The sequence below is a fragment of the Ursus arctos genome, unplaced genomic scaffold (assembly GCF_023065955.2).
Source record: "Ursus arctos isolate Adak ecotype North America unplaced genomic scaffold, UrsArc2.0 scaffold_17, whole genome shotgun sequence".
Lineage (NCBI taxonomy): Eukaryota > Metazoa > Chordata > Mammalia > Carnivora > Ursidae > Ursus > Ursus arctos.
The window spans coordinates 19490022-19778379 of NW_026622841.1; the positions used below are offsets into that span (position 1 = coordinate 19490022).

At 38.8% G+C, this 288358-nt stretch overlaps 2 protein-coding genes across 9 annotated transcripts; one reads left to right on the forward strand and one right to left on the reverse strand.

The window, feature by feature from the left end:
- Nucleotides 1–32014: 32014 nt before the first annotated feature.
- CCDC68 (coiled-coil domain containing 68) lies at nucleotides 32015–85454 on the forward strand. Of its 5 annotated transcripts, none has more exons than XM_044383024.3 (13): nucleotides 32016–32125; nucleotides 44392–44462; nucleotides 44761–44824; nucleotides 47471–47601; nucleotides 48727–48813; nucleotides 52334–52474; nucleotides 54009–54134; nucleotides 55854–55982; nucleotides 63198–63280; nucleotides 69855–69960; nucleotides 71273–71356; nucleotides 80379–80455; nucleotides 82756–85454. In XM_044383024.3, the coding sequence occupies exons 4-13, from the start codon at nucleotides 47485–47487 to the stop codon at nucleotides 82811–82813; spliced, it is 1008 nt and encodes a 335-aa protein (XP_044238959.1). In that variant the 5' UTR covers nucleotides 32016–32125; nucleotides 44392–44462; nucleotides 44761–44824; nucleotides 47471–47484; the 3' UTR covers nucleotides 82814–85454. The 5 variants fall into 5 exon arrangements, with proteins under 5 accessions (XP_057169051.1, XP_057169050.1, XP_044238959.1 ...); XM_048218581.2 differs by having other exon boundaries at nucleotides 32017–32125; nucleotides 44761–44894; XM_057313068.1 differs by lacking the exon at nucleotides 54009–54134 and having other exon boundaries at nucleotides 32015–32125; nucleotides 44761–44894.
- A 4931-nt stretch (nucleotides 85455–90385) lies between these two features.
- Nucleotides 90386–230662, reverse strand: RAB27B (RAB27B, member RAS oncogene family). Of its 4 annotated transcripts, none has more exons than XM_057313070.1 (7): nucleotides 230627–230662; nucleotides 230420–230494; nucleotides 107533–107704; nucleotides 105783–105868; nucleotides 100830–100933; nucleotides 97534–97657; nucleotides 90386–96465 (listed from the first exon to the last, which is right to left on the reverse strand). In XM_057313070.1, the coding sequence occupies exons 3-7, from the start codon at nucleotides 107683–107685 to the stop codon at nucleotides 96279–96281; spliced, it is 654 nt and encodes a 217-aa protein (XP_057169053.1). In that variant the 5' UTR covers nucleotides 107686–107704; nucleotides 230420–230494; nucleotides 230627–230662; the 3' UTR covers nucleotides 90386–96278. The 4 variants fall into 4 exon arrangements, with proteins under 4 accessions (XP_057169053.1, XP_044238957.1, XP_026352140.1 ...); XM_044383022.3 differs by lacking the exons at nucleotides 230420–230494; nucleotides 230627–230662 and adding exons at nucleotides 108235–108364; nucleotides 145695–145970; XM_026496355.4 differs by lacking the exons at nucleotides 230420–230494; nucleotides 230627–230662 and adding an exon at nucleotides 145695–145967.
- Nucleotides 230663–288358: the final 57696 nt, after the last annotated feature.

Consider the following 288358-nt stretch of genomic DNA (forward strand, 5'->3'; position numbering starts at 1 on the left):
TATTTTATGAGCAAATACATGTGTTTAAGAGCCTGGAATGATCAACATAATGAAGTGAACATTTTATCATCTTATTAAATATTTCTCACCAGTTGGATCAATCCACATGTAGTCTAAATAAACTTGACTTCTAAAACAAGAAAACAAAATTCGTATTTCCGCTTGAAGTGTTAAAGAATATTTATCATTCTTAAACCTACGAGACTAAATATTCCATTTTATTTCATTAAAAAATAAAAATTGATGCCTCTTAAATTTTTAGAAAACATTTCTATGATTACTGGAGATTTAAAATTTTTTCATGTGCTGATTGGCCAATTATATATTATCTTTTGCAAATTAGCTGGCCCTGTCCTCTCTGTAGTTTGGTGGGGAGGGAGAATGGAAGGTTTTATTTGTTTCTTACTGGCTGGTAAGATCTATTTCTGTAAAAGAATAATAAACCTCTGTCTGTCATTTATTGCAAATATTTCTTCTCAATTTGATGTTTGGCTTCCTTATGGTCATTCTTCGTGGTAGAAATTTAATATTCTATGTGTTCAAATCTCAGGGACTTGGAAAGAACCACAAACGTGAGTGCATAAGTAAATAAATCTTTCTAATCAGGACATTCCTGAAATAGTTTGGACCTGGGAGTGCATATGTTTGTGGATACAGGTGGCTGCTGGCTGCTGCCCCTTCAGCCTCACCCCTCCGTCCTCTAAGGAAGGGGGTGGTCAACTTTAAAATGCTTTGTTGCAATCACTCTGAGGAAATGTTCCAGGCAGGTAAGGCGCTCTTTCTGGTGCTCTGACGGGTAACTTTGCAAAGGACCCAGCCAGAGAGTGAGTTTCTTAAGATAAAATGGGAAGAAGACTTTTAAGAGATGGAACATCTGTGATAAACTCATTTTTCTGTGTGAGCACCAATGGAGACGCCTGTCTGGGTCTGCTGAACAGCGTTTCTATAACAGTCGAAAATTCATTTCATTTCATTATCGGAACTGTTCAAGCACCCCGGTTTGGATCAGGAAACAGCTTCTTAAACCTGCAGGAAGCTCATTTACCCCTGCTGAGGCTCCAGCTCCCTTTCCTTTGGGAAGGTAGGGCGGTTTGCTTACAAATCCTAGCAGATATATGTACATATGTATTTCCCGATCCTATCTATCAATATAATTCATATGGAAGGACCATGAACATTTCTCAGGACCCTCCATCTCTAGCAGCCTTAATATTATCCTTTTTCTGTTTGATTTGGGTCTGTTTCAAGGCTACTTTCCCAACCCTTTCATCGGTTAAAAATACTGCTCTCAGCGCATTAATACCCAGGGAAGTGCCTCTGACGTGGTACGCGGCGGAACAAAGGACAAAGCATCAATTCTCTCAACAGCCAGCAATAAGGCAAGTTGAAGTATTTTTCAAACAACAAACACTGATTGAGAAAACTTTTAAAGAATCCCAGATGGCATTTACGGATTCAGAACTAAATTAATGGAGGGGGAAAAAATCCATATAATTTGAAGTCTTTACAATCAAAGCCATAAGACTTCTACCTGTTTCTCAACCGTGACACTTCCAGACTCAAAAACCGTAACTGCAAAGCACGTTCTTGGATCCTCCGAGTCGGGGAAGGAGCTAGAAGCCAGGAGGCACCGGGAAGAGGCCAAGTGATTCCGAAACACAGGAGAGCGGCACACTGTTGGGGGCGGGGGTGGTGGTGATTGAGGTGACATACAGATTCAAGTAATACTTGGGGCAATACTTGGGCCAAAGAGTGGAATGCCAAGGAGCGGGTGGCAGTCAAGACAAGTCAACTAGGGGGTGCCAGCATCTCAGGAATTGGGGAAGAGGCACTGCAGAGACAGACAGGTGGTTCCCCGGGTCAAGGTGAGAGAGTTTAGAAAGTAACCCCAGAGGGGACTCAGTATGGGCTTCCATCCCTGGGTCACTGGCAGGAATAAGCCACGATCCTCAGCTTGGGAAGGATACAGGGCAGGGCTACACACCCAGGCTCAGGAAAACATCTCCCACCAGAGACCGCTCTCAGAGAGCCCAGCACCCCCACGGTGGAGCAGGGGGAGGGCTACTCCACAGAGGGCTCTGCTTGCTGCCCCCTCTGCATATCTTGCATTCTGGTTCCTTCTGTTCACCCCACTAAATATAAGATTGGTTTCACACTGCTAGGGTGCTTCCTCTGAAGCGGAGGAAGAGACCAGTTGGGCTAAGGGCAAACCCGTGTAATAATAATGTGGCCAAGTTCTGCTATTTTTAGGGAGTTGACACTGAAGATACTGACTAGTATTCTACTAATTTTCAGTGCCTGGCAGATGTGTGTGTGTGTGTGTGTGTGTGTGTGTGTGTGTGTGTGGTGTGTTTAGAATTGAACTTTCATGTAAGCTGATTAAATATTTCCAATGGAAAAGGCAAGATGGGGAATTTGTAGACAAGGAAAGTAGAGGGGTATGAATCGGAAGCCCAGCACGCCCTGGAAGAATTTTGGCATTAAGATTCCTAGTTTTAAAGGCTTTGTTATTTTTTTTTCAACCCAGTGCATTTCTTTCATCCAGGGGCTCCGCCTATCATGGTGCTGTGTATACAGTGGGAGCTATATTAATGTAGGCTCCTGGACTGGAGACATCTCAGGAAGATCAGGGAAATCGGCATTGTGAATAAGCCACTAGAATCAGTTCTGCTCTAGAGAGCTGGGCTCTGCTCTGTGGAATAAATGAGTGGGTCACAGACCAACAGAGGGCAGTGCGAGAGCCAATCCTGTGGCCAGATGCCCTTGGTTGAGCACATCTATAGCCTACTCGTTTCATGAAATGTTTCATGTGAATTGTGTCCTTTACAAAGGCCTTAATTTTTTTTGATACCCACTTAAGAGATGAAGAAAGTAAGTCTCAATGTAAATGAAAACATCCCCAAGACCGTAGAGATAAATGGCAGAACTTGCATATGGATTTCGTGGACTTGGAAACATACAATGCTATATACAGTAGAACGTCTTCTTGGTCTCATAATACTCATGTTATGTAGAATCAGGCATAACCTGATTGATTCACTGCTGTACTGAAAATACAGGATCACGCATCTTGTCAACACAGGGTATTTTCTTCGAATTCCCGACCTTCAACTGGTTCACCCTTTGCCTGTGTGAAATTAGTAAAATGGCTACATTAACATTTCTTTTAATGCTCTCTTTTAAAGAGTACATTTTTAAGCACGGAAATAATGCATTTAAATGTGCTCTACAAAATGTGCATTTGTTTATAATAGGCCAAGAAAATTGCAAATGCAAAAGTACAAATTGTTTTAGACACAAGCAATTTTTGTACTTATAGTACTTATAACAGCCTAAAATACACATTTTAGTGTATATGTGCTGAGAAATGTGTTTTTAAATGTTGACTTGTAATATAGACATATCAAAAAATTCTCATTAATTGCAAATATGTCCTAGTTATTACCTATTTCTTAAATTAGAACAATATCTACCTCATTTTAATGACCAATATAGAACAATTCACACATACGTAATTTCTGAGTAGGAAGCAAGATAGAAAATAAATGTACAAAATGTTAAGTCTGTTAACTCAAAAGATCAGTGCCTTTATCTTCTGTATTTGAACAATTGCACTTGTTGTTTGGTATGATAATAAATAAAGGGGGAAGTGGGGAGACAGAAAAACTGAAGGTAAAATGGCAGGAAGGAAGGAGAAGTAGAATTAATGAAGGGAGTTGGGAGAGGAACATTTATTTATCCATATGAAAAATAAAAATGATTTTTGGCAGAAATATTTCGTTAAGGTAGGACTGTGCCATTTTTACTCATTTATATTAAACTTAAATGCCAGAAAAATGTTATTATTTTGCCTACTCTTATTTATTAAAATCATTTTAAAAATGTAGTTCCCAGACATCCATCTGTCATATCAAGAAATAAGCTAATGTTCTCTTTCTTCTTTTTTTTCAAAAAGAAATTAGATAAACGAATGTAATGTAATTTATTATACATTTTCTCCACTATATAAGAAAGCATATACTTTTAAGAAAAACTTTGAAATAAAGAAAAATAGAGGAGAAAAATCAATATTTTCACCACGCAAAGAAAACAAATCTTACCATTTTAGTGAATTCCCTTCCTTCCAGTCTTTCCCCCCCATACCTACTTATGAACCATAAGTACGAACCAACATTTTAGCAAACTCTTAAGATATCCAGCGTTCAAAAAGTGTTAGGTGTATCGTTATTATTTTCTCCCAGATTGAAAAGAAGCAGCAAAGGCTTCAGGAACCGTAGTTCATGCATCTTGCTTCGATTCCGCGAGAAATGGTGTTTTAGTCTAAACGGAGTTAATTTCGACCTTGCATCCCTCACTGCTCTTGGTGTATCCAACCATATGTGCGACAGAGCAGAGCTTCCATCTCCCGTTCCCCAATCTCTCTCCCAAGTGCATTGTAACGATGATGGAACCATGAAAGCAGCGCCAATGAAGAAATAGCCCAATTCAGAGTGTCAGTGTGGAATAAATCTGATGAACTTAATGTCTCAGTAGGTATCCATTGGTTCCAAAAGTGGAACATACTACATGCGTAAGAAATTTCTTCCCTGGTGATAGTAGCTGGGAATATGTCTGCTTTGATTCCATGAGCTCAATGTAAAGTGTCCGTTGCTCTGCACTACTTAGTCTTTTCCCAGAGATTGATGAGAAGACAGTCTGTGCGGTCCAAAAGGAAGGGCAACGTTGGTCCTTCTGTGGGAAGTTCAGGCACTGGAGAAGCAGCCTTCCCAGGCGGATGTACACTTGGGGCTTTATGCCCGCCTGAAGTTTGGGCTGTGTGGCTACTCGAATGAGGAGTCAGGAGACCTCAGAAGTTCAATTCGGACAGTGACTCAACAGCCTGCTCCTTATTCTATTGTGTCCGGTGGAGGTGTGAGATAGGTTGTTGTAACTTGGAGAATGGAGGAGGTTTTGTGTTGATTATAACTGATGGGGCTTACAGACTTGCACATTATAGACTCAAACTATGGATGCTTATTCAGAAACTGGCATTTGGTGCTTTCATCCATGGGTGCCTATGCAGAGGAAACGATAGAAGATTCTGTAGTTGGGCCACTTTATCCCACAGAGTCAGGGATTTCTTCCTCATGAAAGTAGTTCTAGTCTGATGTTTTATGGGACTTTCTGTCTTGGGAAGGTGCTGTTGCCTTCAGCTTCCCAAAGGCTTTGTAACCTAGCACAGAACATCATCCAGTCTCCATCTCTGGGTCGGCCGGCTGCTCTCGTGTATCTTCATGTAATCCCAAGAGGTGGACATCTACTTTCAGCTAATCAGAGAACTAGATTTGGCTGACTTCTCTAGCCTCGATTTTCTCTGCCTTAGTTGTCTTAGAGTTAGTGTCAGCGTTTTTGATGTGTGCACACATATACGTTTTTAATAATAGTGTACAACATGACTGATTAATTTCTGCACTTTATGGTTGCCTTGGAATACAGACCTCTACAGCATGAAGATGGCATTCCTTGTTTGCCTTAGTTGATAATATGAAACTTTGTATTTACTTGCTCTTCCTTATCCTTCCCATTTCCCTTCAGTGGGATCCTTCCCCTTGGCCACAAATAAGCCAACTACTGTTTATTCTTTGCTGTTGTTCTGCTCACGTGATCACTGCTTCTACAGCGGTTGCTGCTAGCGTTTTGCTTGCGAACCAGTGACTCAGACAGTCTCTTCCTTTAGCATTTCTCTTAAGTACTGCATGTCCTTTGGCTCCCCTATATTCTTTCTTGATTCCTTGTATTATCTTTATGGTCTGGGTGAGGAAATGGCAAACTTTTTTCTGTCGGGGACCGGATGGTAAATATTTTAGGCTTTTCTGGCTATGCAGTCTCTGTGGTAAATACTCAATTGGCCACTGTAGTACAAAACACCATAGACAATATTTAAACAAATGAGTGTAGCAATGGTCCAATGATGTTTTATTTACGAAAAGAGGTAGCAGGTCAGATTTAGCCTTGGGGGTCACAGTTTGCCCATCCTTGTTCTGGACTATCATCTGCCAAGTCAGATTCATTGTTACCCCATGACACTTTTGGCACATTAAGAATTTATAAATATTTCCATGCACAGTTATGTTAATTATTAACCATAAGGAAAAGTTCATGGTAATGATGATGATGATGATGACATTTCTTAATGCTTACTATATCTTAGGAACTATGTTAAGTTTAGTATATGAATTATCTCCTTTAATTGGCTCCATGGCCCTATGAGATTGATTCTCATATTTGTCTCTTTATAATGAGGAATTAAGGAACAGAGCGGTTAAGTAGCTTGCTCAAGATCTCCTGTTGAAAGGAACCCATGTGCTCTACCTCCAGAGCCCACTCTAATAACCACACCTCTGTGTTGTCTTCCATACCCTAGGATGTACGGTTCCAGGTGTGAGGACTACCTGACCAATGACCCCATGGTCAAAATGGCCATTCAAGTATGTTTTAAGTAGCTATACCCCCCAAAATAACAACAGTGCCATTGTTGATAATACATTCCTCAGTGACATTCAAGGTTAAGTATAACTACTTCAGAAACCACTATCCAGCATTTTAGCCAACGTGACTTCTTTTTCTTTCTTGCTACATTTGATTATCTACAGAGAATTGAAGAGGAGCTTTAACTGTTAGTTGAGACCATGTATGTTATATGGAGCACAGAAATAATTGCTGAGTTTTCTATTCACATGATGAACATCGGCAGCAAATCAGACAACTTCTAGCTTCTGGCAGAAATTTTGGGCTGGAGTAGCATATCCTCCAGGGTTGACTCTGATTGAAATCTGTAAGTAGCATGTCCTTACTTTGCTTCATAAAACGTAGATGAAGGATCAGATAGTTACCCATCTTATATCTTCTAGTAGACTCCTTAGCCCCTGTGATAAATGAGTACATATTTATAGAAAATTTTAGACTGTCCAAGAAAACTACAAAAAAGCTTTCTTTAAGTGAAATAGTTCAAGAGCAGCCTGTGTATAAAAATGCTCTCTGAATTTTTGAAGGAATGTTTTTGTGCCAAAATGAATAAATAAATAAATAAATAAATAGTCTCGTTTAGCCTCTATTATGTAAAAGATATGTATTCATTACTTACTATGTAACAGTCACTGTTAAATGGGAGATAAATAGGATATCTATCATACAATTTAAAATACTGCCAACAACCTTTAAAAAACCTGATTATAAAAAAAAATGTTCCTTGTAGAAAATCTGAAAAATAAAAAAAAAAGAAAGGAAGAAAAAAAACTTAATCTTCCTTAATTCTCCATTCAAAGAGAAGCATATTATCAATTTGAGGTGTTTCATAGTTTCCTGTGAATATTGTACATGTAAATCATCTTTAAAAAATATGTCAAAAGATCTACTTTCTTCTATACGTACTCTATCTGTAGATCATTATTGGGATAATACCGAATATGACTTTACATCTTTCTTTTTCTATTCAACATTATAGAGAAGGCATTTTCCATATCATTAAATGTCACGCAAAAATACCATTTAAATTGTACATTATATTCTAATTCATGCTCACTAAGTAATAGAATTCCTTTCTCACAATCATCTGGCACTTAATCAGAATCCTCATCATTTAAGAGATGAGGAAAGTTGAGACCTTTCCATTAAAATGGTTAAAATTAAAACTTTGTGGGTTTAATTTTGGTTTTCTGGAAAATTCACTTATGCAAAAACTTATAATGGTAAATAAATGAGCTGTTAATGAATGCACATCATGTCTAGTCCAAAAACGTCTATCTACACGACAGAATGCAACCGCTATTCCTTTAAATTGTTGCAGAGAGGTAGAAACTCTGGTATCAATAAAGTTGCAGTTTTAAATGAAAATCCAAAGGACTATAGGTATGTAAGTCAAACAAAAAGTGAACTCACTGCTTGGCAAAATTAATTAATATGAATAATTATTGTACTTCAGATACTCAAGAACTTTTTTTTAATTAACGTTTTTAATCTTGCCACTCCCTTCCCTTTCAAAATGCATGCACTCACACAGCACACACACAACAAACACACACAACAAACACACACACATGCTCATAAACACACATCCAATTCCTGGATCAGTCAATCAATTTTCCATTTTGCTGTAGAGTTGAATCATAAGATTTAGTGACAGATATTTTTCATATCTTGTCATATCTAACTTGTAGAATCATGTACATATGGTGGATTTTGGTGCAGAATCATGACCAGATTTTTTTCTAAGGCATCAATCAAAACATTTTGATCTTTCATTTAATATAAGCAATAAAACCCCTCATTTTACCTTTTTTTGTAACTTTGTAAAACATGTGATTGGGGGTGGGGGTTGGTTTCACTGTATCAAAAAACATCTTGAATCCCTCTGCCTTTTTTCCCCTCCTTCTCAAAGGTTCTTCAGCTTGGAACTCAGCTCAAAATCTGAGTCTCACTAAAATTCAATTTAGTTGTTAATCCCATAAGGGGATACAATAGCTGCTACACATTCTGGCAGACTCAAAAATCTACAAATTTTTACTTTTAATAATGTTTTCCCTGTCTCTAATTTCCTGTGTAAGAAAACATTCTCTTGGACAATTACCCCCGTAATGGCCTTGCCAGAATCAATTTCAACGTGAGCTGTCTCAGAGAGTTCAGTAGCAGTCAGATTTTTTTCCTACGATTTTTGTTTTGTTGCACAAGAAAACTAAGTTTCTTTTTTCATTACCTTCTCAAATGCTTTCACTTATTGTTAAATGCACATGGGGCATATATGTATTGGTATTAGTATGGGGGCAATACTCAGATGGTCTCCAACTTACAGATGGGCTAAGTCCTAAAAATCCTTTCATTAATTTTTTGAAGGATGTTATACAACTCCCCAGTGGAACAGTGGTAGCATGAAAACGTAGATTCCAAGAAAAATTTAAAATAATGTAAACTGTAATAAAACAGTATAAAGCCCTTGAAGCAATATCTTAATGACACCTAGTCACCAGTGATACTAAGAAATGCATTCCAAATTCCAATACAGATACCGAGAATGCATCTCTCCCCATTCATTGGTTTCTCTGCAAGGGACATAAGGAATGGCATGTGGGGTTAGGGAGGAATGAGTAATATAGGCAGCAATGATCCCTATGCCAATATCTTGTTAACACTCTACAGTTTCAAAAGAAAACACATTTCTCCAGATCAATCACACTCTATGGGGTCCAAACTGACAAAAAAAAAAGGATAAATTTATCCAGAAGAAATGGGAGCTCTTGTCTTCAATATATTCAGTGGCCTGGTGTTTGTCCATCAGATTCTTTTCCTTTTTTCACTGATAAGAGGATAAATTTTTCAAAATAACCTAAAAATGTAATGAAATTCAAGTCGCCCAACACTGGAGGCTCAGAGGCTACTCTCAGATCATTACTGCATTCGTAAGAATATCATAAGCAAAGGTGACCAGCAAGCTGGCTGCAAGGAGCCAGGTGAAATCATCACCTACTTAGTGAATACGTCACCGCTGAGGACCAAATGGCAACTTCATGGCACACGAGCGGCCGTTCCACTTCCTGTGCCCCATTCAGGCTCATTCCTCAGTTGTCCCCTTGTTGCCTGTGGAGCCTGAATGAGGTTTCAGAATCTTTTCCTATGATGGTGCCGCTTTCTTTTCATAAAAAGAATACAGAAAAATCAATCAATGTAATCTACCATGTTATCACATCAAACAAGAAAAACCACATGATCCTGACAAGAGATTCCAAAAAAGCATTAGACAAAATTCATTCATAAGAACTCTTTGCAACCTAGGGATAGAAGAGAATTTCCTCAACTTGACATTGAGCTATACATGTTTAATAGGAGAATGCAGAGAACCCACTCAAGGTCAGGAATAGGACCTGCTCCCTGTCAGTCAGACAGAAAAAAATCTTATGATTCACAGGGCACTGGATAGTAGCTTCCTCAAAGTGATAAACTTCCTCAAACTGATAAAGAACATCTATAGAAATGTTACAGGTAACATCATGTTTAGAGATGAAAGATTAGACACTTTCCCTCTAAGATCAAGTAAAAGACAAGGATGTCCACTTTCACCACTTCATTCAACACTGTTTTAAAGGTTGTAGCCAACAGAATACTGGAAGAAAAACAAATAAAATAAAAGGCTTCCAGATTCAAAAGACAACCTTATATGCAGATAACATGCTCATCTATGTAGAATATTCTATGGAATTTATGAAACAAAAGACACCGAAACTAAGATGGCAAGACAAAAAATCAATATGAAAGTTAATTCTATTTTGATATGCTAGTAATCAAAAAGCAAAAATTGAAATTAAAATAACATTATCATACACTACTCTGAGCAATTTAAGATGACCTACATAAATGAAGAAATTTATCATGTTCATTGGTTGGAAGACACAATAATGTTAAGATGGCAATTCATCCTAAGCTCACATATAGATTCAATGCAATCTCAACCAAAACCCCAACAACCTTTTTAACAGGAATTGGCAAGATAATTTTGAAAAATGGAAATGCAAAGGGCCTAGCATACTCCAAAGAACTTTGAAAAGGAAGAACAAATTTGGAGAACTAACACCATCTGATTTCAAGATTTACTTCTATACCCAAAGTATAGGGTTATGCCTTTTACTACTCCTAGAGCTGAAGGTGAAAAAATCCTAAACAAAACAATATACTACACGACAAAGTTCCTGGAACATTCCACCTACTATCCTTTCTTTACCAATCAAGGGGAGTTAAAAACAAATGGAATTTTAAGGAGTCTCCTAAACACGATTGGCTGTATGAGTTTGGTCAAGTCACAACTTGTCAGTGCTTGATTTTCCCAGCTGTAGAGATGAAAAGATTATACAGAATGATCTCGAAGGTCTCATTCAATTCTATGCAGACACATATGTTCCCAGGCCTTAGCGGGCTTACAATCTGGTAGGAGTGGAAGACTAACCATCCTGAAAAAACAGCAAGCATTACTAAAAAAAAAAATACAATTAGGTGTTCAATTATGTGGTACAGATTCTGTGTGTTCTAAGAATTTGGTGCACAGTAATTTCTGAGGTTGGAGAAACAAGTCAAGGCTTCATGAAGAAGTGGTGGTTTCATCTGGTCTTAGACATGACTTATTAGCGTTGTAATTCCAAAATCCATTGGGGCAGTGGCTAATTTTCAGGGCAGGAGCTGTGTCTTCCTAATTGTACTTTTCCTCCCTAGAGCTCCTTGTCTACACCATTGGATTTAGTTCCAAATCCAGTCTATCTTGTCCTGCTTACTGTGGGCTCATGCATGCTAGTCCAACTATGTTGTAAGTTCTTTGAGAGCCAGTCCTCTATGCTACCTTTCTGTATCCAGATTCATTGACTCGGTGGTTCAACACCGAAGTAAATCATACTCTTTATGTTGCAGTCCTTTCTAAACTCCTCTCATAGAACTGAAATCTATTTAAAGTATGTGATAAGGGCAGGTTTCAAAGGAAAAGAACTTATTGAGGAGAAACCCAAGGAAACTGGGAGGCGAGGGTAGCAATGGTGGATTTTACGTGGCACACAGATACCACCCTTTTGTGGTCATAGGCTGAAAAATATGAACCTCAAGGTTTTTGATTATTTTGTTTTAGCCTGATTGTGTTTAGCTTTACCACCTTCTGCCCTGCTTGCTGTCTTTTAAAATCCTTCTTCCACTCTTCATAATTTGCGTATCCCATGCTGAGGTCATTAGAGAATTATAACCTAGTGATGACTGTGTCTGCATCCCTCCCCCAGCCTCCAGTATGGATCTGGGCATAGAGCGGTGCTTTATAAAATTTCTGTTTCTTCATCTATTTATCCCTTAAATCTAATTTGCCTTAGGTAATCAAAATGTTAGTTGCCTCATTAAATTAGTGTAGTATCAAATTTCAGAATACAGTTGATTCTGATGCAACAATTGGCTAAGGCTATAGGCCCATTGAACCTAGACCTGCTTGAATAGTCTAGAGATTTGGGACATGATGGCTCAGGGGCTTGGCCCCTGGAGCTTGAGTATGGCTTACGATCAGGTTCTGTGCAGAATATGGGCCAGCGAGCATGTCATAGATGCTGTTAACGGCCCCAAATATGCTCCATCCCTTTGTGAACTTGTGCCCTTTGCCCAGGTTTTGTAGTTTTAGTAAAGAGGTGAACCCCACTTCCCCCTCCTTAAGTTTGGGCTGATTCTGTGATTTGCTTGGCCAATTGGAGACAGCAGAGGTCATGATGTACCAGTTCCAAGTCTAGGCCTCAGGAGGCCTGGCGTGTTCCCATTTGCTCTACTCTTGCTCCTCTTGCCTGGGTGAGCCTGCTGAACTCTGAGATACAGGACCAGAGCTGAGCTGCCCTGTCATCCCAACCAAAGCCAAACTAAACATATGACCCCAAATGCATGTTGTAAACTCAGCCAAGATCAGCCGAGCCCAATCCATGTTGACTGAACCCTGCGAACACATGAGTCCCCAAAATGCTCATTGTTTTATGTCCCTAAGGTTGAGGCTGTATGTTACACGGTGTTATTGTGGTGATAGGTCACAGATACAGAGGGTTCACTGCAGCTGTGGCAAGTGGGACTGGTGTTCAGCTGTAGCTCTTTAGAGTCCCCTCTGATACACCAGTACTGGCCATCAGGCTCGTATCCCTCAGACTTGTTGGTTCTCGCTAGGAACCCTCTTGGTTACTGGGAAGCAGAACTGGCCTCTTTTGGACTAAGAAAATGAAAGGTTTTGGGGCAAGTTAAGATGGACAAAAGGTAGAGATTCTGTACTTCCTGCTCAAAAGCCAGGGCTTTTTCTCAGGGAGCGGGGATCAAAAGATCAATTAGAAAAAAACTAGAAGAGACATGAGTATTTTTTGTAAGTGGACCATACCAACTATACTATACTTTCAGGTAACTTGGGGGTAAATCAACTAAACGTAGAACAATTCCTATCTGAGATATGGCGACAGTGGTATCGATTACGATGTCTTGGAGAGATGGACAGATCTATTCATTTATGGGACAAATATTCATTCAGCAACTCCTATACACCAGACCATATTGTGGACATGGGAACAATATCTGTGAACAAAACATAAAAACTCCCTCTACTTGAGCTTCTGTCCTAGTGGAAGGGAGGACATGATAATCAACAAACACAGTGAGGGAGGAGTATGATATGCTGAACGGTGATACACACCATTGGAAAGAGGGAAAAAATAGAGGAAGGAAAGGGGCATTGGAAATGCCACAGGGACGGCGGGGGGCAGTTAGAGTTTAAAGGGGAGACTCAAAGGTGAGAAATAGGTGAGACGGGAGAATATTTAAGGAAGAGTGTCCAAGCAACTGCTACGGCAAAGGCCCTATGTGGGCTCTTGCCACGGGCGTAAAGAGCAGCAAGAGGCCAGTATGACTGAAGAAGGAGCTGGAGGCTGAGGAGCCGTAGGAAGAGGTCAGAGAGGTAGAAGAGGCAACACTGTTATACTTTTTGAAGGCCGTTATGGGAACTTTGCTGTGTCCTTGGGGAACCAATAGTTCCCCACTTGGAGGGTGGTGAGTACAAAGTTACAGTCAGACTCAGCCGTCAGCTAGGCCAGGCCAGAGGCTACTGTAGGGGCACTGAAGACCAGTTAGCAGCCTACTGTAGGAATCCTAGTGGCGGCTGGTGGCCTGGCACAGTGCTGGCAGACAGCGTGGGAAGAAGGGCGTGGATTCTTGGTATATATTAAAGGTAGAGCCAGAAGGATTTGTTGGTGGATGGGATGTAGCACATGAGAAGAGGAGGAGTCAGGACGACTGCAAGGTGCTGGGCCTGAGAAACTGAAAGGACAGAGTTGCCCTTACTTCAGTTGGGAAGACTGGGAGAAGGACAGAGTTTACCAGAAAGACGAGGAGTTAGTTCCATTTTGGAAAGCAGGGGTTGAGCCCTCTGCTAGCTCTTCAAGTAGAGATGTCCTGCTCCAGGTAAAACCAGATCCAGCTTTCTGGATTCAGTGGAAAAACTAGATTCTCCTCTCAAATTATTTAAGCAAACCCGGAAACCCGTAGATTTTTGATGTTCTAGAAGGATGTCAATATCTGTTTACTTTTGTTTGTCTTTTAAATGACAACTCCATTTTATTGACCCAAACTCCCCCACACACAGTGTAATTGTTCCTTATCATGATGGACTCAGTTATTTATTTCCAAATTATGAATTTTGTTTTAATGACCCATCAATACAAAATCTTTCAAAGCACCGTCTACATCATTGCAACTGTAAAGTCACAACAGAGTTGAAGAAACAAACTTATTGTCAAATTGTACCTTTAGGGTTTTAATTTTAGATATACCTGAATTTATTTTATCTACTAACAAACATTTACTGAGTAAATACTGTGAACCTGGCAATGTGCTAAAGACCAGAGGGTCCAGAGATTTTTTTTTTTAATGCCATTTCTTGCTTTTAGGAGCCTGTCTGAGGCAGTGGTGGGGGTGATGGAGGCAGGTAAGGGGTTAGTGGATAGACTCAGATATTGGATGTAAAATAACCAAATGCTCTCAGAAAAAGACTGGCTGAGTTGTTTGGGGAGCGTTGGAGGGAAGACCTATCTCACCTTTGTTCCACGTGCAAATTCCATCTCCAGTGTTTCAGACAATTCCTGGATTTACTAGGTCTGAGATTCAACACTTCCTCACTTCTAACCCAGCAAGAGGTGCTGGTTGGGCTCAGAAACAACGGGCAGAAATAGGTTAATTAAATCAAATATTCACATCTTCTGGGTTACCCTCCCAGATAACAATGTTTTAGCCTTTAAAAAGTGAATTTGAATTCACTCAAATTTGAATTCCGGCAGTGGATGATTTGTCTGGCAGGAGTAGGGAAGGAGTGGGCTTCCTCATTCCAGCACAGGGGACCCGCAGCTTGGGGCCCTCTGGCTTTCCTTTGTGAAAGCCGAGCTACTTCAAGTATCATATACAGTCAATAAAGAGTGTGAAATTACCCCCCAAGGTGCCATGTTTAAGAAAATGAGGTCCAGTCCCGATCATCTGCACGTGAGAAACAGAGTCACCTCTGTTCACACGTGACCTGGGCTTTGCATTCAAACCTCAGCTCCACAGCTTGAGACCATGTGCCTTGGGTGAGTCACTTACTCTTATGCACTGATTTCTTAATCTGTAAAAAAAGGATTTGTAATAGTAACGGGGCTGCTGTGAAGATTGTAAGAGTTAATCCAGGTAAATCTTTGCACAAAGAAGGAGCTCAATAAACATTAGTCATTTCTGTCTTCTGACTTTGATTCTTGACTCTACAATTCAAATTCTGATAAATCTAGAGTCGAAGCTGATGGTGTCGAGCAAGAGGGCTGTCTAGAATCGCGTCGAAGTTCCCCACAAACCCTACATTTTATGATCTTAAGTACATAGACCGTGTCAGGGAACGGGATGTCTAGAAATTTTATGAAATGTCCACTAGGTGGCAACATGTTGTCATATTTACTGTCCTCACTGCATAAATTTGTAACAGGAATCCTGAGAGACCATAGTCACCTTATATATAATTAAGAATTCTGTTACAACAAACAAAAATGGGCTGGCTATAGTCATTATTTGAAGGAAAAAACGCTCCATTAATGGCTTCTTGTTTTAAAAAGAACATATTTTTAATTCGTGTTTGAATTGGTTATACTTGTATCATAAGAGCAATATAATGTTAAATATCACACTCTAGGACTTGCATATTTCCTATTCTTAGGCTCTTATTTGTTTGATTTTTAAGTGCTCTCACCTGTTGGTTGCCTGACAAAGGATGAAAAATTTGGATCTTTATCTCCGTGATTCAAAAAATTTCATTTGCACACCCTTCCGTTCGTGTGTCATGACATTAACAGCTCAGGGAGACAAAGGGGGGAAAGTTTCCCTTCTCAGGGATCTTACGTTCTTAGATCAAAGTATTGATGCCGACACAAAACGTCAGCATTGGCACATGGGATTGACTGGCTGGTAAGACGGGCTGGCATTTTTCACAAATATCAATGTAATCTCTCTAAAATGAACCTCCATTTTACTTTCTTTGCTATTTCTCTGTAGCATGTTTAGTTGGAGAAGGCATAGGAAAGGAAGGAGCGAGGAAGACGGTGAATATGACCTCAATGAGGCTTTGGAAGCAGCCATCAGTGAGAGAGGGAGGCGTGAACAGAAGCAAGAGTTTGTGAATGAGGGAGAAAACGTTCCCAGTGATGGGAATCAGCCTTCAAGAAGTCCATCCTGAAGAAGGACTTCGGGCTATATGTGAGACGCAATTTAGGAATTCCATCATAAGGACACAATTTAGGAAATCTTTGTATGATGGAATGTTATATTTCTTTCAATAATACAGATTTGAATATATTACCAGGTCTTTTGAGGGTAGCATAACACCTTGGATTGCTTACTTACACTTACTGTAAAGCCTTCAATGGATGGGGAATAGTTGATATTAACCAATAAAATTCCCGAACGTCTGTGGGCATTGCTCCTGAAATCCCACTGCCTGGAATAAAATAATCATATATTCTCGACCCAAACATATGCCAACTCTTCTCTTTTTAATTGAAATAGGCATGAATTATCAGACTATTGCCTCGAGGAAATTAACCTGCAGCCTATTATCAAATTAGCATTCTCAAACTCAGATTTTTAAGCAAACTTTTAAAATTACTTTTGCTGTTGTTTGTGGTGGTGCTGTGGTCCATGGTGGTGGTATATTGATTACAATACATACTATTGAGGAAGAGTCTCCACCACAACCCTCCAATTATATTGAAAGTCACTTGTGGTAATATATTAATATTTCCAAATGCTATATAGGAGGGTTGTATCTGTTTGCTTGGCAAAGAATACAGTGTCTGTTCATGAATGGCTTAGAAGTATTTAAGGTTGTAATTGCTGAGAGCTGGAAACTTAGTCTTAGCTAGAACAAAGCATATCATTGTTCATTGAACAAATATGGATTGACTTCCTGGTATAAGCCTTAGGAATTCAGTGGTGATCCAAACAGACATAGTCTCTGACCTCACAATCGCTCATAGATTCTAATAGGAAAACAGACAATGAGTAAACAATCGTAATACATGTAGCAACGATGGGAAAGCAGTCTAGTGGAAATTTGAAATAAAAGAAATTTACCCAGAGTACACATTGGAATTTTAGTCTACTAAATAAAAGACTTATACGTATAAAACAAAACAAACAAAACCCACATTGTTTAATAACTAATTAATGACTGACCTTTCAAATAATCAGTAAACATGTACTACCAATTTGTTGATATCCTTGAAGCTAGCACAGAATCTACAAAGAAACTCTTTATCTGATCCTCACCTGAGTGACTCACAGAATTAAACCTTTAGGGTCCATTCCATTTATAAACTCTATGAGTAATGCTCACCGCCTCTGGATACTGGCAGCTGGTGAGGGAACTCTCTAGAACCTCCAGACACTTCCGCTCATGCTAGTGAATTACATGATTATTAAGTATCAATTACATTTATGCCAGTTCTATTCTACACATTGGTTTTGTAATTTATTTTATAAATTTATATTTTATAAACTGATGTAGTGCAAAACAATGAATAGTTGTTTTTATGAAAAATAAACTGAATGCTTTAAAAGACTCAGGTGAATTGCTAAAAAAAAAAGTGTAGTTAAGACAACTTTTCCTCTCAAAAAATGTGTAGGTAAAAAAAATAATGCATTAGCAGCAACAGTAAAAGTCTAGAAGGGTCCTACGCTGAGATTGTTTCACAAATGTATTTAAGTCCTTGCTTTTCTTTCAAAGATCTGAATTTGCACATTTTAGACCACGCCCATTTAAGGGTGTTTTTTAGAATTGAGATGCCCCAAATGATTCATCAGAGGTCAGCCACTTACTAAAGACTTGAGCCTTGCCTCAAAATATTGGTGAATAAACGTACACTTAACATTTTAAGTTAAAGTAAAATGCTTAAAAAATCTACATACTATTGTTTTATGATTATGCCACTTTAGCCAACTTGTTGGACCCCACTACAAATTCTTTCACCAAAACAATTTCTTTAAAGAGTAGTCAAACATTTCCTGCTTCCATTTCTTTACCCTTCTTACTCCTGAATGCTTTGAGCCAAGACTTCAGTGATCTCTAATGGTTCCCCCAATAGCCAACCCCCACACTCAGTGGCACTCTTGCCTGTCTTCTATTCCCTCCCCAGTCCCTCCCCAGTCCCTCCCCACCCCCTTTCCAGTCCAAGTTTAGGACCTTCCATTTTGCAGGAACCTCCCATCTAGCCCACTACCTCTAATCTGCTGTATACATTGATGCCAGATTAATCTTCCTAAAGTACAATCCTATTCAGGTTGTCCAGTTCATACTTGAAAGATTTGTGGGACCTGGCAAGAGTAGCTTTGATAAAGAGGGGTGAGCAAGGGGGAGGGTGATGGGAATGGGGATGCATGGAGGGGTTCCAGAGCCAAATTGAATGAACCGTGTAGATCCAATCAGCTGAGCTCACCAAAAAAATCCACGCTGTTGTCAAGGGGGAGCCTGGAAAATTGTGCCATATATGAGTGCTGAAGGGTGAGATTGAAGGGGAAAACCACAAAGGGAAATAGGATTAGAAGACAGAAAGATAGACTGCAGTATTGAAAACAGTCTCAGTAACAAGAAGGCTCTAAATGGCAAGGAGTGTGGGGTTGGCTTTCTCTGAGCTGCTTGGCCTGTCATTTGGGATTGGGGTTGAGTTGCAGAGCTCGGCACCTTCCCAAGTCTTCTGCCTATCATTGGGCTATGAGTCCCCACATTCTTGACTGGACTGCTGACCAAGAAGCTCTTCCCAACATTGGCCAAATGATGAGCTGCTGATACATAGAGATCACAGAGAGTAATCTCCCTCTTAGAAATTTGAATCTTGAGTGGAGAGAACCAAAACATCCATAGATGACTTATGGTAACATCAGCACCTTGGGAAGACTTCCACTGGGTCCTGCTCCTTGATCCCTAGTAGAGCTCTCTGGGCTTCTCTTCTTCCTGAGATCTGGTTGTCGAGCTTTTCCTTTGACTCTATGACCTTTTACCAATTCATTAATCCCATCAGCTCTGTTTGGGGGCACAGTTCCTGTTTCGTGCTACCTGAGAGTACTGTCTGATTCTCCAGCTTAAAGAATTCTCCTGGCCCGAGACAACGGGGGCCTTACTGTCCGAACATTCAGTGGTCACCTCTGATCTGGTGAATTAAGTGTATGTTCCTCACTGTGGAGTTTTAGGCCTCCCAAATTATGATAGCAATCTACTTCCCCAGTTTTAATTCTTACTGTTTCCCTACTGACATCCTGCTCTCCAGGCAATAAATTACCACCTGGGGTAAATCATTATAGTAAAGGCTGACAGTGAATCATGACTCTTAGTACCCATGCCTCTGTGGAGTCTCTCCTGCATTGACCCTGGGCTTGGGCTTGTGACTTCCTTTGGAGAAGAGGGCATCAGTAAATATGACAGAAGCAGAGGCTTGAAAAGCACTTCTCCATTGGGGCCTGCCCCTCTTAGAACATTGCTGCCACCACGTGACGAAATCCGGTCTAGAATTTTGGAGGGTGAAAGCCAACCAGGAGAGAGGCCCAGCTCTCCCAGCCCCCAGCAAGCTTCCAGCTGAAGCCTAATGAGCAACCCAAAGAATCGAATCATGAGACTGTTATTTTAAGCTACTAAATGTTAGGGTAGTTTGTTGGATAACCGAGACAGAAATTGTTCCCATCTCCTTAATCAGAGCTGTAAGTTCATTAGACACATGTTTTATCCTCCAAGCTGTCTTCCAGGCACCGGTTTGCCCACCTGTTTAACTGTGACAAAACATGGGTCTAGGCAGCATCCTGCCAGCTTCCTACAGCTGTTTCCACACTGCTCTTCCAGACCCCACCAACAGCCTCCTTGCTGCTCCGTTAGCCCCAGCCTGCTGTCTGGGCACAAAGTCAATGCCGCATGTTTTTATATTTTTGTTATGGCAACACCTGCATAACCAATCTCTGTCTCTTGCAAAATATCACAGTCATGTTTTTTAATGTAATACAACTTTTTTTTAAAAGGTGACCCTAAATGACGCCTCCTCCATGAACATTTCTTCCTGTACCAAATGTCATTTCCCCTTTTTTGGAGATTTGCACAGTATTTTGAACCTCTCTCATGGTACTTGAGATTTGCATCGTATTCTTCTCTGCATTGCCTCATGTGTGGCATTTTGACAGATGTTGGAGCACTCATCTCTGCAATCCCTCTCCTGTCCTCCCCAATATGTGATTTCCAGACCAGAAGCAATGATGTCACCTGGGAATTTGTTAAACATGCCAAACTTCAAGCCCCACCCCCAAAATACTGACTCAGAATCTGCATTTTTCCAGAAACTTCAGATGATTTGAATGCATGTAGAAGTTTGAAAAGCGTTACTTTAATGCAGTCTTATGCAGCTGCACGTTAAAATAATTTGGAGATTTTAAAATCTATATATCCCAATGCTTGGGTAGCACACCAGATGAATTAAATTCATTTACGGTCTAGATTGAGACCCATTGTTCTAACGTAGAATTGGCAGATGTAGCAAAGAAAAAGGCAGAACACCCAGTGAAATTAGAATTTCAGATCAATAGGAAAGAATTTTTGTGTAAGTGTGTCTCAAATATTGCATGAGACATACTTATACGAAAAAGTTCTTTGCTGTTGATCTGAAATTCTAATTTCACTGTGCATCCTAGATTTTAGCTGGCAGCCCTACTCTAATGTTGGTCCAGAGCAGTGAGTGGGTTTCAAACATTCGACACACTTGGAGGGATTCATTCATGCAAACATTCATCCTAGGCCTCAATGCTCAAAATTTAATTTCTGATTCAGCGGAGCTGGGATGAGGCACAAGAATTTGTATTTCTGATAAGTTTTCTGGATGAAACTGATGATCTGGGAACCACATTTAGAACCATTGTCTAGCATTAGATTTGTCTGAATGCGTGTCTTAAATGTGCACAAAGAAGTGATTGAAGAAAACTTCTGAGTAGAGACCATGGCTATCTTCATCAGCAAGAGTGAACATGAAAAGAAACCTTATAATGGAGGTGGGGATTATGGGAAGGCCAGGTGCATGGGTGGGAAAATAAGTTCCTCACTGGACATAATGACCTTCATTATGGATCTACAGGACCCCAGTGTGTAGCCCTTCCTCCAGGGGCAATAAGAAGCTTGGCTTATCTCTGTCTAGGAATATGGCTTTAAACCAAAGCTCTCCCAGAGAAACACAATGGGAGTCACAGACATAACTGTGAAAATTTTAGGAGTTATAGAAAATGACTTAAAGAAACAGATGAATTCATTTTAGTAATATACTTAACTCATCGTGTCCAAAATCACATCATTTTAATTTATAATCATTACAATGAATCAATGAGATCATTTACATGATTTTTTCATACTAAGTCTCTGAAATCTGATGTATATTTTGTGCCTGTGTTACATTTCAGTTCAGGTTGGCCACATCCCAAGTGTTTGGCAGACACACGTGGCTAGTGGCTGCCCTATTGGACAGCACTGCTTGGAACTATTGCCTGACCCTGAGGTTGAGGACACGGCCCAACCTTAGAGTGATCACCTGGTCCAAACACCTCACTCTTCTCTGACCACAGGCTGGGGCTAGTTCTCAGGACAATTGTACCCTGTGAGTTTCCCTTTTCCTGAATTCCTAGCCTTGCCCTTCCCCTCCTTACTCCTGAGCCCTTGCTCAAGGGGAAACCACATGAATGGAAATCTCAATGCCAAAAATAACTAGCCAGGCTTAAAGGAACTTTGTTGCCCATCCAATGTAATGTTAAGTGGCTGAAATGTTGCACGAGTTCTTTGAACCTTGGCTTTGGACCGGTTTTTCCATCACACAGGAGGCTTAACCAAAGTCTCAGTCCAAGAAGCCCCGTTGAGGCCTTGTTTAATCTAGTTTTAAAATCACAGGTGTTGGCGAGACTATTTTTCTAGGATAGCTTGAATCCTGTAGCTTTCATTTTCAAGGAAATTGGCTTCGTATAAATAACACAAGTAAAAGTGAAGAAAAATCACCACAAAGCAATAGGCCCAAAGTCTTAAATTCTTGGGTAAAAAATAAACAGGGTATAATTGAAACCATCATTTGTATTTTTACACAGGTCAGTGGTATATTTATCCCATATTTGAAACTCTTTGAGCTATAAAGTTGTCAAGGAGTTTAGTAATTTTACATTTAAAAGTCAAAAAGAAATTATTTATCAAATGTCTTATTCTATGAGACAGAAGAAATATGCACAGATTGACTGTATATTATTTCTATTTTCATAACCAAGGTTCAGATAAGTCTCCACCGTAGGCCTGAGGCTTTGTGGGATCTGAAACTTGCCTACAAGTTAATAGAGAAACAAAGAGGCACATAGGGGATTCTAAAACCATGATCACTGCTGTGATCTGGAATTATGTTTGAGGTCCTGAGACACGGGTTAAATTTAACTTAGATCATTAACTAGATGAATTTTCGGCTAGGATTTCAGCTGTAAACAATCTGACAGGGTGATTGGCAGCCTCTCATTATAGAGGCGTAGCGATTAATTAACACAGAGCTTAATTAATTTTGTAAGGGAAGAAACAGTATTTCTTTGCAGTGAAAATCAATATTTGAATATTTGGAGCCCCTTCTCTGAGTTAATTTCACTCAGATATTTAGCTCACTTTAAATTCTCAGTTCTTAGTTAATATTGTACGCTCCCGACTATTAAGGTAATTGGGAATATTTATGATATTCTACCCAAAGTTATTTTTGGAAGAAGGTGAGGTATAAATAAATACATTCTTTTATTCTTGTTTCAATTTCAAAAGTATATTTGTATTATTGTACTCACAAGGACGTTAAACCACATTGTTGAAGGCAAAGCTGAATATAGAAACTGTGGAAAAGCATCTTTCCTCCTGCCTTGTTTTTAGCAGGAATTACCTGAATGTCATCCTCAACGCCCATTTAAATCATTTTGCCATTGTCAAAGCCTGCAGAAATATTTCCTGAAGTAGTGGAGTGAATCGTAGGGACTCCACAGAAAGGAGTCATTCCTTTGGTATGTGACTTAGCAGTAATCTCCATTCTGCAAAGAAACCAAGAATGGGGGATTGTCTTCAGCCTGGGAAAGTAATTTACTGGGAGGGTCCGAAAAGAGCCCAGAGGTTGGAAACTAGAAGGGCTGGGATTCTCCCTCATGGCTGGGAAAGAGAGATATGCCCACCAAGAAGCTCAAGGTGAAGACTGAGCTACGTGGCGGTCTCGAGGACCATCCAAAGTCTGGGCTCTGAACAACAAATGAAGAGGCTCGCTTTCCTGAGTTGGACTGTGGTGTGTGTGGCATTGACCAGCTGTAAAGCGCAGAGACACAGAGAGAGATGAGACAAGGTGGGAGGTGGGCCCCATGGGAAAAGGGACTCTAGGGCATTCCGGGAAAGGGGCCAGGAAGTTGCTACAAGGCCAGAGGCCCAGGGAAGACTCGGTGGTATCTTCTTTCTCCTTCTGTTACATCAAGAGCTGGAGTCAGCTTGGAAGGGCCCTAGAAAGGCAGAGTGAAGTGAGCAGCAAGGCAATGACTCTGCTCTGAAAGGGCCAGAGAGGACCATGGGAGACAATGACGAGCCAACGGATCCCAGGACTCACAGAGCAACCTGTTATACCTCAAACCCATGATGTTGGAACTTTACATCGATGAGAACTATATTTTACTTCAGACTGCAGAAAAACTTCTCTCCAGAGTAATTTAGTAGTTACTTGGTTAAGCTAAGTTTTTAAGTAAGTATCACTCCTTTAGAGTCTCTTTAAAGTCTTAGGGGTGCAGTGTCTCCTTAGGAGTCAAGTGTGGGCATGCCAATGAACCCAAAAGCCAAGGGAGAATCAGAGATGTAGGACTGCAGGAGATGAGGTACTGGAGAGAGAATTTCAGAGTTGGCTGTGGACAGCTGAGGCCCCAACGCCTGCGAAATGCTACTCCCCAGGCACCTGTGAGCGCTGGTACCATATGTACAAATCATGTGCACACAGAGGGAGCACTTCTTTGTGAGTAAAGATAAGCTGTGACCTTTGGTCACACTCTGTTTTTAGGAAAAAGACATGAGTTAGATTTTTTTCCAGACTTTATCCTGATTCATATGTTTGAACTGTCCTAAAATCTTTTTTAATTTTTAATTTAATTTTAATTTTTAATTCTTATTTCACAGTTCAATGTCGTGAAAACATACACATGTAAGCTTTAAATGGTTACGTACCAGTCATAGTGCTTAGTAGGTTAAGTTGACTTTTGATTGAATCCTTCCATTGTCATGGCATCGTGAAATTTACCAAAAAAGATGGCACTTTGAAGCTCTGTAAATCTAGTTCTTTTCCCAGTTGAGTTGTTTTTTTCTCAGTCTTTGCTACAAACTCCTCCTGCTCTGTAATCTCAATATTTCTTCTTTGGACTCTTTCCCTTGATACTTCATTCAGTTCTATATTTTTCCTATGTCTCTAATAATTCATATATATTCATTTTTCTGTATTTATGGAAATACAGTCTTGAATTCTAGACTCATATATTCAACCACCTAATTGTCATCTCCCTCCATTGGGTATCTAACAGGCATGTTAGTTATAGAAGGTTGAAAACAAAACACTCAGTTCTCTAAAACTCACTCTTTCTTCTTTTAACCCAATTCATAGTTTATTCAGCAAATATTATTGAGTACATCTTATCTGCCAGATATTGCTGAAGATCAATCTATGGACAAAAAAAGAGAGGAGGCAGAAAAGAAGCAGCAAATAAAACACCCAAACAAACCCGCAGTGTGTTAGAGGGTAAGAAGTGCTTTGTAAAAATAAAAAAGGGAATTAGATCAGGGCGTACTGGAAAGAGGCCCGCATCGTTACACCAGGTAGCCAGGGAGATGTCACCAAGAAGGTGGCATTTGAGCAAAGACTCAAAGTTGGTGAGGGCGTTCAGCATCTAGAGCCTGTTTAAGAAAGAGTTTAAAAAAAAAGAGAAATTGGAGGTAATAACTCATTTTTTAAGTGAAATTATTTTTTTAAGATTTTATTTTTTAATTTGAGAGAGAGAGCACAGAGGTAGAGTGGGAGGGAGAAGCAGACTCCCCACGGAGCAAAGAGCCTGATGTGGGGCTTGACCCCAGGACTCCGAGACCATGACCTGAGCCGAGGGCAGATGCTTAACCGCCTGAGCCACCCAGGCACCTGGTAATAACTCTTTTTAGGAATTTTGCTGTATGTTCGTACAAAGGAGTGGAGATATAATTACCAGAGGAAGGGGAATTAAGAGATGTTTTCCTTTGTTCTTATTAAAAGTTTTATTTGATGTACAACAAACATACAGAATGTGCAAAAATTCTAAGTGTAGACTGTGAAATGTTTTCATACCCAAGTCAGAAGATAGAATAGGACCCACACCCCAGAAGTTGCCCCTTGTGCCCCAGCCCTGGCACAAAGCACCCAAGGGGCAACTCTGTATCGACTTCTGTTTCCCCAAAGTGATTTTCCGGTTTTTGAACTTTATATAAGTGAATCATTTAGTGCATACACTTCTGTGATTGGCTTGTTTCTCTAAATAAAGTTTGTGAGATGTATCCACACTGTCGCATGCAGGAGAAGGCTCGTTTAGTCTCATTTCTGTACAGCATGTTCACTGTACAGTCCAGCACTCTGTGACTTCTCACTCTTGATGTAATCTGATGAAAAGAATTTATTAATTTTCAGGTAGTTACATTTATTAATCTTATCCTTCATAATGTGTGATTTGGTGTCCTGTTCAAGGAAGTTTTCCTATGTCAAAGTTATAAAGTCATTTTCTTATGTTGACTTCTAGAAGTCAACATAGTTCACTTTTGTTCACGTTTGTCTTGACTATTTTAGGACCTTGACATTTTCATATAAATTTTATAAATAACTTATCAACTTAGATTTTAAAATATGATTTTGATTGTGATTTCGTGAAATTTGGAGAGATCGATGTGAGGACAACTAACAACTTTATAGTACGTCTTCAGCTTTACGAATTAGCCTTCCAACCTCTGAACATGTCGAGCCCATGCCATCATCTACAAGCCTTCCTTAGTTAGGCTCGTCTGTTTTTTCGTTTTCTGTGTAGACCACTTGCATTTCTTTTGTTTGATTTATTCCTAGCATTTTATGTTCATTGGTGCTATGTATATGACATCCTTCTAAAAGTCATTTTCTATCATTTGCTTTTATGTAGAAATAGAACTGATAGATTTTTTTTTCATGTATTGAGAAACAACCTGGCCATCGCTTCTTGTATTAAACTCTAAAAAGGGGCCTAGATTATCATCTCAGCATAGGAAAATATGTCCTAAAGGTAAGCTGGCCTTTGCTAGAGACCTGGATGGTTTTCTCCTCCTTACAATACAGAAGGAAATGCCACTTAGTACTCTAGCTACTGCTAAGGCGGAGTAAACCAAGCTCATCACAGAGAGGAAAGACACAACAATCAAAATTGATCGAGTCCAAAGGAATATATTCAACTGTGTGCTTCCAATGGGAATTTTTAAAAGAAAACGAAAGAACATCTAGTCATGCTAAGACAGCAATACTAGTTTTAAATAAAGATCTCCTTCAGTTGGTCACATTGGTTCACCCATACCAGCGGGCAGCTTTTCTGATTGGTCGGTGCCACGCCTCAATCAGGAGGCACGTATCTTGAACATTACCCTTTGTTATGCTGTGGTTTCTGTGTCCATTATGTGAAAGGAACCTTAGAAAAAGATCCGCCTGTTTAGATAGACTTGTATGTACAAGCAGACACTCATTCATTGTTCATAAATATTTGTGAAGTGTTTTACTAATGAACTCGGAACAACAACCAGGGTTTCATTTCCCATAGTGATTTTTCCTTCTTTTCTTAGAAGAGATGAACAAGAAAAATATATTATTACCCGAACCTTTTGTGTTTTACGCATGATTTGCTCCCACCTCTGCTTTGTCTTCTATGAATCTCTTGTGGTCCAGCTGGACTGGTCTACTTGGTAGCTTACAAACCTGCCTGAACATTGACTTTGTGCCTTTGCCCATGCCTGAGCTCAAAAAGCTCCCATGCTCTCCCATGTGACATGGCGCCGATGTGGGAAACAAAGGCAAAAGAAAAAATAAATTTCCTTACTACCTACAGCTCACTGACAAGTCCTTAGAACAGGCAGAGTGACATTCCTCTAGGAACTCGGTTGCCTCGATGTTAATACTTTGCTAAGGGCAAGAGGCAATCTTAGCCCAACCCCTAGGATCCTGTAAGTCTACTTTAACATATAAGAATTCCTTTGGAAACTTCCTTTGTCTCTAACCCCCAAGATATATGGTGGCAGTCATCCCCCAAGCATATGGCCCACTGATATACATCTGAAGGGTCTCATGACTGAGGTTTTATTAGACAGTAACAAATGACCTTTCCCTAACAATAGCTAGCCCCCTCAAGGTCCTGGAAACCTGGCTTCCAAAATTCCTTAGAGACTCACGCAATTCCTAATCCCCTCCCAGTTTGAAAGTATATAATGGGCCACTCCTCATGACACCGGTGCAGCTCTTTCTGCCCAGGGGCCTGTCCCCAAGCTTCAGTAAAATCACTTTTTGCACCAGAGTCTCAAGAATTCTTTGTTGGCTTTTGGCCCCGAACCCTAACATCTTTCCTATATCAGTACTTACACTTAAAACCCAGGTCCAATCCTACTTCCTCTTGAGGATTTCCCTGGGGTACTGACTAAAGTCAGTACTCCCTCTCTTAGTCATCTAGTACTGGTTAGCTGTCCTACTAGTCAGTGATAGTAGGACTAGCTGTCCTACTAGTCAGTGATAGTTTGTTGTTTGGGAATATTTTAATTTACTACGTAATTGTATTTATTGTTCTTTTCCACGTGCATAGATGACTTACCCATTTGAAGTGCAAGTCATCGAAATTTAAAATTATAACAACTGACCCCAATACTCAGCAAGGCGGCTGGCATACAGTAGACAGACTGTGGTCCCCAGCTGGTGAGAGACATTTAGGCGCAGTGCATTTTCTCTGGCTCAGAGTTCAATCTGCAAGACTCCAGGGCCTATAGAGTTCAATTCTGTTAAGATCAAATGCCTTAACTTCTACAGTTGCATTCTCTTCGCCAATCAAATCCCAGAAAGCCCAGGAAGACTGTAGGTATGGGGAAGGAGAAAAAACTCGAGAAGTCTTCCAACATGAGGTACTCCTTCGGGTGGCGCTATGGGGGTGCCTGGGAAGGGGAGAGAAAAGAGAAAGGAAGGCAGAAGCATCACTAAAAAAGAATGAGAGCATGCCTCCTTCATAATGATGCCAAGCCTTCTTGATTTTGAGGCATAAAAGATGAAATATTTAATAACAAAATTTAACGTTTGGATCATAAAGTGATTTAGCAGCACAACTGTGGCAGGCAGAATAATGGCCCCTCAAAGATGTCCAGGTCCTGATCTCTGGGACGTGTGTACATGTAATCTTCCACGGCACAACAGACTTTGCAGATGGAATTAAGATAAGGATCTTAAAATGGGGGAGATTATCCTGGATTATCCAGTTGAATGCAATGTAATCCCAAGAGTTTTTGCAAGTGAAACAGGGAGATTTGGAGTCAGAGAGTCAGAGAGAGATGTGTTGTTGGTTTTGAAGATAGAGAGAGGGGCCAAGAACCAAGAAATGCAGGCGGCCTCTAGAAAGGATGGAAGAGGCAAGAGAACAGATTCACTGGAACACAGCCTGCTGATGTATTGATTTTAGTTCCCTAAGCACCATATCAGACTTCTAACCCACAGAACTGTAGGATAATAAATATGTATGTTTTTAAGCAACCAAGTGCAAGGTAATTTGTTACAGTAGCTATCGGAAACTAAAGCAATAACAAATGCAATATATTGAGCATTTCATGGGAAGACCTAAGTGGGTTGCTCAAAGTCAGTGTGGGATCTCAAGGGAAGGTTTCCCTGCATATACTGAATAAAGTGAGCAGGAATTTCCAGGCAAAGAGGAGGGGAAAGGACATTCTAGTCTATGGGGTGAGGGTGCGCTTGTGTGGGGAACTAGGGCACAAAGGAATATAAAGTGAGAAACAAGAGAGGGTTTGGAACAGTACAAGACATTTCACCTTACTGGCAAATAAACAATGTGGTGATGTGGCTGGAGAGGAAGGAGAGGCACTTAGGCTTTAAACCCAAGGTCATGATGGGGCAGTGAAGTGTTTTAATAAATGGTAGTGGTGGGGGGGGGGTGTGGGTGTGTGTGTGTGGGTGTGTGTATTGGGGGGGGGAGCTGAAATGACATGATAGGATTTGCATTTAAAAATATATATTACATACAATTTCCCTTTAGCAAATAACCCCCAAGCAGAAATAAACAACAGTGATTTCAAATATGAGCCCTAGTCTGAATGCCACAAGACAGAGGCTCTGAATGTGGGTGCTTGATTTACAGTCAGATCCACTTTTAACCCAAACAACGTGTACTGTGCTCCAAGAGGCAAGACTCCATCTGTTGCTTTGTTTTTCCCCCAAAATTCTTTCTTTTTGGGTCAGAGTATTTATTCAGTGAGGGGCTGAAGGTGGTCTGAGGTGCTCTAGTCCTTACAACCCAAGCCATTCCAAAAAATACATAATACTAAAATACCAATACTTTTTTTTTTTAAAGTGTGGATAACTATAGGTAAATTTTGAAGAAAAGCAGCTTTAGAAAATATGGCTATTTAAAATGATTTATGTATATTCTGACATAAAAATAGCAATCAAATGCTACAGTATAAGAGAAATCCATAAACATTGATCCCCCTTTCCTCAGTTTCCACCCCCTAAGACATACCACTGGAGTTGTAAATTTAGGGATGGTTTATGGATTTTTCCTACGTAGGTTGCTAATATTTTATAGTTTCATATTCTCCTTAATCCTGAGTAGTTCCCTGCACTCCTCCCCGGAAAGTTATTAAAATTATTTAGGTAACAGTACATTTGCAGAACTATAAAATACAGTCAGTACTTGATACTGATTAGAATGTTTAGTTTCAGTTAAAGTCCTCTGTCTCCCTCCAGGAAAGTGCACAGAATTCTCACCTTCACCTCTGATCTTGTCAGTTTCTCCGGGATATGGTGGGACTTAAATACAAAACAGAAAATATTTAGTTTTCCAAAATGGGAAAACACCTAAGTATTATTATTTTTAGTAACCTTGTAAAAAATGCTTAAAAAGTAGAAAACCTTTTCACTCCGTGGTGCTGGATTTACTCACTGGGCCACCCATCCTGTGTTTACCTGGCAAAACTGGGACTAATGGAGTAGATTTCCCTCTCCGAGAAAGGTTAAGTCCAGAAAGAGAGGTGAGGGTCACAGAGCTCAAGGCAGCATCCCAGACTCCAGCTCAGAAGGAGGAAATGTAGTGTTTACAGGCCCAGCTTGCAAATGCAAACGGGAGGAATCCAAAACAACATAACAAAGGATCCTCAACAGCTGGATTTCTTCAATGTTTAATGCAATTATAAACACCCATGGCTAACTTTGGAACATGATTTGTCTATAAATATACATATATCTATTAATAGAACCACAAGGATTAGTTAACCAAAATTTACATAAAGAAACATCAACTTTCACTTCTCCAGTTGGGTCCCAATCTACAAATTCATCTGTTAGGAAAACAAACAAATAGACAAAACATTTCTTTTGCCTTTTTTTTTTTTTTTAACCAGGCTGGAAACCAGTAATCCTAGAATTCCCAGGAAGATTCAGAATAGCCCCCAGATATTAGGGGGCTGGAGTTTCAGTTTTCTGTATCTGTTAAATGTGAGAGGGGTGGAGCCAATAATTAGTGAGGTTTTTATCCCCAGCCCCTAAATGTTTATGAACTTTCAAAGGGACACAGGAGCCAACCTGAAAGAGCTCCCAAGAGTCAAACCTGGAACAATTTGAACAACATCATACGTAAGGTGGTATTGATATTATAACTCAAAGTATAAAATGAGTATATATGAGTCCATGCTGATATGATAAATGATTCAATAGATCAATAAATGGGAGAGGAGGAATAAATCCTCCTTACAGAAAAATTCCAAAGATCTATGTAGATAGCCCCTCCCACGCCCAGGTGGAGTTTCATTCCCCCACTCTCCTCTCTTGATACGGGTTGAACTTAGTGACTCCCATCCAAAGAAAAGAGAATGGAAAAAGAAAAATAGTGCAGTGGAGAAAGCTGGCACATACTACTTTAACCAAGCGATAAAGGTTAATATCACCAGCAGTGAGTCATGTTGCTATCATGTACCCTGATAAGATGCTGTGATGAGAAAGGCACGTTTGCATTGTGGTCTTCCTCCACCAAACCCATAACCACAGTGTGATCCTGAGGAAAGCAACAGACCAAATCAAATGAGTGATATCCACAAGATAGCTTAGCAGAATCCTATAAACCGATCAAGAAAAACAAGACTTAAGAAACTGTTAACAGAACAGAAGAAATTAAGAGACAGGACGCTAAATGCAGTGTGGAACCCTGGATGGGATCCTGGTACGGAAAGATATCAGCGGAAAACTAGTGAAATCTGTATAAAGTTGAGTTTAGTTAATAGTAAGGGACCAATGTTAATTTCTTAGTTTTGACAAATGTACCATGCACACGTGTACGTGGGCACGTACAGAAGTAGGATGTGAATATTAGGGGGGCGCCGGCTGAAGGGTTTAGGGAGCCCTGTTCTATCTCTGCACCTTTTTCTTAAATCTAAAATTACTCCAAAATAAAAAGTTTTATTATAAACAACAGACACAAAAGTTCATGAACCGAGAGTGCGAACAGGACCGTCTTCAAAAACTGCCCCGTTTATATCACTCTACCGACAGCTCAGTGATCGGGACTGGGGTGCGTGGAGCAGGGCGTGTGCGTCCGGCGCGGCGGGAGCGCGGGCTCCTCCCCGGAGTCTCCCAGGCGCCGGACTCTGCCCCGGGCGCACCCTACGGGGCGGAGCCCGATCTGACCGCGGCGGAGCCACCCACGCCCCGCGGAGCCGACCGTGGCGGGAGGCGGGAGCGCAAGGCCGGGACCCCGCACTTGCTCAGCGCGCTCTAAGGTAGGCGAGCCCGGGTGACCCGCGAGCTCAGCGCCTGCGGCGCGCGCCGGCTCCCCCCTACCCCCCGCCCCAGGGTGCGTGGACGTCCGGGGTCCTTGGAGCGGGTTCCCCCCGCGCAGCTCAGCGCACCGACGGCAAAAACAGCCTCCTGGTGAGGAGCGTATTCCTCCGTGTATTCCTGAGTTCTGGGCTAGAAGTTTCTGATTCCCTGGGCGAGAAGTTTCTGCTCCTCTCGGAAGAGAAAGCGTTGCCTCTCCCCGAGAAGGAATAACGTTCCTTTCGTCCGATGCACCAGCTCTGGTTATTTGTTTAGGTTACTATTTTGCAATCCCTTTGCCGGGCGTCTCCGAGTCGGAGAGGACTGGGAGACTTGCTGTCACCTTGTGGCAGCTTTGACAGGTCACTGGGCGCGCATTTTTTAAGAGCACAAATGAATGAATAAAGGTGCTTGTCTTACCCTTCATTTGTTCCTGCCGGCTTCTGTAGCTGCAGGTACATGTCACAAAAGGAGAACAGCCCATTGGCTGACCGTTTTCTACTGTCCTGGTATTTCAGAGATGGAGGTTAACAGAGCTCTTGGCAGTTGTGCAAAGGAGCGTTATTATCTTACTGAAGAATATAGTACAGGACAGTGCAAGCATAGTTAGATTGAGTGAAGACATGGCTGTAAATTTTTCACCCTTCTTCAAAAGGGGGGGAATATATATATGTAATATATATAAATACATATAAATATATTACATATAAAATATATAAATATATCATATATATGAAATATATAATAGATATATCATATAAAATATATAACATAGAAATATATGAAAAGCGTAATATATAGATGTATACTTATATGTTTATATATTATATATAAATATATACTTATATTATATATATATATATATAAAATAAGGATCAAAAGAAACAATTAGCCCCAAACATAACTGTGCTGTGTCTGTTTACCATTATACCATAGTTGTTTTTTTTTTTTTTTTAGGAATCAAAACTTTCTTTACTATCTTTATATATATAGACTAGATGAAGCATCAAAGGGAATTATTCTGCGTTTGCAATAAGGAAAAGATAATCTGCCCTTTTGATTTTACCTAGTGCTATTAAATATTCAGTTCTGCAGAAGTCTGGTTTTTCAGAAATATGATCTGAGCCAGAGTCTCAGGTACCCTGGCAGACACAATTGGTGCTTTGTTTCCTGTTACTGGCCTGTCCCCCACCCTCTCCCCCCACACCGAGGGTTTTAGAGTGAAGGTCCCTGACACAGGAATTTGTGCCTAAGGCAGGGTATACCCTCGTGGCTCCTTCGCTCCTTACAGAAAGAATGAAAACAGCTTACGCTTCCTGCAAATTTCTTAAGGTTCCTATCTTTGTGATTTGCTAAATAAATTTGGTAACTAAACCTGCACTGATGAAAAAGAGACTTTTGAAAGAAATACAGACACTATTTCAGTTATATCATTCCCCTTCATGATTTTGTGAATTAATAACAGGCAGTTATTTGTTAGCTGATTGATTTACAATGTGCTGGACAGTGGGCTTGAGTTGTCGTCCAAATTCTGGCTGAAGCTGAAAAATTAGGTGTTTTTTTGGGGGGGGGATCTTGACTGAAAAAGGAAAGAACTGAAGGTTTTGAAGGGAATCTAAAAGTCTTTCAAAGTCTTCGTTTTGAATCTTTTGAACTGAGATATTTATATCAAAATTATAGGCCATTTATCAATAGAAAATAAATTCTTAATGGCAAAATGTTACTATCAACTTCATAACATGTTCAAGTGAATTTGCATTTTACTGAGCATGAAAACAGCTAGCTACATGGGTTTGGAGAGCAAAAGCATGAGTGTGTGCACATCAAGTTTTAGAAAATACGTGGTGTGTGTGTGGATTTGTGGGCCCATTCATACACTGGTTGAGCATCTGTTAGGAAGGGCACTTGGTTCTGAGTTCGAATTGGGAGGGAGGGATGGATACAGCTCTGTGTAAATAAGTCACAGTCCTGTCCTCATGGAACGTGCACAATGCTGGAGTCCTCCGGGCCGCCTCGAGATCATAGATAAGAACCACATCAATGATCATCGATCAGTTGACAGTGACTGAAACTAGATTATCTTCAAATCAGTATCCTCTTTCACCAATTTAAATAGTCAACTCTAACAATTGTAAAGGAACTTCTGTATTATTCAGGTCAGTGTTTTTCTCTTTTGCTTAGATTGGAGAAGAATTTGGGAATTACGTGGTCAGGGTTAAATATTACCAAAAATGGAGATGTGATGCCTGAAATAGCTAAATATCAATTTCATGCAAATTAAATAAAAACTAAATTGGAATAGTGGATGCCAAGAATTTAGCATATAAATCAATGAATGAAAAACTTCAAATTGAGAAAATTCTATCCATCACATGATTTTTTTCCTGTAAATCAGAAAAATATGACTATGGTTATATTTTGCCCCAGAGGGAAAGACTTACTTTGTCCAAGGCATTCTTGCTTTTGTTGTTGTTGTCGTTGTTGCTGTTTTTATTTTTATTTTTATTTTTATTTTTAAAGATTTTATTTATTTATTTGACAGAGATAGAGACAGCCAGCGAGAGAGGGAGCACAAGCAGGGGGAGTGGGAGAGGGAGAAGCAGGCTCACAGCGGAGGAGCCTGACGTGGGGCTCGATCCCATAACGCTGGGATCACGCCCTGAGCCGAAGGCAGACGCTTAACCGCTGTGCCACCCAGGCGCACCTGTTGTTGCTGTTTTTAAAAAGCAGCTTTATTGGAGGTATAATTTACACACCATAAAATATATCCAAGTGTACGATTCAATGATTTTTAGTAAATTTATGGGAATGTTCCATCACCGCAGTTCAGTTCTAGAACCTTCTCATCATCCCTCAAAGACCCCACTTTCCTATTTGTTACCCCCAGACAACCACTAATCTACTTTTTCTCCCTTTAGATTTGACTTTCTGGACATTTCACACAAATGGAATCATACAATAGATGGTCTTTCACATCAGGGTTCCTTCCCCTAGAACAGTGGTTCTGAGGTTCACTCAGGGTGTAGCTGGTTTCTTTTTATTGCTAACTACTATTCATTCCATTCTATGACTGGTCCACATTTTGTTCACCAGCTGGTAGATATTTCTGCATTCACATTGAAGTGGTAAGACAGATTCTTTGGTCCAGCTTCCCCGGTAGCATAATTAGAAAAGAATTGCTAGGACCCAACCTCTCATTTATATATATGAAAAATATAATCCTGGTATAATTACTGCTCTTCTCTGTGATCTTTCTGTGATACTCCCATGAAAATAGTAAATAGTGAACCCTGTGCAAGTAGCAGAAAGCATCAATCCTTTGGCATTCTAGGTTGGACTGGAAGATGTTTCGCTCTTGACATTCATATTTGCCAAGGGAAGTCATATCTCCTTTGCTGCGTTTTCTTCACAAACGGTGCATTTAGAATTTTGATTTTTGTTTGGCCTAACAGTGATAACTGAAGTACTCTCAAAAATCCGAGTGCTTCCTAATAACATATTTAGTGGCCTACTTAACATAAAGCATGAGTCATCTATAGCCTTAAGCCTTAAAAAGTTGAAGGGAGTACATGTGAATTTATAGGCTTTTAGATTTATTATTCTATGATTTCTAAGACTGTGCTAAAAAATGAACCAGATACAACTGTTTATTTACAAAATCAGGCACTAGTTTGAGCTCTTAGATCAGTGAAAATCTAAAACAGAAAAAAAAAAAACGCCACTTCTTTTTTCTCTGGGACTTTTTCAAGGAGCTAGGGCAGACTTGTAAAAACTCCAGGTTCCTATTAAGTAGTGGTGTTTTTCTGTGTGTCGTCCAGAGAACAGACCAAATCAGAACTTTCTAACACTGCAAAAGTATGGACCTTTGAATAACCTTTCTTAGGAATCAGGAACCTTGACCAGCAGTTCGGTTAGGGCTGTTCCCTTGCACACCCCCATTCACCCTGCTTTGTGCCAACTCCTATAGCAAATGCATTCCTCGGAGGTTACGCTTGGCAACTTATGCTTAAAGATCCTCTTAGAAGGATTTCTCCAGTTGAGTAGAATCCCTTCTAGAAAAAGTTGGCAAACTCTGTGAAACTAAAGAGAAGACAATATGTCTCTTCGTGCCTGCAAGTTACAGCTGAAATTACACTTTCCTACTGGGGAAAAAAAGAGCATCAATATAACTTAAAGGTCTATTTTATTGATAACTTAGAATGCAAAGGATTTTATTTTTAAAACGCTAAAATTTGAAAACAAGATAGTCTAGATTAAATAATGTGGTTGTCCAAAGCTGAATGTGCTCATTTGGAACTCAGTTTTTTTCTGCTTGAAATGTCAGAACAACTTGCTGAAATCCCTGGGTGGGAGCACTGTGCTTTTGATGCTCTGTGATTGGATGAATTAATCCATTTCTACTGGTAATGTCTTTTTTTAAATTTTTTTAATTTGGTAAGGGTTTACAAATCTCTAGAACAGGTGCCTTTTTCTAGACTTCCACTGCCAGTGTCATTCTGAATGTCTCTTAAGAGTCATATACCATTGACAGGAATCTGTCTCCGTCCTTCCCACTTTCATATGCTCCAAAATTGGCAGGGACACGCTCCCCCCAGTTGTGTCTGTTCACCTGCAGGAGGAAGGCTTGATCAGCATTGAGCTGTGAGAGTCTTTGAATTATTTTGATAAGCTCACTCACTCATCACTCATGACGATATGATCTGTTTTAAGGAATTAGGTTTTACCCAGAGCCAGAAGCTGCTCTCACCCTGGTATCCTTCTGTGAGCTCCCAGAATTGGGGAGGATGCTTCCCTGTGCACGTGCACATCAGTCTGACGTCATCCTGGTGCAGGACGTGTCCCCACTGCTGCTGGGAGTGGCCATCTGGACAGACTTGGGAGTCACTGACCCAATAGTCTACGTGCAAATGGGCCACGGCGAAGAGTGGAAACATGTTACATAGCTAGAGAACGACTAAGGAGGGGATGGGTAGATGAGAGGAGGAATTCTAGGTTCATGAATTAGATTTAAATCTTGTGGCAAATTTTCTTAATTACTTAATTACTTCTTATATACTTCTATAGATTTCCTCCTACTTTTCCACTTTAGTGAATAATAAGTATGGTTAACTTTCTTAAGATGTTTAGGATTTCCCTGGGCCTCCTCTGTCACCATATTGAATGTCAGGCTTCCCTGGCTACTCTTGTGGCAACAATGGTTCTAATTGGCCTTTTAACAGTCCTGATTCCATCACTGTTTTGTGTTCTTTTGTTTGTCATTTACATTGTTTTGGGGGTCAATAATTTGAACAAAGGGAAACGAATCTAGCTAATTGTGACTTCCAGTTAGTTCTGATAAAATCAGTGAAGGCCCTTGGCTTTTGAAATCTCAGTTGTACTTTGCTTTGTCTAGGCTACTGTTGCATGATTATTGTTTTTAAAACAAAAGTATATAAGTTCACCTTTTTTAGCGTAGAGTTCTGTAAGTTTTGACAAATGGTTACAGTCATGGAACCACCATCATCATCAAGATATAGAACAGTTATGGGGCACCTGGGTGGCTGAGTCAGTTAAGCATCTGCCTTCAGCTTGGGTCATGATCTCAGGGTCCTGGGATCAAGCCTCACGTCAGGCTCCCTGTTCAATGAGGAGTCTGCTTCTCCCTCTCACTTTTCCCTCCGCTCCCCTGCCCCTGCTCATGGGCTCGCTGTCTCTCTCAAATAAATAAATAAATTCTTTAAAAAAAGACATAGAGCAGTTATGTTATCCCCTCCCTAAAAAAATTCCCCTGTGTCCCCTTTGTAGTTAATCCGTCCCCCACTCCCAGTCCCCAGGTAACCACTGATCTGTTTTCTGTGCCCATAATCTCGAATTTTCTAAATCTCATCCAAGTAGAACTACAGTATGTAGCCTTTTGGATTTGGCTGTTTTCGGTCAGGAACAGCTTTGGAGATTCACCCACAGTGTGTGGGTCAGTACTTCATTCTTCTTATTGCTGAGTAGGAGTCACCTGTGGATGAATATTTTGATTTTTTCCAGTGTTTGGCAATGAGAGACATTTGTGATGTGTGGAACATAGACCTTCATTTCACTTGGGTAAATACCTAGAAGTGGGATTGCTGGGTTGTACAGTGAGTGCTTAACTTTATAGGGAATGGACTTAGAGTTGTCCAACGTGACTGCCCACTTTGCATTCCCATCAGCCTCAGACCGGAGTTCCAGCTTCTCCAAATCCTCATCCACACTTGCTATCGTCCGTCTTTTACCTCCTTTACTGGATGAGTTTTTTAAATGAAGTAAATCATGTTGGAGCTAACATATTCCAGGATGAGTTTAGGAAGCTAAAGATATTTTGTAGATTCCTGAACGTTTTATTCTTAAAATATTTTATAAAGTCACAAGAGAAATTTTCCAAAAGGGTACCTTCCTCTTAAATGTTGCAAAAGACTATAAGATACATGTCATTGACATAGGCTTCTTTTCGTGTTCTCTTCACTGACAAATCCCAGGTGGTTTTTGAGTTGATTGTTAACTGAGTTCAAAAACAGGAGGAATAGTTGACTGATGGGGTAGTGACTGGGGGTGGGGGTGGGGGTGGATAGTGTGGGGACAGCTGGGCTTAGGCTTTGACACTTCCCAATGATGCCCTATAATCAAATGTTCTCAATGGGCTGTGGATGTCAATATGATTATTTAGAATTCTTTGTGCATGATGGGTCAGACCCTTCAAGAAGCACTCCTTATGCACTGTCCCGTTTAATCCTCATGTAACTGTGACAAATTCAACAGTTGCATCTGAAATTTTCAGTTGGGGAAGCTGAAGCCTAGGAAGTTTGGAAACTGTTCCGCAGCCACCCAGCGAGTGGGAAGTAGAACAGTCTTGTGGGCAGTACCGACCAAGTCCAAAGCCGCCATTTTTTAAAAAATTTTTTGTATTATATCATGTTAGTCACCATACAGTACATCCCTGGTTTTTGATGTCAAGTTCGATGATTCATTAGTTGCGTATAACACCCAGTGCACCATGCAATACGTGCCCTCCCCACCATTTTTAAGCCATGAAGCCATATTGCCTCTGTCCGTGGAGTAAATGTATTGGGACGAAAACATCTCCTCGTGCTCCTGAGGGACACACGGGGCACTCGCAGCAGGAGTCACTTGACTGTTACCCAGTGACCTGGCTACAAAACTAGCTCAGGCCCAAGAAAGTAGGCTGAGAAATCCACTCATAGGGCCGCAGAAGGCGAGGTAACGAGCTGGAAAGAGCCAGCCGACTCAGGCTTGAGATTCACGGCCGTCACGAGCTAGCGGTTTTGCTTCATCTTGCTCAGCCACATTTCCTCATCTGTAAAGTGGGAACAATAACACCGACCTCTCAGGGTGTATGTGAGGATTATTAAAGGAAGCAAACCCTAGCCTGTATGCAGTAGGCGCTCAGCAGACTCTGGTCCCTTCTCCCCAGTGTTCCCCTAGACGGGAATAGAGTCATGTGATTTGTTCCTTTTTGCAGTATAGTTGCTATACTGGGCACTGGGTGAAATCTTCAGCTGTTTTCAAAATTTCAAATTATGCCAATGAACAATGAAGATGGTTTCTTTCATTACAAAGACCCTTGGATCTAAGGTCAGTCTCTCTGGGTTCAGGTGGAGAGGTCAGTTGATGACCTTGAAAAACTGGTATCACTGTTTTATGAGTTGGTTGCACTTTACATACGTACGTGGGTGGATTTAGATATAGCTGTAGATATATAGATAACAGGTGTAGTGGTACGGTATGTTAAAATGATTAATTTTGACAATACATGGAAAATGGTTTTTTAGTAAATGGCACAGTGTTTGTCAATCCCACTTATTTGTATATTGTGTGTGCCAATATTTCAATCCTTTCTGCAAAATGAAATAGCTTTTCTTTCCTAAGAGCTTTCTATGGCATTGGCTATGATGTAAATATCTGTATATAAATGAGTATTGAAAATGAATAAAATTAATTCTACTTAAAAAAGCTTAGATTATTACTTGAAAACAATGTCATTATTACTGGAGCTGAGGGTTAACGTGCATGTCTTCTGATACAGTGGGCGTCGTTTTCAGGTGAAATGCACAGTCACCTGAGATTTAGCCAGCTGACACTGGATGTCACCATTGTGCTGTGTAATGTAGCAGCAGAACAGGTGTGCTATTTAATATTCAAGACACGGTCAGTCTCTTCAAGAGTTGGGAGATATGTCAGCGTTCTTTCCCTCGTATAACCTAATTACCAAGTTTCACTTTTCTTGCAACTTACTTTTTCAGCTTCCAATATCTAAGCCTTCTAGAGGAGTGACCAAGAATGGTGATGAAACAGGATTCAATATTGTTAGCTCAGAACTCAGAAGCGGTGCTACCACCAGTCAGGGCTCTTGGTTGCAAACCAGTCAGTTAAGTTCATTGACTCTGGAGAACTTCAGTTGAAAAGGAATTTCCTGGCTTGGAAATGGGAGAATCCAGTGTGCTGGTACCTCAGCAAAGATCAGGCTGTCATAAGAGTAGGAGAGAGTCCTGGCATTGCCACTGGTCACTAGATGCCACCCCTGGTGTTCCTGCCATCTGGACACAAGTCACTGCTCTGTGCCAGACTCCTTCCCTTCCCAGAATTATCTGGGTTTTCACTGCCTCCAGCTTCAGCGAGCCCCAGGGCCAATCCCTTACTGGCATTTCCAGACGGGAGCACCTAGTTGGCGGAGTCTAGGTGTGAGAACTGTGCCCTCGCCCCAGGCAATGAGGAAGAACAAGTAGGGGACTTTCCTGCAAAGACTCATACGGGTGGGGATCCCCCGTATCTGGGAAGGAGCCCACACACCATGCATCCACCTTCGTGCTTTCCAGTTCACACCCCCAGAAGTGAGTTGAGAATACTGCTATGCAGTCAACTGAAATTATTGTCCCTTCTGTGCACTGACCTGGAGTTGCATATTCCTTGTGGCAGCTGACAGCATCCCCCACTTTGCCACACCCTGCCTTCCCTTCAGCCTTGAGGGGGCCGTAGCAGCCAAGGCTAGACCTGTTCTAAGTAGCTAAGGAGACACCTCCTTAGGCACCGGAAGTCTTAGCAAGTTTCGGTCTATTAAAAAAAAAAAATCCCTGGGACATTAAAAGAGAAAGAAAAAGAAATGGTAGGCTACACTGTGTACCTTATTGCTCTTAGAGCACTAGTCTAAGCAAATTCCAGCCTCTTCTCTTGCCGCCCCCTTTGCCTAGAACCCTCTTGTCCCAGGTGGCCACACAGCATCACCTCCTTTCATTCCAGTCTTTTGCTTAAATGCCACCTCTTCAGATTGGCCTTCCCTCGTCACCCATCCAGAACAGCACCTCGTTGTATTCTGTTACCCTTTCTACTTTTCTTCCTCATGCTTGTCCCCACCTCTCATTACGTTCCCTGTGTATTCACTGTTTGGTGGAACGTCTGTCTCCCCTCTGAACTGAAAGTCCCACGAAGGCTGGGTATCTGGCACACCACTGTGGTCACAGCACCTCACACAGCTGTCTTCAGTAAATATTTGATCTATGGATGAATCAACCAAAGGTTAAATAAAGGAAGAAAATACCTTTGTTGGAAGCTCTAGAATATAAACAGTGCCTGTATTCATTTCCTAGGATTGCTGAAACGAAGTACCACCGACTAAGTGGCTTAAACATAGTAATTGCTTGTCTCACAGTCTGGAGGCCGGAAGTCCAAGGTCAAGGTGTTGGCAGGGTTGGGTTTTTCTGAGGCTGTGAGGAAGGCTCTGTTTCATGCTTCTCCTCCAGCTTCTGGTGGTTTGCCTGCCATTCTGGGTGTTCCTTGGCAGGTACACATGTCACCTTGATCTCCACCTTCGGCTCTACATGGCATTCTCCTGTGTGCATCTGTGTCCGAATTTTTATAAAAACACCAATCATATTGGATTAGGGGACCAGCCTACTCCAGTGTGACTTCATCTTACCTAATTACATCTGCAATGGTCCTGATTCCTAAGAAGATCACATTCGGAGATCCTGGGGCGGTTAGAACTTCAGCATATGAATGGGGAGGGAGCAAAATTCAACTCCGTAACAGTGCCTCGTATGTGTTTATTGTATAATGGATAAGCCATTCCTATGTCATTAAACAGAGAAGTAGGTTTAGTTACATTATCCTGGGTGCCCAATGATGTGTTGAGTTATTGCACAGACTACAAATAATGTGTATGAATTGCTTTGTAAATTGGAAACTATTCATTAGACGTTAGCATAATCAGTTGAGGATGTTGATGAATTATTGATGTGTTATTGAGAAAGAACCAATCCCGTGAATTTGCTAGTCTTAAAATACCAGAAGCAGATTTTCCTTTATAACCTAGCTGGGTCTGCAGACTGTTTAAAATATTACCTGGTTCTTCTCTACTACTCAGACTGCTTATCAGCAATAATTGTGGATAATGGATTCATATTTTATTTACTCATTTGACAAACACATACAAATCACTTATTATATGCTATGCACTGTTTTAGGTGCTGGGAAAAGGTTAACTTGCAAACAACCCCATGTTGTTTATTATTTCTATCATTATTAATTATTAATCTTATCTAAATTTTACTGATAAGGGAACTGAGGCACAGAGAGGTTAAGAAACTTGCCCAAGTTTCTGAGTGGCAGTTCCTGAGTGGCAGAGTCAGGCCATGAAACTAGGCAGTCTGCCTCCAAACCTTTTCACTGTAGAATGTTCTTTCTTCACAGAAAGTCGCATGGAAAAATTCAGTGTGTGACAGAACAAAGCAGAACTGCTTTGGTTTAAGTTAAGATGGCAAAGCCCTGTCTACTTAGCACCTCCCCTTCCCCTTGGGAGCCCTGTGTGCAGAGCCCTGATCTAGGAAATAACACCTCTTGGCGTGATGCCACTTATAAGCTGTCTTCAATCCACTCTAGCGTAAAACAAATACAATTCTTTTCTCACTTTAATTAACTGATTGTGTTCTATTTTGAAAATTTTATCTGCCTAATCTACTTCTGGCAGAAATAAAATGCTAAGATGGATTTTCCCCAGGAAGGTAACGCCATATGGCAATTTGGACTTTGCTGGCTTAAGTTCCCCTTGGGTTTCTTTGTACAAATCAAGGACTGTGATCACAAAAATTTTCTGAATCAAAGAGAAATGGAATTTGATTTTGTTTGAATAGAGTTGGATATAAACTTTGCAACCAGATTGGCCTAAACCACCCCCTCTGTTATAGGCTGTGTGTCTTCTGTGGTTATTAATAATATTAAATAATAAGAGCGACAATATTAACTGTTACTGTCCATCAAGTGCCTGCTATAACCAACGAACTAAAAACAAAAAACAAAAAACCTTCAATTTTACAACTCTAGGTGTTTTATCCCTATTTTACAGATATGGGTAAGTTGAGGCTAAACTTTTATGTGACTAGTTTAAGATGGCCCAACCAGTGAGAAGAGGTACGATGTTTTGAGAAATATCGGTGATTAAGGAGCAGAATTCCTGATATTAAGAATAAAAGGCACAGAAAAGAATATGCTTAGGATATATAACGTGGGGCCCGAGGTGATTTTCAAATTATGAAAGACTGTGAGAATGCATTTGGGATCCATTCTGAAGAGTGATTCATTCCTAGGCTGAAACGCCTCTTATCATTTGTTAATGTACACGGTGTGTAACATACTAAAAAGAAAGAAAAGGTATGCAAATCAATCAAATGAGACCATAGATCTGGGGGGATTGAACTGGAGAACAAAACAGAACTCAGACCAAATTGATTGTTCTCCTCACCTTTTTTCCCTACAGACCTGCTCCCACCCTCTGCCACACCCTAACCCAGGGGTCAGCAAACTTCTGTAAAGGACCAAGATAGTAAATATTTGAGACATTGCTTGCCACATATTTTCTCTGCCGCCACCACACAACTCTGCTGTTATAAAGCAAAACCAGCATAGACAGTATGTACATGAATGGCTGTGGTTATTGTAGAGTAAACCTTCACGTATGAACACTCAATTTGAACTTCATATAATTTTCATGTAGTACTTGTTTTGATTTTTGTTTTGTGTGTGCGTGTGTGCGCATTCATGTCGGGCCATTAAAAAACGTTAGAACCGTTGTTAGTTCGTAGGCGGTGTAAATAGGTGGGAAGCCAGATTGGGCAACCGTGGTTTGCTGACCACCACTCAAGCTTGACCATCCCCTTCTGGTTTTCAAGCACATCGCTTATTGTCTCTACGGGTGTTTCTTTTATTTCAGACTGCACTTAAATGCTGTTTTGGACCAGGTACTTCATCCTGGAAGAGACTTCAGAGGACCAAGTACCAGAGGTGATCGCACCCACATTCTGCAAAAGCAGCCTTGCTGACTTGCAGCTGCCAGATCGACTGCAGGCGAAACAAAGAGAAGCCATTGTGGCTGTCTAAGAGGATTTATAATAAAATGGAAAATTCTTGGCATACTCTGTCAATTTCATTGAAGATTAAAGGATAAATGCAGGGCTTAGACTTATCCCAGTAGCTATCTAGTTTTAAAGTGATGCTAGCAAATAATGAAAATTCTTTGTGTGTTTTTCCAGCATAGGTCATTGCTAAATTTTAATTATTTTTGTTGTTTTTATCTCACTAGGGAAGCCAGCCTTAATGTGAGAGAAACACCCTTGAACTTGTCATCCAAAAGACAAAGGCTCGAGGTTCAGCTCTGTTCGTTTTATGGTGACCTTGGTTAAGTTATCACCCACGGGAGTCTTGGCTTCCTTATCAGTAAGATGAGATGAATAATCCTACCTCACAGGGCTTTTCATTTTCTTTGATTTTTTTTAGTTCTTTACTATTTATTAGGGAAATTGCAAACAGAAACAAAATAGAAGAGCCTAGTGAACCCCATGTGCCCTTGACCCGCTTCAACGATTCCCTGCATTTTGCCAGAATTCTTTCATTTTTACCCCACCCCATTTTTTTCTCTCTGCTAGAGCATTCTACAGCAATTCCAAAAGTAATATTTCAGTATGTATGACTAACGGAAAAGATCTTTCTAAAGAATATCATAATTCTAATATCATACCTAGCGAAATTACAATGACTCTTTCATATCATTTGTTAGCCAGGCAGACTTAGTTTCCCCGGCTGTCTCAACAATGTCTTTATATAACTGGTTTACTGGAATCAAGAGCCAAAGAAGATTCATATATTGCATTTGGTCATGTTTCTTAAGACTCTTCCTTTATGGCAATTTTTCCTTCTCTTCTTCCCGTCTTTCTTCCTGTAATTTGGGGAAGGAACTAGTTATTTGTCCCATAAGATGTCCCATAATTTGGGTCTGGCCGATTGCATCCTTCACTCTTGTAGACTCATTGAACACGTTTCCTCTTGTTCCAGTACTTACTGTCCTTAGGTACGGAGGCTTGATGAGATTCAAGTTCACTTCTTTTTTTTTTTTTAAAGCATACTCTGTAGGTGATGCTTTCTACTTGTGATTGTACCACATCTAGAGGCGAAATGTTTGGGTGTCTCTTTCCACTAATGTCAAGATTGATTAGTGAGGTTCCCCAGGTTAGTGCATTCTTCATCAACCGCTCACCTAGTGATTTTAGCACTGGTTGGTGTCTGTTGTTCAGATCCGTTCTTCATTAAGAGGTTGCAAAATGCAGGTCTTCTAATTCTCTCAATCCACTTGGATTTATTAGCAGGAATTCTTTAGAAAAAAAAATCAACTATTTGGTTACCATGAAATATAGTTCATAGAAGCAAGGCAAGATAAATGCTTGTTGGTGACTCTTCACTCCCTCTTTTGAGCTGATGTTAGTATAATGGCGGCCTCTCTCCATTGAGATGGGTGATGATGGTTGCTGTTGGTGGTGGTTTTTCTCCTTCACCATGATTTCAGGAATTTCAGAATCCTTTATATTTCTCAATCCTTCACAGTCATTTCTCTATCAGGTTGGCTTTTGTGTCTTATTTGAGTAGTATTTGATCACTTTTTGCCTTCCGGTAGAACAAGGTATCTCGAGCTTACCTTGTACATTTCTTGTCCCAGACTTAAATCACTCAAAAGGTCATGGTTTCTTTTTAGTAGAAAATGGTAATACTGAGACTGCAGTCTGGACACGAGGAGTGTTAATTGCTTATATTTCTAAATTTTTGAGTGGCTAGACCTAGAATATACATTTTTAAAGGAAGATAAATCATTATTTTCCACTCATCATTTCAGTTTGGATTGTAAGGTTTTTACAGAACATTTTTTACTCTAATTGTAGGGGCTTTTTCTTTTATGCTCAGAATCTTGGTTCTTAATGAGGTTAAGACAACGACTTTGTGGCTTTATTCTACATCCAGTGTTTCTGTGGGTGAGTGCGCATAGACATATTCTAGTTTCCAAGTAGCAACACCAATATTTCCACTAACAGTGTTATTAGTGAGTATAGTTTAAAATTGTTTTGCAATTCTTTTTGCTCCTAGGGCATCGCAAACCTGGGATAAATAGTCCCTGGCATGTGCTTTAAAGTCACTTCAAATAATTCTTGTGGATATGTCACCAACTTGATATGCATTTGTTTTATTTATTTCTTTTCGAAGGATTTCATTTTTTTCTTTTTAAGTTAGTTTTACTTTATAATTAGGTAAAATAATTACGCTGTTCAGTGTCAAAACTTAGATCTCAGATTTTCTATTCACCTCTCCCATCTTTTAGAAATTATGATACTGTAGATGCTTTATATATCCTTTTCTGCACCATTTTTTTTTTATTGAATAATGCATCCTAGAGAAGACCCCATAGCAGTAGATGATTCAACCAGTCCTCTTTTTGTGGGTATTTTGGCTTTTCCCAAGATTTTCCTATTACAAATAATTCTCCAGTAGATGACCTTTATAGGCTATTGAGAGATAAAGTATACATGAATATATGTAGATGTGCATACAAGTGATATATACATATGATTTTGTTATAATATATTGTTTTTGTCCCATAGTCATTTATTAAGCACTTATGATGTGTTAGAATATAAACAGGAATAAGATGTGGTCGGTCTCTGGTCTTTAGGTTTTATAGTCCAATATGAGGTGAAGTAAAAAAAAAAACATTTTACATTTTTCCTACATTTTTCCTTCTCAGATAATTTGATTTTTATGCTTCTAATCAATGAATGCTTCAGCTGGTGCTGTTTTTATATTAAATTAATTCCCGGATTTATGGATATATACACATAACAATAATTTATAAAATCTTCTACTGTATTTCATTACCGTGCTAATACAGAACTTCTTTTACTTAGTTTATGAGCGATATTACCATATCATTAAAGACGTTAGTTTTGTCTAACCAATTTATGTTACCCTAGAGCCAGAATTCACAATGACAACAGTCACAGGGACCACGGAGGTCCCCCCAAGGGATAAAAGGGAAGATAATTCTGCCTTGTATGAGTCCACATCAGCTCACGTTATTGAAGAAACCGAATATGTGAAAAAGGTATGCAGGTGCTGGGAATCATATTAGCATGACATGATTTTTTGAAATGCAACCTAATATGGATTGTTGGGCTTTGTTTCTCCCTCCGTAGAACCCGTGAGGACACATATGGCAAAGGACAATCCCAATAGCTGACATTTCAACACGTTTAGTCACCTCTCTTGAGGACACGAACCTCTGTTCCCTCACATGGAGTAAAACTGAATAATGGGCCAGAAGGGTTCAGAACACCTATCAGCACTTAATTTGCCCCACGCTATTCACCACTGCACTTCTTACCATTTTATATCATTTCTCGGTTGTTTCACGAGTGTTGATACTGTGTTCCCGAGTAGATGTTTACGTGTCTCGCTGAGTTTCCGTCTCTCCTTATCCCCTTCCTTTTCACAGTTCCGGGTTGCTCTCCCCAGTGACACATCTTGGCATGTTACTTCATTAAAAATGTGAAATCTTATGAGAATCCAGGGATAATGGCTGACAAAAGTATATATTCTTAGGAACTGCTTCTTAGTGCAGATGGAAACATTTGGGCAGAGATAGTTGTTAACTTATTCGGATCGATTAATTCATCTTTGAGTGTCTTGCAATTCCATAGGTCACTAAGACATGGGGCTTATATTTCATGCATAAGTTTGTATGATCTCCTCTTAGTAATTATTCTGTAGTAATTACTAAATAGTAATTATTCCGTAGTAATTACTAGCTAGTAATTATTCTCTAGTAATTACTAGCTAGTAATTATTTTGTAGTGATTACTAAATAGTAATTGTTTTATAGTAATTACTAAATAGTAAATTAGTACTAAATTACTACATAGGAAAAATGGAATTAAATAGTACTAAATACTAATTACTAAACAGTAATTATTTTGTAGTATAATATTCATTTAGGTTATATTTTAGGTTTGGCTGAGAAAGAATTATAAAGACGTAATGTTCATTTTCTGTAATCTAAACAATATTAGCCTAAATGCAAGGCAGGTTGGTGGTGGCAGTTATTTAAATCTGAGATCAGTATTTATGTATTACTTTCTAGATAGATCAGGGCTACTGTAGCTGGGATAAAGAAAAAAAGTATTTGACATTAAATGCCTTTGAAAAAAAATAAAATATTTTTTTCTTCTAGATCCGAACTACTCTGGAAAAGATCCGAAATCAAATTTTTAAAGATGAAGTAGGACGTAACAGTACAAATCACAAACTAGAAACAAAGGTAATAAATTGATCAAAATGTACCACTTTATTCCTTCAGTAAATAAACATAAAACAGTGTAAACCTTATTTAAATAACTTTTTAAGATAATTATTAAATTATCCTTTGAAGCTTTGAATGATGAATGTTAAATATTTTGTCAGTATCTAAAGATGTTAATGGGCATATGTATGAAATATTTAACCACAGATGTTATTAGTAGGCTCAGATTGGAATGACTAGACCTTACTTGAATATTTTAAATGGGGCTTACTTATCTAAAGTATATGGGAAGACATCAGCCCAGCCAGGGTATATGGCAGCAACGTCTCCCAAAGACAGCTGGGGGTAAAACCTTTTAGGCTCACCAGGGTCACACCAATGGGCACAGAGTTGAAGCCGTTAGGCTTTTAGGTCAACTGATCAGACAATTGATAAAACTTGAATTTCCCTCTCCCCTTTGACTGGCCTTATATTCTTAACTGCAAGCAATCTACACTTAGCCTGGTCTGGATTATACCAGGTTAGAGCTCATCTGAGCCAAGTGCCCCTCATCAGTGTCCATGTTGTCCACTATATACTATGGCCACAGAGAATGCAGAACATAGGATGTGAGGCATAAACTTTGTTCCCTTTATCATCCTCAGTCTCCCAAACTAAGACAACTAGCTCCAAATATTTTCTTATATTAAGTTCTCAGAAACTAGAAAAAAAAGCTTAATGTTTGTGAATGGTGAGAAAGATAAAAAATTCCATTTTGGTTATATTGAGTTGTTTATTGAAGACCTCTAAGTGGAGGTTCCTAATGGGTACTGCATGTCTGATTCTGGGGTTGAAGGTAGAGGTCTGGGCTCAAAGGTCCAGGCTACAGGGCAGAGATTTGGGGAATAAGGATAGCATTTAAAGTTCTGAAATTGGATTAGATCACCAAACATGTGAGTATGGATAGAAATGACAGGGACACCTAGGTGGCTCAGTCAGTTGAGCATCTCACTCTTGGTTTTGGCTCAGGTCATGATCTCATGGGTCCTAAGACTGAGCCCCTCCTCCGGCTCCACGCTCAGAGGGGAGTCAGCTTGAGGATTCTCTCCCTCTGCCCCTCCCCCCAAGCGTGGGAGTTCTCTTTCTCGCTCTCTCAAAAATAAATAAATAAATAAATCTTAAAAACCAAAAGAAACGACAGAAAATTTGAGCATTGAGTTCTGAGATATCCAACACTTAGGAAGAAGAAGAATCACCATCGCAGGCTGGGGAAAGAAGCTAGCGAATTAGAAGGAAAACCAGGAGAGACTGGAGTCACTGAAGACAAGTGAAAAGGGGTTTCAGAAAGGGGGGAGGGGCTACTGTGTCAAATGGTGCCTATGGGCCAAGTAAATTGAGGAGTGAACATTGACCACTGGCTGTACAATGGGGAGGTTGTTGGTGACCTTGGCAGGATTAGCTTCTTAGGAGTGGAGATGAATCGTGCTGCTAGTGTGTCTGCCTTGGTCATCTCAAACCTCAGATGGTCAGCGGACAGATAACCTCAAAGTACCTGCCCCTTCCCCACAATATCTGAACAATGTCCATGTAGGAATTTTGTCATCATGATCTTGGGCTTTGCTACTCTCCAAGTGTGGGCTTCAGTCCCAGCAGCAGCAGCAGGATTGGGGAGCTCTTTGGAAATGAAGTATCCAGGAAAAAATAGCATGAAGCAGATACTGTTTGGAGGGCAGGTGACATTTACTGGAAAAAATTGTATAATCACTTCTTTTCTTTTTTTTAAAGGTTTTATTTATTTATTCATTCAACAGAGATAGAGACAGCCAGCGAGAGAGGGAACACAAGCAGGGGGAGTGGGAGAGGAAGAAGCAGGCTAATAGCGGAGGAGCCTGATGTGGGGCTCGATCCCATAACGCCGGGATCACACCCTGAGCCGAAGGCAGACGCTTAACCGCTGTGCCACCCAGGCGCCCCTGTATAATCACTTCTAATTCTACTATCTAGAGATAACCATTATTAACATTTGCTATGTACATCCTTCCATTTTTTTCCTATGTATTATTTTGTATGTATGGCTCTTTCTCTTTCCATAAAATGGTGTTACTGTATATACTGTTTTGTATCCTGCATATTTCACGTAGAAGTTATGTTGTTCACATTTTCCCATGTCAATAAATATTCTTCTATGGCTTTAAAAAAAAAAAAAAGAAAGAAATGCAACATCTAGAGCCCCACTCCAGACCTCTTGAATCAGAATCTGCATTTTAACCAGATCTATCATCAAGTGACTCATTAAAGTTTAAGATACTCTAATCCATGACCTGTGTAGCTATCTTCTGCTACCAGCAACCTGCCTTCTACAAGAGTCTTTCCATCAACTATTTAACAAATTAAAAAACAAAATAATTTCTGTATACAGAGAGTGAGAGTATATAGTAGGGCCTGGAGTAGAATAAATAAAACCCTGATGGAATTATAGTGACTGTATTATTTATATGCACCATATTCTTTTTTGTTTTTGTTTTTTATTTCTGTGAATAAAACCCATATTTTGTACTGAAAAGAATATTGGCTTTGTCAGACAAACTTGGATTCTAATTCAGGTTCTGGTAGTTATTTTAGGTATAACCTCAGGCTTATTAGTGAAACACTCTCATCCTCAATTTCCTCCTCTGTATAATGGGCATAGTGCCTTCTAGTGGTTTAAGTATTCAGACAAAGGGGCGTTTATAAAACATCTAAAATATTGCATGGCACATGATAAATGCTTACGAAATAAAAGTTATTATTTTAAAATTGTTTCATTGTAGGGTATGTAGAATTTTGTAATTCGTTAGTCTGTCTTGAAATAATCTGGAGGAGCAGAAAGCACAGGATGGATCTCTCTCACTTACTGCCTAAACCTGGGCTCAGTACCTCACTTTTCATATCTGTAAAATTGATGTAGTTGAGTTAGATAATTTCAAATTTCCTTTCCACTTCAGCGTGTCCTTGATTCCGGATGAGGTTTATCTTACGCTCTAAGTGTATTTTCAGTGGGCTAGGGTTTACACTGTGTCACACTGGCAGTAACATTCAGTTCTGATATCTCTGGAAATTTAATATGGGGTAATTACAGTGAAGCATCATTGAACATTGAATATCGTGTATTGTAACTATGAGGCCTGATTATATTAGTTTGTAATACAGTGTAACCAAAATGCATTTCTGTCTGCAACTTAAATAAAAAAAGGAAAAAAATTGGCCTTGTAGATATATTCTTTATCTCCTTAAAAGGACTTAATGGTATATTTTAAACTATAGGAAATAGAAAAAGTATAAAAGATGTACCTCTACTTTTTTTTTTAACATAAGAATCTAATCAAATTTGAGCAAATCCAGGGACCAGCTGCTTCATCGAGAATTCCCCATTGATATTTGAAATTCAAAAGATGTATTTTATTTGTGCTGACCTGAATCTTATTTTGGTATATGTAATAGGGAGTGATAATTATTGTTGTCAAAGTTTGTAGAAGAAAGGAATAGTCAGGTTGATGATTTTCGTGTTTGTTCATTTCAGCACTGTCGAAACATTCAAAAGGGCTCTGATTCTGAAACGGACCCCTCCTGTTGCAGTCCGGACCTACTCATGGAAAGGATGAAAGGAAAAGAACAGCAACTCTTAGAAATGAACAAAGAAAATGAAGTATTGAAAATCAAGGTATGGCTATCAGGAGAAATTTCTTTTCTTTTTTTTTTTTTTAAAGATTTTATTTATCTATTTGTTGGGGGAGGGGCAGAGGGAAAGGGAGAGACAGCATCTCAAGCAGAGTTCGTGCTGAGCACGGAACCTGACATGTGGCTCAGTCTCATAACCCTGAGATCACGACCTGAGCTGAAACCAGGAGTTGGACGCTTAACCGACTGAGCCACCCAGGTGTCCCTATTAGGAGAAATTTCTAATTTTGTATTTTTGAGCCAATAAGATAGTTTCATGGATGTGTTAAAGCAGACAGGCATCCTTATACATTCACAGATCCACACGTATGCTCACCTGCATGAAGAAACACTTTTCCGTTTTATAAATTAAATCTCAGTGTTTTATTTTGGAGACTACTTTTACTATTGAAAAGATTTTACGGAAGTTTCAGTTGTGCAAGACGAATCAGTTCTAGAGATCTGGTGTGTAGTGCCTGTAGTTACTACAGTGTCTTACACTTAAAAATGTGTTAAGAGGGTCGGTGTCATGTTATGTGTTCTTGCTAAATAATTTTTAAAAGTCCTTCATGTTTAACGCATATTAATTAGAGCACTCAGGGGCACGTGGGTGGCTCAGTCAGTTGAGCATCTGCCTTCAGCTCAGGTCATGATCCCAGGGTCCTCAGCAAGGAGCCTGCTTCTCCCTCTGCCTGCCACTCCCCCTGCTTGTGCTCACGCACGCTCTCTCTCTCTCTGACAAATAAATAAATTAAATTAAATAAAAGTGGGATGCCTGGGTGGCTCAGTCAGTTGGGCCTCCGCCTTCAGCTCAGGTCATGATCCCAGGGTCCTGGGACCGAGTCCCACATCGCACTCCCTGCTCAGCGGAGAGTCTGCTTCTCTTTCTCCCTCTGCCTCTTCCCCCCCAGCTTGTGCGTTTTCTCTCTCTCTCTCAAATAAAAAAATAAAATCTTTAAAGAAAATAATTAGAGCACTCAAGGTCAAATGTCTCATTATTTTGTTTAATCCGTTGTTGGCTGCTTTATTTATTTATTGGTTTATTATATATGCAGTCCTGCGATGACGATCTCCATAGGTAAATCTTTGTGGCCATTCTTGATTATTTCTTTGGGTTAAATCCCTTGAGAGATTCATGACAATGGCCCTTAATCCTCATATCTTGTCCCACTGCTGTTTTAGGAAAACGCATCTTCTAGTCCTGTTGTGGACATCAGTGATAAAAGGAAATAAATGTATAAGCTGATGAGGCACCGTGGAGCCCTTCGCAGGGTGCAGTTTATGAATGCAGGGCACTGATTTGGGAGCTTTGGATTGGCCCGGTCGGTGAAAATCCTTCTGCGTGACAGTTTCCCTAAATAGAGTGTTTCTCATTTTACGTTTTCCTCTTGCCAGATATAGTGTCTTTTCTCCCATCTACTGTCTAGGAGGTGGTGCAAATGGTACAGTTACAGCCTCTCTGTTCTCAGTCGCCTGTCAAACTGTTCTGCCTTTAACCCTTTCTGCTGTAAATGTCAAAACATGACCTCTTTTCGTAGCTGGAAGCCTCCAGACAGGCAGGAGCAGCGGCTCTGAGAAATGTGGCCCAGAGATTATTTGAAATCTACCAAACACAGTCTGAAGAAGTTAGAAAGAAGCATGAGGATGGTAAACACTTACTCGAGGTACTGAGCTAGCGGCTTGTCTGTCTGTTGGAGAACTGACACCCCAGCGTGTGTGTACGTGTGTTGGTTCACACCTCTCCTTTTAAGGTTAGATGTAAAATCAGCAATGGCTCATGACTTGGGCAAGCCTTGGACAGGGCAGGGTGCCCATCTTCTATGCTGATCTCTCCCCACCCCTGCTTAGCCTGGCACCCAGACATTGTCCAGCTGCTGCGTTGCCACTCTCGCTCAGAGCCCTGGGGAGCACAGGTGGGAGGGGGCTGTGCCCCCCTGCCTAGAAATCAGGGCTGTCCTGGTGCCACCGGCCAGTGACTCCTCTTCTGGTTCTGCTTTTGGCTAACGAGATGGCCTAGGCAGAGTCATTCTCCCTCTCTGGAGTTGGATTTCCTCGTCTCTACAATGAAAGAGTTGGGCTAGATCAATGGTTTCAAAATGGTTTTGACCCTAGAATACGTTCTTCAAATTAAAACAAACAAACAAATGTATGTGTACCTTTATATTCTAAAATACATATTTCTTATTTAATGTATAACTATATAAATTAAAATATTTTAAACACATAAATACATATATGTGTATATCTGTGTGTGTATATATATCATAGACATACACACGCAGACACACACAGATACACGCATACTTTTTTTGTTCGTTTTTAAATCTGAAGTATACATTTTAGGACCAATAAACCTTTATCTGGAGAATGTACTAGGACTGGAAAAGGAAAAAAATGTGTGTGTGTATGTATGTGTGTTCACCCGGACTCAAAACAGGGAACTCCCTGATGCTGGGGTGGGGTGCCTAGGCTTCTGCCAGCTCAGGCCTTGCAGAGGTCCCCAGGGGAGCACAGCGGGAAATGCATTGTGCGGGTGACACACCTTCATGCTTCCGGATGTGGTGGTGATGGTCGGAAACTCACATGCAGGCAGGGTGCAGATAAAGAACCTTAGTGAATGACGTGAGCCAACTTGTGTGGACCTGAGTGCTCTACGTGGGTGAATGGACATGGCCTGTCAGGAAGGGAATGCACACATGTTCTGCAAAGGGGCCTCAGCCCCAGCCTTGAATTGCCTGGCAGGAATGCCCACCTGGGCTTTCCAAGGGAAGGAAGCTAGACACTTTCTTCTACTGGTAAAATCTCAAATTTTATGAAATATAAATGCTGATGTGTGTGTGCATGTCGGGTAGACGTCAGTTGAGACACTCGCAAGTGTGGCCTGTGGGCTGCCAGATGAAGACTTTGCTTCTATGGTCTTTAGCACAACTCCTGCGATAGGCCTGGGAAATAACTCCCAACACCGTGGGGATCATTATTGTGCTTTTATGACACTTTCTGATTAAAAATAAAATATTAAAAAAATGAAACTTTTTTACTTGAACATATAAGATTTTGTGTTCTAATTAAGTTTCGTTGAGAAAAAGTCAAAAATTTCTTCATCTTCAATTAGCATCTCTCTTTCTTGTACCAGTAGGGCTAACATGTTTTAAGGTAACAAATGTAAACATTCTAGGGATAACACTAATATATTATTAATTCCACATTGCTTTAGCACTGTTGCAGCCCATCGGGTTTCTTTTGAAGGAAACACTAAATTCAAAAGAGTAATTTGAATCAAGTGTGAATTATTAAGTTTTTTTGGCTACTCAGAATTATAGAGGGAGAGCATGTCTGTATAATTTAATAAAAACAAGAGTTTGACAGTTGTTTTTCTGACAAAGGCTAACAAACTTGAAAAAGAACAGCAATTGAAACAACATGTTGAAAATCTGAGTCAAGTTGCTGAAAAGCTTGAAGAAAAACATAATCAAATCACAGAGCTGGAGAACCTTGTACAGAGGATGGAAAAGGTGAGCCCCTGGGGACTTAAAGGGATTTCTTCCGGACAGTTAGGGCAAGAATGAAAGAAAATAACAAGAAAATAAATAAGATATAGATACACAAAATTTAGATATTTATATAAATGTATTATTCACATGTGTATAAATACAATTTATAAATTTATATAATTATATATATTTACATAATAATATGTATATATTTTAGAGAGAGAGCATGCATGCTAAAGTGAGCAGGGGGAGGGGAGGAGCAGAGAGAGAGAGAGGGAGCATCTCAAGCAGACTCCCTGCTGAGCGTGGAGCCCAACATGGGGCTCGATTTCACGACCCTGAGATCATGACTGAGCCAAAATCAAGAGTAGGATGCCCAACCAGCTGAACCACCCAGGTGCCCCTGAAATAAATAAGATATTAATTGCAAGTAAGTCCTCTTTGTAACAACTAAGACTTTTGAAAGTACTCAATAATGTTAGTTCCTTCCCTTACACACTTAATATGATCTGTACAGTCGCTGATTGACCTTTCTACAAATATTGCAGTCATATCATCCCCTGTCACTTTCTCTCTCTAGTGTATATATGGCTTAGAAAGGCGAAGCAGACGAGGCTGTGAGTGGAAACAATGGGAACGATCACAAAGTCCACCTATTACTAGTAATTACACTGTGGATCCCTGTAATCATAACATTTCCACGTATTAGTCAGTGAAGTATCCATTCTTTGGGTGGGGCCACCCGAGTTCACTTCAGGATTGTGAATACCAATGGCCGCATTAGGACAGATATAATTCACATTCAGAAAAGACGTCTTCTAGGAGTTGGGACTTCCATAAGAGACCATTTAGGGAAGAGTTGGGAAGGAACAAAAATTCTTAAAAATTTTATGCAGTGTGCCTTTGAGTGGCTGATACTCCAAATATATGAAAAAGGTGAGCCCATAAATGTAATGATGCATCTCTTAAAATTTAGAATACAGACAAACCAAGGAATACAGGGTTTTTACTGGCAAAACAGACTAATAGAAAATTGGGCTTTCTGAAGCTGAATTTGGGGTAGATAAGAATACAGGCTTTGGGGGTGCCTGGATGCCTGGCTCACTCAGTAGAGCGTGTGACTCTTGATCTCAGGGTTGGAAGTTCGAGCCTCACATTGGGTATAGAGATTACTTAAAAATAAAATCTTCAAAAAAAAAAAAAAAAGAACAGAGGCTTTGGTGGCTGGTAAATACTGCCCAATAAGTTTTTATATTATTATAATAATCCCCTGATTTGCCCCTTCCCTTCTCAGCCTTATACTGTTGTATGTCTCCTTGAGTTGATGCCATTTTAGACATGTCACTTCAAAAGCAGCACATATCCATATTCAGGTTTCTTGCCAAAGGAAATTTGATTAACTTTTTACGTATTTCCCAATGATTTAATTTATAACACTGAGCTTGGTTGAATTTTGTAGTGTCAATGAAGGTCCTATGAGGAAATCACAAAAATTAAATGAGCCCAAATTCAACTGAATCTAGTAATAATAATAATATATAGCTACATCTGTATTGCGCAGTGGGTCACTGACTGTGTTACTGTCACCAGAATCGCTGGGCTAGAATGTCCTCAAGCGGCTGGTTTGCTGCAGTGTGACAGTTTATAGTTATGATATTTTGAACAAACTGTAACATTTGGATAAATACTTTGTAGCATTAGAGCATTTATCCTGTAATAGTTGCGCAAACTCAGCACAAAGAATGTTTGCATTTAGGAAAGGAGGACAATTCCGGAATGCAAATGGGGTAGATTAACCAGCTTTCATTTAAATTTTGACTTGTGATCACCTCCAATCCAAACCCAGTCACCCTGGGTCTGGTTTAGTAGCCAGCTGTGGAATATAATTTCTATTTCCTAGAAATCCTGTGAAATCTGTCCTGAATGTGAGTTATCTCGGAATTCTGGGTTGCAGTCACTTGACTGTTTGTTCAACAAATACTTGAGCACTTACCTCGTGCCAGTCAGAGCTAGAGGTTAGATATCTGTTCGTGAATGAACCAGATAGAGTCCCTTTGTGGAGATTTCAATGTAGGATATCTGGGTTCTGTGGAACTCAAGGAACTTCTCTTATCTCTCTTCAGTCATTCTCCTTGGTTCCCTAGGGAGGCAAATACCCATATTGAAGGTAGGGGAATGTACCCCAGAAAAAAGTTGACTGGCTTAGATACTGGCAGACATTTTTGAGAAGTGATAGGCTAGCGTTTATCTTTTTTGTTTTTGTTGGTTTTGGTTTTTTTGCATTTATCTTGATATTGAGCCATAATGGTGGGCTGTCTGTAGGTGATCTGTGACAAAGTAAGTGGACAGGATGCCCATGGTTCATGGCCATCAGGAACCTTCCAGAATATTCTAGCAGTTATTTCCTAGAGTGGAGCCTATTGGAATCTCAGGGAGGTGGAGGTAGAGGTAGGTGGGGATGGACGGAAGGGCACTGTGGAGGAGTTTTTAAAAAACATATTTAGTTTAAAGGATGTTATATCTGTAAAACAAACAAGCAAATAAATAAAGCTGTAAGAAACAAAGCTTGGCAACATCTTGCTTTAAGGTAAAACCAAGAATACTTTTAAGGCTATGATGAAGGGTTCCTCAGGTGGGGGGTATATATCAGAATGAGAAGAGGCGAAACTCTAGATTTTTGTGTTAGTAGGAGAAAGACATGAGTTCAGAAAGGAAATGAAAATTAAAAAAGAACACCCACACAGAGGTTGATAAATACTGCCCTGGTGTGGGTGGCCCCTAGAGTAGGATTCATTTTCTACTCACTTGAACAAGCCACTGCTCCAGTAAGTAGCCATTAGTGGTATGAGGTCTGGTAATGAACACATTACTTAAAACCTTCACCATCTGTCCCACTTGAATCAGGAATGCAGTGAGAATGAATTCCGTAAACACAGTGATAAGCCAGCAAAAACGCCCAATAAGAGCATTTTAATATGGCATATGTTCCTTTTGCTAGCAGTGCAATTCCGTTGCATCGTATTTGTTTTCCAGTGTCATCGATTTAGCTCTATTAGAATGTTAGAGCTCAAAGGTACTTTGAGACCACCCAGTTCCTCCTCACCATTTTATAAATGAGGACAGTGGGAACAAGGAACGATTCCACTGTCCTCCAGTTACCAGTTCAACATGCTTTCCATTATGCCCCGTTCTTCTCCGGTGTCAGATAAAAATGATCTACTTGGTTCCTAAATCATTTAGATGTTAACATATGGCAATTATTTAAATTGGTGTCTACTCCACTTTGATCAGTAGGGCAAGGGAGTTCTTAAGCTCCCCAGAGGTACAGTTTGGGGAAGAGTGCATTGCCCACTGGGTGGTGCTGTGAACTCCTTTCCTTTTCCAGAAGACACTGTCCCTGAGAAAAAGTGCTAGCCAGTACAATGTGATTTTCCGGTGTGATTTTCCGTGTTGTCAGAGAGGAAGCATCAAGAGCCCAGGCTCCATGCTGAAACGTTGGCCAGGGCAGAATGTTTACTTGTCCAGTTGTCCGGTTTGCTTGAACCCTGGTTATGAAGATCCATTAATGGAGAGTAAGTCCATGAGGAGGAATGTTAAACACCATTTTCCTCCCTACAAAGTTAAAATATATTATCAGTGATGTGTTTCTTTGATGATCCAAGGCATACCTGTGATGCCTCAAAAATAAGTCGAACACAGCTAGGAAACACAAGGGAAATTCCTATATGTGACAAGAATACTATAGGAAAAAATTGAAAAAGTTAATATAAACTTAAAAAATAATAGCACGTAAGATAGGAAGTGTTTGCCACCTTCAAATTATTATAAATTGAGGTCCTAATATGTATGAGAGAAACATGGGGGCCTTCATATATAATACTCCAACCATCCGAACATTTCAATATAGGTAGTATTATCCCCATTTTAGGGGTGTTCGAAAAGTCATGACTTAAAAAACCATGACTCAGGGGCGCCTGGGTGGCACAGCGGTTGAGCGTCTGCCTTCAGCTCAGGGCGTGATCCCAGCGCTATGGGATCGAGCCCCACATCGGGCTCCTCTGCTATGAGCCTGCTTCTTCCTCTCCCACTCCCCCTGCTTGTGTTCCCTCTCTCGCTGGCTGTCTCTATCTCTGTCGAATAAATAAATAAAATCTTTAAAAAAAAAAAAAAACAACCATGACTCAAACAAATATAGAATGAATACATGTCAGTTTTTTTTTTTTTTTTTAATGATTTTTTATTATATTATGTTAGTCACCATACAGTACATCCCCGGTTTCCGATGTAAGGCTCGATGATTCATTAGTTGTGTATAACACCCAGTGCACCATGCAATACGTGCCCTCCTTACTACCCATCACCGGTCTATCCCATTCCCCCACCCCCCGCCCCTCTGAAGTCCTCAGTTTGTTTCTCATAGTCCATAGTCTCTCGTGTTTCATTCCCCCTTCTGATTACCCCCCCTTTCTTTATCCCTTTCTTCCCCTACCGATCATCCTAGTTCTTATGTTCCATAGATGAGAGAAATCATATGATAGTTGTCTTTCTCTGCTTGACTTATTTCACTTAGCATTATCTCCTCCAGTGCCGTCCATGTTGTAGCAAATGTTGAGAACTCGTTCTTTCTGATAGCTGAGTAATATTCTATCGTATATATGGACCACAACTTCTTAATCCAGTCATCTGTTGAAGGGCATCTCGGCTCCTTCCACAATTTAGCTATTGTGGACATTGCTGCTATGAACATTGGGATGCATATGGCCCTTTCTTCACTACGAAAGTATCTTTGGGGTAAATACCCAGTAGTGCAATGGCTGGATCATAGGGTAGCTCAATTTTTAACTTTTTAAGGGACCTCCACACTGTTTTCCAGAGTGGCTGTACCAACTTGCATTCCCACCAACAATGTAGGAGGGATCCCCTTTCTCCACATCCTCTCCAACAATTGTTGTTTCTTGCCTTGTCTATTTTTGCCATTCTAACTGGCGTAAGGTGGTATCTCAGTGTGGTTTTGATTTGAATTTCCTTGATGGCTAATGATTTTGAACATTTTTTCATGTGTCTGTTAGCCATTTGTATGTCTTCATTGGAAAAGTGTCTGTTCATATCTTCTGCCCATTTTTTGATTTGTTTATTTGTTTCTCGTGTATTGAGTTTGAGAAGTTCTTTGTAGATCTTGGATACCAGTCCTTTATCTGTAGTGTCATTTGCAAATATCTTCTCCCATTCCGTGGGCTGCCTCTTAGTTTTTCTGACTGTTTCCTTGGATGTGCAGAAACTTTTAATCTTGATGAAGTCCCATAAATTCATTTTATCTTTTGTTTTTTCTTGCCTTTGGGGATGTGTCATGAAAAAGGTTGCTTTGGCCGATGTCGTAGAGGTTGCTGCCTATGTTCTCCTCTAGGATTTTGATGGATTCCTGTCTCACATCGAGGTCTTTCATCCATTTGGAGTTTATTTTTGTGTATGGTGTGAGAGAGTGGTCAAGTTTCATTCTCTTGCATGTAACTGTCCAATTTTCCCAGCACCATTTATTGAAGAGACTGTCTTTTTCCCACCGGATGTTTTTTCCTGCTTTATCAAATATTAGTTGCCCAAAGAGCCGAGGGTCCATTTCTGGGCTCTCTATTCTGTTCCATTGGTCTATGTGTCTGTTTTTGTGCCAGTACCATGCTGTCTTTGTGATCACAGCTTTGTAGTACAGCTCGAAATCCGGCATTGTGATGCCCCCAGCTTTGTTTTTCCTTTTCAACAGTTCCTTGGAGATTCGGGGCCTTTTCTGTTTCCATACAAATTTAAGGACTGTTTGTTCCAGTTCTTTGAAAAATGTCCTTGGTATTTTGATCGGGATAGCATTGAAAGTGTAGATTGCTCTGGGTAGCATGGACATTTTAACTATGTTAATTCTTCTGATCCATGAGCATGGAATATCTTTCCATCTTTTTATGTCTTCCTCAATGTCTTTCAAGAGTGATTTCATGTCAGTTTTTCTTAACTCATTCATTAATAAGGGAACCAGTAAGATGGTAAAACTGGTTTAAATAGAAGATTTTGAGAAACTGGATATTTATAGACATTTTGAAAAAAGGAATATAGGATCAGATTACTAGGTTAGATACAAAGCTGGTTAATATTTTTGAAGGCAATCAAATCATAACCTGTGGGATTATCTTTTCTACCAGGCAGAAATCTACACATGAACAGACAACTTCACAGAGTCAGGGCTCTAATCAAATCATAAACAATAAAGTCAAACACACAGAAATTCTCCATGAATTGGTTATTCAACAATGACCCAATATGACATTAAAATCATACATTGTTTTGATTTCCAAGTTTGGGCTATTTTTTCTCAACAAACATAAGGCCCAGAGAGGTAAAAACCTTGGCAAAAGTTGTTACAGTCACAGTTTCAAAACTAGGTGGGACCATGTCCAAAGAGATTCCCACATTTTTGCTCTACGACACAGCATTTTATATTTTACCCATATAAATACTGCAGCAGGAATGGTTTTAAATAGCATTGTAAACAGTGCCAAAACATCTCTTACCATCAAATATTAAAAAAAAAAAAACCCACAATCATCCCAGCTTGTTTTTTCATGGACTTACTATTTTTCTTTTGAATGCAAAGAATTTGGTTTAATAATGACATTCAGTTATTTCTTTACATTTTCTTTGTCCATGTCAAAATTTCTCTTATATTCTAACTAGGAAGTGACTGTATTACCTGTGGCCTTGATCCTTCACTAAAAAGGCTTTTACGACTTTTCTACTTTCTGGCCGATGCCCTGTGAGCTGGTAGACGTATAAAGTCAGTAGTGTCCTTGGAGACCAGCGACTCAGTCTAATGTAGGAGAAGCAGGTGGAATGGAGGGAGAGCCAATGCCTAGAGAGATGAGCTTGTATTCAGGGTGGGACGGAGAGAGGCGGGAGTTTGAGCAGGGTGTACTTCAGTTGTTGGCTGGAGAAGGAGCAGAACCTCTCCAGGCAGGTGAGGGGAGTGAAGACAACTAGTCTTGACCTGTCACTGAGCTACTTGGAAACCACACAGGAGGACGCCTGGCCAGGTCTCACTGGGGTGGGTTGTCACAGCGCCATCTGAAATGAGCTTTTTAGCTCAAAAGATATTTTCTAATATCATAAGAAGCATCTTTTGTGAACAGTTTGCAAGAGTGACTTAGCAAACACACACACACACACACACAGAAATAAATAAAATTGTATTTCTTCTAGGAAAAGAAAACTCTGCTAGAAAAGAAACTGTCCTTGGAAAACAAGCTGCTGCAACTCAAATCCAATGCTACATATGCTAAAAGGTTTGCAAATCTCCCTCCTTACTAAAGAGTTCCTAATACCTTTCCTCTCTGCTGGTCGATCCACTGGCCAATGGCCAGAAGGCTAACACCCTCCAAGGAGACAGGAAGGCTGAAAGGGCAGGACAAAGGGAAATTTCTTAATATTAACAGCCACCAGGTGCCTCCCCTCCCTCCCACTGGGCAGAGTTCCCTGGCGGTACTGGGAAACTGGGGCAGGGTTAATCCTCCCGGAGAATGAAGGAGCCTGTCCCTTCCTGTTGACCCTGGGTCCTAAAGAGGATGCTTCCTTCCCCCTGATGCTTCTGATTTTGTTAAAGGGTCTCCGCTATAACCTGCATCAAATTGGCTAGCCCACAAGTGGAACAGTAAGATCCTTTTATGGTGCTCCCCAACTTTGTAGAGAAGGAACTACTCTGAATGCATTCTTAGTTCTTCGGACTTACGAATACTCATAATTCACAAGCTGTGACAGTCCTGAGTACGGGGGTGGCGTGGATTACGGTTATCACCCAACTGCTGCATGACTTCGCTGCTGTTAGAAAAATTCTCTGGAACATCATGTAATAACTCTTAACACATAAAATTTCATCACTTTTTCCCCCCTTTCCCTTCCCTTCTCTACGAATTCTAAACCTGCCACTGTTGTTACATGTTCTGATACAATGTTCAAAGTCAAGCCTATGTTGAGGTCTTATTTTATCCATCTGGAACTATTGCTTCTTAGGATATCAAGCCCTGTTATGAGCCTCAGAATGTATACATTTGTATTCTCATGTATTTAATAATATATACTCAAACATCTCTCTCTCTTGGTCTTTGATTTTTTTTTTTTTCCTGTTTCTCTTTCCTTTCCAATTATGTTTTCTCTTCTCATCTCTCAAAAGCTTCTGCCTTCTGTCTGGCTCATATTCATGTATTGGACCACATCCGCCAAAGTCTAGACCTGGGCTGATGCTGGCAATTGCACATACGTATTCAGAACACACTGGAATACTACTGACATTAATTTACCCATATTCTTCTTTGTGAACAAGCATATAGCCCCAGTAGGTGGCTTTCTAAGACAGTGCCACGTAACACTGCACGTCTCTGTGGGAAATTAAGGAAGTTCTGTGGAAGACGCCCATAGGTCTTCAGAATTACTTGCACATACTCATAACTTTAAGTAAATCTTGGATTACGTTGTTGTTGTTTCTTCTGAAAGAGAGCCTGTCCCTGCAGAACGGCTGGCTGGTACAATATGCTTTCCATCAAAAGTCCAGACCATCTGTGTCGGTTTGGTTTGTTTCTTTAAAAATGATTTTTATTGATAATAGGGTTTTTGTCCGTCTTTGAGCACAAAATGTAACCATTTTCAAAACCAAACTGAACTATTCTTTCTGTTCTATTATATATGAGCAGTTGTTATAGGGAATTCTCAGAAAGCTCTTAGGGAGGATTTAGAAATGTCTTGAGGAAAATGGATGTTTTGTGTTTCTAGAAAGGTGTTTGAACATCCAGGCTTATGTAATTTTCATAGATTGTAGGCATCGCAAATATTTATCTTATTATTTGTCTGTGTGTAGAGGTATTCACTCTGCTAAGTGACAAGAAAATGAAATCAGTAGGAGTCAGGCTCTTCTGGTTAAAGCAATAGAGACTTGGTTAAGCTACCACAAACAAGAGGATTTCTGGTAGGTGAAGACTGAATAGATATGGCCATAAAGAAGATGCATCTCATGGGAAGACGGGAGGACCACCCTTTAGCATCTAATGTGTTTTCAAAAACCAGATTATTTTGTGGCTCCTATTCAGTCATGTGTGTTTGTACAGTTTCACTCTTTCTTGCTCTTTGTTTTTCCTGTGTGATTTATGAACTGTTTTCAGTGGTCTTCTCCAGCTGGCTCATATTCTTTACTTTCCTTTCAAATTGCAGAGGAGTCTACGGGCCTAATACTACTTCCTGTATTGTGTAGAATGCTCATGTTTACCAAACCCCTACATTGTCATCTAACCGATGGCCTTTTGGCAGGCACCAACTCCCGCTCCTACAGGTGGCCTTCCCTTACCCCCAAAATAGCCTAGAGCTGCTTTTCTGAGCAGGGGGCTCTGGGTGATCAAATTTCCCTTGCGCAGGAGGGTGGGTTTGACAGGTGCCATGACTCCTTGCCATTTTGATGAAAAGATTCAGTATGTTCTAACCTGGCATTTCTACTATTAAAAAGCATCTCTAAAGATGATGACTTTTAAGTATTTATAATTCAGGAGAAAATGACAGTTTTTTTGCATATGGCTATGAATATATAATTATATTATGCTAATCCCCACAATTACTTTTAACGAGAGTTAAGAGATTTGGCAGAAGCATCTCATGAAAAACAGGGTTGACTCCGTATCTCCACCACCATCACTACTAACCAACACATGTATTATGATTTGCTGTTTGTAGCGTAACCCCAGCTACCTTATTTAATTTAGTCCTTTCATCGACTTTTCAGGGAAGAAACTGAGCTTCTAATTGGTGAAGTGATTATACGGCCTCTCAGAAGTTGTAAGAGCTGGGAGTTTGGGCTCTAGAATTCTCACAGCAGTCTGCGCTCATTCTGCTATAGAAGAGATTCGACCTTCTTTCATTTCTGGAGACCTCCAAGGCTTTCCCTCAGACTGGTTTCCTAATTCCCCCGTGTGTCTAGGAGCAGAAGGCAGTTTCCCAACGTGTCCCTCTGCCCTGTGACATCACAAACACAAAGGTCCTTTTTAGAGTTATCCTTTGGAGAAACACAAGAGCTGTCCCTCAGAAAAATCCTTTTTAAAAAAGGATAGCATGAAGCCAGAAAACAATGAAATCAAAGCCATCATAAAAGTGAGGAGCAGAGGGCCAATATGGCGTCGTTGAATAATGCCGTCCTCTGATGGTGCAAGTTAACCCAAAGATAGATTTTAAAGTATCCTGATGAACGGGTGGAGAGACAGTCCGCCTTTCATTCAATTTCCTCTGACTAAGTGTGTGGCAGACATTGGTCATCAGAGTGATTGAGGGTATGCTTCTTGCCGAGTACTTAGGCTACGATCATCCCATATTACTAAAGTCTAAGCCATTTGTTTTCACATGTCTGCAAGTTAAAGGCAGGGTGGACTCTCTCTCTTGAACAGGAAGGAAGCTAAGAAGAAGAATATCAGAAATGGTGCTCTGTTCACTCTCCCACAGTGCTGAATGGAGAGACGATCCTCAGTTCCCTTCCCCAAAAGAAGAGGGACAAGATTTTCCTCTCTCGTTGGTGGGCCTTTCCTTGTTTGCTCTCTTTGGCATTTCCAGTACAGACTTTTCCAGCTCCACATCTGGGATATATGAGGCAAAAAAGAAAACCCAGGGAACTCACCCTTGTGTTGTGCCTTGGGTTCCCAGGCCCTGAGCGGGTCTGCCTTCTCTCTGTCTTTCAGAGCCTTCTTGTGTTTGTTTATACATAATCTCTAGGTTTTTGGTTGTACACGGTCAGAAGGACGGGAGAAACACATCTACATCTTCCCAAAGTATAAGATTTGCAATTCTATTTTAATTTCAGCATTTACTTCACATTTATATTGAGGCATTGGGAGGCAGAGCATGAATCAGACATCTGTTAGAAGGGCTTGGTGGCCTTTTCTAGACCTGGCCTTTGTAATGTTTTCTTCCTGCTGGTTTTGTTTTAGTACCTCTTTATTAAGACTGAGTCGCTTTAACAGAAAGATAAAGAGCAGAGATTAAAGGGAGCTCAGGTGGCAGTTTATTTCACTATAGTCTCACATTTAAAAGACCTTAAACGGGTGATTAATTTCATCTTTATTGAACAATCCTAAGAGAATTTCTGCAACTTCTTTTAGTCCCCGTTCTAGTGTACTAATGCAGGTAAGTCTGAAAACCCTGTGTTTTCAAGAGTGCTTCTAGAAATTATTTTCTTCCAGCTTGAGATCTCTTTCAGATTTCTGTTTATCTACAGTGACTTCTATGGTAAGACCATCACAGAATACGTGGGGAAATTTCCTGAGCTTCGTATTTTGAGGAATGTAACATCTACCCCACCCCATCTTTTTTCCCTCTGGTCTGAGTTCTGGGTCATCATAGGACACAACAAGACCATTATGAATACTCATCTTTAACATTTTTATGAATTTTTAAAATAACGTTTAGTTTTCTTATGGGCTCGTGAACAGTTGATGAATATTCAAAACCAGCCTGCCTCTGTAAGTCATCCCAAATTCTTTCTCCTTATTTCCCAGGGAAGTCCTGAGTCTGACTGCTCCCTCCCTACTTCTCTCCTGTTTCCCTCCTCACTGCAGCAGGTTGAATCTTAGCATCACCAGCCGTGGGGAGGCTTCTGTTTGCCTTCTCTGCTGTTTTGATCTGTATGTCCTCAACTCATTTTGTGTGTGTGTTGTCTCTCTAGTTCCTTTCTAATTTTTCTCCTGGGGTGTCTGTCCTATGGATTGGTAGATGCATCCTTATATATTCTGGGTACAATGTCTTTATTAATCATTTGAGTTACCAATGTTCTGAGGTATCCTGTTCCCTCTTATTTGATGGTTCCCTATTTTTGTCTAGTCAAAATTATCAGTGTTTCCCTTTGTGATTAAAACTGTTTTGAGTTCTATTGTAAAAAAAATCTTTGTCTATTGCACATTCACGAAGATGTTCCTCTGTTTTATCTTCTGAAAGTCTTTTGGGTCCCCAGTTTTATTTACAATTTACGTGAAGTTTATTTTTCTTATGAGTGAGTTCAGAGTTCATTTTCATTTTCTTTTTTTATATGAATGTAGAATTGTCTCAGTACCATTTGTTGAAAGGATCATCCTTTTTATAACATTCTGCAGAATCATCTTTGATACACATCAACTCTGTTGGTCTGCACCTGTGATATATAAGTATATGTACAATAAAAGTGGCACAGATATAGTGTAATTAGTTTAATTAGTCTTCCATTGATGAACACTCAGAGCGTTCTAATTTTTATGCTATGAACAATAATGAACTACATTTTACCCATATTTTGTGTAATTGTACTGTATTTTTATAGCCTGAATTATTTAATTCCACAAGATAGATAAATAATGGCTATCATTATGCAATATTTGTGCAAGATTTTCTATGATTTTGTAGAAATTCATTTTTTTCTACAGTAAAGCAAACTGTTTTTAACACTCTCTCATGCAAAACCAAAAGAGGGAAAAAATTAAAAGACTGTCTTACATATTGCAAGTTGCCTGCAAATTACTTGGCTTTGAGAGAGAGTATTACATACATTATTGAGCCAACATCAGCGGTTCAGTGCTGGGCTATTCAAAGCATGGGTAAGCGTGCTCACTGGCAACAACCTGGAGCCTATTGAAAATGCAGGCTCTCAAGCCCTATCCCAGCCTCCTGGATCCGAGGTGCATTTTAACAAGATCCCTCATGATTTCATAAGATCCTCCAGTGCATATTACGTTTGAGAAGCAATGTTTCAGTACATGATGTGAAACACAATGTGACTCTCTTTTTTTTCAATGAGCACGTGTTCTGTAATGTCATGTGAGTGTCCACGACCTTTGTAATATTTGTAGAGGCTATAAAAATCAGAACTGCGATTGCATTAGATGTTGGCTACTAATTCTAAAACCGTAATAGCTAAAGAAATAACAATACACTGCTATGTAAAAAGCTCATTTTCCAAAAGCATATTCTCTTATCTCCTAAAATCCACAGTATATTCTTGTAAAGTAATACAAGTAGGAATTACTCTATCTGTTACATGGAGGCTGAGAAAGCTTGTGTGAGTCCTCTCACCATGCTCCCAAGTTTGGTGACCCGGCCGTAATGCATGCTGCCTCAAAACTCCAATAATATTGGCCAGAAGAAAATTGTGGCAAGTTAAAAGCTGTAGAATCAATTCCGTTTACCTAAATGGAGTTTCGGGAAAGTATGAATAATCTAAATTCAAACTTTCATCTATCTTTTTTTCACAGTAGTCGACGTGGACTCAAACTATTAGCTGGAATTTAATTTCGTTTTTTTTTTAAATGCCCTATTTACCGGTAGTAGAATTACCCAATGCAGGAATCCAAAATTATAATAGTAGTCGTAGTAATAATAATAATAATAAAAGACAAACACAGGCAATCCACAACATACACTAACTCTGTATCGTTGGAAATTGGTTTCCCATTTTATGTAAAACCTCCTTCCTGGCCCCCCATGTCCTAGCCCCACTACCCTTACATTCTGATGAGGCTGGGTGTGTGGGTGCTTCTAGGCAAGACCGTTTAGTTATGTGAGTGCTTCGTCGGGCTCAATACAGTTAGACTCAACCCCCTCCCGCAGGGAGAGAAGTCACAGATGTCCAGGAGGGAGCTTTGGACACGAAAGGATATACTCACTCGAGTTCCTGTCTGAGCTCATCAGAGGCTGATCTGTGGCTGTGATCTTCCGTGTCTTGTGTGGCCTATGGGGCCCCCAGCATCTTTCCCACACGATGTCCAGTAATAGGGTCCCGTGTGAGGAGAGCCTGGCAGCCTAGCTGTAAAAAATGGCTGCACGATGCTTCGGCACATTTTATGTCTCTTTTTCCTTTTGCATTTCCAGTTGCCACAATCTTCGAATGGAGATTTCCGTTCTCCAGGAGCAGATCTCTCATCTGCAGTTTGTGATTCATTCCCAGCATCAGAACCTACGCAGTGTCATCCAGGAGGTCAGATTAATCGAGTGTGTTTCTCTGGTAGACGGTATGTTTACAGTGAGAACACTGAATACAGGCAGCTTGTCTGGACTTCATAAGCAGTGAGATTTTTCTCCCCGCTGACATTTCCTTTTTATTCCCGTGCAACATGACTCTGTTTTCAATGCCTTCTTCGGTCTGTATGCCCACACCTGTAGTGCTCTCAATGAAGATATTTGGGAAATTGTGTTTAACTGTCTTTAGTTGTTTCAGTGATTTTTTAAAAAAGTGTTCTGAGCCAGGTAACATACACTGTTCTTTAGAAGATTTGGGAGATTTGAAGATTCAACCCTTTCTGCGGAAGCAATGATCTGTTTTTATAACCTCACACACAGTAAATTTACTTAGTAGGTGTGCGGGGACAGGGGTGTCACCTGGCCATTCTTCTCTGGGAACATCCTGGCAGGTGAAAGAGAGGAGGGCATTGTGGTGGCGGCCAGATGGATGGTGGGTTGTGAACTCATGTGATTTACTTCAAGAAATCTATTGATCTGGTTTGGGGTCTGTGCTTTAGGCCTGAAATCAGACCTTCCCTCATTTTTTACTACCTAATACTTGTTTCCCAAAGGAATTCTTTCAAATAATTCCCATGCCTCCCTGGTACAAATGTAATTTGGCTAGGACCTCATCAAAAGGCCAGAGAATTGAGTCATGGCACTTGGGAGCCAGGAGGATTTAGGGGGCATCCCACATTCTCATTTGACAGATGAGAAAACAGAGGCTCTAAGTGGTTAAGTGACAGAGCTGGTAGTGGCAGAACCAGCCTTAGAATCCGTGGGTTTTCTCTTCCCACTTTGTTCTGGTCATCACCTCACCCCCCCAGTTCCACGCTGCTTTTCCACAGATGATTTTCTTCCCAAGCAAAGCGGGCTCACCTCATTATGCTGCAGGTTGACCAGATCTCCGCCTTGGGGAGCTTCCCCATTCCAGGCAGTGGCCTTGCGCAATGGCCACCAGCCCCTGCAGCTGCAGTATGAAAGCACTGTGTGCCGGAAACGCAGAAGGATGGACAGAGCTGCTTTCCACAGGAGGCATGCCCGCTGGATTTGGTTTAAACAGGTTTTCCAAAGATGACAATGTTTAATAGGACTGCCCGTATGCTCTCATCCCCAGGTGCCAATTTGCCCTGCTATTCTCTGTAACCTGCTGAATCCGCTAATGCTTTGGGATTTAACTTTTGTATTTGATGAATGTCGGTGGACCACAGAAACCTGTGCGGTTTTTGATTTAAGTAACTTCCCTGTTGTCTGACTAGATTTTTCCAATTGTGTTTCCTAATTCTTAGATGGAAGGATTAAAAAATAATTTAAAAGAACAAGATAAAAGAATTGAAAATCTGAAGGAAAAAGTTAACATACTCGAAGCCCAGGTAAGGAGGGAATCTGTTGTATATTGCAGTGCGAATGTGAGTGTATGTGAGTGTGTGTGTGTGTGTGTGTGTGTGCTCAGTGTACCTGGGAATGTGTCTGCTGGTGTGCCAGTGTGACACAGTGAGTTTGTATGTGGGCAGGTGTGTGAGTGTGTCTGTGTGTGATTGTGTGTGAGTGTACAGGCATGTGTCTGTGTGTGTATATGAATGTATTTTTGTGAATGTGTGTGCATGGGCTGCTTCTATGCACAAGAAATTATAGATTTGTGGGAGGGGTACTCCTAATAATTATTGAAGTATTAAACATTACTTTTTAATACTTTTTTTTTTAAGATTTTATTTTTTATTATTTATTCGACAGAGATAGAGACAGCCAGCGAGAGAGGGAACACTAGCAGGGGGAGTGGGAGAGGAAGAAGCAGGCTCATAGCGGAGGAGCCTGATGTGGGGCTCAATCCCATAACGCCGGGATCACGCCCTGAGCTGAAGGCAGACGCCAACCGCTGTGCCACCCAGGCGCCCCTACTTTTTAATACTTTAAATATTATTAAATAACTGTTAAAAGTTCGTCCAGATTTTCCAGAATGCTTGCTCTACTGGGGGGCAGATAATAACATCTCTCCATGTGGACTTGAATTAGAAGCTCAGCCAAGACCATCTTGGGTGAATTCAGCTCTGGCCAGACAGCTGGGTTTGCTGTCTTAGGTCTTCGTTTCCTTCCCGCCCTGAGATGTCCTCTTTCCTCCTCTGTTATCACTCACACCCCCCGTGGCTTGCACGCTTTGCCTCCGGGCTCATCCACCTCAAGAAGCCTCTTGTAACTTTCTTAGTTTTCCGTGTTTGGAAACATAATGTAACACTTTGTAACTTACTGTGATAAGATGTGCTTTTCTTCCTAACCACGCCTTCCGCTCTATGCTAGGGAGGCCCTGTATAGGCTTCCAGCTGCCGGCCGAGGTGCGGCAGCGCCCTGCCTCCCGGGAAGAGCAGTGAGGCCACTGAGGCTGGAGCCCCTGAAGAGGCCACCACTGCCTCCCCCGGGGCTCGAGCTGGTGCTCAGTGCCGCCTTCTCTGCCTCTGTCGGGGGCTCATCTCTGACCACCTGGACCCAGGCGCCTTTTCTACTTCATTCTGTAGTATTTTGACCTCCTGCTTGTCCCCCTGCCACGCTGTCCCGTCCTGTGGAATCAGAGATGCTCTGATTGCCACCAGACACCTCATCATCCTTGGGGGCTTTTCCTGTCCCCAGGACAGACGAGAGGTGGGGCACGACCACGCTGCCAGAACCCTGCCACACCTTTTCTCTCACCACCGTGCACCGTGTTCTCTTGGCTTTCCCCAAACAGAAGAAACAAATCATCATAACATAAAGAGGTTGTAAACAGTTTTCCATCTTAAATTTTGTAACCATGGCCGTGGCGTGCCATTTCTCTCTGCCCAGAGGACCCCTGTTCTCTCCGCTTTGGAGGGTGAGCCCTTTAAGCCTCAGGCTTTCCTTCGATTTTCACCTTCTTTAGGTTACAAATGGCTGTTTGAGGAAGACAATGCTTGCAGCTCCGTGCAGCTGAAACATGCAGGGATGGGGGAGTAATTGGCTCAAAACTCCTGTCCACTCAAGTGCCCAGTAATGGCTGGTCAGTTTACATCAAGGGGCTCAGGTGATGGAATTCAGACCACATTAGAGCCTCTTCCTCCCAAGAAATGTCCCTACGGGGATTTCCTCACCACTTTTTGTACTTAGTGGCTTTTTTGGCAAATGGTACTTAATAAAATATTTTTTTCTAATATTAGTTTTGGGTAACTAATATATATTCATTCATTCCATACAAATTAGGAAATATGGATAAGTACATATAATAAGAAAATCATGCAAGCTTTCCATCTGTGGGTAGTCACTCCTCACAGTTGGGTCCAACTGTATTTCTATGGGACTCCATGTGCCTGTTACATACCTGTGTGTATGTATTAAAGATACAGACTATACATGGCATAATATTATGCCTGTTTCATTGTATTTTTAAGCTTCATTCGTTTGTTCACATCATCAATCTTGTCGTTAATTCTATAAGTACTTATTGAGTGGCTACTGTGATGTAGTTTTGGAACTGGCTAAGTTGGGGAAGTGGCTAAGTTTGGGAAAACAATATTGGACAAATGAAACATGAGCTCCACACACTGGAATGGACTGTCTAGAGAGGGAGATGAACCCATAAATGAACATATAACTAGCAATATTATGGAAGCATTCTGCAAGGAAAGAACAAGATGTTCTGACAGATAACACCTGGAGAGAGGACTTAGCTTGGTGGGTGGGAAGAAGCTCTCTAAGAAAATGAATTTTAATCTGAGCCTAGTGAAAAATTGGGTGGTAGGGCTTGTCAGGAAGAGGGACAAGGAGCCATTGGGAGTGCTTCTAATCTAAGAGTTGGATGGAATAGCATGGGATGACATTGGAAAGGTAGGAAGGAGCTAGATCATAGATCATGCCAAAGAGTTTTTTTCTCTATATAACAATATAACAAGAAGTCTTTGCTTACCAATCAGATTACATTTACATTATCTTTCAAAGCAGCCACTGTATTGATATACAGTAACTTAATTAACTCATCCTCATTGTTGTACATTAGATTATTTTTCAGTATTGCTTTTGTAAACAGCACTGAATTCAACATATTTATACAAACATCACTGATCATTTGTGTATTTCCTTCCTTAAGATAAATTTTTAGAAGTAGAATTGGTAACTCAAAGCATATCCATTTTTCAGATTTTTGATAGTGTGTTCCCTGACTCCCAGGATTCTCATAGATCAATCATCTCCCTCAGCAGCCACAGCCCCACCTGCAGCTGCCTTGGCTCTTGCAGTCAATTTTTTGCTCACTTTCAGTCCTTCAGTCCTGATATTTCTGATCTTCTCATAGTCTTATTTTTTCCTCTGCATTACTAAGGGATTTTAATACTTAGGAATTCTTTGTTATTATTTTAATAATGTCTAAGAAGGGAGAAATGATAAATGCACATGGTCAGGTTCCCTTTTTGGACTGGGAATCTCATTTAAGTCCAAGTTAACATGTAATTCAGGAAGTTTGGTGTGAGGTAGGGATCTAACTTTGTAGTTGTCTCACTTTATTGAGAAGTCTGGCCTTTCTTCGTGAATTGGAAATGCCTATTATCCTAGACTGGGTTTTTATGTTGGAAATCTCTTCCAATGGTGTATCTGCCTCTTTGGGCTCCAATGCCCTACTGCTCTGCATATTGCACATTGGTCACACATTTTAATTGGACAGATTGTTATCTGTTTCTGAGCTCACTTCATTGTGTTCTAGCCAGACATAGTGAAGTGCCAGCTGTCATCACAGGATCAAGGTATCAACGGTGCTGCTGCTTTTAATCCAATTTTATGTCCCTTAGTTGTGTCTGTTTATTTATATCATCCCCAAAACAAATGTTACTGTCCTAAATAGGCTGGTGACTTAACTCTGATTGGTCAGGTACAATATATTATCCAATTGGCCTTTTGGTCTAATAAATAGACCAGAACAATGTATTTGTTTCCATTGTACTCTGTTTCTTTATTTCCAAGTGCAGCAAATAATTGCTGTTATATATGAGAAAGCAACAGATTTGTTCCCTTCATGGGAACTTCTAGGTTGGCTGCAGACTCTCTGCCGTGATGTGAAAACACCTCTCAGTACTGTCTCAGATTCTCTGTACATAGCTCGATTCAAGCCTCTTTTTTTTTTTAATGCTTTCTTTTATAAAAGAGTCTTCAGACTATAGCAGTATCTGATGAATATCTTTATAGTCCCAGAATTTCTTGTCTTCAGTAGATAAATCTTTTCCTTCACAGCAAGGAGTTTTACAATGACCATTGCAGCTTTAAAAAGTCCAAGCCACATCCATTTAATTGATTCATCAAATAGTTTTCTGTATTTAAGATGCACCAGGAAATATTTCGAGTGCTGAGTATATGGGTAATGCGCAGAACAGACTGTCCCCAATCGCATCTCGCTTATACTTCAATTGAAGATACAGACAATAAACACATAAACAAGTAAATCAACAACTTAATTAGGGAGGGACAAGTGCTCTGAAAAGTGTAGAATGTGACAATGTGGTAGTTATAGAGTGACGGGAGTCAGGAAGGGCATCTCTAAACCTGTGATATTTGACCAGGTACTTGAATTTAGTGAGTGTTTGAGCCATGGTTAGCCTATTTCTGATCCGGTCCTAGTCAGTGCTTTATTATGAAGTTCTTAAACTGAGATGTTTTGTGCAGGGGTGTACTATCTTGCACTGCAAATTTAAGACCACTGCCTATTTTGGAATCCATTAACTCACAGGGTGAATTGATTCCATTTATGATAAATGGTCACCCAAGCTTGAACAACCCATTGAAACACATCACCTGCGTTTCTAAGCCACACAGACAGCATCTTCCACACCAAAACATCCATCTCTTTTTACGCATGCTACAAGCTTCATTTTATTTAATCCTCAAAACTACTCTGGGAGAAAGTTATTATTTATTACATTTTGTAAGTGATTAAACTGAGATCCAGAGAAGTTAAACTCGTTCAAAATCACTCGAGTCTTATTGTCTTGAAAGCATATGCTCCCTTCCCCCCATCGCCACCACAAAATCTATTTATTGAAGTGATTAAATAAGTGTGTGTTGGGGTAAGTGTGTATGTGCATGTGCATATGTACAGAAATGAAGAGTTATTAAATTTGCCTGACCATTTATATTGATTTTAGTCATTGTCACAGTTACTATATTGCAATGTTTTCCATTTTCCAGTGTTTTGAGTCATGGTAACAAATACTTTTTTTTCGTGGATGTCTTTCTATCCTAGCAGGGCTTTTCCCCCTCTCCTCAAGGGAGATATATTCACCCATATAACTCTATCCTTTAAAACAACAACAACAAGAACAACTTCAAGGTTTTTAAAACTTTAAAAAATATCACCGGAAAATTTCTGCTTGACTCTACCAAAATTATTTACTTTTCTTTCTACTTTGGCCATATCTTTGTCACCATCATTTTCATCTCTGACATTCCTCTCACATTTCGTGCATTTCTAGTTTCCTCACTAATGACCTGATGATATGGAAATGCATCGTCAGAAATTTCTCCATTTTCTAAGCATTGAAGATTATCTTATTTTGTATACTCACCGTGATCCCTAAAATTTAATTTAACAAGAATGTGTTGATAGAAAGGATGCAAAAATTAGGTTCTTTTGGAGAACGATGTCAATAAACTATCCTTGGATAGAGTCATCATAATGGTAGACATATTCTGGTCAGTGATTTGTAGTTTTGTAAAGTAACGATGCAATAAAACTCCTGGATATGGCTGTTCTAATTAAAGGAAAAACTGTGGAAGTCCATGAATCAAAAATAAATACCTAAGTCTAGTAGCTGAAGTAAATCAGTATGAAAGTTGAGATAAATGAGCATAAAGACAGTCTCACGTGTTAACTCTCGTGCTTTTGTATTGTTTGAGGCTCAGCGACTTAAGAAACTAGGAGTTTCTTTTGGAAAAACTCCCAATAGCCTTTACGTAATTGTCCAGCCTGGATTATTTTTATTCCCATATTCGTTGTCGTCGTGATGTTGTGATTCATATCGCTTCCTAACTTGTGGAGTATTGTATAGAGTGGAGTTCTTCTTAGCAACATACTTGGCCTGGGATATGTGCCTACACTTGTTTGGAGTGCATGTTAGCTTTATCTCCATTATACAAGGAATATCTTTACTATCAATTTATCAGATCTGAAGTACATTTCCTACATGAGGCTTAAGTGCTTAACTCTTGAAACATCACAGCGAAATGATCATTGTGCTTGAAGATTTTTGCTCAATTTTTTAGTTATTATGCAGTACAGATGCGGAGGAATCAGAAGGGTCAGAACCCACATCTTGTCTCTGCTTTCCTTACTCCAGTAGTTCTTCATCTTTGAGGCACATTTAAAAGATTTTATTTGTTTATGTTATTTTAGAAGGAGGGTGGGGGAGGGGCAGAGGTCTCAAGCAGATTCTCAGCTGAGCGTGGAGCCAGATGCAGGGCTCAATCCCACAACCCTGAGATTATGATCTGAGCTGAAACCAAGAGTTTAAACCGACTAAACCACCCAGGTGCCCCCTGAGTCTCGAAAAGTTTTGAACCCAGACTACAACCAAGGTAAATAGAATCTCTGGGGTGAGACTCTAATATGGGCAGATTTTAAATCCCCCCAGATAGGGATGCCTAGGTGGCTCAGTCCGTTAAGTGTCTGCCTTCGGCTTAGGTCATGATCCCGGGGTCCTGGGATCGAGTCGTGCATTGGGCTCCGTGCTCACCAGGGAGCCTGCTCCTCCATCTCCCTCTGTTGCTTCCCCTGCTTGAGCTCTCTCCTTCTCTCTCTCTTTCTCTCTCTGATAAATAAATAAAATCTTAAAAAAAGTTTTAAATCTCCCCAGATAATTCCAATATGCAACCAACGCTGAAAACCAGTCCAATAGTTTTCAAACTTGAGCAGATGTTAGAATCAACTGGTGAGCTTCTTAAAACACATCCCTTGGCCACCCTGGGTTTCTCAGTAGGTCTTGCTGGAGACTGAGGATCTGTAGTTCTAGCGGATTCCTAGATGATGCTGATATTGCTGATATCCCAAGATCACACCTTAAGAACTGTTGCCTTAGTCTTTTCCCCCCTTCTTTTCCACCTAGACCATTTCACTTTGTCTTCAGGGTCCAGGTGAAATCTTGTGTATGAAAATGTTACACATTATTCTAGTCGCACTGATTTCTGTATACCTTTTATGTAGTAATTAATTACCTACTGCCTATGGCATCTCCTGAACTGCTTTTATTTGTTTTTATTTTTTTAATGTTCCCATGTTTGTTTTATCACCTCCACTCTACTGTGCATCCTGTGTACTGGAGGGAAAGATCCAGGTTCTCTTGGGCTTCTTCACATTCACTCTGCTACCGGCTTAGTGCCGGAGACACGGCAGAGATTGACCAACTGGATGGATGGATGGATGGATGGATGGATGGATGGTTGCAGTAGATTAATTGTTGGTTAATTTCCTGACAGTTTACTTTTCTCTGTTTCATATTTATCAGATCTGAAATCTCTTTAGAAATCATTGAATCTCTGTGTCCTCCTGGGGATCATTATTTACTTATTTGTAATATAAGGAGGCTGAGCTAATTCCTCTGGTTACAGAAAAATAACATCTTGCAGGGCAAAGAACATGGGATTTGAAGTCAGGCCTGCATGAAGCCTGCACATTTAGACAGAATGGGTTATCAGAAACAAGCTACCTGAAGAATTTGAGCTTTGCCAGCCTTATTTCTTTAATATGCATAAGAGTAAAAGTGATCAAAGAAGAGATGTATGGAAAGCACCTGGCAAAGGTCTTGACATTTGCTCGGCACTCATAATTATGAACTCTCTCGCTTCTATCAAAATTCCAACATCTATTTCCCTAAACCATGCATTTTGGTGTTGGTTTACTTCAAACCATCTGGTGGACTTTTAGGAAATACCTTCCATTATATGACACCTTAACTCCTTAGTTTCCTACGAGGGATCGGAGCTGGAGTGTTACTGTTCTCTTAAAGCCACAGCTCCACCTGTCAGCCTCCCACCCAGCTACCTTTCAGTCCCAGCCCCTGCTATACTGGTGTATCCTTTAAGCACCTCTGACCTGCCAGTGCGGCCCACTGACAGCTCCACCTTGGGCATGATGCTTTGCTGTAAGTCTCATGTGGCAGATCTGTGAAATGAATGTGCTTGGTGTGGCCGTGCTGTAGAGGAAGCATTGGCTCTGGGCTGGGAGGACCCGACTCTGAACCTGAGTTCTGCCATGAACAAAATGTTGAGCACTTACGCTCGTTGGATCTCAGTTTTTAGCTATAAAAATGGTACTTGGACTAGAAAACCATAACCAACTGTCTTTAAGTCTTAAAATCTGTGCCAGACACTGAGCTGAGTATATATTGATATCTCATTTCAGAACCTATGAAGAAGAGACTATGATTCTTTCATTCTATCTATCATCTATCAGATGAGGAAATTGGGCTCAAAGAGGTTAGGTAACTAAGGGAGGTCACATAGCTACTAAGTGGCTAGGATTTGTACCTGAGAACTTAAATTCTTGCCTTCCTTATTATCAGCCATTGCATTATCCCCTAGAATTATGAGAGTGCTTCCAGATTTAAAATCTTATGATCAGGGGTGCCTGGGTGGCACAGCGGTTAAGCGTCTGCCTTCGGCTCAGGGCGTGATCCCGGCGTTATGGGATCGAGCCCCACATCAGGCTCTTCCGCTATGAGCCTGCTTCTTCCTCTCCCACTCCCCCTGCTTGTGTTCCCTCTCTCGCTGGCTGTCTCTATCTCTGTTGAATAAATAAATAAAATCTTAAAAAAAATAATTAAAATTAAAAAAATAAAATAAAATAAAATCTTATGATCACATGAGATTTGTTTCTTTCAACAACTAATAGACGATAGGCAAGATGTGTATCATTTACCACTAGCATAGAGATCAGGAAACTGAGGCTGCAGTGAGAAAATTGAGGCAAAAAATGCCATGAACTATATAGCAAAGAACAGATGGTGCTTATTTTCAAGGAGTTTATAATCAAGAGATTGCACAAGGACGACAAACATGTAATCGATATCGTGGGTGTCTTTAACAAGGTTCTTTAACAAAGTTATTTTATGAAGTTCTTTGCATCTGCCTATGTAAAAGAAACTGCAAAACTGAACATAGTTCAGCTGTTAAATTTCAGAAGCTAATGTAGACTACTCCATTTTAATCCCTTGGAAAATTATGCACTTTTCAAGGTGCGTTTGTAATTTCAGAGATAGTAAGGACTCTCAACTGGCTACATTCTGTGTTCTAATAGATGGAAACAACAAGCTTACTGCCAAGGAACGCTGTGGGTGGTGGGCCGATCAGAGGCATTGAGCATGTGGCTAATGTGCTAGCTGTGTGATCTCTGCACATTTTTTTTTTCAACTGTAGAATAAAGAACTAAAAACCAAGGTGGCACTTTGGTCTGAAACGCCTAGGACAACTGTATCTAAGGCTGTCTCTACAAGGTAAGGCTTTTCTTCCCCACCGCCATCTGCCTTCCCAGCTTCTGTTGGACATTCATTCATGAGTGTTGACATTTATCCCACTTGAGAAATATTCCAGTCTATTAATACTTATGTAATCATGGGTTTACCATGTTTCCCAGTTCTTGAGAATAAGACCTGTGTTACTTGTTCATCATTGAATCCTCAAAGCCTAACATAGAAATACTTACTGAATAACTGAGTGAATAAAATCAGGTATCTTTTCTTGCTCTGTGCCATAAAACAAGCCTAGTCTTGGCTTCAACACTTTCTCCAAGCAGCACACATCATTTCTTCTCTATTTTCCTTGTTTCTCCATTAACTCCTGGGTTCTGTAGCATTGATGAGCATATTAATTATAAATGGTTTGTATTTATTTAAATGTCCATGTCTGTATCTCAGACCAGGTAGATTGTCAACGTCAAGAAGGCAGGAATAGTTCCTTGTATTTCATTTCATTTCCTGCCTTGCTAAGGGCAAGTGTCTTCAGTAACTACTTAATAATGACTGAATCAAGCAATGATAATGGCCCACGACAGCAATCAAAATGGTGGCTGAAACCATCAAAGTCACTTTCTAATGGTGACAGAATCTGAAATGACAAGTTGTAAAAAAAAAAAAAAACCTTCTGGGCTCAAATCTTATTTCCATAATACTCTATGAAATTATCACTTAAAAGAAAACGTAGTCTGTAATTACGTGAATCATTTAAAAAGTGATTAAAAGCTTCCTGTTCTAGCAGCTTTTGAATTTCCCAGTCTAGTCCCTCTAGGGCAAAAGCCTGTTTTCTGAAACTCGCCTGGGCGCAGTGCCTGAGGTAGAAATCAGGCCTGCTGTGATCAGCACCAGTCCAGGAAAGCAGGTAGGTCCCTCTCCCTCTTCCGAATTCCCTGCAGCCCTGCTTCACTTTGCTAATGATATATGTAATTAGAGATGAGATGGAGCTATTCTCAATCGAGTCTTCTGGAATCGTTGGGCTCCTGGATGCTAAGTTATCAACTTTTTGGCCTCTGGCCCTGCAACTTCCAATAAAGAAAAGAAATTAAGCCCCAGAAAGATTAAAGGAGGAAGTGAAATACCCACATTTCAGAAGCAGTGAGAAAGTAGTCACTTCAGTGGAGGAAGAAATGAAGAGTCCAGAATAGAAGGGCAAGCATGACCCTCCAAGGGAAAGGAAGATGACTGCTATTTTGTTCCCTTACCAGATACCAGTCCCCTTGGGTGGTGAAGCATGGTGGCCCTCCTCAGCTGTTCTGACCCTGTAGGGAGTGCAGCCAGAGTGGAGGAGAGGAGGGACAAACTGGTTGTCTCAATATTGTAACCACTCCAATATGGAATGCGGATACTCTACCCGGTACAGAGAGAAGGTGCTGGAAAGAATGACTTCTACCGCTAATTCTTTAGCTGTAGTAAATTAATTATTAAATGTCTTTTAGTTTTAAAGATTTTTTTTTTACTTCCTATGACTTGGTAGATCTCATCTCTATAAAATGAAATATGGCCAATTGGCTGCTTTGAGAATGTAAGCGGTAGTATGATTCGGGAAGCCTGGGTTCGCCTATATGCAATGGAATTATAACTCAAGGGAGAGACTGGAGTAGAAAAGTAGCTGTTAAAGGGGAAAAAATCATGTAATTTAAAGATTAATCCAGGCAAATCTCTTTAATCACCCATAAAATGTAGTTCTATATCTCTCAGTAAGTACTTAAAAGCAAGGTTTCCCTTGAGCATTAGAGATATTTCTTGAGCACCGGAAGTGTTTGCTGGAGATTCAGAGTCATGTTCTTAGACAAGAACAACAGAACACATACAGAAGTGTGTGTGTGTGTGTGTGTGTGTGTACATATATATACATACACATGTATTTTTTAAATCCTAGAATCACACAGTGAGGAGAAAAGTTCAGACTGAGAAGCCTACAGAACTAAAACGTCCTGGCAGAAGGGTTGATTTGCTTCCTGTCTCTAAGTCACAGCAGTGCAGTCTTCACTGAGTGGAACGGCAGATACAGGCTCTCATCCTCTCTCCCCTCCCCTCACTCTTCCTCACTCTCGTCCTACTACAACTAGCTGAACTGACATAAGTTTGAGGCTTCCGCATGTGATTCTAGTATGTCTCATGGGGAATTAGAATCAACCAATTAACCACGATATCTCTTAGATTAAAGCAATTAGTTCAGACGTGGTAGTAGAGCGGTGGAGATGGTAATGGTGGTGATACAGCAATTATATCACTGAAGTTTAATGTGCTTGATTTCGATGACATTATGGTCTTTTCTACAGTGAATTGAAGACAGTCGACACTACGCCCTATCTGATGTTGATTAGGCTCCGGAAATGAGCTGGCTGGCTGAAGATCTGAATAAGAAAGATTGCTGTGGGTCTTCTTTATTCCTTGAAACACAGCCGAAACTTGCACGTTAAAATGGCTCGGTGCCAGTATTCGATGGAACTTACTGTACATCAACAGCTTTGCAGGAAGATGACATTCCAGAAAATCAAACAAATATATATTCAAGGGAAGGAACTCTTTCTTCAAAATGTACTGAATGGGTGAAGAGACCAGGGACTTTCAATGGAAGATGAATTTTGCTTTAAGCTTAAAAAAAGATCTGAATCATTTTTGCAGATTTTTGCTGAAGGGAGTGGTTTAAAGTTGACCTTTTGAGAGTGGTTTTTATGTATATAAATGGAAGAGTGTGTGTGTGTATGAGTAAATCATATATTTTAAAGTTAACTTTGGATAATAAAAAATATCTTAACATGAATTTATGAATTCATCTCCTGACCCAGGGTTTGTGGGAGAGTTAGTCTCTACTGCATTATGGGCAGGAAAAGGAGTAGGTTCTTTTTAGCTAATTCCTCAACCCACATAACCCTCCAAAGCTGAGCATCATGGCGTCTCACCACACCTTAGGAAGCCATTGTTCTTCAGTTGGGATTGAAAATTGGTTGCTAGAGACAACCCACAAATAAGCACAAAGAAATGGAGCTTGTGACTCTGGCTTCGTGACTAATTTTCTTTTCAAGATTCTTATATTAGCTAGGAAAATATCTGGAGGGAAGAATAGAAACACAATGCTGTCAGCCCATACCTCCATAAAAATGTGTATATTATGGTTTAGAGGAACAGTGGCTGCTGTCTGCAGTCAGGAAGACTCTGAATTCATGAACTGGAATGAAATATCCAGTGCTTTTGTGAAACCATATTTACATTTTGATACGGGCATTCATCACAGGTGGAGTTTGTGATTGCTGTGAGGAAAACCAGACTCTAATTTGTAGAAAGGCAAACATGCTGACACTCAGAAGAGAACACACTTCTACTAAAGGAATAATGGGCAGCCTTAGCCCCACTGAAGGGTGAATTACTTGAAAGCCTTTTGATCATCCTGTCTGGTGTATGACTGTAAACATTTTCTCAGGAAAGATGATGGAAGCCTTTCGAGGGGGAATGTGAAATATCAGTATTATCTATGAAATATTTAAAAATACAGATGAGATAAAGTAATGTATTTATAAATTCATCCAAGTACTGTAATCCTTGAAAGGTTGCATAGCTGAATGGGTGCATTTCATGCTTCACGTTTTTATTGCTTGCTTATTTTTCAAATGTAGATATCTAATACCATTTATGGCACAGTTCCTATACCAGGAAAAATTCTAAGTACTTTACCTGTATTAATTACTTTAATCTTCCCATCAGGCCTCAAAAGCAAGTCATATTATTACCCTATCTTCCAGGGGTGGGTACTGTGAGGTCCAGGAATTTACCCTGCTGCTAACCATGGAGCAAGGATTTGGACCTCTGACCTGGCCATCAGTAGTCCTTCTATCTGTTCACTTGGTGGTCTGAGAGATTGCCACACTATAGAAATACCTTTCTTTTTCCTACTTTAATAAGCACAGCTTCCTTGTTGGCTATGCGCATTATCCCATGAATGACAGTCAGGAACAACCCTGACTCATAAAGTAAATATTTTGCTGCAATTAAGTTGGCCTTTCACCTGTTGGATTACCCTCATGAGAACGTAGTTCAGAAAAACTTCCCTGCTAAAAATCTAATTCTACATTTATGATCATGACTTTATGCTGCATGGAAGATTTTTCGGTAGTATATTTTCAGGCACATTTGTAGGGAGATTGGGATCATGAACTCGGTCAAGCATTTGCAGTGTGGTAGGCGAATTCACCTTTCACCTGAAGATTACTCAGGGTTCCTTTTACACCCCAATCACCATGCTGGATGGTGATAAAATATGAGTTTGGAACGGATCCATCTAACTGAGCTAACAACTAGAATGATGCCTATTAGAATAATGTATCCTAGAGTCAAAAATGGGAAGACACTGTTGGGTTTCATTTAGGTTTAATGGTGCTCACTTTTGAACGTGGAAGTACCGTTGGACGTGACACAGAAAGGACCTGCTCATATGTTCTCCACATTCACTCTGGAATGGCCTTTGGATTTCCTGAGAATAAGAACGAGCAGTTTCAGAAGCTTAAAAAGGTCTGGACTCTTCAAATACAAAAGTATCTTTTTAGTAGCATCAGCAATATCATTTATTTGTCATATGTGGATTATGTCCTATATCTTTATTGTTTCAGCTTTTATCATTTGGAATGTTCTTTGAATAAATATTTCTGAGCAATAAAACAAATGATCACAGTGGAGAATAAAAAGCATTAACCTAAAAGTACCACACGAGAAATACAGGAAAAGAAACACCAGTTCAGTTGTAGTCTAAATAATTGTACTTATTATTATACTAATCAATATATTAAATAAGGTCTGAGGTGGACCTTGAAGTGAATACACAAAGGTGAAAAATAAAAAGAAACTTAGTTTCACTTTGATTACGTATGGTTACAAATTATCATTAGATGTTTAAACAACAAAAGATGTTTAAATGATTGGTATAATACATATATCCTTTGAATAATTGCTTATGGCATGCTTTACAATAAATAAATTGATATCATATTTTGTTTATTTTTTGTTTTTATTTCTTTTTACATGAAAATTATTATGCATAAGTGAACTAAGTCATTTTTATTTGATTGTTCATGACAATATAACCCATAATAAATGGATTGTTTTTGCCAGCGAACAGATACTTAGATAGCTCCCTGAATTTTTCTGTTAATTTCCCCTGGATCCAAATTAATGGAAAAAGTTATTAAGTTTTCATTCTGAATTTGAAAAAATAGTAGCATTATTATAAAAGTAACAAACATACTTCTCCAACATTTTCATATTTCTTTATTTTGAAAATCTTTACCTCCCCTCTGACCTGGGAATAATTATAGAATCTTCATCAAGACTGAAGTAGGGACCCAATCCATCAAGAACTGAAAATTCCTTCAACTAATGTCATCATTATCATTCCCCCCACTTGCTCCCTTCTGTACTTCCTTCCTCCTTTTCCTTTTTTAGTGGAAAATATTAAAGATGCAATAAAGATTTAAATAATCGTTGCTTTGTTATTATTAAAGTAGATACATATAAGTGTTAAAAATTAAACTAGAATTACAGAAAATTGGGATTTATCCTACACATGCAAGGTTAGTTTATCATTTGAAAATCGATGTAATTAACCATATATACATAACAAAGAAGAAAAACCATATAATTGTTTTAATAAGTAAAGGAAAGTATTTGACAAAAGCACCATTCATAATAAAAACTCAGCAATCTGGGAATAAGAAATTTTATCATTCTGATAAAGAGCTTTACAAAAAAAGCCTTCAGTCAATATAACTAATCATGAAAGACTATTGCTAAAATGTTTGCTCTCACCACTTTTCTTAAAGATTGTATTGTAAGTCCTAGCCATTGAAATATGTCAAGAAAAAGAAAAAGGAAGAAAAGGCATACAGCTTGGAAAGGAAAACTGTCTATTGTTGTTTTTCATACAATTGTTGATTTAGAAAACTTCAGTGAATCTACCAAACAGCTACTGGAGCTAGTAAGTAAAATCAACAAGGCCACAGATCACAAAGTTAAAATACAAAACCCAACATATTAACGGTTTGGTTTTGGTGAAAACATAGATAAATATATAAGTGAATGGAAAGGAGAATCCATAAATAGACCCATCTATGTGATTCATTTTCAACAGAGGTGTCAAGGCCATCGAAAGGAGGCAAGAAATTCTTCCAAATGGTGCTGAAAATAGTGCAAGTTTTGTATGTGAAAAAAAATAGCATTAATTCTTATCTCACAAATATATAATAATTAACCTGAAATGGACAATATACCTAAATGTAAAGTTAAAACTATAAAATTTCTAGAAGGTAAAGTAGTCAAGATACCTACATAGTCTACAAAGAGCACACCATAAAAGAAAAAAATTTATAATTGAACTTGATTAAAATTCAAATACTTTGCTCTTTGAAAGACACTACTAAGCAAATTTTAAAAAAGAATGGGTGAAAATATTCACATGTATAGGATTTGTATTCAGAATATATAAAGAAATTTTAAAACATAATAATGAGAAGACAAACCAATAAAAAATATTGGCAAAAATGTTTGGAGAGTCACTCCATAAAACAAGATAGACAAATTACAAATACACACATGAAAAGATGCTTAATTCATTAGTTACCAGGGGAATGCAAATGAATACCCCTAAGAAATAAGCACCGAACATACCATTAGAACAGTGGAAATAAAAAGACTGGCCTTATTGAGTGTGTGGAGCAACCAAATTATATGCGAAAAATGGTACAAGCACTTCAAGAAACAGGTTGTTTCCTTAAAAGTTAACTTTTAAACAGGTGACGACATCACCTGTTTCATATAACATCGTTATATGAAAACAACAAAGTCGTTGAACAACACCTGCCATATGACCGCCATTCTTCGTTTGTTTTACCCAAGAGAAACAACAGCTTCTGTCCACATAACAAGGTGTATCTGAATTTTCATGGAACCTTTGTTCGTAATAGCCAAAAACTAAAAACAAAACAGATGTCCATTAACAGGTGAACAGGTAAACAAAATGCAGTACATCCATGCTTTGGAATAGAACAACAATAAAAAACAAAAAGCACAAACAAATGTATGCAACAATGGATAAACGTCACATCATTATACTTGAGGAAAAAGAGAGGGCATGCTGTGTGATGCCACAGTGATAGAACAAATCAGTATTTCCCTTGGGACACGAGGAGAGAGAGAGAGAGAGAGAGAGAGAGAGAGCGCGCGCGCGAGCTCATGGGAGTACAGAGAAACATAGGGACGGAGTAGAAATGTCCGGTGTGTTGATATGGGTGATGTCACGGATATGCTCCATGACAACAATCAATACTTTGTACAATTTAAATATTTACTTCAATAAAGTAGTAAAAAAATTAACATTATGTTATTCTACAGCCCCCTAATCAGGTTTTCACACAGGATTCAATCATTTTTTTTCTTTCAACAAATATTTATTGAGTGCTCTCTATTTGCCAGGCACTGTTCTAGATGCCAGGGCTATGACAGTGGAGAGAGAAGAGGGCATGCATGTGTCAGGGAAGAAAGAAAAAGGAAAAGTCTCTACCTTCAAGAAATATATTCTAGGGACAAAAAACAGAAAATAAAGTCAGAGATGTCCCATGGACTGTGAAGAAAAATAAAGCAGAACACAAGGGTCAGAAGTTACCAGCGGGGAAGGTTTGTGGTTGCAATTTAAAACTGGGTGATAATTTTAAATGTGTTAACTATGGATTGGTAATTTAAATACAATAGTCATTTTATTTTTTTTTAAAGATTTTATTTATTTGTCAGAGAGCGAGCACAAGCAGGGGGAGCAGCAGGCAGAGGGAGAAGTAGGCTCCCTGCTGAGCAAGGAGCCTGATGGGGGACTCAATCCCAGGACCCTGGGATCATGACCTGAGCCGAAGGCAGATGCTTAACAGACTGAACCACCCAGGCGCTCCAGGATAGTTATTTTAAATAAGACCTCTCTCTTTAAAGATAACATTTAAGCAAAGACAGGAAGAAGGCTAGGAAAGTAACCAAACGAGAATGTTATTTGGAGGAGGGGTGCAGGAAGAGGCAAGCACAGGTGCCCAGGCTCCAGAGGACAGGCAGACCAGGCATGCCCCAGAATAGCCAGGACATCAAGGAAGCTGGACTGGCAAGTGAAGAATAAGTCCCAATATTGTCTAAATCATTCTCCATGCAACATATTCTTTCACGTTTCCTTTGTAAAAATCATTTCTTTATTTGAATAATAAATTATCCTTCCAGTTCTTTGAATTCTGAGCATGGTAAGCTAATGAGTTTTAGGAATCTGTATCTCAGTTCTTGTTTGTCTATGTTTCCTAACATACTGAGAAAGCCCACATTTTCTGGAAGGCACAATGAAGGGGAAACTGCTCTTAAAACGTTCAGCTGAGTGGTCTTATTTTGACCCTATGCTCTTTGCCTGGAGGACTCATGAGGAACTGCTGTTGGAAGTCAAGGGAGAAGAGGGTCCAGGAAGTTAGGTAATGTGTATTCATAATCCAATAATGAACTAGCACGACTCCAAATCACTCCTTCTGCTTTATTTTTTTCATCAGTGAATGAGTCATGATATAAAATTCTCCGGAGAATCAAGCAAACAGATTGAAGTATCTATTAACCTTGCTGCTGCTTTTTTTTTTTTTTTAATCTTTTTGGTAAAGAAGAGTCACTTTCTCAGAGACCTACAAAAATGATTTATAGCTTTAATAATTTCGACAATCAGATTATTATCACAAAACATTTCTAATACCTATATTATCACCTTAGTCAAATTATAATTTGCGTATTGGTTTTGTAAAGCATAACGTAAGTCACCTGAATGAGTTTTTAACAGAAAAACAATGTTCATGTTCTTAGAATTAGAATTTTATTTTATTTTTCAAGATTTATTTGAGACAGAGAGCACAAGAAGGGGAAGTGGCAGAGGGAGAGGGAGAGGGGAAGCAGACTCCCCACTGAGCACAGATCCTGAGCTCCTTCCCAGTACCCTGATCATGACCTGAGCCAAAACCAAGTGTGGGACGTTTAACCGACTGAGCCACCCAGGTGCCCCTAGAATTAGAAGTTTATGTTAGAAATGAAAGTGTTCTTGGTATAGACGGCAGTGAATAATCCAAACACCTTACATACAGTTTTTAAAAGATTTCTCTTTTCCTCATTAATGACAGTGAGTGTCAAGGTCGACATTTCCCCCCCCTCAATATGGAGCCTGCTATGACTATTTAAAAATCCTATAAGACCATCAGGAAAAGCAAGTCCTTAATGACTTGTCATAAATTATTTAAGACGAACCCAGGGGGTAAAAGATTCTGCCTATGTGAAACAGCATTATTGTTACCAGGGAGTAAAGTTGGAAGCACGGTGCCAAGCATTTATTTGCTTACAGTGGGAGAGCTATTTATCTTTAAATTAAAAACCCATCATTATCTTGGCAAAGACTATCTAAGTAACATATGGAATGAGAGCGACTCTGGGAACACGGCAGCCTTTGCAAATGAACATTTAAAAGGAAGCTGTATGGTTGTGGTCTTGAATTGGCCTTGAACATCCATCCTTTCACCTGTCTGGGACTAAGGAAGTTACCATCTCTGCCTCAGCATTTCATTATGGGGAAGAAAAAGGTTCTAATATACCGAGGTGCTTATGTATCATAAAATAGTGTAACAAGTTAACTGTTAATTTTATACATATATCCTTCGAAATTATTAGAACACTTTCCTTGCAAAGCCCAGTCGATAAACAAATAATAAATGAAAAATTTTAGAGAGATGGATACAAATCACTTGGCTAAATCCAAATACCTATTTCCTAGTTCCTCGAGGGTACCACTTTAAATGCAAAACAAGTTCCAGGTTGAAACAGATTTAACATTCAACTTCAACACAGAAAAAAGTTTGCTTTGAGTACACAAAATAATTGATAAAAATGCATTTTTATTATTGAAAAATGTGCAGAAACAATCACTGAATACAGTTCGCCACCGTAGTATTCAAACCCAGACACCACAAAATCATTGGATGCTATGATTTCTGAAGCCACTAGAACTTTGGTACAACAAAATAATGATCTAACAGTGTTTGTCAGGCACCACAGTATACTCAGGGGCACGCAGAATAAAAACTCCAGGTTTAAGGTTTTAATTTACATTCATAGCACTAGACAAAACAGGTCTGTGGAGATGACAGACAGAACAATCAAAAGTGCTTAGCCTAAAAATGAGAAGAGTATCACTTAAAGGTAGACTGCTGGAATACAGTGAAGCACTTCAGTGTTACGGTAGAACATTGTCTATTTTTAACACATTAAGCAGGATAACTTATTTCTCTTAATTTCAGATGCAGTCAGATCTTTTACAAGGCGATGGACACAAAAGCCCTACTTGTACAAGGAGGATTTGACCAAGTTGTAAAACACTATCTAGAATGCACTTGGACTCCTTGGAAGAAATACCAGATGACGTACAAAATGAAATAGAACTCATATTTTTCAATAACTTGAGATATATTAAACATTTTCAATCAAATACTATGACCTCAAGTTGCTAACCATTGATAGCTTCCAATTCCCCCTCCTAAAATTAGTGTTTTGCCCCTGCTATGTAATTTCTCCTCACCAAGTGGTTTAAACCAAGTGGCTTAAACTACTGTAATTTTTTATTATTCTTAGCTTGTGATAATAGTGCCTGTTTATGAAATGGAACATAATTTACAAACCAATTTCTTAGATTCTCCTTTGAGTCTGACATGAACCCTATGGGGCACACGGGGTTTATAAACTCCATATGAGGCGAAGCCACTAAGATATTTAATGACACACTCACGGTCCCCAAATTGTTCCTTCTGGCCACTTTCCTTTCTATAATACTAAGCTTCCCCTCAAAGAGCATTTGGGAAAATAACCTGGAGAATAAAAGAGTAAATATAAGAATATGTTCATACTTTACTAGGGACGGACACCATTTTGATGTTCCGGCAGACATAAGGACGAGAGCCATTGATTAAATAAGGGACCCATTAGGTTAAAGACAGACATGCCTGCTTCTACAAAATTCACTAATGATGCTTAAAGACTAAGTCAGCTGAGGGCTATTTGCCATGATTTCCACAACCTGTTGGAAAGAAAAGGAACCAGGAAACAAATTCAAATGACTCGATCCAAAGATGATTCCTTTGTATATTTTTTTCTTCAAAAGCTGACACCCTTTTAAATAACCCCCTATTTTGTTGATAATATTTTTGCTTGTTTTTTGTTCTCTCTCTATACGAAGCTGGAAAATATCTCAACCACACACTGTTGGTAAAAGATGTGCAAAGAAGCATCTTTGTGATTCTACTCCTTGAAAAATTAGTCAAAGTGCTATTTATAAGAAAATTAAATTCAGACAGAGCAAACAAAATGTTTCAAAGTTTCCCACATTTTGATGCCACTAATGAAATATTTGGTGTTTAAATATTTTCATTAGCTTAGTTCTAAGGGCATAAATTTCCACTTGATAGATAAAAATGATGGATAAATATTTGCCTTGGATCTAGTTACAAACACTCTTCTTGTTGGTAATTCTCTTTTTCATTTTCTACTTAAAAATCAGCCTCAAAGTACATGGTCTTCTCTGTGTTCTGCAATATTGTATTCAGACAATGTTGAACTCTAACCTCTCTTTATAGTTCTTCCTTAACAATGTCATCATGGTTGGGTCTCCACCTAAGAATTCCAAGGCAATAAATTCCTAAAATCCCCTAGATTTCTAACAATGATTTTTATCAGTCCTACTCTATGAGACAAATATCTTCATGGGTTTATAAAGCATTGAGACAACACTCATCTCAGATAACACTCTATTTCTACTTGCCATGCTTAAGAGTTCAGCACTCTCCCCAGAAATAAATTTATATCATATTGGTCAAAGAGCAAGAAGAAAATAATAGTTTTTGGTGAATTCTCAGACATCTTTTTCAAGTATAGACAGCATCTTATCACCTTTAAAGATCATAAAGCTTTCCCTAAAATATTCGCATACACTAGCCTTCTTTTAAGCTTGGTGGTACAGAGTGAAAGACAACTTTTCCATCCCTTTGGCTAACATTCGCTCTCAGATCTCTCTTTTAAAGAGTTCAGTATCTTAGGAAACCAGAAGCTTCATTATTATCTCTTTACAGTTTAAGTTTGAGATTGTAACTCCAAGATTCTTTATGGATGAGAATTTTCCCTCAATGCTTTAGTATGGTACACATTGAGGGAAGCATATATACCCTTTTTTAAAGTGAACAGAGCTACAGAACAGTGAATAATTTTGTGTCATGGACACAGGTTCTGGGTTTCCACTCTACCTAGTTATTCACTATTACACACACTGCTTCTCTTTCTAGTCGACCAGTGTGTTCATGAGCTTCAACAAATATGGTGATTTCTAGTTGATTCAGTTTATAGAATATTTTGGCTGTTATTTATTTTTTAATATAGTCATGTACTTCTCCATAGTCAAGCTTCTGTCTCTTACAAAGGAGAAAAGAAAGGTCTGATTGAAACTCTTGCCCAGGTCATTTAACCTGTACAGGTTGGCAGAGAATAGCACACTCTAGAAGCATAACAAAGACACCCACTGATACACAGAATGGCCCACCTGGTGAAAAACAACCGATGAAATATTTACCTTAGAAAATGCTGGTTTTGAATTTTTTGCAATGTATAGCTGATACTATGGAAATGATAGCAAATCAACTCGAGTGGTGACTTGCAAGAATTCTAACACTTATGTAGGACCCACAAGCTCAATTTCTAGCACTCAGCATTTTCTCTGCCAATTTATGACTTGTGACCCTCGTCATACCAAGACAAACATGCTTTCTCAGCCATTTTTGATACATTTTTCAAAGGATTTTTCTTTTCTTGTATCAAAAGGTAACCTTGTACCTACTCACAGTTAAGTCTCGAGCGATGCCCACCCCCACTCCGTGAGAAGCTTAGGAGACCAGGAGATGGTGGTAATCATTTCCAGATTCCAATAACATCCTGTCCCCTTGCTGAAGATGTCAGAACGCCTTTAGTGTCTCTGTGAGACCTTCCTCAAATATATAACAGGAAATGAGCTATGCGGTTGGAGACAAGTTTGGTCATAGAGGTATTCGAGGCACTGTGTTAGAGCAATGTAAACATCAAACTAGTGTAAGCACTCCAGAATGATTTCTATATCGGAAAGGAACTTCATGTACATTTTAAACATTTCCCCAAAATACAGTATGGTTTATCAAAGCATTTGGGAGATAACAAGTAACAGGATACATCTTGGCTAAAAATACATGCTGTTTTAGGTTAAAGGAGGTATGCAATTCTTTAAAGCAGTCTGTATACTTCATGTTCCCAAATCAATTTGAAATTGTAAAATGAATTATACATAATAATTAATTCTGTAATAAGAAGTGAAGGCATTTCCAGTAATGGTGACATAGAATTTGGGATCAGATGTCAAACTCGAGAGAGAAAATATTTTCTTAGGTCAAGTATTTATTTATAAGTAGGACACTATTTTAAATTAATTTTCTTGTCTTCTTTAAATTTCATTCCTCTTGAGACTGTTGCCCAATAATTGTTATTTTTATAGGCAGAGTTCTATAATTATAGGCATCGTCGCCCTCTGCTTCATGCTACAGCTATCAAATAATGATCTTAAAATAGACCCTGAATAAATGCTTGTCAACTGGCAATGACAGAATCTTGGCAAAAGTCAGTCATATAACTGGAAAAAGAGTAGAAAACAAAAAACAAATCCAAAATAGAATACCTTTAGGATTTCATAAAGGCTAAACATGCCCTATCACGGGAATGCCAGAGACATCACAATTTGAATCCAAAGGAGAGTTGATAAAATGACCATAGAAGTTTACCAAATTTTGCCACAACAATGATAATATTGTTTCTGCTCACTTTTCTTTCAGTCAAAGCATCTTGGGTGTTAGTGAATAGCTTTCTATCCTCATGGCTCAGGAACTGAGGTCATGAAGTGCATCGTAGAGAAAAACAGCATTGGAGGGAATACCCAAGTATGATGGATCCTAGAAGCTGGCATTATGCTTCCAAAGTCAGAGGAACTGAAGAGTTCACACTGAGAATTTTGCAAGAACATTTTAGACAATCCCTTGGATCTGTGTTCCTAATAATGGATTCTATACCAGATGTAGACTCCGGAGAGAGGTTCAAGGGTGGGGATATACTCATGGTAAAAAGAGAAAACTTGAAGTGTGATGCCTTTGTTACTGATAAAACTGACTGAAATATTTAAATAATAGTTTAACAGGAGTTGCTATGCTTATCAAAAACAATGATTGAAAAAAACAATGTAATATCAGTTTAGACACAACAATAAGAAAAGGCAATGGAAAATCTTTTTGTAATGATTTTTAAAAAGAAAAGGCAGTTTTATGTAAAAATGTGAGTAACCAAATTTTTAGAGAGAAAATACACAGCTCCATTCCTGCCCTACCCCCAACTATAGTTCAAATGTGAGTATTTTGCCTTGGGCAAACAAAAACATATGTATTTTTTCATATATTGTAATATGGCATGAGGTATCATCAATTTTTATGTGATGAATGACATGAAAACTCAAGAGTGACCATAAAAATCAATCTATCATCCTGAAGTTGTTGATTCACAAAGGAACACACCTGTATTTTTGCAATTGATTCAAAGTCAGGGGTGGGTGTGGAGGGTGGAAGTGTGATTTAGAATTTCCCGTGCTTTTGTAAGTTAAACCCACAATTATTTGTCACTTTTTGTTTTCATATCACCAACATATTTTGTCTAAAAACAATTAAGGCTAAATAGTTTTTCTTGACTGCATTTTTGAAGACATATTTAATAAATGACAATCTTTAATTTCTCCTTGTGACCATTTACTAAGAAAAATGAAATGTGAAACTGAACACTGAACCAATTTCCAAAATTTTGTTTGGAAAGGGAAACTTCTGGAGATTCTCTTAATCCCAGCTGATAATGTCAACTTCTAATTGGCTTGAGTGAAATTTGGCTAAATGATTCTTCCAGACATCTGTAACAGACACATTTAATATCATTTGTCCAAATGCCATGGTTTCATACTTCCATTTTTTTCCTAAGGCATTTCTCTTGTGCTTTGTCGTTCACAGTCCTATTCTTATCTATCTGCCATTTATTAAGAATATAAAAATGACATTAATATACAGTCTCCCACATTTTAACAGAAGTCTGATTCACAATCTCATAACCTTACCAGTACTTGAGTCACCCTAGGACAGCTTATTGGGTGTACATAGTAATGTCATTATTAATGATCCATTTAGAATTCTTTATTGTATACCCATTTTTAGCTAATATGTTCCCCCAATGCAAAACTAAAAGTACAAATCAAATTCAATATAAGAAGTAAATCCAATCTTTGAAAAAAAATCATCTTTCTATATTCTCCCTTTCGTGGCCTATTCCTTTCCCCCATGTGACATGGTCATTTTTGTTCTGATTTAAAACTCACTGATATCATCTTGAATACTTTCTTATATACTCATCTTCTTCATAAAAAAAAAAAATTGAGCATCCATGACCGCGAGATCACACTAGGAAATCTCTGATCTTGTTTGGAGGGTGCGTCAGAGACAACTGGTCAATTCTTTTGAACACTGTTGACTATTCTGGTTTCTTAAAATAGATTTTTCTGGCAGAAAAAGAAAGACATGCCATTATGCATGGTCTACTCAACAACAATTTCATGGTTTGTCGCTGTTTTTTGGAAGTAATATTCGGGTGGGGTTTTTGATGATCAGTTCCTACGTAGGGTCTAGCAGCCGCATTTCTTCTCTGCTGGTTTTTCCCCATCTAGCTTTCCAGAGTCTCCATTGACAGTGTCGGGGACTTGTGTCTTCTCTACACACTGTTCCATTCGCTTCATGATTAAGTCCAGAAGGGTTTCCACAGCTTTCTCCACATTCTGGCCGGTCGCGGCACTTGTTTCGAAATATGGTATGCTTGCATCGAAGAGATGACACATATTTTTGAGAGGAAGAAATCGAAAAGACACAGACGTACAAATAAGTAACATAGGCAAAAACATGGCTGGCTGAGAGATGATGAAATAATCAGGGTTTTGCCCACTGAGATGGAAAGTATCTTGTTTTTTCTCAGTGAGTAAAAATTGATGGGCAGCTTTCTCGTATGGGTATAACCGATTTTATGGACAAGGAAACGGATATGGGAGGTACTTAGGAATTTGAAGCTAAGGCATTATCACTGTTTCACAAAAAAATTAAGAGGGTAGAAATACCTGAATTAGGGATAGATCTTACCATTAAAATATCACTTCCCTCCTAATCAATTATCTGGAAATTTGACTTAGAAATTAAGCAGGCACTGAATAAGAGATGCATGTAAATAGTTTATATGGAATCAAAAGTTACACATTTTTAAAGCTCTCACGGAAAAGTCTTCAGTAAAAAATTGGCAGGTATGCTGAAACTGCTTTAAATTTAAAGTCTGTGTTGGAAGTCAACTTATCATTGTAGGGGAGTATTTCTTTTTTTTTTTTTTTAATCTGCCACTTAGGCTCAGCTAGGATAAGGATTGCAATATTATGTCCCGGTCAGGTGTTATTTCTTAGAGTTTTACAGCTATTAGTGGAAAGGCAGCAGACTATCGTGCTGAAAATCATGAGCTCTGATCTCAGAGTGCCGGGTTGAATTCAAGCTCTGCTACTTACTAGCTACGTGGCCTTCCATCAGTTACTTAATCCTTCTATGCCTCAATTCTTCACATATAAAATGGGAGAACTCTAGATCCCCTATGTATGATCATGAGGGGTTAAAAGAGTTAAAGTCTAGGGACAGTTGTTAGTACATAAGGAGTATTCAGCAATGTTAGCTGCTATTACTATTAAGGACTTGATTTAAAAGATCACATACATTCCCCTGAAAGATCTTTTTCATTCATGGGCCATTATTGACTCAAGGGGATTTCTCCCAGTATCCAGCTCATGTCCCTGCTCCATCACTAAGCAGTAGCGTGCACGGTCAGGTGACATGTCCGTGTCAAAGACGTACCCGTATTTGTCAGCCAGGTCCCGGGCTTGCCTTTCATTGACCTCCCCGTGGTCTGGCAGGTCTGCCTTGTTGCCAACTAATACTATATCTGGATTTTCACAATAAGCATTCGCTTGCAGTTGGCCTTAGGAAGAAAGCAGATGGACCCAGCACGTTAGTTATAAACCAGTAATGTCAAATGACTGCTCATACTTTGAACTCCTTTTCTTTTTTTCATACTTCAAATTCCTAATTTAATTGTTCACTTCGCTGCTTGCTAGTTACGTGATATAAACTTATATGATATAAAGTTACTTAACTTTACTCAACTGCAGCTTCCTCATCTGAATGAAGACGATGCTTCAAAAACTGCAGGTTGTGACTATGAATAATAATTGCTATGAAGCACCTGTATGATCACCTATCAGTGCTGTACATCCGGGGAAATGTCCTCCAAGATGGACATACTGCTTCATACTATTTGTTCCTCAAATATAAGGGAGATAATAGAACAGGAATTTTAAGTGTGTAAGTTTGCTCTTTCCTTTAAGAGTCTGCTATGTTTTTTTAAGTAGGTTCCACGCCCAACATGGAGCCCAATGCGGGGCTTGACTCATGAACCTGAGATCGAGACCTGAGCTGAGATCAAGACTCAGATGCTTAACTGACTGAACCACCCAGGTGCCCCAAGGCAGGTACATTTCTATCTCCTGAAGTCCAAGATGATGACCTATTAGAATAGAATGTTTCTGAACCACCACAAATTCATGTAGAAACAATTTTAAGACAGGTGACTTGTTTTTCTTTTTCTCTAGGATACACTGTGCAAAAGAGAGAAGAAAGAGGGAGGGAAGGGGAAAAGGAGGGAAGGAAAGAAGGAAGGACTGAAGAAGGGTTGGGGGAGGAAGGGAACAAGGAAGGAAAGAAGGAAGGAAATGATAAGAAATCTGTCAACCTACGTTTTTGAGTTATGGGGATTACTAATTTCTATCTCAAGGCATGCTGTATACAACTTTGCCGAGGAGGAAGACAAGGCTTACCCTGTAACACTGATTACTTGGGTGTTAAAAATTAAAGTGTTAGGAGACATGCCAATTAATTATCTTAAATCCCAATAGTATCCTCCTGGATTTTTCTTTAAATAAGGAAGAATTTTATCTGCCTCAAGAAAGGACGAACAAATCATTCTCTGAAAGAGTCTAATAATCTTATTATCTCTTTATCTCCTCAGAATCTAATAATACCACCAAAATTTAGAGAAAGAAATACAGTAATAAAAGAAAATGGGGACAAATCCTAGGATAAACACTCAGATGGAGAAGTAATGAAGGAAGTCAGAATTTGTCGGGATTTGTCCCCGTGGTATCATCTGTATTACTGAATTCACATTTAAAGCAGTTATATGTATTAATTATAAATAATATATAATAAGAAGAAATACATTTTTTTGAGTATCTATTCTGTGCCGGACACTAATCCCAGCTTTGGGCTGTTGTGAAGGAACAAAGCCGACAAAGTCTGCACTTTCACAGAGCTCACATTCGAGTGGCAGAGAGTCAAAAGGACATGTAACCAAAGAGACACATAAGACGATGTCAGGCGGTGGCAGAAAGTGTACTGAGGAGATACAAAGTAATGAAGATTACTAGTTTATTTATTTTTTAAAGATTTTATTTATTTAAGAGAGAGCAAGAGAGAAAGAGCACGAGCAGGGGGGAGGGGCAGAGGGAGAGGGAGAAGCAGACTCCCCAATGAGCCTGATGCAGGACTTGATCCCAGGACCCTGGGATCATGACCTAAGCTGAAGGCCAATGCTTAACAGACTGAGCCACCCAGGTGCCCTGAAACACACTAGTTTAGATGGGTAGTCAGGGAAGGCTTCTTCCAAGAGATAAAGAAAGTTTAAACAAACCCTTGAAGGAGACACGAGAACTGGCACACTCCATAAATGGGAGAAGAGAAACCAAGGCAGAGAAAATCAGAATGTGTAAAAGCCACAACGTAGAGAATGTGCCTTTTGTCCTGGGAACAGCAGCAGAGATGTGTGGCTGGAGGCCAGTGAGCTGGGACAGAATAAGAGTAAATTACACAGGAATCTAAGGCCTGATCGCCAAGGCCTTACAGGTGAGCGAAGGATTCTAGATTTTATTCCAAGTGAATTGGGAGGTCCCAGAGGGACTTTGAGGAGGGGAATAACATGATCCAATGTTTTTTTTTTTTTTTAAGATTTATTTATTTATTTGAGAAAAAGAGAGAGCAGGAGAGAGAGAGAGAGAGAGAGAGAGAGAGAGAGAGAGAATGGGGGTTGGGGCAGAAGGAGAGAGAATTTTAAGCAGATTCCCCACTGAGTGAGGAGGCTGACTCGGGGCTCCATCCCAGGACCCTAAGATTATGACCTGGGCCGAAATGAAGAGTCAGATGTCCAACCGACTGAGCCATCCAGGTGCCCCAATATGATCCAATTTTTAAAAAAATATCACTCTGGCCATAGACAGCCCCAACAAATCTAGAAATGACAAGCCTATCACCAGTCCATAGGACTGCTTATATATCCCATCAGGATCAAAATTCTTATTTGTAATAAAAATGCAAATGAAATAGTCCCTTTAGTGCTACATCAATTTTTAGAAAAAGAAAATCAAATACTACTTTCCTATGCTGACATACATCAATCTGTCTTCAACAACTCATTGGGCTACTTTTAACTTACGTCTAAATTGTATCAATTTTTCATTTTAAGTCTTCCTTACATTTGAACATTTTTTTCCAAAAATCTAAAATTTCAGTGTGAGCTGATTGACACACAGTACCTTATCTTCATGTGGCTGGTCTGCTCTGGGGCAGTTTCTCACCAAATTAACCGATTCGTGAATTCATCCATTAGTTAACCCGTGCACAAGGGGATACATTTTTAGGTGCCAGTGATCCCTCTCAGAAAACACTGCTGCTTTTCTCTGTCTCTTTTCCAGATTAGATCTGGTAGCTCACACAGTTGTAAGAAGTCCTTTAAGACTTACTGGATAAGTAGAATTAGTAGCCTTTCAATTGCAATAATAAAGACCTTGAATATTTTATATATATATGTTGTGAGAGATACACAGGCTTCTTCTAAGAGTGTCAAAGGAAGGGACGATTCCACGCCACCTTCAGTGAGCCACGTACAGCCCATCACTTTGAAGGTGACACAGGGAATGCTAAACTCATGGATCCCAAGGTTAATCTGTGGAACCTAATCTGGTTCCATGTTTGGAGGCAAAGAAGCAAATAGAGCTGTTGGGGCCCAAAGTAGCCAATGCGAGTAACTTCATCCCACTTACTCATCCAGTTTCTGACATTTAAGAAGCTCTGTTGACTGGTGAGGTCAAACATTAATAAGAAACCCATGGCATCTCTGAAAAATGCAGTGGTGAGGCTCCGGAATCTGCCAAGAAAGCACAGTGGATAGTTCTGGAAGTTAGCCCACAAACATATTATGATGACAGTACACACAACACTTTTCCCTTTGAAATGTGAAATCCCCATGGCATCCCTTAGGGATTCTCCTGCAGAAAGAGAGAGTGGGCAGAAAGATTGCTGAAGGATCGGGGAAGGGCATCTGGTTGTAGACATTTCTTAGGACCACATCCTGGCTTTATGGTCTATGGCAATTATGCACACGGAGTTTGTAACCTTCAGTCACATGCTGGCTTACACAGCCCCTTGGCTTCTCTCTCTTGTTGGCTCGCAGATATCTTGTGGTCCACAATTAAACTGGACGCCAGTTTCAAATGGGGACTTTAACTTATACTTTTCAATCTCCCTTGTCTGTGTCTAGAAGAAAGCTTGGCACTCGGTAGCCTAAAAATGAGCCCGTGATTATGTGCAGAAAACCACAACTTCTTAGCAACTAAAACTAGGTTCTTCTGCAGGGAAAAAACAACACTGGTGAGAAGACTGTTTTATAAACACTGTGGGGGTAAAGCTGAATTTCAGTCTGGCATCATGTTTCATGAGGAAGAGGGAAAAACATTGAAGAAAGGAGGAAGAAGAAGATGATTAGGGGAAGCAAGACAAGGTCAAAGAGACGTACTAGTTGGAGACAGAAAGCAAGAATGCTTATCTCTAATGGAGGATTTTGAAGAATATACTCTGTCATGTGCTATGTAAAGACTTCCTCTCCTCTGCTCCAACCTCCTCCACCCCACACTCTTCAGTAAAATTGAAGGTGTGCTGAGATCCACTTCAAAGGCAGGATTGGGCAAACCAGAGACCACACAGAGGGACTAGAGAAGGTTTGGGTTATACGGATACAGAAGTGAATTTGGAAATGGGTTTTTAGAAAGGCACATAACTTTGAAATACTATCACTTCGTATCCTAAATGTCCTCCTAGGACATTTTAGCCTATTTGTGGATTCTTTGGTTTCCTTGGAGTTCTATTCTCAACCCTTTCCCACTCTACATACATTCACTGAATAATCTCATCTACTTCTCTGGGCTCAATTGTCACCTATAGGTTGAATCCCAAATGAATAGGTGTAGATTTGTCCTGTCCTTCATGCTGTGTGCCCAACTACAGTGTGTTTCCAGCTGGAGGGAACTGGGGCACCTATCACTTCAGGAGTCTAACCCCAACCTGGCCCCTCCTCCTGATCTCTTCTTCTATCAATGCATCACCATCTTTGGGGTGACCATGGCTTCTTTGTCCTTCACCTACTGTATACAATCACCAACTATCTCCTGACCATTTCATTTCTGTCCATCTACTCTAGTTTCGAGTCTATCCTCTTTCATCTGAATAACTTCAACAGTCTTCTTCATAGGCTTCCTGTCTCCAGTTTTGTTCAGGACCTTACCCTTCATGGATCCCTTCCTGCTGACTATAGAAATTCTCTGCTAAAAACATCTAACTGATGATGCACTGCTCTTAAGATAATGACTGAACTCTTCAATACACTGTCAGGCTCTGCATGAACTGATCCTTGCTCATCTAGCCAGCTTCATCTCCTGACTATCCACAGGCATGCTGATCTTCTTTTAGTTCTTAGAAAGTTCACTCTCTCCCCTGGGCTCTCACACATGCTGTTCTTTCTGTGGGTAACCTGGCCCTAATGCCTCTTCTACCTCCTACCTCTTGAGCCAGTCATACATTGTGTATGAGTGTGTATATATATATATATAAAACAGTCTCAGAGGAAATAGCACTTTCCCAAGCAGCTTTCCTAACACCCACATTTGGGTTATAGGCTCCTCCTGGTGCACCTGCCCATCATCTTTAGTTTTCCTGACACTGTCCTAAGGCTGTATTGCAATTGTTCGTTATCTGTTCAAATTCCACCCTAGACTTGTGAGCTCCAACAGGAAAGGAGTTATGTTTCTAATTTGTTATCCATTATATTTTCATGGTCCTGAACATAGTATCTGATCACAAAATGTCAAATTAAGAGACAAAAATAAAAGAAAGAGAATAGCAGAGGATATACAATTATTAAAGATTTCAATGACTTCAGTAGAGAACGATTCTTTTAATACCCGAGCAAAGAGAATAGATATTTTAATGACTATTCCCAAATTTGATTTCTTTGGTAAGACATTAATCATGATAATTATGAAATACCAAAAATTTTACTCAATTTTTTCTTGTGGAATTGTTCCTACCGTTTGCTGGAAACTCGCAGAGATTTTAGTGCTTTTATCAAAGTTTTCTTTCTCTTTGCGGAGTAGCTATATTCCCAAAATTGTCTCCTACTCAACTACAATAGTGTAGCTAAGACAACTGCTCTCTGTTCTCTCCCAAAGAGAGAGAGAGACAGAAAGAAAGAGAGTGTACGTGTGTCTGTGTGTGTTGTGTGTGTGTCTCATTTCAGGACAAGACTGTAGCCATGGCCCCCTCTCACTGCCCATAGCACGTGACAAAGTTATTTTTTTATGTTAATGGTCTTTTTGTTGGGGGGAAAAAAGGCTAGCATTTACAACTTGGAACGGACATAAATTGTAATTTCTCGAACAACAATGCTCATGGTCGTGCTCAAGTCCACGGCCACAGCCTACTCTGCTGGCTCCAATGCATGGCTCAGAAGGTTTTAAAAACGGAGTCCAAAGATGTTGCCTTGGTAAAGGTTTCTAAAAATTTGTGTTAACGGTGACATCCTGACACCCATGTCACTGCAGTACAATGCACACAATGCTAAACCAACACACGCAACCTGCCACCAGGACGAGTGTCATCGTCACCATGGGTGGGGGCCACGCAAATGCGAGAGGGCCATCCTGCTAAGTGGGGCTACGTTATTTTTAAAACATTCCTGTGTGGATCTCACTGAGGTAAAACTTTCTGCATCCCCAGCAACATGGATAGGACATTCTTGTTCTAGAACAGGCTCCTATCCTGGACCATCCTGCCCAACACCCTTGTTATCCCCATTCTTCCCAAGGTGACTCCAGGGGAAAGATTTCTAGCTTTACTCAGCAATCTCATGCTGTCCAGTGAGTCAGCAGGGTGGGGAGAGCTGGGACCACATTAAAAAAAAAAAAAAACAGATCCCAGAGTCACAGTATTACTTTCTCCCTCACTGGGAACTAAGGCTGTGCCCTGTATCCTTGAGGTTTACATAAGGGGTACGATTTTTAGCTTGTTCCCATGATACCACTTTTATCAATAACCATAATCTTATACGGGTTATACGGCCAGATATTTTTAAGCACCGGGCTGAGGTATGAGACACTGTTTACCTTGCTGCGTGGCTACACCTTATATAAATACACAACGCAAAACTCTCAAGGGATGAATAACTGCCATATTACTAAGACTGTGCCTAGTTTTCCCCACTTCCCTCAGAGAGCAGCCGTCTTAGGGGGGCAGAGGAGAGAAGCCTACCATCGTGCTAGGCTGACATATCATGTGTGAGGACATATGGGAACCACATTTTCTCATATTACTTCTTCAAAAATGAATTAAATTGGTCTATAAAACATACATCTTTGTGACAACAAAACTGACATATGAACAGAAATTCTTGTGAGGAATGACTTCAGAAGAACGAGCAGTGTTGAAGAATGTGTGTAAATGGAATTCACAGTCAAAAGAGCTAACGGAGAGGGCCCGGCACCTCTCCTGGCGTTTACACTCACTGAAAGCGAGAACACTTTGGACGCATTTCAAAAACTAAAGTGTTTACAAGCATAAACATTCTAAGACATGTGATGCAGAATTTGGAGGTATGTGCCTTCTAAACATCTCTGACGATCTCCTGCCAATTTTTATTTAATCTGATATTGAAAAGCTCCACTAGCTTGTGGTCTTTAGTGCTTTGAAGCCTTCGATCTCAAAGAAACATATTTTCATCAAATAATGGAACAGCACCTCCAGCCCTAAGCAAACAACACTCCTGTCGACTGACCTTCTCTTGCCTTGGACATTATACCTGAGAAGATGTTAGAAAACCAAGCATGGCCTCTGCCCCTATAATGTTGACAATTTTGTTGGGGGTAAGAAGGCCACAGGTGAATCAAAGGACCACAGTTAGAGATAAAAAAACAAAGATTTGCCTTCTTACAAGGTGGTATATAACCAATCGAGTAACTTAAGGGACGGTGGGAGAGGTGTAGGAGTTCACAGAAAGAGGGAGTTTGTTTCAGATGGGCATTTAGAAAGGCCTCACAGAGGAGGTGGTCCATGACCTAGGCTTGGTAAAAGGAGAGGATCAAGGAAGGTGGAGAGGGAGGAAAACATTCTAGCCAGAGAGCAATGGTATGCCCCAAATCTTAGAAAACTAAGCCTGTCAAGAGGCATAGGACAGACAGTGTGTGCAGAAGAATGGAAATAAATGGGAAAGGTCTTACTACCCTTTCTTCAACTCCCTCTCCAGGTTGCATTTGTAATCATGTTAATTTCCCACTTGAATTAAATTCTAGAGGGTTTGTTTTTTTTCTTATTAGAAAGTACAAAGACTACATCAAAAACTAAGGATGTATGGTATGGTGACTAACATAACATAATGAAAAATTATTATTTAAAAAAAAAAGAAAGGAAAAGAAAGTACAAAGACAACACAGAACAAGGGTCTCCAGAGATCGCTAAAGATCTGATTTTTGAAATCCGTACCAAATCCACAATGGTAGTTATGGTTTATTAACTATAAATAATTTATTTTTATTTCTTGACATAAATGTCTATTTTGGAACCAGGAAGAGAGTTGTACAACATTTGCTTTCAAGTCCACGTACAACATTCACTTTAAAAGAAATTTTTCTCAGCTGTTTGTAGCTAGAAACGAAGTAATTTACTATTACCGCTCTTGGCCGGCGGTGTCCCAAAGCTGAAGATGCACTTTAAATGCTTTCCCTGATGATCCATTTGGTCCCTGGGTATTATAAACCTAAAAGATACAATTTTCATCAGTTGATATTACTTTGGATTTTGTCGACATTCAAATTCTCTGGGTTCCCTCAGCATGTTTTTTCTCAATTACTATAATCAAAGTTCATAGTGCAGAATAAATATTTGCTCTGTTTTTTTCCAGAAGTATCACATATACTCTCACTTTTAAATGTCAAGTACAAGTATGATTTTCAACACAATTTAGGCATACTGCAAACTTAAATTAGACACCTTCTGTCATTTCCTCACGGAGACAGCAAACATTAGATTAGGACCCAAGTTCTAGGTTCGAATATCAACCCTTCATTTCACTTCTTTGAATCTTATTTTCTTACAGCAAACTGAGACCCATGATCTCTTCTTACTTTACAGAATTACTGCAAACTTAAATGACGTAACAGATGTGAACGCACCTTTAAAATGCTAAAATGCTTTCCTAATACCTCAATATCTTTTACTGTGCCTTGGACTTCCAAAGTGACCTACCCACGAAATACGCACAGAATTTCTCAGTAAGTTTACACAAGATTTTTCAAAACTTCCTTTACTTGCCATTTTTTCCAAAGGCTCTTTTTCTTAATGTTTAAATTTTCAAAACTATGGCCTTTCGGCTTCTTATTTAAGCAAAGCCTAACAACTTTAATACTTCATTGGCTCCCCTAAGTCTGGTTTAGTAGAGATGTTTAAAGTTTAGCATAAGTATGGTTTAGTAAAAATGTTTCAAGGGACAACTTCACAAGGACTTACCTACCTAGGTCACTGGAGGCATTTGGGAGGGGTGAGGTCACAGGAAAACCCTGGAGAGGTTGGAAGCAAGGTTGCTAAGACTACAGTAAAATGTATTGACCTTCAGATAAGGTACAGGATGTATGGAACCAGGACTGAACTTCTCAGTCGCTATTTCCTTTTCTCTCCCCCACCCCCAAGTCTCGAGCAAAGAGTAGATTTGTGACATCAACTGGAAGCCACAGCCTTGTTGGCAATCAAGAATACCTTGGGTGGCAGGAAATCTGGCTCAGCTTATGTGTCTATGCTCCACGTCTCACATGTCACAATATCCTTATTCCTGTCATTAGCGTCTAGCATAGGAGGAGAAAGCAGTTGTAATTCTCACTTAAACTCCCTTATCTTGGAAAATAGCATGGACTGGTCTCACATTCTGTTCATAATAAGCTAGTGATTGATAGCTGAGTCTACACATAAATAAAAATGCAGCAAGCTCTTACAAAGCTCATGTTCCAGCTATTTGCCAATCATTCTTTTAACTTCTCTCTGAAGGGTTGAGAAATGAACACTAGTTCTTATTGAGAAACTTAACTCAGATCAAGAGTTAAGGGTTTTGCAACCCGGATCATTCAAGTTTTGAAAGATTCCTAGAGAATTCATAGAAAACACGCTATATAAACCTGTAAATTATTTCTTTGTCTAATATGCTTTTGAAGACAGTTGATAGTGCCTCTCGACGTTTTTCTTAGCAAAATATTATTTATAGTTGACAACATTAAGAGTATTCTAAATTGAATTAAAGTGACAGGTTATGAATTTCCTGTGATAAAAGACACCTTGCAATGCAATAGACATAGCTTCTTAATTCTATTTTATTTTGGGAGGGAAGGAGAAATCAGCAACAAGGTTAACATAACAGTATGGTTAAAAACTCACCACACGTTTTTCCCGAAAGTCTATTCCTACTGTCGTAATAAACTTGGGATTGAACTTATTGTCTGTGTATCGATAAAGAAATGTCGTCTTCCCCACCCCCGAATCTCCAAGGGCCAGGAGTTTGATCAGATAATCATAGTCCCCATCGGTCATAGTGATGGTCTTGGTGGGCCTGTATAGGAGAGGAAGAATAGTAGGTTATGATAAAAATCGGTTTCCCTTTCCCTTCCTTCAAAACACAACAAAAATTTACTTTTCAAGGTTAAAATAGTTGAATACTTTTATTCTGTCCAATTCTGAATTAACGTGTTCAGGGCAGCTGCATGAGTAAGGGCACCTCTATTATTTCACTCAGTACAAATCTTTTTACATCATGTCAATTAATAGGGGAAAAAAGCTATCTGGTACCCACCACAGCCATCCACAGCAGTAGAACTTAAAGAACCACAGCCTTTGGTTTTAAAGCCAGTGCCCTTTGGGGACAGCAGTCTGGTGCCAGGAAGAGAAGGAGGTCACAGAAAACAGAAAATCCTGCCCCAAAAGATGCAGGGAGGCTAGGGAGAGATTGCAATTACTTATGGGTAGTGGAAGAGAAAAGCCTAGGGAAACATTTTGCATCTAATCATGCACAGTGAGCTTTCTATTATGTGCATGCAAAATATTCCTTTTTAATTTAAAAAATTTAACAACTGAGATGACAACCTTTAAAAACATTGATTTGAAATCATTTCAAAAGCAGTGTCTAAAAATCTTCTGTTTTGAAATACCAAAGCCTCTGTTCTCCAATGGCAAATCTGTTGTATTTGGCAAACCTGCTGAATATTTTCCAGACCTTGAAAAAGGAGAAAAAGCTAGTAAGAGGCATGACTATGGTAATTCTGCTAGTATTCCTCCTGCCTGAAAGAATGCCATTTGCCATTTTTCCCCATTGTCTGGACCTCCTTTGCCCCAGTCTTAATTTCTTCTGTTGTTACAATGACTATGGGTGATGCCATGGGCTGATGCCAAGAACACCTGCACTGGTGACCCCTTTGAATTACACTATCACCTACTGAATACTTAATAAGGTTTCCACTCCTGAGGTCAGCAAAATGATTTGCCATTTGATAAAACTTTCTGATTCATGAGTTGTAGAAACAGGTTTATGATAGCCCCACGTAGAGGAAGGCCTATAAAGAAGTGCCTAGAAAAGTATCTCTCCTATTATATGAAAGGGCAGAATATTTTTCCACCTTTATAAATCCAGAAAACATCGTACTTCTCATTCTGGGGCGATTAAAATTAAATTTCAACAAGTTATCCCACAGACATATCTAAAAATTGCTACACAATTCCAATCATGTTCTCCCTGTATGAAAATGATGCATGTGGTCATCACTGCAAACAAAACTTTATTTTTTAGGGGCGCCTGGGTGGCTCAGTCGTTAAGCGTCTGCCTTCGGCTCAGGGCGTGATCCCGGCGCTCTGGGATCGAGCCCCACATCAGGCCCCTCCGCTGGGAGCCTGCTTCTTCCTCTCCCACTCCCCCTGCTTGTGTTCCCTCTCTCGCTGGCTGTCTCTATCTCTGTCAAATGAATAAATAAAATCTTTAAAAAAAGATTTATTTTTTACATAGTCACTTTAGTTAGTGATCAAAACTAAAAGGTTTCATGTCTTTAGATAAATAATGATGAAGATGATAATTGGGTACTTAGCAAATCAGTATCATTACATCATTTGGAAGATTGGCAAATTTTTTAATTAGAATTTTCTAAAATTTGAACCATCCTGCTGCTAAATCCAGTTAAATACATTATGGATGTATGTTTCTTTAATTAATGAAGTGTTTTGAGTTAAAGTGTTTTGAGAGCTGCCAATACATACTTCTATGCTAAAGCTCTCCTCCCCTGTAATAGGCTTTCTTCACTGAGTAGGACTCTCATGGTGAATGTTTGCAGACAATGTTCTCTCTTTTATTGCTGTTGCTTTTGTTTAGTAGCTATACATTGCTCAGGAAGAAGTGCTTAGCTTCCGTCAACAACCAGCCTTCCTCAATAAAAAGATGCAGATATCTCAAGCATTGACCTGAAATTCTTCTTGGAAAATGTCTTCAGTGACTGACTACCTAGCAGTGACTAGTTCCAAGTTCAGATGTTTTTAAATATCTTACCAGGACATTATAGTTAAGATGTTGCTGTTCCTAGTCTTTGAGCCAAATGGATTGCTAGAGGAGATTGCTATCAAAGTAGTATCATTTCCCCCAACTTGGGTCTATCTGGGTTACCATCGCTCGACTTTCTTTTCTCTTTGCTTCCCAAACTTTCTCATGTGCAATTCCTCTGAAGGGTGATAAAGTCTGTCATTTCACTAGTAGAATTGGATGAAACTGCTAATTCTCTTGGGAAAGAAGGATTAAATTTATTCTGAGATATAAGTGACCAAAGCTAAATCCTTCCCTGAGCACAAATCTTGATTGGGGGAGGAACTTAAAGGTACTAGCTGCCTAAATACAAGATAAAGGTAGAGGATAGTATGGCCCCCTAGCCTAGAAAAATGAAAATACTAGAGTCAAGAGGATATATGAACATACTTTAAATTTTTGCTTAAAGTTAACTATGTTTTTTTGCAATATTCCTTGTAATGGAGTTAAGAAAAGCTAAGTCTTGAGCAAATCTACTTAAATATCTTCAATATATAGTATCAGGTCCAAAAATGAAAATTTTTTAAATGTAATTTATAATCTAGTTTCTGATAAGGCATGCATGCAGTTAAAACTTAAAGATGCAAAACAGCAACAACAACAACAACATAGTTTTATAAGAGAGGGGAGCATGATTGACGAGTCAAATAGTTGTGCTTTTAGTTCCAACTAAACAGTAATCTTCACGGGCCGCAGTGGTCTGAGAAGATTTTGTAGAGGAAGACGAATTTGTATTTAATCTTATAACAAAGGGAGGAATTACCTATGTGGAAAGAAGATACAGACCGCTGCATGGAATATGACTTCCCACTTGTAGAATGAGACTATCACCACTTGCCAGCCACATGACCTACCAGGTATTCCTGATCTGCAATTTGTTCTCTGTTGGTACATAAACTTGCCTGGGCCAATACTGACTTGCCTCCCAGTCAGGCTCTAATCCAGAGTGAATAATTGGCTAGCCATGGATCAATCTCACTGTGGCCCACACTGGCTCTTTTCTATAAGTGAAGGGCTGTGGATACTTTGCGGCATTGAAATTCCACCCAAAATGAATGCAAAGCTTGGCACTATAGAAAACTTCTATTTAGTGTCTCCAGGAGACTAGTTAAAGAAATTGACAAAGTAAACTTGGCATGAGATCATTTGCCTTTTAAGTTTCTTTTGAAAATGTATTTTCTCATTTTTGTATCACTACTCATATATAGTTACTTAGTTTGGTTCCGCTTTTATTACCATGTGATTTTCCGAGTCCTAAAATCATATGACCTCGATATTCTATCCTTGGCCCAGCAAATATGACACCGCAAAGAAAAATAAAAGCCTTGGTAAAGTTTCCTTTTCCAAGAACTGAGCTAAAAAAAAATGATCTGGGAAGGATCAAAAAGCTGACAAGTTTAGCAGTATTTATTCCTGCACAATGATTGATGGTCTTGTCAGTTCTTCCTTCTATGGATCTAAAAGTAAAGAAAAAGCCAGAAGATTGCTGTACTTCAGGAAATATGTCTGACTGTCCCCCATTATCACTGTGTCACAAGCTAAACCACAAGAGCCAGAAGGTCTTTTAGATACCGAAACTGAGGCATTGCCCTCCGAACCCTTCATGGGAAGGTAAGGGACTGGGAAGAGTAGCAAAAAGAATTCAAAACACTTGTAGGCTCTGCTTAATGAACAGTCGCAAAGGTAGAAGGAAATCTAAATAACCCTGTGGTCTAGTCCTCAGTTTACAGATGAGAAGTCACATGCACAGAAGTTATGCGATTTGTGGGAATGACAGTTTCTAACAACGACAACAAAAAGTCCAAGACTGTTGTTTGTCATAATTTGAAATGAAAAGTGGGTTAGATAGGTAGAAAGTAGAAATATTTTCATTCTATGGGGGAAGGGAATTTTCTCTGGTTATTGACAGGAATACGATTTTCATAGTTAGACTATCTCAAATGAGGCTGCCCATAGTTTCTTTCTCTCTCTTCCCCACTGCTATGCCTCATTCTTGTTCAACATAAATTCCATCTGCTCAGAAACTTAATATCCTTTGTCCAGTGCTGGACCCACAGAGTCCAGTACAGTGGTAGGCGTGTGTTAGGGAATCAGTACGTATGTGTCGAGCGTCAGAGCCATGCAAATGTCATAATTAATGAAATTAATCTTTGAGCAGTTAGTGGAAGTGGTGTCCCTCCAAGTTCAGGACTTATATTTGTCTTCCTTCCTCAATTGTGAAGTGAATATTTAGATTAAATGATCACTGAGGGACCTTCTGGGTCTGGCTCCCTGAGCTCCTTTTTCTATTTCTATAAAAACCTCAAAATAGACTATTTATATCTTCAGAGAAGCAGTTTCAAATAACCTAGGAAAAGAGAAAGCACAGAGGGATTGTAATTTTTGGAAGAGAGATCTGTATTGGCAAAAAGCACATAAACTTGTCAGTTGAATAGATGAGGGCTCAGAACTGGGCTTCTCCATGTAAGCACCCATTCACCCATCTAACACATACTCACTGGCACCTCGTAAGCTGCGTGATATTCTGTATGACTCTGAGGATACGCTCTGTTTTCTCTAGAGGGGAGCTTAACAAATGCTACAGATATGTATGGATGAATACTATACAGGTGGACTTACCCATGTGAACTTAAGATGGTCTTTGCTAGTTCTCCAAGTAATAATCTTTAAAACGCCATGACAAGCTAGGACCCTGTGACTTGAACGTATTAAATTAAGAAAAACCAAGTTCATATTATTTTTTAAAAAGATTTTATTTATTTATTTATTTATTTATTTATTTATTTATTTCAGAGGGACAGAGAGATGGAGAGAAAGAGCATGAGCGGGGGAGGGACAGAGGGACAAGCAGACTCCCTGCTGAGCATGAAGCCAGACACAGGGCTTGATCCCAGGTCCCTGAGATCATGACCTGAGCCGAAGTCAGACGCTTAGCCAACGGAGCCACCCAAAGGCCTCAAAACCAACTTAATATTCTTAAGGTACTTCGGAAAGCTTAAAATAGTAGACAAAGTATCAGTGATATTACTCTGTAGGTACTTTAAGTAAAATAAAGCTGTCAAGCATAAAATGGACAGATGCTTAATATTTCCTCATTTATCCTTATTTGACTGGTTTGTATTGGGCCAGACACTGGGTACATCTTGAGATCTGGAGTTCTCACAGCAAACTGGCATTGAGTGATCGCTTGAGGGTGGTTCTCATGGACTGACCTGGGAATTCTGCTTCCCATAACCACATTCGTGTCCTACAGGAACCAGGGCACATGGGTGGTGTAGTTGGTTATGTGTCCGACTCTTGATTTTGGCTCAGGTCATGATCTCAGGGTTATGAGACTGGGTCCTGCATCAGACTTCACACTCAGCAGGGAGTCTGCTTGAGATTCTCTCTCTCCCTCCCGCTCTGCCCCTACCCCCCACTCTCTGTCTCTAAAAATAAATAAATCTTCTAAAAAATAAATAAATTATGGATGGTACTCCAGGGATTCTCTGTAAGGGAGGGAAGGAGGGAGGTAATTTTTAAAAAATCTTTGTATTCGATAGCAGTTTGTTCTGTTAGGAAGGTTTTAATTTTCATTTTGATTCTTCTTAAAGGCTATTTATAATTAATGGATGTGAACCTATATGGAACATTTAAACCCAATTATAAGTATAAATCACTATCAACTCAAACAACATTTACTTAAGCTGACAATGGTCAATGTGTCTCTTGCAACAATCAAATCTATTTTAAAAGATAAAAGTATCCATTTTGCTTCATTCTATGATCAAGGGTCTAATGGAATAGACATAAACAAAGAAGTTATTGAACTCTGAAGTTCAGTTTACTTGCCCTGAAAATAAGGGGTAAAAACTCTGACACAAGCCATCTTTCAACTGATTTATCTCCATAGATATATTATTCTCACACATTTTTTATTATTCTCGCATATCAAATTCCTAAGCCAATGAATAATTTTGTCTAAATATTTTTTTCTCAAAAGTAACATTTTCTTCCATTGGCTTAATTTTGTGGCAACTTTTGAAACAATGTGAGGGGCTTTTTTCCCCCCTTTTTTTTCTTTATTACAAGACATTTCAAACATCTACACAGCTTGAGGGAAGAGTAATACACTCCCGTGTATCAATCAGCCAGCTTCCAAATGAGCAATACTCCTACGTCTATACCCAAAAGAAATGCAAACATATATCCACACAAAAACTTGTGCACAGATGCTCCTAACAGTCCCCAAAAGGGAAACAATGCAAATATCCATTAATGGATGAATGGATGAGCGAAATGTGGCATGGCCATGCAATGGAATATTATTCAGCCATAAAAAGGATAAGGTAGGGTCGGATGCTACAACATGGATGAACCTTGATGACAGGCTAAGTGGAAGAAGCCAGATGTGAAAGGCCACAGATTTTATGATTCCATATACATGTAATGCCCACAATAGGCAAACTCATGGAGACAGACTATAAGTTAGCATTTGCCAGGGGAAGCAGAGAGGAGGAATGGGGAGTGACTGCTAATGGGGAAGACGTTTTTTGGGAGGGATGACGAAACTACCCTGGATTTAGATAACACTGGGGGCACATTTTTTGTGAATGTACTATAAACCACTGAACTGTATACTTTCAAAGGGTCGATTTTATGATAATATGAATTATGCTCAGTGGAGTTATTTTAAAAGTCCAAGGAAGGAAGAATAACATATTCTATTTTAAAAATATTTTAAAAAATATTTTTGAAAATTACCCAGCTCCACTAGCTGGGTATTAATTAATACTTGTTTACAATGAAGTCAATTACTAGTAGGAATCATGTGTGTTCAGATAATAATACCCTCCTGAACCGCCATGGAAAGGACCTGTAGGATATATTCTATGAGCCTTATTCTCACATTTATAGTAATTTCTTTTTTATAAAAATATTTCATATGGGGCGCCTGGGTGGCTCAGTCAAAGCATCTGACTCTTGATTTTGGCTCAGGTCATGGAGATGGAGCCCCACGTCAGGCTCTGTGCTCAGCACGTGGAGTCTGCTTGAGATTCTCTCTCCCTCTCCCTCTCCCTCTTGTGTGCAACTCCCCCCCCAAAATAAATAAATAAATAAATAAATAATAATCTTTTTTAAAAATTCCTTATTTGACAGGGTCCTGATCATTCTACTAAGCAAAAGTGCTCCCAAATCAGGAATAATTGAAAATCACTGAGAAACAGCAGGGCCCCCTGGCCGCCAGGAGCCTGTGTAACAGCACTGGAACAGAACTGGGGCGTGCGTGTCAGCCAGTGGGTCCCAACGCTGGCTGATCATCAGTATTCCCTGGGAAGTTTACAAGTATAAACTCTAAGACGTCTCCAGAAGGGCTGAACCGGGATCTCTGCAGGCAGGTCCTGGAACTTAGAGTTTATGATTCCACTAAATTACGACAGTAGCGCCCCCAGATTTGGGAACTGCTTTTCCCCCTCCTTTTATCACTTTGAGCCACATCTACAGGAAGCTCTTCCAGAAGGTTGAGACTCTTTCACCCCCTTCAGCAACTCGTTCTAGAGTAGAAAAAACCCACTGGTCAAGAAAAGAGTCAGTTTATCTGATTTGATCTTGTTACAGTTGAGAGCGATTTCCTCTTGCTGATCGCCATCAGCCAAGCTTGGCACACAGCTACCGGATTCCTTCTGCTGCTGACACGCGCTATTACGATGCCCTTAACGTGCTTTCCCAGCTACAGATCGTTTTGTTCCCTCACATATTCTAAACTTTGTTTCTCTGCAAATTAAGAGTAGTCCTCAAAACATTAGTTACTCACTCGAAACACACATACCACATGCACTGAAGACGTTGCATAAATGTTTGCATTAAAGTAAGCATTAAGAATTTTTTGAAAGATTTAGTATTTGACTTGGAAAGGTTTTATGCTTGTCTTCATAAATGAGCCACATGATTTACTTTTCATTAGAGAGCCTACTTTAAAAAAAAAAAATGCTTTTGTAGGTCCTTCCACCCAGGACTTTAAAAGGAGCAAGAAAAATCGGTGTAAATTCCTTGCAACTCAGCAAAGCCTTATACGGAAAGACCTCTATCTTTTCCGGAACTGAAAACACCTTTGAGGTGATCCAACACATTAGAAAGTGAACACGCAGACGAGGACACCCTCCCTGAAGCCAGTCAGCAAGACCAGAAAATGGGTTTTCCTCACTTAGTGATTCTCAAACTTGGCTGTTTTTAAAACTCCCTAATGCCCAGGCCACACCCTAAATCACGTAAATCTGACTCCTGACAGCGAGACAAAAGCATTGAATATTCCAACCTACAGTCAAGCTTGAAAACAACCACGTTGATCTTTAAAGATTTTATTCACTTGAGGGAGAGAGAAAGTGTGTGCACATGGGTGCATGCGAGTGGGGGATGGGGGAGGGACAGAGGGAGAGAGAAAAATCTTAAGCAGACTCCCTGCTGAGAGCCTGCCTGACTCCATCTCACAACCCTGAGATCACAGCCTGAGCCGAAACCAAGAGTCAGACGCTTAATGGACGGTGCCACCCAGGCACCCCAAGAACCAACACTACCTTTTAGCACAGAGACTCCTCACTGCTAGTGAACATGCTTTCTAATTTCAACAGCAAAAGTAACTCCTAGCTTCATACCATAGCTAACAGGAGAGCAGAGTGGACCACATTCATGAAGACATATCGTTTCCTAAGACAGCGGCTGGCTGGGAAGATGGCTCATTTCCCACGGCAGGTGCCTGCCCCAATGGGCCCACCGGCATCAGCCACGGGAGCTGCTTTCCCTCATCATGACAAGGGCATGCGTCCTCTATAACGCCAATCCAAATCTTTTTTTCTGTAGAGTTATGTGACATATGGAAAACATTGAGTGTATATATGTAAATTGAAGCTTCAACTCTTAATGTTTCCACATAGAAGAATGATATGAGTTTAAGCTAAAGAGATGAGCATTTAATAAGATGTTTTCCTAAGTTTTCAGACATTGGCCTAATAATCTTGCAAAATCGTGATAATTTTCCAGCTGGCTGCTGCTTTGAGGAAGTCCTGCCAAACTTCTACTCTTTGCTTCATTATCTGAGAAAGGGCATACTAATCAAAATATCTGCGCATAAATTCTGCATCTCTCAAATGTGCGGAAGCCAAGTTAGATAGCATCTATGGGCTCACATATCTATGGGGAAAAAAATGAGTTCCATATTGTTACAATTTTCTCACTTAAACCTAATTCTAGGTAACTCATAGAGCCATATAATCCCCAAAATAAAAAAGATTAAAAAATTCATGACCTCTTTGGGAAAAGAATGTTGACTGGTTGTTGTTTTAGCTGATATTTAATAGGAAGCATTTTATGAGCTTAATAAATGCTGAAAAAGAGAGATTATAACTACAAAGAATGGAATCAGTCCAAAGAAAGTGCTTATTTATCTTAAGGGTTCTTTCTATATTATGTAGACACATTTGTTAATTGATATTTCTAGATTAAAATTTTATTTCTGCAGTATGTATAAGGCTGAGTAGAAAACACAGAATGCTATTCAAGTGGTTCTTAACCCTTAGGTGATTGGAGAGAAAATAAATAAATGTTGTTTCTTCATCTGATAAGTTATTTGAAATGAGCTCTATACCAGAAAATCTATGGCTCTAAATCTAAAAGGTATTCAGAGGAGAGTGAAAAACTCATAAAGCCCCAAAACATTTTCCAAAGAAGGCGTACAGACGGCTACCAGACACCTGAAAAGATGCTCAACATCACTCATCATCAGGGAAACACAAATCAAAACTACAATGAGATATCACCTCACACCTGTCAGAATGGCTAAAATCAACAACACAGGAAACAACAAGTGTTGGTGAGTATGTGGGAAAAGGGGAGCCCTTACACTGTTGGTGGGAATGCAAACTGGTGCAGCCACTCAAGAAAACAATATGCAGTTTCCTCAAAAAGTTAAAAATAAAACTACCCTACGATCCAGTAATTGCACTACTAGGTATTTACCCAAAGTATACAAAAATACAGATTCGAAGGGATACATGCACCTCCATGTTTATAGCAGCATTATCAACAACAGCCAAATGATAGAAAGAGCCCAAATGTCCATCAATTGATGAATGGATAAAGATGTGGTATATATATATATATATATATATATATATATATATATATATATATATATATTATGGAATATTATATATTCCATAAAAAAAGAATGAAATCTTGCCATTTGCAACAAAGTGGATGGAGCTAGAGAGTATAATGCTAAGCAAAATAAGTGAGTCAAAGACAAATACCATATGATTTCACTCATATGTGGACTATAAGAAACAAAACAAGGGGGAACATGGGGGGGGAGGAGAGGCAAACCAGGAAACAGACTCTTAACTCTAGAGAACAAACTGATGGTTACTGCAGGAGAGGTGGGCAGGGGAATGGATGAAATAGGTGATGGGGATTAAGGAGGGCACTTGTGATGAGCACTGGGTGTTGTAGGTAAGTGATGAATCACTGAATTCTACACCCGAAACTAACATTACACTGTCCAGCAACTAACCAGAATTTAAATATAAATTTGGAGGGAAAAAAAAAAGAAAAACTCAAAGTGATGCAGGAGTGGAGACAGAAATAATCAGGAGGGCTTTATGGAGGAGGTGAGATGAGAGCTAGAATTTGATGTAGGAAGAGCAAAGGACTGGGGTGGGCAGAGCGCTCATGTCCTGGAAGCAGCAGGTATACCCCGTGTCATTGACTACAGCAAATATGGCTTAGATGGAAACAGAAGAAGGATGCCGGGGGGCCTCGGTTGATGAAGTTAGATCTGCAGGATCAAGTGTTGACTGTGGTGTGACAGAAGAGGCAGCTGTTGGGAGTCCACAGCCGTGGGTTTAGAAGTTCAGTTTCAGCCATTTAGCTACTATGTGACCATGGGCAAATTATGTAACCCTTGATTCTTATGGTCTTTACCTGCAGTTGTAAGTATGTAAAGTACCTGGTTCAATGCATTCAATCATCATGTATTCCCTGTCCACTCTTAACTCGCCAAGAAATAGGGAACCACAAAACAAAAACACAAAACAAACAAACAAAAAAAAAAAAACCATTTTGATCAATGACACAACAAAACCACAAAATAATTAATCAATTCCTACAGGTTACTTTGTAACTTAAAACAAAGTCACCAAACTTCTCAGAGCAAGGGTGGTATAGAAATCCCAAGGAAAAGGCATAGCTACATTTTAAAAAGGTGGTTTTACTTCCATTTGACAAAATACTAGATTATTTCAGCTACTTTATCCCCTGCTGGAGCTCTGATTAAAAATACAGAATGTCCACGATGCCTAATTACAGCTTTAATAAGCCTATTGTTTATTTCTTGGCAGGAAGCTAATCAACTGACCATGTCTTAAACTCACCTGGCATTTTCCAATCTAAAACATTTATAATTTTCTCTGTGATGACTTTTACCCCCAGCTGTTACTGGTGAGAAAAGAAAAGTCCTCATTAGCACAAAGATATTTACAGCTATGTACTCCCATCCCTGCTGTTTGGTGCATGTTCAAATCTAATCAGAGCAGAAGGTAGCTGGGCGCCTTGCTCAGAGCCCTCCCTGGCCAGGGTAGTGCTCCATTCTATAATATTCATTAACTTTGGAGTTGGTGAACGTTTTTTGGTTAATAACAATTTTGGGCAGAGAAAAGTCATGAAATATTCAAAAATGTGAGTGGTTTACTAAAATTACACTTCATAAAAAGGCTTCTACTCAGAATTTTGCATTATGCTTTTGTCCAATTTTTTTTTTAACTGAGAAAGGGAAATTAACATGGGAACCTCCTCTCTTGACTGTTCATATCCGTAGCGACTGTTCTCACCGATAAAGAATCATGACCTCAGCAAAGAAATGCCGAAGAGTTGGAGTTTTCCTACACTAAGATTTCTTATAAGACAGTTCTTATGAAATTAGCTTTGCCTCTATTTGCCAGATGGGTTCTCAGATGAGAGGAAACTCTGGCATGCTGCAGGAACACAGATTGGGTCATGTTCTATCTCATCTCTGCAAAATCACCACCCTGAGGTCCCTTCCTGCCCAAGGAAAAACACGATCACATTTTCCAGGAAAGATTTACATTTTACTTTCTGGTATTTTTTTAAATAAAAGGACAAGTATCATAATTTACTACATTAAATCAAAATATTGAAAGGGAAAGGTTAACATTTTAGTGGGAAAAATAATCACAGTAAGCTATCTGTCACCAAGAATATATTTGTTATATCTGACACTTTCCAGTTTATGGTGAGTCTGCATCTCAAAGAAAGTTTGGGGAATCAATCTATTTCTCCAATGTCAAAGAATGCCCTTCTTATATCATTTCTACTGCTTTTTAATTTTTTTTCTTTTTTTTAAAAGATTTTATTTATTTATTTGAGAGAGAGTGAGAGAGTACAAGTAGGGGGAACCGCAGAAGGAGAGGGAGAAGCAGGCACTCTGCTGAGCAGGGAGTCCAATTCAGGGCTCGATCCCAGGACCCTGAGACCATGACCTGAGCTGAAGACAGACGCTTAATGGACTGCTAATGGCGCAGCCAGGTGCCCCTCCATTGCTTTTTTAAAAAGGAAAATCCAAATATCTTCCTTTACTGCTTTGCTTCCTAAGGTTCCAGTAATAAGCAAAGGGTTTCTTTTTAGCAAGCTCTATTATTATTGCTGAAGTAAAGGTTTTCCTGCTGAAATCGGAGCCCATTTGGATAGGTATCATTACAACAAGAGGAAAAACTATGAAAGCTAAATGCTTGTATATTAAATTTCGGAAGTAAAACTTCTAGTTACATTTAATAACAAAATAGAGAAGTTTCAGATTTGTTCTATCTATATATTTCTGTTGAATACATTAAGGTGAATATACCATTGTATGTGACTGTGAGGGGGGTTATATTTCAGAATAAAGCTGGCTCTGCTCTTCCCTGATAATGTGACTCAGCAGCTAATCTTCTCACTCATATTTACACAATGACAATTGCAGACTCATGACCCCCCCACCCCACCCCACCCCCGTTGTTTTCCCCCCATTAAGCTAAGGGTGGGACTATAATATTATTCACCTTAAATCCTTCACAGCATGTGAAAGAGTAGGCTAGGATCTAAAACAGAAACTAACTTTATAAACCCAGCTATAGGTGAGGTTTACTTATTGAATAATCACAAATATTAGCAAATGATATACTATATCTTGTGGCAGATAGGTTTTCATTGTCTTAAGCAAAACAAGTAAGTAGGATAAAATATGGGGAAGGAGTGTGAGAATGCAAGCTGGAACATTTTTCTCCAGCCCAACATCAGCTGGGTTCCATCAGCTGTGGATTATAAGGGATCAGCAGGGTCCTATTGAGCACATGAGTGCGTGCACACATGCACACACTTGTACACACACAGGCACACAGGCTCATCAAGCATGAAAAGATCACGAGGCCTGTGCACACCACTCCCTAAAAACCAGTCTTCTATTGAACCTGATTTTGCCAGAAGATAAGTCTACTTTGAATGTTTGTAGAGTAAGCCAGAAATATGCACAATTTACAACACAAATTATATAAAATATACAAATTTGAACTCTCTTCTAGACCTATAGTTCAAAGTAGGAGTGTGAGATCATGTTTTTTTGTTGAGAATTCAGCGCCATCTATCCAACAGGCAGAAGCTAGTCTGCCTAGAAAGAGCATGCTGGGTCCTTTCGAAAGGATTCCGAAGTCTCCTCACCTGGAAGTAAGGTGGTATGAATTTTCTGGATGAGCAGAGGACAGAGGAGGGAGTTCTTTGTCTAAGGGGCGAGCGGAACATTAAGGCACACCCATCATCGGCCTTGTTTCATCAACCCTGACAGATTGCCCAGGTGGAGGCCTCAGGGCACTTCAAAGGAAAGATCAAAAAGTTGCCTGGGGACCTGACACTGTCAATGGCCCGTCGGATTCCTGCCTTTGATGAAAACTGGTACAGCAAACACATTTACAGAATCTCTGTCTGTAGAAGAGCAACCCCAGGAGAGAGGAGGAAATGAAGGAGGAAAATGGAAATACATGTGAGATGATCTAGAAACACTTAAAAAGCAACAAGAAGGAGGCATTTGGTAAGAAATTGAAGAAAGAGGATGGGTTTTATAGTCAAAATTAAATCGCTTCTCGGCCTTTTGGCTAAGATCAAGTGTATAGTCAAAATTAGGCTTCACAATATACATGTAGCACAGCTCCGTTTATAAAGGATACTAATCCCCCCTAGATTCCCTCATTCGCTCACCCAACAAACATTTATTGGGCACCTATCATGAGCCGGGCACACAGAGTTTATTGCAGGGATTAAATGAAACAGCAGAAAGACTCCACTACATTACCAAGACAACTGTGACGGCTCAAGCGACTGCGTGTTCCCATCACAGACCCAGCTGCCACTCCTACTCAGGTTAACAGTGGCCCCTTTCACTCTCAGAAGGGTCTCATTTGAGCAAGGGGCATGGTCACTGCAGCTAGTAAGAGTCTCCTAACTTGTCTTCGAGTCTCTGGCTTTGCCGTTTCCCCCATCCTCCCCCATAGAACGAGCAGATTTTCCCCTCGAAATTATAGTCAGGTAACATCATTGTCCTGCTTCACATTTTCTAGTGGCATTCATCAAACTGAAAATAAAACCCAGAGTCCTTTCTCCTGCCTTGCAAAGTGCTGTATGACCTGGCTGACTGTTCTCTATTAATTCTCCTTCCTTCAAGGAGCCAGGTTTCATCCTGTGTTAGAATCTTTGCATGGGCTGTTCCATCTGCCTATACCCTTCCCCTCCCGTCTCACAAATGGCCTTCTTACTATCATTCACTTCTCAATTTAAATGTTTCTTCATCAGAGATCTTGTAGGGCCTCCAAATCTAACGAAGGCTCCCATTCACTTTCTATGGCATTAGTCTAGATTCTGTGTGGCCCTTCTTCCCAGCTGGTATCTGCCTTCCTGCTCATTATCACTTGCTTTCCCATCGAGATTGCAAGCTCTAAGTGGGTTGAATCCTCACATGCTTTGTTCACTTCAGAGCCTAGCTAAAAATAGGTGTTCAACAAATATTTGCCAGAGACACTAATATATGCTCTGTTAGATCGAATTTGTGTGGTTCTGTAATGCAGACAGCTGGTCTTGGAGAATTCCAGGCTGTGCACTATAACCCCCGAACACTCTGCGTAAGAAACAGTGTCTTCACCATCAAAGTTACCTTATGTGTTGAATCGAAGAAGAAACTAATCTGAAACTCACAAGTTCACTATAAAGCTCTAAAATTAAAGAACCCTGGTGGTTGAGTGTACAGTTTCCAACTCTATTCATTGCTGTTTTTAAGACAGTCAAGACCTTAATACCTGCCTCTGCTTCTTTGGTGTTCAGAACCATGTCCAGTTAAAATACAGAAGATTTTGATGAGATGCTAGAAAGGGTTTTATTTAAGTGCTTCAGGGTAAGATGACTGAAGAGGAAACCTCCTTCGGTTCCTGGACCATTCCCAATGTGGCGTGTGTGTGCATGTGTGTGTGTGTGTGTGCATGTGTGTGTGTGTGTGTGCAGGCTTCCCCACACCAACAAGCAATTCCCTGATAGGGTGTTTGAGAATTCAGCTCAATGCTGACATTACCCCCGGATTCCATGGGTAAAGAGCTCAGTCCCACAAGATGGCCCTCCACTTCAGAACTCAAATGAAAGCCCAGGTTGTTATCTGTGCTTCTAACTGACCAGCTACAAATGGGAGACTCCAACGACCCCCTCCAGTACAAATGCCAATTGTAAGTCAGAATTTACCTGTACTTCTGACCAATTGGCTGTAAACCAGAGCTTCCCACGACCCCCTTCTTAAGTTCTATTAATTTGCTCACAGAACTCAGGCAACCTGTCTACTCCCTAGAGTATGGATATCCTACAAACATTGTTAAAGGTTACAAATCAACAGTCAGATGAAGAGATACATAGGGCAAGACAGCAAACAAAGGAGCTTCTGTCCTCATGGCATTTGGGGCCTAGCATGGGAGCATGTGGAAATGTTCTGGTTTCCCAACCTGGAAACTCTCTGAACCCCCTCCTTTTTTGGGGTTTTTATGGAGGCTTCATTACTTAGGCATACCGATCTACTCATTGGCCACTGGTGACTGATTCAACCTCCATCTCCTCTCCCCTTCCCTGAAATCAGCAGGTGGGACTAAAAGCTCCAACCCTCTCTCTTCCTGGTTGGTTCCCTCATCCCTTGGCCTTTTTCCAAAAGTCATTTCATTTACATAAACCTGGTTGTAATGGAAAGGGATTTGTTATAAGTACAAGACACCCATGTCACCTTGATGGCTCTGAAGCTATGTCAGGAACTAAGAAGGGGAGACCAAATATTATGACAAAAGATGCTCCACTGCTCTTATCAATCAGGAAATTCCAAGGGTTTCCTGACTGCAGATAAAGACCAGATATATTTGAGAAATACGTTTTGGTCATCTGAACGATCAAATACATGTATTTCTTATCAATCACAATATCACAGAATCTCATGCAAGAAAATGATGGGCTCAAGTCCTCATTTCTACAATCTCCTAGTAAAGTTCTTAATGAAGCAACACATTATCTTAGATCTCAAACTTTGAGGATACAAAATAAAAATAATCTGTACTTCAAGAAAAAGCAAGAATCCTGTTGTAAATGTATAAAAATGCTAGTGTTGCAAGAAAATCAAAGAAAACATTATCACTATAGAATGCAAATAACTCACATTAGGTAACCTCAGGGAAGAAGTTTGCTACTGTTTGCAACTGTTATTACTCTGAACTGGATCCTTGGACCCCAGCATCTGCCCAGCCACCATGCCTAAAGCCCTTATGAAATCCTTATGAAACAGATACTCCTAAGGATCTAGTGGAAGGATATGAACTGTATTAGAGCAAGAGATCACCAAGGAGGTGATATATTAACTAGTTCACTCATTAGTGTTGATTAGGTTGACTCATTAAACTCACTACCTCCCATAGTCACCCAAACTATGTCTTCCAAGGCAAATTTTGATTAGCAGAGTACCTGGTAAAAAGACACACAACATATTTTGTTGAATGAATAATGAAAATGAGGCAAAGGTAGACTAAGGCATATTTGTATCAATAAAATTCCTAAATGGGAAAATGGGTGAGAAATTTAGTAAAATAAAGTCAATGGGCTGATGGAGGGACACAAAAAAAGGTGGTGAGGGGGCATATAGAATCAAGCCCCTCTCTCCCCTCCCTCACAATTTTGTTCCTAGCTGGCCCTAAAAATGCCAAACCCATTCTAAATATCTGTATTATAACTGGTTGAGCTCCTCAGATTCTAAAAGCTATTGTAAATAATTAACTTAAGAAAACCACTCTGCCCTTTACCAGTGGCATTTAATTGAATCTATAATAATCTGTACTTTTGCTAATACCTTCAGTCTGCAGCTGTGTGTTGAAAAAAGACCCAATAAAATGATGAGGAGGAAAGGGGAAATTCCAAATTGTTGAGCCATAATTTATAAAGACATATCTGTATTACTGGATTTCGGATATGAAAGAAGCCACAGGCAAAAGGGTACTAAAAAATTCAAATGAGTGGTCTGAAGAACAAAGACAAAGGGAGGTGAAAACTTTAGAAGTAGGATAATAAAAAACCTGGGCTGGACAAAAGGAAATTTTAGAAACTCCCACTCAACAAGAGCTATACAACATTCTGAGCTTATAAAGGCTAGTCCTTCCACCTAGAGAAGGGGCCCTCACAGTAATGCACAAGGGATGCACTATGTGGCAAGGCACATGTGATCGCCATACTTCTAAATAGGACGAAAATCAAGAAACTTCAGACCAATGCATAAAATTAACAAAACACTAAGAGAATCAATAAGATACTAAGAAGCTGACCTGGTTTCCCTTTTTCTCTCCTTCTTTCATAGTCCTCAGAGAAAACTTTACTTACAATTTCTTGGTTGCTGTCACAGCATTATTCCTTGGATGCTGGGCCAAAACCCAATTCCAAACTACTGGAATCACTCAAATGGTGGTTTCATGGGTATCTTCTTCTTCTTTTATTTTTATTTATTTATTTTTTTTTTAGCATCCGAATTTGCTCTAGACTGTTAGGCATCACGTGCTCTCCGAAATTCACTGGACCTTAAGGAATTCTTTCTCATCTACTTTTTGCTGAATGTTAAAAGATTTCAAGGTTGCTTGACCTTCTAAAGATGCTTCTAGGTGAGTTGAAATGATCAAAAGTCAGAGAACTTAAGACCCCGGTGCAGTTCTGCAGTTTCCGAGTCCATAACAGTGCTTGGGTTCAGCCCCCATCATATCCCCGGCATTGCCAAACCACCCAGAACACAGTCTCTTCTCAGTTTTAAGAGAGAATGTCAAGACAGCTCAGCAAACGTTTGTTGAACCTCAACTATATGCAAGAGGCTTTCATAGGTGCTGTAAATACAGAGACAGATGAAAGGAGTGAAGCCGGGAATAGGATTCAGTCTCACATCTCTCCTCCCTGAATCTGTGCCTCAAATTCACCAGAAGATACCATTATTAGGAAATGACCTTGAAACAGATACTCATAGTGTGTCCTCTGCTACAAAAACCAGAACGGGTTTGCGGTCTGTCTCTACATCACGCATCTCGTAAAACACGTCCACAAAGGATGAGAAAAAAAATCTTTGGCATGTGCAGGAATAAGATATCCACCCCCCATTTTAACCCATTCCTTCATTTAGTTACACATCAAGACATGCGTGTGATATACACACAATCACAGCAGAATGATCAAGTTCCTGACCAAAAAACACTGCTTCCTTTCCCCCAAAGTCGCAGCTCATCATTATGTCCATTTGACTCTTTTTTCATAAGCCCTTCATGCTCAGGTGACTCAAGGCAGGTGAACCAACAAACACAAAATCCAGAACTACCTTGCAAAGGATTTACAGAGATGAAAGAAACTTGAACTCCAAGAAATTTTACCTGTTCGGTTTCTCTCGGCTGGTTCTCTCTAGAAGGCATTTTAACTGAGCTCGTCGTCCGCTGAGAACAAGGAACAGCTGTTCTGAATTGTTTTCCAAATTAAAAATAGGAGTTTCTGAATAGCGTTAAGAAAAGCAGAATCTCAGAATTAGATCAGATAGGGATGTGACCCCAACAAGACTTTGGGGCCAGACATGGCTCTAATTCCTGTTCTCTAATTACTAGCTGCGTGGCATGGACAATTAGTTAACCTGGCCCTCAGATCCCTCCTGTGTAAATGGGGTCAAACAGTGTTTGTAAAGCACCTGGTTTGCCACGTAGCCAATGGGGAGACCCTGAGCAGGTGAAAATGATCTTGATATCAAGCACTACTGGCAACAATTTTTGTCATCGTTGCATTTCTTTGTAATTAGTGTTGCAATTGTGAACATTTACGAGAAGCATTTCTCATTTTGTGACTGCAGTAAAGGACTCCTGCTCAGTGAAAGACCATCACTGGGGGGGGGAAAAGGTACTGTTGCCCACTTACAACCCGGAATGATTCTGCTGGCACTGGTCTGGAGTGTGTGATTTGGGGATAGGGAAGTCTGAAACCAGCTCAGATGATTCTAATGTGGAAAAAAAAAATCAAAAGCAGACAAATAAGATGCTAGGCAGCTTGACTAGTAATTTAGGGATGCCAGAGTTAGCAAATAAAATTCAGGACACTCAGTTAAATTGCAAGCTTGGATAAAAAAACCAATTAATTTTTTAGTGTAAGCGCGTCACAAATACTGCACATTTAACCGGATGTCATGTGTTTCATTTGGCCACCCTAGCCAGCATGGTAACCTTTGGGCAACAAAAAGGGAGAAAGAAGAGTATGTGTATCCAACTGTTTAATTACATGTTGTATAAAATGGATTTTGAAGATTTGCTTCTGGGAGGGGAACCAGATAGGAGGCAAGGAAGGGAAAGGTACTTTTCACTCTACACTTCTGGTGCCCTTTAAATTTCGAACCACATGAAAGTATTCCATAATTTTTAAAACCAACAGCCTTACAAAAATTAAAAATAAATAATTTGTAATGGGAGGGAAGAATCGATATAGAGAGGACATCACTGATACGTATGATACACTTAGAAAACAATACTAATAGGAATCTGTCAAAATACCTCCTTCTATTACCCTCCGGTTTTTCAGTGTAGACATAAATAGAATTAATATTACCAATCACTTGTTGAGCTGCCAGATTATAATTGGAATTAATATTAGCAGCCTCCTGTTGAGTTGCTATTACGCTAAGCACTTTACATACTTTCGTTAATTTAATCCTCACAATAACCCTTGGGGGTTTTGCAAACGAAAAGGCTGAAACTCAGAAAGGTTAATTAATTTGCCCAAATCACACAACTAATGATTGGCAGGCCTGGGGTTTAAATCTAGGTCAGTCGGCATCCACAGCTTGCTGCTTTTAAACACAAGACAATACTGTCCTGTCTTCCAGCATGTTGATGCCCAAAGTCAGGAAATTTGTATTTGGGCATAAAAATCAATGCAAAAGAAAGAACAAAGAATGCACACTTTCATTGTACGCCAGCATCAGTCACCGAGCTATGAAACATGACACCCCCCCGTAAGGATTTTCTCGTTAAGTAAATATACAGGTACACCTCGCTTTATGCAATGCCTATGGTCGAGGACAGTTGTTTATAATTGACATTTATGCAAATGTAATCATATTTAGAATAAAACCAGGAGCTTTTGAACAAAGTGTGTTAAATTTGGAAGATACATAAGACTGGCTCAATTCCATTATTTTGGGGCAGGGCACAAAATGAGATCATCTGGGAATTTGCTAATCGTCCTTCAGAGTTGGGGGTCTTGATATAAAACATGACTGATAGTTTATGTGTGGAGAGGATATTTTGCTAAATTACGAAGGATTTAATCAGTTAAATTAAATTTCCAACTTGAGCCTACTTTTAGCTAATTTACTCTTTAAAAAGCACGAGTAAATATTTGTTACAGAGAAGAAGAATGTCACTTATCAAACCAGTACTATTTTCATAGCTTATCAGGGACAGGAATATCTTAGAGGACTATTTAGTTTTCTATTGTGAATGGTTGTTAAGAGATTTCTCCACAATCTCTTTTGGGCTACCCACCTTACACATCCCCCAGTGAGCTGTCTTCTTTAGATGGCAATGTGTGCGGAATGGGAGGAAGGGGTTTATCTGTTGGAATTGATGATCAAAGGCTAATAACATTTCAAGAGTCTTTTAAATTAGTAATTTTATAAGCAGTGACCAAAAGCTATCATCCCTTTAAGAAGAGAGCCACAGACCCTCTGCATAGTTCCAGGATTTCTGTAGAGGTTGGGATAGGAGTGGTTGAAGGCAGGTTAAGTGTCCCCTCCAGCCCAAGGGCAACCAGAACAGCACACTGAGGTTAAGGCAAGACTTGACTTCCCCTTGTTTCAACTTTGTGCTTTCTACACTACATCAACTCTTCTGAGAGGCCACTATTACCATTCCGAATTTAGGAAAAATCAACTCAGGAATGATCACTTAAAACTATGCCCAGAGATGCTGTTGGCCAGGCAATGGCTCCACTTGTCAAAGGCGGTTGCCATCTTGGTAGAGCGGCATTTGTAACACCATCTAAATATTCTATTTATTTTCCTCTTTACTCCTTATAAAAGGGAGCATTTTCTTTGAAAGTACAATATTAAAGAATATGTATAAAATGCCAGTCAATGCTATCAGAGATTTTATCTAAATAGCCAAGAGTAATTGAGTATTTTATGATACTTTCAGCTCCCTGGAAACAGACAAATCTCTACCTCCCCACCCTTTACACCTAAACCATAACATGAAATGTATTTATTTTTTATATTTACACATATTTGATTCAGTAGGTATTTTCCAGAATGCATTACATTCTGTCAAAGTACTGCCAGGAGTAAATCTGCATAAAACTCCTATTATTTCCAATAAATCAAATTGTATCTCCATTTAATTGCATTTATTATATGTAATTGAATCAAGTTTTTTTGTTTACTCTTCTTCATTTTAAAAATAGGGAAATTGAATTGTTTATATCATTTATAAACTATGATGTTTAAAAAAAAATGTTTTCCTTCAGTTTTCTGAAGCTCTTGTTTTTTTCCCCCCTGTAAGTCAACAGCCTATTCTTACTTAAATGTCTTCTTATCTAGAGTCTGGGGAAATATATGTACATTTATCTTAACATTTCTTTACTCACTATTTGAGCCTATACTTTATGAATTTTACCAGAAAATTCTTAGCACCAGTGGTAAGATGAATTCATAAATAAAAATGAGCACAGATATTTAAAAGAGATAGGTTTGGTGGAGTCAGTTTCAGGAGCATCTCACCTCATAATCAACATGCTATTTCTAATTAACATTGTAGTTAATTAACTGGAGGAGTCTGATGTGGGTTGGAGGCCTTAGTTTTCCTCATTTTTCTGGGATACTCCATGATGACTCTCCAATCCACAGGCAAATTCACATGTCCTCTTTCTATGGTGATTTTGGAAGCACCAAAACAGTAGCCTGCTCAAATATACTCCCCTCTCCCATATTCCAGAAAACCAGATAATTCCACCATTATAATAATTTCATCTGAAGCTCTTTAAAAATGTAAATGTCAGCATAACATGTGTGATAACCACGTTTCACTTCAGCATCCCGGAAACATACAGAAAACTTTAGATCCCCATGGAAATCCTTCAAAGAATAATGAGATAGGATTTGTGTCTTAAGCTTTCTTATTGTCAATATAAAAGCAATCATATAAAGTCCATTTCTACATTATTTATAAAACTACAATTAAAAACATTATCCATAATGGGCTTTGTGCCATAAAGTAACTATTAGAACGTAACGATAGAGAAAGAAATGTGTCTCTCCCAATAAATTGATATACTTTCTTTAATCCGATAAGAAAAGCTATGGTCCTCATTATTTTTGTTTGTTTGTTTCTGTTGCCTGGAAGACCAGAATTCAGTTTTTTTCCTTCACATTTTAGTGATTAAAGGTTCCCTGGCTAAACTACTTTACCTCTTTCTATTTCCGGACTGCATAACTCTGTCTTTGCTTGTTTTTTCTTGTACCTTTAGCTACTTGACTGCATTCTTATCTCTAAACCATCACGAACACTTTGGCGGGAGGAAGTAAACACAGTTGATTCTGTTAATCACGGTAGTTTTGTTCTATAAAGTCACTGCAAATTCTGAATTAGCAAATACTGAGCCATCGTTCCTAGGAGAAATACTGGATAAAGTTCCCATGAGCCTCTGGTCATCGACTGATCAATATAAACCTCATTTTGTATTTCTGTTAAGGACACCTTATTTAATATTATCGTTGATTCACAAACATTAACTCATGGCCAATAGCAACATAACTCGTGCCTCAGTGAAGCTTATCTGACACACGTATTTTCTTCATTAGGCAGATCACAGCCTTATGCACTTAAAAACACTAATCACTTCAGCAAGATGCTTGGGGGGCATTTTAACCAGGAAAAACTACCACCTAAAAGCACAAAAATGGGAAACAGGTGGCATTAAATAAACCATGCAAAGGACACTTGTTTACAGCATGAGAAACTGAAAGGTAAGAAACTGAAACAAGACAGCGTCACCTTGTGTGCCCTCAGCTGGGAACACGCACTTCAGGAGACTCAAAGTTTCCCCCACGTCTATGCATGTTTGTGAATGACCACAAAGATACCAGCAGTATTGATCTTGGAGTTACAAATGAAGCGTAGCTAGTAGGCAAATGCATAAATCTACAACTGGCAAATGATGCGGATTGGTTGTATGACTTCCCAAAACTAACACTATTATATTTTGGCCAATTAGCACATTAGCCACAATTAGAATATCAGACTATGGAGTGGAAAGGAGGGGCCTGAGGGAATGGGGCCAGCGACAGGTATGCTTTGATTTTCTTATGGAAATGAGAGAAAGGTTAGAGCAAAGGCAAGAGGAGCAGATCCCAGGGGAGCAGCCAGGGAGTCTGACAAGGGACTCCGGTCCCTGGGACAAGGATAGGAGAAGCAAGGTGAGCCTAAAATGGACACAGCATTAACCGATTTCGCAACTGTACTTTTTCTTATTGCAGTGACCCTATTATTATACCCATTATTGCTTCACTAGTGGAATTCAGGAGGACTGTTTTCTTTCCCAATAGATTCCTACCCTAAACTTAGAAAAATATTGTCAGGCTCTATGACCAGGTATTGTAATGCCAGGATGTCTCAGGGAAAAGAAGCCTGATACATAATGTGTTGATTTTGGCCAAATTGTTAGTAAAAGTTGTAACTCCTGGTTCTCGGGGGAGACTCTTCTTTCTAGTTAATGATGAAAAATGTCATGAAACCTGGAACTGGAACAGCCACTCCCATCTCCCCCACACCGCTGTTTCTGACACCAATATAGACACACGCTAGGCCAAAAGTGGTGGAAAGGCAGATTGGGAAAGACACATGTGAATTTTGTAGGACTAATAGCAAAGCAGATTAGTCTGTTCAGTTAGGATGCTGCACATAGTAGGTCCTCCAGGGATCAACTATGTTAGCAGTAGCTCTACATTAAAACTGATTAGCTCATGAAGTGAAAATTCAGTCCCTTTTCCCTCTCTATTTGGCTTATCACATTCAGCAAATATACTGGGAATATTAGCACCCACGAGCTCTGTAGATAGCTCAACTCAGGGCTATCTGTCATGGCTCATGACTAATTCAATGTCTTTTTCCACAGGGTTATTTCTCGTGGAAGATACTGACATATAGAAAAACCATAATTGTACCTGTGTTTTATGCATGAAATTGGCTTGGTTCTTAAAGTCACACCCTTGTTATTTCAGGCCCCACCCTGATTACTATGACACTGAAGCCATCTCACGGTTGTGGAATGGCTTTCCTTCTAGTTCTGTGGTACTTGCACTTCCTGTCCTTCATTGGGACTGTGACACTAAACCTATTTGAAGGGCAACTGACATACAGATTCTAGCATATGAGGGATGGTTGCTCTAATAGTCATGGTTTTAAACATTATTTTAATCTTGATTATCTGAAATGGAAGAAAAATGTATAGCTCCCATTTGGTCGAAGTTTAGAAAATTTGAAGACATTTTTCAAGGAAGACTTCATTGTTTACATTTATATTTAGAAGAACAGAAATAATCCCCTGTTACCATATGACATTTGAACGTGCTGGAATCAAGGAGACTGAGCTGAAGGTTAGGATAGGTCTGATTTCCAAATAAGCCAGTTGGCTCTGCTTTATTGTGTAATAGTGTAACACTGGTCCCCTGGCCCTGCTGATATCAGCAGACACACACCCGTGCGGCTTACATCTTCCTTTCTTCTTAGTGGTCAGCAGGTGCCATGTTAGTTATTCAACATCTTCAATAGTACCCCTAGTCCCTGGGAACCGGGAGAGGAAAGAGGAGAGACGAGTTCAAATATATCCCTGAGGCTATTTTAAATTTTTTTTTAATTTTTATTTATTTACTTTTAAAGATTTTATTTATTTATTTGACAGAGAGAGAGACAGCCAGCGAGAGAGGGAACACAGACAGGGGGAGTGGGAGAGGAAGAAGCAGGCTCCCAGTGAAGGAGCCTGATGTCGGGCTTGATCCCAGGACTCTGGGATCACGCCCTGAGCCGAAGGCAGACGCTTAACGACTGAGCCACCCAGGTCCTGATGCTATGTTTAAAATCACTTCAAGTGCAAGTTCTCCTATGAGAAGCACCTTCTTAATATACGGTAGATTAACACTACTAAAATAAAAAAAATAAATTTTATTAAAAATCTAAAATTATAGGTACACTCTACCACAAAGCTTTAATACCTATGAAATATAAAATATTTAAGTATATCAAATAGAAGTATTAAATATATTATATACTAAATAGGAAAATTAAATATTAAAATATAAAATATTTAATAAATTTTAAATATTGCATATGGTGCTAATTTATTTTAATGTCTTTCTGAACCTCAATCACCAGAAAAAGTTGTAGCACAAACCCCAGTCAGATTATGCTACTCACTGACACAATACCCAGTGACAAATGGGTAGATTTGAAGGACAGTGATTGACTTTTTAGAGTTTTACAGTCTCTGTTCATTAAAAAAATAGTACAAATGCAAAAAAATTAAAAAGGCATGAATTGAAGATATTTACAACACATATTTTTGTCTGAAACTAGCAAATCTAAGGTAAAATGGTTGCAGCAATCCCCCAGACTAAGAATATTTTTTAAATAGGCATTTTTTTCTCTTAAAAGTAAAAGATAAAACCTAACAGCAATGAATATCTTAAACTATATTGTAATCAATGTTTTGATTTCTGCTTTGACCCATACCATAGGAAAAAGGATTTCTACCTATCCTCTTTATATGCTCCTAATGGTTACTTACTTTCTTTGTCCTTCTTGATATTATCATCTAAGCTTTGGTGGACTTCAGACTGTCTGGATAAATCACATTATGCTTAAAAATTAGTTGAAAATATCTGTCTAAATCTCTATTCAAACATAAAGCTTTATAGAAATCTTTTCCTGAAAAATAGTTCAAAACCTGATGTCTTTGAAAAGAGACTGGAAATGAATTCAGTGCATTTGATTAAATGTTCTGGTAGTTCTTCAAAAAAAAAAAAAAATTTAAAATTAAAATTAAAATTAAAATTAAAAATCCCATAAGACCCTCCTAAAAATTCCTGTAGTTATCTGACCTAGGCTTTTCTTACAGTGGAATAAATAGAAGCTTGCTTATGTAACCCTTCTTACAAACAAGTGGGTCAACTACTTCCATGTCAGTTTTCTAAACTTCACTGACTTGAAATTATTCTTTGGAGATAAGCCAAGTACAGATAGAAAACCAGGTCCAAATTTTCCCACGATGAACTACCTAGTTGACTTTGGGCTATTTCTTACACAGCAGCCTTCTGCTAGCAGCCACTTGACCTACCTTGCTGCTTGCCAACACTTCCGAATATGTTACTGTGGCCACTGTGGGACTCTGTTTTACTGACTATAATCAATAGGGTATATTTTTATCTCTAAGGAAAGTCAAACTGTTATCTTTGTGATTCCTGTGAATCATGTAAGTCCTCAATTCTGAACCATTTTATTTTATGTAATAAGTCAGTTTTTCTAGACTGACAGGTTAGAAATTGGACTGAATACTATACTGGTGTCTATTTCGGAAGGTAACAACTCAGAGGACAGGAATGGTTTTAAAGATTACTCTAAAATTACCCAGATGCAATCAACCAAGAGATCTTTGGTGTCATGGATCTAAAAGGTTGGCCATTTAGGGGCGCCTGGGTGGCAGAGTGGTTAAGCGTCTGCCTTCGGCTCAGGGCGTGATCCCGGCGTTATGGGATCGAGCCCCACATCAGGCTCCTCCGCTGGGAGCCTGCTTCTTCCTCTCCCACTCCCCCTGCTTGTGTTCCCTCTCTCGCTGGCTGTCTCTATCTCTGTCAAATAAATAAATAAAATCTTTAAAAAAAATAAAAAATAAAAAAATAAAAAAATAAAATAAAAGGTTGGCCATTTAGTTTGCAGTTGTGGGCCTGGACCTGGCTAGAGATTATGCAGCCGTTTATAAGCCCATCTCTTATGCTAGCAGCTGGCTGAGGTTGGCTCAGAAAAATGCTACCATTCCTGATGGAAAAAACGCTTAGCCTGGTTAATCAATTACAGTTACCTCAGTCTGCAGACTAACCACAGTGTCTGCCAGCTTACCACCTGAGTCTACTTACATACATTTGTAATGTTTATCCATGAGACAGGAAACGGAGAACTTACTGGCAAGAATATACAGTCAAGTGTTATGGACGGTAATGGTGAGCAAGCCTCAACCTCTATCACAGGGCCAATTCCCTTCCTGAGGATTGACTTCAGAGACTCTACAGAAGGACACCAATGACCCTTTCTACAAAGGGATGTGACTGTATTTTCAGAACTAGGGATTTGAAACTCATCTAACCCAGCATCTGCTCTTAATAATGGAAGATTTTATATGGTAACTGCTCCAGAATTTTCAGGCCATAGAATCACCAACAACATGGACCACATTAGCTTCTATTTATAAAGTTCTTTTTTTGCCCCACATTGTTCCCCTACAATTCTATTCATATGCCTGGAACTTCTAAGGTTACGCATGCCTTTGGATTTTTGCTACATAAAGTAAATATGCTCACTGGGAAGAGTAAATCATTAGCTGTTTGCAGTCATAGCTACTTGAGCAGAATTTAACTCATCAGAAAGACTGGTCAAGAAGCCACTAATTCCCCATCTTAGAAGCAACAAAATATCAAAAGAGAAAAATGGGCTCTGCGACAAAGTTCTGAAAAAGAACAATTTTCCCTTGACAAGTACTAAAAAGGAAGTTCTTTGCTCCACTTTCAATGAATGTCAAAGAAAAAAAGACTCAAGGAGACAATTTTACCTCCGTGACAATATAGAGTATGTAATAAAATTTTTTGTCCAGGCAAGAGTTTAGGGGCATAGGGAATGCTTGGCCTTATAAGAAGCTAACTTATTTTCAATTATGTAGGAGAAGCTGAGGATATATCATTTATCTAAAATGTCTGCAAAAAAGAATCTTTTATTTCTTTCTCAATAAAGCTTCAGGACAAAAGCAACTACTCTTAAGAATGTTATGGATTTACTCATAGACACCATTGCTAGAGTGTAAATGTGCTTCTGGAAACTCAACACTGGAATGATTATCATAAAAATATTTATTCTCTTTAGTTTTAGTCTCAAATCATTTCAGATCCAGTTAAGTGGGATAATTTCAAAGTAATGGTAATAAAGTGATATTTGCTGATTAAAAAACAAAAAAATAATGGAAGAAACCCAGTGTTCATCATAGATGAATGGATAAAGAAGGTGCAGTATGTGTACACACACACACACACACACACACACACACACACACGGAATATTACTCAGCCATTAAAAAGAATGAAATCTTGCCATTTGAGACAACATGGATGGACCTAGAGGGTATAGCGCTAAGCGAAATAAGTCAGTCAGAGAAAGATAAATACCATATGATTTAACTCGAATGTGGAAGTTAAGGGGAAAAAACTAATGAACAAAGAAATAAAGAGACAAAAAAACAGATTCTGAAATACAGAGACCAAACTGATGGCGGTCAGAGGGGAGGTTGCTGGTGGGGGGATACGTGAAATAAAGGGGATTAAGAGCACACTTATCTTGATGAGCACTGAGAAATGTGTAGAATTGTTGAATCATTATATTGTACACCTGAAACTAGTGTAACACTGTATATTAAATATACTTGAATAAAAATAAAATTAAAAATTAAAAAAAGATATTATTCAAGATCCTGTCTACTCCTTAGGCTTTTCCTAATTAGTGACAGATATACGTTCTTAGTACTGGGAGTGCTAGAGAGCATATCAGGCCAAGAGAAAAACTTTAAATAGTTAAAAACTTTTACTTCTGCCCTTATTTGCCCTTTCCCTCAAGACCCCATGGTTTGGAGAAGACCTCACTGTCACCCACCCACAACATTCAGTTCAATTTTGCCTTTAAGTCATTCCTTGGGCCCATTCTGGCAATTGTGTTAAAAGAAACTAGACTCATAAAGATCATGGCTGGAAGACATGGGGACATGTTTGTTTACTTTAACCTTATTTCATCTTTTTCATATCTTGGCAAATACACTGCACACATGTCTGAAACCTCAACAAAATATATGTAAAAAAAAAAAAAATTATCCCAAACAGAAAGTGGTAGTAAGAAAAAGTAGAATTTGCAAAACTGCACCCATTAAAATGAAAATGACCAAACTTCTGATGTTCTTACACAGTGACCGAGATTTGAAAACTGGTGCATTGAATGAATGCATTCTTTTGGTGGTAATAATTCAAAGCTGAAAATGGTGGTGGGTGTTGTCAGCCTTTAATCAAGGACTCGTTATCAATGCAAATTTCATCCTTGACAACGATATCAAAGAGTTACAACTGATAGGGATCTGCAAAGGTTCATCATAAGTTACAGCTTTCATGAAAAACACATTTGCAGAACGAGATGTTGGAAATGATGTTTCCATAACAAAGAATGCTTTACACACCTGGAATCCAGAAGGGAAAGAGAGAACACCTCAACTGGACAAGCGGGCATGCAGAGTGTTCTCATACTAGTTACTTAATAATCAGAGATACTTGAAATGGAGAGTGAGAGGCAGCCATATGGTTGTATAAAGAATGTTTTTAAATGTAATAAACTATTCCCGGGACTTTTTCAAACAGTGAACTAGAAAGCGTGTTATCATGGGGATGGAGAGGGGATGGGAGAAAGGGGGTAGGAAAGAGAGAATAAGTCTCCCTAAACTTGGTCAATCATTTGACATATATTTACATTTGATAACATTTTACATATTGTTCATTACTAGAGAATGATTCTTTAACTTTTAGAACTTCAAGATTTTTTAAAATTATTTTTTAAAGATTTTATTTATTTGTCAGAGAGAGAGAGAGAAAGAGGGCACAAGCAGGAGGAGGGACAGAGGCAGAGGGAGAAGCAGGCTCCCACCGAGCAAGGACCCCAAGATCATGACCTGAGCTGAAGGCAGACGCTTAACCGACTGAGCCACCCAGGTGTCCCTCTTTAAGATATTTTTTATGTTTTGGTGAGTAGATCTTGAGGTTAAAATTGTCATAAAGTCAGTCATAGCAGAGCTAGAACAAAGCTCCCTAATAAAATGAAGAAAATGGGAGGTAACTGGTTTTTCAGTTGAGACTGGCTAGGTATCAGTTTTACAGCATGATAGTAATAAGCCCAAATTAATAGATTCAATCGCTCTGGGAATCTGCTGGGTTTTTCCATCCCATGGCTCTAGAACACATTCTTAACTGAGACGCCTGTCATTTACACAAGGGGCTCCTGAGAATACAGAGCACAATTCTAGAGAAAGGAAGTGTTCCTTGAAGTGACTGCCCCACAGAGAGGGATAAATGATGTCATATTCATAAACTAAGAGCTAACGGCATTTTAATATAGTCTTCCAATTTAACATAATGATAACAATAATGATGACAACTATATATAATTAGATAGAACCTTGCATTTCCCCTCTTCTCAGAACTTAAATGTCTTTATTAGCCAAAGCGATCCGTGCTTACAGAAAAAGAAGAAAATCATGAGTCTGATGTTAAGGCTACTACTTCTCCCTGAGAGACGGCACTTGGTCTTATGGATTTAGCCAGCATATCTCAGTTGCTGTCACCTGACCTCTTCTAGGAGGTCCTGATCCCAGAAGCCATTTCCCTGAACATATCCAATTGAATGAGCACAAGTACCCACATGCACTATATCTTTCTCCCCCAACTTGCTTTGCCTCTTTTTATACCTAATTTCAATTTGGGGAACCACTTTTCATTCATCTATCGACTCCTTAAAAGCAGCGAAATTTTATAAAAATTTCTTCTTTCTCGAAATAGCTGGTCAATGCCATTCTTGTTCATTATTTCTCTAATCTGACTTCTCTCTCCAACGTTACAATCACTGAGCTAACTTCAGATGTTATTTCCCATTCCTAACTCATCTCTCTACAATTTTAACCCCCTTAAATTTATCTTCCTGTTTATTATCACAATACTGCATTGAAACCACTAACTTAAACCCTACCTGGTGATGTTCAAATTATCTGTTCACAGATCTTTCTAACATACCAGATTCTAAGTTCTTCAAGAGCAGGAATTGTCTCATTTACCCTTTTACAACCAAAATACCAAGTATGCTGCTGACACACCAGAGGCACTTTGTGACTTTTTTCAATAAAAAATTCAGATATACAAAATTATGCCAGAGGTTAAATTGCTATTATCAGTTTTAATATGAGGAGCAGATCTTTTATTGCAATAAATACTGTTGTCAACTTTGATATAAATAATTTCATTTTCTCTAAAGTTTATGCTTTCCAGTTAGAATCTGTGTTCTTCAAGGGGTGTCAGTAATTCTTTGAGATCTTATTTTCATCTTTTGGATCAAATTATCACACACAATAACATGTTTATCGCAAAAAAGACTAATTCAAAAACAGTTTTGAACTATTTCTTTAATCTGAGAAATAAGACAAAGAAAACAGTTTCTACTAGTTATAAAATATTATGATGCAAACATGGCATCTTTCTTTAAATACATAGTCAACATTTATGAATTTGAATTCTTTTCTCTTGAAATAATTCTCTGTCCTCAAGCTGCCAAGACTCTCCTTGCATGTGGATATTTACTATATTGATTTTAAGAATCAATATCATTACTTTAGACCGACTGCACCAGACTTCAAGACTTTATTCACGAAAATCACCCTAATTCAACACTTTCCAGGAACTGACAGGAAACTAACTTCTGGTTTCCTGGCCCTCACACATGGGTTTATTTTAAATGTCAAAGCGTACTTTGAGAGAGTGAAAAACCATAAGGAGTCAGAACCATGAAGACCACACTTGATTAGAAACACTGGTACGAATGAGAAAGAAGACATTTGTGATTCAAGGGAAACCCATCTTTGTAAGAATTCAGTTATTATCATACAGAGAAAACCACACCACAGAATTCAAAGACTTCCTCCCACTTGGTACCAGAAACAGAGGCACACCAGGCCTTCTCCAAGTCTGCAAAGGAGACCGAGTACAGGGCTTGATGCAGCTTTCCCCATCAGAGGACAACACACATCGGTCCTTACTCTCCACTTTTCATCTCGCCCTCACATTTATCTAGAGATGCCCTTATCTCCAGATACAAGGGATTCCATCAAGGGTAAGATATCAGGGATAATAAAGGTCATTTGATACAACCTCCCAGCACCGGCCATCTCTATAACAAAGAATTCTTAGAGTGGCGCATTCCTTGGTCTTCTTTGGTTTTATCCAGTCCCTTCAATGACTTCCTGAATGGTGTTTCCAGCCTCACCTGGTGCCCCTCTCTCCACCCCCTACTTTCCACTTAAGCCCTCTGTCAGCTCACTGAATGCACCAAGCTCTTTCCCAGGTCGAGACCTCAGCAGGTGCTTTGGCTCTGTCTGGACTGTTCTGTCTTAACTGCCCACCTGACTGGCACCCAGAGTGGCACCCAGACATCCTTCAGTCTCAACTGAAACACCAGTTTCCTCAGACAGGTCTTCTTGACCAATCCCAGCCTTATTTTTTCCCATTTTAAGAAGTTACTTGCGGTCACAATAACTTCTCAACTTTCTTTGACTTAAATTTTCTTTTAGTGTTTTCGATTCCTTCCCATTCTGGAACACTATTTTCTTTTTTGTAGAAAGAAGAGGGAAGCACAATAGAAACTGAGTAATTCTACTTTCACTTACATCCATTAAATTCCTTATTCACCGCTTTGCTTTAAACAATGCTAGAAGAATCTTTGGCTCTCCTTAGCATTTTTTCCAGCGTTCAGCCCACTCTGGGTTTTACTCTTCTTCATACTATCTTGACAGCTCACAACACCTTTGTAAGTATTTCTAATTATGTGTCCCTTTGTTCATCTGTTCTACAAGCCAATTTTTAAAATGGATTTTACTAGAGCCTCTGTGTAGCCTCATGAATTTTTCTAGTGGTCTCTCTTTGGGGATTATGCAAAATGCTCTTTTCAGCATTTGTTAGTTTATCTGAATTCGGTATTTTTAAGAACCCTGTCTTCTGTCAAAGTTGCCAATGATTCCAAGTTGCCACAGGCAATTATCACTTCCTGGTCCTCATCTCACTCTGCAGCTTTGCAGCATCTCACCCAAGTGACCATCCCTTTTTTTGGAAACACTTCCTGGCTTGGGTTCCATGACCACATTCTTTTGGGGGGAAAGGGGAAGTTTTTTACTGGCTCCCCTGCAAGATCCCTCGATGTCAGAATAAGCCAGCGTGTGGTCTTCTGGTGATATCCTCAAGAGCTGGGCTCTAAATAGCATCCATAGACTCTTTATTCCCAAATTTCTATGTGCAGCTATGACTTCTTCAAGTGCTCCAAATTCTATATCTAAAAGCCCAATCTGACATTTCCACTTGGATACCTAAACATACTTCAAAAGGCTGAAAATGAATTCTGCATTTCCCTTCCAATTTTGTTTTTTCTCTTAGCTTTATCCACCTTAGGAAACAGCTTCACCACCTGTCTTGTATCTCCGTACGAAACCTGGTGATCGTTTCGGTTCTTCCTTTTCTTCAACCCACCCCTTAATCTCATTTGTCAGCAAGTCCTGTCAGCTCTGCCTTCAAACAGGTCCTGAATCTATTTCTTTCTCTCCAGGGCCACTGTTCCAACCCCAATCTATGCCACTGCCATCTGCTGGCATAACCCCCTACCTGGTCTCTTCTCTGCTCGTCCTAGGCTACATCCTCTTGAAGGAGGCCAGGGTGATCTTTTAGAAAGATGGCCTTCTCTGCAGCTTTTCCTTGGAATCATAGCGCATTCTCCTACCCCTCCCAGGTCACTCTCATTATTTCACATTACATTTTTTTTTAAATAGTGCTGAAACTTGTATAATTGCAATTTGTATATTGACTTAGGTGTCTATCTCTCTAAGCTAGAATGTAATTTCCATGATATTCACCTCTATTATCCACTGGCTTCGAAGAATACCAAGGCTCAGAGTATGCTTAGTCTCTGTTGAATGAATTTTCAAGAGACAATATCTAAAGTCTTCTCACTTCATTCAGAATAAAAATCAAAAGTCAACATGTTTTTCAGGACTTTCAAAGCCCTCTGTGATATGACCCCATTATCGTCCCTCCCCCGTTTCTTGCCACCCCAGCCCCCCTTCAGGTGTGTAGGCTGCTTTGATTCCTGGAAGATGCCAAGCAAACCCCTGCTTGTTATCCTTTCGGTCTAGAAAACTCTTCCTCCTCACAACCACATGGCTCACTCTCTGACTTCCTTCAGATCAATATTCAAAGATCATCTTCTCAGTAAGGCTTTCCCTGGGCACCGGATCTAAAATTTCAGCACCCGCTGGGCCACGCCACTGACACTTTCTGCATATCTCTGCTGCTTTACATCCTCTCCCAGCACTTATTTCTAAATGTAGTATAGATTCAGCTTGTGCGTATCTTGTTTATTCTCTGTCTCCCCAGTAAAAGGCAAGCGTATGGGGCCAGGGATGTTTGTCTGTTGTCTGTTTTCACTTCTGTCCACACAGAGCCCAGAACAGTGCTTGGCACTAAAAAATATTTGTTGAATAAATGAACAAGAAACTTAAATTATTGGTTTTTTTTTTTAGAGGTTTTTTTTTTTTTTTTTTTTTTTTTTTTGACAGAGATAGAGACAGCCAGCGAGAGAGGGAACACAAGCAGGGGGAGTGGGAGAGGAAGAAGCAGGCTCATAGCGGAAAAGCCTGATGTGGGGCTCGATCCCAAAATGCCGGGATCACGCCCTGAGCCAAAGGCAGACGCTTAACAACTGAACCACCCAGGCACCCCTTAAATTATTTTTCTTAATACATGGAGCAGTTGTTTACTTAAAAAGATACCTTATTAAAGAATTTTTTGATTATGTCTTAAGCAGAGTTTTAGTCTTATTATTAGTAATCTAGACAAGTTTCCTTCATTTAAGGAGGACCTATGAGAGAAGGTTAATATTGGGAGGACATGAATAATAATAATGATGTTGAAGGACATGAAACAACTTAAGTAATACTCTCAACTCCATTTATGGGGTTTACAATAGGCTTTTATTATGCTTAGTGATGTTGCTACGTCCTACCACTATATCATAAACTTCAGCTCTAGGTACACCTAATAATGAGTAAAAAAATCATTGTCCTGTAGACACCAACTCTAGAAAGTGACATACTCTTTATGGGAAACACCTGGTTTGTCCTGTCTATTTTTACTGTAATTGTTTTCCTGCATCTCGACATTACAATTACTTGCTTAAGAGCTGACCTATTGGGGGCACCTGGGTGGCACAGCGGTTGGGCGTCTGCCTTCGGCTCAGGGCGTGATCCCGGCGATCTGGGATCGAGCCCCACATCAGGCTCTTCTGCTATGAGCCTGCTTCTTCCTCTCCCACTCCCCCTGCTTGTGTTCCTTCTCTCGCTGGCTATCTCTATCTCTGTCGAATAAATAAATAAAATCTTTAAAAAAAAAAAAAAAAAAAAAAAAAAAAAAAAAAGAGCTGACCTATTGGTTAAGCTACGTTGATGAATCAACTCAAGAAACTAGATTAATTGTGAGCTGAGCTTTATGTGAGTAGTTGGTCTATGTTTCATGCTCTACTGATCTGAAAGACCAAAAACCTAACCTGAAACTTTTCAGTGAGGGTGGGAAAAGAGCAGATTTCTGTTCTGAACCACCTGGAGTTTTGGCTGACTTCCACTTTTCCAGAAAAAAACACAGTTAACTAAATGAAAAGCAACTCAGAAACCAGTAGATAATTTTAGAATAAGCTGGTGTGCCAAGGAGCAGAGAAGACCAATGTATTAGGGTTACCTTCACTATCAGGTCAAATATTCCTGTTCCAGAAATGGCCTGTGAGAGTTGTCATTTGCTTACATTTGATAGATTCCCTTTATTCCTTCTTGGCAACTATGAGAACAGGCTCATCCAGTTTCATCTGAAATGTTTTGTTTTCCTTTCGAAAGTAATGATGGTAACATTTTATGAGAGGCCCATAATCCTTACGCAGAAAAGCCTCATTAATTAACTACCCATCAAGATTACCCTTTTTCGGTCATCCATAAGAATCCCCTCTTGCTTTAAGAAGGGTTGATCCCATCTGGGTAGAGAATCATGCTAAGAAACTACGAAAAGTAACTCTTTAGGGGGAATGGCACAAAGCAAGTATGGATCTCAATACTACAATGTGGATTTTATAATAATTTGAAAATTCAACAAACTTAAATTCCTAAGGCTATAATGCCAAAGTCCATCTTTTCTGTTAACTTCTCAAATTTAGAACCACACAACCATGCATATAAGTACATATATTTATTTATAACATCACTGAATATGTGTGACTGTAACAAAATATTAAGAATAGCACACATTTTTAAAAATAGTACCAAATCAAAATTCAAAGCCACTGTTACGTTAAATAATAATTTTGTTGTTAATAACCCTGGAACTACATTTATTAATTTGGGCTTAATTAAATAATGTACCATTTAATCAACTGGAACCTTATACCCTTAATTTTAGATCTTGAAATGAAAAGCCAGTAGACATGTTCCAGGGGTGATGATTTTAACCAAACACAGCTTCTCCCTAGTAATACAGCTCCAGCTTTCGCTAGTCACCTCTTCAGCATTTTTCAAATAATTAAATTCTGTTGTATGGGATGGGAAACTCTCGGAAGCGAAGGTACTGTGGCCACTTGAACAAGCGCACATGCACACACCCTAGTAGCTGCCATGTGTGGATTAGAATTTGGAAATCACTGAGCAAAAAAACTGGAAGACGGAAATTACTTTTGATTTCTCTGTGGCTACACCTGAGGCAGTGCAAAGAAATGTCCTATCACTTAGCTGGCTTGGCTCACTAAAATACGTCCCCTTCAGTGAAACTCTAAATACATCATTATTGTTGTTGTTATCATCATCATCATCATCGTCGTCGTGATTATTTTTAATGATTTTGGCTATTTGGGGATACAGATGGAAGGAAATTGGCATTGCTGTGAATGGGTTTTTTTTTTGGGCGGGGGGGTGGTGTGTGTTTGTTTAATCCTAACCAGCTGTTTGCTACGGAAATACCCAAACAGAGACAGCCGGCTCGGGTTTCCCGGGACTCCGGGGGCGGCCTCCCGGGGCCCCCGGATGGCTGTGGACCCGCGCGCTCGCGCCCCGCACCGGCTCGCGCAAGGCACACGCTCCGCTCGGCTCGCCCCTCTCCCGGCCTGCCGCTCCCCATCCACGTCTCACTTCCTTCTCGCAGGCCAGCCGCGGAGAACACCCGGAGTGGGTGGGAACGCATTCCAGCAATAACAGCCCGGCTTCCCCAACTCACCAGCCTGCGAAGTTTCCTCGGCGAGAGGGCTGGGTGTCAGGTTTCAGAGGTCTCCGTCCCCTCTCCCAAGCCCTTGAACTCCGGGGCTCCCACGCCAGCGACCACACGGGATCTGCTCTACAGGGCGACCCTCATGGGGACAGCTCCTTAGTTTCCGACCGCGGCTCGGGATCGGTCCCCTGCCCCTGCCCGTCGTGACTGCCAGTGGCAGGACTTGTAGCACCACCCCTGAGTCGGCCCAGCCGCCGCCGGGATCTGGAAGGTTTGTGTAAGAGGAAGGCGTGTCTCCCCGTCCTAACGCGGACGTGCCGAGCTCACCTCGGGCAAATCTTGCTGGTGACTCAAAGGCGCTGGGCTTCTGGTTAATTCTCCACACTGCGGAGCTGTAAGCCCTAGCAGCGGGCTCATTTTTATTCCTCTATTTTCTCGTTGTCTTCTTTGATATCTCTTATTCGAAGAGCCCAGGGCACTATGCGAACTGCTTCCAAGGCAGTGCATTCTCTCCTCCCAGGGGATGTCTCATTAACAAGGGAGAGAGCGAGGAATTGCCAGTGGAGAACACAGAAGGGCCCCGGGAAATAAAAGGGGACCTAATAAAATTAGTGCTTTGGAAGGTGAGACCTGTTAATGTGAATACATTAATCAGTATACACCATCCTAATTTTTTGCCTCCTAATGTCACTTCGGAGATCAGTAGAGTAGTAAATAGAAGTCACGTGTATGACATCAAAGGAAATAAAGAGCATCCACATTCACTGAACAAATAACTATGAAGTACCTACTATGTGGCCGACCCTGCTCTAGAAACATTGGCTCCTTCTGTCCACAACAGAGATCCTGGCTGGCTCTCTTGAGTCACAGCATAGACAGACGCTGGAATCCCTAGTTCATGGACTGATGATAAAGGGGAGAATCCAAGGTTGCATACATATAATAATAATTGAATTAGTCCTCCATGAAGAAAATGTCAATGTTCCAAACCATTGTTGGGAAACAATGAGATGCTATTTAAATTTTAATTGTTTGACCCAGTTCTGACAGGGGGCTTTAGGGACAATCTGGGAGGCACTAGGGACCATCTCCCTGAGAAGTGCCGTGAGGGGAGGAGGGGAAGGAAGAGCCCCAAACCAAAACCCAGTGTAAACACCCAGTAGCAAAATAGTGAAGGAGAGGACAATGGGAGAAAGTATTTGGTCCCGCAAGACTCTATTCTATTAGAAAATATGGAAGTTCTATTTCCTCTGCCTCAGTGTTCTTGTCCTGAAAATGGGGATGATAAAATGCCTTTATAGGGTTATTGTGAGCAAATGAGTTCAGCAAAGTGCATAGAGTAGTGCCTGGCACAGTAAATTCTATATATGTACGTGGTGTCTACACATGTTATTTTGGTAGCTCTTATCTACTTCATTATCCTAAAGTAAGGTCCAATTAATAAAAATTATTCTGAACTACTAGGAGAAAATACAGGAGGATTGGGTTGTAGATTTTCAAAATATATCTATATACTGCAAATCTATATTTATGGTAGCTCTGTTTGGCATCCATCAGCAATATCTGATTATATAACAAGCATGTGTCCGTGGGCCTAGAGAGAGAGAAAAGAAAGAACTCTGAATTTATTCTATTGTATGCAGCACATTAATTTAAAATGATTCTCAAAAAATTTTAAAAAAATAAAATGATTCTCTGTGGTAATCAGTGATAATCTGTATTCTTCACCTAGTTTATGTGTCCACTTACATTAATCTAAATAGCTATTTTATTTCCCATATGGAGTTTTGAAGCCCTTGCCCATAGATCATCTCATTTGACTTTCACCACACTGCTTTGAAATAGGTAAAGCATCTACTATTTTTGTCGTCCCTGCTTTAAGAAAGAAGAAATGGAGGCTGAGAAACTCCCAGCAAGGTGCCCAGAATCATGAAGATCATAAAGGTAGATGGAACTCAGGTTTGCTGATCCCAAAGGCAGGGCTCAGGGTGGTCATTACACTGTGCTGCCTCCCTTTTTCTAGAAAAAAGTCCCTGCCGTGAGAAAGTCTCACACAGACATTTCTCATCTGCTCTCCTGGTCACCCTTCCCCAGATAAGCAGGCCAGCTGCCTTGTAGGGTCCACTTTTGCAGGGACAGCCCTCCTGGTGTCATCTGCCACTTAAGTCCCCTCTTTGGCTTCTGAGGCTCAGAGTCACATAGTGATGTTATTCAGCTACTGGAAAGTGGCTGGACTTTTCCTTCCCAGAGGTCGAGCAGAATAAAAGACCCTGCAAAACCAGTGAAAACAGGGGGGGCAGCATCAGGCATCACCATAAAAAATAAATGCCTTCCTGTACCTGGAGTTTTTGTGGCACAAATTAAATAGACATAATTTGTCAATGGGTTTATCGACCAATAAATACAGCACCGAAGTAAACAGATACATGTATGTACATGGGAGACTTCTAGTTAAAAATGACAAATTGATCACATGTGTTTTGTCCTCCCCTTCCCCAAACTCCTCCAACGTGAGAATAAGTGGATTTTTAAGTGTTATTAAATAATAGAGACAAATAGAAAGGAGAAGAGACCTCAAAAGACAAAATAAACAGCAAGAGATGGCTGGAAGAATGGAAATCAGATGGAGGCTTATAACTGACTTGGAAAAGAAGAGTTTACACTCTCCATGCCTGTAGGAGGGGTTATGGATAAGAAGCAAGATGATTCTCTGTGCATTAGCCTGGGAGGCTCGGGCCTAGGAGGCAGAAATACCACCCTAGAAGGAGGCCAGGTGGTAGGGTGAACACAGGGGCTTGGTTAGACGTCTGTATACAGAATGCCTGGACCCAAAGCTTCCTTCCCCACTGCCGTGCAATCAACCAACCATAAGTTCCTCCATCTGCTCAACTCAGCCTCCAGGAGACTGGAAGTTTATTTTCTGGAGAAAGTTAACTAGAGTAATTTGTGGTTTAACAAGATAAACACATATATTTACTCTGCTCCTATAGAAAATGAATTAAAAAGAAACATATGCAAGACAGGAAATAAAAACTCTCAAAATTGAAAATTGACTCAAAATTTTTAAAATTTGGCAGATGGGTTGTTAAGATTATGTTGAAAAAAACTTCAGGAAAATAGAACAAAAAGCTAAGTAAATACAAAAAAAATAGAAAATGGGAAAAATTTTCGGACTAAAGGGAATCCCACAGAGTTCCAGAAAAGAGTTCTTTCTACCCAGAAAGGGATGAAAAAATTAAAGAAATAGTGCAAAAACCAAAATGCATCATTCTGAACTATTATAAGCCCAGGAATAAAAGGAAGAGCATAAAACATCTTTCAGAAACATAAAGCAGATCACATAAAAGGAAAAGAATAAAAATTGCATTGGATTTCTCAAGAGCAATAATGGATCCAGAAGATTCTTTAAATGCCTTCACATTTAAAAATGAAATTACTTTTAACCTAGAATTGTATACCCCAACAAAATGTCAGTGAAGTGTGATTAAAGATATTTTCAGATCTGCCAGGATTCAAAAATGGACTTCTTGAACTGTTTTTAAAAGAAGGATCTCCAAAACAAGCTTATAAATCAAGAAAGAGAAAGAGATGGGAACCAAGAAATGCAGGTCCAACATAGGCGACATAAAAGTGAATTCTCCAGAACAATTGTGAAGCAGCCCTGGAGAGAAAGCAGAAGGATGAATTATAGTAGGAAAGTCTCCAAGAAAAGAAAAGAAAAGAAAAGAAAAGAAAAGAAAAGAAAAGAAAAGAAGGAAGGAAGGAGGAAGGAAAGAAAAGAAAGAAAATTAGAATTATTTGATGTACATATACATTTGAAAAATTATTGATAAATGTATGTGTGGTGAGACTGGAAATGCTCATCTGAGTCCATGGCTTCCTTTTCCTGAGCACCTCACTAGATTTCATTTCTTAGCCCTGTGCGGGTAGAGAGACATGTAATTGAGTTCTAGCCAATGGTATGTGGGCAGCTGTGATATACGCTACTTCCAGGCCATTCCCATAAAGCAACTTAACGAGATCCTCCATGCTTTCCCTTTTCCTTATTAGTATCAGACATGATGCTCAGAGGTAAAGAGTTCTGAGGCTTTAGAAGACATGAAAGCCCCAAGATGAAAGAAATGTGTGGTTCTAAATGATCGTGGGGCATAGAAGGCCCAGCTGCCACACATTTGACCATGATAAGAGCAAGAAATAAACGGATACCATATAAAGCCACTGAGGTTTGGGGGCTTATTTGTTATAGCAGTTAGACTATTCTGTTACTGTTTCAAAGATCACTTGGGGGCATTTGTAAATAACTTACGGTAGATACAAAGTTTACTAAACAAATTTGAAAAAGGATATGACTAACTCCAGGGGGAGAAAAGGCTATGAGAGAAAAGAAACATAATGATGATATACCACTCTGTTCAGATGGTGATATAATCAGTATAATGGGAACACTGACAAGAGAGTAACCCTAAACTACAATGTGAGCAATAATTAATTATTAACAATTAAATCTTTCTTGATTTCCTTTGCCTGCCTTTTAATTATCAGGTAATTTTCCAAGCATCCAAACTAACACTGATATAATTCAGGAAAATATGTCTTTCCTCCTAAAACATATGTAGAGGTGGAGATAAGAAAAGACAGTCTATGTACATGTATAAGACAACTAAACCTTCAATCATCATAACACACAGTCAATAAACGTGTAAAATTGCTAAAGAAATAGCAGAATAAGCAAACCATTTAGAAATATGCAAGTACAATGGAAAACATGACTCACATGTTTTACTATGGGGATTGAGACTGGGGCTTAGGAGGAGATCTGTGCTGGTTTATAAGGAGTTACCACCACTTTTAAAAAACTATGAGATATATTACCTCAATCAAAATAAAATTAATATTGAAGTAGTCTTAAAATAAACAGAGAGAAAATATTTTAATAAAGAGAACATTACAATTTATTAAAGTATGTGTATATATTTTTGCATAATGACCTGTTAGTGGAGAAAGTGAATTTGGGGTGCAGCCTGACGATAGAGTTGAGAGGGTTGCACTGTCATTTATTCACTCAACAAACATTTATTAAGTAAGGTGTGCCTGATACTCTGCTAGGGGTGGGGGATGAAGTGAAGAACACGAAAGAAAAATAAAAGGTGCTCTAAGAGAAAATGAAGATTTTAAAGCTTTAAACAACAAATATATTTGGTTTCTTCTCTCTTGTCCTCGGTGACATGAGCCACTGATTTAACTTTTTGGGCAAGATACTGCCTTTCTTTCCTTCCCAATACTCTTAAAAATGGCCATCTTGTCTACCCACTCAAACCTCACACTGATGAGATCAGAGGTTAACTAACTCACCCTTCTCCGGGGGTGGCAGGGAAGGCTTTGCCAAGTAGTCATGCGCGGCTTTGCCTGCACCCTCTGCTGATTTTCAGTTCATATCAAGTCCGTCTAATCACAAATAAAAATCAACCCCTCCCCAGTTTGAGGAAATCCCGCAGCATGACTAAAAGTCGCAAGACTGGACACCCAGGTCGTGCTAGTTTTGCTAAGTACTTGTAAAGATACAAGTTCAAGAAATATATATGCTTAAGTGAATTTCCACTAGCAAATTACTCTAAATACATAATTTTAGGCATCATAGTAGACTTGTTCACATATTTATAGGTAAAGCATCTATTCTATATGGTGTGTTCTTAACCTCCCACTTCTAACTTCATTTTGCCTCAGTTTCTTAGGATGTGAAATGAACATACACTGGGACCTTATGCGGAAATTACTATAACTCAGTCTAATTCTTTCTTTCTATGTTAAAGGAATATTGAAAGTGAGAGGGCCAAATGGTTTCGTGAGTAATGTTTTCATAGAGCCTTTATGCAAGCCTTGACTTGCAAAGAAGCCACAGTAGAGTGGGTAAGCCGTATTTCTGTATATCAATAGTATTCGATCCCTTTATTAACAAAAAAATGTTGTAAGTATAATTATGAACATAACTATGATTACAAAATTATTTAATTCATGTATCAAATTAAGGACAAATAAATCCATTTTAATAAAACTAAGCAGATAGGAAAGAATGTAACAACAATATATACACATAAATACAGTCATATATCGACATATGTAATTATATATGTAAACGTAAGTATAGTCTTATACATGCACATGTATAGACATATATTTGCTTAATGCTAGCTTTATGGTGAGCTAAAAAATAAAGTTTTATGTGCCTACCATGTAAATATAAGCAAATATATGGTGACTTCTTCATTTTCCCCAAACACGTGACCAAAAAACAATGTTCTTGTTCACAATTTTGCTATTTTTTACCTGCAAACAGTTCAGACTATGATGTCATACACTCAGGAATAACTGAATCTTTCTTAAATTTTTTTGCCAGCCTTTTAACCAGTTATCAGGTAATTTTTCCAAGCATCCAGACTAACATTGATCGATGTAATATCAGACAAAAATATTCTTCCCCCCAAAATGATTTTTTGATCAAATTAATATACTTTCATGAATGTTCCATTATAAGAGATTTATAATGACACCAGTATAAGGTAAACATCTCTTTTTAAGGTATAATTTGGGAAATGATGTTGCCCTATGCTTGATCATATATGATATTAAAAGAATTTGAAAAATAACAACTAGTACATGAAGATTTGGTCATAGCAAAGAATCCCACTACTTTTTAAAACTATATTTCAAGAAATAGTAAGACTGTCTTAACAAATAATTTTATATTATACCTAAAGAAATATGATCTATTTTTATCATCAGTATGGTAAAACTTTCTAAGACCATGATACATTTTTATTATATTTTTAATATATATTTAAATGTTCTATTTCCAAAATGCCTTGAAAATTCTAAGTACCATAGCCATCTGATACCTCCCGAACTATGCATTGCCACTGTAACCCCTAAGTTGTTCCTGTTCTGTGAAATTTTTAGTTACAGATTTCATTCCAACTGCAGATTGAGAGAATGGAAGAAAATCCCTGCATACCTCATATAAAATATAGGCTTTTGTTAAAACTACTCAGCCTATCTTAAATAAATTAGACACAATTTATTTTTATAGTCATATATTTGGTGAGAGTCTTGAGAGAGAAAACATTTTAAAGGAAGCACACATGATCAGAATGAAGATACAAAGTTAATAAGAATTTCTCATTTGCTTGCATTTCTCCACCTACGAAATATGGTAAATATTAGTCATCTTCTTGGTATAAGGCATTCAATCTAATGTGTGTCTTGGTGGGAGTCCTATAAAAGTCTCCTTTATAAAAGGGGTCAGATACTCATGACAACAGTGGCAGCCTATAGGGTCTGGATGTAGTAGCATTGAGTGGTTCCAAGGGTAGCGTTCTAATCACATAACGGAAGGCTTGTAACGCTGGCCCTAAGCCAGCTTGCCCTAGAGTGAGGGGCAACACAGTATCAAACCTGGGAGAAGCAATCTTACAACTAAAAGAAATATGGAACTTGCTAAATTATATAAGCGAAAGAGAGAAACATGTATGGGAATGGATTCTAAGGAAGAAGGAATGCAATTTTAGACTAGGATGAATTGATTAATATAGATGCCCAGGATAAAACGTAGTAATTTGATTGAGAATGCTAATAATTGTTCTCTCAGTTTGATGAAATTCAAACATAGAGTAAGTCCTATCTTAATTCAAGGAACCACCCTTGCTCTCTAGGAAGGATACTGCAACATTACAAATACATGGAGAATGTTTTCTTTCTACATTTTCCCGAAAGATCATGCAATTATTTTCCAAGATAATTGGCACTGGGGAACAGGAATCTTTCCAGAATAGAACATTGACTCAAATGTGTCACTAATGACTGAATAACAAGAAAGTCACTGCAATTCAAAGATTAGAGTCAGAACTTAGGGCTTAATCAAATCCTACCTCACAGGAGACTCAACAGGAAGTCTCAAATCCATCCATGTTTGCCATTTTTTCTTGAACCTAGAGGTTAAGGGTCAATGTGATCCAAAGGTTAATTTCTGAGTCTGTGATACTGAAACTATGCGACACAAACCTAGAGAATATATCCAAAGGTACAGTTATTCCTGGAACTAATTGCAGATATTAGTGTCATTTCACTGTTAAGAACTTGAATGATGTAAAGAAAGTAATTCCTCTCACATTTCCACCTGTTTTTCTACATTGACCTATGTAGAAGGTGAATGGGTCTCCAAGAATGACAATGAATATCTAAAAGCCTAATTACATGATGACTTCAAAGGCCACTAATGCAACTAATCAAATGGATACAGATTCTAATATCCTTGGTAAACTTGGAAGGTGGCTGTAAGTCACCTGCAAGGCTCCATTTGATCCAGGTTTTAGACAAAGCACTTCTGCTTCTTGTACTCTATGCCCAGGGGATTTATGATACAAGATTTATCTGTAGTAGAATAGGGTGCTATGTAGAGACTTTGGCATTTCCAAGGAGCAGGATCATTTTGGAAGCCTCTATGTATAAAATTATAGAAATAAGGGTTTTCCCAAGTTCTGGGTAGAGGAAGACGAGCAAGAATTCTAAATCAAAAGCCTTAGGTTTTACTTCAAGTTCTGCCAAAAGCTATTTGTAATGACTTCATCTTTGATCTAACATGTTAAATGCACAGTGTTTTAAAATAATTTGCTTATAAAAATTTCGTGTGTCTGACATCACTACAGGTGTCCAAAGAATGAATGTTTGCTGAATGAGTCAATAAATAAAGCAATCTGTTCACCATCTTGACATCCTTTGCAAGGAAGTTTTCAAGGAAACAGACAGGAGTCTCTTGTCCATTCTATGCTTTATATTTCAGCAAATCTTTTTTTTTCATAATTGAAATATTAAAAGTTGGAAAAAATATTTGTGAAAATGATTCAAAGCAGGAAATACTGCACTCTTAAAGTAAATGTGATTTACAATAGAATTGCCAGGAGCAAATTAAGGAAACTCCTTGAGGCATAATGGTACGAATGTGTGTGTGTTTTTCTCAATGAGAAACTTTGACTCCCTCGCCGTACTTACTATAATCTTATGTCACAATTAAAGGTAAACATATTGGCAACTTTCTCTCCTACTAGTTAAGAAGATAAATAAGTCACAGAAATGCTTGGTCTACTGTTGGGCACCTTCAGCCTTGCCTTAACTCATTAGTGGCAAAACCGGATTTGTAACCACCAGAAAATACATGGCCCAAACTTGCACTTAAGGATCTAAGATCCTTTAATAAAGAAGCAGATGGAATATAGACAGGAGTAAAGAAAACCCTTTCAAAGACATTCTCATCACAGCAACAGGCAAGGACCACAGAGCCCCAGAGGAAGCCATAACTGACAGCAACATGAGGACAAGGTATTAGCATTTTCTAAGCCATGACATCTGGTTTCTTCTCTGAATCATGCCAATTAAGGCCAGAATTGCAGAGAATGACATTAGACCTAGGTTTCTTTATTCATTCTATTCCCCATGCTGAGACTTGGAATTCTCATTTGCATCAAGAAGATGGTAAGTATGTCATAAGTGATTAGTTTTATTTGCCTTTATTCCGTATGTGTTTATTGCATGTGTGTGTGTGTGTATATATACACACACACATATGTGTATGTATATTTTGTATGGATGTATATACACATATATGTATATGTACTTTTTTCCTTACACCAAAGGTTAAATTCTCCTTCATTTTATCTTTAAACCACTAGAAATAAGGAAGTTAATAACAAAAGTAATTCCTAAAATGTCTTTGTTACTTCGTTTGGAATCACAGAAACTCAAATTTTAAAAGCAATCATTTAGGACTAATTCTCTTCTAAGGAACACTACATCTAGAGATATTAATAATCGTGTGTGCATAAAAAGGGTTCCGTAGTCAGACTGATTTAATACTGCTTCTGCTACCACTTCTTAAACTTCACAATGAGAAGGGTGCCTGGCTGGCTCAGTCGGTAGAGCATGTGACTCTTGATTTCAGGGTCAAGAGTTCAAGCCCCATGTTGGGTGTGGAGCCGACTTAAAAAAATTCATGGGGCGCCCACGTGGCTCAGTCAGTTGGGTGTTTAGTGAGCACCTACACACTTTATGAGGTCCTACGTTTCAAATTCAGAACCAATTCCATCACCTGTCCAATCCCTTATTTCCTCTTTTGTATAAAAAGACTAATAATATCGATAATCACTTCATAGAGCTACACGCCTGAAAAACACTTTGATAGCTATTTCTGATAAGTATATACATAAGAAAGCACCGTATTCCCTAGAATTAAGTGTTGTTCAACCAAATTTATTGGGAGCCTGCTAAGTGAGAGACCTGACAATTCACAATGGAACCTGAAAGTTTCATTTTACCAAAAGAGAATGGGGTATGTGGAAGGGATTACAAATGAACAGGAGGAACCCTTAGAGATGACAGATGTCCTCACTGTCTTGACTATGGGGATGGTTTCATCGGTATATCCACATTTCAAATTTATATCATATTGTGCACTCTAATTATGTGTTTATTTTATGTCAATTAAAGTTCAATAAAACCATATAAAAAAGGAACATAAACGTAACACTAGGCTTATTTTTCAACCATTTAAAGAGATGTAGTCATTGCCTTACTTACTTCCTCCCCCTTCAACTCAAACCCTTCAATGTGGGGTACGCTGTGAGCACCTCATCTTCTATTGTATATTTGGAAGATGTTTACTTGTTTTCAACAATATTTTCAGATCAATATTCTCAATACTTCAACTTATACAAATGCTGAAAAACTGGAGTTAGAAGAATAAACTTATGATTATTTAGATTCTTAACTAACAGTAAAACCTAGGGCACCTGGGTGGTTTAGTCGGTTGGGACACTGACTTTTGATTTAGGCTCAGGTCATGGTCTCAGGGTCCTGAGATCAAGCCCTGTGTCACGGCTCCACACTGGGCATGGAGCCTGCTTGGGATTCTTTTTCTCCCTCTCCCCCTTTTTCTTTCTCTCTAAAAAAAAAAAAAAAGAAAAGAAAAGAAAAAGAAAAAAGAAAAAAATTAAAACCTAACTTTTTAAGCTTTTTAAAAATCAGTTAAATTGGTGATGGGGAGTAAGGAGGGCACCTGTCGTGATGAGCACCAGGTGACGTACGGAAGTGCTAAATCACTATACTATACACCTGAAACTAATATAACACTGTACATTAACTAACTGAAATTTCAAAAAGAAAACTTTTTTAAAAATCAGTATGACACAAAATTATTATCGGCACATGAATGGGCATGAATGTACTTTACAAAGCATTAAAGAAAAATAGCCCAATTTTTAAAGAAATTAATGTAAGACCTGTTTAACAACGTTCATACTTAATTTTTGAATCGTGAATAGTATCTTACATGGCATGTAGGTAGATGGTCAATAGACGTATTGAGGTGAATAATTATTTTATAATCAACTATTATCTACTTAACTAAAGCATGTTTAGCATGTTTGCTCCCAACTGGTTTTGACTCCTGTACTGGTTAAGGTTTCAGGCAATAATGTACTATAATAAATCACTCCAAACTTCAGTGGCTTCAACCAATGTTATTTTCTAATTGGGAAAGTTTCACTCAAAAGATTTGATCACACACTAATTGCTCTAGTAACTATCTTTCCTTAGGAAAAGTTCCCAGGGGACCCTGCGTTGCATCTTTTCAGTGGGGCCTCATGTCAACATCATCACTTTTCTTTCGCTTTCTCTTAGCAGTTTTTCAGAGTTCCTCATCCAGTAAAGACTTCTCATTGTTGAGTACAGCTAGATAGCTAATGACTACTTTTTTTTTGCTATTCTAATTATTATATCACATTAATTCTGTTATTTTAGTAAGGTGGGGTATTTAGCTCTGTATTCCAGTTAAAAGTTGGAAGCTTTTCAAGGTATGTATATGTGTTTGTATGTGCACACACGATAATTGTTTTACATTTTTGACTACAGATTGGAAAGAATAAGTTGATTCAGTGTGGGTAGTCAAGAACTATGTGATCGATCATAAATCAATATATTGAAAAAACATAACCCACTAGTATATTGACTTTGTTTCAACAGGGTGACATGTTACATTATATGTGGATAATCGGTGGAGATTTCTAATGTTCCTGAGTTTCCGGTTCTTCTCTACTTCTGTGTCAGTGAAGGTTTGCACCTTCTTGTCCTCTGAAGTTGGCTTTGGTTATATGACTGGTTTGGCAAGTGATATGTGTCACTTCCAGAAGGAAACATTTCCTTTTTTATTTTTTATTTATTTAAATTCGATTAGCCAACATATGGTATAGCATTAGTTTCAGATAGAGTATTCAATAGTTTATCAATTTGCGTATAACACCCAGGGCTAATTGGGTGGGAGGAAATATTTCTGAGCTGCTGGATGCTCCCCTCAGGGATCACGGAATCATGGGTCAACATGCAGATGTCTGAGGACTTCAGGAGCCTAGAACGCTGGGCCACTGTGCAGACAAAAACTGCTCTGACCAGTTGCCTAGACTGCATGTGACCAAGACGCAAGCTACTCAGGTATGGCTGCTGGTTACCACGGCATTACTGAGCTCGTCCAGACGAGTACAGAAGATGAACAGTATCTTACGTAAACAATGAACAAAATGTAAATATCTAGAACGGCAGAATATGTAACCGATTTTGTTTGTTCTTACAGAATACTATTTTAATTATGATGGAAACTCCTCTGGCTTCTGGCTAGTGTTGTTTTTTAAATCAATGCTTAGCATGTAACTAGTGCAAAATTAACTCTATTTTGAAAGATACAAACAGACTGGGATCAAGAAATAGATCTGAAAGACCAAGACCGAGTACCATGTATTCTGGTATTCAGAGATAGGTGATATGCCCTGAGGTGAGAAAGCAGCAAGGCGAATTTAAAGGTCTCATTTATTTTCTGAACGTTTTTCCCCCTCGGTGAGACGTGGGTGGTTTTTCACAGCGTATCCTTTGCCAGCATGGAGGTGTGTCCCATTTTCAGAACTTACCTGTGAGTATAGGTATAGATGCACTTGCTCAGTTCTCCACTGAGTGTTCAAGAACAAAACTACTAAAACATCACTAACAACCATTGCGAGCGGTACTTAAACCCCACAAAGGTATCATAACGGATACACACTCACCATTAACAAGACAGGCTTGTTTCCATAGTGCTGTCAAACAATATGTGTATTGATAGAAGTAGCTTATCTTGTCAAAGATGGGGGGCTTGGTGGGGTGAGTCAAGTTGTTGCAGTCACCCCTAAAGCTCCAAGTTCCTGATGAGGTTATATTTTTTGGGCGAAAGTGCCGACTTATACAAAACCTGGCCAACAAACCTGCCTCTTGCCAACCCCTACAAGAAAACTCTAACCCTCTAAATCCTTACTGAACCCTCAAATCCAGCACCCATCAATACATTCAAAGACTTTTTTCTGCATACTCACATTGCACATGATGGGTGATATCCCAAAGCAGGAAAAGAAATACTAAATTAAAACTAAACGCCAGTTAATTTTACTAAACCTCATAAACCTCATTTTAGAATGAGCTCAATATCTTCTAATCAATCCAATTGGCTCAAACCTACTCATGTTTGCTTTTAAGAGATTTAGAATACTTCTGATATTGAGCAGGTTGGCATTGATGTAATTCTCTGCTTTTTTAAATGTTATTTTTGCTAGTTGTTAACAGTTTAATCATGGTGTTAATGACTCATGTTTCCTATCTACCTAACCATCCCTGCTTGATAGTAACTAACAAAACATCCCGAAAGCTGATCTAACTAGGCCATTAGACTTCTCAAAGATGTTGTAAAATTTACACATATAGATCCTCCAACGTGTATTTATATTCCGTGTATTATCTCCTTTGATAGGTCAGAAAATTTCAAAGTTTTTGGGGCGCCTGGGAGGTGCAGTCATTAAGCGTCTGCCTTCGGCTCAGGGCGTGATCCCAGCGTTATGGGATGGAGCCCCACATCAGGCTCCTCCGCTCTGAGCCTGCTTCTTCCTCTCCCACTCCCCCTGCTTGTGTTCCCTCTCTCGCTGGCTGTCTCTATCTCTGTCAACTAAATACATAAAATCTTTAAAAAAAAAAAAAAGAAAAGAAAATTTCAAAGTTTTTGATTAATATATTGGATCAATAATTTTTAACAATTTTTCCTTCTATTTGTTCCTGTCAACATTCATCCCATTTTTAACCCATATTTGTCCTTAAATAAGATTTTTTTTCTATATTTTAAGAGCATAATGTAGAGACAGCCAAATTCATATTTTTAGTGTGTGATTGTGCCAGTTTGGTAAATGTATAAAGTCATTTAGTCCACATGACAATCAGGATAGAGAATAGTTCTATCACTTCACAAAATTTCTCCATGCCCTGGAGCCCGACCCCCCAGCAATTACTGATCGGTTTTCTCTCCCTCTAGTTTTGCCTTTTCAAGAATGTCAAACAAATGGAATCATACAGTATAAAACCTTCTCAGTATCGTTTCTTTCCGTTAGTTTAATACAGAAGTGGGGGTTTTTAACATGTCGTGCTATTTCTCAAAATTTGGTTTATTAATTCCTATACCATTAAATATGCATTTCTGCCTCACATCCTTAATCTGATGTTTCATATTTAGTAATTTCTCATGTAAGTTCTTCTCACCAATCAGATCAATTTCCTCCAAGTATGTTAGAGCAAATTCCTTTCCACTTCAATATCTTTGTTCAGGTTGCTTTCCCCTCCTGGAGTACTGAACCCATCACCTTGACTAATTTAAATCCTTCACATATTCCTATGACCTCAAATCAAGTCCTGCCTTTTCAAATAGTTTTCTCTGGAAGAAAAAAAATAGGTAATAACATACCTGCTATTGAATTGATCTCACTGAATTGATTGATCATATAACATCTGAATTGTTTCAGATTTATTTGTGTTTTCTCACCTACCAGATGTAAGGATCCTGAGAGCAAGATAAGGTCCTAGCATGATAAGGGTTACATATAGCTGCTCAAAGAGGTAACTTCAGAATTCCTACAAAGAGGAGTTGAGAGGAGAGTAGGGGGTTTGTAGGCCTTTGTAAACTTGGTTACTGGTGTGCAGGTAGAGAGAGATATTAAATTAACTACTTGATAAGTTGCAAAATAAGGATGCTAGGAGGTTTTATTGGGTTTTTTTTTTTAATAGATGGTATGTTTCATTGGCATGGCTTTGGGGAACTGATAGAGATTGGTATTACCAGTGCTCGTGGATTCACAGATTGCATGAACAATTTTGGTGACTTCTTGTTTTCCCTAGATTTAGCAACTAGGGGGTGAATGCCAAGTTCCTAACTGAGGAGCAGGTGACCGCAAAAAAGTCGTTAAACGAATACTATTTCTTGATGTAAAGACTGCAAAATGGAACTTGAAATTTCCTTTGGGACTCATGAGATCCCAGAGCCTGCTTTAGCTACCCCCGGAAAAAGTCACAGCTCGGTATTGGTTGGCAATGGCTCCCTCAGATTCCAGGGAAATTCATATCTGCTTCATGGTGGCTAAGCGCCAAGGGTATCCAAAATGAAGTACATTGGCATGACTATGTGAGAGTCACACATTTCTTATTTTAAGAATTTTCAATCCTCAGATACTTTGCATTAGTATTAGCAGTCATATTAATCCATCATTAAAGAACCACGAGTCTTAAATATTTTCATGCCTTTATTTCAGTTGAAAATTGTAACAGCCAGTGGTTCTTGATACTCTTTTATTAAATAAGCAGCTTTAGAAACATTTAGGTTGAACAGACTGAATATTTTTCAAAATACATTGAGTGAGCAGAGACTGTCAGGGAGTAATAAAGGTATACCCCATCAGCCACTGCTTTGGTCCCTCATAACGTCTCCCATTTGATAGAAGTCTTAGCGACGTGTTTGTTTTTCTCCAGGGCCCTGCAGGTAAATGCACTGTAGTCCCTCACATACTCTCTGTGCCTAGGTCATGTCGGAAGTGAGAAACATTTCAAGTGACCGAGGAAAGTCTGCTTTCTTAACACCTGAGTTACTTAAACCTAACACAAAAGACAGAGCTTAAACTAAAGTATCATTATTATGATAATTTTTATCATGATAATTCCTGCAATAATAACTTCTGAATTAGGCATACATTTAAGCTCTTAAAAATATGCGTGGGGAAAGAAAACAGTATCTGAGAGTGTTGGGAAGGCTGTATTTTTTTCATTTTTTCCTTTGGATACTTATGCTTGTATATACTTGATATATACAAGAGAAAGAGATACTGGTCCTCTCATCAAAGGTATGCCCCCCAACGAGGTAACACACAATAGCCTCCATGCTACACCCGGCTTCATCTCCCTGAGAGGTGGGTTCTGAGTGAAGCAGATGATTCACAGACCGGTACATTTTCCAGTCCTTGACCTAAGGCTCAGCACATTGCTTATCTGTGAGGGCTGTCAACATATTTCAAAAACAGACTCTCCACAGAGCACAGAATGTGGGCGTCAGAAACAAAAAAGGAAGCAACAGCAAAGTGTCTCATATCTCTCAAGGAAATCCCATAGCTTGGAAACAAATCAAGTGGACTCAATACATGATTCGCCTTCATTACAACGGGTCAGGATTAAGCAGCTAAATCAGATGGTCTACAATAGAACAATTTTGGGAAAATGAGCACATGATTTCCTATGAAATGGGTTTGTCCCAACTTATGAGTCATAAATGCATGATTTTGATGGAGCCCCATTTACTTTTTCAATCTGTGCATCTGGGGACCTAATTATATTTTCCAATGGAGAAAAAAATAAACACTTTTCTGAAGCATTCGTACTACGCGACATGAAATCCAAGCTCTTGAAACTTCATCTTTCATTTAGGAACTTAGGTTTCAAACAACAGTTAAAGATACCTGCTTGGTGAATGTTGAGTTAACCTTGAGATTCATTCAACTCTATTAATATTTTCTAAGAATTATCTGCCCTTCATTTTCAGGGTACGATAGCACTTCATCTCTAAACTTGTAAATTACCCATGCTAGGATCCTCAAGTCAACACTACTGGATTACGGTTTTCAGTGAGGGAAGTCTTCAACCACACTGGGGATAAAGACAAGCATGCTCATGGATTCTCCAATGTGTAGAGCAAATCATTACCATTTATGGTTGTGAAAACTATATTTGTGCTTCGGAGACAGAACTAGCATATTCCCCTGACAATTTTCAATAAGAAGACCTAAATTTCTACAAGTACAGGAGGAGACAAGTATGAAGCTTTTAACATTATACAATCATCAATGGAAAAAATCAACCAGAAGGAAAAGGGACCCAGAGTTACAAATGTTTCTATGGTGTTTTCTTACAGCCTTTTCAGGACTGAATGCCATGGTGATCTCCAGGTTTACCCAAGTTTTTCTCTTGGTACCTCTCAGAGAGACTTGATGAGACTTCCCCTTCTCAGCCTGCACTTTAATTTACTCAGAGTGAAATGTGTGAAAGGCCTGCAGAGCACCTTGTGAGCCTGGTAAGGCTCCACCACCCACTAGCTGAGATTTGAAGGAAGGCATTGTTGGATTGGGGTCAGGTTGCCAGAAACCACCCCTCCCACCACCCCCACCAAGCTCCATCATGTTCTACTCAACACTGCAGCAAATGTCCCATACCAGTCAAAATTACAAACAAAACAGAACAAAAACAAGAAAATAAAACCTTCAAACATACATAAAAAAGGTAGCCACCTTTTTAAGCAAGAAACTCCTATATACCATACCGTTCACCCAAAAGTCCCATTCAAACTGGGTCAGCTTTCTCAAGAATATCTTTTAAAGCAAAAGAATCCAACTCCAATCCAGGATCATGTGTTTCACTTAATTATCACATCTGTTTATTTTTCATTAATCTAGAACAGCTCCAGCTCTTTGACTTTCATGACCTTGATTTTTTGAGGATTACAGACAAGTTGTTTTGTAGAATGTCTCTCAGTTTGGATTTGTCTGATGTTTTCTAATGATTAGACTCAGTTACTTCTTGCTAACATATGTGAATGTGCATAGGAATCTCATGGAGACCTTGTTAAAATGCAGATTCTGATTAACAGGACTATAGTGCCATCCATGTACATTTCCTACAAGGCTGAGGCCATTGATGGTACTGACCACACTTTGATTTAAAAAAGACACCAGTCAAGAAGAGGAAGATATAATTAGCTCTACCTCAGGACTAATCCCTCCATCCTTCATGGCTGTTAAACACAGTCCCATCCAGAAGTCTAACAAAATTATTGATTTCACCACAAGAAATCCCAAACTTTTGGAACTATTGATTTCTCCCATTCCTAAATGAACCCCCAACCTCACCGCCATCTTAGTAAATAGCTCTATCAGCCACACAGTTGAACTCCAAAACCCAGGAGACACCCTTGATTCTTCTCTCTTGCTCAGCCTCCATAGCCATCCTGGCAACACAGTCTAATTCCATTATGTCCCAAATCTATTCACTTCTACTTGTCTCTTCTCCTCCATGCATCAACTCTTTGTTGCACCACTAAAGTTGTTTCCTAACTGGTCTCACTGCGTCCATTCTTCTCCCCCTACACACAGCCACCAGGGACATCTTTTCAAAATAATGAAAGCAGTTTCCTCAGCTTGAAAACCTCTAATGGCTACTTATTACAGTAGGGGGAATAAAATCCAAACTCCTTTCTATGTTTGCAAGGACTTGTGTGACTTCTCACATCCCACTCGTGCTTGTAACCTTGTTTTTTCCTCAGCAGCCAAGCTCCATGGTCCTTCTCTCTGGATATGCTTCTTCCTGAACTTTGCATAGCTTGCTACTTCATGTCATTTAGACCTTTGCTCAAAAGCCATCCCTCCTGAGGACTTCCAATTACCCTATCTGAAATAACCCCCTTCCCCAGTTTTTGTACTTCTCTAACCCCCTTCTTTATTTTTCATGATAAGCATAACTATGTAAAATTGTTATTTAATTGTTTTCTTGCTTGCTTTGTGTTTCTTTCCCCTTCTAGATATAAGTTCATAGAAGAAGGAACATTGTATTTTTTTATTGATGTATTTCAGCTACAGTGTCAGGCATAACATAAACACTCAAAAAATATGAACTGAATAACTAAACGAAAAAGGTGAATAAATGAGTCCTACCCTACCTAAATCAAAATGTTTACATAAGCAAAGAACTGCCAAGAAAGAATTATTAAAGCTATCACTTCTCACATGATTGCTCACCACCAACATCGCCTTTCCAAATCTGCAAATGCTCAATCAACATAGACTTTAGACTGGAATGACATTGAATGATGTGTAGCCCTTGGATTATTTCTCTTGCTAAGTCTAGGATCTTAATAAAAGTTTGGCAGAATGATACCAGTCCAACTAGACTTTATAATCTTTAGAAAAACATCCCAATGTCCCCCATTCCAGTCAGGGAATTTCTCCTGGAAAATTGAGCCTCACACTGAAATTTCCTTTGCCCCATATTCTATTGAAATAACTAAAGAATTTAAAAATAAGAAAATATCTGTAGCCATTTAGAAAAATAGAAAAGGGTAAAATTGCTCAACAAGAAACTTGAAAAATGTCAAGAGGATATTAAAATAATGGAGGTGGCCCAAAAGAATATCTGATCCATGCTGACCAGTTTATATACATCCAGTCAAGAAAAGAAAGGACACACCTTGAACATACATGAAGAGGTTTCCTTTGGGTCGACTCTTGAATCACCACACACCAGATGCAAGAGAGGGTACTGAGACCATGGAGGAAGGCCAAAAGAAAGACTAAAGGAACAAAGACAGTGCCCCCAGCACCGGCTCACTTTGGTCTGCCAAAGAAAAGAAACAAAGGGAGAAACTCAGCTCAGCCCAGGAGTCAAACCTTAGTGTTCTCTCTCTCTGGGAATTTCTTCCCTACCCCCTACTGGTAAGTATTGCTGAAGGGAAGGCACAATCTCCAGTAACAGTGCTGGAAAATGCTGGAGCAAAGGTAAAGCTGCTGTGAACCAGGGTAGGACCTGGCTTCCCTGTACCTTCCATAACTGACTCCTGGCTTTACTTCTTCCGGTCATCCCACTGACAGAAATGGCGGCTTCGCTGTTTGGGAAATCCATAGTCAGTATCTTACTCAATGGGAAGGGAAAGGGGTCAGGACACCCAATTGTGGACTGCTCTTGGTCTCTGTATTCTGAAGGACAGTCCACCACGTTCTATCTCTCTGTACTCACAGGTCCCAGATTCAAGCTCACTCTCCGTTCTCTGCAGTCTCATCCTCCACATTCAACAAATGGGGGGACAGTTTCAACAGGGAATGGCACAAAGTGACCTGCACATTTGCTGACTGAGTCCATATCTTCTACACATTTTAAACAATCTAGATCTTCTAAACTCAGATGGTGGTTCTCACAGAGGGACTATGTTTGATCTTTCCTTATTCAAGTGATCCTGGAGTGATGGAATGAAACTGAAAAACTGTGCAATCTGATCTTTGCCTTCATCTCCACACCTCTTGATAAAGGTAATTTTATTTTTAATTTACAAGACTTGGAGATACATTACATTAATATCGAATACCATGAGTGAAAACAATAGTCATAAATAACATTATCTAGTATTCAAACAACTTGTAACTCTTGGATATTAAGTTTGGATCATGAAATACAAGCTAACATATAACTGAATGTTAGAAACTTAGAAATTTCAAAACTTAAAGGCCTATCCTTTTCAAATTGAGTAGTACTTTGAAATGTTTCCACTCCTGGCAACATTTTTCCTATTTTCTTTGAAGGCCTAACACAGAGAGAAACTTCACACAAACTTCACAGTGGTAGGTTGACTTAGAATGTGACTTTCCTCTGCCTTGATGCTTATCTGGAAGGACTCATTACTCTCCTGTACCAGGGATGGCATCAGGATGGAGAAGAGACAGAGTGAGCCTACATGCCCCATGACATCTGGTTCTCATCTGGGCTCTGCTATCACCAGTTCTTTGATTCCTACATCTTCATATTTCTGTTTCATCATCTGCAAAATGGAGCAATTCTGTAACACAGTAGCTAAGGTCCCTTCAGACCCTAACCTTCCACGATTCTATGAGCAGATCCAGGAATATGCTTTAATTCTGGATGCCTGAGGGTTTTGTCTCAGCATCTCTCAGCCTTTGAGGAGGGGTGTCCATAGGTTCAACCTGCTCAGAGCGAGATAGTTAGGCTTCCCAGGTGACGAATTGCTAAACAATAGGGAGGGGGAATGAGCTCTCGGTGTGAAACATTAAAGGGAAAGAGAAGTCATTTAGGTTACAGAACAGACCAGGGATTTGCACATTAGAGCCACCTACAAAGTTTTGAACAAAAAACTCAACTTCATTACAATCAATTAAATCAGAATCTTTTGGGATAGGGCTGACACTGGATGTTTAAACAAGAACTAAAATAATAAAACTCCTGATACTTCTCTTGCACAGTCAGAATTGCACAGAGAATCACAAGACGAGATGATGGTGAGAGTATCATTCGAGAAAGAGAGGGAATAAATCAGAAATATCCTTATGCAAATGGAAATTATTTTTTTTAAATCTACAAACCTAAAAATGTTAACTGTTCTTAGTTTATAAAGATACCACAAATCACTCCTTTTCATGAGTCTGTTGGGCAGCCAGAGTGGAGAGCCTCCAGAGCATATTTTAATATTAGCTCCTTATTAGATCATTGGAAAGTTAGTTAGGTCATTGGGAAATAGAGATGGAGAGCTGTTATTTAATCTGTCACCATAAATGAGAAAGGCTATAATTTAGGCTCAACTATTCTAAATAAAGAAGGAATGAATGAACAGTTTTACAATTTTAAAAAGGAAAAAAAAAAGTCATGGGGATTATAACTAATTACAAATTCTTAAAGGCCTCCACACTTAAATGCCTGCTTGCCTTTCTGTATACATAACTCATCGCACATACTTGCATAAGGTTGGAAATAATATTTTCCCGATGTCAACAGAGTTAGAAATCAGCCACATCAGAAATGAACAGGAGAGGTAAAACTCTCCCTATTTCTGACATGGAGCAAAGACGGCAATGATTCCTCTTCAACTCTGATGTTTTAGAAAAGTATCTATCTCTCTGCTCAGAACTAACCACCTTGTGACACAGCTCTTCGTACAACTATCCCACAGCCAACTCTCTTTCAGATCTACTAGAATGAGTGGTTCCTTCCTGAGTACAGTTGGTCGAAACTGTAGGTCTAAACCGGAAGAGTCGATGAAGAGAACATATTCTCACAGAGCTCTAATCTCCGATTATTTAAAACAACTGGGAAAAAAGATTAGACCTCAAATTTACTACATTTCATCCATCAATTGATCAGTCAATTTCCATATGTTCCCCTTCGAAGTTGGGATGGCCAGATTTGGATGATGACGATGATATAAACAGTAATAAAGGCAACAATTTAATTAATAATTTTGAACTTAGGATCAGATTTTGAAGCATTAGTCTCAGAGGTAGGGATCTTGAAGCTGGACTTCGATGTCACGGACCCAGGCATGTAACAAGCACATGACAGCGTGGCAACATCACACATTCTCTAGCATTAACCTGAAGTGGAAAATCAATTTTTTTTTTAAATCACTCTGAAGCTTAAACTTCCATTCTGATGTAAGGATGAGAAATTTGGGAAGCTGGTGACACCCTCAGCCTGCCATGCTGCCATTAGGAACCAAGGGCCTCATTTTGGAATATATCGCCTATAGTCTCTGCAGTAGATAGAACAGCCGAAAAAGCAACAAACGTATACAATAGCCGGCCATGTCATTCAGAGGAAATCCCCACTTGTGTATCACGTGACAGGATGCTCTCACTTGTTTTTATTTGCATTGTTTATGATTTCCTACTAAAAGAAGGAACCACGAACACAAACATATTTGAGGGGACACTAGTCCAAACCCTAGATATAAAGAGATAGGAACGCTAAGGACTGTGGCATTCTGGTCACTGTCCCTCCACTCTCAAGGGGGGTACCTCTGTTCTACACCAGCTGATCACTGTACATAGGACATATTGCCAGGTCTTCCCCTTTTTCAAAAGTGGGAACTTAAGATATTTATGTGAACTTCCATTTAAAAAATGGCAACCGTTATTCCAGTAATTTTTCAACATTGTATGCATCAATTGGTTTGTGACTTCTGTCATAAAACTATTTTAATATCCCCAACCTGGAAATTATCCTACATGTAAGGCTCAAATCTCATTTTTTGGGAAAACGTGAAGAGTTTTTTTACTCATTCAGAGCTCATGCCAGACTTGGACAGCATCTCACTAGTCCTGCTAGTGCACTAGTCCTAAGTGCAAAAGGCGTGCCTCTTGATGAGATAGTGGGGCACATTTTTATTATTTCCAACTCTTTATTTAATGAAATTCAATCTTACGTAAATGTCAGTGAAAACAGAACTCAGAAAAATATGTCTAGAGTATGCAATGATGAACACATATGTTTTCTGGGTCCCAGGTTCTATGTAGTATAGATAGATAGATAGATAGATAGATAGATATGCAAATTAATTTTATTCTCACACCAACCACCTGATATAGGCAGTACTTGGTTTTCCCAAGTTCTCAACGAAGGGGAGTTTGGACCAGATGACCTCTATGACCTGTCCCTTCTAATCTTCATTCCTTAGCATATTATGAAATATTTGAAATGACAAGTGAGCAAATTAAATGGAAAACCAAGTAAAAATTAGGCATCTCTCTTTCCATTGACCACCAAAACTGAATCAGGATATGTGGGAATCCTCTTCCTTCATCACTAATCTATGTTCTTTTCTCTCTTTCTACTGCAAACCACAGGAAAGAGGACCCCTTTCCTGAGAGAGGAGAATTCTCAGGGGAAAAAAATGAGGAAAAGTCAGATCAAATGACTTTTGCCAAAGTATGTTGAGTAATGAAGTTGAATATTTTAAATCCAAAGGATTTTCCTTCTGTTTTAATTCTGAGTTTTTATTCAAAGACCCAGGATATTTCAACTGTCCATTAATTCACCAAACATACCTACTGCATTTGCATCAGGAACTGTGATAGCCTCGATTTTCACATAACAATAGCAGAAGTTGGCTGTTATGTTGCTGTCAATAAAAAAGACAACCACTATACTATTGACCCTGGTGATGATTTTACAAACCCCTATGTCACAATATTTTCCCTTTAATGACTACTGCTTTAGAATACCTCCTGTTTATTAGCAATTTGTAAAGCAAATGTTCTCCTAGCAATGATCTAGTGGAGAACTTCACGAGTTCCTTATTACAGAGAATGTGTTATGTATTGGAGCACTAAAGAAAAATTATGTTTTGCTTTGAATATAAATGAATATAGTAGTATCAATTATAGTAATAACTAGCAGAAACAAATGAAAGGGTTATTTAGAAAACCAGGATCTATCCCATTTATCCATTGTCTTATGTGTGTAAATATATTTTTGCTCATTAACACAAGTGTTCTTCTAACGTCCTACCTCTTATCCTTAGTCATCTGTGTAATGCAGTAAAGGGGTTTAGTCTGTTATTTTTTTGGCCTTACTTTTGCATCTGTGATGACATAAATAGCCATGGAGAGAAACCAATTCATAGGGAGCATGACAGAAACTAGTTTGTGAGTCTGATGTTCTTGGTCCATATAGAGTTAAGGTTTCCTTTTTTTGTTTTGTTTTGAGGATTTATATCTCCCTTTATTATGTTGTAAGGCTATAAAGTAATGAAAGGAATTTAAACACTCACATCAAATTCTAACACCTAAATGACAAATGATTAGTCACCTAAGGCCACATTCTTATGGCAATGTTCCTGTTCAAGATGTTTCTCAAAATTCCACTTGTAAAATTGCTTTAAGTGTCTTTGAAATACATCTTAGCAGGAAAAAAAATCTTGGTACTTTGGTGCTGAATTTGATATTTGCAAAGAGCCAAAACTCTTTTTTTTTTTTTTTTTCCAAAACTCATTCTGAATCAGGTGTGGTAACAGAGGAGCTGGAGTTGAGCCATGCCATTCTCTGGGTGTGGGGTCAACAGCGGGTCAACAGTAAGCCTTGAAAATATTCTGTAAGTGTTAGAATGTTTTACAGAAATCTGGCATTATAAAAAGGGGCATAACTTTCCAGGACAACTCTTTAGGGACAACATTTGTATGCCTCCTTGAAAAATAATTTTAAAAAATTACTACAAATAGCTATTCTGCATTAATAAATGTTACAGTCATCTCTAGATAGTGTTTCAAGACTCCAGGCACATTACACAAAACATCTCCAAGAAAAGTTGAATTTTTTTGCTTGTTGAAAAATACACCTATAAGAATATATGCTAATTACCTGACTCTTTGATAATCTAGCTGTTCAGTGAATTTTTCATTTTTCCCCTCTATGTGTTAACATGAAAGACAATCTTAATGTGTTTGTCTTCTAGCATTCTGCAAGATTAAATCACTGATGGTCTTTATATAGTCAATATCCAAAATAAATTCAGGTATGGTAATGGCAGTGGCCAATGAAAATCATTCAGAGTAATTGGGAAGGAATAATTTGTCACAAATGTACTCACTTTTTTTGAAAAGTGCTCCACATGTTTTCTGGAGACTGTCTTTAAACACTGTAGCTAAGTTTCACTCTGGTTTACATACCTACCTGTCTTTTCATTTTTTTTTCTTTGAAATAAGCCATACTTCATACTTAGTTCAATACAGTTCATCTATGGAGATCAACTTTCATAATATCAATAAATAGTGTATTTCTTTAATAAAGTGATGATATCCTTAAATACTATCTTTCCTTTCCTGACAAACACAAGTGACCAGTTGTCAATGGCTCATTTACCTACTTCATTAATTGTCCTTCAATAAGAAGTTGACTTCGTGGTAAGCTATGTCTAAAAAGAGCTATGAGGGGCGCCTGTTGGCACAGCAGTTAAGCGTCTGCCTTCGGCTCAGGGCGTGATCCCGGTGTTGTGGGATCGAGCCCCACATCAGGCTCCTCCGCTATGAGCCTGCTTCTTCCTCTCCCACTCCCCCTGCTTGTGTTCCCTCTCTCGCTGGCTGTATCTATCTCTGTCGAATAAATAAATAAAATCTTAAAAAAAAAAAAAGAGCTATGAAATCATCACTTTGAATGAATTGATGGGTCAAATAAAACAACTAGACAATTTAGTCAAAAAAACCAATTTACAGCAATAGATCTCAAATTTAATCAATATAGTCCACGGCTCGAATGTAAAAGCCAATCTTAGTAAATGTAGGCTAGACTGGGACAGGATTGGAATGGCAACATGAAAAAAATTCTAGCAACAGATTGTTTCCTTGTATTTAATTTCAATTCTGCTAATGAAATAGGAAGCAAGCAGAAGGTAATTTGAATTTAAACATGGCCAGTCCTTCTGATATGCTAATTACATTACAGAAACTATTTGATCTAAAAATCCATGCGAAAGATATGAGAAACCACTTGTAGTGTGTTTTTTCCTAACAGAAGACATTTGCAACATCATATTAAGTTCAAATGTAAAACTTTACTGTAGCATCCTACTAAGTTAAAATCTAAAACATAATTCCCCAGTGGAAAATAGAAAAAGGAGTTTTGAGATAGGATATCTGAAAACATTGTATCTGGGCAATAATATAATCAGAGGAATATGCATATATAGCACAATGGAATTTTTATGACTTTTCAAATACCCACCATTTATAAATTATTGGGGCAATAATATCTAAACAGCTTTCTGCATTTTACTGACTTATAATTTAAAAAGAAATGTTATTTAAACAGTATTTATATACCAATTTAGAAAAATATTGATCAGTTTGACTGAAAGCATACCATAAAATGCCCAAATTAATGATATTGATATGTTAACACAACATAAATTAACGTCATTGATAGGAATACAACCATAAAATGTTTCATACTTGATGTGCTTTTAGTCCATAACAGTATTTGAAAGATGCTATGGATATCCCCATAAACAGGAATTGAACATTTTCTTATGGTTCTAGTCCAGATGGTCTACATTTCTTCAACCTCAAAGTTGGAATTAAAATGAACCTTTTTTTTGCTAAGTGGCTAAAATCTCTCTATTGGCAAGATTATCGGGCCCAATAGCTAGAATAAAAATTGCTAGGAAAAATGTCCCAATTACTTAGAACCATGAATTAAACAGCAGCTGTAGATTTCATAGTCTGCAATTTCAGTGACTTCTGGTATGTACTGTGAAAGGCCAGCACACACTCTTCAGGGGACCTTTCCTGTACTACTAAGTTCCTTGGGATGTAAGCCTCCAGCAAAGGGGCAAGATGCTGACCAACTCTATGTTTTATTCTCTGGTACACAGGGGATAAAACAGAGGTCCCTACTGAAAAATGACTCCTTTCCAGATGATACCTTTGGAAGACAGCACTGCGTTACTGAACTCTTCATTGCAAATTCCCTTGTGAAGTTTATTCCTTTTGCTTAGCTCCCATTTGCTGTTAATGCTAAGGGGGGAAAATACTAGTTGGGATAGGATTTTGGTTTGAATAATGAGGATACTAAAGGTCAGAGCTGGCAAAAGGAGAAACTGTGGACAGCCCCCAGAGTAGTAAGAAACATCTAAGAGTCGGGGTAGGAGACCAGAAGAAAAAAAATATGTTGTGTTTTCTTTTGTGGTTTTTTTTTCCTTCCTAATTTTGTTTTAAGGTTGAGAAAGCCTGAGGTAAAATTATCAGATTTCGAAGGGTCATGGCTGTAATGTCAGCACTCTTAAAAATCCAGCTGAACCGCCACATTTTAGCACCATGAGCAATCAGCAGGGATGCATGCAAATATTGAAATATTTGGAGAGTTTAGGAGTCTCTCTAAATCTGCATTTCTTCCAATTAACCCAGGAAGAGATATACTGAACAAACAGATGTGCACAACTAAGACGGGACACTCAGAGTTGGTCTCTTCATGAATTCCAGCATAGTGACTTCTGGGTGATAATTGGGGACCATCTAGATTTAGATCTTTTTGGTTCAACATTGCTTTGAATGGAATCTTTCTCTGGAACTTTAAACCAATTAAATTGATTTCTTAAACCAATTAAATTGATTTTTAAAGAACCAGTGTGAGTAGATTATACGGCACAAGTTAAGAAGACTTAACTGAGGTATGTACATATAGGGGTAAAGCCATTATTTAGCTATGAACCTGGTATTCATCAACTCATGAGGGAGTGGTAAGTTTTTAGCAGTTGTTAGCCAGTTAATATTTTCTTCTGGAATCTTACACTGATCCTTATCGATTTCCTCTACATTTTACTGTATTTCCTAAAGTTTGACTCAGCTACTACTATTCTTATATTTTATCTTCTTTATATCTTATCTCTGCCTTGGGGTGTGTGTGCATGTGTGTGTGTGTGTGTGTGTGTGTGTGTGCCGAGAAGTCAACATATTCTGTCTGCTAAGCAAGAGCTAATGCTTTCTCTCTGAGCAGGAGGCAATGTGATCCCCTCCATCTCTTCCCGCCAAAGAGTTGCTTAAAAGCCCCCATATGGTAATAAGGTGGATGTTGTTTTTGTTTACTCAGAGCTCCCTCCCCTTTTGAAAATAATAACACTGCAGTTACACTTGGAGAATCACTCATAGACCACCTACTTCTTGTGGGAAGAGAACCTTCCCCAGAATCAGGAATGGGCATATGACCCAGCACCAAAGGCTCAAAGGTAATGAGACACAATTCCAGAATAATTTTGTGTGAGTAGGTGATACACCTGGAACAGCTGGCAACCATCTTGCCCCCATAAGCCAGGAAACGGCCCCAAAACAGAGCAAACTAAAGCAACTGAGTCATAATATAGCGAGAGATTGAGTAGGCCCTAATGACAATTTCCGATGGTGATTCCAACCCTCTTCACAACTCACTCTGCTCCTCAACCTTTCAGGGCTCTAGCTTTTGTGAGAAATGCTAGACTATTAAGGCAATATTCTGATGTTATCTAATGAACGCAACTCTTGTTTTCACTTTCAGAATTTAAAATCTAACACGGGACTAGAGAAAAACTTTGAACTCTTTTCTGCTCACTCTTCTGTTACGTATTTATTTTACATACCTCCTACCTCATCTTCAATATTGGGACCAAGTTCTTGGGCTTCACTCCTCAACATATTCACTGTATCTTGAAGTATTAAATTGCCTTGGACATGATAAATTAAGCAAAATAAATAAACTTGAATCAATTTCTAATTAATCAAGGCATATGAGCACAACAAAACTTTATTAATTTCTGTTGATGCAGAGAAATGTGTTTAAATATTGTTATTCAGCATACAAACACCTTGCAATAAATCATACCACTTTGTCATGGCTGAATAACCTTATTTAATTTAATTTACTTATGAACACACATCCTCCAGTTGTAGTTGTCAAACTTCAAATACTTCACTTCTCGTTAAATATATTTCAGGAATGTTAAAAAGTTTAATTGAAAAATTCAGTTTCATAATGACTTTGAATCTCTCCAACTTTTACTACGTTAACATTTCAAATGGCATTGGTCTGTAGAGTAATTTAAAGACCACTCTCACACACTTTCATTGCATATGTTACAGATGTACTATGGGTATCCAGATGTGTATCTAGATGTTTTTTAATCAAGTCTTGAAAGATATTATCTAATATAACCTGTATTTCAATGGTGTTTCCGATGAGACATTCTTCAGACAGGGGTATCTTTGAATTGGGGGCGCCTAGGTGGTTCAGATGGTTAAGTGTCTGCCTTCGGCTCAGGTCATGATCCCAGGGTCCTGGGATCAAGCTCCATGTCTGGCTCCTCGCTCAGCGGGGAGTCTGCTTCTCCCTCTCCCTTTGCTCCTCCCCCTGCTCACACGCTCTCTCTCTATCTGTCGCAAATGAATAAACAAAATCTTAAAAAAAAAAAAAAAGGAACTTTGAATTGGTTAGAGTAATCCTGAAAAGACTCAAGGAGAGGAATTCTGTCTTTTTTCTAAAGTTGAGAGAAAAGATCATGTTGTCCGAGGAAGGAGGAACTATTTTGCAGAAGACAAAAATGATGAAAACGTGAAGGAAGAAGAGAAGTAGAAAGTTTTTATTTTTTATTTTTTTTAAGATTTTATTTATTTATTTGACAGAGACAGACAGACAGCGAGAGAGGGAACACAAGCAGGGGAGTGGGAGAGGAAGAAGCAGACTTCCAGCGGAGGAGCCTAATGTGGGGCTTGATCCCGGAACGCCAGGATCACGCCCTGAGCGGAAGGCAGACGCTTAACGACGAAGTAGAATGTTTTTAAAGAGAAAAGAGAAAGTAGAAAAAGAGGAGAAGGAAGAGGCAGATGAGCCACAGAAAAAAATGTGGGAAGAGAATGCATTTTTGGAAAATATCAGTCCAACTGGCACAAGTTAACACCCCTTACGGATAACTGATGCACTAGCCTGCTTTCTGGGAACTGGTCCCCCCCCCCCCCCACTCCTTTTTCTCCTATTTTCATGGGCAAGCGTATTTGGATAATATGACTCTGCCTTTGGTCACAACTGATTGGTTCAGGGCCAGACACAAGATCAAGCTGGACCAACAGGCTTCTCCCCAAGGGTATGAGTAATTTGGAAAGTTTAAACAGAGTCTTTTGAGGAGTGGAGGTGTAAGCTTGGAATGTGGTGTTGGCATCCATTTTTAACCATGGGAGACTGGAGTGGAAGAATTTGGTTTCAAGAAAAAAGGAAGAAGAAAGCCCAAACCCAGAGGGAAGCAAGGATATGAGAGACAGAAAGAGCAGTTATACTTGCTTCCAGATATTTCTGTGGTCCAGCTTCCCTGGTTTCCATGAGCCACCCTTCAATCCTCCCAATAAATCACCTTTCACTTACTGTGAGCTAGAGTTGGTTACAACTATATGTAATCAAAAATTTTTAATCTAAGAACATGGTGTAACAACTAGAGATCGGAAAGTACAATAATCACTGTGTGTATACGCATATATAAATATGTAAATATATATTTATATATCTCCACAGGCTCCACAATTAACATTTCAAAGCTGAAAGCAAAATATTTACTAATTCAGCCACTACATTCAAAATACTTTTTAAAAACAGCTAGCAGAGTTGCAAAATCACAGTAGGGGAGGTGATAAAACACATTCTTCAAACTCCGAAAGAATTGTAATAATGATAATCATCAGCTTGGTGTGTTCGCAAAAGCAGTGTAAAATGTTATCATAAGAATCTTGTCGATGTTACCCTAAGAAATCCATAATGACCCTGTCATTGTGTCAGCTGCACACTTAGTTCTGGTTTTCATACAGGATTCTGATAATTTATCTCATCAATGGAACCACATTACGTACTGCATGGCAAATTTCCAGTTTTAAAAAATGCGTGGCCCTAGCTGTTATTTACTGATTTGTTTCTATGGTTTTCTGAAGAAGCACAAGAGTCAACATCACTACTGCTCAGCAAATGGGGCATGTATGACCCGTCTATGCTTCCCATTCAAATTTAAAGAATATTAGAGATTAAATAATAATTTTTGAAAATTACTGTAGAGGTTTCCTTAGAATTTATATGACCGTCAATGACAAATATAGGTCAGAATAGCCATAAAGTTATGCCACAGAGTTGTTTTATACAAGAGAAATAGGAAGGGATAAGGATATTAAGAGAAGTTTATGAGAGTATTTAAAACACACGAAATTGTTGTTGCTAAAAGCATCTTCTTATGTCTCTTCACATGCAGGACGAAGAGAGGCTGGCAAACGAGTGAAAACAATGTTACTAGACAAGTGGATTTTTTTCTTTCTTTCTTTTGAGTTAGTGTGTATCAGGGCTGAAACCCTCCATCTCTGTTCATTACAGCAAAGACTTTTTTTTAATGTCTACATTCCTTAAAAAGATGTTGAAGAAAGATGTTGAAAGATGTTGAAAGACTTTCAAGAAATAAAGAGAAATGCAGTGAGCGTTCAGTTGTGATGCAGCAGGAAATGGAAAAACCCCAGATCCTGAGCAAGGGCAACTGGGGTTCAGGCTAAGTAGCCATTTTGGGGAAAGGTGATGAATATGGCTTTGAAAGTGTTCGGTGACAGGTGGTGGCAGGACGCCCAAGTGCAAACTCGAGAAGCACCTAGAGAAAGCAAGGGGAGTAATGGCATGGTGAGGGATTTAGCAAGAGAGCATATGACTGATTAGCCAGAGGGAACCTGCCAGGCCTTTCAACACTGCACAGAAAGTTTTTGAAAGCGTATCTACATATAAGCTTATGATACTGAAAAGTTGTAAATTGTTACAGCAAATGAGTAGGGGAGGGACTTTTTCACTTGTGCATTGACTTCTGTCATAACTTAACTTCTTAAAAGTTTTCCTTGTCTGACACGGTCTCGTTATTTTATATTTTTAGCAGACTTGATAAGTGAAAGTGAGAGCTAGTCTGGGAGCAAAAGAGAAAGGGGAGGCGAGGGAGTAGGAGGGAACAAATGTCCCTCTATTATATCCAAAGAAGTACTTAAAAACCAAATAGTCGATGCTTAATTGAATTTGTGAGGACTCTTGTTTTTTTTTATTATATCATGAAGGAAATCAGGAAATACAGTTTGCAATTTAAATCTATCTTTAAGGAGGTAAAAGGGAAAATTAAGACAACTAGCAAATAAACTAAAGGTAATCCTTCATGTTAAATATAGTCACCCTGAAGAACTATAGCTAAGAGCACAAAGAATATACATGAGTATACAAACTACATCCATATTTCTTTTCTCTCATTACTGAAACAAAAGGTAAGTTGTCTCCATGCTGCTTACTACATTTCTCCTACATCCTTCCAACGTTTGTTTGAGGACTTTCCACTGAAGTGAAGTGCAGCTGTGCAGACATGCTGGGCTGCAGAAATACTGCCCTCGTTTCTAACTTTGTAGAAATCGGTCTTCACATCAATGCATTTCTAGAACATTCACTGCCAGCTCCCAGCCCCATACCCAATTGATCTGTGAGTATTCTGAACGTGATCTCTGTTCTTTCTCCAGATTCACCATCTACCCTTTTTGACTCCTTTACCTTCGCTGGCCCAAGCTCAAATTCTTCCATGTTGTAACAATACTTCGCCATATCAAAGTTATTGCAAATTGAAGTATTTCTCTCACTTCTCCAAAAATGTATGAGTAAAGACCTCCCCAAAACACTTCTCCCCCCAAAATGAATAAGGAAAGCTTCTAAGCACCCTACTTTTATGTATAAATCTATGTTATTGTGATCAGTTGCGTTCATTCACCAAACAGTCCGTGTGATTGGGAGCTGGAGTTATTCTAGGCGTTGTGGACACAAAGATGAATAGGACTCCAGAGGCTTTTACAGTCCAAAAGACAGGCACATAAACCAACGATTGCAGCCCAACGTTGCAGAGGGCTCCACAGAAATCAGCTCAGGGCGTCATGGCAACGCCTACAGAATCTATCCTCCAGGATGGTAAGGAAGTCATCCGTTTGCTCTCTCCCTGTCTTACAATCTCCAAAAGGAATGATGACACCTCTCTTCTGGGTTGTCCCTGCTGTGATTCATTCAACCACAGGAGATGGAGGCTTCAGGAAACAAAGGGACGGAGAGCAGCCACTTGGGCTTTACCAAGCCCTACTGCCTAAAAATTACAGGGCCCAATAATATTCATAGAGGACCCCAGCTACTCCTGCTCTCTGAAGGGGGGGGGGTCTGATTTTATGAATGGTCAAGGCCAAAAACAAGGCCAGTTCACTTGTTCTTTGGGGTGAAATACAAGGTGTGTGGGGAATAGGTGGTGAGGGGCTCTGCCTGTAGTTAGGCTTGGCCTGTCTGAGCAGGAAACTATTCCAAGATGGAAAGGTGTCCTAACCCCCTTCTTCCCTTGTAGCTGAGATTATGAGCAACTTTCTTTCCTCACTGGAAACACTGAAGGGCCAGTTTCTGTCTGTTTTCTCAAAACACTGCTGTCAGGTAATCTCAATTTGCAAACAAACAGGATTTATACCAAGAGGTTTGCAAATACTACATACTCTGTCTTCATGTCACATACGGCTTCTTTTCTGATTAAGCAACACATAAATCTTGGAGCAACTTGCTGAAGGGCTATGATGACAGTATATTAGCTCCAGTAGTATTTCCATGAGGAATCATCGGGGGCACGCCAGAGGGTCGTGCCATTTTCCGACAGCTACCTTATAGCATCACCACACTCCACGGTACCTGGCACTCTGCAGGTGTGTGATGGTGAGTCACAGCACTGCTCATACCAACGGGGCATCGGGGACGAAGCTGGGAACACTAGGAACTGGCTGGGTCACTAAGAGGAGGGGCACTATGGACATTCAGGAAGAGGAGACAGCGTGAGCAAACATGGAGTAGAAGCAGCATGGCAGACATGAAGCAGCTTCCTCAGGAGGTAGGAGGAGATGAAGCTGAAGAAATAGCCAAGGGCTAGATTTCAGGGGACACTATGTCCGATTCAATTCACTGGAACAATTACTCCGGGGTCAGACGCCATGTGCTCCACATATATTAGTGGCATCCCGAAGGCCAGGATGCAAAAGTTGGCAGTTGAAAGAGATGGGAGGAGTTTCTGGATGCTGAAAGGACCACATCATTGCCTGGGGCAGCAGGCTGTTGGAGACAAATCCCTAGACACTTTTTCCTTGACGATATGATGCCAGGATGACAAACACGAGGCCAAGAAATTTAGCCTGTTCTCTGGAAGAGTTATGGGTGGAATATTGTTAATTTGGCATCAATTCCAGACTCAAGGAAAAGGTCTAAAGTGCATCTGCTATGTTCCATCATTTAGCTAATGGGAGCTGGAGGATTTGCCAGACATCATTTCTGGACTTGACATGATTTCAGAGCTGCTTTTTGTTGACACTGTGGTCATTGCCTCCTCTGGGTCAGGGCCATATAGAAGGGGAACAGTAGACACACTCCCAAGTCAAGGCTGGGTGAAAAGCTGAACTTCCTGCTCCAAGGTCAGGCCCTGGCAAGAAGCAGTGGGAAGGACTGAGACCAAGTTCCCTCCAGGAAGAAAGAACAGCGACTGACAGCCCCAAAAGCACACAGGCCCCTTTTGTATTTATTCCTTCAACCACTCAGCAGATACTGGTCATGCGCCTAGTGTCTCTAAGGCATGACTCCAGGCTCTGGGGATGCAGCAGCGAACAAAACATAAGGAGCCGCTGATGGAGGGAGGGGAGACTGACAATATACAAATCAATATGCAACTGTCAGGTGGAAGTAGGTTCAATTAAGAATAGTAAAGCAGGATAGGGGGATAAAGAATGACAGGAAAAGATGCTGATTTCAGGTCTTGAACAATTATCGAACAGGTAAATTAGAATTGAATAGTTTCAGCCTCTCCAAGTTGTAACAAGAATGAAATGCAATGTAGTTCTGAAAGATTTTGTCATCTCTCTGGAATATAGCAAGGAGCCAGCAATCCGTAGCTTATATTATGAATAAGGGTAAGACATTATAATAATTAAGTTCTCTTAGAACTTAGAATGCCATCAACCTTCCTATGTTCAATTTTCATTTCATTCTCAAAATCCATATAGGCTTTGCCAGTTACTTTATCTCTCTAGGTCTCTGTTTTCTTTTTCTTTTTTTTTTTTTTTTAAAGATTTTATTTATTTATTTGACAGAGAGAGACAGCCAGCGAGAGAGGGAACACAAGTAGGGGGAGTGGGAGAGGAAGAAGCAGGCTCCCAGCAGAGGAGGCTGATGTGGGGCTCTATCCCACAACGCTGGGATCACGCCCTGAGCCAAAGGCAGACGCTTAACGACTGCGCCACCCAGGCGCCCCTCTAGGTCTCTGTTTTCTTATCTGTAAAATGGGATAATAGTACCTTCTTGTTAAGTTGTTGGAAGAATTAATGAGATAATACATACCAAGTGCTTAGCTCTGAGCCAGTCACATAAAATAGACGTTCAATATAAGTTATCTATTACTATGGTAACCTCTTCAGGAAAGTTTTTCCCAGCACGAAAAACAGCCTTCCAAGGTTACGATTATTTCTGAATGGTAATACATGATTGTTTTTTCTTGTAGCATTCACTTTCTTGGGGTGGGGTGGGGTGGGGTGCGGAAGTAAAATGTTGGTTGAGAGCACAAAGAGGTGGAAAAACCAAATGTGTTTTAGCTATTCACAGTTTCTTACAGACATTTCTGGTTAGCATTTGTAGGCAATGATATGTTAGAACAAAATAGAAGCTATATTTCCTACTATTCAAAAGTTAAATTACTTGCTACTTTCTGGCCTTAGGAAGTGGCGTCTATCCTGCTTCAGGTGTCTGCACCCCTACTAGAATGTATATTCTCATGTAACAAAATCGTTCTTATTTATTTTTCCTCATTCACCTAAGTCAGTGCTTGGCAGTTAAGTGCTTGGAAGATAAGGTTAAATGGACCTGAGCAGCACAATGGAAAGGAATACATAAACAATAGTCACAGGGACAGAGCACAGGCCATCAAACTAGGCCACGATTGCATGGAATGGAGCTGGGGCTCTCTGTCACGGCAATACTCCCTTTGCTTTCTTCTACACAGCTTCCGTGGTCTGTTTCCTTTGGGGAAAATCAGGCCAATCCTCTCCACCCTGTGTGTGCTCACTCCTCTGCCTCTTCAGCCACTGCCCCCGGGCAGCATGCCAGGGGAGCTGAGCTTCAATTTAGAAGGTCCATCCAGAAGTATCGAAGAGGGTGGACATTGCTACATTGACTCATGGCCTTAGGAACAGGAAAGTATTGATCCCTCTGTTTGCTTGGCTCATAAAAACATTCATTTTCTTTTGTGGTTTAGAGAATGAAATTTCAAAGCCAATGTCTACTCAGTCCAATTAAATTCAGGACAAAATATGACATGATCTTTGCCAAATGAACCAAATATGATTGGTGAAGATAAAGACGGAAATACTGGCATGACTATCGGTCTATGGCTTTTTTTTTAATTCTGAAAATACATTGGATTTGTACTTGCACATAAAAAAGTAATCAAGTACAAAATGCATGAAAAGAGCATGGAATTAAATTACGACAAAAACTAGTATTACTCTGCCAGACAGCAAAGGAAAAGTTGAATGAAGAAATGAGCAAACAAACGAAAGCAGTAAGAAGCAAATATAAGAAAGCATATACAGTGGGACAGCATCTGGCCTGGTGATTGTATATAGTATACCTTTAATACGAGTTTGTTTAATAGGTTACTGAGTAAGAAGCATGACTCATTAAATATGCAACAAATTGATTATAAAATATATCATATTACTTTGCCATAATTAATAAAGGGACTGGGTTTCAAGTAAGAATTTTAACTGTCCTAATTCAGTGTAATTAGCTCAATGCAAAACATCTCCTATTCTCATGCTGAAGGTCTATTTGAAATTTGGATGCATACAACTTTTAAAATGAAAGATCTCACATTTTGATTCAAATGCACGCATAGAAATGTGGGAACAATCAATATGGATAAGCCTAGAGGCCAATGCAGAATTAAGGATGAGCCACCAAAACATTCTCTTTTCTCCAGCAGAGGAAGGAGAGCTCGGATTCCCAGGCTTCATTTGCACATGCTGTTACTCACAGATGAATAAAGCATGCCACTTTGTTAGTCACCCCCTGGGTCCATAGCACGTAAGCACAGAGAGGAAATAGTCCAAGAACCATTGGCATCCAACCCATGATACATTATGCTACTAAATATCTGGCATGGCAATTGGCTAAACCTCATCAGCCAGCTGCCAAATGTCATTTAACAAAGCAGTCCCCATCCAGGACCTCTATGTGACTATACTGATAATATTATCATTGGAGGTAAAGAGCCACATTCCCTAAAGAAACTCATCATTAGAAATAAACATGGTAGCTGATCAAAAGCAAAAGCAACATGAAGAAATTGAAGAGGAGCTCTTACATAAACCCGTGTGTTTGTGTGGGTTTCCGTGTGTGTTAAGTGAACCAGTGCAAATGTGAGCCTTTACTCCACCAAGTAATACAGATGATATATTTTTCTCTTCATTGCCTAAATTCACGACTAGACTTCCCCAACACCATAAATAAAACAAATATTTGTTCCTGCCAGCAGTCTTCAGATCGCAGTGTCCAAGACTGCTTGGGTTTTCATGCTTCCTTCTAATTATTTTGGGAAAACTGAGTGAAGATTTCTTCTCAGTCTGGCTTCTTTGCAAGTAGAAATATCCTTTGTAACTTTGCCAAGCATGAAGTCAAATGTGATGTTTCAAATTGAGAGTGGAAGAGTTCCTTTAACGAACTTTTATCTTCTTACTTTACATGGTCTTTTGGTGCAATATCACCTCTGAACACATTCACATACATGCACACACACGCACACACACACTCTCAACTATCAGCTATGATACTCCACTTCTACTTCTAACCCAGATCTCTCACCTCAGTTCCAAATTCATATCTATTATTAGGCACTTCAAAATGAAACGTGTCCAAGATTGAGCTCATTGTCTCTCTACTCTAAGAAATGTCTCCCTGACTCTGACTTCTCTTTATGAATGGCGCACGCATGAATCCAGTCACAATCCAGTCAAGATCCTGAGCCCTTAAATACTCCTATGCCTCCTTCAACTTCTGAATCAGTCCCATTAAAAATTAGTGTTGAGTTTTACCTACAGAATACCTTTTTTCAGGACCCTCTTGACCCACCTGTCCCTGCCTTAGCCTGGACTCAGCATTTTCCGGATGGTGGCAACCACCACCCATTGGTCTCCCTATCCAGTCTTAGTGCTGTCTGATCTGTCCTCCATTCTGCACTGAACCTTTAAACTATCTACCTGATCATGCCCAGCCACAGCTGAAGATCCTTCCGTTTAACAGAAAAGAGGCATAATCTAAATGAGGAAAACCATATTGTCTTTGCTCCCAAAATTAATATATAAATTATGTGCAACTCTAATTAGAACCCCAATAAGATTTTGATCAAATCATGCTAATATTTATTTGGAATAGTAAGTGCTTGGGAAAACGTTGGGAAAGAGTGTTAAGGGAAGGATAAGCCTCACCAAATAGTAGAAAGTCCTAGGTGGCTACTATGAAAACACATGGTATTGGTACAGGGATAGAAAAACAGATCAAGGAAACAGAATTGAAAACCCAGAAATAGATCCCAGAATATAGAAGAACTTTGTGTATGATAAAGGTATTGTATTTCAATGCAGTGAGAGAAAAGGTAATTTATTTAACACACAGCGTTGGCCCAATGGGCTATTAAACTGAGAGGAAATGAAATTGGGCCACTGACATACGTTGTATACAAAAATAAATACCACATGGGTTAGAGACTTAACTGTAATACGTAAAACCACAAAACTGTCAAAGAATATCCCAGTAAATGCATGTGCAATGTTGGAGAAAGGAAGATCCTCTTAACCACAACTAGAAAGCCAATGCTATAAACTAAAAGATACCAAACAAAAGTTAAGTCTTTTGTGTGGCAAAATATACTACCCACAAAGTCACTAGCCAAACAATAGGTTTTAAATAGACAGTTACTATTGCAGAGGATAGAGAAAGGGTTCTCAAAAATTAACCGAAGAAAAATCAGAAAAAGAACAGAAAGAAGGTAAGTTCAAAAAAGTTCAAAAACTCCAAATGGTAAAGAAATACAAGAAAAGGTGTTCTCGTGTAATAATGTGATGGAGTTTGATATACAACGAACTGTCAAAGCAAAACAGAACTCTATCACCCAGCGCTGGAAAAGCTGTGAAATAAAGTGCTCTCACACGCTGCTGGCGGAAACATGTATTGTTACAGTCTTTGGGGAATGTAATCTGGTAATTCATTAAAATTAGGTCGTTATCCTAGAAAAATAAACACCCGTTTGTAAGGATATATATGTATATGTATGGGAGTGTATATATACACTTTGTTTCTTTGGAAACAAAGAAAAACAAATAGATGAAGTGGTGAATTATTACATAACATGAAGACTTAAAATTGGAATTTATTTGAAGGCATTTCAAAGAAGCATTAAGTAAGAAAGACAAGATGCAGAAAAATGTATACAATACGAGCAAACTTTTATGAAACAGTGGCAGCCCCCGCTATGTATGTCCATGTGTTTTTACATATTTGTATATGATTATGTGAACCATGAGAACAACCACGAAGGTTAGATTAGATTGTTGACACTGATTGCCCCAAGTGGGCAGTTTGGTGATGAAACCATAGGAGAAAAAGGGCAAAATCAAATATAGAAAGACTGTATGTGTTCACTTTTAGTATATATGAAAATTATGTATATTGTGAGTATGGGAAAGAGAATTTAAAAGTTCTCAGTGGCTCTTTATTGGCTTCAGGCAATTTTTTTAAAAAAAAATTGTTTTTTTTTCCTTAAAGATTTTATTTATTTATTTGAGAGAGAGAGAGAGAAAGAGAGAGAGCACAGGAAGGAGAGGGAGACTGAAGCAGACTGTGCTGAGTACAGAGTCCAATGCAGGGCTCGATCCCACGACCGGAAGATCACGACCTGAGCTGAAACCAAGAGTCAGATGCCTAATCAACTAAGCCACCTGGGTACCCTTTTTAAAAAACATTTAAAAATTTTTTGCTATTCAAGCCTCTTCACTATTTCACCATTGCCTATTATTCCAGCCTAACATCTCTACATTTTCACAAACACCTTCATGCTTTCTTCACAGGGGAAGACTTTTCCATTCCCATACATGCTCCATTCTCTAATTTTATTGGTTTTTTTGTTTTTTGTTTTGGATTTGCTATTAAAAGCATTTCCTCTTTAATTCCCCAGTGAATTTCTACTTTCAATATGAGCTCATTTCACCTCCTCGAGGGTGTCCATCTACTCCCTCTATACCTTCGTTGTCTTTACTCTGCCACGGCTCCTACCCGATAGTACTGGGATTACTATTCTCCTGTCTTCTCCACATGTCTATTAGCCTGGGGGCTCTCAGATGAAGGATATCTCTTATTCATCATTACGTTCCTAATCATCATTTAATCTCCCCACTAGGTCCTTCAACACAGGCATTCCCTGAAATGATTCTACGTTACTTTTACACAGCAAAATATTTCTTTACAATCTGATTACTTTATTGGAGATAAAGCTGAGCTTGCTGTGTCCACACAATAGGTAAAGCTCAATCATACAATAACAACATTTCACATGCAGAGGGTAGTACTTGTGGTTATTTTGTGTGATCTTATGTGAATTGTGGGCAACAGGCAAAAGAACCAAGCAAGGTCTGACATCAGCTGGTTGAGGACTGGCCACATGAAATGAAATGAATGTTTATTAAATAAAATAAAAATGGAAGATAAACAATATTCATGGACTTTGTCATATCTGGGGTCATTGTCTAAAATACACAAGCAAAGTGACTGCCTGTGTTTGTGAACTCCTTGATACAAACAGTTCCTATTTATATTATTTTTTTTAAAAGATTTTTATTTTATTTGACAGAGATAGAGACAGCCAGTGAGAGAGGGAACACAAGCAGGGGGAGTGGGAGAGGAAGAAGCAGGCTCATAGCGGAAGAGCCTGACGTGGGGCTCGATCCCATAACGCCGGGATCACGCCCTGAGCCGAAGGCAGACGCTTAACCGCTGTGCCACCCAGGTGCCCCTATCTATATTATTTTTAATTGTATATCTTGCTTTCAAGAAAGACCATGAATCAGTCACCATCTTCTGGTTGTTCTTTCAGAAATACAGGGAGCTAAATAACTCTCGCAATTAAATGCTCTAAGGCCATTATCTTTCCAGGGCGCCATACTATGAATTCTAACTATTTAGCTGTTAGAACAGCTGGGCAACTCCTGAAAAATCAATACTGCGTACCGCACATCAGCATGAGCCACTGAGTAAACCCTGGTTATATGTGGAGTTATTTACCCTTCCAGGCTATTTACCCATGTGAAAACCTGCTTGGGGAGTATTGGAGCAAACAGTTCTGAGAGAAAATGGAGAAAGTAGTTCAGTGTTTCATTTCCTTTAAGCAATATGTTGAAGCGCAGAGTAAAAGAAAAGAAAATCTTTGGTTTCCAGGGTGGGGGAAATCATAGACTAAAGTTTTCCCACCTTCTCTGAGTCTAGAGTCCAACTTTGTAATCATTCACCAATTAAGTGAGTTGGATGTATGCCAGCTGTGGCCAAATGCCTACATTCTTGTCATTTGGCACAATTAAAGAAAGAGCCAAAAATGAACCACTAACCACCTTCTAAAGCCATTAGAAAAGTCACATGACGATGCATTAGTGATGATTTAGCTCCATGATTTACATTGAAAATTCCCCAGGCGGTCATAGCTTCTTCACTTCGGAATGCACAACTGAAATGACATTTCAAACCTAACAAACTGAGTATTTTATCTCTGAGAAACCAGCACACAAACCAACAGACAGGATGTGAAACATAAGTCAGTCACCTGCACATGTCTGACATAGATTTCTAATATTTCATCACTACGTATATGCCGTTAGGTGCACCTCATGGATTTCTATGTACAGGGAACACACAACTGAGATATAAAGAACTTGCATTACACAGACCTGGACATTTTGGCATGGGAGGTATTTTAGCACTTACTTAACCTAACCTGCTCACTTCATAAATGGAACCAAAAAAATGGGACCTGAACAGATTAAATGACCTGCACAAATCAAAAGGCAGTTGAAGGCAAAGCCAGAAATGGAACCCAAGTGTCCTAAATCCTAATCTGGTGCTCTCTGCATATACCTATGTGCTTCTACTCGTCCCACTAAACAACCTCTCTAAGCTAAACATACAGGGTCATCGCCACCATTTTACTCGTCAGTAATGACCCCATTTATGATGTTCCATGCCTGCTTTGCTTTAGATTTGTTTAGTTATTTGCTGCTTTTGATAAGACGATCAGATGGTGCAATGGAAGGAAGCCATGTGTTACTTCGTGCTGCTCTTACAAACCAAGAACTGAACTCCAGTCATTCTTAGGTGTACTGAGATCTAAAACTGGCAATTCCAGAGGTATGATTGTTGAGCACTAATTCTACAAATGTGCCCCCAACAAAAACATTGGAGTTGTATAGTAAAGTAAGTCAGAGAAAGGCAATTAAGATTGGGCTGGCAGGACAGATGCAGAATTGAAAAATCTTTATTCTGATGAGAATTCAAGAGTCTTCCTGGAGTTCAGGTCTTTTCTTATTCATCCTTAGCATCTCACATACAACCTGGACATTTAAAAGATGGGGGGGGGGAATAAGATGTCGGTTAATTAAAAGAACAGATGAATGTGCATGCATGAAAGAAGTACAATAGCGAACAGCTGAAGGATCTCTCGGAAGGTAAGATGATGTGAGCAGTTGTTTTGAAAATAAATCTGGTTGGCGATTTGGTGTGAAGCGATACCACAAACAGTCAGTATCAGTTAGAGGACAAAGGTAGGAGTTTAGGACAAACTTCTACCCTGGAAGGGACAGATTTGAAATGCATTTGGAAGGAAGCCTGAAGAGCAACTAAATAAAGAAAACAAAGAGCAAGGACAGCAGAAAATGGCAAGGAACTTGAAACCTAAGAGATGGACAGCATCATTAATAGACAAAGGAAGATTCCAAAGAAGAATAGCCTTTGTAGAAGAATTAAGGGTTGAGGCATGATGACAAAAGTCCAGCAGGAGATGTCCCATCACCAGGACAGTGACATAGGGGAGCAAAACTGCCTGCAATACACTCACCCATTTTAGCTCATTTTCCAGGGAGATGTGGATATGATGATTATCACCCCTATTCTGCAGATGAGAAAACTGAGTAGCAGAAATACCAGATTTTGCTCTAAATACACAGTCTCAGCAGGGAGCATAGCCAAGACTTTAATCTCCATCTCCTGATTTTATATTCAATGTTCTTTTATAATATTACATTTCAGGAGACATAGGATTGAAAGAAAATATCCCGAGATAAAGATTTGAAATTTACTCTCATAGATACGAAAGTCAGAGTGACGAAAGAGCATTTATTCTTTGAGAACTGATTTCAGCTTGATGAACTTTTACTGGGGGCCTGGTATGTGCCCGGCTCTGTGACCTCGATGAGAGAATGGAAAGACGATAAGCACAGCATCAAGAACTTACATCTAGGGAAGGCTAAGAGGCAGAGAGGAATCAATATACAAGCCAAATTAAGTAAAAGCTGTTACCTACTGTTTCATGAGTACCTACTATATCCAAGACAGGGCCTGGTTACTGAAGAAGAACATGCAGATGAAAAAAAGCAGTGTTCCGGAAGTCAGCACTGGCAAAGAGGACGGTTTAATTAGAGATGACAAATGCCACGACCAGGAAGTGAGAACTTAGAAAATTTCCCTTCTCAATACGTCTTCCCTTCAGACAAACCAAGAATGGAAACCAGGCTCAATGGATACCCCTTATTCATCCAACTTCCCAGTTTCTACTAGGACCAGACTCTCCCTGGAGTCCACGATTGAGTATGGGGCTTTAGTACTTAAAATGAATGGGTCAAGGGAGAAGAACCAAATGGCGCATAGGGATTTAAGGGCAAAAGACTGAGTCCTAAAGTTTTTCAAATATATTTGAATGGCAGCCTCCTCCTATCCCTGTTTCTCTCTCTCCCAAACACAATTATAGGAATCAAATAAAAATAGTACGATGTGCAAGATATTCCAGTCTATCGCCTGCCTCCCCAGCATTCTCTCCCACTAAAGCCAGATGGACGCACTGTACGTTTGCCAGATCCGTGTATTATTACACCATGTATTACAGCATTATTTGCTCTCTTTGCAGTACATTCTGATAATCTCCATCAACCAAAATCATGCGTACTGCCCTCATAGCTTTGTTCAAATATTACCTTTGCCAGGACACCTTCCCTGAACACCTTTGCCTACAATGATCTCTGCCTTTCTGAGCTCTTTAGCACTTTGTTTGGAAAAAATCTCACACTTGCTGGTATGTATTGTGACTTTTCCAAAAACATCATCTATAAAAATATGAATTAAACATTTTAAATGCCCCAAATAACAGCAGACACAAAGTCTGAATCATGGCACTTTCACTTCAGAGCCTTTCTTTTACCCTCACTTATCTATCCGTATCTATATAAAATATAAATTATATTATATTATTTTACCCTTTTAAGTTTTAAGTTCTCGGATGGCAAGGACCAAGTTTGACGAATCATAATATTCATCAAAGCATTAAGCTTAGAGACTCAATAAATGTTTGATGGATGAATTAATTAATTAATTAGAAAAATAAATGTGAAGTAAAATAATCTTTAGGTTAAGCATTCATTTGTCTATGCCTGGGCATGCTGTGACACACTATCACAGGTGTTGGGGACACGGGTGTGAGAGAAACAGTAAAAACCCCCACCCACACAGCCTACAGAGTAAAGGAGGAGCCATACAATATGCAAATAAAGTAGTAAAACATTTGCCAAAGAGCGATAAGTGCCGGAAGAATAATAGAGCAAGGAAGAAGGATAAGCAGTGGACAGGGGGAGGAGGAAGATGTGCAATTTTAACTTTCTCTTAACATGTTCCTTATGCTCTAGGTCTTTATGTTTTTTCATTTTAATTCCAGTGGTATTTGTCTTTCTATGACTTATTTCACTTAGCAATATACTTTTTTGATCTATCCATGTTGCAAATGTTCCATTCTTTTTCATGGCTAATATTTCATTATATATATATATTATATATATATATAATATATATATTAAATATATATATTTATATATACCACTTCTTTCTCCATTCATCTATTAATGGACACTTGGCCTGCTACCATAGTTTGGCTATTGTAAATAATGCTGCAATAAACATAGGGGTGTATATCTTTTCAAATAAGTGTTTTCATATTCCTTGCGTAAATACCCTGTAATGGAATTACTGGATCATATGGTAATTCTATTTTTAATTTTTTTGAGAAACCTGGATACTGTTTTCCAGAGTGGCTGCAACCAGTTTGCATTCCCACCAACAGTGGACAAGTGTTCCTCTTTCTCCACATCCTCGACAACATTTGTTATTCATTGTGTTTTTTATTTTAGCCATTCTGACAGGTAGGAAGGGCTAGCTCATTGTGGTTTTGATTTCCATTTCCTTGTTGATGAATGATGCTGAGCATCTTTTCATGTGTCTGTTGACCATCTGTATGTCTTCTTTGGAGAAATGTCTGTTCATGTCTTCTGCTCATTTTTAATTGGATCATTTGGACACCAAAAAATGTGTTCAGTTGTACAAGTTCTTTATATATTTTGGATACCAATCCTTTATTGGATGGATATGTCATTTGCAAACATCTTCTCCCACTCAGTACTTTGTCTTTTAGTTTTGTTGATAGTTTCCTTTGCTGTGCAGAAGCTTTTTATTTTGATGGAGTCCCAATAGTTTATTTTTGCTTTTGTTTCCCTTGTCTGAGGAGATATATCTAGAAAAGTGTTGCTACAGCTGGTGTCAGAGAGATTACTGCTTATGTTCTCTTCTAGGACTTTTATGGTTTCAGGTCTCACATGTAGGTTCTTGGGAGATGAATAATTTTAATAAGACAATCAAGGAAGACCTCAAGGTTAAAGTAATCTTTGACTGAAGCACTTAAGGAAATGACTGGACAAGCCATGCACACATCTGAGGGAAGACTATTCCCAAGAAAGAGAATAGCAAGCGTAAAGCCTCAAGCCAGAACTGTATTTTGGTTGTTAAAGGATGAGCAAAGAAGCCAACGTGGCTGAAGCAGAGTGAGCAAGAGAAAAGTAGAAGGAAATAAGGTCAGACTGTTAGGGAGTGTATTAGTTTCCTGGGGCAGCCATAATCAATTATCACAAATTGGGTGACTTAAAACAACAGAGATTTATCAGAAGTCTAAAATCAAGGTGTTACTATCCTGTGACTCTCTCCTAGCTTCTAGTGATTGGTGGCAATCCTTGGCACTCCTTTGCTTGTAGACACATGGCTCCAATATCTAACCCCATCTTCATATTTCCTTCTTCTCTGTGTTTCTGTGTCTTCTCTTTTTCCTTCTTCTCTTTCGCTCATTGATTTAGGACCCACCCTAGCCCAGTAGAGTCTCATTTCAACCCTCACCTTAATTAATTCTGTGAAGACTTTAGTCCAAATAAGGTCACATTCTGAGGTTCCGGGTGGGCATAAATTTGGGGGAGACAATAATTAAACCCATTGCAGGGAGCAAGGGAGAAGCATCAAGAGCAGCTGGGAGGCCATTCAGATGTCAATAATCCATTTGTGGGTCATGTGGCTTGAGTTGGTAACATGGAGGTGGTGAGAAGTGGTCCCCTGAGATATATTTTTAATAATATGGGATTTGTTGACATGTAGGATCATTGATTTATTGGGTTTTTCTTTTTCACAGATATATAAACAAGAGAAGCATTGATATTTGGAATAGAAAGAGTTATGTGGCAGTTCAGTAGTTGTTATTGCCTAAATAGAGGCATAAACCCAAATTATGATTTACAAACAAATGTACCCAGGCTGAGGAAGTAGGAGCCCTTTTCCAGTTTTTAATATTTGGTGTTTCTTATTTGATGTTTTTTATTAAGTATGTTTGTGACAATATATTTTGTTCCAATTCAACAAAGCAAAATTCTAAAGATAAACACAGTTGACTCTTGAACAACACAGGGGTTTGGGGCACCAACCCATTCAGCCGAAAATCCAGGTATAACTTCTGACTCCTCCAAAACTTAATTATTAATAGCCTACTGTTGACCAGAAGCTTACCAATAACATGAAGTTGACTAACATGTATTTTATATGTTAGATGTATTATATACTGTATTCTTACATAAAGCAAGCTAGAGGGGAAAAAAAATGTCCTTAAGAAAATCATAAGGAAGAGATAATGCATCCAAAGTATCATAATGTATTTATCGAAAAAAGACCCGTGTACAAGTGGACCATGTAGTTCAAACCCAGGTTGTTTGAACTGACAAAGGTCAACAGTAAATTGTTCTGAGAACAGGAAATATAGTCACATGACAGGGATGGATAAATGTATTCCATTTCTTATGCAAACCCTAGAACCAAAACAACTCTGTATTCTGATTCACTGCATCTATTTGCATGGAAATATTTCTCTTTAGGGAAGAAAACTGATCTCACCCATCTGAGAAGAAAGCAGACTTAACAACTTAAAGAGCCTTAGGAGTTGGGCTTAGCTGGAAAAATAATAATGAGAATCAATATGAACTTCTAAGTGCTTTGGTAACAGTTTCGGCTGAAATCTTGATTTACTTCCCAAGCTATAACCTCAGGGAGACAGGACAGGCAGGGAAAGTGAAGGAAATCAAATACTATAAATTATTTCCATTGCAGTATCAGATCCTCAAGCAAATCTCTCATATTCGGTACAAAATCAAGACCAAGTAAGCCCCTTATTTAACAATTGCCTCTCTACGGACATTTCCTATTGATTGGACAATGGTCTCTTATTACTTATTACCTAAAGAATATTCTTCCATATTCTGAGATTGGCCTCCAAAGACCTCTCATCTAACTCTCAAACTTTGTCCTCCTTTCATAAGAGAACTCAGGGCTCCAGTTAAAGACATTCAATGTCCCTCCAAACATGGCATCCTCCTAATCCTTCACTACAGGCATTATGGTATGGATAGTACTTCCTTTCACTGAAAAAAACACTAATCTGACAGCAGCTTGTGAGTAGATAATTAGAAATATCTTTATTATAAGTCTTTTTTTAAATTGAAGTATAATTGACATAAGATATTAATTTCAGGCATATAACGTAATGATTCAATATTTGCACACACTGTGAAGCAATCACCATAATAAAGTCTAGTTACCATCCATTACCATACATACAAACTTTTTTTTCTTGAGATGAGAACTTTTAAGATGTACTCTCTTGGCAACTTTCAAATATGCACTACGATATTATTAACTGTTGTCACCATGCTGTACAATACATCCACATGACTTACTAATTTTATAACTTGAAGTTTTATAACTCTTGACCCCATTCACCCATTTTTTTCAGCCCCCCTCCCCCATCCACTCTGGCAACCACCATTCTGTTCTCTGTATCTATGAGTTTTGTTTTGTTTCTTCATCCGTTTCATTTTTTAGATTTCACACACAAGTGAAATCATATGGTATTTGTCTTCTCTGTATGATTTATTTCACTTAGCATAATATCCTCAGGGTCCATCCATGTAAATGGCAAGATTTTGGTATTTTTTTATGGCTGAGTAGTATTCCTGCGTGTGTGTGTGTGTGAGAGAGAGAGAGAGAGAGAGACAGAGACAGAGAGAGAGAAAGAGAGAGAGAGAGTCACATCTTCTTTCTCCATTCAATCTTCAATGCGCTCAGATTGTTTCCATATCTTGGCTATTGTAAATAATGCTGCAATGCACATCAGGGTATATACATCTTTTTGAATTAGTGTTTTCATTTTTCTTCAGATGAATAGAATTTCTGGATCATATGGTAGCTCTATTTTTGTGGGACACCTCCGTGTTGTTTTCCATAGCAGCTGCACCAATGTACATTCCCACCAACAGTACACAAGGTGTCCTTCTCTCTGTAGCCTTGCCAATGCTTACTGTTTCTTGTCTTTTTAATAATAGCCATTCTAACAGGCATGAGGTGATATCTCGTGGTTTTTCATTTGCATTTCCCTGATGATGGTGATGTTGAACATTTTTCCTGTGCTCACTGGCCATCACATAGTCCTTCTTGGAAAGATGTCTATTCAGATCCTCTGTCCATCTTTAAATCAGATTGGCTTTATTTTTTTAATATTTATTTATTTATTTATTTATTTATTTATGCTCCTGAATTGTATGAATTCTTCATATATTTTGGATATTAAGCCCTTATCAGATACATGATTTGCAAGTATTTTCTCCCATGCAATACATTATGTTTCCATTTCACTGATGGTTTTCTTTATTCTTCAGAAACTTTTTAACTTGATGTACTCCTACTTGTTCATTTTTGTTTTTGTTGTCTTTGATTTTAGAGTCAGATCCAAAAATTTATCACCAATACCAATCAATGTTAAAGGGCTCACTTTCTATGTTTTCTTCTAGGATTTTTATGCTTCAGGTCTTACATTCAAGTCATTAATCCATTTTGAGTTTATTTTTGTGGATGGTGTAAGAAAGTAGTCTAGTTTCATTCTTTTGCATGTGGCTGTCCCATTTTCCCAACAGCCTTTATTCAAGAGACTGTCTTTTCCCCATTGCACATTCTTGCCTCCTTTGTCATAAATTAATTGGCCTAATATGCATGGCTTTATTTCAGGGCTCTCTGTTCTGTTCTATTGATCTATGTCTGTTTAATGCCAATACCATACTGTTTTGATTACTTAGCCTTGTAGTATAGTTTGAAATCAGGGAGCATGATGCATTTAGATTTGTTCTTCTTTCTCAAGGCTGCTTTGGTTATTTGGAGTCTTTTGTGGCTTTATACAAATTTTAAGATTGTTCAATTCCTGAGAAAGATGCCACTGGAATTTTTATAGGGATTGCATTGACTCTGTAAATTGCTTTGAGCAATATGGACATTTTAACAATATGAATTCTTCCAATCCATGAACATTAAATATCATTCCATTTTTGTGTATGTCTTCAATTTCTTTCATCAACGTCATAGTTTTCAGCGTACAGGTTTTTCACCTCCTCAGTTAACTTTATTCCTAGGTATTACTTTTATGCAACTAGAAGTGGGATAATTTTTCTTAAATTCTCTGACACTTCATTGTTAGTGTATAGAAGCACAACAGATTTTTGTATATTGATTTTATACCCTATGGCTTAGTAAATTTATTAGTTTTAACAGTTTTTTGGTAGTGTCTTTAGAGTTTTCTATATATAAAATCATGTTGTCTGCAAATAGTGACAGTTATACTTCTTTTCCAATTTGGATGCCTATATTTATTTTCTTGCCTAATTCCTCTGGCTAGGACTTTTAATACTATATTGAATAAAAGTGGCAAGAGTGGGCATCCTTGTCTTGTTCCTGATCTTAAAGGAAAAGCTTTCAGCTTTTCACTGTTGAGTATGATGTTGCTGTTGACCTGTCATATCTGGCTTTTATTATGTTGAGTTACATTCCATCTGTACCCACTTTGTTGGGTTTTTGTCATGAATGGATGTTGAAACTTGTCAAATCCTTTTTCTGCATCTATGGAGATGATCATATGAAATTCATCCTTTGTTTTGTTAATGTACTGTATCATGTTGAACCATCCTTCTAACCCTAGAATAAATCCCAGTTGATCATGGTGTATGATCCCTTTAATGTATTGTTGAATTCAGTTAGCTAAAATTTTGTTGAGAATTTTTACAACCTATCTTCATGAGGGATATTGGCCCATAATTTTCTTTTGTGGTGTTCTTGTCTGGTTTGGTATCAAGGTATGCTGACTTTGTGAAATGACTTTAGAAGTGTAATCTTTGAATGTTTGGCAGAATTGATCAGTAAAGCCATCTGGTCCTAGACTTCTGTTTTGTTGGGAGGTTTTTGATTGTGATTTAATTCCTTACTACTAATCAGTCTTTTTTTTTTTTAATGGTTTTTCTTTAAAGATTTTATTTACTTACTTGAGAGAGAGAGAGCAAGAGTGTACACGAGCAGGTAGACAGAGAGAGAGAAGCAGACTCCCCTGCTGAGCAGGGAGCCTGACACGGAACTCAATCCCAGGACGCTGGGATCATGACCTGAGCTGAAGGCAGACATTTAACCAACTGAGCCACCCAGGCACCCCTATTAATCATTCGAAGGGGATTTTCTATTTGTTTATAATTCAGCCTTAGAGTATTGTATGTTTCTAGGAATGTATCCATTTCTTCTAGGTTGTCCAATTTATTGGTGTATAATTATTTATAGTCTTTTTATGATCCTTTCTACTTATGTGATATTAGTTGTAACTTCTCTTTTAACTACAATTTTACTTATCCGAGCCCTCTCTCTTTTTATTTCCTGATAAATCTAGGTAAAGTTTTGTCATTTTGGTCTATCTTTTCAAAGAACCAACTCTTAGTTTTATTGGTCTTTTTTATTGTCTGTTTAGTCTCTATTTCATTGATTTCCACTCTGATCTTTGTTATTTCCTTTCTTCTACTATGAACTTCACTTGTTGTTCTTTTTCTAGTTCCTTTAGGTTAAAGTTAGATTGTTTATTTCAGATTTTTCCTATTTTTTCATGTAGGGCTGTATCTTCCCTATTAGAACTGCTTTTGCTGCATCCTACAGATTTTGATATGTTATATTTCCATTTTCATTTGTCTCAAGGTGTTTTTATTTCTTCTTTGGTTTTGTTGTTGTTGTTGTTGTTGTTGACCCTTGTTCAATAGCATATTGTTTCATCTCCACATATTTGTCCCTCGGGGGCACCTCCAGACCAAGAGGTAAACCTACAGTTCAGCAACATCAGCAGGGGTTACAAGTATAGTCCCACAGGACTGTACATATTTGCACACTTTAAAAGTTGCTATCTGAGGATCTGGCTTCCAATCACCCTAAAACTAGGTGCTAAATGAGATCCCTCCTTTAGAACACTGACAGGTCTTGGCACACCCTCAATAACTGTGTTCTATCAAGAATCAATCAGGCCACTTTGATCATCACAAAGGGAGAGACGACCAAGAACTACGGCGAGGCTGAACTGTAAGTTTCATCTCTTACACAAGGCCACCCCTTCAAGACTGAGAGAGGTAGCTCTTTTGCCTAATACAGACAAATAAACACAGAGAGTCAAGCAAAATGAGGAAACAGAGGAATATGTTTCAAATGAAAGCCAAAGATACAGACCTTAGGAAAAAACCTCAATAATAAGTAATTTATCTGATAAAGAGCTTATTGACCAACTACTGTGTGCAAAGGTCAGTGCTACTCACTGACAGAATACACAATAAAAAAAAAAATGAAAAGGAAATGTTTGCTTGCCTCTGGTCAGAATACGATAATAGAAACTGGTGCTGGGTTTGTATTTAATTATACAAGTCCAGAGCTGTAGAGAAAATTTTGAAGTCTTCTGATCCCCCACAAACTCACTTCAAAATGAGGCATCAAGGGCTGAGCAGGTTAAGTGACACAAAGCTAATGAGTGACCCCTCACTAACGCCTGTTTGCTGCTTTGATATTTGCCCCTACTTCAGCACACTACAGAACACATTAGAACCATCAGTCCAATATCTTCATTTTAGGGACAAGATAAATGAGAGTAATTTGTTTGTCCAGAGTGACATAGAGTGAACTTAGGGGGAAAATTAGTATTAGAATTTAACAGGTTCCCTTAGCTATATTGTCTTTCTCTGTTTTTTATTTGTTTTGGGTCATTTGCAAGCTCAAGAGAGCTTCCTTAGTCTACTAATCTCCCAACCTTTAAGGCCCATCTCAGATGATCCTTCATTCATGAAGCTTTCCTGATTCTTCCCCAACTTGACATATATTTTCCCTCTTATTTGTTTATAACACATTTATTTCTCTTGCTGAATTTTGTACTATATTTATTTGGATGCTTATTTAATTTCTTTTACTGAGTTGTCAGTTCCTCAAAGGTAAAACCTTTATCTGTTGTATTTTCATATTATCCACAGTTATTAACATAATACCATACATATAATGTTTTCATTAGTATTTGGTAAATTGAATGGAATTCTTTAGAAATTATCCACATATGTACCTGTTCTATAAATTACAGTGAAGGCAGTTTCTGAATCAAATGACCAGGGAATTGACAACAATTTTAATTGTCATGCCTCCAATTAGAAATTGGATTTAAGAATACTTGGTTATTATCTAACAGAGGGCAAAGAACTGCCTGGAAAACACAAGAAAACAACTTGGGTTACAAGACATCCATTAATGTTACTCCTAACCTTCACCAGATTCCTCAAAAATAGTTCTTTGTTCTAAAAATCCTTCCTCCTTCCCCAGAGAAAGGGAAGATTCCACACTCACTGAGTCACAACTGGTTTCACAAAAGGATTTCTCCTTGTTTCAAAGGAATGACAAGATTAGTGACAGAAAAGTGCAATTCTTTAGTTGCGTATAACGCAACTAATGAATCATCGAACTTTACATCAGAAACCAGGGATGTACTGTATGGTGACTAATATAACATAATAAAAAAACATTAAAAAAAAAGAAAAGTGCAGTTCTTGATTTGTGTTGGGTTTCCTACAGCATGCCATCCTTTCTGAAGAAGGTGGCATTGCTATTTCTTTGAAGGGGATAGAGGAAGGCAGAGGAAAATTTGATAAATAATCAAATGAACACTTTGAGGAGAGCATCAAGAAAGCCAATTTGATGAGTTAGGGAAAGACATAAATCAAAAGTATAAAGGAAATTTTGGAAGGATCATCTATGTTTAACTAAAATACCAGAGCTTTTAGGCACTAAATTTTATTTTGGATCAAATCATTCAAACAGGTGAAATACATGTAGAAGTTCAGAGCCTTTGCACTAACTGGTGGAACAATTTGAGTTAACACAAAATTTAAATGGATTTTTGGCAGGTACGATAATCTGATTTAAATGTCCAACAGCTTTTACTCTATGGAACATTATGGGGAAAAAAACATTTCTTGGTTCAGATGTACCTTATGTTTTATTCTTGATTCAGGTGTACATTGTAGATGAAATTAATAACCACCTTTATAGATTTTACATAACTTGAAGCAATCCTGTTCAGTTGGAAAATATGGAAAAAGAGCAAGGCCAGAACTTGAGAGCTTAGTGATAGGAGTCAACTTTATGTACACAAGCTTTGGGCAAATTGAGATTCAAAAAGTCAGATTACTAAACAATGACACACAGGCTGCACTTAAAAATAGATAATAGTACCTGAAAAAAGTATTGATTCAATAAAAATCAGCCAATGTTTATTGAGATTCTGCTCTGTTTAAGGTATAATCTGGATAGCTATTTGCCAGGAATAGAGCCCACGGAATAATCATACATTCTTTCTGATTCATAGTCCAAATTAGAGTGGCCCTTCCTAGGTATAATATGGTGAGCATGCATGGCAAGGTTTAGAGAAATCCCAAATCTGGGGTTTAGCGACATCAAATTATGGTTGGCGGTATTTCTTCATATCTCAAAGCAGGTCACGTTACTGGTATTTTAAACCAGTCCTGTGTCACTCTGTATATATGAGTCTGAGGTATATATAGCTTTTATTTCATTGTTCTTCAAGTATCTATTTTTCTTCCCTACCTTTTATATCAATGTATTTACAAACACTAATGTAGATGTAATTGCTTGGAAAAAAAAAAAAAAACTTTACAGGATCATGTCCTTCTCAACTGGAAATTATGATTTTTTGGTGTATTACCTAGTGTCATCCAGATAATAATGGGGTCATATCTCATACTTTCATATGCAGACAAACTGCATATGTGATATGTTAAGGGTCATTCATAAGATTTGCCACAAACCCAATGGAGCATAAATTTCAGGCCCCCTTACTTGCCTGGAGTAATCAAAACATCATATTTCTTTTACTAAATGTACAAAAATATGATATTTTCACTGCCACTGGTTAAGAATACTGTCAACTTCCATTATGACTTTTCCTCTGTCACGTTTCCTCTCATATCAGACATATATAAGTGGCCATGAGTATTTGGGGCACATGACAAGGGAATGTGGAGTTGAAAATTGGCCATTTTAACCACAGTTTACATGGTCTGAGTATTTACAAAGTCCTGATTTCATATACATGAAAAGCAGTTTCTTTAATCTCCTTAACAGAATTTACTAAAGATCGGAGAGAATATTCACATAAAAAACTAACTGAAAATTAAACAATAGTGATAATGACCATGATGAAATCAATCAAGTATCAAGAAGAGGGCTGTAACAAAACATCAGATTAAAGAAATTATCTGACAAAAGCAGTAATTTATTGAGAGGGAATACCTTCTAGAGAGATGTAATGAATCAACGCTCTTCATAGTTGGATAACTTAATTAATGAAGAGGTACAAATCCATGAACACTAGAAAATGATTTAAATTTCTTTTTCAGATTTCACACAAAACAGGATGGCAACAAGTAGAAGACAAAACTCAGAATATGTCATTACAACAAGGACATCAATGACAAACTGGTAAATGAATATCATCTTTTTTGTTTAATTTTATTTATTTTTTTTGACAGAGAGAGAGAGAGAACACAAGCAGGGGGAGCAGAGGCAGAGGGAGAAACAGAGAGCTGATGCAGAGAGCCTGATGTGGGGCTCGATCCCAGGACCCTGGGATCATGACCTAGGCCAGAGGCAGACGTTTAACCGACTGAGCCACCCAGGCATCCCAAATATCATCAATTTAAACAGTACTCAGGATTAGATACTGCATAAGAAAACCTAAAATACCTTAAAAACTATAGGTCGTAAATGAGGAAACCTAGTAGAGGTTACCGAATTTGTTTACAATTCTATAAATTTGTATCACACTACCAAAAAAAAGGTGTGAAGCTGAAAAAAATCTTTCCTACATTACCTATCAGTTACATGCATGTGTATACATCCCAGCCTGTGCACACACAGATTCTGATCAATTATGCTAATAGAGACCTAATTATCTATTTTTCCCATAAAAAAAAGATCTTACAAATCTTTATCATATAAAGAACATAAAGCCAAAAAAAAAAAACCATAGAAAAACAAGGTATTATAAGTGTCAATTTATTAATAAAAATATTTCTAGATTTTCTGTTTGTTCTTGTCTTTTTCAGATTTTAGAAGAAGATAAAATTTCTTCTGATTTTTTTTGTCATTTCAGATAATTATTTGCTTCCATATTAATTTTGTATTCATAATTAATTTATAATCAAATCAAAGAGGCTTCCCCCAGAATTATAAGCTTCAGGCCCCATAAAACCCATTATTTTCCTTTATTACAGGGATGATTTCAACTAGCACTATCTTGTTCTTAAATATTTACAAAGAAAAAAAATACATAACCCTTTTCAGTCTACGCCATCAAAACACTCTTCCTCAGAAATAGATTACATTTTCCCTGCTACATTTATACAATGTGTTCATATTCCATTTTTAGTGGACATACACAAAAAAAGATACTGGAATTGATAAAATTATATAACTCTCAGCTTTCTCAGGAAAGAGTGGATTGAATTTCATACTATCTTTTTTATTATTATACTATCCATCATTCTCTTTCAAATAAAGATGAAAAAGCTTATGGTCAAAAGTATGACTAACTGCAAATGTTATAATAGTCCTTTAATTAACAACCAACAGACAAGGTGTAGCGATTAGAACCCACTCAGATGCTGCAGAGCAATACCTCCTCTCCTGTCCCCACAAAATTCTGATTTTATCTGCAAATTTTGGTATCGACTCACCCTGATATTAGCTCGGGAATCCGTGGGATTCCAGGATCTCTCTTTTGTTCTGACTCTGGTGTTCTTTACATACTTGTGACAGACCTGCTTTCCTACTCTACTCACGCTTCACGTGTTCATTTTTGTGTATAGCTCTTAACTGAGAGCGGGCCTGTTCCTGCCCTGAGACCAGGGCTGCTGGTTACCGGCTTGCGCTAAACCAGCCTAGGAGTCTCATGGCCCTCTGCCCACTGATTCCTGGCTCTATTCTGACCCCTAGCGCCCACTGCAGAAACCACGCTATTTGAAGCCCTTACCGCTGTTGGGCCCTATTGGATGGCTCTGATTGAATTGTCTCAATGAGGACCACGCTAGTAATTTTTTCCTTATACAAAGTATGAAGCATTAGTTAGAAATAAAGAAATTTCTGAAAACTAAGGTGATAGAGACAGGAAATTCATCCTCCTTTAAGCAAAATGAAGTTTCTCAACTGACCTTGGTTATGTATTCCCCTATCTTTCACCTTCCTTCTTCATCCGTTCATTTAACACGAGTATCTGGCAAAGTGCTACGGTCAACTGGACACATTCACGTCACAGTGTGGCCTGCAGCTCGCCATTGTCCACACTCACAAATACATTCAGCCCAGAATGCTGCGGAGTAGGTGTCTGTCCAGCAACACCAGTCTGGAGTGAAGAGCCATTGAACAGGTAGTTCTGAATAACAAAGTGGTTGATTCCCGTGCTAAAAAAAACCCAACATTTTAGGGTCTGGAAAAACTGAACCAGCACTTGGTGTTCTGAATGACTATATGATGTGGAGTCACTTGAAATAAGCTGGGAGACCTAATCGGTTAGGTGCAATGTGGAACAGAAAGAGAAGACTTTCAGCTGAAAGAGAACCAGAGAGTAGACACAAAGAAAAGGCAGAAACGGTGTCAGCGATCGCAAGGAAATACAAAATGGTGCTTTCGTGTTGTGCTTCTGTTACTTTAAAAAAATATATCACAGGAGGTTGGTAACTTCTTGATCATTCTTGTTGAATTTTGCAGGGTAGAGGTCATGTTAATTACTTAGCCAACAGACCAATGACCATCTCTCACTTTTTTCAGTAGATTGATAACACTACTCAGTTATCATCCTTAGTACACTCAGTGAGAGATGTTCTCACTTTCATATAGAAACAAATAGACTGCCGATAGGCAATACTACCAAATCTGTCTTGAAATGGCCAGTGAAAACAAAGTCACTATGGACTGAGGTCTCCGTGAGTTCATTGTTTTTGATTTCATTGCAGGGCTCTGGACAAAGAACAGATTGTGGTGACACTGTTATTTGCTTTCCACGTAATATTCAGTGTCCTCTTGTGTAATATTTTTCCCTGACCATTACCCATTGACATCTAGATTACTTGTTTACGGACTCATTTGGCTTACGGAACTCTCACGGCGATGCTGGAATGGGGGCATTCGCTATTATTGGCTTTCCCTACCAGGAACTCGCACTGAATGTTCATAAAGATGGGGGTGTGGGGTCAGACCAGGCATCTGCACAATGAAACTACTGCTGAGGGACGATCCCATGCAGTCCATACTGTTGGCCTGTCCTACTGGGGCTCTCCTTAGCTCCAAAGAAGGTTAATGCCAAAGTGCTTAGAAGGACGAAGATACCTGTGAAACCCTACAGAAATGTTTTTGTTTTAGAGAAAAACCTAGGGGAGGATATGATAAGTAAATAAACAATAAACTATTTTACACATAGTGTATAGAACTGCAGTGTGGCTTTACCCATTTTTTCTGGAGCTGACAATCTGTCTAGTACTGTGCTAAGCAATTCAGATATATTACGTCCTTCAACATTCACAACCAACTTGGGTACAGACGAAGAAACAGTTGCCAGAGGGATTAAAATGCCCGAAGCCAAATGGATATTAAGTAGCCAAGCCTGTAAGTCAGAATAAGAGTCTTGGAATGTGCTGCCTGGAGATATGCAGAGAGAGTGGAGAGGCAGCGGATAGTTTCGAAAACAGGAGCAGAGCACAAAAATGCAAGATGCGTGATTATAAATATCCACCTGGCATAGCTAGTCCGTCCACGTGGGCGGGGTGAGTAAAATGTCTGCTACAGGAGGCCTCTCTCCTCTGCTCTGACAGGGGAGAGAGACATCTGGCTGCTCGAAGGAGCACAGAAATGTCTCCACTCTTATGCCCGAGTCAGTTCCCCACCCTAGCACAGGTACCTTTTAAGGTTAAAAACAACAAACAGACAAACAAAACAAAACTCTATTTCATGCTGCTTTCCTAGGACTTCGCTAGTTCATTCCTCAACAGCCGCTTACAATGTGATTATACATTCATATACACGATTTATTTGCACATACACAGTGGGTTTCTTCCCCACTACTCTGATTTGGCAAAGCAGGTGTCCCCTGACTGGCCAGCAGTGCTTCTCGCTGTTGCCTGCACATGAAAATCACCAGGAGGATTTTTAAAACATAGGATGCCTGGGTGTAACCCACCACAACTAAACCACCGTCTCTGAGGAAGAGGGTCAGCGCATCTTGCTTCATGAAAGCTCCCCAGATGATTCCAGTGGGCAGCCAGGGCTGAGAGTTGCCATGAAGCCTGACTGAAGACAGGTTCGGGGCTCAGGTTTACAGAATTATTCAGAAGTGGACAACCACTCCCTAGGCTCCCCTGCCTCAACTTACACATGAACAGAGCACAGACAAATTTACAATGGTGTGTTAGGAAGTGCCAAGTAAATGGTTGCAAGCAATAACAATGACTAGAAGAACCATGTCCCATCCTCACCTCACAATTTAGGTCCTAGAATGTGAGCCAGATGGGGCCACTGAGGACAACTAAAAACCACTGACTAGTATGAACTCTTACTTCGAAGTCCCAGAAATGTTAACTTCAGGAAGGACCTTTCCAGCTCAGCATTTTCTCTAATTACTGTGACTCCTCCCCAGGTGTTTTCTCACAAACCTGATAGGCGTGAAGCTCAGTTTTCGTGGATCTTCTCTATTCTGTGCTTTGTTAATTTCCTTTCATCTTTTACATCTTCCCTTCAGCATTTGGGGAGACTTAACCACCTCGTTGATCAAATATTGTGAGACCAGAGAGAAACATAATCCACACATTTGCTGCTGGTTTCAAAATACGTGTTTCATTCAATCTCACTTGGGAATTTTTAGACTTGCGTTGCCACACTCTAACGGATCCCTGAATTCGTTGTGCCCAAAATTGAGCTCAGATTTTTTTTCAACTGCCCCTAGAGTCTTGTGAGCCGCAAACCTATATCCCTTGGCTAGATTCCTTTCACATTCAAATATCTCATCACCTGTGGTCGCTCCTCCGGTGTGATCCAGGCACCTCAAAAGCAAGATGTCCAAAACCAAATTGACTGTCTTCCTCTTCATGCCTATTTCTTCCCCAAAATTCTGAGTTAGTGTCATAACTATCCATCCAGTTAACTAAGCTAGAACTCTGGGCATCATTCTTGATTTTTCCCCTTATTGCTACCTCACTAAGTGTTACTGATCTCTCCTACCACCCTCTTAAACACCCCCACATCAGCCCTAGCTAAGGCTCCTATCTCTTGCAAACAGTATTACTTGCAATGCCCAAAGCTTCTAGTATTGTCTTTCTCAGATGCATAAGCCCTGACACAGCCAGAAGACAAAATGTAAATTTTATACTGTTCCATTGCCCCCTTAACTTACAGTGTCTCCCCAGGACAGGATAAAGTCCTGTGTTTCCAGCTGGCCTTGGATCTTTCTGGGGACCGGCACCTGTCTCCCCCTCCACTCATAGCTTCTATGAGCCTCTAAGACTCAGTTCTCCAGAAATAATAAATCATTTGCAGTCCCCTCCAACTTGCTTTGTAACCTTCGCCTTTGGCCCTCTCCCTTTTGTTTGGCTAACTCCTACCTACCATGTAAGATTCTCATGTATGTTACATCCTCCTCCAGGAAACTGTGCCTTGTCCTCATTGCTTCCCAGGCTCTTCTTTGATTTCATAATATTCTATGCAATTCTCTATCATTAAAAATAATCCTCCTCCTCTTTGTCTACAATGTAAGCTCCTTGAATTCGGTGACAGTCCTCTGGATCCTCAGCAGGTAGACAGAGCCTGGCACTCAAAGAAACACTGTGAATTATGAACACCTCCACGGTACTCAGTATATACTGCTTTCACAGTCCTTACTGCCTTGTATAGTATTGATTGTGTTCTTTCTCTCCCTTTTCAACCAGACCATTACCCCCAGGAGAGCTGTCAAGGACAGCTTTGTATTCATCTTTGTTCCTTTGGTCTTAGCCCTGTTGCCCGAACACAAATAGGTGATCTCTCAATAACAACTGAAAGAAAGGAAGAAGCGAGGAAGTTTCCAGAAAGGAAGGTCCTATCTCCATCTGATGGTTCAGAACCATTCGAAAACATTAAACATGAAAAATCTCAGTAAAATGTGTGATATTATCCTTCACTTCTCTACCCAAACAAATGAAACAAACATTCCTGGACCTTTAAGATAGTCCCTATCTTCTCATATCTGACTGGAAATAGAGTATTTGTCTTATAATATTCCAGAGTTGAATCATGATTAAGGTCCTCAAAGGGATCATCAATTTCATCGGAGAAAACTGAAGGAAGTAGTTCCCTTGACATGTATGAACGGACAGAGACATACTTGAAAGAATGGCTGCTAAGGAAAAATGGAACTTCCACTGTTTATAAATGCAGCATGAGTCATTTGTCTTTCCAGCTCCAACGCCATGTTGTTGAAAGCATGACACTAATGGACGCACAATCTTAAACATCATGATTAGGGATTCAAGAATAGTAGGTATTTTTAAGAAGTTTGTCGGTAGGTATTTTTAAAACAGTAGATATTTTTTAAAAGCTCAAAGCAGGGGCGCCTGGGTGGCACAGCGGTTAAGCGTCTGCCTTCGGCTCAGGGCGTGATGCCGGCGTTATGGGATCGAGCCCCACATCAGGCTCTTCCACTATGAGCCTGCTTCTTCCTCTCCCACTCCCCCTGCTTGTGTTCCCTCTCTCGCTGGCTGTCTCTATCTCTGTCGTATAAATAAATAAAATCTTTAAAAAAAAATAAAAAATAAAAAAAAAATAAAAGCTCAAAGCAAAGAGCATAATTAATAAATATTAATTGGTAATAAAAATAGAGCTAACATTGTCATAGCTTGCCAGAAAAAAAAACAACAACAACAACCCTCTAATATTGTTTGTGGTGTTGCTGGGGAATGCTACGAATACTTAGAAAAAATCTTGTTCTTTTCTTCCTTCCCTGTCATCTCTCTTCACGTCCAGATCAGTCACTCATAATTTTAGCTTTTTTGGACTCTCTTATCTCATCCATTTAGTGTTTTTTTTTTTCATATTAATATGTTCTTTTTAGAAGTGAAAAAATTTGTTTTTAGTTTTTTGTGCTATTGTTTGTAGGGAGACATGGACTATAATTCACAGAAGCCCTTTACAATCTCTGTCAGTGCATTTGAGGAGGAGGGCGACTCATACCAGGAATTGGCAGCTGTCAGCACCTGTCATAGGAAGTTAGGGTCTGTGAGCCAAAACTCTGGGGACTGAGAACATACCAGCAAGTGTTAGACTGGGAGCTAGGACAAGGCATTCAGGCTGGAAGGAAGGCATGTGGTCCATTTGACACTGGCTGCCCTTGTCCAGCCACTGTTTGTGAAAATGTGATCTCTACCCACCCGTGTCAGAGTCACCTGGGTTGCTCGTTAAAGATGCAAATTTGTGCCTCAACCCAGAACTATGACACCAGATTCCTTGGAAGTAGGGCCCAGGAATCTGAATTTGACCAGTTTCCCCAGAAGATTCAGTGGCATGCTAGAGTTTGGGAACATCTGTTTTAAACCATATACAAAATGTTTGTACCTACAGCCCCTTTCCCTTCCACTCAAAAGAATCACATTTTTAGGAAGAGCCCTGAATCTGATTACATGAGGCAATGTGTTTGAAATTACTTGTGACATTCCGCATCGTGAATCCCAAAGTTTGTTAAGGCACAGATGCGAGGACTGCCATGAAGATCTGGGAGAATCCAGCTCCTGGAATTCCCACGACAGTTATTCTGACTTTTCTACAGAGCACTCAAAAGACTCACCCTTTAGAGCCACCCTCACAGAAAATATGTTAATCCTTATGAGAACCAAGATGATTTTGTGGACGTAATATATTGTAACTTTAAATAGGATAGGGTCAACCACTGAGAAAGTCTTAATAAAGGGAATATAAACTACTCGAGCTGGAAATTCTAATTTCACAATCTAATAACTAACCCTGGCTATGAAATCCATGCATATTTGGGGATGTTGTAATTATTTGGTAGGCAGGGTATGGGAAGCAAAAAGAATTTAAATGAACTCATGCACAGATATGTGCACACACACACACACGCACAAACAGACACACACTGAAACACCAAGAACTATCATTCAGTTTTGTTTAAAAATCCTCCCACATTCTTTAGACTGAATCATCCACTGTAGCCGTCTGTAAAACACCATAAGCTATCATTTGCAATTCATAATTCACATTCGTGGCAAAATGGCATTGGTCTTACACCTTTTGATAAGGTTTTTATTTTTTTTACCCTACATTTAAAACTAAAACTGACATCTATGGATTCAAAGGCTTTTGCTGCTTTCAACCATATCACCTCGGAGAAGGAAGCCATGATTATTAACAACCCCTGTTATATTAATTTGTATTTGTTTATAAGGTAATATGAAGACCATGAGACATTGGGCTAGCAAACCTTGGCCACTGGTATTGGAAAGAAAAACAAATCTACAGTATGCAGTCTCTCTTTTAGAAGTAAAACTAGAAGACAACTCAGGAGTAGCTTGAGGCTATAGACGATTTGAGATGGTGGGGAGAGGGTCTATGAAATTGGAAGTTGGCTGGGAAAGCCAAACCCAAACATGGAAATTTTGTCTTGGCTAGTATGATGGAATGTTACAGGGGAATATGAAGCAGATGCAATTTCTCAGCTTCATGGCAATCTGGGAAGTGGAGAGCTCAAGGAGAGACTGATTTTAATTTAGTTACAGGTAAACACTAAATCTCTGTACTGTTTCTCTTCTTATTAGGAAGCCATTTGCCTCCTGTCCTCCAAGCCAGGATTCTTAGACAAAGGTTGGTTTATGTTATAATATGGAGAATAGGTTACTTGGAGCAAAACCATCACAGAAATACAGGCATAAAAAGTGAATTGGGGATTGAACATAATAGTAACTCTTATGCAGTAAGCATTTACTATATGTCACCCATTTTGCTAGGTGTTTTACATATACTAATTTCTCTTTCATTGTAACCCTGGGATGAAGTTACTGCTATTCCCTCAGTTGTTCAGAAGCCAAAACAAAGGCTAATTCATGTAGCAAGGATAGCAGGTAGGTGATAGAGCAAAAGTTTACATTCCAGTCTGATTTCTCCAGTCCCTCTGTCTTCATTGCAAGCTAGAATGCCTCCAAAAACTAAGAGTGTTAACCACATAAAGAGCATTAAGTGTAAGATTTCTCTATCTACAAGCTCCTCTGATCTACATAAAATAAGGTCAAATTTATTTTTAAGCCTTGCAAACTTTCAGGAACAGTTTCATAGATTAAGGTATGACCCACATGGAAATACTTCAAAACAGGTCTTTAAAAATTCCATAGAGCCTCCTAATAGTAGCCGCTGTATTGAAAGCATTCTTGCTATCCAGACACCAAAGCCAACTTCCTGGTTTTCACCTCATCCAGTTGACAATTAAGATTCTTACCTAATACCTGGGACCTCACTAAAGGTTATTCTTGCCATCTAATAACCATGCTATAATCTTTCTTCAAGTTCTCCCCCAGGGGGGGACTATTTCTTTTTTTAGAAGGACCCCTACTAATTTTACTCTTTTCAAAGACCAAAACTAGTCAACGGACTTCCTTGTCCGCCTAACAATCTCCTTCTGGCTTCATTTCATATATCAACACCTTCTGAACCTCTCCCACACACAGCGAGATACCTCCCCTCTCCATGGTACCCCACCATTCTGCACATACACACTAGATATGCTTCTGCAAATCCTTCTTCGTGTCTGTCTTCACCAGCATGGTGGGCAAATCACTGCCGTAGCTCGAGAAATATTTGCAAACTGACTGACTGAATGAACAGTTCCAATGACTCCTTTTGAAGTATTACTCTTTATCAGATGACATTGGTCCTGACCTTCTATACATCCTTCAGCAAAAGGAGACAAGGAACAAGTCTAGATTGTGGATGATGAGAAACAGGGTCACCTATGATCTGTGCCTCACGATTCTAGTCTTATCGGTAAAGTCCAAATCATAAAGGAAAAAATGGTTTTTATGTTCTCTTAGAAGATTTCTTTATCACATTTTGAAATAAAAATAACTCAAAACCCTGCCCTGGAATGAGGTAGGAAAAGGAAAAGGAATATTAAAGATCCCTATCTGTTGATCTTCCTGTCTGGGTCCAATATGAGCTGCCAAAAAGACGTACATTTAGCCAAGGCTCAAAAACCTTCAAATGAATGAAATCAGTCTATTTAATAAACATGACACTCATTCATTGTTTTAGGAGAGACAATACAAATGGTCAAGAGCCCAGACGCAGACATATTGCCTGGCGCAAATTCTCTCAAGAGATGTCTGCCGTATCAATTATGTCAGAATTACTCCTCCAGCTACTGGTTTTAATCACTACTATCTCTTGCCTGGACTATTTTGACAGCCTTGGAATTGGTCTCTCTGCTTCTATTCTTGCTCCCTTGCCCTCATCACCTCTGCTAATGGCTTCCCATCTCCCTGGACATCCAGGTCACAGTTCCACAAGATTATTCATGCCATCCACTCTGACTCTCTCTGTGTATCTGCTCTCACCTCCTATTATCCTCCTCTTTCTTTTTTCTAGCTGTATTTACCTCCTTGCTCTTCTTGAAGATGGCAAACCTAGTCTCATGCGAGGCCCAGGGCCCTTACCAGTTACCAGGTACCATTCTTCTTCCTGCTGGGCTCTTTCCTGCATTTGTTACCTGTGTGCCTCATTCACTCATGGAACTCAAGTCTCTGCCTAAGGAGCACATGGCCAGAGCTTCCTTTGCTCACGATTCAATCTAAATCAGCCCAGGCTTTCTCGGAGCCCTTGCTCTTCTTTAGTTACCCCATCTAACACACCCTAGATGCATTCGTGTATTTTGGGTGTTCTATCTGGAACTCCAGGATAGTAGGGATCCTATCACCAGTCCCTAACAGAGGATCTGGTCCCTAGTAGGCACTCAGTCAATATCTACTGAGTAAATAATGGGAAAGCGTACAATTCAGTTTATACATTCATACGTTTTAGGATATAAAATGTTAAAAACAGATAAAAGCTAAGTAGCACGATACTTGAATGATAAGCCACAGGGTAGTAGTATAGAATGAAGGGTCAGATGAGCCATTAATTGGTATCAAAAATGAGTTTGAAGTCTTTGCATGCTTACAATTATGTCATATAGGACCAGAAGGGAAAATTATTCTCTTTCCATCTAGACTGCTGAGGATCCCTTCCCATACTGAGGATAGCCAGTTCTCAGAGGCTTCCAAAAGTAGTACAGGGTTCAAACACCTATCAAAACTTGTCCCCACAATTTATGTTGATGTGGATGCAAAATTTATAGGACTGTCTTGCACGCTTTTGAGGAACTGAGACCTACCATCGATGTCCTGGGATAGGGGCACCATCTGCAGAGGAAACTAGAAAGTTATACAACCAGAGCCTTTGGCCTTGAGATTCAAGTCCTCAGTCTCTTCCTTTGGCTTGACTCCAGGGATTAGCTGTGTTCTCTGACAGTCTAGAAACACAGAAAATGGGGAAGCCAGATTGGCTTCCACCTACCACTCAGCTGTCCACAGGGCACCTGTTTTTATAATTACTTGCTTTGTACTCAGAAAATGCAAATAAACTTGATTATTAACAGAAGCAAAACACAGAAACGAAGGCATATCTATTGCAGAAATAGCAGATGAATTCTTAGTAAATAAATTAGGAATGGGTTAAGTGACCTTATCTTTTTAATATTTGTATCTTTGACCCTAACTTCTTCCTGCCTTCTGGTATTATAAATTCAGATACTTCTATACATGTTCTTGGAGGTTTTTAAAAACAAGCTAGGATGCTCATAAACTCAGAAAGATGAAACTATCTCCAGAAATTTTAGCTACAAAATAAACCGCATTCATGACAGTGACTCCAACACTGGTCCACCCACCATTCTGACTCAGAGAAGGGCCTCTCATGTACTTCCTTGGGAGTTAGTGTTCCAAGAAGTTTATACTTTCCTCCAGGGTGACCATTAAGTCACCTTTACAAGCAATTGCCTTAGAAAGGTTTCTTCCCAGGTCATTTGCCCTACTCAGAAAAATAAGACTGCTTTAGATTCCTTTGACCGTTTAAGCTTTACAGGTGGAAAACATTCACTCTTCAATGAAAAGCTGCATTAAAGTTTATACCGAAACACCTTTATTGGTATCACAAGCCTTCAGGCTAAAATCAATCCCTCAAAACTGATTTTGCCAGAAGGAAGATTGTCAGAATTCCCAGAGCTTATTTTCATGAGTAGTTAAACTCCAGAAATGTCTTCAAAATTTATGGAGGCCTTGAGTTCTTACCAACTGCCACCTTCGGCCTCTAGGCAAGAGGAGAACTAGTCAGCAAGGCTGAGAGGTGGGTCACTTTTTATTTAGCAAAAGGGCTTACTTCGGCATATCGAATAAGGCTGGAATGCTGCCTAGAAGCCCAGCACGGTCACTCTACAGACGTGAAATGCTACTTCATGAGGTTTTCCATACATGTATTTTTTTTCATCAGCTGGATGAACAACAGTGCACGTAGTATACAAATTTTTGTGTAACAAAAAGGGAGGAAAGACTTGAGATTCGTATGTGTCTGTATTGGCATTGAGAAATACTGAGTAGATAATAGAACCAATTAGCTTTAGGGAGCAGAGGTATGGGGAACTTGACATGTGAGGAGAGCAATGCAGGTGAGTCTTCTTGGTGTAGCCTTATTGTTTGAGTTTTCAACCATGAAAATGTATTCCTTATTCAAAATTTCACAAGGTCCCATAGGGAGATCCAGCCTCCCTTGATACTATTTAATTTTGTTTGGTCTTTGAAAATAATTGTGATACTACTTGGCTCTTTGGTTTGGTATGCCGAGGATACTATTCAATATTCATCACTTCCAAGGACATGCTTCTTAATGAGGAGGGAGCAGAAGGCTAGCTGAAGACAAAGCACAAGCGGACACCCTGCAACCTTCCCGCTCAAGGGGATTTGTGTGTCAGTCTTCCAGGGAGCTCCCAACTGTCTTAATGTGAATGCCTTGCTAGAGGGAAAAACCACCTTAACTTGACAATGGCAAGGTCCCCAGTATCTTGTAGGTCCTCGTTAGCATATGAAAGTTCTTTTGAAAACCTCCCTATTTCCTTACTTCCCCCAAGCGCATAGAATATAATCAATTGCTCCTTACAACCCCAGTGGAGCTCTTTCTGGCCACGGGACGTGCTTTAATAAAATCACCTTTTTGCACCAAAGATGCCCCAAGAATTCTTTCTTGGCCGTTGGCACTGACCTCACCCCACCAGACCTCACCTATATTCAAAAACTACATCATTAAGAAAGTAGGCCACAATTAGCTTATTATCTTGACCAAAAACCTAGGTAGGATTTATGGAAAATAAAGTCCCAAGTTTTTAATCTTGTCACAGCTTTTTTCCTGGTGAATTTCTCAGCTTTCTTCTATTAATAAAAATGCACCAGAAATAATATTGCTCTCTCTGCATGTCATCATTTCTATCACTAATCAATTTTTTTTAATTACCATTTAGTGAGAGGCTACTAAGTTCTGGTGTATATATACTAACCTTTACATAGTACAGACGAGGTAAACTGTGTCCCGGGACATTTAAGTGACTAAGCCAACACATGCCTACCTCAGCCTGATTAGAAAGCTCTCACTCTGTCCATATGATCATTTTAGCCCCTCCCGAGGCACAGAATCTACTTGAAAGTAAGTGATACATTGACTGGAGATGTTTCACTGCTAAGCTGAGGCAATTCAGGCAGGCATCTTATAAATGAAAATGTCGAAGATCCGTTTTCCTTTCCTGTTCTAATATCCAGATGAGTTATGCTAGATTGCAGCCTATAATGAGAATAGGTTCTGGAAATGAGCATTAGAAAAATGATTTGACTGCTAAATGTTTATCCAATGGATGGAAAGAATGTCTTATCATTTCCTTCCCAACCCTGAGGCTCTATAGCTCTTTCTATTTAGACATCCAAGGACTTAGGAGGACAATGTCTATGAATCATTTCATTATCCAAGGGACTAGTTAATCAAAAGCGTAAGATAAAATCACTCTTATAAAGAGCCTCGGTATTACTGCCTTATGTAGAATCAATCCAGTAATGGAACTTCATTAATATTAGCCATGGGCTGAATTCTTCCTCTAGTCATGAACCTGTCACCAGACCATGCACAAGCCATAGAAGACCAAAAAAAAAAAAAAAAAAAAAAAAAAGTGTTGCAGAAGGTCATCAAGAGGATGTGACTACCAGCTGACCCAAGAGCTGAACCCAGGCAACTAGAGGCTCCTCACCCACTCCCCTGTCCTGGGAATATACGTTCTGCCCACACTCCCACACTAGAAGCCGGTTCCGAGGATGCAGCCTTCAGAGAGCAATGTGTTGTTGAGACTGTCTGGACGGTGACTGACCACAGTTAAGGCCTCTACGTAAACTTTTACTATTCTGCTGGTGGGGGAGCAGATCTATTTACTTTGCAGCCCCCCCAGGACAGGCCTGGTATGTAAATTCTCTTGCCTGGTGAAACTGCCATCTACCAAACTGGAGGGGTCTGCCTGTGGTCTCACCTTGCCCTCTGCGCACAGGAGCCAGTTTCACATTTCACCTGGGAACTCTCAAGGTACAAACAAAAGGTAAATAGGACTATATCAAAATTAAAACCTATTGCTCTCAGTAACTTCTAAAAATGAAAAAGAAAAAAAGAAAAGAAAACAGAAAAAGAAACTAAACATACTCTCTCTATACAATTCAGCAATCATATTCCTTGGTCTTCATGCATGTGAACTGAAATTTTATGTTCACACAAAACCTGCTCAGGGATGTTTATAGCCACTTTATTCACAATGGCTAAAACCTGGAAGCAACAAAGATGTCCTTCAAGCAGATGAATGGGTAAATACACTGCTATACATCTAGGAAATGGAATATTATTCAGCACTAAAAAAAAAAAAAAAGCTATCAAGCCATGAAAAGACATGGAGGAACCTTAAATGCATATGACTAAGTGAAAGAAGCCAATCTGAAAAGTCTACAGACTGATTCCAACTACATGACATTCTGGAAAAGACAAAACTGTGCAGAAAGATCAGTGGTTCACAGGGGTTGGGGTGAGGAGGGAGGTATGAATACGTAAAGCACAGGGAATCTTCGGGCAGTGAAAATACTCTGTATCATACCATAATGGTGGATACATGCCATTATACATTTGTCCAAACTCACAGAATGTATACACCGAGAGTGAAACCTAAGGCAAACTATGGACTTTGGGTGATTATGCTGTGTCAGTGTAGGTTCATTGATTGTACCAAATGTACTACTTTGTAGGGGATGATAGTAATGGGGAAGGTTGGGGGCACCTGGGTGACTCAGTCGAGTGTCCGACTCTTGGTTTTGGCTCAGGTCCTGAACTCATGGGTCATGGGATTGAGCCCTTGGTTGGGCTCTCCGCTCAGCAGGGAGTCTGCTTGTGGTTTCTCTCCCTCTGCCCCTCTCCCCATTCTCTCTCTTTCTCTCTCTCAAATAAATAAATCTTTTTAAAAAATAATGGGGGAGGTTGGGCATGTGTCAGGGCACGGGCTATCTGGGAAATCTCTGTACCTTCCTCTCAATTTTAAACTGCTCTAAAAAATAAAGTCTTCCAAAAAAAAAAAAAAAAAAGACAAGTCAACAAATGAGAGAACATATTTGCAATACAAATATCTTACCAAGGATTTGTATCCAGAATGCATACAGAACTCTCACAACTCAATGACAAGTAACTTAACACAAAAGGGGGCAAAAGATTTGAAAAGATAACCTCCCCAAAGGTAAGCAAATATGTAATAAGCCCCCACAAAGATGATCAACAGCATTAGTTTACCGGAGAAATGAAAATGAAAATTATAATGAGATCCCACACACACCCCCACAGAAAGGACTAAACTTAAAAACATTAACAATATCAGGTGTACCTGAGAATGTGAAGAAATTAGAACTCTCGTACATCTCTTCTGGGCAAAGTGTAATGCAGCAAATACTTTGGAAAACTATTCACCAGCTTCTTTCAAAGTTAAATGTATACTTACAGAGCTCAGCAATTCCACTCTGAGCTGCTCGCCAAAAGAAACAAAAACCTACCTCTACACAAAGACTTGAAAATCAAGGTTCATAGCGGGGCGCCTGGGTGGCTCAGTCAGTTAAGCATCTGCCTTCAGCTCAGGTCATGATCCCGGGGTTCTGGGATCGAGCCCTGCATCAGGCTCCCTGCTCAGCGGGGAGTCTGCTTCTCCCTCTGCCATTCAACCCACTTGTGCTCTCTTGCTCTCTCTCTCAAATAAATAAATAAAATCTTTAAAAGGAAGGGAAAACAAAGAAAATCAAGGTTCATAGCAATTTTATTCCTAGTAGCCAAAAAAAATGGAAAACTACCTAAATGTCCATCAAAAGGAGAATGGATAAATAAAATTACAGTATATCCATGAGATGGAATACTACTCAGAATTTTTTTAAAAAAAAGATCTTGAACTACTGATACATGCAGGGACACAGGTGAATCTCAGGAACGTTACACTGAGTGAAAGGAGTCAGACACCAAATAGTACATACGGTAGGATTCCATTTCCATGTAATGCCAGACAAGGCAAAGGAATTTATAGTGACAAATAGCATATGGGAGGCAGCCTAAGGCCAGGGTTCACTGCAAAAGGGCATCAGGAGACTTTTTGGAGGTGATAATAATCTCCATCTTGATCGCACCCATGATTATAGAGGAGTATACAGTTTATCGTGTGTAGAGTACATGGCACAGCAAAGCTGTTTTATGAAAAAATATTCTCATCCAGATCAAGTTCTGTTCCACAAATAGCAAAGGATGCAGATTAGATTTTTAAAAATCTTGTGAATGTGTTTATGTTCTATAAAACCATTCAAGGTACAAATACATTATGTAAAATCTGTTCTCAGTGTCTGGGATATGGTAGGTGATCAACACATATTAATTTCATTCTTTTCTTTCCAGTTGTTCTTGTGTGGAAAATACAAGCCATGTCCTCAAAGGCAGTCAGCTATAAAACACTGGAAATATACACAGAAGGACAAAATTATAAGTCAATGTTTAGTCACCTAAGAACAATTAGAGGGGTCTGGTATTACATGGAAATCTCACCTCATTTGTGGCCTATAATATGACCAGGATTTTGGAATATACTTGTGGTTTACTTTTCAAACTCTGGTATTTGTCACTTTTTATTGTATTCATTTGGTATTGAGTACATGCTTCCTACATTAGTAATTGCATTTTTAAGCATACATTCTTGTTTTTCAAACTTTATCTCAAATTCCTAGAAGGCAAGAACTGTTACCTCCTTTCTCTTTTTGAATGGCTGATTTGTATAGAGGAGGCATTCAATAAAAGTCAAACATCTTGTTGATAACATAGATGTTCTTACCTTTGAAAATTTCTTGCCTCATCAATATTACTTAGTCAAATAACTTAGATATTATCAAGTTACTTCCATATAAAATGAAAAAAAAAAAGAATTATTTAAGAGATTCAGCCAGGTCACTGAAGGTCATTTTCTTTCTCTTGATACATTCCTAAACCTAGGATCATTCATTTATCTACTTACTTAGTCTCTCAATGAACATTTATGGAACATCTCTCCTTGCCAAGGTTATGTTAAGTGCTGGAAATACAGAGGTTATTATGGGTTCACATTCTAGAAAGGATGTCAAATATAGCAAAACAAATGTATCACGATAGGACAAATACACCATGAGAGGTTTGTAGAAAGGAAAAAAGAGGATGCCAAGGTGATATACCATATAATATTCAAATGTAAGATTTTGGGGGTGCCTGGGTAGCTGTTGGTTGAGTGATCAACTCTGGATTTTGGCTCAGGTCATGATCTCAGAGTTGTGAGATTGAGCCCTCTGTAGGGCTCTGTGCTGAGTGGGGAGTCTGCTTGAGATTCTCTCTCCTTCTTCCTCTGCCCTCCCCGCCCCTGATCTTAACACACGTACTTTCTTAATAAGTAAATAAATCTTTTAAAGAAGAAGAAGCAGCAGCAGCAGCAGCAGCAGCAGCAGCCGACCTCTTCCATTTCGGACCTTAGTGGAAGTCAAGTTGACTATACGAGCAACTTTCTTCCACAGAGGAAAACACGTTTGGCAATTTTGAATGAGGAGTGGGGCACTAGGATTATGTCTACTTACATGATTCCTTGATTGTAGTTTGAAAGATGAAAGTAATCTCTGCCCTCTTACTTTTTTGCCACAAAAAGGAAATACTAGCAATAAAACACAATTCTTTCAAGTCTAAGCTTTATGTGTCAAAAACTCAAACATTCCTGCTGCCTCCTTTGTCAAGACCTCCTACATGAGGTTTCCTTTCTGAAGTTTTCCACCCCACTCCCTTCACAACCCTCCCTTACCTAGAAAATTCCTATGTATCTTCTAGGTCCTTGTTTAAACGCAGATTTCTTGGACATGACCTTCTGGACTCTATCCCACCACAAACACACCCAGCCTATATCCGAACAGACTAGGAAAGGATTCCCGTCATAAGTACTTTTCCCTAAAATTACAACACTTGTCATTCATTAGTTATATGCTTATTTTCTGTCTTCCTTATCAGTCTGCACCCCCCATATCGGCAGACACTGCGTCTCATCTGCGTCCACAATAGGTACTTCATGGATCTATTTATTTAATAAACGATGAAATTTACAAACTAATGAAATTCAGGGAAATAATCCTTTCATTTTGTGCATGAGAAATCCAAGGTAAAGTAGTTCTCTACTACAAAATTATTTCTCACAATTTGAAATAGCATCCTATTTGATACACGTCCTGTTTCCCTACTGCACCGTTGAGTGTTATTATAAAACATAGGTTCTGCTTAATAAGGAAGTTACTTTAACAGCAATATGTGTAATTCCATTTTATCATAATCGAGCATGGAAAAATAAAATTCTATGTGGAGCAAAAGGTCACACAAATTTCCTTAGATACCATGGTTGCCCTGACTCACATCTTTTCTGTTTTGACTCTGCTCTGTTTTACCAGAACCATTCACTGTATCCCAAGTTTGATGGTTTTTTTAAGAGAGTTGATTGAGTTATCTTGAGTAAACTAAATGATACATAATGTATTTTGGTAGCACTATACTTTAAAAAAATTATTTGCTCTAAAGCCTTTTTAAAAATAATAATACCAAAATATATCATGCATCATTTGGTTTACTCATATCATTTTCCATTTGGGCATGATCGTGACACACATAAAGTTTACTCAAATCATAGGCATTTACTATCTCATTTTAACTTCAGATGATTATAAATTCTCTCACAATTAAAACTGTAAGAAAAATTGTCTGATCCTTGGAAGTAAGGCAAAAATGGGGGTAACACACCTTTAATATCCTACAGGATCAATGCCCACCTGAGGATTGTGTAGGTAGGCTGTCTAGAAGAACTTTCTATGAAAATGGAAATGTTGCCCAATATGGTAGCCACAAGGCAAGCATAGCCACTGAGCACATAGAAACTGGATAGTGTGACTAAGAGACTAAAGTTTTTGTTATATTTAATTTTAATTAAGTTGAAGTTTAAATAGCCACATTTAAAAAACTAGTGGCTACCTCAACAGACAGCACAGGTCCACTTTTTGTTATTTATTAAAAATCCCAGACTTAGTAAAATTACTTACTAATTTGTTGTATTTTTCTATTAAATATGCAAATACTTTTTGCCCAGTGGGATAAATAATTCAAATAGTTATGGTCTGTTGGATATTAGCAAGTTTTAAAATCTGATTCAGCAGTTTTATCCTAACATATCTTTGTTTAATTGCCTGTATGCATATATTTCTCATATTTTCTCTGCAGCAGTCATAACATCTAGTTCCCTTATTCATTAATTAAGTTTTGCGAAATTGTTCACATATGTGCATTTTATATTTGCCAGAGTCATGATTTGCAAATTAGGCTTCAGCAGTTTTGGAGGTGACCCCCCAATAGCCCTTTAAATTAATTCATAAATTTATTTTTGAGATTTTTCAGAAATCTCAGAAATCACAAAGATTTGTTATTTTACTTTATAAAAGTAAAAAAAGAGAGAGAGAAAAGATGCAAGAAACAATCAGGTTTGTTTGGCAACTCCACAGTTACTCATTAGTTCAATATTATTGGAAGAGCTACGAGGCAAGAATTATAAAGTCAGGAGACAGGCTCAGACTTCCTTAGGCTAATCTGCATAAGTAAAAGATAATTAATCTAAATATTTCAGAAATTAGATGCTTTTTGGGGAAGGCCCTGGAGATTCTTCAGTTCCTTCCATAATATGTTCTTACCCTCAGGGAAAAACATTGGTCAAACCATTATGAGAACCTATTAGATAACTTTACTCCCCTCAATTCTGACATCATTGGTTATTGTTATAAATTAACCACAGTCAGTTTCATCAACAAACAGCTTTCTGTTTGTTGATGCTGCCTCAGAGCTCTGCTATAAACTGTAGGCTAAAATTAGTGTTTTCAACAAAGAAGTACAGTCCCAGAGCCTTGCAAAAAAGACAGCACCAAGTACTCTTCAAGGAGTAGACTCCCGGGATAGCTTCTAAACTAACATGGCTTGGACAGCGTTCAGGCTACGCCAGTGGAATAAGTTAGGATTTGCTGGATTCTTTCCAGTCCAGAAGCAGACATATTACACAAAAGCAGACTGCTGGTCCAGGGCAACAAGGGTTACCACCAGGATTAATGAGCTCATGAGGGATATTTAATTGTGATGATTTGTCTGGAATATGGTTGGCATTATTTAAACTTTCTTTTTTTTTTATAAATGTGTAAGGAAACCCTCTCTCTTTTTTCAGCTATCTCTAACCCTAATCTTAGAAGATTATTAAATTGATGTTCTAAATGATATCTGAGTCTCACTGACCCAGTAGGAATTGAGAAGCAAATATTTTTACTGCATCTCTTTACTTTCCATGGTAATAGGTTATTTGCATAGGATCAATGCCAATGTGTCCCCATTTTTACCAGGATGTAACTGCACAAATGAATGTTGCAACAAAGTCTACGCTTGGAGTGTCACATCTGAGAAGGATTCTTATTTAATCAAGTATGGCAACTCATCATTAAGGAACATCTATGGACCGGATGCCCATGAAACCCTTTTAGGAAGCTGGCCTAGTACCGAAGTCCCTGCCTTTCAGGCAATAAAAAGGTTACTTCCAAAAGGCTAAGGACCACAGCAAATTTGAGGACGCTCTAGAAGGGAAGAGTTCATGTAAATTTATAGGAACAGCAGGTGAAAGCTAGTGGAGACAGTGTTTGGAGGTTAGTATCCCAGACTTAGGATCGAAGAGGTACTAACACAGAATTTAAAAGTCTGACTCAGGACAATGAAAATTTCGATAGGTGTTTATTTTGTGGTGTGAGTGATTAATAATACTGTAAACCCTAGATTCACAGAGCAAACTCCAGGAAGTTTATTTGGTTAATTAACACTCTTGACGCACCCACAGAAAGAATCAGGTCAAAGCTGTGCTCTGGTGAGACTTCACTTACAGAACAGGTGAAGGGCTGGATTTGGCACACAGGCTTAGCTGGTCAGTCCCTGATCTAGAATGCACTAATAAGGCACAAAGAGGGGCAGAAAGTACTTTCAATAACATATGGGGAAAAAGATCACCCAAGGATTGTCTAAGAGAAGATATGTAGTTCATCTCATTGCTTATTATTGATTAAAAGTCCCAGATTTAGTGAAGTGACTTGTTAACTTGTAGGCTTTTGTCCTATAGAAATGCAAATAATTTTTGCCTGATGGACCAGATAATCCCAAAGATGAAGCTTTAAAAAAAAAAATTCCACAATCTTATCCTAACACTACTTTTTGCCCACAATTATATATATACAAACATATAGTTTCTTAAGTGCTTTTCAAACTGCTCATTACATCTGACTGATACCCTTCATTAATTAACGAATTAAAGAAAATTTTTTACAACATGTTCATTTTCTATTTGCCTAAGAGTTATGATTTTACATTTTGAAAATGCCCTTTAACAAACTATAAGCTGATACAATAAAGCCAGGGCGAAAATCGTAAGACAAGATTCTCCTTTCATATCTGGCGCAACATGACCTGACCACTGGGAACTTCAGAATCTTCATCTCTACAAGGGAGAGGGGTGGACCAAGACTTCCAAAGTCCCTTCCAAACTTTACTTTAAATATTCTAAAACTGAAAGTTATAATACATTAGTGGAGGCAGAATATTATTGAGAGAAAGAAATTTTAACATCCTGAAAAGGACTCAAACAGACTTGGAATACACTAAGGCTTTTTACTGCAGTAACAACTAAAGGGATCCATTCAAAATGAAAAAGCACCATTCAAGTGATCACTTTGCCAGGAGCAATTGCTCTTTAATTGAGCCATTTGTTCGTAAGATAGATAACTTTTGACATACACATAGAATGATACAAGATTTATATCTTTCCTAGAGTTTTTTCTTGTCAAGCCATGAAATAGGGTCATTCTTCTTCAGAGAGCATATGCAATACCCTTTTCATACTGAGTGCAAAGTTGCTATAGATTTCAAATGAAATTTTGATCCAGTTTGAGTTTAGACAAATAGAAACTCGTAGATAACTAAAATTTTTCCAAAAGGGTATTGGAATGGTCTGTTAAGGGTCATTAAAAATTTCTACACTTAAGGCTTTTAAAAAATAGTTTATAAAACAAGTGAAAGGCAAGATAATAATTAAAACAACACAGATTTAAGTATAACACCTACAATATTTACAACCCAGATGAATCATTTTGGGATTCCATCAATAATGGATTTGGTTGGTATTTGTTTACAGTGATTGGAATACTTTCTGTATTAAGAAAATATAGGATATTGAAATATAGACCATCTAAAATCCAGTTATGAGCTCATTCTAACCTTGAAAATGAGGATTTACCTACAGGACATGACAGTTACCAGAGTAGGGCCAGTAGAAATCTGGTCTTAGAATCAGAATCGTGCAGATGTGGTTGAATAGGAAAATTTCAGGTGTGTTCAGTTCAGAACACTTTTATCTAAACCCTTACACAGTACCCTGGGTTAAAAGCTGAAAAATGTGCCTGGTTAGAAATAATCTCAATGAGATGCTTGGATAAAAGTGAATTTTTTTAATGGGGTTAAATGCAATTTAATAGCTCTTTTTAGGTATAGACACTATTTTCTACATTTTCAAGTCTGGATTATATGACCTTTTATATTGCATATGGTTAAATTGAAGTGTGTAAGTTTCTGATACAAAAACATTTGTTAAATTGTGATCAATGACATTAGCTATATGATACTGATCTTTGTCATTTGTTGAGACTTGCTCTGTATTTTGTTAAATTTTTATGCATAAAAAGACTGTTTATGTGTGCTTAAAAAGAATAACTTTATTGGTTACAGTTTTCATATATGTCCATTAGATTGAAATTATAAACTGTATTGCTCAAATTCTCTATCCTTATTAATTTTTGCCCAGTTTCTGAGTGAATTTTAATACAATCTCACTATGATTGTGGATTCATCGATTTCACCTTGCTTTATATATTTTGTTTATATTATTTTAGGTTATGTTATTAGATGCTTACAGGCTCAGGATAGATCTATCTTACTGGTGAATTGTACATTTAATCATTATTTAACAATTGTTCTAAATCTTAATCATGCCTTTTTTTTTTTTTTTTTTTTTTTAGTGTTAGAGATGGGGAAGGGGACGGGGAGAGGGGAAGGGAGAATCCTAAGCAGGCTCCACGCCCAGCACGGAGCCCAGTGCGGGGCTCAGTCTCACAACCCTGAGATCATGACCTGAGCAGAAATCAAGAGTTGGACGTTTTAACCATCTGAGCCACCCGGGGTGCCCCTTATGCTTTCTGCTTTAAAATGTAATTTAGTAATTATCTGCCTGTTAGATATTTATGTATCACCTTCTTCCTCATTTAGTGATATTAATTTACTACTAAAATTCAATAGATTGCCATAAAGAAACTAAGACCTAAATAAAGTTATGTTTTCAAGGACACACAAATGAAGCATGACAGAATTACAGATAGATTTAAATGTGAGCAGCTCAAGATCTTGTGAACTTGAATTTTACTTCCGGTCCTGACCCTCTGGACTTCTTTTTCACCCTCAGAAAGCACCTTGGCTTTTTTCTGGTCCTGCCAATCTGTCTGCAGCTGCCAGATCCAATTTTGACATGTCAGGGACCTTCTTCCCCTAACCATGCTTCTTTTCAATGTGAGCCTCTTTCAGGCTTCTATTTTAGTTTAGTTTTTCTATTTTGGATTCTGTCTGATAAAGTAGCTTCACCTACATCTAGCTGTTAACACCCAGGATTAATGTTTTCCTTTGAAAGGACTAAGTGAAAATATTGTTAAACAATTGTGCCACTATACCTAGTTGTATTGTCAACAGCAACAGGGGGGAAATACTTAAAAATCACCGCATAGCAATTCTCCACACAATATATATATTGTAGTATATAATATTATCTATCCAAATATATATGTACCTATATTTGGAATACATGTGGTTGTTTGTCTGCAAGTATATATTTTCTAGCTGTGCACTGATGAGATGACAAAACTCCAGAGTGCTCAGATGCAAATCACTCCAAGTATTAAGGCACTACCTTCTTCATCAATGAACTCACTTCTTGAACTTAAGCCTGCGCCCTGTGCTGTGCACTGTGAAGTGCCTTGTTCATCTCACTCAACTTCTCAGGAACTTGTGTTTGAAGGCCAAGCCCAGTAAGCGCAGTCCTACCGGGGGACCCATGCCAACCTCCATGGAGGGCGTCCTCTCCCTCCAGCACTGCCCGGGAGGAACAGCACCTTCATTAATTCCCATCGACCACCGTGTTGGTGGTTTCTGAGGAGACAATCACAAATGTAACACAATCCCAGCTAACAAAGCTCCTATTTGAGAGTCTTTAGAAGACTCAGGAATAATGCTCTCTCTCTGCTGTCTGTGGGAGTGACCGTCTTTCCGCCCCCCACTGTGTGGTATGGAATCACCACAACACTTTAAGGAAAGGGACACAGGGGTGAGCAAACAGTCCAATACTTGATTATCTGACGAGGTATTCCAAAGAGTGAATTCATAAAGTTGTAACAACACTTTACAAGTCATAATGGAAATTCAATTTGCCCCAGATATTGTCATGGACTCTTAACATAGGTTATCTTATTTTTCTTAAAACTCTGTAAAGTTTTATCAAGGGGGTAAAATGCTCAAGATTTCAAGACTTAAGAATGACCTAGAATGGATGTAAATTGCGGCATGAACTCCACACTCTTTCTGTTACAACACATTGCTGCTCATTACTTGGGTGTCTCTTACACTCAGATCCCTGATGATCTACCACTTTTTCGGGGAGTTTTCCAGACAACATGTCAAAAAAAAAAAAAAAAAAAAAAAAACCCCACCAAGTCATTCTTTATCATAGTACTCTCTTCTAATTTTCAAGTTAGCACCTATTAGATATGTTACTTTGTAACGAGTTATAATAAATTTAAGAGAATTTTAATAATAATATATATGGTTTATAATATTTGGGTTTTGTGGCCTATTTCCCTCCATAAGATGATGAAGCCCATGAACGGTGGGACATATCTTATTTACTGGTCTGACCTTCATACCCAGCATATAGTGAGGGATTGACAAATATCTAATAAACAAATATAATCCAAAAACAAAAACAAAATTAATGCTGTGTCCATAAAATCTTATATCAATTCTAAAATATAAACTATAATTATTACACTATATTTGGGGGAATAGCAAAGCGCATTTGCTACTTAAACATCTTAACATGATTAGTATTTATCAACAGTTCCCTTAAGAAGAAGGTTTAACTTCTTCCCTATTAAATAAAAGACGTCAGCGGAACGAAGCAAGAGTCTATGAGTGGTGTCCTTTGTCCACATCAGTTACAACTGCATGAACCAGGAGGGATAATTGAAACAATGTTTTGGATAAAACTGCTTATCAGCAGTCCACGGTACACCTTTCATTTTGCTAATTGGTCTTTTACACCTAAAGGCTGAATCTCATTTATTTAAAACTTTCTGCTGTACCTACAAACTTAGTTCTTTGTAAGTAAAATCAATACTGGAAACAAAACCTTTGCTTTTGAGAAAAGCTTATTCCCAAAACTATATGGATAGTAACTTCTCCCTCTTGCCAAACTCCCACAAAATGTGTCTCATCCCTCCTGGTTCACACAAGCGTATACGAGGTAGACCTGGCATGCTACTAATGTGCTCCCGTTCCATTTCCTTGAACTCTTTCATTTAACAAGAAAAAAATTACAATTAGAGACACAATTAGAAAATGTCAAGGAAAATGTCAAGGAAATTCTCAAGTTACATATAATTCCTAGTCACTGTGGCTTGTATCTGTGCCTGAAAGTTTTGTAACCATTCATATTAACATTGTAATCACCTTTCAGGGCAAATCAAGGACTATCTGTCATTTCTTTCCATTTGTTTCTTTATCCCTTCAACAAACACTCAGGGGTTCCTGCAGGGTTGACCATTAGAAGTCAGCCCCCAGCCAATTTTTTGCATTTTCAGTGGCTTTTACTAGGAGACATCTTTCCTTACCCCACACAGAAAACTAAAAGAAGTGTAAATTGAAATGACACAAGTTTCACTGATGTTCCTCTTCTCCTATTACATTAGCTCCTTCTGGGTGGTTTAATAATGTAAAAGCTAATTGTTTTCATCTCTTTCCTAAATATCTTCCTAAGGACCCTCCTTACGTGAGAATCCCTGTTTTGGAATCTATCATATCCTTTAAGGAAAAAAGCACTGCTGAGGGTAAAATCAGGGTATACAGATTTGTTACTTTGTTAAAAGTAATCTTTTAGAAATATCTACCTTACTATTATCTAGTAAATCGAGATTATGTTGATATTCACCTGGATCTCCTAGGAAACCAGACTTTTCAAGGCCTAAAGAGATTATCCTCAGGGATAAAAATCACCAGATAATCACCACTTTCACACTTTAACAAACGAGTTTTAGCTTTTGCATTTGATTCTGCACCTTAAGCCCCACTTGTTCACCAGCAAGTCTGGACTCCCGCTGAGTATTGTGTCCTTGTCTTCAGTCAGGTCTGGCCAGTGGACTTAATTTCAGGACTTAAATTCAGAAACAAAGTTCATGTTCTGCAGAGAGTATCAAATTCTGAATAAGAGCTTTCTTCTCTGGTCTCCCTCACCCACCCGATTGTCATTGAATTCAATGAATCTTTAGACCCAACATATAATTAAATTATTTTTAGATTATTTATGGTAAGGCATGTATAATGAGTATGACATAAAACTAAAGTTTAAGGCTGCAAATCACATGTTGGGCAAGAATTTTGAAAACTAAGTTTTAATCTGAAAGAACTCAGTCATCTTCCCAGGCTGAGACTATAGAAACATTCTTTTTTTAAAGAGAAAAAGGAGAAATTTTATTAACATGAAGTTCATGGAGTTATGTAGTATTTCGTTATACCAACTAAACATAAAGGTAAAAAATTTATTTTCCTTCACAAAACGCTGGAAGTCTATTACTACCCCCAATCTGATTTCCCTAACTTTTTCTAGAAGTAAGGCACTTTTTTCAAAAAAGATTTTCCCTGGTAAGAAATTTATAGAGCATTATTAACGTGTTATTTTTATATGATTATATTCATTTGCATTTAAGGATATTGCAAATTAATTGCTACAACCACTTGTAATTTCTGTTACATTAAAAAAATATAGGTAGCATATTTATTTAGTAAACATTCAATCAGAGCGTTCAAATAGAAAGAAGTATAGAACAATAAAATAAGACTCAATCCCTCCCTCATATCCTCTGTGCCTCTTTTTTTGTACCAAATAAAGAGTTTCAGGAGAATTATAGGTATATTTTCAGAAGCTTAATACTTCAATCATTTAAATCTCATTTATGGTATTTCAATGTATCAAATATAAGTCCTTAAAGGATACAGTTTTTGAACTATTAAATGTATTTTAAACTCATAAAAATGCTTTTCATTAAAGTCACCTTTTCAATGTTGATGCCTTGCTATGAGTCTCAGTTTGACATTTTCTTTCCTGAAATAAATTTAATGCCACTATTTATCTTAAAATTCCCATGAATTGACCATTAATATGACTCAACATTTTATTCATTTATAAATACATTTATCTATTTCATTTTGGTATAAGACACCTAAATTTGATCTAATTTCTAAGGTAATAATCTAACAACAATTTAACAAGGCTTTAAAGTTTTCAAAGAGCTTTTAATGCATGAAATTGGCATCAAGGCCCTGCAGAAGCATCTTCAACTGTTTGTAAGATACTTAAAGATAATGTCCAATTTTCTCTATAGAGTGATCTTCATTTGGATTTCCTAGTAGCAAACTACTTCCTTATCACACATAACCAGATGTATTGTTGAACAGGAGAGGGAATCTTGGATAATTTTTTAAATGTTTCTGTGTGTAATCTACTAATTGTAGTATTGAGTGGAGTGCGGTGCAAGAGAAAGCAAACTCAATTTCTCCTCAATGGCTTTACACCGAGAGGTACAGAACGGTGTAACAGCTTTCTGGCAGCCCACATCTATGAGGAGTATTTGGAATGCAGAAATAAAGAAAGCATAAAAAGACTCCTACACTGCACCACGGCAATGATTAGAAAGGACAATCTCTGAGCTTTGAAAACGGAAAGCAGAAAGCCAGCAAGCAGTCTGCAGCCCTGAGCAAAATCTCTTTCCCATCAAAACTCTGTTGCAAATCCAGCTTCTTCTCTTGCAAACCCACAGGCTGGGAGGGGGAACCACAGCCACTCCAAAGTGGAGCTGCAGGGCCATCATTAGTGGTTTCTGTCACCGTCTTGGTGCTTTTCCTTCATGAATGAAATATGCAGATGGCATTTTACATTGGCTCTTTCAGTGAGGAAGAAGAAGGTCAAGAGGTACAACTAACACAGCCAGCCCGTTAGAGATCCGTGACCAATGTACTTACACCTTCAAATGTCTCCAGATTTCAGCCTCTGGAAATATCTAGCCCATTTCTTTATGGCACTGTTGCTTCCATCAGCTGTGGAAATTAACATAAAATAATATAGTAACCCAACGAGTGCTGGACAGCCTTCCAGAGCATCAGACTAGGTGAACACTAAAGGCACACGGACGGTCTACAAAATCTGAATGATAAATAGCAAGTAAATACCTTCCAACAGGCCAGAAAGGGGAAGGATGCTGAGCTGCTACAGCTGCTGTCGGCTCTCTTGTGTAACAGCAAAGGCGGCTCAGTCCCGCTGACACGCTGTGAAGCGCGGCTGCCTATCGGCGTCGGGGCGGTCCTAGTGCCTGCGCCAGGTTACACACGCGGTAACCCTGAGCAGCTTCCCTGCGTCTCGTGATCCCTCCAGAGGCTCTGCCCAAGGGCTATCAGGGACGTCGGCTTGTTGAGCATCAGGGCAGTGGACTTGGGGTTTGGGAAAAGTGATTAATAGTAAACAAGATCTGCTCACAATTCCAGACCCTGCAGCTGAACCCAAAAAGGATTACAGATAATCTTGTCTGTTAAACGAACGGTGCTCTTGAAAACGTTAAAGCCAGAGGGCTGTTAAAGGAAACCTAATTTGCACCTCTGCTATATTGACTGTATCTATTTATTTTGCTTTTCTGCCCCCGCACTTACAATGTAAAGGAAACAAGAAGAAAGAAGTAGGGGATTTTTTTAAAGTTTGGTATCTTTTCTTACCATTTGCAGAAAGTGTTTGTTAAAGGCCTAAAAACTCCATGTTGCACAGCACATTCAGTTCAAAAACCTAAACTAAAATAAATGCAAAAATAAAGACTTCCAGAAGCTTATTCTCAGAGAGGCAAAGTGTGTAAGTGCCACTCCATGTAAATACCACCTCCGCCTCTATGTGCCCCATCTCTTTCTCTTTGTAGCACCTCTCCGCCCCCCCCAAAATTAATGCTTTTTTATTTGGTTGCGATCTGACTGCCCTCTGCAATATAATATCTACGAGGGAATCTGTTCTCTCTACTTTGATAAAGTAGCCTGGAAGATCACTCAGCACATAGTAGGTCCTCAGTAAATCTTTGTGGAAACAATAAACTGGACAGTAAGCTGAGAAATGATACTACAGAAAGCAAGTACAGAAATCAACCCCTTAACTAATTACATTCAACTAGCACATCTCCCAGAGCAGCTATTTTATTTAAGGTCTGTGTTAAGTCTATGTTTACCTTTAAGAAGCTTATAACTTAAAGGTAGAGAAAAGATACTAATACATGTGTACAGTCAAGCAGTTATGTGTACATATACTATTTGCCATAAGAGAATGAATAATATTAAGTCGGGATGTGCTGTATCTGATAAGAATTTCTGTGTTTTGATATTATGTATATGGTGTTGAGCCAGGAAATTGGGTCTGAGAAATCAATACTGATTTCTCCCTCCGTCTCCCCAAGTGTATGGTTACAGTTTGGTTGGTTTTGGGCAGGTTGGTTCAGAATTGACCAGAATCTGGAAAGTTAAGTCAGATTATCATTTAAAAATAATTAGAGATGTATAATCTTTAAAATACTATATAAGAGGCTATGAAAGCATGCTTAAATTTATAGTCTCAAGTTCTTATATCAGCAAATAAAAAGACAGAAAACTAAGGTAAGAGATAATAAAAACTAGAGAATATATCAATGAGACAGAAAAGAAATCTATACTGGCGAGAAATATAAAACATCAAGAATCAACAAGGCCAAAAGGATAATTTTGAAAAAGTTAATGAAATAGATAAATATTTGGCTAAAGATAAAAGAGGGAAGGCATAAAACTCATTTAGAAACACTTTAAAAAACAGTGTTTGAGTTTCTGAAAAAGTTAAACATATGCCTATCATATAACCCAGTCATTTCACTCCAAGGTATTTGTCCAAAAAAGATGACAACTGTACGAAGGCTTATAAGACTTGTATGAATTTTCATAGAGCTTTAGTTGTACTAACGGAAAATAAGAAACAACCCAAATGTCTGTCAAGAGATGAATGCTTAAATTGTGGTCTATCTGTACAGCAAGGTCTCACCCCACAATAATAAGGAATTAACTCTGGCTACACGCAACAACATATATGAATCTCAAAATAATTACGCTGAATTCGTCAAAAGCCAGACAAGGGTACATATTAGGACTTCATTTATATGAACTACTGGAGGATGCAAATTAGTCTCTGGTTTCTGAAATCAGATCAGTGGCTGTGTGGAGACTGGGTAGAAGGAAGGATGGGTGATGGCTCGTGGGTATGTATGTTCATTATCTTGCCCGTGGTGATGGTTTCACAGTGATGACATAGGTCAAAATCACTGTGTTAGGCCCGGTCCTCAAGAAGCAGATACCATGACAGGATCAGACTGCAAGAGGTCTACCGAGGAGAAAACGTGTGAGGGAAATGGGGGAAGGAGTCAGAGGAGGCTGGGAGAGCCATCAGACCCTGGGGTAGGACCGACCAGGTATGGGAGACATAAGGGTAAGGACAGCAGGATGGAAAACAGGAAGGTCTTGGACTAGAGTGTCATTCTAAGAAATTTAGCAAGGCTGACACAGTGCTCTGGGCCCATGAGTGGAGTCCTGCATCTTAAAGGAATGAACCTCCCTTAGTTACTTGCCCTGTGTGGTCACTAGATAGGAGTGGCCTGTGGGAAGTGTAGCCTGGACCCAAAATGCAATGATGGATTTCCGAGCACATTAGTCAGGACTGTTAGTCGATTACTCTCCTAGCACTAGAAGATCCGAGAAGTACATTGCCACGGCTGTCCCCTCACCAAATCAGACACCTCAAATATGTGCAGTCAATTGTATGTCAGTTATGCCTCAATAAAATGATAAAAACAAGAAAGACACAATGAGAGATAAAGCAGAGGTTAAACATAACAGAAGAACATTATGGACAACGTTACACCAGTAGATTTGGAAACTCGGAAATGGACAAATTCCTAGAAAAATTTAATCTATTGAAACTGATTCAAAAGAAACTGAATGTCTGATTAATCCTAGTATTATGAAAGAAATTAAAAGAACAAGCACCCTACAATCAAGTAATCCTATTCATGGGACAATACCCAAGAGACATATATACGAATGTTGATGGCAGCAATGTTTGTGTAATAAAAACCTGAAACATTTAAATAGTCATGAAAAGGAGATTAGATAAACCAGCTGTGCTCTATTTACACAACAAATACTATACAGCAGTAAAAATGTATAAACCACACACAACCAAATTTTAGAACATAGTACTAACTAAAAGGGTAAATCCCCAAAAACTAAACATGATACGTAAAGTTCTTATAAAGATAAAAATATAGCAGAATTAAAGTATATTGTTGAATCATACAAGCAAATGTGACAAAACGATACATTTTAAATAATAAGGAACTCATAATAAGGCTAGTGATCGATATATTTTAAACAAGGAACTCATAATAAGGCTAGTGATTGTTTCTAAGGTAGGGGGTTGAAACATGACATGTGTTCTATTGGTAATTACCTAATTCTTATGTTTATGGGCATTCATTGTATTATTATGCTTTTTACCTTAACCTATTATCCTCTATTAATCGTTTGTATGTAGCAAATAATACATATCTTCTTTTTTTTAAGATTTTATTTATTTGACAAAGAGAGAGAGAGAGCACAATCAGGGAGAGGGGCAAGCAGAAGGAGAGGGAGAAGCAAGCTCCCCACTGAGCAGGGAGCCTGATGTGGGACATTGTCCCAGGAGCCCGGGATCATGACCTGCAGACGCTTAACTGACTGAGCCACCCAGGCACCCCAATAATACATATCTCCTTAAAAGAGAAACAAAAGCAAGAAAAAAATCCTATTCCACACGGAGGAAACAATCCTTGTAGAGATATCAGGGCAACAAGTTGGGAAAATAACATGGAATGAACGAGAACAGGACAGCACAGAGACTAAGGCCAGATGAGTTCGGTAGCTGGGGAGAAGCGTGGTTCATGGGCATCTACGTAGTACCAGTATCAGTCCTGTCACAGCCAACGTCTTCTCACCTTGTTAAGAAGATGGTCTTTGCAAACAGACTTTGCCTCTCTTAGCAAGTGCTGATTAGTCATTTATGACTGCAGACTTCCAAACAGGCATAACTTACAAGGAAAGCCTTTTAGATTATGCACAATTAACTCAGCAGTCATGTATCAGTGGAATTTTCCAATTCCTCATGAAGACCTGCCACATTTTTAGCTTGCAAACATGACTTAGTAGACCATGTCAATTTCTTATTTTATCTCACTTCTCTCACTACAAAATTTCATATAAAAATACCCTTTCCCCCTGGTTACAGAAAGAAGTAATATATATTTGTTGTAGAAAATGTGGAAATACATATAAGCACTAAATAGATAATAAAATTCACGGGGATGCCAGGACTCAAGATAATGCCCTGTTTAGACACTGGCGTACATACACATACACAAACATTATATTTCACAAAATTGGAAATGTTGTAGATTCATTTTAAAGCCTGCCACTTCCATATTACCAATTACTTTTGTTAATAATGTCACATTGTCTCTAATTCATTACATAATATTCAACTATAGGGGTAGGCAAACTATGAACCATACACCAAATCCAGCCTGCCACCTGTTTTTGTAAATAAAGTTTTATTGGAACACAGTCATGCTCATTGTTTTACCTATTATCTGTGGCTATAACAGCAGAGTTGAGTAGTTGTAACAGAGACTGTCTGTACCATAAAACTATTTGGACCTTTACAGAAAAGGTGCCAACCCTTGTTAAAAGACACACCTTTAATGGCCATATGGTGTTCCATTCTATAGATGTATCATAAATTAACTAATTTCTCATTAGTACACATTTTCACTCTTTTCAATTTTTTTCCTATACTGGTTACCCTGGCTTGCAAATCTTTTCAGGCATCCTAAAAATTAAATCACTGGATAAAAGGGCATGTCCTATATAAGGCTTTTGAAGATATGGCCAGATTTTCTTCCAGAGGATTACACCAATCACTACTACTCACAAAGAAATTTCTGGAAAGAATATTTACCCCCACTGCATATGCATTCTCACTGCCCACTTCTGATCATTTACTCTTGGTGACTATTAAGGATCTCTTTGTCACAATATTAGTGCCTTATTTTCAGTCTCTCTTCCTTGACCTCCCTCAGGCTCTATTTTCTCTCAGCATTTAGTTCAATCTCCTCTCTCACCCCAGGTTTTGTAATATCCAGCCATCAGTGAGCACCTTCATGTTGGCATATTTCACTTCTATCCTGGAATGCTGAGGCAGTCTTTTTACTAGTCCACTCCTTATAGTTACAGCTTCCTTTATTTTTTTTAATATATAGTCCTGCTAGATTAAGTTTCCTTTTTAAAGTTTTAATTGTATTAATTTTCTGCTCAAAAATCTGCAATGAATTTATTGCTTACAGAATAAAGTTAAAATTCCTTTCATTAGTAATGAATACTCTTCAAATTGGCCCCAACTTGCCTTTCAGACCTTAACTCCTTAATTAGTTTGTCAACTGTGAGCTTAAAACAATTCAACAACTCCCTATTCTCTTAATCATGGATTTTTAACCCTTATACATTTTTTGGTGAATTCTACATATGTAATATGTGTGTGTTTACCATTGACCCTAATGCCCTCTACCCAACCCATCAAATCATACCCATTCTTCAAAGCTTAGATTTAACGTAGTTTCTCTTATGAAGTTTTTGCTTCATTCCATCAGCCAAAAAATATATCCTCCTCCTGTGAACTCTCCATGGTAGTTATATTTTTATCTGTACCTGTCATATAATATTTACTTTATACACAATGATCTCTGAAAGTATTTTATTTTGCTATTTGTTTTAGACTAAATTGCTGCATGCTTGTGCCTTTTTCCCTTTCAATCTTCATTGTGCTGTGGCTTCCACAAGATAGAGAAGTTATCATTGAGTCAATGACTAAATTGAATGGATTGATCATTTATTTAATGGAGGATAGACCTGAAGTAGTCCAATACTTCATGAGTCATCCAGCACTGGGATAAAAATCAGAACATTATGGATTCAGCCCTTCTAATAGTATTACATAATCTGTTACAACAACACTACTGCTATTTACTCACCTAAAAAGTGGGACTTGTTAGACGCAATACATATCCCTCCTAACGCATCACGATAGAATACTAATACATCAAGCCAACCAGCGATGAATCTGGTTTTTTCTAATTAGATTTCAGGAGGGTAGTTACTGCTGATCCGTTTCACGGAATGGCTGGTGCACAGTGTGGTTCTTATCCAACTTGAGAAGCGGAGGAGAAACAGCACTTACACTTGAGGACTTTGCCCAAATTGAGAAGCAGTGAGGACTTACTCTATTCTGGTTCATTACGTAAGATGCCAACTAGATGGTGGGTTTTGTTTTGTCATCTCTCTTTGGCATTGAAGATTTGTTGACTCCTAAAATTCCAGATGACAGACGCACAAGAAATTATACTACTCATAATTAATATGACCTATAGAATGAAAGTACATCAGATGACTAAGAGGCATTTGTTATTAGCATGTGGTCCTTCACTGTCCAGGAGTATGTAACCTTGGGAAAATTATTTCAGTTCTCTGGGCTTCTTTTTCCTGCCAGTCAAGGAGCTCAACTAGGTGATATCAAAGCTCATCTCCACCTCTGAGCATTTGGATTCTGTCACCAGGCACAGAGAGCGTGGGCAGCCTCTCAGATAGACAAACTGGACCCACTGGGGAAAATCCCACGTTGTTGTGTGACCGTCCCTGGGAGTGTCTGTGTTACAAGACCTCCCTGGACATCTCCCTCCTTACCCAAAACGGAATCACACTGCATAAAAAAAATATGCATTTGCTGTTTAGAATTGGCTAGGCACCCTGGTCTTCCACAGTGAAGTAGATGGAATGTCCGGGTCCGGGGCACGAATTCATGAATTTACGAAGCTCTCCTTGTTTCTATGACTCTGTCCACAACAGTCAGGCATTTTGTAGGAGTGTTTGCTTCATCTTTCTTTTTCACATTTATGTTGACAATAGTGCAATTTCAGCATCATTTATGAGAACATGATTGAGTCATCTCCTCTTTAGTAGTTATCAGATGAGCCAGCACTTTTTACAAATATCTGTTCTCTCTAGTTTGCTTTAGTTTATTTTCCTTATACTTCCAAAAATCCCGACTGTGCTACCAAGGTCAGCGTTCTATCATCCTTCCTTGCTCAAAAATTTAAGTGATTAAATTATAATAATGGCATACCAGAACTTAAAAGGATCATAGAAATAATTTAGTTCAATCTCCTCATTTTACAGTTATTAAAATTGAAGAGCATGAAGAGATGTAATAGTTCAAGGTCCCTGGATTAGCTGGTTTCCTAGAAAACAGAGCTGAAGGCAAGGCTTAAATAGTAATGCTTTCTTGGGAGGGAAAACCCAGGTTGCTGAGAGTCAGGGAAGGGGAGATAAGGGAGGGAAGGGTGGAAAGCAAATGTCAATGATGTATGGTTCTGCTGATCACGGATTCATTCCAAGCTCAAAGAGACAAAGCTGGTTTCTCTGCAGATACCAGTCTAGCAAGAAAGCTCCAGAAATCTGTAGCATGCCTCAACATAGTCTGTCAGAGCGAGAATGAAGAGAGAATTTACCTGCTAGACCCAAGAACAAGAAGTTCTATCACTCATGAGAGCTTACCCGACGGGACGTTAACTCACTCCCCCTCACTCCTGGGTTTTGCTCCCTGGCCTCTTTGGCATCTCCTGGGAAGTCGAATCCCGTGGCCCATAGCATGTTGCCTGAAGCGTCCGTAAGAGTCAGAGACTCTGGGCAAGGTGCCCTTAGGCTTCAGGGGGCAGAAACGAACCCAGATGGAGGTGGTTGCTGCTGCAGTTATCAAAGCAGAACAAGGGGCTCAGTATTCTGGAGACAAGTAAGCCTGAGAGAAAACTGAAAGTGGGTCCAGTACTGTCACATAGCTTCGTCGTAGCAAAATCATGATGGCAAGCCGATATCCTTAAACTAAATTTAACACTCACAGTCAAATTTCTTTGTCCTCCAAGATTCTCCATAATCTAAATTGACCTTATTTATTCAGCTTATTGCCAACTCAAATCTTTTAAGAGAATTAACATCTTCTGCATCTAAACGACTCAACGACTGGGATTGAGAAGGGAAAACACGACTTGACTGTGTTTTCCCGGAAATTCTTGACCAGATAGATAAGAATGTAAACCAATTAAAAAAAAAAAAAAAGTGTTTGCTTTAGAAAATTCTTGCAAACCCATTTTCCAGGAAAAGAGTTTGCTCATCTGGTCAAACAGCTTGCATAACAAACAACAGTTTGCTTATCGACATTATCTTCAAGATCTTTCAAGATTGTGCCCATCAATCTTACGCCATTATTTCACAGACTTTGCCCAATTCCAATCATTTACTTTGAAGGACCTACCTTAACTTCATGAGCTTAGGTCTTGATCTTTTGAAATAAGTATTTGATTGACTCTGTTACCCCCCCAAAAAAACCCATAGGAGATAGGCAATTAATTTACTTCATTGAGGTTTAGATAAAAATGACCAATTATCTCACACAGATAATCATTGTCTGACTCCCCAAAATAAAATCAGAAAAGACCCCATACAGAAAGAATGAGGTCAGTTATCTACTTAATTCAAAATATTCAAAATTCCACCATAAAATAATTTTTTTAAATGTCTATTTAAAATTATGTGACTATCGGGGCGCCTGGGTGGCACAGCGGTTAAGCGTCTGCCTTCGGCTCAGGGCGTGATCCCAGCGTTATGGGATCGAGCCCCACATCAGGCTCCTCCGCTGTGAGCCTGCTTCTTCCTCTCCCACTCCCCCTGCTTGTGTTCCCTCTCTCGCTGGCTGTCTCTATCTCTGTCAAATAAATAAATAAAATCTTTAAAAAAATAATTATGTGACTATCACCCAATTTCATTGTGCATAGTCCCCACTTTATCATATAAATTCATATTTTTACACTACATTCCCATTTGTAAAATAGTGTAAAATTTTTCCTCAAAAGTGGATTGAAATTGAATGCCAACTAATTCGTTGGGAGTGTTAGGCTTGGAATTATCCTATCACAGCTGCAGGTTAATTTAGCACCAACCCTGCCATGGCCGATTTAATAATCACAGAAGTATTGGAAGCATCTTCTCTGACAGATCTTCAATCATGCCTCCTAAAGAAGCAGACTACATTATCAAAAAATATCTTTTCCTTTAGCCACTGAGAGGCACACATAATAATATGACACCAAAACAGCCTTAAAGAACATGCTTTTAAAACAGCTACCTAAGGTGGGAATAATGACGGGTGAGCTAGGGGATACAGCAGGCTAAGTGCACAAGGAGGCACTATGTTCCTTCTTTAGATCCCTCTTTTTCAGGTTCCATTCACTGTTATTCTGAGAGAAGTTTAGAATAATTTTGCAACAATAATAACAAAAGATTTACTACAGCTGTTTCTTCCTTAGTTTCTTCCTTATTTATATTTTTTTAAATCATGCAACTTAGTAACATGCTAAATATAAAACCAATGGATCTGGTGTAAATGCAGCATTGATTCCAATAGTCCTGGTAGAGAAGGACAGGCTGGTCTAAGACGGATGATGGAAGAAGGGGAGAAGTGGAGCTCAGATGGAACTTGGCTTGAACGATGTCTACAGTCAGGTAAGTGGTAAGTGCGGGAGGCCCTGAAGTCCAAGTCACACGGAATGGCTAAGTAAAGGGAGGATTGAGGGCTTTCTATGCATTCAGAAGCTACCTAAGTAAGACTATAAACCTATAACCAATGAAATAAAAATATTAGTGAAGATGGGGGAAGGTGGTCAAAGGGTACAAACTTCCAGTTATAAGTAAGTGCTAGGGCTGGGGGTGCCTGGGTGCCTCAGATGGTTAAGCGTCTGCCTTTGGCGCAGGTCATGATCTCTGGGTCCTGGGATCGAGCCCCGCATTGGGCTCGCGGCTCAATAGAGAGTCTGCTTCTCCCCCTCCCTCTCCCTTCCACTTGTGCTCTCCCTCAAATAAATAAATAAAATCTTAAAAAACAATAAGTGCTAGGGTTATGATGTGCGTGACGGCTATAGTTAACACTGCTGTATAATATACAGGAAGGCTGTTAAGAGTAAATCCTAAGAGCTCTCATCATAAGGAGAGATTTTTTTCCCTTTATTCTTCTCTTTTCTTTTTATTTTACCTATGTAAGAAGATGGATGTTAGTTGAACCTATTATGGTAATCATTTCACAATATATGTAAATCAAACAATCATGCTGTATGCCTTAAATTTATATGGTGATGTATGTCAATTATTTCTCAATAAAACTGGAAAAAAATATTCAGCCATATGGAGAAATCCCTGGAAGGGATTACAATGTTATGGAAATACTTGGTTTGTTAAGGTGGTGAAATTGTGAATTACAAAATGTTTTTTTCCTAATATTACCATTATTTGATAATTAAAGAAGATAATTTGAAAAACAAAAAAGGCTATCATCACAGCAACAATACTATATAAAACACCACATATAAATCCAACTAGAAATGAACAAAAACTATAGAACTGCATGAAGAAAACTATAGATCTTTACTAAAGAACATAAAGGAAGACTTGATTAAGACAGAGAGAGAGAGAGAGCCTAAGTTCCTGAATTGAAAGAATTTAATATTGTAGGGAAGAAGTCTCACTAAATTCATCTATAAATGTAATACTAATGAATATCAACCAAAGAATTTTTTTAAGAATTAACAACCTGATTTGGAAAAGAATAATTAGCTATCAAAGCACACCATAAAACTAGATTAACTTTGAACATTGTGGCATTGGTGCAGAAATCTACACATTTCATAGTGAACAATTAAGCATGAAACAAAGCCATGAATATATGAAAATGTCGTTTATGAGAAAGGTAAAGTTCAAAATTAGTAGGGAAAGGATAGACTGCTCCACAAATAGTATTGATACAATTGGCTATCCATTTGGGGAAAAGATGTCAAATACTTTCATCATTCCATATGCAAAAATAAACTCAAGTGGATTGAGTAATTATAATTCTTAAGATGAATTTAAAAAGAAACTATAATGGAATATTTTTAAATTCTAAAGAGTTTATCTAAGCAACACACTAAACCTAGAAGTCATTAAGTGATACATAAACTTGTTTAAATATATACAAATTTAAATATAAACTAAATATCAGAATAAAGATTAACATCTATAATTAATAGAGAACAATATCAAATTAAAGAAAGTAAAATAAGCCACCTAAGAGAAAAATGGCCAAGTTAGATGAGCAGCAAATTTCCAGAGGAGATCTACAAATACAGATAAAAGCAAAGATTGTCAACCTCATTACAAATCCAGGACATTTTAACTGAAATCAATTCTGTCCATCCCATTGTCTAAAGTTAAAAAGACTGATTCCATACATAATGACGAAAGGGTAGGGAAATTCACTCACTGCCGTACTTTATTTGTGGCGTTATACACCGCTAACTCAATTAAGGAGCAAGTTGATGTTACTGATTAAAGAACAACATATAAAATAAAATTTAATTACATTTTCAAACTACTACTTGTATGTATATATGTGTGTAAATGCCATGGTTAGGGATGGAAAGATGCCTAACCATTTATGTGATTACTTCTGGACAGAGAATAACATTGGAAGATGGGAGAGGAGAGGGGAAACGAACTGCCTTATTTTGTTTCTCTATTTTGTGAAACTTTTACTGGAATCTGTTAGTCACATCCTACTTCTCTAAGGTATTTTTAACTTTTTACTGAACATAATGTGTGCGCACACACACACACACACACACACAGGTGTAGAGAGAAGTACGCTTAAGTGTATATAGCTTGTTGAATTTCCACAGGCTGAGGTAGTAGCCGTCAGATCATGAAACAGAATGCTCCCCACCCCTCAAAAGTTTACCTGTTGTTTCCTTCCAAATAAGAAATATCGTCTCCCCTCAGAAGGTAATCATTCTAACATCTGATGACTAACAGAATGTTCACCTGTTTTGTTTTATATTAAAGAAATCACATGCTCAGTCATTTTTTTTAAAGTGGCTCCTTTGCTCAACATGATGATTTAGGGTCATCTTTATTAGAGCTTCAGATTTTTCATTCCCAATACTCTCGAGGTAACATTCCAGAATTTACTCATCCAATCTACCATTGATGGCTATTTGGATAATGACTCAGTTTAGGAGCGGTATAAACAGAGCGTCACTGAACATTCTCCTACATGACTTTTGCTGACTGAGCACATGTACATATGTCTGCCAGGTATATACCCAGAAACAAAACTGCTGGCTAGAGGCTTTGCATGTGTTATTCCTGAGAAGATGGTGCCAAGCAGTTTTCAAAAGGGGTTTTATCGATTTCCACTACCAACGACCAATGCTGTATGAAGTTCAAGTTACTCTCCATCCTCGCCAAAACTGGGTATTATCAGTTTTTTTCACTTGATCATTTTGGTGTTTTTTAGTGGTATCTAGTTATGGTTTAATTTGTACTTTTTCAAAAATCACTAATAAATTTGAGCACCTTTTCAGAGATTTAATCGCCATTTAGATACCCTTTTGTGAAGGGTATTCATTTGCCTGTTTTTCTACTGAGTTATTGATTTATTTATATTTGTGCAAATACATATATTGTAAATATCTGTTCTCATTCTGTGGGTTGCTTTTCAACTTTTTAAAGATGCCTTTTGAAGAATATTTTTTATTTCAATATAATCCAATTTCTCATCTTTATCTTTTATGGTTAATTGTTTCAGTGTCCTAATTAAGAATCTCCCCACTTCAGAGTGACAAAGATATTTTGTGATGTTTTATCTTCTTTGTCTGATTTTGAAAAGCAGTAAAAATGTAACAGATTAGTAAAATCTGTTTTACTAATAACACCTAAAATTAGAGTACTAACCATCAACAGAATTTCTTAGTGAAAGTCAGTATTCTCATTGCAATGATCTTGCTGGGAGGGAATCAATCAGTCCCGTTTGGCATTATAAAATTTACTTTCATGTCAGCATTTGTAAATGAAAGACATTGCCACTTGACTATAAAACTGTTGACTGTAGTGAATAGCCATATGTAGAAGGCCTAGGTGAATTCTCTGAAAAAATAACACCTTAGGGTATCTTCAGATTGACTTTCATTATCCTGACAACCAGGGAGACAGGCTCTTCGCCGTGCAGCTTACAAAAAAAGGAGTCAAAAATGCATTGTGACTTCAGTGTTAAATTGAAAATGGTCATTGGACTTAGCCAGCATAAACTTATTCTCTATCCTATTTTAAGCACGCCTTCTTTGTATCTTATAAATTTCCTCTTTCTCATTTTCTTGGATTAATTAAAGGAATGTGATTAAAGATGAACTTTACGGACAAAAATTGAGGTTTTCTTTTGTTCTTCTGTTTCTTTTCTTTCTAATTGCTGATATTTTTGTTTAGAGTCTCACAGATTTATAGAGCTCAAAGATATTTTAAAGTCTTAGCCTATTCCTCCTCTAAAAACACCCAAGCCATATGAGAACCAGTCCGGATCATGCGACAATTTGCCAAGACATCAGTTAGAGGGAACATAATCCTCTGGTTCTGTTTTTTACTTTGACTAAATAAAATATGAAGACTATAAACAATACATAAAACTCACCCAGATAAACTAGAAAAATTGTTTTATTCAATGTCGGGTGTTGTTGTTTTTTTAAATAATTCCTTTTACAACTCCAAGTTATTAAATGATGATTATAAAGTGTTACAGGATTAAATATGTTTAGCATCTTAATGAAGAAGATGGGTTCCATTATCCTCCTAAGGGCTTAGAAAGAAATGATATTGATTTGCTTGAGTTCTCATGTATGTTATCACTTATAGGTATCCTCCTTTAAAAAAAAATTCACTTTCACCATTTAAATCTGAAATTCACCACTTGTCTATTTGTCATTGAAATAGCTCCCAACTGTTAGTCACCTATATTTTCAATCTACTCCTTTTCAACTTTATCTCCTCAATTTACCCATTTTTTTTAGTTGCTTCCCTTTGCTCATTGCCTTTCAGTGACTCCCCATTATTGAGGGAATAAAACTCAAAAGGTTTAAATCAAGCAACAAAGTTCTTGTAAAAACTGGCCTGAACCTACCTTCCCAACCAGTATTCACAACATTCCCTTATACAAACCCTGATGGCTACATCTCTGGTCTTCAAGTGTCACAAACACATGTACATATCCCCACTTTGCATCTATAATCAAATAATTTTCTCTCTTTTCTGGAATGTTCTTCTATCTTTTTTCCCTGTCTACCTCTTTCAAAGTTAACACCAGGTCCTCCACTTTCTGTGACATTTTACTAATCACTTTTCTCCATGAATAAGAACTTTTGTGAAATATGTTGGTTTTGTCATGCATTAAGCACTACCAAATACTGTGTGTCCATCCATCCATCCCTCTATCCATTCATACAACCATTTATATAATGAACATGTGTTAAGAATCTATTATTACTAAATATTAATCCAGGTAATAAATAAGCAAATTCCCTGCTCTTATGAAGTTTATTTCTATGCTGGAGAGACAGAAAGTTAACAAGTGTGTGTGTGTGTGTGTGTGTGTGTGTGTGTGTGTATGTGTGTGTATTTCAGATGATAATAAGCACTATGAAAAATAAAGCAGAGAAAGAGCATAAGTAAAAGGGATAATGTAGGTATCTAAGCTATTTTACAAATGATGATTAGGAAAGACTCCTCCATTGAGGCAATATTTGATAATGAATGTATTCTAGGCAAAGTAGCTTTGACCTACAGTAAAAAGTATCTGCCTATTTCCCCTGAGAGAGAATATCATATGCAAATCTCCAGCAAGATATTCTGTTGACTAGGAATTCTACAGAATTATTTCACTAAAATATGTATCTATCAGATTTCTATAAGGGAAACTTGCTCCTATTTCTCCAAATAAAGTAACAGATCTAGTGGAATTTCACCTGAGTGGGGGTCACAGACCTGGGATGCTAGAACACTGGATCAGAGGGTCTCCTGGGATTGCTGTAAAGGTAGTCTTAACCTATAGGGATTTAGTTTGGGGCAAACGGGCAAGTTCTTGGTCTCCCTCTGAATACCATGTATGAGAAATCTATGTCAGTTTAAGAGCCCAAGACAATCCAAATGCATGAAGTTTCCTACCTTCAGGTAAAGGCCAGGTAACAATACCTAAATACCCTTGGGCCATTGCTCTTAACTGAGAATAAGGGGAGGGTGACATGTTTTGAACATTATTTGTCTGAAATTTCCTTCTCATTGTGATGAAAAGAAATCAAGGTGCTCTCTGGCCGGCAGGTGGAAGAATCCTAATTTTAGCAGATCCTAAAATCCCAATACATTAATATGTAACCGTTGAGTGAAAATGAGACATTCCATCACCTTCCTACTGCTTTAACATCAGAAAGGAATTAAGATATGCAAAGATGTTCAGCCCAATTTATGATTAAGAAAAAAAGCATGAAAACTAAGGCATAGAGCTAATCAATGCCACGGTTTCAAGCTACTCTTGTAGCTTATATTGGTTCTAAATTCAGTACTTTTTATTTGGCCATTGTACAAAGGTGCTAAGATGAGAAATATTTACTTTTATATTTAAAATCAGTCTTTTATTTTTCTAGTATAAAATGTTTTTGCAAGTCTTTATTGGAAGTAAATCTAAAATAACTTAATTTAACCTTCAGAAGTAATTCTCTGTATAATACTTCATGAAACTTGAGACCACTTTCTATTGGATCAAGATGTTTAAAAACTAACAGTTTCCAAAATCACATCATTAGAAGTCATTGAAATGAGAGTCTGAAGCAATTTGAGAGAATTTCTTGAAATCAGAGGCTTTTTTTTGGTATCTCTTATATTTTTTCTGGTTTCTTTCATTTTAATATTGAGTCACCAGCCTTGCTCACATCCGGAATTAATTTCTTTTCATCTCTCTTGCCTGTTGAAGTTATCTGTATAATTGTTAGTACGTCATTACTCCGTCTTCATTTCTCAGATGACTAAACTGAGGGTGAATGACTCGGTTTGGGACCAAGTTGTTAGCCTGGGTATACTTTGAGCTCTCAGTTGGAAAAGCACTACCGATGTAAGACATTGTAATTACAATTTATAGCCCCTGGTTCTGTAGCATGTTGCTTAGCTACTAATTCACCTTCCTTGTACTCTGATCTATACTTCCCCTCTTAAGCTATTTCTCTTCTTACAAAAGCTATGGATACACCTCACTGTTACTCTTGTCTTCCCTATGTATGAAAATGAATAATGTTGATCCCAACTTTCTTTCCTAAGAAGGTGAAGATTCCATGGAGAAAAGTGTCAAATCATTGTTGGAACCCTTTATTTTCAGAACTACATGTCTGCTGCATCTTTAATATTTGTGCAGTGCTATAAAATGTTCCCCATAAAATGATGCATGTACAGGCTTGGGCTCATTCTTGTGAGGAAAGCTCTAAATTAAATGATTCTAAGTGCTTTTAGAACATGCCCATAACACATTGACCATCTGTCTTCTAGATTGCATTTTCTAGTAACTGACTCATAAGAAGAAATTCATCTCAATTTCAGCAATATGTGTAAATAACATTTGATAATATTTTTATTTCTGAAAAGTGTTCAATATAAAATATGTTATGGCCTTTTCTATTTTCCCTTATAGTCTGAATGATTAATCCAAAAATGAGAAAATTTTATGTAATCGACTTTGTGTTGAATAGGAAACAGACTAGCCCTGTCATTTGGAAAAAAAAAAAAACAACTCTAATCTAAATGGGGAAATAAGATTTAAAGATATTTTATAAAAATGTATGCCACGATATTATTAAGTAAATAATAGAATGAATCAGATCCTCAGTGGTGTGGAGCAATCAAGATTAGGAATGGGTTCTATGAGGTCAGGCTAATCTGGTAAGGCTTCAGAAAGTAGGGAAATATAAAAGTTGATGTGAAGGAGACATAAGATAAGGAATGGCAGAAAGTAATGACAGTAGAAAGCTGATTTTTACACAGCAGAACAATACAGAAATAAATCAAGAATGGTAAAGAGATAAGCTATGTCACTTGAAGGTCGTATACCAGGATGATAAATGAGATGAGGTCAACAAATGGAGAAGATTAGCTATCAGGAAGATCAAAGAATTTGGATTTAATTAATTAAAAAGGTAAAGGTCAAAGTAAACTAATAGGAAAATGTAGGCATTATGACATTGCAAAAGTGGATGTTATTTTTGCATGGGTATTTTAAGTGGCATCTAGTATGGGGTAATGGAAAATGTTTTCTATTCATTTTAGTGATCTGTAGATATGGAGGGTTTCTAGGATACGATGAGCATAAGATACAGACTTCAGCATTTTATAAGGCAGTAATACAAATAAACACAGAATTACTACCAAATAATTTAAGAAAAGACAATGAATTGAATTCTATCTTACACCTTAATTAAATTTACTATATTTGGTCTATATTCATTAGTTTTACAGTAATACTTGGGGGGAGAGTTTTCTGCAGTTAAGTGCATCCAGTAGTACCATAAAGAATAAACAAATAGAAATACAAAACTTGAAAATTTTTGTTGATAGTCATAAAGATAAATTACTGGCCACTATTTAGTTTACTACTATGGCATAGGACATTGCTATTTACCATTGACCACATCTACTGCCCTATGTTCCCCAACTTCCCACATAATTAGGTTAGGGTTACATGACTAGTTCTAGCCAATCGGTTGTAAAAAGGGATGGATCATCTGTGCCCCTCCTAGGTCAAGATAGTTAAGAGTGTGTGTGCTCTTTGTATTCTTCCTTACCCCTCGCTATGGCAACCTTAGCAGTCACATGCTGAGATGGGACATAACAAGATGAAGAAAGAGTGGATCTCCAAATTACTAGTTGGAAGAAAGCCCCCCCCAAACTTCATAGGAGGTAAGCTCTTCTGCTAAACCAAGAGTTGCACTCTATGACCCACTGGTGAAATCTGGGCTGCAGCCTCCTTTTACATATCTTGCAAGCTAAGAATGTTTTTGCTTTTGTTTTTTTACATTTTGAAATGGTTGGGTAAAAAAAAGCAAAAGAAGAATAATATATTGTAATCCATGCAATTCAACTTCAATGTCCATAATGTTTTATTGGCACACAGATGCTCTCATTTGTTTATAAATGGGGTATGGCTGCTTTTGTGCTACACCAAGAGTTGAGCATTTGTGACAAAGACCATCTGGCCCACAAACTCCAAGATGTTTACTATCTGGCCCTTTATCAACACCTTTTGGTGTCAATGCTCCGCACATCCTAGGCACCCATGAGATGAATCCCTAACATCATGTTTTTTCTAGCTGATTCCTGGCTTTCCCCCCAACTATAGCTGATTACATGAAAGTTAAAAAAATGACCCAAACTGAATAAAATGATCTCTTCCAGGATATTGGAGTAAAATTTAGAATTAAGGAGATTAGGAAAGATAGATGCCAGGTATTTCTAATTGCTGGAAGTGAGCACAAGGGAACCTGAGAGCTAAGTTCACCTGTTGTCTAACACGTGTTTGGAGATGCAGGGATGAGAGGCAGGGGATCCCAAGAAGGAGAAGGACAGAGAAGTACCCTTGGCCCCTTACTAGCTCTCCTGTTCCAAGGGTTCCATTCTTCCTTTTCTCGTGTTCCATGAACTATCCCTTTGTCTTTATTTTTTTTAAACTCTTTAATTTATTAAAATATTTATCTGTTTGGGCTAGTATGAGTGAATTTTTTTTTCTTGAGAATGGAAAAAACATTCATTCAGGCACTGACCTCAAGAAACCTTTAATTAAGATTTCCAGAAAGACTTCATCAATATTTAACAGGGAAAGCTCTAGCAAAAGAGGCAATCTGTCATAGAGACAGCAATAATATCCTAGAGATATCCTAGAGCCCTTCTGCAAAGTTTCTAATACATTCCTATAAGGTTTAATATAATTCTTATAAGTAAGTTTTTTCCTCTTATAGTTTGGTTAACTACAGATATTTCTTATATGAAATGAACTAGCTGTTTGATCCCAAATGCGTTACTGTTGTATGACTTTAGAGTAAACATGTAAAGTTTTACGAGTCAGTTTCATTCTTAATTAAATGAGGAGCAATGCTCCATAAGTCTCCATTTCTTATTTGAAGTCAGTGGATGAAACTCAAAGTCCTAAAATCCCCTGAAAATTATAAGCAAAATGATATCTATATACATATACATATATATTTATATACACGTGTGTATAAAAATATATATAATAGATACACAGTTTCATTTTTTTTCTATAGGAGGTCAACACCTTTCATCAGATCTGGAAAGGAGACCATGATGCAAAACAAAGGAACATTAACTTAAAGAATTATTATCAAGATCAATGAAAAATATATGAAGTTATTAACATATATAGAACATAGTACACACATAATACATAGAACATACGTAGTAGATAAATGTTTGCTTACTTCTCTTTCTTCTTTCTCATTTATTCAAACCTGTCACCTATTTGGGCCTTATTCCCCCAATTATGTCACAATTGTCTGGAGGACAGAGACTACCTTTTAATTCCTTATATGGCTTCCACTGAATTAAGTACAGTAGGAAACTGCTCCAGATTGAATATTTGTATCTCCCCCATACTCCTATGTTGAAACTTAATCCCCAGTGTGGTGGTATTTGGGGGCGGGGGGCTTGGGAGGTGATTAGATGATGAGGATGGAACCTGAATGGAATTCATACCCTGTCAAAGAGGCACCAGGGAGCATCCTCGCCCTTCTGATATGGGAGGATGAGTGGAAAAGACAGAAATCTAGGAACCAGGAAGTGGCCCTGACCAGACACCAAAATCTGCCAGCATCTTAACCTTGGGCATCTTTTGTTTGTTTGCTTTTTAAGTTTTATTATGCATTCTTAAACAAGTAGCACATTCAACGGAACAAAATTCAAGAGGTGCACTGTAGTCTATCACTGAAATTTGCTAAGATAGTAGAACTTAAATTCTCTCCCCCTACAAAAAAGAAAAAACAAAAGATAAATATGTAAAGTGATGGATGTGTTAATTACCTAGATCTTGGACTTGCCAGCCACTAGACCTGCGAGAAATGTTTGTCATATATAAGCCACCCAGTTTATGGTCTTGGTGATAGCAGCCTGAATGCACTATTATTTATTGAATAGATTGTCAAAAACGTGATGGATGTGTGTGAAAGAGAGAGTGTGTGTGTGTGTGTGTGTGTGTGTGTGTGTGTGTGTAAAGGATTATTTTCAGTATCACATGGTTCTCTTCCTTTATATCATTTTTTCTCTTGCAGCTTTGAAAACGTGGAATACAATGCCCCCTGAAGACTGGAACCACAATCCCTTACTGGGTCCTTCTGTCCTTCACTTGCCTTATAATATTTCAAAAACACTTGCATTTTAGGAGTAATAAGAATCTCCTTACCCAAATAATCCCATTACCCACTTTTCCCCTAAACTATAAAACTTCTCTGGAAATGTAGAAATAAAAGTTTCAGCAGCTAGATCTCTTTCGATTTGAAATCTGTGATTGTATTCCCCTTTAGAAAACTCCAGGGATCTTCCTATGGAGTTATTTCCCTCAGAAATGCTGATGCTGCCCTGTGGTTGCAAAACTCCCTTGCCCCTCCGCTGTCACTGACCTGCTTCCTTCCCAGCTCACTTAGACTTCTCCAGCTACCACATCCCTATTGGTTGCTATGCAACCAGTCCTGGGAGACAGTCATTCTGTGCTTTCTCTCAGATGAATGATCAGTCCACCGTTCCAACTATGTTTCCAACAATTCCAACTCTGGCTCTAATCTGGGGTTTTGACAAACTATAACAGTACACAAGACTTAAGATCTTTTACTTTTTATTTATATCTGATTTCTTCTCTAAAAAGCCTTCTTTTTTGATGTCTCTCATGATTTTCCTTCTTTCTCATTAAACATTGACATAAGTGTCACTGCCAACCAGTCAAGACTTCTCGAATTTACACTCTATCACTGTGGAATGTCCATTTTTTTTACTTGGTTATTGAACTGTAAATTATATGATAAACATTAAAACAGTTACATGGAAGAATCACACATAACTTATTAACTTTTAGATTTTACATCATATTCCGGAATTTTTCTAGGCTTAGAATCAAAATGTCAGTGACAAAGTTTCATTTGTGAGTTAAGTCTTTATCCTCTAAAGATTTATAAAACTAGCTACAAAATGCATATGGTCACTTGAGAGACTATTAAACAATTGAATATATTAAAAGATAAGATTATTTTAGTCCCCTCCAAATTAATTAACATTAAAACCTAATTAAGGTAATAAAATTATTTATTTTAAAATCTGGTACTTTTCTGAATATGTGAAAATAAATCCCATGTTATTAAAAAGAAATCTGAAAAAGTTTAAAGGAGAAAGTTTTGATTGTCTTAAATTATATTTTAGATTATTGTATGTTAGCCCTAAATCAAATAATAAAGGGATATTACTTCTAGCCTACCAAATTGCCAAATCTTTCTGCAAGGGAAATAACTAATGTTGATAGGAGACAGTGAGGTGGTTGTTTTGTATATTTTGAAGCTTGTAAATTGCTGGAGCCTTTCAGGGGACAATTATTTTAATGACATGAGTTTGAAATTATACCTTCATTTTACTTTCCAACTTCTTGACCCAACAAATTCATTTCTACATATCCAACCTAGGAAATACTTGACACTGAGGCAAGGAATTAAGTTCAAGGGTGTTCATCACAAAGTTATGAAAACAAAGGTTATAATTATGAAATATATCTCCTCAGCGAGTTTCCCTCTCTTCATGCCTCTGCTCCCACCATTCCTCCAGGGTGCACATGATCCATGCCTTCTAGAGGGTTTTTTTTTTTTTTTTCAGATTATTTGAATTTTGAGGAAAAAAAAAGTACAGCACACAGTGATGAATGATAATTGGAGAGAGTCTTGTGATGGCCACTGAGCTCTTTCTACTGTGATTCCTTCAGCTGCCCTGGTTCCTGTCTTTCCTAGACTTGAACACTTAGTTCTTTGTTCTTTTTGCAATTTTCCTGGTGAGCTACTTACTAGTCTTCCTCTTACTTATTTATTGTGGTATGAATTCAATAGACTCAAATTCTTTGGCTTAGACTCAAATTCTTTGGCTTAAAAAAGAATCTTCATTGATACAGATATCAGGACTGTAATACGTACTATAAGTACATTCGCTTGAGGGATTATGGCATATTTGGGATGGGCTAGAGAATCAAAATGGGGCTAATGACAGAAAAATTTGGCTATACTGCAGGAAAGGAAAATGGCACCCTTAAGTGAGCAGTGGATAAATAACACATCATGTGATCTACCGTCATTTAAGACCATTTATCAGCCCAGCAGGGAGCTCTGGGAAGGTTAACCATTATCATAGTGATGAGGAACGTCAAAACTGGGGTGGGGAAGGGGGGATAAGACAAAACAAGGTGGTCTAATCTCAAAGTTCAAAATTCTTCAATGTGGCAGACAATAAAACTCAGAAATACTGTGTGCCCTGGTGTGAGAACTTTGTTTGTCACTGCTTTGGCCATGACATTGAAAGTAGGTTTAGATTTTATTTTAGAGAATGATCTCTAATTCAGAGGCTACCAAAAGGACAACCTTGCAGATCTCTCACCTCAAGATTAGGAGATGATGCAGAACGGCTGGGATCCCAGCAACTAAAATGAAGATAGCTGGGAGTCTCTAAAGACTTGGGAAATGCTGAGTTTCCAGATTCTGAAGTACTGCCCAGTGCTCTTTTTAAAATTGAGATACAATTCACATATAAAACTCACCACTTACAATTCAGTGGGTTTTAGCATATTCACAAGGTTGTTCAACCATGGCCACTATTAAATTCCAGAATATTTTCATCCCCTCAGAGAAACTCCAAATTCATTAGCAGTCACTCCCCATTACCTTCCCCCCCAAGCCCTGGGAACCATTAATCTACTTTCTTCCTTTATGGATTTGCCTATTCTGGAGATTTTCTATACATCGAATCATACAGTACGTGTTCTTTTCCTTCTGGATTCCTTCCCCTCGCGTAACATTTTCAAAGTTCATCCATGTTGTGGCATGTATTACTACTCAATTCCTTTTTACGGCTGAATGACATTCCATTACAAGTCTATACCACTTCTGTTTATCCATCATCAGTTGCTGGACATTTCGGTGGTCTCCACTTTTTGGCTCCTATGAATAATGCTGCTATGAAAATTCTTGTACACGTTTTTGCCTATGTGTGTTTTTAATTCTTTTGTGTATATACCTGAGAGTAGAACTCCTGGGCCATGTGGTAATTCTATGTTTAACTTTTTGAGAAAGTGACAAACTGTTTTCCACAGCAATTGTACCATTTTATGAACCTACCAGCAAAGTATAGGAGTTCCGATTTTTCCACTTCCCTGCCTACAATTTTTATTTTATGATTTTAAAAATTGCTGTTATAATCATCCTAGGGAGTATAGAGAGACATCTTTCTATGGTTTCAAGTCTCATTTCTCTAATGGCCTTTGAACCATGTCCAGGGATCAAACTGAATGTGCTCTCAATGGGGAAATACAAACTGGCATAGAAAAGAAAGGAAGAAAGCAAGCAAGCAAGAAACAGAAAAACCCTCAGAAAGACATTACAGAAATTTGCAACAGTCATTGTCAAACATATGGGGAAATGATCTGATAATTGGTGAGCCTGTGTGGTAAGTATGTGAGGGTTCACAATCTGTTGCTTTTGAATGTATTTGAATTTTTTCATAATAAAATGTTAAAAACATTTATTTGTTATTATTTTAATTTTTTTCAAGCTGAAGTAAATCTATGGGAATAGAATTGGTTGTGTCTAAGAAAAAATCTTTCTTAAAGGATAGAGACTTGCTTCTCTTCAAGGACTCAGCTCTTAAAATTAAGGCAAGAGGCTGAGGATCTCCAGTATTGCAGTTCTAGTCGAGCCAGGGTTCAGCAAACCTCAATTTTTTTGGCTATAAAATTCAGATTGTACCCTCTGTCATTGTTTCTAAATCAGGGCACTACTGACATTTTGGGCAAGCCAAATGGGTATGGGACAGAGGCGCCATTCCTGCCATCATGGCCGCTTTATTCATGATTCCAGTCAGCAAGCCCTGAAGTGGCAAAGGAAGGATGCTCTACAAAGTGGATCCTTCTTCCTGCCTGATTTTAAAAATCCTTTGTTGCACTAGAAACCTTTTAGGAGTATTCTCAGGGGACACAACTCTTCTCAGGCTCTGAGCCCATTCTGAGAGTTCCAGCTACATCCCTGTTCTTCAAATTTCCCATGTCACCTCTGGATTTGGTATCCAGACATGACTTTGAAGAAGAGGTGAATGTGTTTCAGGTTTTATGTGGCATGGCACTCTTATGTTAGGCTGCGGTAGCTCTGGTGAGCAGGGAGGGTTACGTAAAACTGAAGGATGAAAAGACAAACTATAAAGTGGAAGACAACATTTGCAAACCACAAATCCAACTAAGGACTGGTATCTAAAATATAAGAAATCTCAAAACTCACAGTAAAACAAAAAACAAAACAAAATCCAATTAGAAAATGGACAAAAGACACAAACAGGTATTTCATCAAGGAAGCTGTGTAGGTAGCATATGAAAAGATGTTCAACTATCACTAGCTGTTAGGGAAATGGAATTAAAACTATAATGTGATACTAGTATATATCTAGAATAACTAAAATTTAAAAAAAAAGTAATAATACCAAATGCTGGCAAAGATGCAGAGAAACTAGATCTCTCGTATACTGTAGGTAGGAACTAAAAATGGTACACTCTTGAAAACAGTTTAGAAAGTATCATAAAGCTAAACATACCATATGACCAAGAAATTGCACTCCTGAGCATTAATTCCAGAGAAATGAAAATTTATGTTCACACAAAAACCTGTATGTGAATTTTGTGGCAGCTTTATTTGTAATAATAAAATACCAGAATCTGACCAAATGTTCTTCAACAAGTGAGTAGTGAGATCAACTGTGGTACGTACATATCTCAGAAAGCAACTCAACAATAAAAAAAAAATAAAAAAACTGTTTTATACACTGAGCACTTTGTATGAACATCCAGGGATTTATGTAGGATAAAAATGCCAATCCCTACAGGTTACATACTGTATGATCCCATTTATATAATATCTGAGAAATGAAAAACTGTAGAAATGCAGGATAGGCTTGACACCCTGAGGGGGCTGCTGAGAAGGGAGCTAGAGGGAGGGGGGTATAATTATAAAGGGAAATACAAGGGATCCTGTAACTTTGACTCAGTTCAGTAACTCAAGAGTGGCAGTAGACATACAAATTCATGCATGTGGTAAAACTATGTTGAACTGAACACACACACACACACGCACACAAATAGACACAAAATGGGAAATCTGAACAAGGTTGGTGGATTGTATCAATATCAATATCTTGCTTGTAATATTATAATTTTGCAAAATGGTCTATTGGAGAAAACAGTGCAAAGTATATGTATATCTTTCTTATTTCTTATACTTGCATGTGAATCTATAATCCTCCCAATAAAAATTCTAATTTAAAAACTTAATTGAAAAATTCACAGTTACAGAAAAGACATTATGGAAATTCTTATTAAAAAGAGTTTTACCCTCATAAGAGGATTGTCACAGGAATCCTTCAACTAAACATATATTTTTCCTATAGTAAATTCACAAGAAGAAAAAAATGGATTCTATATCCAACAGCAAGCAGGAGAACGTTTGCAAGGTAAATCAGATGAGAAGCATGAGCTCACAGTGGCCCTTGGAATCTCTCCAGGTTGTTATCTGTCCTGTCAGTGGGCTCCTTTCATAATGTCCCATTTCCTTCCAGAGTGTCACTTCCTCTGCTACTCAAGGACTGGAATCGCTGAGTAGGAAATGATATCTTTTTTTCTCCAGTCAAACATCTTTCCCCTGGATTCATACTTCTGAAATTACAAATGTGATCATTTTGCAAAAATTTGTTCAACATTTCATAACTGCTCATCTTTGTAAGTAAAACATGCTGTTTTTGGTTTGTTTTTAAGATGAGATCAGAAGTGCAGATGTTAATGGCAAGGCTTATATTTAGATGGTATAGAAAACTTATTGTTGGAGACTTTGGGTATATTTCTAGGGCGCTTTGGGCCCTCCCCCACCTGCCCAAAATAAAAGGTGCAAATCTTCTTATCAGTGCATTTCTGAACCCACAGACATCTGTGCTAAGCACCCAAGAACATGACCGAACTAAAGCGCCACAGAGACATCTACTGGTTGGCTTCTTTCCTCCTGGTCTGGCTTTTAAAAGATGATGTGTCACAAGCAATTGTCAGTCACCAGCACCACTCCGCATTGCATAGAAGCACTGTATGTACGGCTGTGCTGAAAATTATATTGCCCCATATCCTGAGACAATTAATTGGAAGTCTGGAGGGAACGATGGGCTCCGAGTACAATCTTCTCATCACGTGCGCTCCACTGGCTTTTACAGGGCCTCTGATGGCCAAGATGGCAAGGAGCCAACCCAGTTAAATCCAGCGAGCGAGGCAGAGGGTGGGCACCAAGAGGGCACTCCACAAATGTGACCCAGCTGGAAAAATAAGTACATGCCACTCTCACCTGCTCACAGATTACTTCCTAGGCAGTGATTAGGAAACTAGATAAGGATTAGAAAAACTTGTTTGAGACATTTTCTCACAATGACATCAGAAGCTCAGAACCTGAGGTCTATTTTTAAGAGGAAAGACCAGTAAACATGTCAGTGGGTCTATCAAGCTGTGTGCCCCGGAAGGCCCTGACCACTTGGACAAGAAAGGACAGAAGCTTCGATGTCTCTGCTCGTGATACGCTAACATTTTGTAAACCTACTTTTCCTTTTCTAGAATTTTTCCACGGTTGTTCTGGACCTCTATTTTTTATGGTCATCTTTGGAGGCCTGGTTGTTTTTGGTCCTACTATCGAGAATATTTTACCTCAAATACAATCATGGGGAGCAATGTCACAAGCTGAGCTATATGATATTTGATTGAATTTTGATTATAGAATGAACTTGGCACGTATGAGGTGACCCAGGGGTCTTAAGTCACAACAGACCTAGATGTCTGACACAAAGAGTTATGATTAATCTCCGTGGCTGTCCTCCCTTGCTTTCCTGCATGAGGAAAAAGCACAAGTTTATGCTAGAAACAAAGACAAAAAGATTACCTGTCTAGCAGATTTCATATAAAATGTATCTCCATTAGTATCTAAGAGAACTATATTGATATCGATTTGCAGAAGAGAAATAAAGAGGCACATTTCCTTTGGTTTATTATAATTGATTTGGGGCTTGATCATAGTGCCATAAGCATTAGCTATGAGAGAGGATCCCTATTGTTTTTACTGATTATGAAAGCAGTGCGTGCTCATTGTAAAAACTCAAACCCCTCATTATCCCTTCATGTTCCACAAAAAACCCAAGAGTTTGCTGTAAATTCTTTTGGTGTCTATATGCACATACAAATATGCCCATATACACACAAGAGTAAATATGAAAACATACCATAGTACTCTTTATCACCTATTTGCTACTTCCTTTTTTAAATTGATTGTTTCATATATTTTCCCCTCATAATACAAATATATCTACTTCGTCCCTTTAAAATGCATTTCTATATTTACCCAGATATTAGGGCTTCCCTAATATCCCCTTTGAGAGGACAGTATTCTTTGACCCATGGTGGTAATCAGAGGGCTTGATTTTCCTGTTGAGTGTCTTTCCCCACTTCTCCTAGCTCAGCTCTTGTTATTTGTTTTCTTTTATAAATTTTCCTCTTATCCAGCAAGTCAATGGCCAATCCTCTTCTCATAATGCCACGGACCGTTCTCCTCCTTGTCTTACAGAGTCACTCAGCAAATAGCACATAAAGCACCTCCTATATTTCAAGCATTATATAGACATGAGTCAGCAAAATAAACATGAGCTCTGCCCTCTGGAAGCTTATAATGGTACATATATATTTCTTGATTAAAAGAATGTATGAAGAAATCAGGAAACAATGAAACCTCGAAGGAATAAGGCACTTGCTCAGAGTAACTCAGCTAGTAAGTGGCAGAGCTGTCATTGGAACCACTCTTACAATCCACTGATTTAATACTCATCCCCTTTGGAAAAAAACTCAAAGGGAGAGTTGTTTCTTTCTGATTTTCCTGAATACCTCAAATCTGAATTTTCTTTCCACAACCCCATGGGCTTTGCCCATATGTTCAGTAAGGCCATTCAAGTCTCCCAGAATAGCTGGAAAGAAGAGAAATACAGTGGGAAAGGGGAAGGTCTATGTCTTTATGTCCAATGTGCAAGGATAGTAGTAGAGCCGTCTGATGTTTTATTTTTAATATAAAAATTTTCTTTTATATATGTGTGTTCCTTTAAGAATGCAGGTTCCTTTTCATAGTGGGCTACTTATACCAAACACATGTAACTCTTTTATTTAAAAAAAAAACATTAATTTGAGAAACAATTGCCTAAACCTATTTTTAAAATCTCACTTTTCTTGTAGTTTCTATGTATTTAATTATTAGTGAAGTCAAATGACTTCCTCCCTGCTTATAGGCATTACCTGTAGTTTACTTCTATGACAAGCACAGTCATGGCCTTCGTCCATCTCTCTTTTTGTGAATCTGGAAGTACATTACTAATTTGTAAGTACGCGGTAAATGTAAAGAATATTTTTTTAAAGATTTATTTATTTATTTGAGAGAGAGAGAGAGAGACAGAGAATGAGCAGGGGGAGGGGTAGAGGCAGAGGGAGAGAGAGAATCCACAAGCAGACTCCCCGCTAAGCATGGAGCCCAACCCAGGGCTCCACCCCACGACACTGAGATCATGACCGAGCTGAAAGCAAGAGTCAGGCACCTAACCGACTGAACCACCCAGATGCCCTTATAAACAATATTTTTAAAATTGCCCTATATGTTGAAAAAAACTTTTTCCTGTTTGTTGTTGACTTTCATTTATTGTGCCTTTTCTGTGTAGAAATTTAAGGACTGTCATGCGGTGCTATTTGCCAATATTTATCTTGATAGCTTCTGAGTTTTGATATGGGATATACAGTACATCTATATAAATATAAATTTAATTTTGTCTCTAATTTTTAGTGAAGAAAGATGACATAACGGCGTATTTTTACACCCTAGTGATTACAGTCCTTTGAAACTGCTCAGCAAATTTCACTTTAATTCTTTCCTTAAATTCATACAGAGTTGAATTTGGGGCACAGCCTTATATCTAAAGAATATAAGAAGAACTTTTTAGAGGTCTAGTACACAGTATGATGACTATAATTAATAACACTGAATTGTATACTTGAAATTCGTTAAGAGATTGGATCTTAAGTGCTCTCAACACACACACACACAATATAGTAACTATGGGAAATGATGGATATTAATTACCTTGATTGTGATCATAATTTCACAGTGTATGCGTATACCGAATCATCACGCTGTACACCTTAAATATTTACAACTTTTATTTGTCAATTATACCCCAATAAAGCGGGGGGCATAATCCTATGTCCAAAGAAAAAATCAGCAAAAGCTAAAAGAAAACAAGGTAATTGTAGAAATAAACAGAAAACGTAAGAGATGCTATTCTCTCCTACTTTCTCGGAGGGCCTTTAGCCATTTTAATGGCTGATTTAGTGCACAATTGATTGGATTAAGCATGCAGTCATCCAAATTAGACTTCCAGTAATCCGACTGACCATGTGAGACCCCGTGCGACAGAGGTCCCTCAGGCTGATGCGAAGGACGCAGAAAGGAGAAGAGAGGCTGTGCACTAGCAACAGTCTTTCCTGGGACAAAACAAGCCAACAAATATGGATGGTGAAGGCCCCTCAGGATGGACAGGGTCATGGAACAAGGATTTTGCTCAAAGCCCAATTCCACCCCTTGCTATCCAGGTGACTACAGACAAGTTCTTTAAATCCTTAAGCTTTAGCACCCTCCTCAGATGTAATGGGCAAATGAATCTCTCTTTTTCAGGGTTGTTTTGATCAAATTCATAGTAATGTCTATAATTCCTAGATTATAACCAAATGTGTAGCAAACCCTTGCAAGCCTCCTACATGACCTTCTCTTTCTTCTTTTCATGTTTCATAATCTCGAGGCCTCATGGTTTTCCTATCCATTCAAAAATTGTTTTTGAGTGCTTATTTCTGCACAACACACCATGCTATGGGCTATCAACCTAGTACACTATTGAATAAAACATGAGTTGTGCTCTTTAAAAAGCTTACAGATTAATTAGAGAGATAACGATAATCAAAGGCAATATTCATCAAGAAATCATTCTAGGCTAGATGCTTCATTACGTAAGTCTCACAGCTACCCTACAAGCTGTGTGCGCTCTGTATCCCCATTTTACAGAGGCATAAACAGAGTTAGGAAACATCCCAAATCACACAGCCTATAAGTGTTTGAACAAAGATTCAAACCCAGATGTCTATGAACTTAGAGCCCAGGTTTTTAACCAGGCTTAAGCACTATGTTATATGAAAAGTAATAATATAACTACAATGTGATAAGTGACATGAGGAATACAGATATATTTGCAGGGAAATTTACAGGAAGGGGTGGCCACCTTTGACTGAAGCATCAGGGAAGACCCTCTACAGAAGATATTGGAGGTATAACTTCAAAAGTCATAATGTATTAGTCTGTGCTGCACCAAGGTAATATTTTTCCTTTCTGCAGAAATGATTGTGGGGGCCTCGCCAATGACAAACCGACATAAGTAAAACACAGCCTTCAAGGTTAAGTACCCACTGCTGTGAAACAAATATTCCTGTCTGAGGCCGCCAAATGGCAAGCCTGGGAAGTGGAAACTCCCCACAGAAGAGCGAACACTATTTCATCCTTGACTAACCACTGGTGGGTTATGTGATCTGTGATCTCGCTCAGTGTGTCACGGGCTGTGCCTGTGCTGGGGGTGATGTGACAGCCCAGCAGCTGTGAGCAAATACAAGTGCTTCCCCTGGAACCATACAAATAATCTCTTTAAAACCAGGATTCCCTACCAAGCATGGAATTATAGGATCCATTCCAGTGGAAGGAGAAGAACAAAGATTTCTCTAATCAGTCATAGGCTAACGCTTTTTGCGAAAAATATGTATCACAAGATTTTTTTTTTATCAGCACCATTAAAAACAAAGCACTGTCAGGGCGCCTGAGTGGCTCAGTGGGTTAAGTATCCAACTCTTGATTTCAGCTCAAGTCATGATCTCAGGGTTATGAGATGGAGCTCTGAGTCGGGCTCTGAGCTCAGAGCAGAGTCTGCTTGAGGTTCTCTCTCTCCCCCTCCCTCTGCCCCTTCCCCCGGCTCGTGCGCTCTCTCTCATTAAAAAATAAAACAAGGAGGGCCCGTGATGTGATGAGCGCTCGGTGTTATACGCAACTGATGAATTACTGAACACTACATCTGAAACTAATGATATACTATATGTTGGCTAACTGAATTTAAATAAAAACAATAAAAAATAAAAATAAAAACACAGTGCATTGTGGGTTGTTTTTTTAAAATGTAATACATTTCAAAGAGTAGGTCCTATCAAGCAACTGATAATCAGTCCTATTTCTGCCAATTCCAGTCCTATTCCTGCCCCTCTGTGAGCTGTAAATTTTTAGTATCAGCCAGGGACCATGCCAGGATATCCCTGGCCTCTGATTTTTCTTTTTCTACTCCTGGTCATGTACTGTGGACATCTCAGTTAGATTTGCTAAAGATGGACCCTTAAAAGGGTCCAAGGTGGAAAATAGGTAAAATTCTCTAATTGCCTGCCCTCCCACTCCTGAGGCCCTTAACCTTGCTGATTTGAAGCAGACATTTGTTGCCCTAACATCTGACCTCCTTGAAGGCCACACATCCATGCCTTGCTCAGCCCTGCATCATTTTCTTTTTTTTTTTTTTTTGACTCTCTTAATATGGCTTTGGATTCCCATGCTACTTCTGCACTTTTTCTTAAAGCCCAGATTTCGCACTCCCGCTTCTGTTTGTCCCCTCAGCTAGCCCTAGTAGGACAGCCATGAATGGAGAAGCCAGCTCATCTGTGTTGAAATCAAAGTTGACTTCAGCGCAAATAATATTATTTTCAACTTACATGTTTATAACTTCTGTGTTTGGCATACAGTACATATATAACGGGCATCATTTTGCAAATACAGACACAGTTGAGTAAGAAATATCTTACTATCTTATTTAATTTGCATAGAGTCAAATAAAACAAAACAATAACATTTTATCCTAAGTCCTTTTAGCACTTGGCTGCTGGAGAATTTAATCACATCACCCATGGTCTTCCTTGCCTTTTTGCCTCTTTCTGCAGCCAAAATCTGAAGAAAATTAGTGAGAAAAGCTCTTATTTGTGGTTTAAACAAAATAACTTGAGCATGAGAAGGTATATCGTAATATACGGAAGAAAAAATTTCCAAGACCAGCTTCTTAGCCAGGTTGATAACCATGGACACTAAGTCCCATTTCGGGGTTAGAACACAGAGCAGAAGTTAAGAGGGTCCTAGATGTCAAGGGCAGATATCCAAACAGCATCCTGGAGGTCTTGCAAGGTAGACCTGGGTATTTTTGGAGAAGCAGATTACTGAGACCAACATCCAGAGATCCTGATTCTGTGGGTCTGAGGCTTCATCCAAGAATCAGCATTATTAGTGTGCATTTTAGGTGATTTGTCCGTGGGCTATGGAATGAGAAATGCAGTTTTAGGGCTAGGGACTAATCTAGAAAGCTGCGCCCTAGAGGATCGATCACAAGTGGGCTGCGAGAAGAGTCGGAGCTAGACACAGAAGAAGACCCTTAAACACAATAAAAAGAATTTAGACTACATGTGATGGGGGTCTGGATGAGGCTAGCAGCAGAAGTGTGTTTAAAACTTTGTTTTCGACTAACAAGATCTAGATCTTTCTAGCCGTCACTGTTCTGCTGTTGCTGTATTGCAAAATACACGGTAAGCCATTCAGTGTTGATGGGCAGGCCAGCTTCAAAGTGTCTCTACCACAGTTTAATTGTGTAAAACTGAGGGTTGCTGGAGGGGAGATGGGTGGGGGATGGGCTAGGTGGGTGATAGGGATTCAGGAGGGCATGTGTTGTGATGAGCACTGGGTGTTGTATGGAAGTGATGAATCACGAAATTCTATTCCTGAAATCAATATTATACTATATGTTAAACTAGAATTTAAATAAAAATTTGAAACCAAAAAGTGAAATTTTATATGTAAAAATCTCCTTTTATATAATTTTATTCCAAGTCATCATTGTTATTCAGCATGTTTCTTTAAAGAGAAAAGTAAAACATTATTTTTCCTCTCCTAAACTTTAAGCATTTTCTTTCTTTTTTGTACATAAAAATGATTTTTGATTCAGAACTAATTTTAGACTTAATGAAAAGTTGTAAAAAATAACACAGAGAAATTCCAGATATCCCTCACCCAGCTTGAAACAGAAAAAGGACATCAGTGGGGGTGCCTGGGTGGCACAGCAGTTAAGCGTCTGCCTTCAGCTCAGGGCGTGATCCCGACGTTATGGGATCGAGCCCCACATCAGGCTCCTCTGCTGTGAGCCTGCTTCTTCCTCTCCCACTCCCCCTGCTTGTGTTCCCTCTCTCGCTGGCTGTCTCTGTCGAATAAATAAATAAAATCTTTAAAAAAAAAAAAAAAAAGGACATCAGTGGACAAACTGGTGAAGTTCGAATAAGGTCTTCAGTTAAGAATATTGTGTTCATGTTAAATCCTGGCTTGTCACTTAGACACTTTTTTTTTCACTTGCATTTGCATGATAAATGTTTTTCCCTCTCGTCATTTTTAGTCTCTGGGTGTCTTTAAGTCTGAAATGAGTCTCTTGTAGGCAGTTTATCTTCTGTCAACTAATGTAAACAAAAGCTACTGAGAGGCTGTCAGGTAACTTGTGAACCTTGTCTCTTCCTTAACAGAAGCAAATGTCATTTCTGTGCATTAAGTTTATGCCTTAAGTATATGCATCCATTTTATCTTCCTGCCAGGTGTTGATGGAAAATTACAAGAAGCGTGACTCCTCAAATTACTTAGTTGTAAGATTATTAAAATAATCTCTATGATTATTGCCATTTAAAAATTGGGGGAAGGGGCGCCTGTATGGCTCAGTCAGTTCATTGTCTGATTCTCGATTTTGGCTCAGGTCATGATCTTAGGGTCACGAGATTGAGCCTTGCTTCGGGCTCCGCATGCATGGAATCTACCTGTCCCTCTCCCTCTGCTCCTCCCCTCACCTGTACACACTCTTTCTCTCAAATAAATAAATAAATAAAATCTCTTTTAAAAATTGGGGGAAAAGAGGCACAGAAAAGTTAAGTAACTTGCCTAAGATCACACATGGAGCAGAGAGTCATTCAAATTTGCTGTCTGGCCCCCGAGGCCCCAGTCTGCACTCCAGGACCATCATTTTATACTGCCTCTATATAAAAATCCATAAGATGCAGTAATGCCAATTGTAGAATTCTTCTAAGTCAAAAAAAAAAAAAAAGAAAAGAAAAGAAAAGAAAAGAAAAGAAAGAACTCTACTAAGACCACACTCTAATATCCCAGGGAGAAAAAGGACATCTGGGTCTTTCATTTGTATAACCGTGAGTCTCGCCCTCCACAATAGATTGAAAACACCAATAAACATTCTGTAAGTGAAGGAAAATTACAATATTTCTCCGGAGATGTATTGAAAAATTATAATATAGTTATGATAAAATCTCTAGTCTGAAATGTCAGGTCAGCAAATTTCTCATGAAAGTTCTATTACACTGAAAATCATAATCAATTACACTCCTATGCTTTAACATGATTTATTGGAGACAGCACCAAAGTAATCTCTTCAACACTGACAAGTATCAGTAGCTGTAGATATCACTGTATTGGTGTTACAAGTGGGGTGTCAGTCAAGGTTCTCAGCTTCAAGGAACAAAACCGACTCTTATGATCTTATGCAGAAATAAGATTCATTGGGAGCATAATATGGGAGCATAATAGCAACTCCCAGAATTAATGGGCGCCTGCCAAACCAGGCTGGCAAAATATAAGAGGCCAAGGAGCAGAAAGGACATCAACTTTTGGCAGGACCAGCCTGCACAGGCCCTCTTCTCTGGCAAATGTCTCCGGGTATCACTACCGTTATGAATGGAGGTTGTCCCTTCTTCCTTCTATCATTTTTCCATGACTTAGAGTCCCAGGGGAAAGTATCTGATTGATAAAGCATTGGTCTTTTGCCAGGGTCAGTTTGGGTGATAGGAGCCTCGACCTACACAAAGAGCGCTCCGATTCAGAAAGGGGGTTAGTTTCCTGGAAACCCAGATGATGACAAAGTCAGTGTCAATTGTCAATGCCAATTGTTAACGACAAAGCAAATTCTTATGCAGAAGGGGAATCTTACATTCATTTCTTAGAGATGAAAAGAATGCAAGGTCATAGTATTTCTTTCGTCTATGAGAAAAAATTCTTTTATGGAAACATGAAATGTTATAATTTTAAAGGTATTCTGAGGCCTTCTAATTGAACCACACACATAACAGCAGAAATTCACTTATAATGGAATGAGATGAATAAATGACATCAAAACTCATTTATAATTGTTGCAATTAGCAACAGAGCAAAATTAAGAGCAAAACCAGACAGACTTGGGTTCGAATCCTTCCAATGCCCCTGACTAGCTGTGCGACTTCTGACAGGTTGCTTAGCCATACTGTACCTTTTTTCTACTGTCATTACTTTCTGCCATTCCTTATCCTATGTCTCCTTCACATCAACTTTTATATTTCCCTGCTTTCTGAAGCCTTACCAGACTAGCCTGACCTCATAGAACCCTCTCTAAAATAAATAAATCTTAAAAAAAAAAGATATTGTTTAATAATGGCAGAATATACTCTGGAATTTTGTTTCTGAGACTAACAAAAAGCAAAATTTTACAGAATTAACACTATGAATGTTATGCTACAATATGCTAGGTTATTTCCCTAAAATAGTTATTTGTAGTAAATCATAGGCTCTCCAAACTAAGTAATTTTGTAAGAAATTATGATCTTGTTATTAACACTCCTACACTTAACGGCAATATCAAATCACTTCTTCTGAATAGTGTAATTTAAATTTTTTCATTAATGAGAAATATGTGTTGTAGAATTTTAAATTAGTCTTGAGAACTTTAATTTTTTTTCAATGAAAGAAAGTGATTATAAGCTATTTGGGCAATCTCTAATGCATTTCTTAGCTAATCAAAAAACTAGTTATTTAATGCAATAATAAATAATTTTAGGATTTATTGGCTCTATTACATCCTAATTAATAAAACTTGAGATTCAAATAATATACATTCAATAACATTATTTTAAAAATAATAAAATGCTGGGGCGCCTGGGTGGCACAGCGGTTAAAGCGTCTGCCTTCGGCTCAGGGCGTGATCCCAGCGTTATGGGATCGAGCCCCACATCAGGCTCCTCCGCTGTGAGCCTGCTTCTTCCTCTCCCGCTCCCCCTGCTTGTGTTCCCTCTCTTGCTGGCTGTCTCTATCTCTGTCGAATAAATAAATAAAATCTTTAAAAAAAAAAATAATAATAATAAAATGCAACAATCCTTTCTGTTAAACAAGATGTTTAGAGTTTTTGTTTTACAACAAACTGCCCGCTAGATGGCACTAAACAACTGCTAAAATTTTTTTAACAGGGCCAGTCTACCTGGTCAAGAAAACAAACCAAGAATCCTATTAATTGATGGGGCAGTTGTTTCAGACAGACCTGGTCTCAAAGTCAATGAATTACATGTAAGATGATATTTTAAGTACAATTGGGAGATATTTACTCAAGAAATATTACTGCTGACAGTCATTTGCTAGAAACAGAGCAAGTAGCTAGATAATTAAGAATTCAACACAAATGCTAAAATAGAAATGATTTTTACAATAAATTGCACTAATTTGTATTCCTCCAAAGAAGATTTCACTAATGAAGGCCTGGATTTTCTGTATTTATAAAGAAATAGACCTTATTAAACAACAGTAACAAAGGAATAATGGAAAGGAATTCCAGGAGCAACAGCTTATATATAATTTGAACTGATAATTATAATTACTCTTTTTTTAAAAAAAGATTTTATTTATTTATTCGACAGAGATAGAGACAGCCAGTGAGAGAGGGAACACAAGCAGGGGGAGTGGGAGAGGAAGAAGCAGGCTCATAGCGGAGGAGCCTGATGTTGGGCTCCATCCCATAACGCTGGGATCACGCCCTGAGCCGAAGGCAGACGCTTAACAGCTGTGCCACCCAGGCGCCCCTATAATTATTCTTGACCAAGGGCTGGTAGTAAGAGGTGAACATCAAAACATTTTCACTTATGGATATCCTGTCATTTAGACTGATCTTTGTCCAAGGTACTGAGGTAATAATTCATAAAATTAGAAATTCATAAAATTAGAAATATTATATCTTATACATATAAAACCAAGACTTCAGAGGAAAGCTCAAAGTTTCAGATAATGACCCAGATGTTTGCCACTGTGGAGCTATGTGTCATCTTGTAGAAATAGTCCACTCTCATTTGGAGGCTGGTCAAAACTATGTCACAAAAATGCATCGTCAAATGCTAGCTAGCTTTGAAGGCAGGACTCTTGCCCGCCTTGCCGCCATTTTGTTGTCTACAGATGGGATGAAGTTAATGGTAATAACTTTGACATCACTTTGTTTTGCCCCCCCCCCCCCCCGTTATTCTTGTAGGGCCCTAGCTCCCTGAAATGTGTACCCTCCTAAAGGATTTATGAAGATCCCAAAGGTCTGTTGCCTGTTCAGCAATAATAGTACTCTCTACATTTTTATTTCTTCTCTAAGTTAGCGCTGTCTCTGCTGGGCACCCAGAGGGTCCCCCAGGCACTTCTGCTACTTCCGCTGAGCACCATCTTGCATACTAGGCACTGTGGTTCGCCATGACAGCTGAGCCGCTGAAGCAGCCGAAACACGAAGGCCACATGGTTTCCTGGCAGGTCCTTTGCACCAGGAACTGGGTTAACTGCTGGAGGACACAATGGTGAACCAGAAAGGCATGGATCTTTTCTCGTAGAGTACACCCACAGTCCTCATTTCTTTCTCTGCCTCTCTCTCTCGCTATTTGCTTTACCAATTGTGAACATAATTCCTAAGAGTGCAATAACTCCCATTAAATTCTCTCACTTGTATTGCAAACAGAAATACAATTAAGAGGTAAACGGTGTGTTTTAGATCTAGATTTAAGTTGACTATATAATTTTTACTGTATTTTTTCTAATTAATATATAAAAGCATTATATCTATTCACAGTAGAAATTTGGGGAAATCACTTCAAAACACAAAGAGGAACATTAACTGGTAATTCTACCTCCCAGTTACAATTGTTATTAGTATTTGATAAACAGCCTTAAGTTCTATGCATATATTTGCATGTATTATTGATTCATAATTGTGTATTTCCACGCCAGATAAATCTGAATTTGTGGGGGTACTATCATTAAGTGGTTTCTTTCTCTTCCATTTTCAAGCATTTCAATGACACTCACAAATCTCTTCCTTCACTCCTTAACACTTAAAAAGATTCTATCCTGGGCTGACTTACATCCTGTCCCCCAGAACTCACCTGCCTGCCACTTAAAATTGTGTCACCTCAGGAAAGTTGATTAAGTGCTGACTTACATCCTGACCCCCAGAGCTCACCTGCCTGCCACTTAAAATTGTGTAACCTCAGGAACTTCATTAAATCACTCTGTTTCTCAGTTCCCTTAGTGTAAAATCACGATAGAAATAGTAGTTACTTTATAGGTTGTTGTGAGTTGAATGCATTAATATGGGTAAAGCAATTCAGATAGCACCTGCTGCGAAACCAGCAGATCTCGTTTGAGTCATTTTAGGAATTGTTCTCCCCTTAAGCTCAGAGCTTAAGTTTTCCCTTCTCCCCAGCTCCAGTGTGAACCTGGAGTGGCGGGGGGGCTCCCATCTGCTCATCATTCCTCCCTCTTCCTCGTCGGGTCTACCTCTTCAGCTCTTGATCCACAGGGACAGAGAAGGGGGTGATATTTGGGGGGGAAAGGACCAAAAGATCTTGCTTAGCAAGGTGAGAGGCTGCAAAATCATCTGTGGGATGTTGCAGTTTCTCTGGGTGACATCTCCTAGTGGCAGGTGCCACCCTAAAGAGCAGCTCTGTAATCATGAGCAGTCACTGCTCTTTCTCCCATGCTCAGCTCTCCCACCCTAAGGAACGAGTAATCTATTTTCTGTCTTTATAGAATTGCCTGTTCTAAGGATGTAGGGCCATACCAAACAGCTCTTCTTGCATTATTCTAAAAAGAGAGAGAGAGGAACTATAGGCCCAGTTCCAGTTAATGAGAAAAAGAGCTAATGAATGGCAATTATAGTGAGTGGCACAGAGTGCGATCTGCTTTTACACATCATTGGGCATTTTGTATTTTATAGCACTGACAACTTTAGATCTTGTATCTTTTACTAATATAGGTATTATTCACAGTCCTTCCTGAAGTTGTAACACTCTGTTGAACAGACTCAGGCAAAAATCACAGAATGCCACCCATGCAGATGAATTTTAGCGAGGATTGCTGAGTGTCTTCGGCTTGTGAAGGATGCTAATTATGGAATAAGGAAATGGGTTCATTTGGTCCCACCAAAGACTGCTCTTACCTTCTGCCATGAAAACCTGTTGGATATGGTATTTGATGTTCCTTCTGGGGGCTTCCAGAGCCTCAGCTGTGAAACAGAGGAAATAATCTCGCTAGAGGAAGGGAAGAACAGGGAGGCTTTTAAGAGCTCACATTCTAAACAAAGCAGGGCTTAGTCTACTCAGTTCATTTCCAGCTCCTTTTCCATTATTTCTCTGCTCCGATTTTAGGATATGACTCTATGGCAGGTTTAGATAAAATGTAATGTTAGAGATTCTTTTCCCATAAGGTTTTAAATTGTTTTAAAAAGCATGTAGAAGAGTACAGAAAAGATAAATGTACAGTTCAATGCGTTATCACAAAACAAACACACTGTAACCTCCTCGGTCAAGAAGTAGAATATTACCAGCCTCTCTGCAGTTCCATCTTTTTCCAAATAACTATCCCCCCTCTTCTCCCAAAGATAACTACTTATCTTAGCTCAATTCCCTGGAAAATAGAATAAGAGGCAAAGATGAAGTGTTAATGCCTTATTTGGCAGTTCAACCTCGAGGCAATAGAGGGCAAAGGAACAGAAGGATGGAAGGAAGGGGAGTGAATGCAAGGTGGTGCACTCCCAAGCTTGCCATAGTTTGCCTCCATCATGCCGCACCCGGTTGCTCACACACATGGAAGAGTTCCATGCATTCTGTGTGATGAGGACGCCTGAGCTTCTCAGCGGATACCACAGAGGATAGCCAGGCATGAGTCCGTCATCTGTGCCCCACCCAAGATGTCCTGCTTCTAGATAAAGGGACTCCAGGAGCGTCAGGCCAGCACAGATGAAACGCTAATGGTGAAACAGACTGAGCTGGAACCAGACTTCCCACGCCAAGTGTTTGCCAAATATTTCCAGGCACGTGGCAAGACTCACTTCTTGTCCTCTTCGTGGTGGGGTGAGGGAATGAATAAGTCTTATTCAGACCTGAGAGTTGTGAGCGGAAGTTACATCTCTCACTTCTGTTCTAAAAGATTCATTATAGGGGTCCTATCCACCAGAACTCTGTGCCGTGGAGATCGTGTTTGAGATACCATCAGTGAGAGTCAGTGAGCAGATTCGGAGTAGAAGCCCTACCTTCTGTGCAAGATATGTGTGCTAGATACACACCATGAGAAAAAAAAAAAATTAAACCACTAATTTTATAGGCTTGTTTGTGCTGCAGCAGAAGCCAGCCTGTCCCAGTTGCTCCAACACGGAATATTGTGACGTTCCCTGAAGTCATACCTGCAGCCTATGAGGGAGCCAACGTTTGGACACTTGCCAAAGAGTGGATATGAATTAATGCTAACTCGACAAGGATAATCACAGACTATGCCATTGCAGACCCAGGGAAATAGAGAAATAAATATTTGTTGTGCCCACCACCCAACCCCCATGTTCCCTCTGGTGTATGGAAAATCTAGAACGAGAAGAAGGAGGGAAGGTGACACAGAAAAACAGACTGTAGTTTCCTCTCCCTTTCATTTTACTGGAGGCATGGATCAAATCTGAGCTGAAAAAAAGATAAAATCAGGGTTCTTAACTGAATTATTCTATTTCAGAGAGTAATCAAAATGCCACAGATCATCTAAGGCATCTTTAAATCAATAGCAGAAAGAGATTCCAACAGAGCTTGGCTGTAGACCGTCATTTTTACTCCGAATATCTGTGTTTGGTAAAGGAGTCACATTAGCAAAGGCTAGCATCATCCAAGGATATCCTGGAACTCAGAGCCTATAAGAAGAGTGATTTCAAACGTACTCATCGCTGAGAAGGATGTGTTCCCCAGGCCATTTACACTGACTTGTCCATGCCTCATTCACGTTATGATCGACACAGACATACAACCGTGACATGTATGCTTTGTCTATCTTCAAATACTACTTGGTTAAATAAGATGAATAGAAATCTTTCTAAAATGCTTTTCCAAAAGTATTAATAATTATGGAATGATTTTTGCATTGTTCCTGTGGCTTTATGACAATAAAACCACCACCTTCCCCTTCCACAGGATTATATTTATATTATCGTATATATAAAATATTACGCTATATATTATAATGGAATATATTAATGCATTATAGAAATATATTAGTTACATATAAAACATTTCTGAGATAATAGTTCACACATCACTCCATTTAAAATGATCCATTTAAAACGTACACGTCAATGAACAAATGTATTCACAATGTTGTGCAACCTTTTTCAGAATCTATTTCTGAACATTTCCACACCCTAGTAAGAAGCCCTGTACTCGTTAGCAGTCCGTACCCCTTATGCCCCAACTTTCTCATTCCCAGCCCTCAGGAGAATTTTTTAATCTGCTTTCTCTCTTTATAGAATTGCCTATTCTGGACATCTAGAAGTGGAATCATAAAATATTCTTTGGTAAGCAGCTTCTTTCACTTAGCATAACGTTTTCAAGGTGCATCAGTATGTCTCATGAATTAGTACTACACTGATTTTTATTGCCAAATAACATTCCACTGTGTGGCTATTTCAAATTTTATGTCTTCTTTCAGCAGTTGAGGGACATTGGCGGTGTCTCCATTTGGGGCTATTCTGAAAAATGCTGCTTTGAATGATACGAACAAGTTTTTGTATGGGCACATGTTTCCATTTCTCTTGGGATTTCAGGTCATGCCGTAACTCCCTGTTCTCCCTTTTTAGGAACTTCCAGGCTGTTTTCCAAACATCTGCATCATTTTACATTCTCACCAGGAGTGTGGGAAGGTTCCAATTTCAACACTGTCTTTTAATGAAGGGGGAAAAAAAAAAAACCGGAGATGCTGCAGGTGTATTTATGAACCCATGTAAATGAGGCAAGCTTTTTCTACTTGCAGTGAAAGAAGATACTGGAATTCTCTTAGTTCATCAAGAAAACGATGGCACCATCCTAAAGTTCCTAGATTGCTATCAGGGAGCAGTTTAGATCCTACAACAATCTGGCTCAGATGCAGGAAAAAACTAATGCTTTCACCTGTTTTCATTTGTGATTTAATTTTAACTTCTATTCAGCAGCTTTGGTTAAATAAGAACATGAGAACTATTTTTATGTGGATAACAATCATCATCTGAGTTTGCATAATGGTAAAAATGTCAAGCTACTCATCAGAAGATGTGGTTTCCCCATGAAATTAAAACTGGAAAAAAAAATATTTGAGTCTTCATGCATAAAGTATCACTATCTGTAGTATCCAATTCCTAGCGGGTCCTGTGGCACTTTGCAAAGGAGCTCAATCAAGTGTCAGTAATGATTTTTACATGTTTTAAAAGGGGGAATCAAATATAGCATCCTAAGTGCCAAGACATTAGAAATCAATATAAAAGATATCTGGGTATTGTATAAATGGTTATGAAAATTACAAGTGCATTTATCAAAAAAGATTACCTGTTCACGAGTCCTAATGAGAGATCCCATTTGGTGAGCATTTGGCTAATAACTCAGCAGCTGTGGAGCATTATAACTTAATCTAATTATTCCCAAAGAGATGTGATCTATGTGCCACAAACAAAAACACACGCAGAGAGCAGAAGTAGGTCTCTCTGTTTCTAACTATTCCAAATGAACCACAGAATGCAGAAAAACAATATTTACCTATGCACCCCCTGTACTCCCAGTGTCATGTTAAGTCCACATCCTCAGTGACAAAGCATCCTAGAGGACAGAAGCAATTATACAGATAATTAAAGGAAAGCAATCACTCATGCCCCCCCACTTTCCCTCTTTATTCCCCCAATTATCAGAAAATTAACATGAAGTATTTTTTCTTTTAAAAAGTGAACTATAAGAGTTATTGTTTTAATATCCTGCTCGATTTTTCTAGAAAGTCCTATCAAGTGAGAATTCAATTTTGAGGATTTATTTACTACCCAAAATGGTTAATTTAAGGATTGATGAAATGCCATCCTGCCAGACGTAGAAAATGATATCAAGAGTCTCTCCCTTCATGGGAATCATCTGAGCTGGGAGATACGACCCTGCTAACAACCGAATGCTTGTTTATTGATTATGCCCTTGATCAAAAATAAAAGATATGAAAACCAGTTGGGGACAACTGGAACAATTTGAAGATGGATTGTATAGGAGATGATATGACGGCAGTGTTTTTCAATATTCTTGAATAAAGTCGTGATATTGGGATTATCTCTCTGGAGAGGTGTGCTGAACTATCACCAGGGTAAAGTGTCAGGATACCTACAACTTATTTTCAAATGGTTCAGCCAAAAGCAGTCTGAATATAAAGCAAATGCAATAAAACAATGATGACGGGGGAATCTAGGTGGAGAAAAATAGGTGCTGCTTCTTTCCATTCTTTGCAGGTCTATAATTTTTCAAAATAAATATAATTTGGGGAAGAGATAGAAGGAAGACACCCTTGCTGCCTATGAAAAAATCTAAATCTTATAATTCCTGACTTAAATGCTACTGTGTGTGTGTGTGTGTGTGTGTGTGTGTGTGTTATCTTATTATCTGCCCTGCTGTGAACTGTCCCTCTCTGAGTTACTGTAACACTTTCTGGCCATCCACGGAATTAGCAATTAGTCATGTTCTGTTCTCAATAAACATCTGCTAATTCAATTGATTGATGTAGGTTTGAAGCTCCAGCAATCAGTCTCTAACAGATTTTGTAAGAGCTGATAATAACAACAATATGACAATGACAGCTGCTACTTATCACATGTTCATTGTGCGCCTGGCATAGGGCTAAATATTTCACATAAAGCACATCACATTATCTCACTTCGTTTTGATGCAGAATCCTGGATTGCCTGACAATGCAGGCAACAAAACCCTGATTTACTGTAGTCAAGCGGTTCTCAGCACGCCCTGATATTAAAAAAGAATGAAAACCACGATGTTTTCTTTCCTGTGGTCTCACCCAACTGGGAGATGTTTAATGGAGTTTGTACAGCTTTAAAACGCAAGGAAGAAGCCATTGCCAGGGCAAAATTACCGAGAAACAATTTCCAGAGGCCAAGGTCGGGGCTCTCTTTGTGGATGGTGATGTCACTTTCAGGGCCAGCCGCCCGTGGAAGAGCCCTGAGGCAGGCAACACGGGGATCCATCAGGGTGCTGGGCTGGCATCTCTATAGATCCTGAATTTGCCCAGGAACCCGCTGATGCTTTTTCAAAACATCCCTGTCAACGGGTAAGATTAATTACCAGAAAGAAGCCCGGGGTCTGTTTCCGAGATGGAAGGTTGTCTTTTCCATCTACATAGAGCTGCTTAAATGATATCCCATGGCTTTTGTATTAGGTGTCCTTGACTCATGACATTGAGTGAAGAATCCTTTAGGTGCCACTTGGTGCATAAAACTGTGGGAAGTCTGTGGAGACCATTACGCATGTAGCCACTGGCAAGACAATTTGTCACAGCAGCACTGAGGCTAACCTAGGGTGGGACACGGTTGTTAAGAAAATCATTGAATGAATGCTACAGAGATGGGAAGTCACTGGCACATTAAAAAAAAAAAAAAGAAGAAGAAGGATAAATGCTCAGTATCTTTTATGTATGATGTTATCTTTGGGTAACTAAATAAGAGTAACAGTAATTAAAACAAGTGATAATTTTCTATCAGTAAATTATAATGACGTATTGTTGAACGATCTAACTCCTGGAAGAGACAATGTGTTTATTCGTATTTCTGAATGATTAACTCTAATCGGTGAAGTTTATGTTAATGACTATGCAAAAAAAAAGACTAAAAGGTATTTTCATGGAGAACTCCTTTTTTGTTTTATAAAGTTCATTCAGTAACCCAGATGGCCCTTAATTTAAAAGAAAAAAAATGGAATCAAATACATTGGGCCACTTTGGCTTTTGGCCCTGTGTTTTCCTCCCACGATGACATCTGTCTACACAGGACAAACTAAATTGGGTAAAGCAAAGAGAAGATGTGGGCACCTTGTCTTTAGTTAGTCCAACAGTAGATTTATGAGTGGGGAGCCAGAATGTTGGCACATTCACCTGGCTGGAAACTGCTCTGGGGTTTAGCTTTGCTCAGCTAACTTCATCTCTCATTCCATGTGCCCCATTGGCCTTTTTTAGCGCCTCAAACTTGGCCAAGTTATTTCTCACACTACAACCTCTGCTGGCAACTCCTTCTGCCTAGAATGATTTTAAGTCCAGTCTTCACATAGATGGGTCCTTCTCATCCTCTGGATCTTGGCTTCAATATCGCCTTCTCAGGGAGGTCTTTCCTAAACCTTCATCCATCTAAAATCCTCCACAGGTAGGGCGCCTGGTGCCTCAGTCAGTTAAGTGTCTGCCTTCAGCTCAGGTTGTGACCTTGGGGTCCCGGGATCGAGCCCCGCATTGGGCTCTCTACTCAGCAGGGAGTCTGCTTCTCTTTCTCTCTCTATGCTCTCTCTCTCTTCGCTCTCTTTCAAATAAATAAATAAAAATCTTTAAAAATAAAATAAAATCCTCCTCAGCCACGCATGCCTTTTATTTTCTATCCTCGAATGCTCTTTGTTTCCTTCATAGCACTTACCACAAGTTAAAAATATATTTTGTGTTTTGCTTGTTTGTCGATCGCCTGTCTTTTCCACTATTCCGTATGGCCCGTGAAGGGGGAACCCGTGCCTTCTTTGTTTACCATTGTATCTTTAGCATACAGCAGAGACTGTGGCAGCTGGTGAGTAGTCAATGGATTCTGGCTAAATATATGAATGGATGGATTCCTAGACATTCATCTCTAACTTGGCCTGAATGAGGAAAGAGGACTAAGTCATTTAGACTTGATCAAATTCCTCTTTGACCAGTATATGAGGGTTGGCTAGGCTACAGTACAAGATAGATACAAACCTATTTTGGCTTAACACAAGTCTATTTCTCAGTAATAAAACAGCAGGAGATGGTTGGTTCTAAGTGAACAGACGTGGGTGCAGAGGGACTGAGCAAGCCGACAGCAGCTCTGCGGTCACAGAGCTTCCAAGCTCACAGTGGGGGTGGACAGCCCAATCAGCCAGAAGGGAAAAGAGCACCAGGGAGTCCACATGGAGGCTTTCAGGGGCTCAGCCTGTCAGTGGTACGCATTATTTCCACCTACTAAGACACAGTCACGTGTCTACCCCAGCTGCAAAGAATGCTGGGAAATACAATCTCATTGTTTCTTCTTGAAGACTTTGGATCCATGTAAGGAAAACGTTTTCTTCTTTTTTTCATGCATCCAACAACTGCTTATTAGAAGTCTGTGTTTACAAACATGAACTGACCCCTTACAGACCAGCAGGAAAATATATATGTAAATAACTAACAGCCATGCACTAGGAGCCATTCTGTAATACAGATATCTATGAGTGCCATGTAAGAGCACAAGAGGAATAAGGGAACTTCAAAGATGTGTTGAAATTTGAAACACGAACATAGTTTGCCAGGTGGACTAGGATTTAATGATGAGAACAATGTTAAATGCACAGTACAGAATTTCAAACTGCAATGTTATTGGAGTGAAATTTATCATTACATTTCAAATAAATATAATCCGTACAAAGTAAACATTAGAACTTTGGCTATTTATCACAATAAAGATATTTCTCCATGAATACATTTTAATATGCTATGCTGTCCATTACGGAGTATGAAAGGCATGAAACAGAGTGTTGCGGAAAAATGGAATCCACTGGGCAAGGCCAAAACCTACTAAAATTTTATTAGTAAAAATTCAACTTATTATATTTGATAAAAATCAGATTTTTGCTTTTATCCCAGAAGTTCGTTCTCTTAAGGGTAATATTTGGCTTTGGCTTCAGCATTAGCTAAATGTGGATTTTAACACATGATCATTAGTCACTCAGTTACAATATATATTCTGCGAACTCCGAAGCAATTACTCACATAACATATCCTTTTTATATAAATGATTTACTACTATGATACATTCAAAAAACAGCTTAATGGTAATATAGATCTGTCCATTCTTCGTGACGTTGGGTCTCATGATATTGACATCGTCTAGCAATGGAAATCTAAGTTGTCTCTAGGTCTTTATTTTTTGCAAATAATGCTTAATAAACATGGTTTTCACTTATCTCTGTGTACTGTTGCCAGTGTATGAGTGACATAATGTCCTAGAGATGGAATTCCTTTTCCTCTGTGTGCACTTTAAACTGTATTGATAGAAAATGCCATCAACAATACAAAAAATAGATTGAGGAACCTTAGCTCATAGTAGTTTTTGTTTTTTTTTTTAAATGTATTAATACCTGCATCAAGGCTAAAAATATTAAAAAGTTTAGAGGAACTAGCTAAAGAAAAAATGTGCGTGCGTGTGTGTGTGTGTGTGTGTGTGTATCTTTTTAAATTCAATCACATTTAAAATAATTTTAATTGTTAATGAAGGCAAATCAGTCAACATTAATATCTTTAATATCCTTTCCCTCTGTCATTTTATTTGTTACTGTCTTACGAAGACACATGGAAAAAAACAAAACAAAACAAAACGCCTCACTAAGGCCTGGTATCCAGTGACTCTTACGCATTCTTTCTAACTGGCGTCCACCAGATGTCTCCCCTCTTCCACTAAGGTGTGCTTTGCAGGAAGCTATTGCTTTTGGAAGCAACTATTAGTAGAGTAAAACTTAAAATATTTCTTCATAGGATTTGCTTTCTTTTTTAAGGGCACAACTCATCCCTTTAAAAATAAACATGAAAATATTTCTTTTAGAACTAGTATCTAACATGAGTCAAAATGGCTTGAGACGAATAGCGCTTGCTCCATTTGGAGGGCGGGTGGGAAGACAGGACTGTATCCATAATGGAAAAATACTTTCCCCGCCCTCAGGAAAACATCTATATATGGGGGAGTATGTACCTTAATAACATAAAACTGATTTACTTAAGAGAATCTACCAACTGAACTAAATTGTTCTCGTGTATTAAGGATACATACCCCCTGATCATTGAAATGCCTTTAATCCTACTTAGATTTCTATGAGAGCCCTTTTTAATACTTTCAAAGTTTCTCAAAAGTGAGTTTTTCCCAGTATAGCTAAATTATACAAATATTAAATGTTCATTCATAATAAAATCCTAACAAACTGAATTCAACAATACATTAAAAAAAATCATTCATCACGATCAAGTGGGATTTCTTCCATGGATGCAACGGTGGTTCAATATTTGCAAATCAATCAATGTGATACCTCACTTCAATAAGAGAAGGATGAGAACCATACAATCATTTCAATAGATGCAGAAAAAGCATTTGACAAAGTACAACATCCATTCATGATTTAAAAAAAAAAAAAAACCTCAACAAAGTAGGTTTAGAAGGAACATACCCCAACATAATACAGGCCATATATGAAAAACCCACAGCTAACTTCATCCTCAATGGGAAAAAATTGAGAGCTTTCCCCCTGAGGTCAGGAACAAGACAAGAATGTCCTCTCTAACCACTTTTATTCAACACAGTATTGGAAGTCCTAGCCACAGAAATCAGACAACAAAAGGAAATAAAAGGCATCCATCCAAATGGGAAAGGGAGAAGTACAACTTTCACTATCAAAAAACTGCTAGAACTGATAAATTCAGTAAAGTCGCAGGATACAAAAGTCAATGTACAAAAATCTGTTGCATGTCTATACACCAAGAATGAAGCAGCAGCAGGAGAAATTAAGAAAACAATTCTATGTACGATGGCACCAAAAATAATAAGATATCTAGGAATAAATCTAACCAAAGAGGTAAAAGACCTGTACTCTGAAAACTATTAAACACTGATGAAGGAAATTGAAGATGACACGGAGAAATGGTACTCCAATTTTTCAAAGTATTATTTCCTTTCATCTTCGTGGCAACTCTGCAAGCTTATTTGAAACTTAGAGGCAGGTTAAGAAACTTGCCTGCCACATACATTCAGGCAAACCTGCCATGAGACGAGAACACAGAGCTCAGACCTTCCCCCCACATTCAGCCATCTTTTCCAGGTGTACCAAATCTCCCTTTTAGTATTTCCAAGTTCCTAAACTTCTAACCCTGCAAAAATAAAGGTAACTGAACATTACCCTATAAAATCCATCAAAATAAATCCTAATGGAATAAAGATTGTAGTAAAAAAAGCCATATTAAAAAAGAAATTGCATTTGAATATTCATATAATCTTTAGCATTGGAGAAAGAAACTTTAGAGGCATAGCGCTAACAGAAAAATAAAGATAGGATGATCTATAGATAAGAACAGCTTTATACTTGGGAATTTAAATCACCATAACTGAATCAAAATACAAAATTACAATATGAGGAGATATTTGCAACATATATGGCAAAGAATTTACCTTTTCAATGTGTAATAATCACTTATAAATCAATAAGGTAAAGACCCCATTAAAATGGGCAGAAAACATGAATAGGCCAGTTCCATTAAAAATACATGTAATGAGAAAACACAAAATAGCACAAACTGAAAGATGTCCAATCTCACTAGTAATGAAATTAATTGATGTTTAACTGATCTATCAGTTTGGTCAAGATTGAAAACAATACTCTTCCATTTGGCAATGGTGTGAAGAAAGTACACTCTCATACTTCTGGTGGGAAAGAATTTGTATAACCTTTCCTGAAGAACAATTAGGTAAAATGTTTTAAGAGTCTTTAAAAAATGTGGGGCGCCTGGGTGGCACAGCGGTTAAGCGTCTGCCTTCGGCTCAGGGCGTGATCCTGGTGTTATGGGATCGAGCCCCACATCAGGCTCCTCCGCTATGAGCCTGCTTCTTCCTCTCCCACTCCCCCTGCTTGTGTTCCCTCTCTCGCTGGCTGTCTCTATCTCTGTCGAATAAATAAATAAAATCTTTAAATAAAAAAAAAAGAGTCTTTAAAAAATGTACATACACTTTGGCTCAGAAATTGTAGATACAGAGTTTCATCTTATACTAAAAATTACTCATGTGTTTAAAGATGTTTATTGCAGCATATATATTTTTAAATATCATGAAAATAGAAATCAACCTAAATAACCAACTTTAGGGAACTGGTTAAACTATAATGAATTCGTACAGTAAAATACTTTAAAGCCATTTAAAAATATTATGTTGCAGGACAATACTGTTTTTTACCTGGGTAGAGTTTAGGATACATTGCTAATTGGGTAAAAAGAATCATTCTCAATAAGAGAAGTACTTTATTATATATTTTGGAAGGAAATCATGATACCTCTACACACACGCAAAAAAGTCTGAAGAACTATACACCCATCTGTTTCTAGTGCTTTCCACTGTATAGTGATAATGCGAATACAGCGTTGACCTCTTCTTATTTTCCAAATAGTCTGTTTTGAGCAAATTTCATGTTTCTAATTTTAAAAATACTGTTAAAATATAGAAGCATTACACGTAACATACACTTGAACTGATTTATGTTAAAGTCAACTAACTTGAGCCGGAGGCTGTTCAGGACTGCTTCGGAGCTTACAGAAGTATTTAGGTGAGTTAAGATTTCCTCTTCGTTCCAATGGGGCAGAATAGTATCTCCGGGGAAGGACTCTGCTCTCTACTTTCTTTATCCCGTTTAGAGAGTGTCTTTCACAGGGTAATGAGTATGGCTTGTGTTTCTACAAACACAGGGCTGGGCTGGAATGTCTAATAATCCCACTTGTCAGCGGCTCTTAGAGAGCAGTTCTTTTGATCTTCACATCAAAATGTCTCCATGAAAGGCTGAGGTAGGGTTACTAATGAGCCAGCACATTCGAGTTGGAAGCTACTGCTTTCCATGGGTAGGTTTTCATCTCATCATCTCTGTGGTAATTCAGACTATTAAATAAATCAATTGAGACATGAAGGTATTACACAATTTAGCAAGAGCTGCTTTCTGTTTCCCAGGACCCCTGAGGGTCTCTGGTAGCTTGAGGGGTGGAGGACAGCTGGGGCCGGCAGCAGATGGAGAGTCCTGACGGGAGCCTCAGTCCCCTGGGAACTGCTGAGATACCTCCAAGGGAAGCACCACGAGGCAGAAGCCAGCTTGGAGGTCCTCTGTCTTTCAGACTCCGTCTCAGAGCCAGAATGGCTGCCTCTTGCCTTCCTTGGTTTCTTCCAGCAGATAAGGTATGGTCTTCACTGGTTGATTTCAAGCTGTCGTAAGTTTCAGTGCTTTCCGCACCAAGCTCTTAATTGTAGTAAAGTGGTTAATGTTGGAAGACCTCATAAAGCAGCCACTTAACTTTTTTTTGTTTTTTTAAAGATTTTATTTATTTATGTGACAGAGAGACAGCCAGCGAGAGAGGGAACACAGCAGGGGGAGTGGGAGAGGAAGAAGCAGGCTCACAGCGGAGGAGCCTGATGTGGGGCTCATGCCCTGAGCCGAAGGCAGGCGCTTAACGACTGCGCTACCCAGGCGCCCCGCCACTTAACTTTTTTTGTCAGTTCTATTCAGAGTGGGGGAAGAAAAGAACGACCATGACCTCATGCCCAGACCAAAATCAGAGAGTACAAATTGAGATTTTTCAGACGCCGATACGCATGTTCTTTTTTTGCCAACGGGCTGTGTAAAGTTCTACTGTGGTAACAGTCTTTAAGAAACAAAGTATCCTTTGAGAAGAAGCCAATGATCATGGATAGTATACAGCTGGGGAGAAAAAGAAGAAAGGAAAAAAATGAAGTAGCAGGCTCCTCCTAACTAGAGCTCGCTCACGACAGGGAAGAAAGTCAGTCCAGGAAAAGCCAGTAGGTACTCCAAATTCTCCAGCTTTTGGTTTTGTTGTTAAAGGTTTCTTATTTCTCAGAAAATCTAAACAAATTTATAGCAACTTGGCCAAATCTTTTTAGTGACACCCTGGATGGATGTTTAGCAACCACATTTCATTACCAACCTTGGGATTTCTGCCGGGCACATTGGCTAGCACTGGTTTCTATGTTCCGGAAGGCTCTGGCGCTCTTTACAATTCTGTGGTTTGGTTACCTGTGCTGCTCAGCAGGATTATTCTTTTTCTTCAGGTGCTTTTTCACAAACAGATGTTATTACTAAACCAAAGACTCTTTGGGAGAGACTCCTGGATTTTGGATGAATTACTAGCTCTGAAGTGACTGGAGCCGTGTGACAGGTGTTCACAGAGACGGGAAGCCAGTGCGTCTAAAGAGGGCATTTCACTTTAATACGATCTTCAGAGCTTTCAACTGTCAACTTAGTACTGACGATGTTTTTTTTTTTTTTTTTTTTTTAATGATTTTTTATTATATTATGTTAGTCACCATACAGTACATCCCCGGTTTCCGATGTAAGGCTCGATGATTCATTAGTTGTGTATAACACCCAGTGCACCATGCAATACGTGCCCTCCTTACTACCCATCACCGGTCTATCCCATTCCCCCACCCCCCTCCCCTCTGAAGTCCTCAGTTTGTTTCTCATAGTCCATCGTCTCTCATGTTTCATTCCCCCTTCTGATTACCCCCCCCCTTTCTTTATCCCTTTCTTCCCCTACTGATCATCCTAGTTCTTATGTTCCATAGATGAGAGAAATCATATGATAGTTGTCTTTCTCTGCTTGACTTATTTCACTTAGCATTATCTCCTCCAGTGCCGTCCATGTTGTAGCAAATGTTGAGAACTCGTTCTTTCTGATAGCTGCGTAATATTCCATAGTACTGACGATGTTTTACATTTTCCCAACATTCTGTCCCCAAAATTGATCAATAGTTTCCGTCTTCTTTCTTTGGATGATCGTATCTCATCTGAAGGGAGAAGCTGCTCATAGAACACAGATGGTTCCAGCACTATTCTTAAAACTTCCAAGCCAAGCTAAAAACTATTTATTAGTGACATTCATTTCAAATTTCAGTTCAGTGTTGTGCTCATGGTGAACACTCGGGAAATGTTTCCCATCATCTGTTTAAAACGACACAACCACAAGATTCATAAAAACAACCTATCCCTCCATATTGTCTTCTCAAAAAAGCTTTCTTTCATCAGACTTCCTACCACCTGCCTTTTTAACTAGGAAGAGTTGCAAAGGAGGAACTTCATCAGTGATTCAGATTTTATTTTTGTTGGTATCACCGACAGATTGTGGTCATGATAGTACCTGTGTTGGGTAACTTCTGAAAGTTTGGGATGGACACCATAGAGATGGGACAGGTTCCATTACTTTTATTTGTACTGGAAAACCAAGAAATTAATTTAACTCACTTAATTGCAGTGTCCACTTTCCTGTCGTGGCCTGAAGCCAAATCTGTAATATCTCCAAGGTATGCCTGTATTCTACCAAAGAATATTAGTCTATTTAATCTTACAAAATCTATAGATTATACACAACAATTATTTCCAACTTATAGATGAGGAAACCAAGATTTGGATAAGTTAAGGGCCTTCGTGAAGTCACAATTTACACTTGGGATTAAAACCCAAGACTCTCTCCTCAAAAGGCCCCTATTGCTAACCACAGTGATTCAGTCTCATTCTTCTAGAATAACAAAACCATCCTTCACCTAACATTGAAAAATCAAGTCGTTCTTCACCTCTAAAAGGAGAAATAATAACACCAGTCTTCGTTGTTATGATCTCTTATAGCTGCAAAGTACTTTCAGGCTCATGATGTCAGACTATCTTAAAAACAATTTTAGAAATATGTCTGAATATCCCCATTTCATAGATGAAGAAGCTGATTTCCAATAACTTGAAAAGATTCTCTCAAGGGTACACAAATGGGTAAATGGCAGAAGCAAGCTCTCCATCCAGTCTCAGTGGTTCCAGGTGTGGGTTCCTCCACTTGCTGACGCTATTCTACGCAGAAAATGGTGATGGGCCATGTTTTCTGTGAAATGCTGCCATTTTCTCGAAAGCAGTCCTGATGTGATAGCAACACTTTCCCAGAGGAAAGAAAGACCTGCAAAGTATTTGAATTTGCCTTCCTACCCTGAGTCAACTCCAGGACCAGACTAATTTAGCCCATTTGTCAAGAGCAATTGGTTTCAATGTATATATGGTATTAAGATATCCTTGAGGAAAGAGACCATGAGACTCTGAAGCACCATATAAACTAAAATATACAAAAATGTATTGCATTCACTGAAACAGTTTTTAAATATTTAAATCTTAATTTTCTGTACTACAGTGGTCCTCCCTGGTTCCCAATAATAAAAAAAAAAATAACTAAATTTAGTTTAAGACTACTTTTCACTTTGAGAAGATGTGTGTGGTGTAATTCGCTTAATCTGGCTTAGCCAGCTAACAGTGCATTCACTCTGTTCCTCCTGCAGGAGGAAAAGTCAATCAATCCTTTCATCTCCCACTCAAGCTTCACCTCCAATCATTGCAGCATCTTTCCACGCGCACTTTTGAATCCCCCACCCCTAACCTTTAATCAGCTTTGAGGTACCCACATGAAGATACTGTCTGAGAAGCCTCAACTCTCTCGCGATATTTTTCTTAGTTGAATGTCAATATTAGCTGTAACTTTCTGAATACTTATAAATTATTAAAGGAGGGCCCCAAATATGTTAGGTAGCCAGGGAAGAGCAACCTTGACTTAAGAATTCACTGTCATCCTCAGATAACGTTTACTGAACATTTGCCAGGGGCCAGGCTGAGTGATTTATATCTATTAATCTATCCACTCTTCACAATAGCTATACGAAGTGGGGTTTAAAATTTCCACTTCTTAGATGAGAAAACTAGGGCACAGAAAGGTCAGGTAATCTGGCCAAGTTCACCCAGAAAGTGCGAGAACTAGGTTTCAAGTCCTGGCTACGTGGTCTTAGAGCCTGTACGCTTCACTCTACATACTAGATTGAGAGGCAAACATTAGACCCTTCAAGACCTAAAAAAGAAAACCTGTTTCTCAGAGAAAAGGAAAAGTAAAATTGGAAATGGAGACAATATAAAAGGAACAGAATTTTCTGTCTGCCAACTGAAAATAAAATACATTAAAATGAGGTAGCCATTAATCAAAGGGGAGCTGAACACAACCCATGCAGGAGAAGTGTCAGAATGGAAGCCAGAAGATCTAAAGTGCAAAAGGTTGTAGGTTAGCGCAGAGCCCGAGATCTGAGTTCATGTACACTCAGCTTTACCACCGATGCGCTGTCAGGCAAGGTCACGGGGTCAGCGTCCTTGACCCTGTGCCTGTGCAGAGCCAGCGCTTTGAGCTTTAGTCCAGCTTCAGGTCCTACATTCAGAAGTGCCATTTGGGCTGGATAATCTCCACAATCTTCTTGCTTGACGCTTCTGGGAGGCGGCCCGGGCCTTAATGCATCAAGCGCTTGCTTTGTAGTTTCTCTAAGCCGGACACAGGGCTGGGTTCTATGGGGAGACACAAAAGCACAAGGCATGATCCCACTCCTCCCGGGAGGGGCGTTGGTGCTCACTAGTGACAGGGGAAGCTCCTGCAGACCTGAATCCTCAGCCGGTATGGCTGGCACCTGCCGCCAGCTCCCTCAACGGCACATCTGACTCACGATTACTAGACACTGTTAGAATTTGCTACCGTCAGAATGTTGATGGAAGAGTTTTAAAGAGTACTGGGGGCTCCTAAAAGGATTAGGAAGTTGGGATAAAGTGCTTACTTCTTTCTCTAAAAAATTTTGGAATTGTGATGCCAGAGACTCTGAGCTGTCCCACGGTATCCATTCTCTTTGTTTTCCTGATAAATAGAATGATTGATTTTAACTGGTCAAACATCCGGAATAAGACATTCCCCAGCCTTCCTTACAGGTAGGTGCGGCTGTATGACTAAACTTGGTAATGGGATATAATATAACTGTTGCATGCAACTTCTGAGAAATAGTCTTAGAGGGAAGTATCAGTCCTTTCATGCCTCTTCCTTTCTGCTGCTTGGAATAGAGACATAATGACTGGGGCTTAAGCAGCCATTTTGAAACACGAAATAGAAGCCAGGTGCTGATTACATGGAGCAACGAGATAAAGGACTCTAGGTCTCTGAGGACCATGAAATTACTTTTTCCAACTCTGTACCAGCTATCTTCTGTATTTTGTCTGTGAACAAGAAACTTTCTATGTTTCTATGGTTTCTAGGATTTTAGCGTTTTTAGGTCCCACACACAAATCATATCATACAGTATTTCGCTCTCTCTGGCTTTTTCACTTAGCATAATGCCCTCAGCTTTCATTCATGTTGTCACAAATGTTAAGACTTCCTTTTTCTGGCGGCTGAATTTTTTTTCACATCTTCTTTATCCATTCATCTGTTGACACTTATGTTGTTTCCATATCTTGACTATTGTGAATAATGCTGCAATGAACATGGGAGTACCGATCTCTCTTCCAGATCCTGTTTTCATTTGCTTCGAAAGTATAACCAAAAGTGCAATCGCTGGATCACGATAGTTCTATTTTCAATTTCTTGAGGAACCTCCATACTGTTTTCCATAGTAGCTGCACCAATTTACATCCCAAACAGTGCGTGTGTTCCCTTTCTGCACATCTTTGCCAACACTTGTCCTCTCGTCTTCTTGATGATAGCCATTCTAACAGGTGTGAGCAGATAGCTCATTGTGTTTTCATCTGCCTATTCCTGGTTAGTGATTTTGAGCACCTTTTCACATAGCTTTTGGCCAATTTTATGTCTTCTTTGGGAAAACATTTATTCTATTCTTCTACCCATTTTTTTAAACTGGATTGTTTTTTCCTATCAAGTTGTGAGTTCTTTATAGATTTTGGATATTAACTCTTTATCAGATTATATTATTTGCAAAGATTTTCTCCCATTCTACAGGTTGCATTTTGTTGATGGTTTTCCTTTGCTGTGCAGAAGCTTTTTAGTTTGATCATGGGATTTTATTCTTTTAATATGTGATTCAATTTAGTTTGCTAATATTTTGTTGAGACTTTTTGCACCTATACTCATTAGGGATATAGGCCTATAGTTCTGTTTTCTTGAAGCGTCTTTATCTGGCTTCGGTATCAGGGTAATGCTAGCCTTCTAAAAGGAGTTGGGCATATTCCCTCCTCATCAATTTTTTGGAACACTTTAAAAAGGGTTGGCATTAATTCTTCTTTAAATGTTTGGTAGAATTCACCAGTGAAACTATCTGGTCCTGAGCTTTTCTAAAAGATTAGAAAGTTTTTGATTACGGATTCACTCACCTTACTCATATTGACCTGTTTGATTTTCTGCTTATTCATGACTCAGTCTTGGCAGATTGTAGGTTTCTAGAAAGTTC

Excerpts from the sequence above, each read along its gene's own strand:
- CCDC68 (XM_044383024.3), top strand. The coding sequence starts at position 47,485 with ATGACAACAGTCACAGGGACCACGGAGGTCCCCCCAAGGGATAAAAGG. Across the intron at positions 48,814-52,333 it reads ATCACAAACTAGAAACAAAG|CACTGTCGAAACATTCAAAA; the intron begins GTAATAAATTGA and ends TGTTCATTTCAG. Across the intron at positions 63,281-69,854 it reads AATGCTACATATGCTAAAAG|TTGCCACAATCTTCGAATGG; the intron begins GTTTGCAAATCT and ends TTGCATTTCCAG.
- RAB27B (XM_057313070.1), bottom strand. The coding sequence starts at position 107,685 with ATGACCGATGGGGACTATGATTATCTGATCAAACTCCTGGCCCTTGGA. Across the intron at positions 105,869-107,532 it reads ACTTTCGGGAAAAACGTGTG|GTTTATAATACCCAGGGACC; the intron begins GTGAGTTTTTAA and ends TGTATCTTTTAG. Across the intron at positions 100,934-105,782 it reads GACACCGCCGGCCAAGAGCG|ATTCCGGAGCCTCACCACTG; the intron begins GTAATAGTAAAT and ends CTTTCTTGGCAG.